Genomic DNA, 288,358 nt, shown 5'->3' on the forward strand with positions numbered 1-288,358 from the left:
ACCCCATATGACCCATAACAACATCATATGACCCCTTAGGACACCATATGACCCCTTTTAACATCAAAGTACATGACATGACCCCTTATAACACCATATGACCCCTTAGGACAATATGATATCCTAAGTGGTCATATGGTGTTCTAACTAGAGTTTCGTGACTCGCGGTGAGTCACGCGAGTCAGTGGGTCGGGTGACCTCTGCCGGGTCACAGTGACCCTGACCTAGGCTCGGATGGGTCAGTGGGTGTGACTCACTTGACTCGCTGTGAGTCAGTGAGTCACTCCCTGACTCGCCGAGTCTGATCTGACCCCAAAAATAACAAGGTCGGGTCTGAGTTTGATCTGATCTAATGAGTTCCTTTCAAGTTTTCCAGATTTGGGGTGAGTGTCTTGCAGTTGCAATATTGAAGAATTATTGTTGGAGTGCCATTTGTTAGAGGCCACCCCTTGGTCAAACCAATTTTTTTTGCCTTCCCCAACTAACCCGCTGCTGGTAATTTGTAAAATGGTTTTCTAATGTGATTGGCCTTAAGATTTTATTGTTTTCAGATTGATGGATTTTATCATATAACAAATTCTCTAAATTGAATTGCAAAGTAACCCAATTTTCACAAATATCAATTTACCAAAACTAAAGGCAAGGAGAATGGAATGCATTATTTGAATAAAATACAAACCTGACCTTCAATATTCTGTGGCAGAAAATTTGCCAGTAGTTAACAAATAATAATAGGATGCTCTTATCCTCCACTATTGTTGGTACTAAAGGAATATAGCAGAGATAAATTTCTGAATACGAGTTACCACTTAAATCAAATTTGTAATGACTCCTACGACTCACAGAGCACACAATGGCAGTAGTACAAGCATATCACTTTTGACATGCATTCAACTATCCTTATTCAATAATGGGTGTATGAAATTAGCTTCTATTTGATGATGTTATAGTGTCTTTAACCTTAATTCAATAATGGGTCTATGAAACAAGTTTTAAATCATTAAAAATCTTTAAATTTAAGGGTTTTCTTATTTTGTCGAGTTGTTGCCGAGTCATTGCCGAGTCATTGCCAAGTCATTGCCAAGTCACGAGCCGAGTCAGCCTTGCCAAGTCTAGGAACTTTGGTTCTAACACATGTGTGGGCCCTTAGGACTTGAGAGGGAAAGAGGGATGGTGAGAGGGAAAGAGGGATGGTGTGAGGGAGAGAGGGAAAAAGGGAAAGAGAGAGAGAGACTTGAGAGAGAAAGAGAAAGGGATGGGGAGGGAGAGAGGGAAAGAATGGGATATGGATAATTAAGAGAGAGAGAGAGAGAGAGAGAGAGAGAGAGAGAGAGAGAGAGAGAGAGAGAGAGAGAGAGAGGAGAGAGAGAGAGAGCTGAGAGAGAGAGGGAAAGGAGAGGGAGAAGGGAAGGGAGAGAGGGAAAGAGAGAAATAGAATCATAGCGAGAGACTTGAGAGGAAAAGAGGTAAAGAGAGAGGGACAGAGGGAGAGAGGGGAAGAGAGTGACTTGACAAAAAATGAGAGTTAGAGGCAAAGAGAGAGAGATGTGAGAGAGAAAGAGAAAGGGAGGGGAGGGAGAGAATGGAATAAATGGGATAGAGACACCTGAGAGAGAGAGAGAGAGAGAGAGAGAGAGAGAGACCTGGGAGAGGGGGAGACAGAGAGACCTGGGAGAGGGGGAGATAGAGAGGGAATGGGGGAGATATAGAGAGACCTCAGAGGTGGATTGAGGGATTGAGAGAGAGAGACCTAAGCGGTGGATGGATGGATGGTGAGAGAGAGATACCTAAGAGGAAAAGGGAGGGATGGTGAGAGAGAGATACCTAAGAGGCAAAAGGAGGGATGGTGAGAGAGAGAGAGAGAAAGAGAGAGTGAGAGATAGAGAGAGCTTGAGTGAGAGGGTGGAAGGGATGGAAGGAGAGTAAGAGATGAGAGAGAGAGATGAAGAGAGGGAGACAGGGAGAAAGAGAGATGATGAGAAAGGGAGAGAGGAGAGTGAGATAGAAAGATAGGGGATGAGAGGGAGAGAGACAAGAGAGAAAGAATGGGAGAGAAAGAGAGATGTAAAGAGAGATGGAGAGAGAGAGGGAAAGAGAGTTAGAAGGAAAGAGAGAGAGACTTGAATAAATTGAGAAGGTTAGGGGAATGGAGAGAGGGAGGGAGAGGGAGAGAATGGGAGAGAGGTGCACTTGAGAGAGGAGGAGAGTTAGATAGAGAGATAGAGGTTGTGAGGGAGGGAGATTTAAAAGAGAAAGAATGGGAGAGAAAGAGAGAGGGAAAGAGAGGGAAAGAGATAGGGAGAGAGGGAGAGAGGGAATGAAACAAATGGAGGGAAAAATATTTAGAGGGAAAGAGAGAGATACTTGAGACAAGAGAGATAGAGAGATAAAGGCTGAGGGAGAGAGACTTGAGAGAGAGGGAGAGAGATGAGAGAAAGAGAAAGGGAACAAGAGGAAGAGAGAGAAAAAGAGATAGAGGGAAAGAAAGATATAGAGGGGGAGAGAGTGAGAGATAGAGATATTTGAGAGAGGGAGAGAAAGAGAGACCCCAAGTGAAAGAGTGAAAGAGAGGGATAGACCAAAGAGAGAGAGTGGGTGAGGGAGATGGGAAAGAGAGGGAGAGATAATTGAGAGAGGAAAGGAAGTAGAGAGGGAGAGACCTAAGAGAGAGTGAGGCAAGGGTTAAGGAAGAGAGTGTAGGAATACAAGGAAGAGACTGAAGAGATAATGTGATGGAATTTATATAGAAATGTGACATAGAAATGGGAGAGACCAAAGAGAGAATACTGAAATGAGCATGTTGATTGCAAAAATTTGACTTAGTCTGAAATTTATATGAATACTCTAAAAACAAGAATCTGCATCATAAATCCTAGAGATCTTAAACCACTCTCAAACATCCTGCCAATATATACATAAAATATAACTTAAAGTATCTTTTTCCTTTTTAATACTTGACTTTTATATTTTATGTATATATTCGGAGAGACAACACTTCAAGTGCTTTCTAAAATGAAAAAAATGCTATGAAATACATTTGGCGTGTGCCTTATTTGACGCACACCAAATGGTTTTTTTATTTTTTTTCATTTGGCGTACACCATACGTGTTTCCTTAGAAAACACCAAGCCAAAGGTTTGGATTTTCCTCAGGAATTGTTGGGTGAATAATTTGTCACCAACGTACTGAAGATAAAATATATGTTTCACACACATCTATGATGAAATAAAGTCTCTCCTCTCAACAAGGGGAGGTTCCTTGATAGAATTCGATACTTCAACAACTAAAATTAGATCTTAGAGGTAAGCTTAGGGTGTATAATCCCTTTTTTTCTGAATTAACATTAGTCCCTTCACTTGATACAATTTATACAATTTTCTTATAAAAACCAACTAAACTTGCATACAACAATTTACTTCAATTTTAACATAAGCATAAAGCCTTACATAAACAAATATAATTTTCCTAAATTAACAACTAAAGATATCTTGTAGCACAAAGTCTTCAAGATAAATTATTACAAACTTGAAAAGTAACTAGCAGTAGCCAAAAGTCTCGCACATAATCACTGTACTACAATAAAGCTCTAAATATGCAATATAACCCAAAGTTTACATCCACACTTAGAAAGTCCTTCACTTACACAACACATACAAATACCATCAAGTAAAATAGAAGCATATATAAGAAAATGACATAAGAACATCTAATCATAAGCCACAATCCATGCCCAACACAATGTTTGGAGCATAAAATTGCTTTCTTTATTCACTTGATTATTTTCAACACAAGAGAACACAAAGTTTCACCTGAGACAAAAATTTTGTAGTTTTGTTTGGCTTGCAAAAGATCCCATATTACAAATGAGGCTCCTCTTTTTATAGGGAAGGAATTAAGAAAAATATGGGCATAGTTGACTTATTCAACTACAGAGTCCAAAATATCTAGAACTTGTGCATAAGATGAAAATGCATCTATATAAAAATTGGCAATAAAAGAAAATGTAACTACATGAATCTAAACTAACTAGTGTCAAGAGGAAACTTTATTCTCTATTTTCCTCATCATTTATCTATTGAAATGTAGCTAGTTTAGCCTGCATTTCAGACTTGTCTAGAGCTGATGTTGAGTTGGCAATTGCATTAACACGGGAAATAGAGTCTCCAACATTCACATATCCTTTCTTCTTCTTTAGCACATACACAAGATCATCTAAGTTGGATTGAATTTTGATCAACTTATCAAATGAGGCTAAAGAAAACTCATCATCCACCAGTTGACTCATCATTGAAGTGAATTCCTGTAAAATGGTATCAAAGGGGTAGAATCTTTTGTTCATCATCAGATTTCCAGCTTCAAAGAATTAGAACAATGTCTGAAAGACAAAATGACCCTTAGACAACAAAGGTAGTAAAATCAGCAGATCAGGTTTTAAAACCTGATTTGCACAAGAGTAGGTCATACTGGCATATCAGGTTTTAAAACCTGATCTGCTAATGTGACAAAACATAAGTTGTAGGTTGGGTTACAAAACCCGACCTGCATATGGGAAAAACTAAAGTTACAAGTTGGGTTTTAAAACCCACCATGTCACTAGAAAGACCCATAGATCAGGTTTTAAACCCCGACCTACACTATTTTGTAGACAAAATTGCACTTCGGGTTTTAAAACCCAACATGCAGACAAAAATGCACTTCAGGTTTTAAAACCCTATGTGCAGGCAAAAATCCACTTTAGGTTTTAAAACCCTACATGCAAGAAAAAATGCACTTCGGGTTTTAAAACCCTACATGTAGGCAAAAATGCACTTCGGGTTTTAAAACCCTACGTGCAAACAAACTCAAAAAATAACTACATTTTGGGTTTTAAAACCCAAAGTGTAGTTAAGGGATAAAACATGTGACAAGACATGAAAATAGAAAATGACACAAAGTAAAGATGCAAACCATCATGACTTACGAGGTAAATCAATTGACCTTAGAGGACGTGGGCCATCCAATGAGCATGTTTTGTGGTGGTTGCCTTGTGATTCAAGTTAGCTAAAATCAGTGACAACAAATGGCTTTGACTAGGGAACTTTCATTCATTGTAGGAATGATTGAAGGGAGTAGAATCCAAAACTTTGAGTGCCTTTATCATCCATTGGGCTACAGAGTCAAGAAACAAAGACACAAATGACAAGGATGATGATATGACTGAAAACAAGACTCAAACTTGTGCAACTGCACTTATTGAAAAAGGAAACTAACATAACCTAAACTAATTGACCAAGAAAACCTTCCTAAATAAAACCATTCATGGGCTCACCAAAATAGCTTCCTTTCTTCAGTAGCTTGCAATACCTTTCATGATCATAAGAAGCCACAACCAATTGAGGCACGAACAATTGTACCATAGCTTGATGCACTTCTCCTTGAAAAAGATGAACAAATTCTCTTGCCTCCTCAAATAAATCACACTTATTGCTACTCCAAATTGGATCAATGAATTTGGACTGCCCTTGCTCAATCATAGATACCTCCTTTATCCCTTCCTCCATTATATATTCCTTCTTAGGAGCAAGTGTAACCTTTGACATCTTGTTAGCTTCCAACCAAGATAGATGTCTTATGGGACATCCCCTTGAAAGGGCAAAATCAAAACTCCTTTTGTTTATTACACCTTTATTAGATGCTTCTTTAGCCAAAGGCTCATGCTGAAAAGAATGAGCTTCTTCATGTGATCCAATTGAAAACATGACGGCATATCTTTCTTTGTCATGTTGTTCACAAACTTCAGATTTGGGAGAATTATCATCAAGACTTGAACAAAATTCCTCTATTATGTTTCTAAAAAGGTCTTCATAAAGTTCCTTGTTATCTTCCACATGCACAATATTTTCAAGTTCATGACCTTGAAATATAGATGCAGTCTTCTCATCTTATTCAACTTGAATGGTTCCTGAATGCATGCCCATTTTTTCACATCTCATGATGTGATTGTCCTCCTTTACCAGCCTTGGAAAAGTGACTTTCATCCTATTTTTGGGTATTGTCCATGGTATCTTGTTCAACAACTCCTTGATAGCACATTGACCAAGATATGAGATTTGTCAGCTATGTTTGTTTCCTCCTCTTGGAAGAGATTAGCAAGATTACTTTGTTTAGGTTCAAAGTTTCCTAGTGTTGCATTTGTTGGTGGTGCCTCAAGCACAAGCTTTTTTAGTGATGAAGGAAGCTTGCCTTGATTTTCAGCTAAATAACTAGGAGCAATTTTTGGATACGACCTCCTTGGAATGTCCTCATAAGGAGAAGAGAATGAACCTTGAGCTATTTTCTTTTTGAGGGCAAGTAACTCATTGGCCAACCTCTACACCATGGGAACTATTCTCTTGGTAGACCATGATCCCAAAGAAAAATTTTCTTTGGATCCATTTAGCTCTATCTTTATCTTACCAACAAGGATAAGATCATCTTCAATATCAATTGCTAGGGCTTGTGCATCTGCAAGGTCTCTCAGAACTGCCCTTCTCAATAATAAACTCACCTCACGCAACTAAGCGTTGATGAAGAAGCACTTTAAATTTTCAGTAGTAGGTTGAGCCACCGCTGGAATTTTGTTATACAACTTGTTGAACTTAGCCACAAACTCCCTCATGGGTACTTGTGGATCCTTTTTCATTTGAGTCAACTGAGCTAACAAAGCATGTGAATTTTTTGTAGGCTTGAACCTCTCTTATAACTTTGTTCTAAGAATAGCCTGGTTTGTGATGGTTTGTGGTACAAGGTTGTAGAACCAATCAATAGTAACACCTTGGAGAGTTTCAATGAAAAGTCTCACTAAAACATCCTCATGTTCCACAACAAGAACACCACATGCAATATAGAAAGCAACAATGTGCTCGTCAGGATGTTGTCTTCTATCTCCAAAGAATTTGGGAAATTTCTTTCTTGACCAATCAGGAAGAGAATTTAATGGCGGAGGCAAATTCAACAGACCAAAAGCATTCCCCCAAGGACCTTGAGCAACCATTATACATATCCTTTGTGAAAGATTGAAAAATTACAAGAAAATAAATTACAATGAATAGGATATCGGTACACTTCAGCCATAATCTTGAGGCCTTTGGATCCATATCGTATCCCTAGCAAAGTCGCCAAAAAATTGTTGGGTGAGTATTTTGTCACCAGTGTATTGAAGACAAAATATATGTTTCACACACAGTTATGATGAGACAAAGTCTGTCCTCTCAGCAAGGGGAGGTTCCCTAATAGAACTTGATACTTCAACAACTAAAATAAGATCCATGGGGTAATCTTAGGGTGTATAATCCTCTTTTTTCAGAATTAACATTAATCCCTTCACTTGATACAATTTATTTAATTTTCTTATAACAATGAACTAAACTTGCATACAACAATTTACTTCAATCTATATTAACATAAGCACAAAGTCTTACATAAACAAAGATACTTTTCCTAACTTAACAACTAAAGATATCTTGCAGCCAAAAGTCTTCAAGATAAATTATTACAAACTTGAAAAGTAACTAGTAGTAGCCCACAGTCTCCCACGTAATCACTGTACTATAATAAAGCTCTAAATATGCAATTTAACCCAAAGTTTACATCCACACTTAGAAAGTCCTTCACTTACACAATGCATACAAATAGCATCAAGTAAACTAGAAGCATATATAAGCAAATGACATAAGAACATCTACTCATAAGCCACATTCCTTGCCCAACACAAATTTTGGAGCATAAAATTGCTTTCTTTATTCACTTGATTATTTTCAACACAAGAGAACACAAAGTTTCACTTGAGACAAAAATTTGGTAGAGTTTTGTTTGGCTTGCCAAAGATCCCATATTACAGATGAGGCTCCTCCTTTTATAGGGAAGGAGTTGAGAAAAATGTCGACACAGTTGACTTGTGAATAAGATGAAAATGCATCTACATAAAAATTTATTGTAAAAGAAAATGCAACTACATGAATCTAAACTAACTAGTGTCAAGAGGACACTTTATTCTCCATTTTCCTCGTCATTTGTCTTCTGAAATGTAGCTAGTGTAGCCTGCATTTTAGCCTTGTCTGGAGCTAATGTTGAGTTGGCAATTGCATGAACATGCAAAATAGAGTCTCCAACATTCACATATCCTTTCTTGGCCTTCTTTAGCATAGACGCAAGATCATCCAAGTTGGCTTGAATTTTGATCAACTTATCAAATGAGGCTAAAGAGAACTTATCATTGAAGTAAATTCCTATAAAATGGTATCAAAGAGGTAGAATATTTTGTTCATCATGAGATTGTCAGCTTCAAAGACTTAGAAAAATGTCTAAAAGACAAAATGACCCTTAGATAACAAAGATAGTAAAATCAACAGATCAGATTTTAAAACCCGATCTGCACAAGGATAGGTCATACTGGCATATCGGGTTTTAAAACCCAATTTGCTAATGTGGGAAAACATAAGTTGCGGGTCGGGTTTTAAAACCTGGCCTGCATATGGGCAACACTAAAGTTATAAGTTGAGTTTTAAAACACGTCCTGTCACTAGAAAGACTTGTAGACAAAACTACACTTTGTGTTTTAAAACTCTATGTGCAAGCAAAAATGTACTTTGGGTTTTAAAACCCTACATGCAGGTAAAAATGCACTTCGGGTTTTAAAACCCTATGTGTAGGCAAACTCAAAAAAATAACTACATTTCAGGTTTTAAAACCCAAAGTGCAGTTAAGGGATAAAACAAAGGACAAGAGATGAAAACAAAAAATGATGCAAAGCAAAGATGCAAACCATCACGATTTATGAGGTAAGTCAACTGACCTTAGAAGACGTGGTCCATGAAATGAACAAGTTTCGTTGGGGTTACCCCATGATTCAAGTTAGCTGAAGTCAGTGACAACATGCATCCAACCCAAAGGCTTGGATGCTCTTCTTAGTGTTGAGACATGTTTTCTAGAAAATATTGAAAATTTTCTTTTTTATTTGTGCTCTTCATCAGGTTTGCATGTGTTTCAATGCAATAAAAAAACACCATACAATCATCAAGCTCTCTCTTATCTATCCAACCATATAATTCTTTTCAAATTTTGATATTAAGGTCTTCATCCATAATTTCTTTTGTTAGTGTGTCTATTTTTTGTCAAAAACCAACATGTTGTATTTTGGCCATAGATTTTTACCCCTTTATCAAATTTTGAAACAAATTACATTTTTATAAACTAGACTCCATTCTTCACAATCTAAAAAAAAAAATTGTTTTTTTATTAGTTTTCACAAATTTTTGGGGGGAGCACACTCAAATTTATATTTTTTAGGATGTGTCCACTTCAGAAATTCGTAAAATTTTAAATATTCATTAAAAAATCTGGCATAAACTTTAAACGTGTTAGCTACTTTCTCACTGGAGTAATTTGTAAAACTCTAAAAAAAGTTGACGTTTTACGGGCAACACATTTCATGCTATGTTTTTTTTTTTGAAAAAATAGGACCAATAAATGTGGTGCCCCTTTTTGAAACCCTTAATCTCCTCCATTTTCAAAAAAAATTAGTAGTTTAGAAAGTAGATTTAGAGCAATTCAACTTTTGTTCTTGTTGGATCATCAAATTTTGAGTGTACCTATCTTCAATTTCTCGTTGAAGTTTAGACTTTGCTGATTTCAAGAAAAAAAAACTGGTATCTTAAGACCCCTTTTTGGTCTCCCATCTTTGTGCACTTACTCTTGTAGCAGTATCATAATTTATCAAGCCACATTTAGAGGTTGCATCTTAACTACAGTTCTCATGCATAGCTTGTGTAGTATTATGTTTTTGGTGATTCTTCTTTAACCTACATTATGAACAATCACATACGTCCTATTCACTAACCATAGGATTGCTTAACCTTAAATTATTTCAAAGAAGAGTAAAATCAATTACAAACACTCTTTATGCATTTTCATTGTTTCTTCATTCTTTCAAATATAGGCAATTTTATTTTAAAATAAAATAGCATAGTATTCAATAAATTCATAATTTGGTTATAAAGTTACATGGTGCATAAATAGGTGGTATGTTTGAATTGTTACATAACCATTTGAATTCTCATTCTGTCACTCCTTGATGTTAAATTATATTGCATTTAGATGAATATTTTCTTGTTGAAGCATGAGGTAGTAATGCATTATGTCAAAAATATCAAAATGACATAAATATTCATGTGTGCCTTTCATGGTTAGTTGGACCCTTCACATATGATGGTTCTGGCTTCTCTTGTTGAGTAGCACAATTAAGCTTACCACTTTGTGGTAGGGTAGAAATCCTCCCAATGCTACTATCTTTGAGTTTATGAAGGAAGATATTCTAAAAAGAAGCTTCTTGATTGTAAACTTGGTCATATTGCAAGTATCAATTATTTATTTAGTTATGAACAAGAACTATTGTGATAAAGGTTAAATCCTTCATAAAATTGATATATGATTCAAATAAAAATCTTAATTATTGCTGCAATAAAACTTGTCATGGGTAGATGACTCATTTGAGTTTATATGTACAATGATATTCATTGTTATTTAATCAACCGTATGAAACATTGCTTATATTTCATGATGAAATTTTGATTAATTTGAAATTATATATTAAGACTTGATTATGAGAATTAACATTTTAGTATTTTAATTTTGATTCATTGTGATTACTATGTTGATGTTTTATATTATTTTTTTCATGAAAATGTTATTGTCTAATCCAGAGTTATGTTACTTATCATATAAGAGATCTACATTAAACATTAGGCATTGAGTTTGATTTCACTTGTTCTTCTGACTTCTCAAGAAAATATATAGCTTGAGAAATCCAACTATAGATTAGGCACAAAGTTCTAATCAAGCTAGTCCTAGAAATGATAATTAACAACAAGATAATTTGGATCAAATTTTGGCTTTATTGACTCATACTTAAGCTATGATAAATGTCATGGAACAAGAACTCAAAATAAACCATTCAATGCCAATCATGACACAAATTCAAAAACTTCAGTGAACTAGAAAAGTTATGTTAAACAGGCCCTTGGTGAAGAGGAAGAAAAGTTTGATAATAAACATGTGAAGGTAAAAATTGAACTAACAAAGGATTTAAATAAGGAGGAACCTCATAAATTTGATGGAAAAAAATTAGGGAATGATGTAGAATCTTAGATCATATAAATGGATGAATATTATGAGATCAAAAATCTCTCAAATGAAATCAAGCAATTTGGGTTGTGTAGCGTCCTAAAATTGCGACACTTACAATTTCGATTACATTTGGGTCTTCACGATGGCGATGCAACACTGAACCTGAATGGAGACCTCGAAATCTGTTTATGACATCAAAAACTGCATATTTATGCACCGTGGTCTGATCCTTCCTTGCACCCTGCTGTCCCAGGAGGTGGGACCATGGTGTCCCTGGCCCTATTTTGGGCCCGGTCTCTTATGGGACATCGGGTCTTTAAGTTTGCAAATTGGAAAATAAGGTTTCTAAGTTGGCCTAAGGTCGGAAAAATCAGTCTTTTAACCCTAATTGACAAGTATATAAACTACATTTCCTCTCCCATTTTGAGGAGAAAGGACATGTGTGTACAAGAGGCGGAAGCTATGGGCAAACATTAAAACATTCAAGCATTCAAGCATTCCTTCAAGCAATTGAGCATTCTAAGTCTCCATTCAAGGCTAAGTGCTGCATTCAAGACAAGGATTCGACCATTGAAGAGGAGATCACTTACAACATACAGCCTACAACATACAACCTACAACATACAACATTATTACACCTTCGCATGTAAGAATACAAACATTCTTACAACAAGGTATCAGTACTTGATTACATTACAAACATTTACATTTACAACATTCTCATTTCTTGGTTAATTCCAAAACTGGGGTTTGACCTAAAGGCAAACCCCTAATCCCTAACCCCCCAATCATCCTCTCTTTTCTGTGTGTAGGTTGCAGGTACATGGCTGTAATTGAAGATCTGGAATCCTTGTGCAGAGACGAACAGATCCCCCTTCGTTTCGTGGATTTTTCGGAGGACCGTGTGCACGTCGGGCGCCATCGTCCTGTCAACTTTCGCTCAAATTTGCAGGACAGCGTCGTCTCGACATTTTACTACTAATTCCAGGTCCGCAGCTTCATCCCATATTCCTATCTCTGTTTATAAGCAAATCTTTCTCACTTTACATACTCTCCTAGTTCAATCCTTCTATCTACATTCTTTACAAAAGAGGGTAGCCTTGCTGTCATAACCCTTGAAACTCATTTAGAATCCAATCTTGCATTGTGTGAGATTGGATCTTGTGGGTTTCAACCCCTCTTTTGAATGTAAAGTCTCTCCTAAGTGAAAACCGTCAATCCTAGTAACCTCCTTTCTCCTTGGAGTGGGGGGAACACCTAGGGTTCGATTTTCCGCTTTACATTTTGGTGAACCCGACGTGAACATCCTAATTCTGATTATTCATGGTTAAATCTAAAAAATTTTCTTCCTTAATTACATTTCCATGTTTGATCTTTTGCAAAATTTTAGAGGTTAATTGCATGAAAACCCTAAATTTTCTTTTTAGCAATTGAGCTTGTGAAATGTTTAATTATTAATGCTAATTTTAGATCTATCCTTCTATTGCAAATTATCAATTCATATTTGTGCCTTAATTCTGAAAATTAAGTGGTTAATTGTCAAAACCCTAATTTTTAAAACCCTCTTGATTCAACCTTTGATCGACAATTTCACTGATCAAAACACCTCCAAATCAGCTATAACTTTGGATTCCACAACAAAATTATAATATCTTTCATCCCTGAAAATTTGGAAAAAAGTTGCGAGGACTGTGTGCACCCCGAGCGCCATTGTCCCCGACATTTTTTTCTGAAATTTCGGGAGCTAGATCTTACTGTTTTTTTCTGCTAAAATCCAGAATCTTGGCTGATTTCATCAATTCTATCACATTCAAAATTAAAGTCAAAGTTGGTCTAGTGATTGCTTGGATTAAGGCTTCTAATCATTCAAAAAATTGTTGAAATTGAATTTTTGTATCAAAATTGGTTTCTTACTGTCCTAAATCTGAAAAGTGTGTTGGCATTCATTCAAAGTTTTAGTGCTTTATTCAAATTTTTGCAATTTGTGACTTTTGAAATTAAGTGTTTGATTGCAACAACTTTGATTTCCACTTTCAAAATTGAATTTTGCATGAAATTGAGTCAACTTTTAAATTTCAAAGCTTGCATTGCTTTCAGTATTCCCTCTAAAATCATAAAATTCAAAATTTCAGTTTCCCTCTCTTTTTCAAAATTCAAATTTTGCATTTTTCAACAATCTTGGTAGGGTTCAATTTTGAGATTGCAACTTTAATTTGGCCTATCTACAGATCGTAAAATCACTCAATTTTTTTAGATTAGCTGTAAAATCATCATAACTTTCATCCCTAAAAATTTTGAAAAAAGTTGCGAGGACCGTGTGCACTCCGTTCGCCACGGTCCTTGACATTTTTCCCAAAATTTCAGGAGATTGTCGTGATTGCATTTAACAGCTTAAATCTAGGAGATTGGCTGATTTTATTGAAATTTGCTACCTCTAAATTCAAAATCTTCTTTCCCTCTCTAGTGCATGAGTTTTACAACAATAAGCCCTACTTACACTATTCCCATTAGACGAAGCCTTAGAATTAAGTCTTTCCAAGGTTTAATTACCGAGGAGATGGAACCTAATTTGAATAGCCTTTTTAACAAGGACACGGGTAATTCCTCTAATCCTCTTAATGATGAAGAAGCTCTCCATGAGGTTTCTGTAGAACAACTTTCAAAATTGGATAACCAATTTGATGATTTTCAGCAATGGATGTCTCGAGAATACCCCGATAGTCAAGCTCTTTCATTAATTGAGGGTCTAAAACGTATGGTTCAAAGTGATAAGAATGGAATTGATATTTTGCGTGGTATTGCTCACATTGTGGATTCGAATGTGATTCCTATGAAGAGTTGTGCCGAAACTGTAGGTTATACACAACCTCCTACTCAAGTCAATCATTCTATTCCTTTAACAACTTCTATTGCTAGTATACCTACTTTTACATCAAACATAATGACTACTTCAATACAAGACATTCCACCTATGATCACCAGTCATGGGGGCAATCCTTCTTCTTCAATCAACCCTCTTCCTTCATTCAATCCAACTTCTTCATTCATTCCTTCAATGAGTGTTCCTATTACATCTCCACAAATGAACATGACACAAGGGGGCAATTCGTTTAATCATTCCATTCCTCCTTGTAGTGTTCCTTTTTTCCAATCATCTCCTATGACTAACCATCATAGTGTCCTGCCACCTTACTCTCAATCAATACCTTCTTTCAATAACATAATACCTCCATCACAATCTAACATGTCTAATATGAACTCTTCGACTGAAGCAACCATTAACAATCTTGCGCAAACTGTCTCTTCTTTATAGCAACAAACTGCCTCTGTGAATCAATCTAAGTTTAGTGTGCCCACATTTGATGTTGTGAGCCCACTTTCTCTTGACATTGTTTGAGCTATCCCCCCTAAACATGTTGAAATCCCATAGTTGGAGCTTTATAATGGTAAAGGTGATCCTCTAACACATGTTAAGACCTTTCAAACAGTATGTACCGATTTTGCTCATGACCAAAGGTTGCTTACAAAACTGTTTACTAGAACATTAAGAGATAAGGCTCTACAATGGTATTGCTCATTGCCTTCCTATCCTATTACTTCTTTCCAACAACTTGCAAATGATTTTATTCAACAATTTCAAAACAATATAAGTCCTAAAGTTACTTTGATTGATTTAATGCATTGTAAACAAGGTGTTAAAGAAAAAGTGACTGATTTCATTGGTAGATATAAGCATTTGTGTGCTCAAATTTCTTTTCCAGTACCTGACAATGATATTCAAAGAATCTTTATTTCTAATTTACAAAAAGATATTAGAGAAAAACTTTTGTTTTTTGAGTTTACTTCTTTCCAACAGTTGTGTGCAACTCTTCACAATTATCAACTGACTGTGAGTCAAATGGAACAAACAAATCCTATGGCTCTGAGTGATAAGGGTGATAGTAGTCAACAACCATTTGGGAAGTTTAAACTGACTTGAGGGTTCATTAATGAAAACATCATCAACAACAATGTGAATGCAGCATCAGGTGTGCCTCCTATTTCTAAGTTTTTCAAGAAAGAAAGAAAGTTTACTCCTTTGAATGAATCATTGCATAGTATTATGAATAAGTTATTGGAACAAAATGTGCTTACTCTCCCTCCTATAAAGCAAATAGATCCTGCAAAGATTAATTCACCCTATTTTGATAACAAATCTTTTTGTCAATTTCATCGTCAACCTGGGCATGATACTGAAAAATGTTTTGCTTTAAAGGGTAAAATTCAAGATTTGATTGATAATAATACTATCTCTGTTTCAGGAGTGAATGATAAAGGCAACACATATGTAGCTCCTCCTAACCAAAATCTTAAGATTTTTACTGATCCATTACGTTCTCATACCTCTAATGTGATTGAGACTAATGATTCCTCTTTCTCACCTGATGGTCTTGTGTCTATGACTCCGAATGTGATTAACTTTGTAGAGTAGTAGAAAATCCCTAAAGAACCTTCCATCACGTTTGATTCTAGTGAAACTATCAGGGCACCTGATGGTCCTTTATTTATAGTTGCAAAAGTCAAGAATACACCTTTCCATGGAGTGCTTATTGATCCTTCTTGCATGGTTAATGTTATTACTGAAGAATTTCTTTTTACTTTGCAATTGAATCAAGTGATCTATGACAAGATAGATGTGGTTGTGAAATTATTTGATGCATTTTCTTCTCCTACAATTGGTTCTATTACATTACCTATTGAGGTCCATAACAAATCCCTTGATGTGAGCTTTGCTATTATTCCTTCATCTGAATAATTTCATGTGAAGCTAGGCTATCCTTGGCTATCTTCCATGAAAGCTATTGCTTCTCCTATTCACAAGTGTTTGAAATTTCCCCATAATGGTGAAGTTGTTATTATCAATCATAGTCTCTTTAAACCAGCTGAAAGAACTTCTAGTGTTCCTATTGATTATTTTTGGCCTAAACAATTCCAATCTCTTCCACCGCGAAGTGATCATCTTTTCAAATCTTATCAAAAGTGGAAAAAAGATATGATCCTATCTCTAAGTGAACCTAGAACACCCAAACTTGATATTCCTATCGTTCTTGAGAAGGAAGTTTTTCCTTTGAAAGATAAAACTAATGTCTTTCCTCAAGAAGATTCCCAACCCATTCCTATGGATGTGACTATGTCTATGTCTAATAAACTTTCTAAAAGTAGACCTATACCTCCTCGTCATGATGGACTTGGTCTCCTTCCTAAACCAAATATTCCTCCTTTATATGGAGCAGTTCCTCCTCCTTCCTTTTATAAAGAGAAGAGACCTTCCTCTTCTCCTATTATCCAACCTAAGAGACCACAACCTAAACACCCAAGTGATAAGGATGAGAACATTCCTCCTCCTCAATCTCCTCAACTTCCTACTAATACTAGACGTAATCGTTTTGTGCGTGAACGTCGACGAAAGTGTCATCTTAGAGCTCATGCAGCTGCTTCTCAAACTTTGCAATCTCCAAAAACACCTTCAGCTAGTATTATTCCATTTTCTCCTCAGCTGAAAATTGAGCCAAAATCTCCTAAGCATAAGATGCATGATGGTTTTGATCCTGTGCAAGTTAAAGATCCTATTTTTATAAATCTTGATGATGATATAGATGAAAATGTTACTTCTCTTGCTTCTGATAGTGAATATGAATTTGTTGATATTGATAACCATTTATCTAACGAATTTTCTAGAGCACTTATCCTAGCTCCTAGACAAGAACAACGTGGCTTGGAACATGAACATAGCCCTTGTTTGGATCTTGTGATAGCTCCATCTGCTGTGTTGGATGTTCCTCCTCTAGCGTGTTTCCTGCCTTCCCGAAATATTGATCAGCAAGATCGAGGGGTGGATGACGTGCTAGACTAGTTCATTAGCATAGCAGACTCTCTCCTCCTCTCTTTTGTTACTTCTTCTATGTGTTATTCCTATTCTTCTATTTATTGTCCTTAGTGTTGTCTACTTGAGGATGATGCAAAGCATTGAGATCTCTGTTGGTCTCTCTCATGTTGACTCAAAAGACACATGTGTTCCCTTCTTCTAGGTGACTTTCCTTGATTGGGGAATGAAGAACATTTATGCATACATACATATGATATACATGAATTATCATACAGCATACTGACCCCAAGGAAAGCGAAGTCACCTTGTGGTTTGTGTTTTGTGTCTATTATCCTTGGGTTTATCTCACACTTGGGGGCTAAATCTTTGTGATAACATGCTCCTTTCCCTTCTCCTTTCTTATGTGTATCACTACCTTAAAGCAATCACCCCCGATGAGGCGTGTGTGATCACTTTAATGTAGGGGGGCATACACTCCATCCATATCTCTTCAAGATACTTGAAAACTTCTTGGCAAACTTATCTTTGCCTTGAAAATTTTTGCTATCTTTCTTGCATGACTCATAGTGAGGGAACCTTACTACTGACAGTCATGGTTCTCCCTCGTGATCTTCCCTTTTACTTTGTCAATCAAAGTCGTAAGACCCTTAGTCCACTGGGGGCTTGGTGTATCTTGCCTCCTTGATGTGGTGAAAGTCTTTCAATGTTGTTTCCTTGTACTTTACCAGAAGTATGGGTGTATGCTTATACTCCCGCTAAAGTGGGGGCTAAATGTAGCATCCTAAAATTGTGACACTTGCAATTTTGACTGCATTTGGGTCTTCACGATGGCGACGCAACACTGAACCTGAATGGAGACCTCGAAATCTGTTTATGACATCAAAAACTGCATATTTCTACACCGTGGCCTGATCCTTCCTTGCACCCTACTGTCCTGGGAGGTGGGAACATGGCGCCCAGCGCCCTGGTCCCCCAAGACCATGGCGCCCAGCACCCTGGTCCCTGGCCCTATTTTGGGCCCGGTCTCTTATGGGGCATCGGGTCTTTAAGTTTGCAAATTGGAAAACAAGGTTTCTAAGTCGGCCTAACGTCAGAAAAATTAGTCTTTTAACCCTAATTGACAAGTATATAAACTACATTTCCTCTCCCATTTTGAGGAGAAAGGACATGTGTGTACAAGAGGCAGAAGCTATAGGCAAACATTAAAACATTCAAGCATTCAAGCATTCCTTCAAGAAATTGAGCATTCTAAGTCTCCATTCAAGGCTAAGTGTTGCATTCAAGACAAGGATTCGACCATTGAAGAGGAGATCACTTACAACATACAACCTACAACATACAACATACAACATTATTACACCTTCGCATGTAAGAATACAAACATTCTTACAACAAGGTATCAGTACTTGATTACATTACAAACATTTACATTTACAGCATTCTCATTTCTTGGTTAATTCCAAAACTAGGGTTTGACCTAAAGGCAAACCCCTAATCCCTAACCCCCCAATCGTCCTCTCTTTTCTGTGTGTAGGTTGCAGGTACGCGGCTGTAATTGAAGATCTGGAATCCTTGTGCAGAGACGAACAAATCCCCCTTCATTTCGCGGATTTTTCGGAGGACCGTGTGCACGCCGGGCGCCATCGTCCCGTCAACTTTCGCTCAAATTTGCAGGACAGCGTCATCTCGACATTTTACTACTAATTCCAGGTCCGTAGCTTCATCCCATATTCCTATCTCTATTTATAAGTGAATCTTTCTCACTTTACATACTCTCCTAGTTCAATCCTTCTATCTACATTCTTTACAAAAGAGGGTAGCCTTGCTGTCATAGCCCTTGAAACTCATTTAGAATCCAATCTTGCATTGCGTGGGATTGGATCTTGTGGGTTTCAACCCCTCTTTTGAATGTAAAGTCTCTCCTAAGTGAAAACCATCAATCCTAGTAACCTCCTTTCTCCTTGGAGTGAGGGGAACACCTAGGGTTAGATTTTCCACTTTACATGTTGCTTTCTAGTTAAGAGGAGAGGCAAGAACTTGGTGTAAAAATGAGAGAATTCAGAAACAATTAATAATTGGAAATATTAATTATAACCTATTTTTGTGCTTGTTTAGGAAATGTTGGCATCTAAATATTTATTTTGACAAGAAAATGATTAAGTTATAAAACCTAAAACACAAGGAGAGATTACTATTACTCAATATTGATATAAAATTACACAACTTTCAAAATATGTGCCTCAATATTAGTAAGATGGGCATTTTAGGGTTGGGAAATTCATATTGGAATTGAGGCCCTAGATTGGTGTTTAAGTGGATCTCCATGTTCCAAAAGTAGTGGATGATATATTTGAAATGTAATTAATTATGAGCAAAAGCTTCATAATCTTACATACATGAGGAGGGAAAATAAGAAAAAGAGTAAGAAATCCTATAAAAAAATCTATTATAAATCCTTCCAAAAGGAGACTTGAAGGGGAAATCAAATTAGTGATAAAAGTTGTAAGAAAAATAAGTTTTCCAAAGGGGATAATCAAGATAAGAAATATATGAATTCCAAAGGTTCCTATGGAGGTGGAAAGCCTAATGAGAATAACAAAGGAAAACCATATAGGTAAAAAGGACCAATGCATGGATGTTATGTTTGTAGAGGTAGACAGTTATACCAATCAATGTCCACAAAGGGTATTTGGAAGAAATCAACGAAATGTACAACAACAAGTTTAGCATCACATGCATGCGATGATGAATAATATGTAGACCTAAATTTCCAGGAAACTCCTATACAGTTGAAAAATAAACTTTAGGGTTACCTATTTAATGTTCTAATAGGTACAAAAGTAACTAGCTACATTATAGATCCTAGAATAGTTGATATGTTTCCTAGAAGATATGGTTTTATGTTAGATTTTTAAACAATCTAATATGAAAATTGACTAGAGAAGAAGGTGGATCGTTGTCTAGCTTTCAATGGTTTACAAATTCTAAGCTTCTAGTGGATTCATTTTGTTGTCATTGATGGCAACAAGATCTGATGGAAGTCATAAACCGACACTAGGAGGCATATACCGACATATACCGTCTTTGGAGTATTCAGGGCTACATCGGGACCAGTACCAGCACCGACACTGGCATCAATACTTCATTGGAAGTTGACATCAAGGCAGATTTACTTAATAAATTATTTTATAAATATTTTCAAGGCTGACATTGAATATCTTTGTAAATGTATTGTAATACGACATAAGGCATATCATTTGTAATAGGTATATAGGTCGGTTTGCTAGGTTATTTTTTATATGATGTGATAGATGATATGTGTGGATATAGGAGAATATAGCAGAATTGTGTAATGCAAAATATATGTATGAAGATCATTTTGTATGCAAATTTTATATCATGCAATGATCTGTAGATAGCTTGGAAAGAATTCTTGGAGGAGAAGTGATTCCGGTAGCAGTTCAGGGTTTATGAACCGGTACAGAGCAGAGCCAAAACCAGAACTCTATTTGGCATAGTAGATGCTTTCTTGAGTTCATTTTCAGTAATTTACTTTAGCAGAAAGATTGTAGTCAGTGAGGCTCTTTAGTGATGAGCAGTATGCTCTAGGCAGTGTGCCTTCTTGCAAGTGCAGGCCCCTATTATATGTAATATCTTTTCATATGGCTAGTGAATTGATATTGTGGGTCACAAATCCCACTGTGGTTTTTCCTCATTGAGGTTTTCCACGTATAAATTTTGTGTCTTATGGTGTTCATTTATGTGGATGGTTTATTTTCTTCTTGTTATATGCATATTTGTTTACCGGCTTATATATGCGTGGTATAAAAGGATAAAAACTATTCATACCGGTAGAACACTGATTCACCCCCCCCCTCTCAGTGTTCTTGGATCCCAATACCTTCACCACTCAAGTTAACTTTATGTGGCCCCCTAGGATATTATGATGTAATATTAGGAATTAACCAATTAGCATAATAATAGGTCATAGTTAACTATACCATGGAAATAGTAACATCTTGAGATAACTATAAAAATCCAACTAAGATTTGTGGCATTCAAAAAGTCATAATCCTTAGACAAATATCTATTATGCAAATGAAAATGGCATAGAGGAAAGGACACACTTTATATGCAATTCATATTGATGACATTGGAATTATAAAGCACCACTGATTGAAGATTATCCTATCCTTCAAGAAATTATAGTTGCATTTCCTAAAGAATTTCCAAGACTACCACCAAGAAGAGAATTTAATTTCTCTATCGGCATCTTACCTAGTATGAAACCACAATTGAACACCCCATATAAAATAACCACCATTGAGTTATATGAATTGAGAGTTTACCTATAGGAGTTGTTAGATAAAAGGTCCAATTAGTCTAGGTGTTTCATCATGGGGAGCACCAATAACTTCTATAAAGAATAAATATGACACAATTTGCATGTGCATTGACTATATGATGCTTAATAAGGTGACCATAAAGAATAGGTGTGATCCACTACTTAGGATCAATGACTTGTTTGATATAATGAAGGGTACAAAATTATTTTCTAAGATCGAACTAAGATCAAGCTATCATCAATCAAGGATACAAAAAGAGGATAGTATACCTATATTCTAAAAAAAAAAATGTAAAATAATGTTGAGAAATATCACATAATTGCCTTGCATGTTTATTAGTTGTCAAGAAGGACATGGAGATGAATGATTTTGCACTCTTTCACTCTCATTAAAGATGTAATAGTTTCATATACTTAGAGACAAGTGGTAATGATTCCATTTTATTCAAATTAATAAAATAATGCTTATAGAGAAACTGAAACATGCATGCATTTACCTATCATGTACACATCAAATTTATTCAAAATCCTTCTTTTGTTTATGGATATTTGTATTTCATTGTAGATGCCTCTCAACATAACAATATTGCAAGTGATGCTTATTATTGAAATAATCAGTTTCCAAGCTAATATGAGGCATAGAAAAATAACCACAATATGTTACTTGTAATAGCATGTATAAATATGCCTATGTCACCATAGGTATGCATCTATGTGAGTGCATATGTATACATATGTACCCATATCTGCATATGTGTATTATGTTATAGTCATGCATAAACAGGGACAACTTTAAGAAATCACCCCCCGGGCAACTCTATAAAATCCTGGCGTATCAGACATTATTTTTGGGGGGAAATTTTCATATTGATGGCGAATTGTTTTTTCAAAATAGGGCAAAAAATTATTTTGTATTGGCGATTTTTTCTAGGGTATGAAAAATTTCCATAAATTTATGACGAATTATACCTTGTTCTATGGGTAAAATATATATTGTAGGAGGCAAATAATTTTTGTTAAAAGGAACGAATATATAATTGTATGGGCAAAAAATTTTACTCCGAAGGAAAAATTATTTAAATGTATTGGAGATTTTTATCCACCGCTTGAAAATTATTTAATTTGTTTTGGCAAATATTTTGTTATTTATGGAAAAAATATATAATTTATTGGCAATTTCATGAATTCATTTCCATTAATAGACAAGGCACATCACATCACATCACATCAGTACATCACATTGAGTCTGGACTCTGCATGATGTATCAATAAGCATGGCCTCTTTGACACGTGAAGGGTGACACATACCTAAAATCCATCAATGATTTTAAACCGTTTGATAATCGTAGATCAATGGCTAAAGTTTTATTTCGGCCCAATAATCTGAAGAGAACATAGCTCACCAGAAAGTGCTTGGAATGGAATTGGATTCAATAGACACGTATCAAATTTCATGAATCACGATTGATAATTTTGGTCATTTAATAGATATCTATTCACTTATTGCAATCCACTCTGTCCCCATGACTTCCAATGTGGTACTTGCCAACTTGGTTTTGGTTTATAGCTGTTTCCAATTTCGTACACTCGTGCATTTATGGGAAAGATTTGCGAAGATACGAAAGATTTAAAAAAATTTAAAGCAATTAATACAGTTAGAGAAGTAATTATTACAATCAAGAGCTTCAATTATTTATTTACGATCTCTGCTTCTTTCATCTTCAATTAGCCTTTTCCATTTGGTAGATAAATCATTGGAGTTCACAGTATTTAAATTTTTCCTCTGGTTTAGGTTTATAGGCTCAGGTTGTTAATCTGATTTCTCAAGATGGACACTCCCATCTGCTTGAGAAGCGTTTATGCAAAGGACTAGAGGGCCTTTCTGGGCTCTGTGAGAGATCCAACCCTCCAATCAGTCTATAAGGAGGTTGGGTCGTTCACCAATGAGGCTGTGTGGATGGTGTTGGGCAAAGAGTTTCTACAAAATGAAAATAGATATTGTGTTAACATAGACATTACATCCTGGTTCTTGGCATCTCTTCTGGACCTCGGAGGACACAAGGTGGATATGTTGATGTTGTTGAGGAAGGTTTTTAAGGAAGACTTCCTTGGAGATGACATTACTATTTTCATCCTTGCAGAAGTAGGGGTGGGGATCCCTTGGGTGAGTGAATTATCCAAGCTTCTCCTCCTTGACCAAACAGTGGCAGTGGCCAGGCAACCGTTTCTCCTGAACCTGAATGCGGAGCACTTGACATGTCACAGGAAATGGGCACGAATTGGCAGGGACTTCCTCCAGAAATGGTTGCTCCTAGATGACTTTCCAAACTACATTTGTCTTGAAGAATTCTCCCAACTTATGCTGTCTGAAGAATTCTACATGGAAGGAGGGCCAGATTCTTAGGGCAAAGTTATAAATCATCCACTACCTGTGCCCTAGTGTCGACCCCCTAGTAGTTTTTTTTTTTTTTTTCCTATTTCCTCGAAACCTCACAGGCTCAGTAGCTCACTCATTTTGGCTTTTAAGTTTTTGAGGGACTCAAGTCTCAAGCGTAAAAATTGCAAATTTCCAAAGCATAAATATTAATGATAATTTTTCAAATTCCAGTTTGTTTCAGTTTGCCTCTTAGAGTCTTATGGATATAAAAATGCTTTCTATAATTCTATTTCATTTTTATTAATGAAAGTTTTCAAATGCTTTTTGTCTATGAGCTACATTATTTCAATATTTTGTTAAACAATGGAAATACATTTAATACTGTGATCTTTTTTATGTAATGCTTCTTCCTCTATATTTAATACATATATAAAAAAAATTCAGTCCATTCCATTAATTATTTGTACATTGATTATGGTTGATTATAATTTTATAAATATATATAAAACAAAAGTTTATCTCGCGAAAAACAAGTGAATTAAAACTAAAAGACCAACTTGCTTGTTTTTGAAGTTTTGAACTACTGCATGCATGGGTTGGTACTGGATACATGCTATGATTTATAGTTAAGATTTTGTCATAATGAAGAAATTTGAGACATTTATGAAGGGTAGATGGGATAGCTTTCATGGAAGAGAACCAAGGGCAAGGATGTCCCAACTTCACACAAAATTGATCTGATGTAGGTTTTAGGAATGATAGCAAAAATGACATCTAAGCACTTAGTACCAACCTTAACGGGAAGAGTAATAGAATCTATAGTAGGACAAGAGAAACCATCTAAGATGTTAACCACTAAATCAAATTTATCATATCAATATGTTACATCATGCAGTTGTAAAGTATAAAGATATTCTTAACTTATTACATTCACCATACATGTTGGATCAATCATCAATGAGAACCCCTCGTGAGAGATTGAGTATGTATTTGATCTTTGCACTTTGCAGGTGATATATAGACTTCTAGTGGGCCATAAGGTGTTTCAAATTTCAATAGTCTCACTAGGAATCTAGGATCAAAGGTAATGCATATTGCATAGGTGCTTATGAGGTGCAGGTTTATCAATAAGATTCACCACATTATTTATCAATAAAATTATATTAAATTAAAATTTATATTAAACTAAATTTATGTTGAACTTTTATATATATTTTTAGTCTTTATTTATTTATTAAGTTAAATTAAATTAAATTAAAATTTATATTACACTAAATTAATGTTGAACTTTAATATATATTTTTTAAGTATTTTATAAAATAATATATTGTAAACATATTTTTAAAGAATTTTGTTAAACTTTAAATTAATATTTCAGATTTAATATTGAATGTTTTCTTTTTTATATTAAACTTTTACCATTCAAATTGTATATCAAAATTTATATTTTTATTTAGTTATTTTTTTAATTCTAGAAACTACGTTTCATGTTCTATACTATTTTTGAATTTCATATTTTTACAAATAATATTAACATTATATTTAATAGTTATCTCAAACTCTTTCACATCTTTAAATGTCTCTAATTATGGGACCCATGACATTTGACAATAGGTACCATCATCTGTTGGATGAGCAAAGATCAATGACTTAGGGTGGATTTCGCCTCGAATGTGGGAAGTGAACACATTTGTGAGAACTTCGATTTCGGCCTAAATGTGGGAAGTGAACACATTTGTGAGAACTTCGCCTGAAATTGCATGTTTTGAATTTTAAATTTAATTATATATAATTAAGTCTATAAAGCTCTTTTTCGGGCGAAAGTTTAAAATGATTAAACATACTTAAAAAATAGTCCAGACACCCGAAAAGTGACTCGAGTGTGGTGACATGCCCAAAAAATGGCAGAAGTCATGGGGCCCACGACATCTGACAACAGGTACCATTGTTCGTTGGATAAGCAAAGATAAACAACTTCGGGTGGATTTCGGCCTGAATGTGGGAAGTGAACACATTTGTGAGAACTTCATCAGGAATTGAACGTTTTAAATTTAATTAAATATAATTTAGTCTATAAAGCTCTTTTTTGGGTGGAAGTTTAAAATGATTAAACAGACTTAAAAAATAGTCTTGAAAAGTGACTCGAGTGTGCTGACATCTGACAACAGGTACCATTGTCCATTGGATGAGAAAAGATCAATGACTTAGGGTGGATTTTGATGAATACTAAGAGGGGGGGGTGAATTAGTATACCAAAAAATACTGTAATCAATCTTTTAAACAATTTAGCAGATAACTGGTGCAACAGATTCACTAATAAACCGGTTAAGATAAGTGCAAACCAAATAGAAAACAAAGCATTCACCCATAAAAGCACAATCACCATAACACAAGATATTTGACGTGGAAACCCAAATGGGAAAAACCATGGTGAGCAGAAAGTCACAAGTAACTATCAGCAGAATAGTAACTAGACCAGTTAAGGTCAGACTGGTTAAGGTCATACAATATTCTTCACCAGAATAGATCCTGTTAGGAATCTAGATCTCTGTTAGGAGATAAGTCCTGTTAAAGACTACCTTGTTAAAGGATTTCAGATCCATAGTTGTGAACCACCTTGTTAGAGGATTTACAAAGGCTTTGATGGGCCTACCCGATTAAGGGTTTCGGACTTGTCAAAGATATTAGTAATCAACAAGTGAATGATCTAGATAATAGCACAATATGCTTAATTAGATCCTTGACAACTCATTGTTAATGCATTTCACCATTACTTCAGTCTTCTATATCTGCACACTCTATATCTTCATAAAGACCTAACCTTCTCTTCATTGATCGCACATAATAATCTTTTCTTCTCTATCTCATATACAAAACCTAGACATGATGTCCTTATAAAGGAATCTAATTTCATGTCAGTCCAATAAGATTAAACTACAAGTTCCTAGGCATAGTGCATCTAGACACATTTGGTAACATGACACAAAAACACCACCAAAGTGTTGGTGGATGGTAACTCATCACACATTACAATAATACCAGCTGGTAACTCATCATAGATATATATTGGTTAATACAATATACTGATTACCAGTTGACAAAAATGAAGACTGGAATATCGTAGTGTTCTGATTAAAAAACAAATGACTAAAGCTTGAGTCCTTTGTTCTACTTGAGATCCTCGTACCACTTGTGGTCTTCAGTCAATCTGTGACTAGTAAACCATCTTCTACAAAATACTGATAGTCTAAAGAGTATATATTCAATGACATACAATACCAGTTGGAACAACTACCAGTTGAGCATAACTCATACATCAAGTAAGTGTGTTTCCATCAATGACAATCAAAACATCATCACAATGCCAACAATCTCCCCCTTTGGCATTGATGGCAACACTTAGGAAAATTTTGACATCTAAGTGCTTTACAAAAAAAATGCCAAATCAAAATTACTCCCCCTAAGCATATACACTACCCCTTTTGCAAAAATTACAAGTAAATGCATAAACATTCACCAAAATTGTAATGCACACTACTCCCCCTTTGCCAACAATGACAAAGTAATGCAAACTATTTTTTTAATAAAATAACACAGAGTAGATGTTCATGACAATAAGGAATGAAATTTCTCAAAAACAGATTTAAAGTTCTGCACAAAAATCTTCATGTCCAATGTTCATGACTCAAGTAGCGAGGTAGTAATCTCACTTTTAGTCTTCATCTAGAATGCCAGTTCTTCCATTGCATCGATGGTACTCAGCTCTTGAGTTACCATGATGGCTTCCAAGTTGAGAAAACATCCTTGAAGAACCTGCAGTTTAGGTAATAGGAGCAGTTGAAGCTCCTGCAGATCTTGAGTCTGGATGTTGATTTCTAGGTCCATCTTGGTAGTCTAATGCTGAAATGATGAATAGTTTGTCCATAGATAGTGAATAAATCATAGGGAATCTTGAAGTTGCTGATGTATTCCTGTAACTCTGATTGGAGTTGAGCTTTCTATTTGAGCACATCTTCACAAAACAGATGGGGTTGGCAGATTTTACTTAGAAGTAATTTACCCTCACCCATAGCAACACTGATTTTATCCTTCTGGTTCAGTAGTTGTGTCCTAAGTTTATTCATTTGCTTGACTAAGGCAATATTAAGTTCCTTTTCATGGTTCTTACTTGCAGTTGCTTGAGCAACATCCTCCAAGCATTATACCTAGTCCTCCACTACGGTACAAAGAAATTTGAGCTTGGATAGAGAGGAGTCAGTACTATGTAGGTTAGTACCGAGAATTAGACTGGTAAGGGTGTCAACAACAAATTGTATGACATTCTATTCTTTCTTCTTCTGTAATTCTTCTAGTCTCTCCTAGGCAAGTTTAATGCTTCGTAGCAGCTCAGACTCATCTCCTGATTGAGCCAGACATGCAAGAGTTAGATCAATGGGATTGGTGGAATCAACCTACTTGGTTTGATCACCAGTTGCCTTAGGAGTTTGCCCTCCTTCTTTGGCCTTGATCTCCGCTTGTTTTCTCTCCTCTGCTTCTTTCACCTCTTCCACTCTTTTCTTTTCTTCTTCTTTCTTTTTCTCTGCCTCTTTCTTTTTCTCCTCTTCTTGTTTCTTCTCCACTTCTTTCTTCTTCTCATCCTCTTCCTGCTTTTTCTTATCTTCCTCCTTCTTCCTTTCTTCTTCCTTCCTCTGTTCTTCTTCTTTTCTCTTATCTTCTTCTTGTTTCCTCTTATCTTCTTCTTTACTATTCTCTTCTTCTTGCCTTGCTTTTTCTTCTTGTTCTTTCTCTGCTTTCTCTTTGGCTTGTTTCTCTTTCTCAGCCTTTTCTTTGTCTGGAGTGACATCTTCATTATCTAATGCGTCAACATCAATAGGGTCATTTTGTTTCGTCACTCTTTCCCCTTGACTATCCAATACCTCATCCGGTTTGTCTGAGGATAGGTCAAGTGCATGATCAGCCTGCCTAGTGGCTTCAGATACTCGGTGCATTTTGACAACAACTTTAACCTGTATATGTGTATCTTTTTCTACTTCAAAGGTTTTATCTTCTAGTAACCTGAGTCACCTTCTTCTCATAAAGAAAATGCCTTTGTACTTGTCAACAATTTCAAATAACTCAGAATTTGAGGTATCGGGAAAGTACTGTGCAAAATTTTTCTCCTTGATCTCTTGTTCTCTCTCAATGGCAATGTACCATTTGTTATCCAAAGAATCATACAAAGAATTTGGAGTAATAGTTTTAATCTCAGAAGGTGACCAATCATTAACACATAAATATTTAATGACCTCCTGTTCTACATCCTCTTTCTCACCATCATTAAATTCATCAAAATATTCCTTTAAGTCATCACGCACTTTCCTCCTAATATTCTTTATTGTCCTCTGACAATGTGTCATTGGTTTATAAGAAGAAATATCTATATTTACCAATGCAGAAGTTGCTGGTACATTACCAGTAGACTTCGGCTTTTTGCTTGATTGCCTTGTCTTCTTTATTTGAATCTCCTATTCAGTGTCTTCTAACTCCGGTGAGTGAGTCCTAGATTTCCGCTTCCTCTCAAACACTTTTGCCGAAATAATCTCAAGTTTCTTTTTGGCTGGTGACCGTTTGGTCACTCTTGGACTGGCATATGTAATCGATGCTGATACCGATGGCACTGCTTTGCTCTTTTGCTGCTTCCGTTCCTTAATCGGTGTGACGCTCTCCAAGTAGGTACTGGTTCTTTTCTTCTTTGCATCCAATGGTGAGGCAAGTAGGGTAGAGGCATACCCAACCAATGTGTCATTCACCACTTCATACCCCATAGGGTCAACTACTTCCTTTCTAGGTTCCACAGCTTCCATTATGCAGTGATTGGTCCTTATTGTGAAGCAGACATCTTAATACTCCTTCACTAAATCATGAGATATCCTCATTCTCTGGTTCATCTTTAGTCTGAATTCATCAAAATACTTATTTAGAACCTCAGGATATGCAGTTCCCACTGCTTGTAGACTCTCCTTGATTTGTTTGGAAATTGGTAGGTCAGTAGACCATTGAACATCACCTACTCCAAGGAAATAACCTTGAAAATAGAAGAATAGGCCGACCAGAAGTTGGCCAAACTTGAACCTCAGAGTTTTGTCCTGTTTGATGGATTTCAGATTCTCCAACAATTGTTTCTGTAGAAAGGTACATAGGTCATATTTATTATCTTCCTTAATCATCCCGTAAGAAGCATTTACCGTAGCAGTAGGGACATAATTCATTCTGCTTCCATAAAAAATCCTGTAACCAATCACCATGCAAACATATTTTACCAGATCATCTTTAATGGTGTTGATGATCATTCCTTGTTGGTCACTCACACAACCGGTGAGCTCTTTCATTTTATTTTTGGTGACCTTCTGTAGAACTGGTACTTCTCCAACATTGCAGAATCTGGTGACAACATGAATCACTTATGGTGTGATGTCATGGGTCTGCTCAAGGTACATCTTGTCACCATGCACTCTGTTGAGGATCATGCGAATATGTTCTTCTGAGAATTCTTCCAGAAAGTATACCACATTGTGCAATTTCATCTTCTCAAGAATGCTATACTCTGGTTTAATCTTCTTGTCATCTCCACAAAACAAACATAGCTGGGAGTGAATTACTAGGGATCCTAGGTCTTCCAACTTACAATCTATATACCCTGAAATATCTCCCTCGACAATAATTCCGACGGGAATTTGAGATAGGGCATTGTATTTCATTTTCTTCTAAAGAAACTCAGATGTATCTACGGGTTCACTAGAACTAGAGTGCAATGCAAAAGCCATAACCCAATGATAAGAATGAATTTTCAAAAATACCTTCACAATCTAAAATTTAGGTTTTGCCGATATCACGCACAGTACACCACTTCGGTCGCTAGTTCACCGCTTAGTGTTCTTCACTGATTGTTTGAAAATGATTGCAAGATTTCGCACAAGAATTCTTCAACTGCTAAACAAATAGCTCTGGTTACTCTACTCTTGAAAAATCTTCTTTCAAAAATAGATAAGTGAGAATGATGACGAGAATCCCTTTTAAACAAACTCTTACCTACCATAATAAATGGATCACCACTAGGGCACAAACCCTAATTTTGCCTTTTATTGCTTCAAATCTTCTGCCAATTGACAGGTAACATATACTAATAATGGTCTTTATCAGTATAAATCGAGGGTTCGAAATATTTCACTGATATGTTCCCCCTAAGATTTTCTAAAGCTTAGTTTGCCGGTTCAGAGACTTCCACACTAGGTGCAGAAACAGGTTCATCATGTGACTCTTCTTCTGATTTCTTTTTCCAAGTTTTATTCATTTTTGTTTGAACAGTTTCAACATCAATATCCCCTTCTGGAGTGATCAGTATATCACCTGATAGGTTCTTTCTCAGTCTACAAGTTCTGGTAGTGTGTCCCGGTTTGTTGCAATGATAGCATACCATTCTAGGTGTTCTCCATGGTCCATTATTCATACTTCCATTCTTTCTTCTGCATGTTGCAGCAGTGTGACTGTTACTATGACAGATCAAATAAGTTGCTCTCCAACTAGTAGCTGCTTGATAACCACTTGACCGATGGTCATAGGTATTGTATTGGTTGGGATTCTGGTTCACGGAAGGTTCCGGGATGAATCCTTGAGTCCTTGGAGGATATCTCCTAGTGTTCTGCAAAACTGACCTGCATTCAAATGCTCTATGCCCAAAATTGTTGCATGCATAACAGTTTCCATTGAATCTATTGGACCTAGGCACATTGTTTTGAAAATAAGGAAAATTGTTGTAGGCCTTGCTTCTACACACATTGGCAGTATGTCCCTCTTTGAGACAATTAAAGCAAACAAGTTTAAATTTTTGCTTACCTTTTCCTTTGGACATCGGTTGCTTCTTTGATGCTTTAGCTTTTGTTCTAGAGGTCTCACCTTCCTCATATCTAGAGAAACCAAGTCCAGTGGTATTCTTTACTGGCTTTGTTAATTCTAGCTTTTGCTCTAGCTTAGCAGTACTCTGATTAAATTTGGTAAGTATCTCCTTTGACTCAGTAAGTTCCTTGGAAATAGCAGTATTGGATTCCATCAAGGTTGCATTCTCAGAAATGGCCATGTTTAGTTCACCTTGCATTTCTTCTTTTTCCACTTTACTCTCATGGAGATGAGTGGTAAGGGTAATGATTTCTTGCTTCAGTTTGGAAATATCATGGTCTTTGTCTTTTACCAAATCTTCAACTTTCCTTCTGTTCTCAAGCTCCTGACATATTCTGATAGTCATTCCTTCCAATGCCCTTCTCAGGTTGTCTTTTGATTCATTCAATTTTTCAACTTCTTCAACTAGGGCATCCATGTCTACATCAGAAGAGCTATTTTCAGTAAGTTCCATCAGTTTCTCAGCATGCTCTCTTCTCTTGGCCAAAGAGGCTTTATACTTGACTTTGAGTTTATCATAGGTTCTCTCAGTCTGAGTGAGATGACAAGTAAGTTCCCTCACATTGTATTCCCCCATATCTCCTTCCAAGTGGTTACACTTATTGAAAGGTTTTCTCTGATACCAATTGATGAATACTAAGAGGGGGGGTGAATTAGTATACCAAAAAATACCGTAATCAATCTTTTAAATAGTTTAGCAGATAACTGGTGCATCTAATTCACTAATAAATCAGTTAAGATAAGTGCAAACCAAATAGAAAACAAATCATTCACCCTCAAAAGCACAATCACCATAACACAAGATATTTGACGTGGAAGCCCAAATGGGAAAAACCATGGTGAGCAGAAACTCACAAGTAACTATTTGTAGATTAGTAACCAGACCAGTTAAGGTCATACAATATTCTTCACCAAAACAGATCCTGTTAGGAATCTAGATCTCTGTTAGGAGATAAGTCCTATTAAAGACTACCTTGTTAAAGGATTTCAGATCCACAGTTGTGAACCACCTTGTTAGAGGATTTACAAAGGCTTTGCTGGGCCTACCCAGTTAAGGGTTTCAGACTTGTCGAAGATATTAGTAATCAACAAGTGAATGATCTAGATAATAGCATAGTATGCTTAATTAGATCCTTGACAGCTCATTGCTAATGCATTTCAACATTACTTCAGTCTTCTATATCTGCACACTCTATATCTTCACAAAGACCTAACCTTCTCTTCATTGATCGCACATAATAATCTTTTCTTCTTTATCTCATATACAAAACCTAGACATGATGTCCTTATAAAGGAATCTGATTTCATGTCGGTACAATAAGATTAAACTACAAGTTCCTAGGTACAGTGCATCTAGACACAATTGGTAACATAACACAAAAAGACTACCAAAGTGTCGGTGGATGATAACTCATCACACATTACAATAATACCGGTTGGTAACTCATCACACACACACACACACACACACACACACACACACATATATCAGTTAATACAATATATCAATTACCGGTTGACAAAACTAAAGACTAGAATATTGTAGTGTTTTGATTAAAAAATAAATGACTATCGCTCGGGTCCTTTGTTTTGCTTGAGATCCTCGTACCGCTTGAGGTCTTCAGTCTATCTGTGACCGGTAAACCAATTTCTGCAAAATACTGATAGTCTAAAGAGTATATTCAATGACATACAATACCAGTTAGAACAACTACCAGTTGAGCATAACTCATACATCAAGTAAGTGTGTGTCCATCAATGACAATCAAAACATCATCAAAATACCAACAATTTCGGCCTGAATGTGGGAAGTGAACACATTTTTGAGAACTTCACCTGGAATTGAACATTTTACATTTAATGTCCTCAGAATTTAGATTGAAAGTAAAGTAATGAATGTTTTGTCCTTCGGCGATGAATAGATATTAATAATAATTAATAAAATTACAACATGATTCTAGTTATTTTTCCCTAAGTATTACTTTTGTACCTTTCATATTTTTCAAAATAAGTGACTCATAAATCATAATTGTATTTCATTTCATGGAAAAACCATTAAATCGAGGGAGATTCTGAAATAACTACTAGATTGAGGAATGCAAGTTGCAACAGAGACTGTCTATGCCAATCTAGTGAAATATAAATTTTGGGTAAAATCTAGAACACATCCTGCCTTTTTTAGTTTTTTTAATCTCGTGGTCCAATTTGAGGGTTAGGATTTTTAGGTTTGTATCTAGCATTATTTTGAATTATTAACAATAACAACGATGTGGAAAACAAGAAGCAGTAGTTCAACAGGAAGCCATGTGAAAAAAAAAATGTACCTAACTGAAATGGTTAAAACACCAGGTTTCACTAATGAATACCATGATATTTATGACCCAGCTATCCATGGTGAAAAGCGTATCATAGATATTAGATATGCATTGTCTAATAAGGTGGTAGATCCATCCAGGGGAAAATTTACTGTTTTCAACTCAATGTTAAAACTAAGAACAAATAAAATCACATCATGGGATGCTGGATTGGGAAGCATGGTGTTACCTGAAGTATTCCCTTACCTTGATTTTGTCATACTTTGCGCCAAAAATTATGATGAAGATAAAAAAAAAATTGTCAATAAAAATACAAAAGAGCAAATTCTATCCATAAACGTGGGAGAATTTGCTCGTTTGTTGAACCTAGGGTTTGAAGCACAAAATGCAAACGTCCAAATTGACCTAGGAAAGTTGGCAGGGAATTATGAGAGTCTCGATTCAAGTCACAGAGATTCATTTATCAAAGCTCTAATAAAGCATGGTACTCATTTGGATCAGAATCATAAGCCTCCTTATGATTCTAACATTTTTGTTCCATGGGTTGGGGATACTATTTCCTTGCTGTCGTTTTGCCTGGGATTGGAAAATGATAGGGAAGTGGGTGCAAGTCTTCTTGAAATGATCTTTAGGATCCATTGTGTAGGTCAGCCAATAACATATAATTTTATTGAGCACATTGTTTAATCCATGCAAAAACAATTACTAATGATAAAAAAGGTTCCTGTAAGACATTTAGATTCTCACCCTACTTGTGTTATCTCCTTCTATCCAAGTATCGTGCAATATTCGAGACCAACAATCTTCAAATTGTGAACTATAAGATTGATGAGAAGACTCAGAATAGAACAGAGTATCCAATATATGAATGGACACCAAAGATAAGGATGCATGATAACAGAAAAAACTACAACCATTTTGTAGACTTCTTTTTGGCACCGATGTATAATGAAATTACAAGCACTCCAATGCCTAGTTTGCATGTGTCTTGTAGAGATTGCATTCAACTCGGAAGTCAAATACAATTGGCTGATTGGTTCTTCATGGAGGAATTCACTGTGTTAAGGTTTTACGGATCAACAGTAAAACCATACAGACTTCCAATTCATGTGACAGAGAGGGTATTTGCATTGGAATATGTATGACAGTTGGAGAGCACAGATAGGAACTTCCATGGTCAGAAAAAGAAGAGCCTATTTCCTTCTTTGCCTTTCTCATGTGGAGGGTTCACATTTGAGAGCAAAGCATTCAATGTGGCACATGATTTTTTGACAGTTTTTAGCTTTGGTGATGAGGGTCTCTAGCAGTATGATCCAATCGGTGTAGTTCAAGCAAGGCTTAAGAAAAATGGGAACTCTTCAGTGTTATGTCAACATGAAAGTAAACCATTGCTAGAAAAGCTTAGAAACATGGACCCCTAGGATGAGGTAAAAAAAGAGATGGAGAAAATTGTTGCGAACAATAAAATTTCAACAGTAGAAATGTCATCACAAATTATGGCATTGCACACATAGAGGACAACAAAGGATGGCCAGGGCATCCAAAATAGGAGGTCCTACAATTTCTACCAAAAATCTGCTAATCCATCTATCAAATCTATTCCCAAATCAATTTTGCAAGAATATAAAGAGAGTTATTGGACTCAAACCAAAATAAATGATTTTTGGACTATGAGGAAGAATCTCGGTGAACTAAAGACCAGTGCAGAATTTGAGACCATCGACGAGGATGAAGAGTTTAGCAAATTGTGTAATATGGAGCATCCCACAACAACATATGACGAGAGTGAAGATGATGATGAGTATGAGGTTGAGCCCACTCCAACAAATAGTACAGTCCCTAAAATATTAGGTGGATTCAATGAGTCCATGAGAGAAAAATATAGCAAAGGAGAAAACATTGTGGAAAAAATGGGTTTTGAAGGTGGTGGTCTAGGTCCCAGAGGAGAAGACATTTGGTATCCACTTGAGGTACAACTTCCATCAGATTAAAAATCAAAAGCTCCTGTTAAACCAGTCATTGGACTTGATTCTTTAGATTCATCATGGAAAGGTACTACTCGTTACCCTCAGGGTCCACCTACATTTGTTTCAGGTTCAAATCCACAACCACCACCACATCATGGTATTCCCATTGGTGGTGAATCAAGTGCCACTGCCACTGGTGTGGAATATGGGGATAGTATTCCTATTATTGTTCAGTCAAGTGCCACTGTGATTGGTGGGGTTGGCATGGGTACTACTACTGATACTTGTTGGGGGTCCCATAGATACTGAGAGGCGGGGGGTGAATCGGTATCTAACCAGTAATAAGTATTTCTTAAGTTAAAACATGCAAAACATAATATAATAGTGTACCAGTATGCAAGAAATAAAGCAATAAACATAATCAAGAACATCCACATGAAAATTCCACCATAACACAAGATGTTTAACGAGGAAACTCAATGTGGAAAAAACCTCGGTGGGATTTGTGACCCACAATATTCACTCACTGGCCAATAAGAGAATATTACTTACAATAGGGGCCTACACATGCAAGAAGGCCAACTGCCTAGAGCTCACTGCTCAATGGGAAGTCACACTGACTTACAATAAGGATTATACTAATCCAATAACTTGTACTGCTTTACAATAGCATCTTGAATTCCAGATTCAGTACCGGTTCCTGCTCTGTTCTTTACATATACCCTTGACCTATATTTCACACATTAGGTCTTCCTAATAATTTTCTTTATGCTCCTTCCACACTTCTCCAAATGTCTACAATGATCTCCTTTATATTTAAGAGTCATTTTACAATTTGCCAAGTCAGCTTACAATAATAAACAAAATATTACATAACAAAAATCCTGTCAGCCTCTGAGCCGGTATACATCTTTTCTTCTGTGCCAGTGCCGGTGTAGAGTGATCTGTTGATGCTAGTGCATTGTCTTGCTGGTTTAATTCTTTGTTGGTATAATGTATTGCCGGTGCCATAGGATTGCAAGGTTGCCTGTGTAATGCTTTGCCGGTATGATTTCTTGCCGGTGCCATAGGATTGCAAGGTTGCCATCAATGACAAAACCTTCAATCACATACAATGTCTCATTGGATTATGCATATGCCAACAATACTAGTTGTCTTGGTGTTGGACAAGGGCAACAACAAAATATCTCTCTCAAGAGGCCACTAGTGTTAGATACTCAATCTCATACTATTGAGAATCCTATATCAAGTGCCACTGACACTACAAATAAATTATTTGCAGCTTCAGATCACACACCTCAAAAGATTATGAAAACTACACATGAAAGTGTCAGTGGGAGAGGATCAAGAAAGGTTGTTGGTAATCCTAGTAATGCATTAGTTAAAACCACATGCATAAGTGGAACTGGAGCCTCTACTATTCCTATGTCACCTTTCAAACATTCAATTGCTTCAGCAAGCCCAAATGTTCAATTTCGTGATTACTATGAAAAATTTGAACACACAACAAATGCAAATAAAGAAAAAAAGAGAGCATTTCATAGGGTTGCCCTAACTGAAGTTTTAGATGAACAACCTACAAGGAATAGGGTATTTCCAACATATGACCCACACAAAGATATGATGGAGTTCATGGTTGTTATGCCCCCAACTAAAGATATAAATCCACCACATAGTTAGATAGATCGCTCTAAATTTCAAGTTAGCACCCTCCAAATGGATTTTTCCAAAGTACATAATGTGGACAAAATTAGTGTGTCAAAAAGGACTAATGAAGTGGTCTACACTTCACTACTAAAGGTGGAGAGAGAAAAAAATAAACAGGAGAAACAAATAGAAAAGTTACAGGCAGACCTGGCAAACGAAAAAATCAAAGAGGAAAGTAGCAGATAACAAGTGCAATGATTTACAAAAAAGGATAAAAAATTTGGGCTTTGTAGTAGAAATTGCAGAGCAGGAGAAGATGGATGCAGAATTGAAGGACCTAAGAGAAAAACTGGCTAAAAGCAGTAAAAAAATTGATGAGGAAAGAGCTAGTTTTCAAAAATTATAAAAAAGTTATGAGTCTGTTGCAGCCAAAATAAGAAAAACACAAGACCTATTGCATCATGAGAAGGACAAAGAAAAACCTTTTGCAAGAGGAAGTAGAGGAAGAAAGAAAAAAATGTGCACAAATGAAAGAAGACCTGCACAATGCAAATGATAAAATTAAAACTTTGGAGGATAGATTGAAAGATAATATGAAAAATACAATGAAGTATATACAAGAAAACATTTGGCGGCAAATAATGCAGAGGAGTGACAAGTTGTGTGAATGGTTTGAATTGAATGAAAGTCTGAGAGTAATTTATATGAAAATCAAAGGGCACTTTGAGAGGAGCATACATGTTTATTCAAAAGAGGATATGGAAAAACATATTTTGCAAGTAGTCTATAGTACCGGTGACAACTACTTGGTATCCAAGGGAATTAAGATCCGCATTGATGCCACAGTTAAGACATCATCTATCATTCAAAAATGCCAGAAACTAAGGGAAATATCAGGAGTTATGGATAAATGTGGCAAAAAGATATTGAAGCTGCAAGAAAAGAAAACTAATTTGATTAAACATGGTTTGCCTAAGACCATTGACCCATCAAATAAATTCATTGGAAAAGAAGCTTACAAAAAAAGCATGGAGATAAAAATGAAGTTTGATTTAGACTTGCTTCCTAAGGACACAACTCCCCAAAGCTTTCTGGAATTCATCCAACCATTTACAATGCTGAATTCGGTATTGGGTGAAATAGTGATGTTAAGTCACTCTTCTAAATGTGGAATGCTGATGAAGTTGCAGTTGACTTTCCATTGTTTACAGAATATTGACCTTCCATCAGACGAAGAGTGGGGCACCCTACAAAAACTGACACATAAATCTTAAGAATCATAGTATGTATTACACAATTTTCTTCTTTTACTCTTAATTTCAAGGTTTTATGTTTTTTTGTTTGGAATTTGGCATCGCTTGAAATAACTTTGTTTTATGAATAAGAAAAAACTAGCACTCGCTATTGCTAAATTGCTAATCTAGCTTATGAATCTATGATGCACAGTGCAAAACTTCAGTCTATAAATTTGTATTCTCAAATTCTCCCAAGCTTTAACATTTCTTCATTTTTCTATTTCTGATTACTAGGTTTTGGGCACTGCTATTATCTATATTTACTTTGTCATGGCGTGAATCAATATTTAATTTTGAACTCTGTTTTTTGAACATGAGACAACAGACATGTAGCAGTTGTTAAATTGCTAATCCGACCTGTGATGGCCATGTAAATCTGTGCCAAGTTTGTGATTTTGATGTCGAGTCTTCACATGTTGCAATTCGACCTGAAGCTATTGTTGCTCCCTTATTTCTATAAAAGTGAATTTAGGGTCATTTGCAAAGGGTTCTGAAACTTTGTATTGACTTTTGCATGGAGAATCACACAGATTGGTGTATTACTATTGAATAAATTATATCATATGGCTACATTTTGAAAGAATTGATGAAAATATAAGTTCTCGACATGTTACAATACCAGACATGGTTCTGAAATGTATTACTATTGAATGAATTATATCATATGGCTATATTTTACTACCAGACATGGTTCTGAAATGTATTACTATTGAATGAATTGTATCAAGGGAGGTTGGTTTTGCATGGAGAATCACACAGATTGGTGTATTACTATTGAATGAATTGTATCATATGGCTATATTTTGAAAGAATTAATGAAAATCTAAGTTCTCGACATGTGTATTACTACTAAATGAATTGTATCATATGGTTTTGAAATGTATCGCACAGATTTGAGACTCAAACATGTGTAAACAGACAATAAACATCTCTGTATCAATAAACACATTATGGTCTTTTATTATGCTATTTTAAATCTGGAAATAGAAAGTTGAAAAATATAATTACAAATCAATATTAAATTCTAATTACAAAAAGTAATTTGCTTTTGTAATATGAATGATGAGATATAGTAATAAGATTAATAAATACCAATCTCTTATAGTTGCCATTCATCCTCATCAAATTCAGAGCTTTCTTAATTCTTGTCTGTGGTTTCTTCACTCTGAGTCTGCATACCTTCGTTGAACTGCATCTCAATGCTACCAGTAGGTATAGTACATGAGTCAATAGTCCCATTGGCACTTTGGTTTGAAGTGTTGCCCAAACCTCTTCTTTCACATTTGGACCTCTAGATTTGTAGTGCCCTATCATAAGGAAAAGTGTGGACATCATACCTAGATGTATAGAGCCTCAAGCACTTTTCCAAATTTTTGTCTAGTTTGTTTCTTAGCTTTGATTTTAGGAACCCCAAAGCACTGAAAACTCTCTCATCTTCCACCGAACCCAATATCATGGTAAGACATAAATAAGCAAGCTTAAAATATTCTGGCATTGAATCAAGCAATGCTGCATTCTCAACTATATTTTTCCAAAGCCTTGTTACTGATCCCTCTTCGTGGGGGTTCTCCATTTTTCCATATTGTTCTCTCACAGTGTATGCAAAATGAGATGATTTCTCTTGAAGATGAGTTTCATCTAATATTCTATTTATAGTTACTCCATTCAATTTTCTGGATATGCAAAATTGTTTTATCAAAATCAGTAGCTTACTTCGAAAATCAGCTACAATGTTGAGGCTCCAATAATGAGAAACACAATAGACATGGCTTCGAGTAGGTTGTTAGGAGGGAATCTGCTTCTAATTTGTGAGGAAAGATCATACACAATTTTCTTCACAGAAGTAGTTACAGTCTCAACAATCTTGTCGAAATATTCCCTTGTAACTCTTGCTAGTTGCTTCTTGGGGTGCTTTCCTGGTTCCTCGGGGTCGACCATGGCATAGAAGTGCATTGGTATCTCAACTCCCCATACATTGGCACATACCTCCCCATCTGCACCGATTTGTAAAAAGTTATCAAGATTATTCAAATCTATGAGTGTCCGCCACTTAACAATTTTTTCATCAGATAGTGTTGGTTGATTTCTATAGAGATTGTTGAGGGTCATGCATGTCATCTTACACAGCGTACCATATTCTGCAATATACAGAGCTCTTTTTTGGGCAACCTTCATAATATTCCTCATTTCCTCTAGCATGGGCAAAAGAGCTGCTAATGTTAAGAGTGTCTTTAAATTACTTAACCTCTGAAGAAGGTCAAGAAATTTTGGTTGATCTAATTCATTGCGAGTTGTGTGAAATAGTCCAATCAAGGATGGATATTCTAAAAAAACTCGATGCGCTGGACCATCCAAAGAGCCATATGGTATTATTATCCTTGAGAAGCTTGTTCCCATCAGTTATTCCATCAGCAAAGTGTTAAAATTCCATAAATTTCTTGGGACTTTGATAGAAGTGTGAGTAGAGCTCTCTAATTAAAATTTCAATTTTTTTTACCGATGCAAACTTGCTCACAATTCCAAAAGCGAGATTTATTCTATGAGCCATGCAGTGAATTGCATTAATGTACAGTGCAAATGAAGTTTCAATATTTGTACAAAGACCATTCCTGTGACCTTGCATTACTGAAGCTCCATCTGCTCTAACACAAACCAATTTTTTGGCTACCGTCATGTTATCCATACCTCCATATTCAATTAAACTTCTCTTTACTAGTTGAAATAAATTTTTCCTTGTCTCACTCTCCTTCATTTTAGAAACAGATAGTAGATGAGGTTGGTGGGTATGATTCTCTACAGTATAAACATGCATACATACCCATGAAGTATTGTGTACTGTCGTAACTTCGTCTAAAGAAAATGCAATAAAGTTTGAATCTCTTATTTTTTCCTTTACATCTTCTTTTTCAACCTCAGCAAGACAACTTGCCCATTATCATCCACTGTTTACTAACCAGTGTCTATTAGGAGAGTTAGGAACTTTCACAAAGTGTAATAAGCCACTAATTGATGGGAAATCTGTCATAGCATGCCCTCTGCTCAAAATATAAAAAACAACGCTTAACTGAACAAATTTTCCTAGTTGTTCTATTTGCATTGCTTTTCCAAAACTAGCTTCAATAGAACCTTTAACTTCAGCAGGCTTCGTCTGTATTTTCTCATGAAAATAATACTCTTCAACATTCCTCACATGCTTACATTCCTCCTTTGTTTTCCATCTTATCACTGATTTTTCAACCCCGTCTATCATTTGTTTTTCATAAACTTTACCCATATGCTTTTCTATGGTGTCAAATTTTAGCTAAAACCTAGTTTCCTTGTTAAGTTTCCAAGTGCAAATCTTACACTTGCATTCTATTGAAGGCTCGCCTTCAATTGGATTCTCCACTGGTTCAATGAATGGATACTTTGATGCCCAATTAATTTGAAAATTCCTCACTGACATATGCCACTCCCAATCTTTTTTTGATTGTGGTTCATCCTTTTTTGATCTGGCTTTTCTTTTCCCCTTCCATGCATTATCATCAATGGCATTATCACCCAAGTCCATTATATCATTTCGGCTAACTTGGACATCTACCAGATAATCTTCTTCGAGATCATCCTGATCTAAGATATTAGGTTTGCCATCGTCTTCAACATGCGATGTAAGTTGCAAATTTTGTACTTGTACTTGTGATGATGTACCTTCCTAATTTTCACCACTCTTTTCCAGAACCAAAGTACGAAGACAACGTTCTTCTTTTTGTTGGCCTCTCATGGCCTTCCCCACATTCAGGTTTCATACCCTTCTTCCTGTTCACATCTCCAATGAAATAAAGGCTGCCAAAAAAATATCAATTTATTGAAGAAGCAATAATAGACTATAAAGTATAATATATGTTTCATTGGCCCTATGACCTATAATCTAGATGTCTGAGTTTTGAATGTCCCAGCTAACCACTTGGCACTGACGGGTCACCACTGACTAAAAATGAACTCAATAGGGCAAACAAATATAGATAAATTCAGAATAACATTATAACACTTCAAAAATATGATCGCTCACCTTTAGGTCACTAGCAATGGCCAATGCATTCAACAACAATGATTTTCCTTAGTTTGAAACTTCGCTATTGATCAGAATTCAAAGCCTAGAACCCACCAGATTGTGTAGAGATAGATCTGATCTTTGCATGTATTTATACCAATCCTTATATGGCGAATTCCATGGGAATTTTATATGGTATACAAATATTTGGTGAATCCCACGTAACTATACCATGACTTATGTAATTTTTGAGGCGATTATGGGTCGTCCAAATAATTGGCAAATACAATATAGTTGGTGAAAGTTGGGTTGAATGGAGACACGCGTAGACAAAATATCAGGCGAATTGGGTCCTCCTAGCTAACAAATCTTCACATGCCTATAGGCGAATTATGGTCGTCTATTAAGGCAACCTCGGAGAGTGTAGGTGAAAAAATTAAATTTACCGTGTGTCCAACGTATATTGTATTGGCGAAGTCCTCACATAGAAACATTTAATTACATAAAACATATGGAGATCGAGCCATGAATTTGATGGAAATTGATAATGTTATGGCAACGTGGCCATCCCCAGTTGGTACAAAATATTCACCATTCCCAGGTTGTTGATGTGAAAAATTCACCATTGGCGAATATTCGCCACTAAAGTAATCTTTGTGCATAAATGTGATTTATGAGTTTCTATGTATAATTTTGAAAAGAAAGAACATAATACACTTGCTATCACATTATTCATTTTGAGCATATATCATTTTATCAAAATCAAATATGACAAAAAAAATTTCATAACATTCCAACATGTACTTATTATCAAGAAAATTGTTGTGCCTCCACAACTCACACCCCATTCCTTGAATTCGAGGAATGGGGATCCCCTTCTTTTTCTTCATCTTTGTGTGTTGCCCTTTGTTCCTTCCTTTCTTGTCCCCCTTGCTCTTTCTTTTGTTTCCTTCCTTCTTGTTTCTTTTTCTCCTTTTTTCTCTTATTTTCCTTTTTTCTTTTTGGGGATCGTTGGTTGATCTTTACCTTCCCCCTCTCCCTTTTTGGGGATTGGGGAAGGTCCGATCCCCGACCCCCCTTGTTTTTGTGTCTAAATCCTATTATTTTTCGAAGATTGGGGATGTCTCTATACCCAAACCTCGATTCGCTTTTCAGGGATTTCCCATCCTTGAGCCTGACACCTCTCATGCCTACATTAAATGTTCTCCCGCGTGTATAAATAAGCATTGTTTGCTTCATTTTTCTCACTTGTGCTTTCATATCTGAGTTATTCTTTGCGAGTTTTGTGCTATCCTGCACTTAATCTTGACTTTGTGTGAGGGTATATTGTGTGTCGACCTTCATTTTGCACCTTTGGGCTCTATTTATTGAGGTAGCTCTATTGATTTGTTTTCCTCCTTTTTTGTTCTTTTCGTTATCTTGTTTCTATTTTGTTTGCCCTTGCTTTGTCTTTCTGTTTTGCTCCTGTATTTTGCAGTTTCTATATGTTTCATTTATGTTTGTGTTCTCTATTTTGTTTCATTTTGCCCTTTGTTCTAGGGTTTTCTTTTTGATTTTGTTCTTTCCCTATGTTGTGTCTCTCTTTTGAACCCTAGTTCAGGATCAGTGAAAGTTGATCCCCCAACTAGGGTTCCCCTTTTTCTTTTTTTCCTTTTTTTTTCTCATTTTGGCGATCGAGGATCCTCAGTCCCTAATTCCCAATATCGTGGTCATGGGGATTGAGTTTCCCTGACCCTCACTTTGACTACCCTTTAATGTTTAGAGATCAGGGATGTTGTCATCCTTGACCCCCGATGCTTTTGAGAATGGGATCGGGGATTGAAACATCCGCGACCCCCGCCTGTTTACAATGATGCTTTGGAGGATTAGGGATGTTAGTTTCCCAAACCACTGATAGTTTGTGGAACCCTATTTTGGGTAGTTGAAATAAGTTAAGGTGTATTTTTGCATCAATTGTTTTAGTTAATTTCTGCTTTTCTTAATTTCAATAATAATACTCCTAATACCACTTTTTGGGTGCAGAATCACTAATGTATGGATCAAGGGTTATCATGATGAAATACAAATTTGACTCTATCTTACACTTACAAAGCTATATTCTTTGGACAAAGATATCACTGACACAAATATCGACCATGTGAACTTAAATAAATTTCTATAGAGGATGACCAAGTCAAATGGGAGGACCACTTGGGCCACTTCGTGGGTGCACTTAGGACTTGTTCAAGTAGTAGAATTCCCAGTGGCTTTGTAATCTCCTAACTTGATAATGGAATGCAATTACAAGTATAAACTAGATGAAAGAAGGGTCTATGGCCCACTAGATAATCTGATCCTTGATATCTCTCTTGGTACCATTAAACATGTCTTCCATATCCACAAGTATGATTCATATGCACATGTCACAATTACTCGTGGAGAACAACACTACCAAGAAGAAAGAGATCCTATGGGTTATATGAATGATAATCTGATGGAAAAAACCAAGAAGTCTAGACAACTGGAACAAATAAAGATCTTTCACAAATCTTATTTCCACATGGATGCTAGGTACTATGGAGGGGGAAAACCGAGATCGGGTGACTAGGACCTAATCCCACTCTAGCCATCACATTGGGAATATGAAAGAGCCTAGGGATATAGCTCACTTTGGCTACTTCTTGTGAGAAAGAGAGAGCCAAGGATTATCTCTTAGGTTTTCTATCCCTCTTGTTGTAAATGAAGGTAAGATATGGAATATTGATCAACTATGCTAGGAGATAAACAATGAAAGGTACATAAACTTAAATTGAAGAAAGTTGCAGATCTAGAACTGAGAAGTTGAAAGCAGAGAAGGGGGAGGAATTTGGATGTGTACTTGATGCTAGAAAATGGACCAAAGTGACTAGGACTAGGATGCCACACCCCTGTCCCTGAGAATCTGGAAGAAAGCTGCAACTGAGAGAGTACAATCATGAGATCCTGAGACACCACCTTGCCAAAAATCTCTGAATTTGAGGGGGACTAGGGCACCACACCCTATCTTGGGTAGGACTAGGGTGCCTCACCCCTATCCCTGATGGATTTCAAGCAATGTGAGACTTCTGGGTAGTTCTTGTGCCTTCTGCTGATTTGAGAAGCCTTCTGAGTACCTATTACTACACCTGCAACTATGAAGAGAGGGGATTTGGGTGGCTATAGGGCTTTTGCCTTGGTCAAAAACCCATGTTGGTGATTTCCACCTCCACAAATAGCCAATTTGTATATTAAAATAGTGTGTACAGTAATCTTGTGTGTGTGCAAGACCTTAAAATGAATGCAAACAATCTAGAGCAACCCTAAAGAGTAAACCCTAAATGCTTGTAATTGACAAAGTAAATATTGTAAATCAATGGTGCAAAGTGATCTAAAGCATGAATGTAATATATGGAAATTGATGTAAAAAAGCTCATATAAAGATATGAAAATAAGATGAAACAATACCCAACCCTAAGGGAGAGGTGCAAGCCAATCTTTAGTTGGTGATCTCCTATTATTCTTCAATGTCTTCAAGGCTACTAATTGGTGATGAATGCTTGAAAAATACTTGATGAATGTTGTTGAATGTTGCTGAAGACTCCACATACGTTTCTCTTTCACTACATAGAAGGCTCCTTGTGCTCACTCCAACAACTTTTTCCTCAATTAGATTAGATAGATAGATGCCTTCAAATGAAGAAAGAGAGCTCTTATGTATGAAACCCTAGATCTTAATTTCATCTTTAGGCCGACCTAGGATTTGAATTTCCCACCAATCTTTTGGGGTTAAGCATTATAATATCATATAATTATACTCTCAAAATTTCGAGAAAAATGTCGGGGACCGCGTGCAAATTGTACATGGTCCGACCAACTTTTCACCAAAGTTTTTGGGTCGTTAGATATAATGATATTAGAGAAAATCCCAAAGTTATAGTTGATTTTGAGATGTTTTGATATATGAAATCGGGCCTTAAAGGTCGAAATAAAACATAATTAGGGTTTATGATTTAATGGTTTATTGGAGGAATAATATCAAAAGGGACACACTTAAGGTAAAGGGCCTAATTTTATGATGTATGAAGTGATGAAATATGACTTTAGATTTAATTTAATTAATTAATTAAATGCTTAAAGGGAAATTAAAATGCAAGATGCAAACACACTAAGGTGGGTGCTAAACTAAGTGTATAATTGTACCACCCTAGAAAAGGTGTATAATTTATGACACTACAGGTACTAAGTCACTCTCCTTAGTATGGTGGTAGGACTACAGGATGCAAAATAATTTCGACCCTGGATGTTGTTATTCATCAAAACTATCTGGCGAGGAAGGACTACATTGATTGGGGTAAAATGATAAGTGACAATCTGAATGAGCATTTGCAGTGGGTCAAGATAGACCCAAGGTTTTACAGGACCTCATATGTAGTTTACCTACTTCCAGCCCAGGTCACCTACCTCAGGCTAAGAAGAGAAGGTTGTCTCACGAATACTCTTGTATATTACCACTATACTCAACTACAATGGGAAAGGAGTAGGAAAGATAATTGCATGGTCAATATTTTCTTCATATTTGTAGTCATCAAATTAATCAAGGAAGACTTCATTTGGAGGTTATCCCCTAAAGATGACAAGCAGATCCGACAATTTGGTAGCTTTTTCACCCAATTCAAAACTTTCATATACATAAGGTTTGTTGGTTGTGCTATGCCCCTTTATAAGTTGCCCCGATATCCTTGTGATTGGTTGATTTTGTTGTAACTATGCAGGCAAGTGGCAGATGCCCATAACATAATAGAAAGAAATTAGAAGTCATGCTTTCAACTTCCGACCATTATAGGAGCACACTCGTGCTTAGAGATGAAGGTGGCTAAGAATATTGAAGTTGAATTGCTTGAGTTTTCTTTAGACTAGCTCAAATTTGATCGAGATAAATTTGAACCAATTGGCACATTCGGAAAAGTTAGCGGTTCACATTTTACTCATGTGCCACATCTTGAAGATCACTAGGCTAACTGCATAGATGACCATGATGTTTGAATTAGGAACTATTGCAGATTAAGCTTAGACTTGGCATCTAATGCAAAAAATTTATGGGTCTCAGAACTACTCAGGGCAAGAGATGATGGGAATGTAATGTATCCCCTATATGAAAAGAATAAATTTATGATATCTCCATTCATAACATTGATTCTCATCTGGTTGAACAAGAAGACATTGACTTAAGGGTTAAGGGTGTGTTGTTTTGGACTAAATAGTGGATGGGAAACCCCTATTATATGCATCCAGTTCCTTTAGTGGAAACCCTGTAATAAGAGAAGACACCTATGGCTTCTAAAGGAAAGAAAACTCTTAGTGCCTCCTCTCCAAGGAAACACTCTCCTCTCAAGAATCCAACAGGTCATGGTAGGCCATATGTGGAGCAAATCACTTGAAAGGTGCATAATCAAATGAACCAAAAAAGCACAGAACCAGTTGCACCTTCCTCTTTCTGATGCAGAGCCCTCCTTGTTACCTGTCAAACACCTCAATGTAATATATTAGCCCCCAAAACCAAGAATGGTAGCCTCTCAAGACAAGGCTCTACAACATTAGGTAGAACTTCACACAATCCTCAAGACCCATACCTACTCAAAAGGGGTATCTTGCAACAACACACTCCCTGATGCATTAAAGGGCTATAAATTATTTGTGTACTAGTTTTGGGTCATAAAAGACTACTCAAAGTTAGACAAAGCACTGGTTGTAGGATTTCATGCTCATTCCTTTGTAAACTCACTCAATTAGGCCTAGTGGCTTGTAGCCCTATTTAGCGGGTAATTGGGACTTAAGTCCAGATTATTCCAAACACATAGGAAAAAAAATTATGGATTCAAAAACCCATTTGGAAGTTACACAAATACCCAAAAGGAAGGATCAGGGTCTGCAAAATAAGGGTCTAAGCTGGTAGGATATTGATTGTCCTAAAGGGCTAATTAGGCCTCTTTTGTGAAGCAACTATACTTAGATGAGTGAATCGGTTAACTAAAAACCCTTGGGAATGTGAGGGACCATAAATCATGAGGTTTTATAGGGTTACACACCTAGAATCATCGCCATTTGCACACAGAGGTGATCTATCTGTTCAAGAACTAGGTAGCCACATAGATATGTCTACCTAAGATCGCCCCAAACACACTTCTTCCTTACTTTCCCTAAAAAATACTATTATAATCATAGAATAAAATTACCATAATTTCCTTCCTCCAAATCCCATGAGTCTTAGACTGGGGAAGTACAAGATATGGCCATGGAAGGATGAAAACCTAAGGTAAACCCTAGTTTTCTGGGTACCTACAACAAAACTTGAATATCTGGAGCACTATATACAATCAAGGTTTAAAAAAAAGTCCAAAACAAAGTTAACTCACCCCCTCAACTTATTAACAACATTTGGAATGGATACCAATCGGTACAGAATTGTACCATGGATGAAAACTCCAGAAATGCAAGAAAACTCTGAATTTTTATTGATTTATTGGCATCAAACTCTCCTCCGTACAACTACTCCTTGGGAATTGGATCCACAAGGTTAAAATAATTCTCTAAAAATAATCTCAACTGAAATCCAAGAGGTTAAAGCTGTTGGGAAAATTTGAAATATCAAAAATGCAAAAAGTGCATAAAAGTTGCTCATGACAACTTTTGACAAGTTTTGCAAAAGTTGTCAAAATGTCATCTTTTGCCTCCTAAGCCTTGGGTCTAGTTCACACCCTCCTAAAACATCTTAAAACACATTAAATTAAAAAATTTGATCCCCTATTGTCCAAAAGTTCTAGTTGGCTCATATAAATGCCAAAATAGGAGTTTGGCTCACAATATGGGGTTCCTTATTACAAACATACAATGCATGATTGAAGACCTATACAAAACATCCTAAAGACATGTTTAATGCCTTAGCCACCCTTCTAAGAGTCTGTCTTATCATCATGAAGGGTTTGATGGGGTTCTCCTGCAGGTCTGCACCATGAGCTATAATTTGTTGTTCAGTCATCCATACTGCTTTAGAATCAGGCTGCCCTTTCCAAGCCACTAGATACTCCATATAAGCTTTATTCCTGGTTTCTTTTGCAACCTTAGTGTCTAGGATTTTATGCAACTATGGTGGTTCATGTTAAGTCACAAACATTAAAGATAGGTGACAAACCAAGGTCAGATGGTAGTTTTATGCATCTGCCACCTTATTCTTGACTCCTTTCTTGTGCTTAAGGATGAAAGTGAAAGCTTGTAGGGTCTCTACCCATTTCATGTGCCAGTGATTCAACTTTTCTTGACTACTTATGAAGCTGAGGTCTTGATTGTCTGTAAAAACTATGAATTGTTTTGGTAGCAAGTAGTGTCTCCACTTTCTCAATGATTGGAATAGAGCATACATCTCTAGGTCTTCACACTGAAGAAAGTAATAGGTCTTCCTTCTTGACTGAGTACTACTCCAATAGCCATATGATTAGCATCACATTCTACTTGAAATATTTTGTTGAAATCAGGTGGGGAAAGGATCGATTGTTCTGCAACTTTCCTCTTCAATGTTTTAGAAGAGTTATCTGCTTCTTCTATCCAATTGAACCTACACTTTTGTCCTCCTTTTATGGTATCAAGCATAGGAGCAAAAATATGGCTAAATTCCCTTATAAACTTCCTATAGAAGGTAGCTAAGCCATGGAAACTTTTGACATCATTCATTGTCCTAGGTGTAGGCCAAGACAGTATGGCACTCACCTTTTCTTGATCTATTTTCAATTCACCATATGAGATTACAAATCCCAAGTAAATGATCTCTTCCTGCATAAAGAAACACTTTTCCAAGTTGATCATTAATTTCTCTTCATATAATCTTCTTAGGACTAGGTCTATATGTTTTAGATGTTCTCCTTTTTTTAGACTGAAAACTAGGATGTCATCTAGGTAGACTATTACAAATTTCCCTATCAAGCTACTAGGGGTATTGGATAAGCCAAAGGGGATGAATTGCCACTCATACAACCCCTCATTTGTTTTAAATGTAGTCTTCCACTCATCTCCTAGCCTAATCCTAATTTGATGATAGCCACTCTTCAAATCATTTTTTGTAAAATATCTAGCACCCCCCAAACAATCTAACAAATCCTCAATCCTAGGAATTGGAAACCTATAACTAATAGTAATCTTGTTGATAGCTATTGAATCGGTACAAATCCTCCAAATGCCTTCCTTTTAAGGTGCCAAGACTGCAGGGACTACACATGGGCTCAAACTTTTTCCAACCAATCCGGATTCCAACAATTCTTCAACCTGTTTTGCCATCTCAACATTCTGATCTAGTGTGAGCTTGTATATTGCTTTATTAGGCAACGTGGATCTAGGTATAAGGTCTATGCAATGGTTTATATCTCTCATGGGAGGTAGTGACCTTGGCATGCAATCAGAGATGACACCCTTGTATTTGTCTAGTAGCTACTGCATTGTAGGGTCAATCAATTTCAAACTGTCCTCTTTCTTATCCTCGGACTTCTCCACCTTGGTTACTGTTGGAATAGGGATAAGGGCATAATAGACCATGCCTTCATTTTCCATGTTCTTCATGAACTGCTTCCCTCCTAAGATCAACACCTTGGCCTCCTTTTGCTTGGTCTCCTCATCATCCTCCATTAAAGGTAGCAACTCAATCACTTTACCATCCTTGGTGATGGAATATGTGTTCCTAGCACCATCTTGTTGTGCCTTCAAGTCAAACTGCCATGGTCTCCAAAATAGGAGATGACAAGCATCCATCTTTGCAATGTCAAACATCAACTTATCTCTATAGGTTCCAATCTGGAATTCTACCCAAGCCTGCTCTTCCACAACAGCTTCCTGTCCTTGTGAGAGCCATGAGACCTTGTAGGGGAAAGGGTGAGGTAGTCTTCTCAGCTTTAGCTTTTCTACCATCTCTAGGGACACAAAGTTCTCAGTTGAACCAGAGTCTATTAAGACCTTACGTACCTTTCTACCAGCTTTGCAAGTGGTTTTGAATAGAGACTTCCTCTGTGGGGGTTCTCTATCAGACATCTTCATAGTGGTCACTGCTCTTCTGATCATCAAAGCTTCACCTCTTTCAAGGTATCCATAACTGTTAGGGGTATTGACACTTTGGTATATGTTTGTACTTGCCACACTTTGGCAATCAGCCTCTAAAATCAAATTACTTCTTCTTTCCCCTATGGAACTAGTAGGTTTCTCCAAGCATCTATTAGCCATGTGTCCTTCTTGATTGTAGTTATAACATCTAATTGAACCTCTACCTCAAGATTTACCTCTAAATTGTGGTCTTCTTCCTCTAAAGTTACCTCTCTGATTGTATCCTCCATTGTTATTGGAACTACTCTCTCCTTTAGTGCTTTCTTGACTAGTTTCACTTTGATTTCCAAAGCCACCTTTGCTTCTGAAAAAATTTCTTCCACCCCTCTGTTGTCTTCCTCTTCCTTTATTATTTTTTTCTTGTCTCCTTTTGATCTTCTCTTCCACCTTGATAGCAAGTTGATGGCATCTACCAATGGTATCTGGACTAAGAAGGTTCAATTCTTCTTAAATATTGTACCTTAGTCCATTTAGGTATCGGGCAACTTTCTCACTCTCTTCCACTTTTGTTTTAGACTTCATACATAGCCTTTGGAACTCCTCTGTATATGATTTCACATCCATCTCTTTTTGCTTGAGATTTTGTCTCCTCTTATGGAGTTGTATTTCATAGTCTTTGGGTACATAGGCATCTTTAATTAAGGCAACCATCCTCTTCCAAGAAACAATATTGGGCTTATTGTCCTTCTGTCTTTATTCTTGGACAATGTTCCACCAAGTTAGGGCTGCTCCCTTCAACTTGGACTTATCAATCTTCACCTTCTGGTGTCCTAGAATGTCTTCACACTCAAAGAAACTAGATACAGAGTCTATCCAATCCATCACAACACTTGGTTCCATCTTCCCAGCGAAAGTTGGCAAATCAGTCTTCTGCTCCATGCTTCTCCTCTCCATGCATTTGAGGGCATTAAGGAAGTGCCTTTGCTTAGGAGGAATTGCCTCTTCCTCTGGCATAGGGATCTCATCCTCATCCCCTTCATCACCACTAGACTTAAGAGTCGGATGAGGAGGTTTGATTGACCCAAACTCCTTAAAAGGAAAGTGTACTGCCATATGGAGTAGAGGACCACATGGAGTAGAGGGAAGAGATTTGTTTCTAGGCTTCCAGAGTAGAGGATTTATGGTTGCTAGGCTAAGATTAGGAAATGGGGGAAAGCTACAACTGCCTGGGGCTGCATGGAATAGTTGGTTAATCCCCTTCATTGGTGAATAGTCTATGTACTTTCCCATAATAGTGATTTCCTTGCAAGAAGTGGCCTGCTCTCTCACAATCTTTGCCAATTCCATGTTGGTGATTGGTCCTCGAGGGACTTCTTCCTCTTGTCCTTCTGACATCTCTCAATCCTCTGTCTATTTACCAAAGTTGTTACTAACTCTGATACCAATTGATGTAGAGCCCTCTTTGTTACCTACCAAACACCTCAATGTAAGACATTGACCCCCCAAACCAAGAATGGGATCCTCTCAAGACAAGGCTATACAACATTAGGTAGAACTTCACACAATCCTCAAGACCCATACCTACTCAAAAGGGGTATCTTGCAAAAACACACTCCTTGATGCATTCAAGGGCTGCAAATCATTTGTGTACTATTTTTGGATCATATAAGACTACTCAAAGTCAAACAAAGAACCGATTGTAGGATTTCATGCTCATGCCTTTGTAAAGTCACTCAATTAGGCCTAGTGGTTTGTAGCCCTATTTAGCGGGTAATTGGGACTTAAGCCCATGTTCTTCCAAACACATAGGCAAAAAAATTATGGATTTAGACACCCTTTTGGAAGTTACACAAATTTCCAAAAGGAAGGATCAAGGTCTACAAAATAAGGGTATGAGCCGGTAGGATGTTGGTTGTCCTGAGGGCTAATTAGGCCTCTTTTGTGAAGCAACTATGCTTAGATGAGTGAATCGATTAACTAAAACCCCTTGGGAATGTGAGGGACCATAAATAATAAGGGATTCTAGGGTTACACACCTAGAATCATCGCTATTTTCACACAAAGGTGATCTATCTATTCAAGGTCTAGGTAGCCACATAGAGATGTCTACCTAAGATCGCCCCAAACACACTTATCCTTGCTTTCCCTACAAAATAATCTTAGAACCATAGAATAAAATGACCATACTTTCCTTCCTCCAAATCCCATGAGTCTCAAATTGGGGAAGTACAAGATATGGCCATGGAAGGATGGAAACCTAACGTAAACCCTGGTTTTCAGGGTACCTACAACAAAACTTGAATATTTGGAGCACTATATACAATCAAGGTTTCAAAAAAAATCAAAAAAAAATTTAATTCACCCCTTAAAATTATTCACAACATTTGGAATGGATACCAATTTGTACAGAACTGTACCACAGATGAAAACTCCAGAAATGCAGGAAAACTCTAAATTTTTATTGATTTGTTGGCATCAAAATCTCCTCCGTATAAATACTCCTTGGGAATTGGATCCACAAGGTTCAAATAATTATATACAACTTATATCAACCTAAATCCAAGAGGTTAGAGCCTTCGGGAAAATTTGAAGTATCAAAAATGCAAAAAGTGCATAAAAGTTGTTCATGACAACTTTTGACAACTTTTGCAAAAGTTGTCAAAATGTCATATTTTGCCTCCTAAGCCTTGGGTCTAGTTCACACCCTCCTAAAACATCTTAAAACACATGAAATTAAAACATTTGATCCACTATTGTCCAAAATTCCTAATTGGCTCATAGAAATTCCAAAATAGGAGTTTGGCTCACAAGATGGGGTTCCTTATTACAAACATACAATGCATGATTGAAGACCTATACAAAACATCCTAAAGACATGTTTAATGCCTTAGCCACCCTTCTAAGAGTCTGTCTTATCATCATGAATGGTTTTATGGGGTGCTCCTACACCACTTTGAATCCTCTCCAATCTGGTAAGAGGAAAGAGAAACCTAGTACTCCTTTAGGACCTACCACTTCCTTGATTCATCAAAGAGCCAAGTCAACAACAATGAAAGCAAGAGAAAAGGGAGAGGTCAGGGCTCCCTCAGCTGAGGGTACAAAGGTATTTAAGAGATTGAGGAAGCATAAATAAGTCCCTCCCATTAACATCATAAGGGAATGGTCCAAAGAAGAGGAAGAAGAGGACCTAGTCCCACAACTCATCAGGAAGAAGCGATCAAGGGTAGAGCCTTCACAAAACCATTCCAAAGACCCTTCATCTCATACTCTTGATGTTTCATAGATTATAACTCTACAAGGAGAAATCCCATTATCTTCCTCTAAAGAGCCCTCTTCCCAAGACATGCATAATAATATGATTCAAATAGAAATAGACATAGAGGTGGAGCCTGAGAAGGAGAAGGATTCACAACATCCACCTCATGGAGAAGATGAGTGAGAAAAGATGGATACCAAAAAATCAGCCCTCAAGGTGCAACATCAAAATATAGAACCCTTTGGCCCAAGAACAACAATCACCCCATGATTCTCCTCCTGATACCAAATTTTTTGATAAGGCTACTAATGATGCTCTACTTTCAATGATGGGGAAAGATTTGAGATAAGTAGAAGGAGAAAATCAAGTTACCCTTCCTCCCAACTCTTAGCAACAAATGGACCAAACCCAAGTACATGGTGAACAAGGTACTATAAATGAACTAGCACAAGAGAATATATCAGAAGAACCAATGCAACAACATGTCCATATTGAAGAGATAGCTAAAGATGATGAGGAGACGCAATATGAGGAAGGCTAGGAACAATAACATCAAGAAATAAGGAATGATTTTTAGATTGCAAGTGTCACTACTAGCTCTACCCCCATGTGGCTCACACGCTCCATTTCTTGCAAACAAAGAACCCACAAGGAGATAACAGAGGCAAATTTTTCCATATTGGAGAAAAATTTCAAAATTCTTGAGAACAAGAAGCAAGATAGAAGACTAGAAATCGTATCGGTTAATTAATCTAGGCATCTAAAAGCCCAAATTGTCATCCCATAAATAGAAAAATTAGAAGCAGAAATGACTGAAATAGATTACCAAATTCAAGAATTAGATTTTGGTAAACAAAATAAATAAGGTGTAAGGCATCTTTGAGGCATGCAATAGATACAATTATCTAGAGAATGGATAAAGAAGAGCAAATAAAAGAAGAGTTGGAGGCACAAAATATTGAGCTAAAGAAGTATTTTAGCCAACACTTGGAGCCAATTGATTCAAATGCTCCTTCTTCAAATATCCAGGTCGCTCTCACACAATTTTTGTTCAAGGCTAGTGCAATCAGACATTCTTTCATTCCTACAACACTGAGTTGGAGAGCAAAGATTGATAAATTAAAAAGAAGATGTGATCCATCAAGTTCTAACTAACTCTAATCAATTACAAGACCAAATAATTGCATTAATTGATCTCTTGCAAGGGAGTGAAAAAAAGGAAATAAATATACCATATTTCATTCTTTTGTGGGAATATTATCTCTCGATACTAAATAAAATAAAGAAAATTGATTTAAATTTGTTGCATGAAAAAGCAGTTTTCGAACAAGATGCTAACAAGGATACATTAGTGGAATGGGTAAGGGCAATGAAAATTGTGATAAAGAAATATATTAAGGCCCAAGACAGAGTTATTGAGAAAATAAATTCAATTCATTATTTGGTGTCTCATATTGAGGAATTCAGTGAAGGTCTGCATGGAATTGTCCCAAATGAGAAGTTGGATAAAGAACCTATTGTGACTGTAATTCAGTCCTTCGAGGAAAACATGTATAAGAATCGTTCTCCATGGGTGATAGAAGAAATGATGTCTACAAAGAATTTTGGCATATTGGCATAACTGATGGAGATGATGATGTACCGGCAAAGGACATTCATGATATATTGATGGATTGTTGGTGATGATATATTGATGGACTGTTGGGTGATGATATAATTATGATATGATGTTTTATGATCAGTAATTTGTGTTGCCATTGATGGCAACCATGTTTATATATGTTTGGTATATCATCTAGGTTATCTAAGTTATCTAATCCTAACCGGTAATGGAATGTTTGCTAAGTTGATAGTGAACCGATAAGCAGGAACAATGAAGGAGATGGTTGCGGTAGTGATCCATATTGAGTTAGATGTTGCGATTTGGAATGTATGCTTATGACATTGTAATGAGTCTATGATTGGAACTACATCATGTTTGGATAATCGAAAGTCATGTTTGTAATTGATTGTTGTATATTCCGTGCAGGGTTTGAGAACTGGCAACAAGATCTTTAAATGGTGATGTTTTATGGTTCGGCAGTGAATCTTATCATGTTCATTACTTAGTGTTGACGTGTTAGACATTGTATGTGATGATAAGATTGCTTTTAAGCATGATCAAGGAGAAAATTTATTGGGAAATAATGAAGTACTTAGCAGAATGTGCTAAGGGTTTGACAACTTATCAGATCGATGTGCAGTGATGTGTTATGATCATTCAACGACTATAATTGTCTTGCAATTTGTTGTAATTATTTGTAATGATGATCTGTATTGATTTGTAATGATCTGATATGATCTAAGATGTAAATTCAATGTATTTTGAATTTGGTTAGGGTTATGTAACCGACCTAGTTGTAAAGTGTATTTAGGTCGAGTTTGAGAAGAGATTTTGTGTCGGTGATCAGAGAAGAAGAGTGTACCAAACCAGATTGAGATGTATGCATGTGTGAAGTAGATTGGAGCTGAAATGGATCTGTACTAGCAAGAAGAGAGTGCATTGATCAGATCATTTACCTGTTGTTTCCTAATAGTTGCATCAGTATTATAACCCTTAACCGAGTAGGTTCTAACAAGCTTGATCTTGTAAATCCCTTAACCGGGTAGATCATTAATTTGGGTTTAAATCCTTTAGCAAGGTTACTCCTAACAAGGTAGAGCTCCTAACAGAGCTAAGGTTAAAATCCCTTCACTGGGTGACTCCTAATAGGGTCTTCTCTTAAATGGGCATTATTGTAAAGCTCCTCACCGAGCTATGCCTTTAACATGGCGCATTCTGAAAGAGTGCAAATTTTGTGGGTACCAATTCCCACTGTGTTTTTTCCCATTTGGGTTTCCATGTGAAAAAAAATCGCTATGTTCATGTTGTGGATGGATTGTTGAGTTATTCATTTGATGTCTTTACTATGTTTTCTTAATGATGAACACTTAAGTAGCTACTGGTATTAGTTTGGTAAATCTGGTTTGGAGACTGTTTGATCAGCTACCGGTACTATTTTTTGAGAAGTATTTTCAGATTGGTAAAATATTACAGTTTACTGTTAATACTACCCCCCTCCCCCACTCTTACTAATAACTAGATCCTCATAATAACAATTGGTATCAGAGCATTAGGTCCTCTTTGTGCAAAAGCTTAACCGCTTGAGGTAAAGATCTGAGAAGATGATGAAGAAGGAGGGTCCCAAATTCACTACAGACAACTACAAAATATGGAGTGATAGAATGAAGATTTACATCAAAGGTATGGGTGCTCAATTCTAGAAGCATGTTATTACTTAGTATGTACCTCCTACCGGTCCTCTGACAACATATCAACTTAAGGAGTAGTAGGAAAGCATTCAAGCATTGGAAGCCATTGTAAGTACACAAAAGGCTTAAGAAAAGAGCCTTAGAGGAAATTTGGGAGAAGTTAGAATTAATCTATGGTGGTGATAAGCATGTGCAAAAGGCTAAAGAAAAGAGCCTTAGAGGAAATTTTGATAATATGAGAATGATGGAAGGAGAAAATGTCACTCAGTATGGACAAAGGATAAAAGAAGTTGTCGGTGGAATCAAAAGTGTTGGTGGTACTATAGATAAAGACACTATGATAAGTAAAATGCTTAGAACCCTATTGCCTATCTATTCCATTAGAGTGTCTACTATTCAAGAGTTGAGGTCAGTTAGTAATGATAAGCTTACTATTGATTCTTTGATTGGTAAGCTCACTACTTTTGAGTTGAATAGTTTTGATAATAGTGTACCTAAGACAGAATTTGCTTTCAAAGCATCTCTATCTAGTGTACTGGTGAGAAAAGGGAAAGATGTTTGTCATAGTCATGAATGCAGGTTAAGTCATCATGGTGGTAGAAAAGCTAATGTGGATGATGAAGATAATCTGATGGAATTTGAAGCTCTATTAGAAAAAAGACTTCCTAGAGATACTAGTAAGTACAAAGGTAAGCTTCCTCTTAAGTGTTTCTCTGCTAAAAAGATAGGACATATTGTTGTGCACTATCCTAATAGTGATCAAAAGGAAAATTTCAGGAAATATAAGGGAAAAGGAAAAAAACAGTGTTATGTTATAGTGGATGAAGGTGCTACTGATGCAGAATCTGAGGATGAAGACAATGAGGAGATTATTTTTGTTGTTGTTAAGGAAGATCTATTTGATAAGAAGGCTTCACATTGACAACAGTGATGAATGGATTATTGGTAGTGGTTGCTCACACCACATGACCGGTGATAAGAACAAGTTTATTTCTCTTGAAGAATTTGATGGTGGTGTAGTAAGATTTAGAAACAATTCACCTTGAAGGGTAAAAGGTAAAGGTTCTATCTCTTTGAATGGTAAAAGTAATGTTGATGATGTATATTGGATTGAAGGTTTGAAACATAACTTATTGAGTATTGGTCAGTTGAATGACAAAGGCTATCATCTTGATTTTAAGAATGGAGTGTGAAGGATAGTAGGATGCAGAGGAGAACTGATTGCTACCGGTAAAGAAACTAAAGGTAACTTATTCCATCTGAATGCTAGTGTAAACAGTTGTTTGGTTGCTAAGGTTGAAGATAGTTGGTTATGGCATAGAAGGTTTTGTCATGTGAACTTTGATAATGTGGTTAAGGTTAGCAAGTCAAATATGGTGAGAGGTATCCCACAACTTGTTAAACTAGACAATGTGATGTGTAAAGAATGTCAGTTGGGTAAGATGACTACATCTTCTTTTAAGAGTAAATCTTTTTCTTCTGAGCATATTCTAGATTTGGTGCACACTGACTTATGTGGTCCTATGAGGACTAGAAGTTTTTATGGTGACAAGTATTTCATGTTACTTACTGATGATTTTTCTAGAATGATGTGGGTTACTTTTTTGAAGGAAAAGTCAGAAGATTTCAGCAAGTTCAAGGCATTCAAGGCCTTAGTAGAAAAGGAAACTAGTAGGAATCTTAAGTGACTAAGATTTGATCGAGGTGGAGAGTTTACATCAGATGAGTTTGTGAGATATTATGATGAAAATGGAACAAAGAGGTAGTTATCTACTCCGAGGACACCACAACATAATGGAATTGCAGAAAGGAGAAACAAAACCATTGTTGAAGCAACAAGGACTATGTTGATACAAGGAGATGTACCTAAGATGTTTTGGAGAGAAGAAGTCAGCCCACTGTAGTATACACATTGAACCAGGTACTGGTGAAGAAAGGTAATGACAAGACACCGTATGAGTTATGGTATGGTATAACTGCTAATCTTAGTTATTTCAAGGTCTTTGGCAATAGTTTTTTTATAAAGAGATATGATTATACTGGTAAATTTGACCCTAAAAGTGATGAAGGAACATTCCTTGGCTACTCTACTAAGAGAAAAGCTTTCAAGTGTTTTAATAAAAAAACAAAGAAGATTGTGGAAAGCATCAATGTAAAATTTGATGAATACTCTGATGAATCTGATAATACCAACAAATCTGATCCAGCAAATGATGAACAAAAACTTGTGATTACTGAACCAAAAGTGCATAAAGATGTTGAGCAGAATAGTGCAGAGGAAGATGCTCAACTGGTAGAAGATGAAGAAGATGAAAAACAAGAAGAGGTTATTGCACTGGAATAGGTTATACCTAGGTATGTAAGTTTAAATCATTTTGAAGACCAAATAATAGGTGACAAGAATGTTGGAGTGCAAACTAGAAGAAAAATCAGAGAAAGGGCATGTCTGATTTCCACAATTGAGCTGAAGACAATAAGAGAAGCTCTTAAGGATGATGATTGGATAAATGCAATGAATGAAGAGCTTGATTAGATTGAGAAAAACAACACTTGGTCACTTATTCCTAGACCTGATGATAAAAATGTGATTGGTACAAAGTGAGTATTTAGAAACAAGCTGAATGAAGATGGTAAAGTTGTTAGAAACAAGGAAAGACTAGTTTGCAAACCTTTGCACTGGTTGCTAGGCTTGAAGGAGTTTGAATGCTACTTGCATTTGTAGCATTTAAAGATTTTAAATTTTATCAAATGGATGTAAAGTCAGCATTTCTGAATGGTATTCTTGAAGAAGAGGTGTATATTGAACAACTAGATGGGTTTGCATTGTTAGAAGATAAGGATATGGTATGCAAATTGCATAAAGATTTATATGGATTAAAGCAAGCACCAAGGGCATGGTTTGAGAGACTTCATGCACATCTGATAAAGATAGGATTTTGGAGAACTAGTGAGGACAACAATATCTATTTGAAGAATGAAGGAGACAAAATGTTGATAGCAAAAGTATTTGTTGATGACATGATATTTGGAGGAAATGATGATATGAGTATGAGTTTTGCAGATGAGATGAAGGAAGAGTTTGATATGTCTTTGATAGGTGAGATTAATTTTTTCATTGGTTTGCAGGGACAACAGATGAAAGGTGGTATTTTTATCAGTCAGTCCAAGTATGTGAAGGAAGTGTTAAAGACCTTTGGAATGGAAGACTATAAACTGGTTGGAACACCTATGGTCACAAGTTGTAGGTTGTCAAAAGAAGATGATTAACCCTAGTGGATGAGAAGGAATATCGATCTATAATTGGGAAACTTCATTATGTAGTTCATAGTAGACCAAATATTGCTCATGCAGTTGGTTTAGTAGCAAGATTTCAGAAGAGCCCTAAGGAGACACATATGACAGTCGCGAAGAGAATATTCAGATATCTTAGAGGGACAGTTAACTATGGCTTATGGTATCCATACAAAGAAATTTTTTCTTTGCAGGTATTCATTGATGTTGATTGGGCAGGAAATGTGGATGACTAGAAGAGCACAACCAGTGGTGCATTCTTTCTAGGTGGTAGACTGCTATCTTGGACCAATAAGAAACAAACTTGTATTTCTCAGTCTGCAATAGAAGAAGAGTATGTGGCTACATCCATGAATTGTGCACAAGAAATATGGATGAGACATATCTTGGAAGGATTCAAGCAGGATACGACAGAACCGGTGATCATATATTGTGATAACACAAGTGCTATAAACATTTCTAAGAACACAGTACTACATGCTAGGACTAAACATATTGAATTGACGTATCATTTTCTGAGAGAAAGGGTGCAGGAAAAGAAAGTGAGATTAGAGCATGTGTCAAGTAAGGAACAGTTGGTAGATATATTCAGTAATACATTACCTAAGGCTACCTTTGAATATCTCAGTGACAAGCTAGGGGTTATACCCCTACACAAGATCAACTAGGATTCTAGTGATGTATCAATCCAGTGGACTTCTTGAATATATTTCACTATGGATTGATGAGAAGTGGGATACTCCTCAGGGGGAGTAGCAAAGATGAAGAAACATAAATGAAGACAAAAGATGTCTTTGCACCTTTGGCATTGCTATCAAAGGGGAAGAAGAAAAATGATAGGGAGAAGTAATGCAAAGGAGGAGAAGATCAAGTGAAGCACATATTAATAAAACATGGCATGATGAGTTCCTGATACTTGTCATCAGTTGATTGTTCTAGTGTTACATTATTTTAGTGTTGCCATCCATGTCAAAGGGGGAGAATGTTGGCATATTGGCATAACTGATGAAGATGATGATGTACCAGTAAAGGATGTTCATGATATATTGATGGATTTTTGGTGATGATATATTGATGGACTGTTGGTGATGATATAATTATGATATGATGTTTTATGTTGAGTTATTTGTGTTGTCATTAATGGCAATCATGTTTGTTTATGTTTGGTATATAATCTAAGTTATCTAAGTTATCTAAGCCTAACCGGTAATGGAATGTTTGCTAAGTTGACAGTGAACCGGTAAGCAGGAACAATGAAGGAGATGGTTGCGGTAGTGATCCATGTTGAGTTAGATGTTGCGGTTTGGAATGTATGCTTATGACATTGTAATGAGTCTATGAATGGAACCGCATAATGTTTGGAGAATTGGAAGTCATGTTTGTAATTGACTATTTTATATTCAGTACGAGGTTTGATAATCAGTAACAAGATCTTTAACCAGTGATGTTTTATGGTTTGGTGGTGAATCTTATCATGTTCATTACTTAGTGGTGGCGTGTCAGAAACCCTGTGTGATGATAAGATTGCTTTTAAGGATGATCAAGGGGTGAATTTTTTTGGAAACAATGAAGTGCTTAGCAGAATGTGTTAAGGGTTTGACAATGTATTTGAACGATGTGCGGTGATGTGTTATGATCATTCAATAGCTCTAATTGTCTTTAAATTTGTTGTAATGATCTGTAATGATTTGTAATGATCTGATATGATCTATGATGTAAATTCAATGTATTTTGAATTTGGTTAGGGTTATGTAGCCGACCTAGTTGTAAAGTGTATTTAGGTCGAGTTTGAGAAGAGATTTTGTGTTGATGATCAGAGAAGAAGAGTGTCTTGAAGCAGATTGAGATGTTTGCATGTGTGAAGTAGATTGGAGCTGAAATGGATCTATACTACCAAGCAGAGAGTGCATTGATCAGATTATTTACCTATTTTTTGTTTGTTTGTTTTTTTTTATCAATAAAAGGTTGAAGCCAAAGTAGCTCATTTACCTGTTGTTTCCTAACAGTTGCAATAGTATTAAAATCCCTTAACCGGGTAGGTTCTAACAGGCCTAATGTTGTAAATCCCTTAACTTGGTGGCTCATTAATTTGGGTTTAAATCCATTAGCAAGGATACTCCTAATAGGGTAGAGCTCCTAATAGAGGTGAGGTTAAAATCCCTTCACCAGGTGACTCCTGATAGGGTCTACTCTTAACCGAGTATTATTATAAAGCTCCTAACTAGGCTAGGCCTTTAACATGGCACGTTCTGAAAAGTGTACAAATTTTGTGGGTACCAATTCCCACCATGGTTTTTCCCATTTGAGTTATTCATTTGATGTCTTTACCATGTTTTCTTAATGTTGAACACTTAAGTAGCTACCAGTATTAGTTTGGTAAATCCAGTTTGACTGTTTGATCAGCTACTGGTACTGGTTTTTGAAAAGTAATTTTAGATTGGTAAAATATTGTAGTTTAATGTTAATACTTATTCACCCCCCTCCTCTCAGTAATAATTGGATCCTCACAATAACAAGAAACACCTAGAAACAATTCAAGGAGAGTTTCCTCAATTGGTAGATGCAAACAAGAAGTCTAGATCTTTTGTGAAAAACTGATAATAAAATTGAAATATACAAAGACCCCTAATGTAGATGAGTTGCAGAAGTGTTGGGGATTTTAAATAGAATTTTCCCACTAATGATTAAATTTAGAGAACAACAAAATAGAAGTCAAAAGTCATTCAGAAGGGAGATAAAATTCAAACTTCAATTTTCCAGCAAAGAACTCTCAGTTTTGGTGGGGTCAAATTTTGATGATAAGGGGATTTTCCTTCTTTGTTTCTCACATCTAGAGAACCCAAGATAGCTTCCAGTTGATCACATGAAGTTGGTAGAAGAACAAGATCTTGAATATCCTGGGCAACTAAGAGGAGGGTGAATCTGTCGTCAATTAATTTAATATTTTTTTCCCACAGAAACATATTCACTAAATTAAAATCAGATAAATTAGCCATAAATAGATATAAATATGAGAGATTATACACATGAAACAGCAAATGTGATGTGGAAAACCCAAGAAGGGAAAAACCATGGAGAATGATATTTCTCAATATGAAAACACTTGTTAGGGTGACACCAATTAAGTTGATTTTTACAACTTGGTGGCTCACTGCAGGTAGGCTCATTGCCTAGCTAAAACAGCTAGAAAAAGGACGCCTCACTACCTAGAAGAAGAAAGAATCCACCATTAAGGCACAACTATCACACAAATATAATGTTGGAACTAACCTCAGGCTCACTAACACCAGTACCAAACAACATTAGCTCACAACCATACTGATCAACCACTTTGCATCAACAAGGATAGATCTTCCTTTTCCAATCAACTTCCTTCTATATGTTCTTCATTATAAGAATCCTTTATTTATATTGATCTCTAAAATAGATTTTTCCAAGTTGACCAAAGATATAATGAAACATAATTAAAAATAGGTCTTCACTAAACATTCCCATGGTGGAGAGGAATGAGAACTGGACCACACCACAACATATTATCGATCAAATCAACACGTTATCAAAATGCCACAATCATCGCAGAAAAATATAGAGCATTCGGGATCAACTGGACCCAGAATGGACATATTTGAACAACCACAACTCTGAAGCACACCATCATGTATTGAATCAAAATAACAAAGATAAATACATGAATAACATAAATCCAAAATCTTATCAATAGAATAGGAAATGTAGAGCTCCGCAAACTCTATTAGAAAACATCATCATCACTACATAAAATTTTGGAGCACAACTTCCAAACCACCAAAACACAAGAATAGCATCTCAAGGCAATATCCAATGACATACCAACACATCATGAACATATCTTCAACATATCAAAAATGCAAAGAAAAACCAAATACTAAAACACATAAACAATAAGTTGATATCAATGACAACCATATTACTGACACATCAAACATCTTCACATTTGCAACAATCTCCACCTTTGTCATTGATGGCAACATTCATCAAAGACAAACACAAACTCACCAATCAACTTCAAACTTTTCCAAACTTCTCCCCCTTTGACATCAAAGACAAAGGCAAGAAACAACTTAGCTCAAAATCCACATAGCTCCCCCTAAGAGGAAGCCCCAAACCATTAGCCTAGACTAAAATATGCATAAAGTTCCCTAGACTAATGTATTACCAAATGCATAGTTCAAACTAGGAAGGGGTATGACCCCCAACACCTTCCAGAGATATTCAAAAGTATCTTTTCACAAAGCTATCGTAAAGATATCTGTAACTTGCTTTTTTGTAGATTCATATTCAAGGTTTACTTCACTATGCAGCACTTTCTCCCTTAAGAAATGAAACCGAATAGAAATATGTTTTGTTCTAGAATGCAGTACCAAGTTCTTAGAGATGTATATTGCACTTGTATTATCACACGCGATTGAAATTGATTCATCAAACAACACATCAATATCCTTCAATGTTTGTTTCATCCAAATAACCTGAGTGCAACATGTTGCGGTTGCCATATACTCAACTTTTATGGTTGATAAAGATAGAAAATATTTCTTCTTTCTTAACCATGCAACTAACCGGGAGCCAACAAAAAACACTCCTTTACTAGTACTCTTTATGTCATCAACACTTCCTACCCAATCTACATCAATATAATATTTTAAAGTAAAGTCTGATCCTTTGGGATACCATAGTCCAAAACATTTTATTCCTTTCAGATATCTAAATATCCTCTTCACCACAACAACATGTGACTCTTTCGGTTCTTACTGAAATCTAGCCACAAGACAGACAACATAGATGATATACGATTTGGTACTAGTCGAGTATAACAATTCTCCAATCATTGATCTGTACTTGCTTGCATCAGCCTTGAGATATTTATCATCATTAGTCAACTTGCATCCAATAGTCATAGGAGTACATACCAGTTTGAAATTCTCCAATCCAAACTTCATCAATTCTCTAACATATTTTGACTGAGAAATGAAAATACCTTTATTGTTTTCATTTACTTGCAAACCAAGAAAGAAATTTAACTCACCAATCATCGACATTTCAAATTATTTTTGCATCTCACTAGTAAACTTCTTTCACATGTCATCATCTCCTCCAAAAATTATGTCATCAACATATACAACAACAATTAGGATCTTACTAGATTCAAATTTGAAGTAAAGATTGCTATCAACGGACCTTTTTTGAAAATATTGATTCAATAGATACTTGTCTAACCTTCCATACCAAGCTCTAGGAGCTTGCTTCAACCAATACAATGCCTTCTTCAATCGGAAAACAATATTTGAATCATATGACAACTTGAATCCTTTCAGTTGTTCAATGTAAACTTCTTCTTTTATCTCTCCATTTAGAAATGTTGACTTCACATCCATTTGATAGACTTTAAAATCATTATATGTTGCAAAAGCCAAAAACATCCTAATAGATTCCATTCGGGCAATAGGATCATATGTAGATCTTGAAAATCAATTCCTTCAACCTATGTGCACCCTTTGCATACCAATCTTTCTTTATTTCTCACTACATGACCATCTTCATCCAGCTTATTCCAGAACACCCATTTTGTTCCAATGACATTCTTATTTGTTGGTTTGGGGACTAGTTCCCAAGTCTAATTTTTCTCAATTTGATCGTGCTCTTCCTTCATGGCCTTCATCCAATTCTGATCTCTACAAGCTTCTTCAATTGTCTTAGGTTCAGTTTCAGAAATTAAACATAAAATAACTTGTTCTTCAGTAACTTTGCTTCTTGTTATAACACTTTTTTTCTTGTCTCCTATAATTTGATTCTCAAAATGATTTTTCTACGCATACCTTGGGGTTTTTGATGCAGGTGCGAGAGAAACCTGAGTTTCTTTTTGCTTGTCTTTATCTTTGTTCTTCTCTTCTTCTCTGCTTGCAAGCTCATCAAATTCATATCCTACTTTTGTACTAGATTCATTTGAAATGTTTTCATCAACCTTCACATTTGCACTTTCAATAATTTTATTCAACCTCTTTTTATAACATCTATAAGCCTTTCTCTTTGTAGAATAACCCATAAATATACCTTCATCAACTCTACTATAAAACTTTCCAAGATTCCCTTCATCTCTTTGGATATAGCATTTATTTTCAAAAACTTTGAAATACTTCACAAATGGAATCTTTCCATGCCATAACTCATATGATATCTTCCCATATTTCTTCTTGAATAGAACTCTATTGAGGGTATGTACTGCAGTGTGTATTCACTAACTCATTTGGGTGCATTTTCTGACGAACTATGGGATTTCTTTCATTTTGTCAGATCTTACAAGAAATTTTGTGTCAATTTTTATCTTTTTAAAATATTGCCCAACATTTGTTGGAATTCTGATGAACCCAGTTGTCATCGGAATCTTGCCCGACATTTGTCGGAATTCCGATGACAAACAGAAAAGTGAAAAAAAAAAAAAGCGCGCGAACAATGTTTTCCGTACTTGTGACATCATTTTGCTTGGTATGTGAAGGGTATAGACTGAATTTTCCATAGCCCGATTTTTTTGCTTGTGAAGAAAAATCATGTTAGATAATATCAACGAAGAACAAAATAAGGAGACAATTGCTAGATTGTGGTCTAGCTTGAAAGAAAAGGTGATGGGAAATGTTATTGTCTTTGCAAAAATTGTAAGGGCTTAAAGACTAGAAGACTTTTAATTTCACAACAATTGAGAAACATTGTAGGCATCATGGTCACATTGAAGGGGGACACGATTATTGTCCATTGGTAAGTTGTTCATTATATGTATTTATATTGATTGCATTTGTAAATGTTATATCGTTTTAACAATTTATATACATAGAAAATCACTTGTTAATGAGATCATGATCATGGTTTATTTATGTTGATCATTTTTATATAGGTGGGGCACCCTAGGGCACATGATATGGACTACCATGACCTGGAGAATGTGGTTTTCCATGTGGAGGAACATGGAGGTGTGAATATCGAAGCTAAAGATAATGATCCTATAGAAGAAGATGATCATGCGCCAGAAAACACAATTGAAGATGATGGTACAAATACATTGATCCATGACACATTTAGTACTGGTGCAGCTGATCATGATGATCAAGATGACTTTGATGTTTTTCATGATATACCTGTGCTTGAGAAGGCATAGGAGCCCCTTTTCGAAGGCTCCCAAACAACTCTTCTCTGTATTGTATTGTTGTTGGTGAACTTGAAGGCTATGAATGGTTTATCTAAGATAACAATCTCACGTATGTTCAGGTGTGTCATATATGTCATTTTTTTCATCTATTTTTGTTGTTATTTCATCACTAGTAAATAAAAGGTGAAATATGTACCATTAATATTCTTTATATTAACAAATTATTATTTTTTGTTCTAGATTGATAGGTGACTTTTTGTTACCACCGTCTAATATTCTACCTTACTCATCTCGAGAATTATCTGTCATTATAAAAGATATTGGAATGGAGTATCAAGCAATAGATGCATGTCCCAATGATCATATTATATATCATAAACAACATGAATTTGCAATAGAAAGCCCTGAATGTCATATTAGTCGATATCAAATAGATCAACTAACAAAAAAGGTGCCTTGCAAGGTTCTTCGTTATATTCCCATTATTCCACGTTTGCAATGATTATTTAGGTGCAAAAGTTTGGTGCAATTTATGGATTACCATGCACGCAATAGAAGTCAAGATGGAATTCTTTGAATGCCTGCAAATGGTTCTGCATTTACAGACATAGAGGAAAAATGGCCGCACTTTAAAGAAGAACCTCGTAATCTCAAGATTTCATTGGTAATGGATGGTGTCGATCCATTTGGAGAGCTGAGATCTATTTACTCAGTGTGGCTTGTTTTTGTTATCAAAAATAAAATTCCTCCATGAACGTCAATAAAGAGGGAGCACATAATGTTGGCAATGATTGTTCCAGGTATTTTTTTTCATTTTATAGTCATGTACATTAAATTATATATATTGCAATACAATGGATATAATAATTATGTAATGTTTTTGTTCATTCAACTAGGTAAGTACCAAGTTAAAGATTAGAATGTATATATTGAGCCCCTTATCGACGAGTTGTTGGAGTTATGGAATGGTGTCACTATGTATGGCGTCTCTAGACCAATAGGACAAAGACAATTTCAATTCCATACAATGCTTGTATGGACAATTCATGATGCCCCAGGGCTAACACATTTTAATGGTATTTTATAATGTTCAATTTGCACACTTTAATAATGTTTAATTTTTTAAAGTATAAATCATGGATTTTTTTTTAAAATCCATTCAATATATATAATTATAAAAATTAACATATTTAATCCAATTATACATGATCTTGTAGGTCTTCAAACAAAGGGAAAATTTGTATGTCCATTTTGTGGTTCGAAGATGAAATCTCATCCTTCGACAAGTTTAGGAAAGTAGGTATTTGATGCGTATAGGCACTTCCACCACAAAAATCATAAATATTGAACTACTGAAAAACATATTTTCAATGGGAAAGCAGAGACTACATCAAAACCACGAAGAATGACACCTTGCCTATGAAAGTTGGAATATAATAGAATTAATCATCAAGGTAATGTCATTCAATCTAATTGTTTATCTATCATATATGATATATTTTGAGCTTGTGTTTTTATATTGTGTTTTGTTTACTCATGTTGTAATTGACAATGATTGTTGTTGTTAACTTTTAAAACTTATATTCTTCATGAAGGTCGTCAAGGCATTAATTACCACTTTCCAAAGGGACTAGAAGTTATCCTAGATAAATTTAGTAGGCTGCCCTACTATGAGCAACTACAAATTGTGAATTTGTTTGATACTATGCATATTGGAAAGAATATAACAGAGATGTTATGGAAAATATTGGATCGAAGGTGTGACAAAGAAAAAATTGTCAAAATTTGTAGTGACATTCAGGAATCCAATCATGCAATGAAAAATGTCATTCAGTTAAACAGTGATGGAGACTGAATTAATATAAGTGCCCTTCCTTGGTTATTAATGGAGAAGCAAAGCAATTGTGTAAAAGAGGTCATACGAAAATTTAATTTTCCCATGGGATTTTTTGTGAACATAAACAATCTCATAAGAAAGAAAAGTGAATTTGGGCCAGGGATGAAAATGCATGATTGGCATACCTTCATTAAGGTAATTCATGTTCTTGTATATTTTCTATATATTTATATACTGCATGTACTTTTCATTGTATTATGTTTAGTACTAGTTTTGGAAAAACAATGAAAGGATCATTTTATAATTCTTGCAGTACATTCAACCTCTATCTCTCCAAGACCACTTCTACAATAATGTCAAGAAAGTTATAAATGATCTTGGAAAATGCATGAGGTAATTGGTGTTATTTATTCAATTTGTTGTACAGGTATTATATTTTCCATTTTTTTTTACTTGTTATGTGATATATTATATATTATTTTGTTAATTCTCCTTAATATATTTGTGTCTCAAATCACTTATAGATGGTTTTCATCTAAAGAAATCCATAAAGAAGATATAAAATATTGGGAGACAAAAATTCCTCGTCTAACATGTGAAATGCAAAATTGTTTACCTTTGAAAATTTTCAATGCAATCGAACACTACCTCATACACCAAGTTGATGAGATTGAATTGTGTGGACCTCTACACACAAGGTCAATGTGGATGGTTGAGAGGCACTTCAAATTTTTGGAGGATTTGGTTCGACAAAGAGCACATCCTAAGGGTTCTATGGTGGAGGGATATATGGTATACCAGACTATGGTGTACATTACTAAATATCTTCCTATCTTTTCTGCAAAGATCCATGTAGATTGCATTTGGGATCCCAACTCCATTAACAAATTTTAAGGGAAGTACCTGATGGGGAAAGGTAGATTGAGGAAAGTGAGAGGTAATTATTGGATTTTCATGGACATTAATCTGAATACATTTTACATTTGGTTTTTATATATATTGTAGTTAATTAATTCTTAATCTTCAATATACACCAGTTCTAAATTTCTAGTTATTTTTTCTACAGTTGCTAGAGAGTGGGATGCACTACATTTGTATGTCGCAAGCAATCTTGATTGGATAACGATATGGATTGAACGATGTCAACAATCTAGTCATGCATTAACATGGGGAGGTGTGGCTTTATTGGTCAAAGAAGCTCATCGTAATGGAGGTTCCAATGTTACACCAAGGGAAATTGATTTGGCATATGGTTTAAGAGATAAACAGGTATGTTAAAATATATTAATCACCCATATTATTTAATATTTTTTCAATTTTAATGATGTGTATATATATATATATATATATATATATATATATATATATGTATGTATGTATGTATGTATGTATATATGTTGTTTTTACATACATTCAACCAAGAATAAATATGTTTATCAACTGACAATGCAATAATTTTTACATGTTTGACATATTGCAGGTGAAACACCATAAGGCTATGTGGTGCAATGGTGATAAATTTCACATCAAAAAGTTGGATGACACGAAGGAAACTTGTGATTCTGGGATAACTGCAGTATTTCAAGTGACTAATGTTTCATCTAGAAGCGACATACATCCTCAAGTCTCATAAAATCGATACTATGGGATTTTGGATGATATACTTGAGTGTGATTTTGGGTCCTTAATTTAGTTCTTTCCATTGTCCAATGGTACAGGCTACGATTGAATGAAAATGATCTTGACAGAACTATTATTGAACATGATAATGGATTTACAATGGTCAATACAAGGTCATTTGAGTGAGCTAGAAATGAGCCCTATGTTCTTCCAAGCCAATGTGAGCAGGTATTTTACTCAAAGGTTCCACATAAACCAGGTTGGTCATTTGTTGTTAGACATGATCCTAGAGGTGTTGGAATCCAAGAACATTGAGCGGGGGGTGAATTGGTGTTCTACCAGAATGATCAATTTTAACCTTATTAAAACATGCATTCACCAACCGGTATACCAGTACAAATAGAATTGAAAGAAGTAAAGCAACCAATAAGACAATCAAACAAATGAATACCATAACACAAAGAACTATACGTGGAAAACCTCAAAGAGAAAACCACGAAGGGATTTGTGACCCACAATATCAATCAACTAGCCATATGAAGAGATATTACAAAATATAGGGGCCTGCACTTGCAAGAAGGCTTACATCCTAGAGCACATTGCTCAATCAAAAAAACTAGCCTCATTGACTACATACAAATCCAGAATACAACGATAGCATCTTCTCTGCCTGAATACAGTTCTGGTTAAGCTTTGTCTGTTCCGATGTGAAACCATAAACCCTTACCGAAATACCCTCTTACATTAATATCCTCACATACATGATCTCTCACATATATTTTGCATCTCCACTACATTCCATAACCTTACCACCTACATATTACAAAATGATCTAATCAACTGACCTATATACCTTTTACAATAAATCATGCCTTATGTTGGTTTATAAAGATAATTACAATATGAATATACATGTCGCCTCAATAACATAAACACATGAATATCAAAAACAATTGTTGATGTCGGATCTCCCAAATGATGTCGGCCTCCAATACCGATAACCTGAATATAAACCATGTCAGCCTGCAATGTCGGTAACCAAAGAAATCCATTGAACCTGTCGGTGTCGATGTCGATGAAGTGTGTCGGTACACAACTAATCCAAAATATGAAGCCAGAACATGTTTCCATGTTTCCTTCAATGACAATATATTGAAACCAACCAAATGAGTGTTAATTGCCAACAATCTCCCCCTTTGGCATTGATGGCAACACTCATGTGAAAAATGATCATGGTTTTCATCTGTCAGTTTCATCCTGAGCCTGGTCCCCCTAAGCTGGATATCCATCTATGATCATAATCAAAATACCTCCATACCTCCTAAATATTTTTCACCTATACTCCCCCTTTGACATCAATGCCAAAAATACCAAAAACCAGGACGAATAATGAAAGACTGTACAGTGAATGTCCCAAAATACCTTACCGGAGCTGAATATATTTGAAAACATCTGGATAGGCCTTTTCCAGAAGCTCTAGATAAGTATCCCAACTGGATTTTAAAGTGTTAGAAATAGATATGAGTCTATTAAGCATATGGGAAAATGACTCTTTCTGATTAAGCTCTGTCGGTGTGGGCTTACCAACCATATCTATACACTCCTTCTTATGTACACTTAATGAATCCAACCAGGGACTCACCAATCCTCTAAGACCTCTGGCTCTCCTTATGATTTTATCTTTTTCCCTCTCAAGAGCTAAAACTGGGGCTCCAAAATCAAAATTTGACCATCTATAGATGTAGTTAAAGAGTTTGATCCATCAAAAAAATTAACTATACCTACAATCTCCTCCTGAATATCCTTAATCCTTTTATCTGTCTCAGTTGTGAGTAAACCTATGTTACAACATACTCTATAAAAATTAGTACACTTCCTTAATGCATTATCAATCAACTTTAACTTATCATTAATCTCCTTCCTCTTAGACTCAATCATTTGATCAAATGTAGCTCTCTTTGCCCGTGTAAACCTCTCCAGTGCCTGTCGGTTTGATATTTGCTGCAAAGACTGAAAGTCCTTTGAAATGTGCTCTGTGATTGTTTTAAGGTTGTCGGATGGGCTCGCTTCATTGTCAAACTTGCACTCTGGGACAAATCTATGGAAAACAGTGATAGATTGTTCAATAACCCCTTTATCCATAAATCCCTCCTTCATCATTTTCTGTGCATCCATTATCATGAGTTCAGTGGAACTCAGCTTCGTTATGCTTTTCTTTTCAACCTGTGAGGTGTCAATTGACAACAATGATGGGCTCACTAATAGTTCCCTGTCGGATTCCCCTTTCTTTTCCTCTGATGGTTTAACTTTAATAGCTTCCTCACTTGCACTGGTGGCTTCACCACTTGGTACAGTCTCAGTAACTGTCGGTTCCTCCTTAGGAACTTTGTCCTCATCCTATACATTTGGATCCAGAGGACTATTGTCCTCAACATTAGTAACTTGTGCATTTGCAACCTTTATACTCTCTGATTCTACCAGTATCTCAGCCTTTCCCTGTACATTTGTTTCTACCTAGGGCTCAATATCCACTATCTTAATGTTTTTCAAAATTGAGGGTGAAGTACCCACAATACCTTTACCTTTCCCTTCAACCAGGTGTTTGTAGTATCTGTCTTAGGTTCCAGTGAAGTATAAAAACCATGGTTTTTTTCAAAGAACTTAACCCATGCCTTGTGTCTCTCCTTGACTATCTCATTGACCCTACCTAACATAAGACTGATTATTCTATCCTTCTTGTTAAATATTTTCCTATTTGCAAATTCAAGTGTCTTATCCATCTCCTTTGGAGTAATAGAAACACAAACAGATAACAATTCCTAAATCTTTAAATGCATGTCCTCTTCCATTGTTGATAATCTTTTAGCATCTAATATGTCATATAACTGTGTCGGTATTTGGTTTTCAATTTCTAACAAGGCTTTCTTATAAATATCCAAATACAACAAAATTGATTCCTCTACTTCTCTTTGTTCAACATCATCCAAATGCTCATAATACAATTGTACATTCTTCAACATACCATCTTTGGTTATTTCATTAACTAATGTTGCACAATTCTTGGGTGGAATAACAGTTGCATTACCAGATACAAGTGCAAGATCGGTTTCATCCTTCTTCTTCCTTCTTCCAGTACTTGATGGGGCTTAAGGTTTTTTTTGGTGCTCGTTTCTATGTCGATGCCCTGATAGTAACTTTCCTAACCGGTTTCTTTTTTGCTTCTACCTTAGTCTCTTCATTTTTCTTAGTTAATACCCTCTTGAATGCTAAGGGTGTGTCATCATCAGATACAGATTCTGTTGCATTTGGCTCAATGAATATTTTTTTCTCTTTCCTTTTTCTCCCTTTCTCCAGAACAACATCAATTAATGCTTTGATGTCCTGTGAAACCTTTTTAACAAATTTACTTGCCTTGCCCTCCTGCTTCTCCCTCTTCTTTCGGTTGAGCTCAGTTTCAACCTCTTGCTTCTTCTTCTTAGCAGTACCAATGGTTTTTACAGTTTCATCTATATGTTGGCATATGGACACTCCAATGAGACATTGTGTGTGATTGAAGGTTTTGTCATTGATGGCAACCTTGCAATCCTATGGCACCAGTAAAGCATTGCTCAGGCAACCTTGCAATCCTATGGCACTGCCAAAGCATTACTCAGGCAACCTTGCAATCCTATGGCATCGACAAAGCATTACTCAAGCAACCCTGCAATCCTATGGCACCGGCAAGACATTATATCAGCAAAGCATTACTCAAACAAGACAATGCATCAGCATCAGCAAGATCAATCTACACCAGCACCGGCAGAAGATGTACACCGACACAGAAAAGAACATGTATACCAGCACTGAGGCCGATAGGATTTTTGATATATAATATTTTATTTATTATTGTAAGCCGACTTGGAAAATTGTAAAATGACTCTTGTATATAAAAGAGATCATTGTAGGCATTTGTAGGATATGGATAGGAAGCATAAATAAATTATAAGGCAGACCTAATGTGCAAATTGTAGGTCAAGGGTATATGTAAAGAACAGAGCAAGAACCGGTACTGAATCTGGCATTGAAGATGCTATTGTAAAGCAGTACAGAATATTGGATTTGTGTAAATCCTCATTGTAAGTCAGTGTGACTTCTTATTGAGTAGTGAGCTCTAGGCAGTTGGCCTTCCCACATGTGCAGGCCCCTATTGTAAGTAATATTCTCTTATTGGCCAGTAAGTGAATATTGTGGGTCACAAATCCCACACCGGGTTTCCTCGTTAAACATCTTGTGTTATGGTGTTCTTTTCATGTGGATGTTTTTTATTCTATTATTTGCATTAATTCTTGCATACCAGTATACTGTTACTTTATATTCTGCATATTCAGTTTTAAGAAAATTTCATTACCAGTTAGATACTGATTCACCCCCCCCTCTTAGTATCTGTGGGAACCCTAAAAATTGGTATCAGAGCTTGGTCCTCTATTTTCAAAAGCCTAATAGCTTGAGGAAGATCTTGACACCGGTAAAGATGGAAAATCTGATGAAGCAACTGAAGGAGCTCTTACTGACTATGATGCAGATAAGTTGAAAAATATCAAATTAGAAGATGATTTAAAAGCAGCTCAGGACATTATTCAGGCACTTCAAGAAAATCTTACTATTACAAGAAACAAGAGAAGAGAACTTTGTGAAAAATTGCAAAATGAGAATGATGAAAAGGAATCACTAAATGATATGATAAGCAAATTGAAACAAGAGATCATGACAACAAAAAATGAAATGCAGGATATGACTGTGAGATTCTGCAAAGAGATTGAGGATAGAAAGAAGAATGAAGAAGAATTGAACAAAAGACTAAGTGATGTAGCAAATGAGAACACAAGACTTAGCTATGAAAATGACATGTTGAAGACAGATCTAATGCATACTCAGAATGACTCAAATGAACTAATGAGACAAAAAGAAATCTTGGAAAGGGAATTGGAAACTGCAAATCAACACAAAGAAAAATTCAAGAAAAGCTCAGAAGAACTTGGTACCTTATTAAAGAATCAAAAACCCAAAGGTGACACTTCTGGAGTTGGATTTGAAGTTGGAGAAAGTTTCGGTACTGCAAATACCCAAGATCATAGCAAACCGGTAAGACCTTCTAATACTTACAAATTCAATGGAAAATGCTTTAACTGTAATAAATATGGTCATAGGGCAAATGAATGTAGATCTAGGAATTATCAGAACATCAATCCTCCCACTGGTCAATGCACCAAATGCAACAAAATTGGTCATAACTCTGAAAATTGTAGGATAAATGTAAGATGTTATGTTTGTGGAAGATTTGGTTATTTATCAAATAAATGCATAACACAAACCAGCATAGGTTATGGGAAAGCTATTCAGAAAAATAATGTAACTTGTTATGCATGTAACAAGATTGGTCATATTGCTAAATTTTGTAGAAGTAAAGGTACACCAGTAGATAACAGAAGTACTAGCTTGAAAGGTAAAGAAAAGGTTGAAGAGGTTAAGCAAGAATTTTCAAAGCAATGGATTAGAAAAGGTGATCTAAATATTGGGGTTACTCCTCCACCGATAGAATCAACAAATGCTTCACCAGTAGGACAATATGATGCTCCACCGACAGGATAGAGCAATGCTCCACCAGCACGATGTTCTTCATCAAATTGAAGAAAATTATCTTGAGGGTTTGGCAATGAAATGACACATGTACTATTATTTCCTCGATTAGAGAAAAGAAGTTGAAAATCCTTCATTACCAGCAAATAAAGTTAAGCTAATACATTGCCGACAAGCAATTAATGTGGTAGGTAGCAGAAAAGACTTTATAAAATAAGGTTTTTGGCTCCATTTCATTTCACTGTGAATTCAAACTTTCAGAGAGCGCGAAGATTTCCGAGCTAAGGCATTCCAAGCAAAGAGGCAAAGCACTTCAGCAATCAATCCATCCAAAGGCAGAAAAAGGTATTTATCATCATGGCATCCTCCTCTGCACCTGAATTCATAGCAAACCCTATAATAGTCGAAGTTATAAAAAGACCTAGGCCTGTGTTTCAACTAGTTCCCAAGGTAGCTAAGAAAGATGACAACACAGGTGCTTTTTCAAAAATTCCAAAAGGTGTTGTTTATGTAGAAGACCCTAGAATGTATATTCATTGCAACATAGAGGAATTAGGTGATGAGGAGATCAAAAACATGTATAAGTCCATTATATGTGACAACTCTAGAAATGTGAAACCTAAACGTAAAATTGTTGAAACCCTAGGATTCACTGAAATCCTCTGCATTCTTGAATTTCCCAAGGAAGTGGTTAGGATAGTTCTGAGTAGGGTACATGGTTCATTCTTTTGGCTTGACTCAGTGCATAAAATTACAAAGATAGTTGTGAAAGTAGTAACAGGGTTACCTTCCACCGATACTAGACCCGACAAAACCAAGAAGGTCTCCAATGACCTAGTAATGAAATTAACTGGTGCAACATCCGATAAAAGATCATTGAGGGTTAATGATGTGACTGATACAAATGTGAGATTCATTAGCATGATTCTAGGTTACAAAGCAACCCATGCTAATAAGGTTAACTCTGTTTCCAATTTATGCATAAAAAGTGCTTATGACATGGTGAAGGACAATGTAAAAATTGATATCTGTGAATGGTTAAAAGATGAGTTAATTGACAATTTGGCAAAAATCAAGAAGGATAAGAAAGGAACCTTTAGATTTGGAAACTTACTTGTATGCTTAATGCTACATATAACCAAACAGGCTCCCAGTATAGGCTACAAGGATTTTGGATTCGACATACCGGTAGGAAAACAATTGTCTGACTTATTCAACAACATGGGTGAAAATAGAGAAAAGAATATCAATGAGTATTTTCAAGCAGTAAAGGTCAGAATGAATAAAAGAATCAGACTATCACAAGAAATTGTCAACAAATACAAGGATTATATATGTTTTGTAATAAAAAAGGATGAGATCTAGATGGAAGCAGTCATCCCAAGAACAATCTAGGTTACAGAGATGGGGTATGAAAGAGATGACCACATAGTGGAAACTTATGCCAAAGCACTTCTGGAAGCCCCCAATGAACCAAAGGAAGAATTATTTGGTAGTGCTGAGACCATTGAAAATCAAATTCAATCTAAAAAGAGAGTAAAGAAAGTTGAGGCATTTGTGAGGAAAGGAACCAGGCAAGCAAAAGCCATAAAAGAAGATGTATTAAAGAAAATCGACATAACAAAAGAAGAGTTGGTAGCCCAATAGCCTGAAACTCATCTATCACCGGTAGATACCTCCTTAGAAGGAGATATGCTAGCAACTTTCAAAAGAGTTCTTAGGAAAAGAGACCCCTCACCGGTATCCACTCCTTCACCTAGAAGAAAAAGACAGAAGCAACAAGCTATGAGGTCTCCGGTCAAGAAAGCCTCACCTAAGAAGAAGCTAACCCCCAAAAGGAAGAAGAAGACAAACACTGACTTTGCCCCTCTTGACATACTACTAAATGAGATCACAGAGGAAGGTAAATTGAAAAACATAGGGAAAATCTATGACACCCTATCAGATGATGAGAAAGGACAAGTCGAGGAAAGTGTTATATTACACATGGACATGTATAAAAAGTTTTTGATGCAAGTCCTAAATGAAATTCCTAATGAACTATATAAAAGACTTGAGGCCAGAAGGCAAGGAATAATTGAGTTGGATAAGAAAATAAAAATAGAGAAATTACTTGCAGTATACCTGGTCAACTCACCTAAGGAAATTGATGATTTGATAGCTCAGGCCAACCAGACAGTTTTTTCCACTGCACACCGGCAAATATCACTAATGGCAGGTAGAGTTACTAAAGTTTCAGAGGAAACAGAAGATGGTTGGGATACATTCTTGGTTGAAAAAGAAAAACAAGAAGAATATAGGAATCCCAAGCCCATTCTGGTATATCAAAAGGACAAAGGGAAAGGTAAAGTTGGTGGACCACCAAGTATCAAGATTAGAGACAACTTACCCCCACCTCCTTTAAATACTCCACTGGTAAAAAAAACAACTGCAAAAGATCAACCGGCAGTTGAGAGCATGGACACAGAGGATAATAATCCTAATCCTGAAGTCCTATATACTGTGAATATTGATACTCAGAAAATCAACATAGTGGTAGATAAGGATACCACAGATAAATTTGATAACAAAGAGCAACCGGCAACAGGAAACAAAGAGCAACCAGCAGTTGATTCAGAGAAAAAGATGGAATCTGGAACACAATCAGAGAAATCAACAAAGCTAAAGGCTCCAGAACAGATGCCACTGGTAAGAAATGATGCAGGAAAAACTGTGCTTAAAGAGATGGAGACACAAACAGACCTACCAAAGGTCAATACCAGCATGGTCACTTCCACTGGCACCCAGTTTATTGGGTCACCATCAAATGTAACAGAGGTATTGCTTGAATCTATCAAGAAAATAACTGATTATAGCTCACAAGCCTATAAAGTGATAGATGATTCAATTCCAGTTTTGAAATCAATAGCTCCCAATTGTAATATAACCAATAAAGATTCTTTAGGCCAATTGGATACACTTTGTAAATATATTTTTGGAAATTTTGAGAAAACAAAAGTAGAAACTGTAAAGGAAAGTGTAGAAAAAGAGAAACAGAAATTCTTTAAGGAAGGAATAAAGAAGTGTAACAGGGAATTTGACACACTTCTACCGGAACTGTGCAATTTATTGAAAGAATAAAAAACTCTGTACAAAGACACCTGTAAAATAAACTTTTTGACCATGGATGTGGACAAAAAGATGAGCAAGGTACAGGAAGAGATTAATAAACTTGCTAATAATTTTGTTAACTCACCCGATACATTATCAATTTTTGAGGAAAAGATAACAAATTTTGAGGAAGAATTGCTCAAATTAGAAAGAGAGAAAGAAAAAATAATAAACAAGGCAAAATTCTTGAGATCTAAATTAAGTCCAAGATTGGACTATTTACCATCTCTGCGGAAGGAAATCTCAGAGGCACTAACACAGGATAGCAAAACACTGGCAGAGCACTTGCAGCATCTCACCAGTATAGTATACAGAATTGAGATAGCAATAAAGGAGAGCAAGAAGTTTATGGATGGCATAAACTTAATTTTGGGAGATATTCTTCAGCTAATAACTACCCAACTACAAGGTTGAGGTTATGAATTGGTACAACTACAAAATCTACTAACCTTTGTCATTGATGCCAAAGGGGGAGTTGTAGTAGATGAGAAAAATCAAAACACAGGGATCACATGCTCAGGGGGAGCTCTCACATTTTTGGTAACATTTTTGGATATCTTTTTGAAATTTCTCATGAGTGTTGCCATCAATGCCAAAGGGGGAGATTGTTGGCATATGGACACTCCAATGAGACATTGTGTGTGATTGAAGGTTTTGTCATTGATGGCAACCTTGCAATCCTATGGCACCGACAAAGCATTACTCAGGCAACCTTGCAATCCTATGGCACCGGCAAAGCATTACTCTGGCAACCTTGCAATCCTATGGCATCGGCAAAGCATTACTTAGGCAACCCTGCAATCCTATGGCACTGGCAAGACATTATACCAGCAAAGCATTACTCAAACAAGACAATGCACTGGCATCAGCAACATCAATCTACACTGACACCAGTAGAAGATGTACACTAGCACAAAAAAGAACACGTATACCGGCACTGAGGCCGACAGGATTTTTGATATATAATATTTTATTTATTATTGTAAGCCGACTTGGCAAATTGTAAAATGACTCTTGTATATAAAAGAGATCATTTTAGGCATTTGTAGGTCAAGGGTATATGTAAAGAATAGAGCAAGAACCAGTACTGAATCTGGCATTGAAGATGCTATTGTAAAGCAGTACAGAATATTGGATTTGTGTAAATCCTCATTGTAAGTCAGTGTGACTTCTTATTGAGCAGTGAGCTCTAGGTAGTTGGCCTTCCTGCATGTGCAGGCCCCTATTGTAAGTAATATTCTCTTATTGGCCAGTAAGTGAATATTGTGGGTCACAAATCCCACTGAGGTTTTTCCCACACCGAGTTTCCTTGTTAAACATCTTGTTTTATGGTGCTCTTTTCATGTGGATGTTTTTGATTCTGTTATTTGCATTAATTCTTGCATACCGGTATACTGTTACTTTATATTCTGCATATTCAGTTTTAAGAAAATTTCATTACCGGTCAGATATTGATTCACCCCCCCCCCTCTCAGTATCTGTGGGAACCCTAACACTATAGGTGCATCAATTAGCATTTGTGCATAAGCATCTAGGATCTATGCATCAACTTCATAACCCATTTCCTCAATCCAAATCTTATGGGGCCTTACAAATTCCATCATAGTTTCATCTTTCTTGACCATGAAGCATATCTTGGTTGAGTACTTCTGAAATGCTTTAAAGTAACCCCACACTTTGTCATCTCTTTGACTACCCAATGTAGAAATTGATTGTTTTAGTTTCCTCCCTACCAGGATATCGAATGCCCATTGTATCTTTCCAAAACTGAGAGTCTCATTGATGAAGAACAACATTAAAAAAATAATTAGGTTTCCATACCAGAATGTTCCTTTCTTCTCTCCTTTGATCTTTCCTAGGTTAATCAACATTTCATCGAACATCCAACGACATAGATCTAACTTCTCATTCTCCCTCATCATTTTATGAGCTGCATAAAAGCAGGAGCTAGAAATAGAATTCAGTCGGTTTGATTGAGTTAACTTGTAACCAATGACCATGCTTTTGAATCTGATATCTCTGTCCATGATAGTACTGATCCTCATTGATCGCTTGTTTAATGTTGCATTAGTGATCTTGTTGACCTGATCATTAGAAACCTTCTCCTTGGAACATTGTCCAACATGTGGTAAATCGGTGATGGCCCTAATGGCCTCCTTTGAAATCTTATACAGTTTGTCTAACTAGATAAAATCTCCATGCACTCTATTCAAAACATATCTAACAATCTCATCTTTAAATTTTGGATTATCCAGAATGTTGGTAAACCCTTGGTACTCAGGCTTAATCTTTCCAAAATCTCCCATTAACTCATTCATGTGCATGCTCTTAATATCACTCATTCTTAAATCCTCAATATGACTGTGAATATAAGCTCTAACATCTTCAACATAGACGACTCCTTCTAGGACACGGGAAAATCCAGCAACCGAATCGTCCAGGGTAGCAATACACGGATATCGCTTGAAAATAGGCCTAGGACAGTCCTTGACCTCAACTACAGTATGATTTGCAATAAACATGGGTACAGATAACGATCCCAGTTCCATGATGAAAGATAAATACCTATGAATAGTTGTCAGTGAAATACCCTAAAGAAAAATTTTGATCACTGGTGAGATCGCTCAAGATGATATTGATTACTCTGAATCACCTTAGACTTCCTTTGAATCGCTCTAAATCAGTTTGAATGTAAAGTGATCAAAAATGAAGTGAATTCATCCTTTTAACCTCCAAGAAACCTCAATCTGTCAATGATATGAATGACCTCTAGTGGAAGATACTAGATCTCAATTAAACATCTCCATGCTGGATAAGTATCTTCAATGTCTGGAACATATTCTAGAACCTCTTCCTGGGGTGTATGCACTATCTTCATGAATTTTTGCCTACCCCTAAGGCATCTTCCTCAGTTATCGGATGAGCTTCCTGTCGATGCAGGAGCATCCTCCTCTATCAGTTGAGTAACCAGTGCATTTCCCTCTGCTGATTGTTCTTGTTACTTCCTGACCCATCTCTAGGTATGGTCTTGTTAGATTTCATTAACCTTCTCTCTCCCTTTCTCATTTGATCCATCGTTACCAACTGGTGGATTTCTGCTTCTATAGAACTTAGCAATATGTCCAGCCTCATTACATGCATAACATGTAACATTGTTCTTTTGAATTTATTTGCTAAAACCGGTATAATTGCTTGACCTGCATTGATTAGCCATATGTCCAAATTTTCCACATGCATAACATTTCAATCATTCTGTAATATTTTGTGTTGTGACCATACTTATTACATTTAGAACATTGACTGGGACCAAAATCAAGGTTCTGATTTGCTCTATTTCTACATTTCCTAGCCATGTGACCAAATTTATTACAAACAAAGCATTTACCATTAAATTTATAAGAATTTAACTGTCTTACCAGTACCTTATAGTTTTGATCTTCATTTGCAATATCAGAACTCTGACCTTGTTCAAATCCAAGTCCACCGGAATCTCCATTCTGCTTTTGTCTCTTCAATAACTCGTCTACCTGTGCTGAACTAATCTTGAATTTTTCCTTATACTCACTTGCAATAGTCATATCATCTCTCAGAATTATCATTTGTCTCTCAAGTTCTTGTTCATTACTTTGGGATTGTACTAAATCAGGTCTCAACATATCATTTTCATGAACCAACCTTCCACATTCTTCAAATTTGTTCTTCAAAGATACAACAAGATTTTCTTCCTTTTTCTTCTAGTCCTCAATCTCTTTAGACATCCTCATTAAGGGCATCTTTCTCTTCATTATCCTTATTCTACAAAATTTCCTTCCTTCTAGCCTGAACAAATGACAATCTCTCCTGCAGGACAAGAATGAATTCCTGTGCAGAATTCAATTCATCTTATAATTTCAAGTTCTTCAACCTTTCAGCATCATAATCTTCAAGTGCCACCTCAAGTTGCTCTCCAAACTCATATCCATGGATTTTGGATTCAATATCTTCCTCAAGTTGTTAAACTTCCTCTGAGGCACAAGGCTCAAATACCAATTGTTGGAATCCAAGAACACTAAGAAGGGGGGTGAATCAGTGTTCTACCGGAATGATCAATTTTAACCTTATTAAAACATGCATTCACTGACCAGTATACCAGTATATATAGAATTGATAGAAGTAAATAAACCAATAAGCTAATCACATAAATGAATACCATAACACAAATAATTATACCTGGAAAACCTCAAATAGTAAAAACCATGATGGGATTTGTGACCCACAATAATCCACTAGCCATATGAAGAGATATTACAAAATATAGGGGCCCGGACTTGTAGGAAGGCTTACAGACTAGAGCACACTGCTCAATAACAAAAAGAGGCCTCACTGACTATATACAAATCCAGACTACAATCTGGAGAAATGATTGAACTGCAATGATAACATCTTCTATGCCTTAATACAGTTCCAATTAAGTTTTGTCTGTTCCAATCTAAAACCCTTACCAGAATACCCTCTTACATAAATATCCTCACATACATGATCTCTCTCATATATTTCGCATCTCCACTACATTCCATAACCTTACCACCTACATATTACAAAATTATATAATCAATTGGCCTATATGCCCTTTACAATACATCATGACTTATGTTGGCTTACAAAGATAATTACGATATGAATATACATGTCAGCTCAATAACATAAGCACATGAATATAAAAAACAATTACTGATGTCGGATCTCCCAAATGATGTCACCCTCCAATACCGATCACCTAAATATAAACCATGTCGACCTACAATGCTGGTAACCAAAGAAATCCATCCAACCTATCAGTGTTGGTGTCGGTGTCGATGAAGTATCTATCGGTACACAACTAATCCAAAATATGAAGCTGGAACATGTTGCCATCAATGACAACATATTGAAACCAACCAAATGAGTGTCAATTGCCAACAAGGGGAAGGTCAGTAAAGTATAATGTCATGGAAGAAGAAGATACAAAAGAACTAGAAGATGATGTACATGATGATCAAGATCAATAGTTAGTTGATGATGTGCCCGATGAAGATGTCAAAGAAGAGGAACAAGATCACGATGATGTAGGAGTTAATGTTCATGAAGATGATGATGATGATATCAATGATGATGATGATGATGATGATGATGATGATGATGATGATGATGATGATGATGATGATGATGATGATGATGATGATGATATGACCAATAATCCTTACAATGTCGATTCTAGATCGGAAGATACAGGCAAAACTGCACCTGAAAACTGCACCTTGCTTTCCCTCTGCACTACCTAAACTACATCTTGTCCTACAAAAAAGGGCAGGATAGGAGAATGGCGCCCTTGTCCCCCATCCCATTTTTGGGTAGGACCCTTGCTTTGGAGGTTACACATTGAGTGGTAAAACTCCCCCAGTGTCAGCCTATGATGGAAAATCAATCAATTAGCCCTAATTGACAAGTATATAAGTCGCATTTACCCTTCCATTTTGATATAAAATAGATACATGACATCACACATTTAAGCATTCTTTTCCAGCGTTGAGCATTCTCAAGTCTCCTTTCAAGGCTAGGTATTGCATTCAAGTCAAGGATTCAACCATTGAAGAGGAGATTCATTCCAACATTCAATTCCGCACAAGCAATTCTATCAACATTTCTATTACAACCTCCTTTGAGGTAATTTACATTTCAGTCTTTCATTTGCATTTACTTGCAAGTACTTTCTTTCATCATTTGGTTAATTCCAAAACTAGGGTTTGACCTAAAGGCAAACCCCCAATCCCAACGCCTTTCCCTCTCTTTTTTGTGTATAGGTTGCAGGTGCACAACTATACTTTTAGATTCGGGCTCCATTTGTAGAGGTGGAAAAACCCTTTTCGTTTCATAGATTTTTCGAAGGATTGTGTACATTCCAGCCAAGGTTCAAGCAATTTTTTCCCAAATTCACAGGGTGACTTCATCTCGACAAATTATTGTTATATCCAGGTGCCCAGCTTCACCCTATGCTTCTATCTTGAGTTATAATCAGATCTTTGCCACTTTTACACTTGATCATAAGTACACAATCCAATCAATTCAAATCTCAATCTCAGAAGAGGGGATTCACTTATCATCACTCAGAATTCAATCTCTTTCTCTAGAGGTTGAATATAGTGTATCTTCCCCCCTCTTCTAATGTAATGTGGAAAATGTGTTTGAAGAGAAATCCGAAGTGAAACTTTTATCTCTCCTTGGAGGGAAGAAAATCTTTCCTCTTGATATCTCCATCATTCACCTTTTTCCAACATTACATTTTGGTGAACCCGACGTCTTACATGCTTTATTATGAAAATCATTGCATATTTTTCATTTCCACATTTAATTTTTTATGCAAACTTAGTGGTTACTTCAATCCAAACCCTAGTTTTTTAAATTGAAATTGAATTTGTGTTTTGCAAAAATTGCTTGTTATTGTCTTAGATCTAAAAAATTACTTTGTTTGTCAAATTCAATTTCTTCATTGCCTTGTCCAATTTGCAAATCAAATTCACAAACTTAAGAGGTTAATTGTCAAAACCCTAATTTTTAAAAATTATCTTGAACTTGTGCAAAATTTGAATTTCCATTTAATTTTTCAGATTTGTGACTGTTTTCAGGCTTATTTATGTCCTACAATTCAAATTTTCAATTTTCCTCCTTTTTCAAAATTCAAAATTTCAAAAATTAAGTGGTTAGGTCATAAAACCTTAATTTTCAACGTTCATTGGATTTTGTGAAAATTTCAATCAATTTCATTCAAATTTAAATTTCTAAAACATTCTCCAAGGTGTCCCTCCCCTTTAGGTGTGACCCTTTTCAAATTTGTAGTCCAATCTTCCTTTTTCTTCAAAACCCTAATAGGGTCCTATTCTCACATTTGAACCTTCATTTCGCCTATCTCAAAATTGTAAAATTCGCCAATTTTTTGGGGTAAGCTTTAAAATCATCATAATATTCATCCTTGAAAATTTTTAAAAAAGTTGGTCGGACCATGTGCATTCTTGCCACAATCCTTGGCCTTTTTCCTGAAATTTCGGGAGACTGTTATGACTATATTTAATAGCCTAAATCTAGAAGATTGGTTGATTTTATCGATTTTTTATCCCTCTAACTTTGAAAATACCTCCAAAATTCAACATTTTCAATTTCAAGAAAATTTTTAAAATTAAAAGGTTAATTATCATCTGCCCTGATTTTAAAAATTTTGATTTTTTTAATTTTAAAATTAAGTGGTATTCCCTTGGCCCTAATTTTTAAATTCCAATTTCCTTTCATTTTTGGAAGTTGTATCATCCTCTTCTTCCAACAAAGTTCAAATTGTTTAATCAGTATTTTCTTAAATTTTGTAAGCTTTGTTCCAAATTCAAATTTTCAAATTTCTCTCTAGTGCATGAGTTTCACCATTATTAGTCCTACCTACACTATACTTGTTAGACGAAGCATTAGAATTAAGGTTTCTCAAGGTTTAATTACCGAGGAGATGGAGCATAATTTGGGTGACTTCTTTAATTAGGATAATGCTAATGCTTCCCATCCTAATCATGTCCCTATCTATCCAATTGATGAATCCCATGATGAAGAAGAAGCTTTGACTAGAGTTTCCATAGACAAACTTTCAAAATTGCACAATCAATTTGATAACTTTCAACAATGGATGTCCCAAGAGTACCCTAATAGTGAAGCGCTTCCATTAATTGAAGGCCTTAAATGCATGAATCCAAGTGATAAGAATGGAATTGATATATTGTAGCATTGCTCAAATTGTTGATTCTAATGTCATGCCTATAACGAGTTGTGCTAAGAACTTAGGTTATTCACAACCTTAAAATCAAATCAATTCTTGTATTCCTTTGACCACTTCAATGGCTAGTGTTCCTACTTTCACTTGAAAACATCATGGATACATCAACTCAAAATTTCATTCCTACAACCATTGGTCATGGGGGTAATCCCTCTTCTTCATTTAATCCTCCATCTTTATTTGTCTTCCATAAGTATTCCTATTATCCCTCAACCAATCAATGTGACACAAGGGGGCAATTCATTCAACAATTTTATTCCTCCTTTGAGTGTCTCGTTTCCTCTGCAATCATCACCTATGCCTCCTTATCATAATGTCCCACCACCTTATTCTCAATCCATGCCTTCCTTCAATAACATCACACCGCCTTCTCAATCAACCATGTCTAACATATATTTGCTGGTATTTTGATGATGTTTAGTTGTGATTTTCATTGATGGACACGCACTTATTTGATGTATGAGTTATTTGAAACCGGTATTGTATGTCATTAAATGTATAGTCTTTGTTTGTGAAGACTATTGGTGTTTTGCTGAAGATGCTTACCGGTCAAAGCATGACCGAAGACCCCAAGCAGTATGAAGACCTCAAGCGAAATGAAGACCCCAAGCGATAATTAATCTTTTGACCAAAACACTATGTTCCAGTTTTTCCAGTCTTCACTTGTTAACCGGTAATCGATATACTTTGTTAACCGGTATAATTGTAATGTGTGATGAGTTATCATCCACCAACACTTTGGTAGTGCTTCTGTGTCATGTTACCAAATGTGTCTAGATGCATTGTACCTAGGAAATTGTAGTCTAATCTTATTGGACCAACATGAAATCAGGTTCCTATATGAGGACATCATGTCTAGGGTTTTAATGTTGTTGATGTGTGCAAGTGTTGTAAAGAAGATTAGGTCTATGCAAGAAAAGGTATCTCATGACAGAGATTGAGAGTGCAAAATATAGAAGATTGAAGTAATGCTAGAATGCATTAATAGGGGGTTGTCAAGGATCTAATCAAGCATTTTGTGCTACTATCTAGATCATTGACTTGTTGATTACTAATATCTTCGACAAGTTTAAAACCCTTAACCGGGTAGGCCCAGCCAAGCCTATTGTAAATCCTCTAACAAGGTGGTTCACAGTTGTGGATCTGAAATCCTCTAACAGGGTAGTCTTTAATAGGACTTATCTCCTAAAATAGATCTGGATTCCTAACAGGATCTATTCTGGTGAAGAACATTGTAAGGCCTTAACCAGTCTGGTTACTATTCTGCAGATAGTTGACTTGTGAGTATTACTCACCATGGTTTTTCCCATTTGGGTTTCCACATCAAAAATTATTGTGTTATGGTGATTTTGCTTCTGTGGGTGAATTCTTTATTTGCTACTTGGCTTATTTGTTTTTTAACTAGTTTATTGTTTAATCTGCTACACTGGTCTGCAATTAAACTGCTTAAAAGTTTGTTTAAGTTATTGGGTATACTAATTCACCCCCCCCTCTTAGTATTCATCAATTGGTATTGGAGCATACCTTTCTATAAGTCTAACCACTTGGAAGGAGATATGGGGGAATACAGCATGAGGGAACTCACTCACCATCTTACTGAGTCTGAGAGAGCCTATGATGATTATCAAAATCAAGTATAAAGCCTCGTTAGCCAAGAGAAGAGAACTTGCTAAGAAATTGATGGAATTTACTGAAAACAACTCTTCTGAAGAAGTAGACATGGATGCCCTAGTCAGAGAAGTGGAGAAACTAAATGAATCCAAAACTAACCTAAGGAGGGAGTTGGAAGGATTGACTATCAAGATGAGTCTGGAGATAGAAAAAAAAAGAAAAGATGAAGATTTAGTGAAGGACAAGGAGCGTGAGATCTCTAAGTTGAAACAAGAGATTGGAACCATCATCACTCATCTGCAAGAGAGTAATGAAGAGAAAGAAGAAATACAAGCATACCTAAATGTTGCTATCTCTCAAAATGAATCCTTGATGAAAACCAATGATGCTCTTTCCAAGGAACTTGTTGAATCAAAGGAGATACTTGCAAAGTTAAACCGGAGTGCTACTAAGGTGGAGCAAAACATGGAATCGGTGAAGCCATCAAAGGATACCACTGGACTTGGTTTCTCTGGATATGAGGAAGGTGAGACCTCTAGAACCAAGAGTGATGCACTAAAGGAGCAATCAACACCTAAAAACAATAGCAGGAGTAAAGGTAAGCAAAATTTTAAACTCATTTGCTTTAACTGTCTTAAGGAAGAACATACTGCCAATGTATGTAGAAGCAAGGCTTACAATAACTTTCCTTACATATAAAACAATGTGACTTGATCTGGTAGATTTAATGGTCACTATTGTGCATGCAACAAGTTTGGGCATAGATATTTTGAGTGTAGTTTGGTTATGAACAACTCTGGAAGTTATGCACCAAGATCTAAAGGAGTTATCCCGGAGCTTCCTATGAACTAGAACCCAAACCAGTATAGAACCTATGACCACCAGTCAAATGGTTATGGAGTGAAAACTAGCTGGAGAGCAACTTGTTTTATCTGTGGTGGTAGCGGTCACACTGTTCCAACATGCAGAAGGAAGAATGGAAATGTGAACACCGAACCATGGAGAACACCTAGAATGGTATGCTATCATTGCAACAAACTGGGAAACACTGCTAGAGCGTGCAGATTGAGAAAGAATCCATCAAGAGACATTCCGATCAACCCAGAAAGGAAGATTGATGTTGAAACTGTTCAGGTGGATATGGATAAAACTTGGAAAAAGAAATCTGAAGAAAAGCCACTGGATGTACCAGTGTCCGCACCGAGTGTGGAGATCCCTGAACCAACAAATTGAGCTTCAAAAAGCTTAGGGGGAACATATCGGTAAAAATGTTTCAAACCCCCAGAGTATATCTGTCAAGCACCTTTATTAGTATTTGTTACCTGTCAACTGACAGAAGAAATGAAGCGGTAAAAGGTAAAATAGGGTTTGAGCCCTAATGGTGATGCATTTATTATGATAGGTGGGAGCATGTTTAAAAGTAACTTTTGTTGTCATTTTTACTTACCTATTTTTAGAGAAGAATATTTCTAGCTTGAGCAGCACAACTAGAGCGATTCATCTTGCATTCGAAAGAATTCAAAAATGAATCTTGCACAAGATTTTGCAACCACCTCAAGCTATCAGTGTGGAAGAAAAAGTGGTAAACAAGCTTCTGAAGAAGTGTGTTGTGCTCGACATCGGCAAACCCTAGTTCGGAGTGTGAAGGTATTTCTCGTTAAAACATTCTTATCGTTTAGAATCTTCTAGATATGGCTTCTGCATCTACAAACCCTTCTAGTTCTAATGAACCTGAGGAATCACCCGAGTTTCTTAAAAAGAAGATGAACTATAATGCCCTATCTCAAATTCCTATTGGATTCATTATCGAATGTGATGATTCAGGATATATTGATTGCAAACTAGAAGACCTAGGGTGCCTAGTGATTCACTCCTAGTTGAGTCTATTATATGGAGATGATAAGAAGATTAAACCTGAATACAACATAATAGAGAAGAAGAAATTACATAATGCAGTATACTTTTTTGAATAATCTACAGAATAACACATCAGGATTATCCTTAGTAGAGTTCATGGTGATAAGATGTACCTTGAGGCAATTCATGTCGTGACCGGTTTCTGCAATTCATGTCATTCTGCAATGTTGGGGAAGTCCCTATTCTTTGCAAGATTACCAAAACCAAAGTGACAGAGCTCACCAGTTCTATGAGTGACCAACGGGCAATGACTATTAACACAATTAAAGATGACTTGGTGAAATATGCATGCATGGTAATCGGGTATAGAGTATTCTATGCTAGCAGAATGAATTATGTTCCTACAGCTGCAATGCATGCCGCTTATAGGATGATTAAGGAGAATGCAGAATGTGACTTATGTACCTACATGCAGAAACAACTCATGGAGAACATGAAGTCGATCAAATTGCACAAAACTCTAAGGTTTAAGTTTGGTCAACTACTTGTCGGTTTATTTTTCTACTTTCAAGGATATTTTCCTAGAGTAAGTGATGTTCAATGGTCAAGTGACATACCAGTTTCCAGACAAATAAAGGAGAGTTTGAAAGTAGTGGGAACTGCATATCTGGAGACTTTGAACAGGTATTTTGATGAGTTCAAACTAAAGATGAACCAGAGAATGAGAATATCTAGTGATCTAGTTAAGAAATATGAAGATGACATTTGTTTCACAATCAAAATAGATTATTGCATAACGGAAGTAGTTGAACCCAGAGAAGATGTAGTTTAGCCTATGGGCTATGAAGTAGTAAATGATATACTTACAGGGTATGCCTCTACCCTACTTGCTTCACCACTGGATCCCAAGAAGAAGAGGACCGGTACTTACTTAGAAAGGATCAAACCTATTGAGGTACCAAAGAAGAAAAAAGAGTAAAGTAGTGCCATCAGCATTAGCACTGGTTACATCTGCTACCAGTCCTAAAGTGACCAAGAGGTCACCAACTAAAAAGAAACTAGAGGCTATTCCACCAAAGGTATTCGAAAGGAAGAGGAAAACCAAGAATAACTCACCGGATTTAGAAGGCACTAAACCAAAGGTAGAAATGAAGAAGACAAGGCAATCAAGAAAGAAGACAAAGTCAACTGGTAATGTACCAGCAACCTCTGCATCGGTAAATATAGATATTTCCTCTTACAAGCCTATGACACATTGGACCATTAGAAGAAAAGTTCTTGATGATTTAAAAGAATATTTTGATGATTTCAATGATAGTGAAAAGGAGGATGTTGAACAAGAACTTATTAAATATATATGTATTAATGATCGATCACCTACCAAAATTAAATCAGTTACTTCTAAATCTTTGTATGATTCTTTGGACGAAAAATGGCACATTGCCATTGAAAAGGACCAAGACATCAGGGAGAAAATCTTTGCTCAATATTTTCCAGATGCCTCAAATTCAGAATTGTTTGAGATTATTGACAAGTAAAAAGGCATTTTCTTCATGCGAAGAAGAAGACTTCAACCACTTAGAGGCAAACCTTCTGAAGTGGAAAAAGACACCCATTTGCAGATTAAAGCTGCTATCAAAATGCAACAAGTATCTGAAGAAAATCGACAGGCTGAGCAAGAGCCTGACCTATCCACAACCAAACCGGATGAAGTTTTTGACAGTCTGGGTATAAGAATAGCAGAACAATATGACCCCATTGATGTTGATGCACTGGATATTGAGGATATCACTCCAGAGAAGGAAAAAGATGAAAAGGAGAGAATGGAGAAAGAAAAGGATGGGAAAGCCGAAAAAGAGAAATAGGAAAAAGAGAAAGTGGAAAAAGAGAAACAAGAGAAAGAGCAAGTAGAGAAAGCAAGACAAGAGGAGAAGAGGAAGGAAGAAGAGAAGAAGAGGAAGGAAGAAGAGAAGAAGAAGGAGGAAGCAGAGAAGAAAAAGGAAGAGGAGAAAAAGAGGGAAGAATAGTGGAAGAAAGAAGAAGAGAAGAGGAGAGTGGAAGAGGAGAAAGAGAAGGCCACCAAGGTAGACCATGAAAAAGAAGAAGAAGAGAAGAAAAGACAAGCGAAGATCAAGGCAAAGGAAGGAGGACAAACTCCTAAGGCAACTGGAGATCAAGCCAAGCAGGTTGATCCCATCAGTCCCACTAATTTGACTCTTGTCTGTCTGACTCAAACGATTGATGAGACTAAGCTAATGCAGAGCATTCAACTAGCGTAGGAGAGATTGGAAGAGCTAAGGAAAAAGAAAGAACATGATGTCATTCAATTTGATGTTGACACTCTTTCCAATCTAATCCCCAATACTAACCTCCCCAATATCAATTCCTTGTTGGCCAAGCTCAAACTTCTTTGCATAGTAGTGGATGATTAGGTACAATGTTTGGAAGATGTTTCCTAGGACACTGCAAAGAAAAACCATGAAAAGGCACTCAAAGTTGCCTTAGTAAAGCAAATGGATGAAGACAGGGAAAAACAAATTAAGCAAAAAGATGATATAAGTTCAGCTATGGGTGAAGGTAACCTACTCTTGAGTAAAATCTGTTAACCTCACCTATTTTGTGAAGATTCTCTGAAACAGAAGACTCAACTCCAATCAGAATTACAAAAGTATATCAGAACCTTCAAACTGCCCTATGATTTTTTCATAGTATATGGACAGAGTGTCCATACTCACCATCATCAGATTGAAAAGCTTGACATAGAGATCTGTAATCGGACTCGAGATCTACAGGAGCTCCAGTTGCTTCTACTACCAAAATTGTACGTTCTTTAGAAATGCTTCCTGAACTTGGAGGCTATTACTGTGACACAGGAGATGAGCACCATCGATGCAATGGAAGAATTATCCTTCCAGATGAAGACCAAGAGTGAAATTGTTGCCTCACTTCTTGAGTCATGGTCTTTAGACATGAAGAATTTTATGCAAAACTTTAAATCTCTTTTTGAGAAGTTTTACTCTTTATTGTCATGATCATATACTTTGTTTTCATATTATGCAAAAAGGGAATATTTTGCATTACTTTGTCATTGTTGGCAAAGGGGGAGTAGTGTATTAAAATTTTGGTGAGTATTAAAATTTCATGCACATACTTGTAATTTTTGTAAAGGGCATAGTGTATATACTTATGGGGAGTAATTTTGATTATGGCATCTATTTTTTTTTTGTAAGCACTTAGATGTCAAAATTTTCCTAGGTGTTTCCATCAATGCCAAAGGGGGATATTATTGGTATTTTGATAATGTTTAGTTGTGATTGGGATTGATGGACCCACACTTATTTGATGTATGAGTTATTCTCAACCGATAGTTCTTCCAACCGGTATTGTATGTCATTAAATGTATAGTCTTTGTTTGTTGAAGACTATCGGTGTTTTATAGAAGATGTTTACTAGTAAAAGCATTACCGAAGACCCCAAGCGGTATGAAGACCTCAAGCAGAATGAAAACCTTGAGCAGCAGTTAATCTTTTGACCGGAACACTATGTTCCAATTTTTCCAGTCTTCACTTGCTAACCAGTAATCGGTACACTTTTTTAACCAATATAATTATAATGTGTGATGAGTTATCATCCACCGACACTTTAGCGGTGCTTCTGTGTCATGTTTCTAAATGTGTCTAGATGCACTATACCTAGGAAAATGTAGTCTAATCTTATTGGACCAACATGAAATTAGGTTCCCATATGAGGATATCATGTCTAGGGTTTTAATGTTGTTGATGTGTGTGAGTGTTGTACAGAATATTAGGTCTGTGCGAGAAAAGGTATCTCATGATAGAGATTGAGAGTGCAAAATATAGAAGACTGAAGTAATGTTGGAATACATTAACAGGGAGTTGGCAAGGATCTAATCAAGCATTCTGTGCTACTGTCTAGATCATTCACTTGTTGATTACTAATATCTTCGACAAGTTTGAAACCCTTAACCGGGTAGGCCCAGGCCAAGCGTATTGTAAACCCTCTAACAAGGTGGTTCACAGATGTGGATCTAAAATCCTCTAATAGGGTAGTCTTTAACAAGATTTATCTCCTAATAGAGATCTAGATTCCTAATAGGATCTATTCTGGTGAAGAAAATTGTAAGGCCTTAATCGGTCTAACCTTAACCGGTCTGATTACTAGTCTGCAGATAGTTGACTTGTGAGTTTTACTCACCATGGTTTTTCCCATTTGGGTTTCCACATCAAAACTTCTTGTGTTATGGTGATTTCTCTTCTATGGGTGAATGCTTTATTTTCTACTTGGCTTATTTGTTTTTAACCGGTTTATTGTTTAACCTGCTACACTGGCTACAGTTAAACTGCTTAAAAATTTGTTTAAAAATTTGTTTAAGTTGGGTATACTAATTCGCCCCCCCCCCCCCCCCCCCTCTTAGTATTCATCACAATTCTTCTACTGAAGCAACCATTAACAATCTTTCTCAAACCATGTCTTCCTTAAAACAACAAATTGTTTTTATGAGTCAAAACAAGTTTAGTGTGCCCACCTTTGATGTTGTGAGCCTACTTTATGTTGATATTGTTAAATTCATGCCACCTAAGCATGTTGAGGTCCCCCAATTGAAACTCTATAATGGAAAAGGTGATCCTCTTACGCATATCAAAATATTTCAAACCTTTTGTTTGGTTTTTTCTTATGATCAAATATTGCCTGCAAAAATTGTTTACAAGAACACTAAGAGATAAGGCTTTACAATGGTATTGCTCTTTGCCTTCTTATTCAATGACTTATTTTCAACAACTATCAAATGCTTTCATCCAACAATTTCAACATAACATTGGTCCTAAAATCACTTTGAATGATTTAATGCATTGTAAACAAGGTGTTAAAGAAAAAGTGACTGATTTCATTGGTAGATATAAGCATTTGTGTGCTCAAATTTCTTTTCATGTACCTGATAATGATATTCAATGAATTTTAATTTCTAATTTGCAAAAATATATCAGGGAAAAGCTTCTTTTGTCTAAGTTTACTTCCTTTCCACAGTTGTGCACAACACTCCACAATTATCAATTGGTTGTGAGTTAAATGGAGAAATCAACTCCTATGGCTTCGAGTGATAAGGGGAAGAGTGTTCAACAACCGTTTGCGAAGTTCAAACAACAAAAAGCTTCATCAATTTCAATGATACAATCAACAACAACAATGTGAATGCTACAACAGGTGTGTCTTCTATTTCTAAATTTTTCAAAAGAGAAAGACTATTTACTCCTTTGAATGAATCTTTACATAGTATTATGTCTCAGTTGTTGCATATAAATGTTATCAAACTTCCTCCTATAAAACAAGTTGATCCTTCTAAACTTGCATCCCCTTATTTTGATAACAATTCCTTTTGTCAATTTCATCATCAACCTGGTCATGATACTGAGAAATGTTCCGCATTGAAAAATAAGATTCAAGATTTGATTGATAACAATACTATATCTGTGGCAGGTGTGAATGATAAAGGAAATAAGTCAGTAGAAACTCCTAATCAAAATATTAAAATTTATAGTGATCCTTTGACTTCTCATACCTCTAACATGATTGATACTGAGTATACTTCTTTCTCCTCTGAGGAATTCACTTCTATGGCTCTGAACTTGGTAAATAGGGTAGAAAAACAAGATACACCTAAGGATCCTTGTATTACATTTGACCCTAGTGAGACCACTAGAGCACTCGATGTCCCTTTATACATAGTTGTGAAGGTTAAGGATATCCCTTGCCGTGGTGCACTTGTTGATCCTTCTTGCATGGTTAATGTCATCACTGAGGAATATCTTTTCAATTTATGACTGCATAAACCAATATAAGATGCCTCTAATATAATGGTGAAGTTATTTGATGGATTCTCTTGTCCTACCATTGGCTCTACCACCCTTCCTGTTGAAGTTCATACTAGATCCATGGATGTTGACTTTGTTATCATACCCTCTTCCAAGCAATTTCATGTGAAGTTGGGTTATCCTTGGCTATCTTCCATGAAGGCTATTAGTTCTCCTATCCAGAAGTGTTTTAAATTTCCTCACAATGGAGAAATCATAACCATGAACCATAGCTTATTTTGTCCATCTGAAAGAATCCCTAGTGTTCCTGTTGCTCTCTTTTCGCCTAAGAAATTTCAATCTCTTCCATCAAGGAGAGATGTTCTTTTTCAATCTTATCAAAAATGGAAGAAAGATATGATCCTATCCTTAAGTCAACCTAGATCCCCAACAGTTGGCATTCCTATCATACTTGAAGATGAAGTCTTTCCCGTCATGGATAGAACTAATCTCCCTCATAAGAAATATATTCAACATAGTCCTATGGATGTGACTATACCTTCTCCTAAGAAGAACAACAATATTCCTCCTAAGGTTAGACCTATATCTCCTCCTCATGATGGACCTGGTCTCCTTCCTTCACCTAACATTCCTCCTTTATATGGTGCAGTTCCACCTCCTTCCTCTTATAGAGAGAAGAGGCATGCTTCTCCTCTTGTTCAACCTAAAAGACCTCAACCTAAAGTTTCAACTATCAAGGAGGGAAGCATTCCTACTTTTTCAAATGTTCCTCCTCCTTCTCAACCTTCCACTAAGACTCGACGAAATCATTGTGCGAGAGAACATCGATGAAGACATCGTGTTTGAGCTCATGAAGTTTTCCCTCAAAATACTTAATCTCTCAAGACTCCAAAAGTTGACATGATTCCCTTTTCTCCTAAGCAAGATATTCAACCTACATCTCCAAATCATAAACTGCATAAAACAAATGATGGTTTTACTCCTATTCATGTTCTTGCTCCTCTTTCTCTAAATTTTGATGAGGAAATGAGTTAAATTGTTATTCATGATGGCAATACAACTCCTAATGCTTCTGATAGTGAGTATGAATATGTTGATGTGGACAAGCATTTATCAACTGAATTTTCACAAACCCTAATCCTAGCTCCTAGAATCAAACAAAGTGACTTACCACATGAGCATAGTCCTTGTTTGGATCTTGTGATAGCTCCATCTGTTGTCCTTGATGTCACTCCTCTGGCATGTTGCTCACCTGCTCAAAATAGTGAAGAGCAAGATCGGGAGGTGGATGTCATGCTAGATTAGTAATATTAGCATTGTAGATATTCTCTCCATCTCTCTTCCTCTTTTATGACCATTCTTCTATGTGTATTCCTGTTCTTCTACTTTTCCCTCCATGTCTACTTGAGGACGATGCAGATCATTGAGATCTCTTTTGGTCTCCTTCATGTTGACTCGAAAGACATCCTCTCTTCCCTTTCTTCTAAGGTAGTGTCCTTTCTTTGGGGAATGTCAATTATTATATGCACATATATGATATACATGAGTTACCATACAACATACTGACCCTGAGGAAAGTGAAACTACCTCATGATTGGTGTTTTGTGTTCATTATCCTTGAATTTATTTCTCACTTGGGGGATAAATCCTTGTGATAACGTGCCCCCCCTCTTCTCTATCTTGGGTGTATCCTACCTTAAAGAAATTTCTCCCGATAAGGTGTGTGTGATTGCTTTAACGTGGGGGCATACACTCCTCTCATATTTTCCTTTTCGATGATTAGAATTATTTAGTAAACTTGGCTTTGCTTCATAGTTTTGGTATCTTTTTTGTGACTTATAGTAAGGGGAACCTTGCTACTTGTAGTCATGGTTTTCCCTTCTTGATCTTCCCTTTTACTTTGTCAATTGATGTCGTAAGGTCCTAAGTCCACTGGGGGCTTGGTGCATCTTGCCTCCTTGACATGGTAGAAGTCTTTCAATCTTGTTTCCTTGTACTTTACTAACAGTATTGGCATACGCTTATACTCTCGCTAAAGTGGGGGCTAAATGTAGTGTCATGAAATTGTGACCCTTGCAATTATTGACCACATTAGGGTCCTCATGCATGCGATTCGAATCCCTAAGCTAGATCAAAGACTTGCTTGGCACCCGAGAACTGCACCTTGCTTGCCCTTCACATTGCCTGAGCTGCATCCTGTCCTGCAAAAAAGGGCAAGACATGGGTGTGGCACCTCTGTCCCCCTAGGATAGGGGTGTGATGCTCCTATCCCCTGTCCCATTTTGGGGTAGGACCCTTTTCAAATTTGCTTTGGAGGTTGCACATTTAGCGGGAAAACTCCCCCAATGTTGGCATGTGACAGAAAATCAGTCAATTAGCCATAATTGACAAGTATAGAAGTCGCATTTCCCCTTCAGTTTTGATATAACATAGACATGAGATCACACATTCAAGCATTCAAGAGAATTCAACCATTCTTTTCTGGAAATGAGCATTCTTAAGTCTCTTTTCAAGGCTAGGTGTTGCATTCAAGTCAAGGATTCAACCATTGAAGAGGAGATTCATTCCAACATTCAATTTCGCACAAGAAATTCTATCAACATTTATATCACAACCTCCCTTGATTTTATTTGCATTTCAATCTTTCATTTACATTTACTTGCAAGTACTTTCTTTCATCATTTGGTTAATTCCAAAACTAGGGTTTGACCTAAAGGCAAACCCCCAATACCAACACCTTTCCCTCTCTTTTTGTGTGTAGGTTGCAGTTGCGCAGCTATACTTTTGGATTCGAGCTCCATTTGCAGAGGCAGAAAAATCCTTTTCATTTCCTAGATTTTTTGGAGGACCGTGTACATTCTCGCCACAGTTCGGGCAACTTTTTCCCAAATTCACAGGGTGACTTTGTCTCGATAAATTATTGCTAGATCTAGGTGCACTGCTTCACCCTATGCTTCTATCTTGAGTTATAATCAAATCTTTGTCAGTTTTACACTTGATCATAAGTACACAATCCTATCAATTCAAATCTCAGTCTCAGAAGAGGGGATTCACTTATCATCACTCAAAATTCAATCTCTTTCTCTAGAGGTTAAATCTAGTGTATCTTCCCCCCTCTTCCAATGTGATGTGGAAAATGTTGTTTGAAGAGAAATCCGAAGTGAAACTTTTATCTCTCCTCAGAGGGAAGAAAATCTTTCTTCTCGATATCCCCATCATTCACCTTTTTCCAACATTACAAATATCAATGATGATTATGATGATGATATCAATGATGATGTTGTTGATGATGATGATGATGATGATGATGATGATGATGATGATGATGATGATGATGATGATGATGATGATGATGATGATGATGATGATGATGATGATGATGAGGATGAAGATGACGATTATGATGACGATGATGATGATGATGATGATGATGATGATGATGATGATGTTGATAATGATGAGGATGATGATGACGATGAGGATGAAGATGATGATTATGATGACGATGATGATGAGGATGATGATGATGATGATGATGATGATGATGATGATGATGATGATGATGATGATGATGATGATGATGATGATGATGATGTTGATGGTGATGGTGATGATGATGATGATGATGATGATGATGATGATGATGATGATGATGATGATGATGACCAATAATCCTTACAATGTCAATTCTGGATCAGAAGATACAGACAAAGAGTTGCATGAAGAAGAAGATCAATGACATGATTTAAATGTGTAGCGTCGTAAATTGTACGCAGTTGCTAGGGTGGTACAATTTCACACCTAGTTTAGCACCCGCCTTGGCGCATTTTGCATCTTGCATTGCATTTCCCCTTTAGCACTTAATTAATTAAATTAATTAGGTCTAAGGTCCTATTTTATCATCTCCCATATCATAAAGTTGGGCCCTTTCATTAAAGTGTGCCCCTTTCATTTTATTCTTCCAATACATCATTTAATCAAAAACCCTGATTAGGTCCTATTTCGAACTTGGGGGCTTGGTTTCGGGGGTCAAAACATCTCAAAATCACCTGTAACTTTGGGATTCTCTCTAAAATCATCATATCCGACGGCCCTGAAAATTTGGTGAAAAGTTGTCGGGACCGTGGCACCCGGAGTGCACATGGTCCCGGACATTTTTCTCAAAATTTTGGGAGCACGATCCAATCATAAAATAAAGCTTAACCCCAAGAAATTGGTAGGATATTCAATCTCTAGGTCGGGCAAAATACAAATTTACGATCTAGGGTTTCCTACATAAGAGCTCTCTTTCTTCATTTGAAAGGATCCGAATTTTGTTTTCAGGGACCTTCTATGCAGCGAAAGAGAAGATCTTTGAAGACTTCAACAACAATCAACATCCATCCATCAAGCATTCATCAATTTCATCCATTTAGGGCTTGGAAGACATTGAAGAACAATAGGAGATTACCGACTGAAGATTGGCTTGTACTCCTCCCTTGGGGGTTGGGTATGATTTCATGTTGTTTTCATGTCTTTGCATAAGCTTCAATATATCCTTTATTCATGCTTTAGATCACTTTGCATCTTGATTTAGAGCATTTACATTATCATTTACAAGCAATTAGGGGTTTACTTTCTAGGTTGCTCTAGTTTGTTTTCTTGCATTTTAGGACCTTGCACACACACTAGGTCTGCACACACAATACATTGTACAATACAACTTGGCTATTCGTGGAGGTGGAAATCACCGAAGTGGGGGTTTGACTAAGGCAAAACCCTATATAGCCGCCCAAACACCTTTTCAGATATAAGTGCAGGTTTCGGGACTCGGACGACGCCGCAAGTTGCAGATCCGGGAGAAGCAGACTGAGACCGACCTTCCCACCAAATTTTAGAGCAAAAGACCAGGACAGGGGCATGGTGCGCCCTGGTCCTGCAAGGACAGGGGCACTGGGCACCCTGGTCCCTGGGACAGGGGCGCTGGGTGCCCTGGTCCTCCTGACAGACAGCATCTTCAACATTTTTGATAGCTTTTCCAGGTTGCAAAACAGCAATTTCCGGAGCAGTTTCAGGGGCAGAATCAGGACAGTGGCGCCCGCGCCCCCGTCCCGAACATTTTCACTCAGATTTTGACTCCGGGTACGCATTTGCATTCTTGTCTTGTCCTTGTGTTTACAACTTTCCATTGTTTAAGTTCAATTCTGCAATCTTGTTATTAGTTCATACTTGCACTTTGGGGTTAGGGATTGAACTTGCATCATTTCATCTTTCAATTACAACAAAGGAATAGAAATCCTAATAGGTAGCCCGTGGCTCTCTCTTCCACAAAAAGAAGTAGCCAATTGTGTGATACCTCTAGGCTCTTTCGTATTCCACAAATGTGTGCTTGAAAGTGAGATTAGGGCATGTTTGCTTAGTGTCACTTTTTCTCTTACACATTTTGGTGAACCCGACGTGAACTCCAATCTTCTCTAATTCTGATTTATGTTTTCAAATTTGAGTGTTTATGCTATTTACAATTTTTAATTTCTTGCAAGATTCAAAAAATTTAGAGGAAATTTTTGCTAAAACCCTAATTTTTCAATTCAAAGTTGAACTTGTGGATAGCTTATTTGGGATCAATAATTTTAAATCTGATTTAGGAACTCGTTTGAATCATAAATTTCATTTTATAAATCTACATTCTAAGTGCTTGCATTGGTTAAAATTAAACATTTCCTTCTATTTTGCATGTGTTATCATTTGAAAGAGGAAAATTGTTGTCATGATGCATTCATTTCATAGACGTGATAATGGGTTAGCTTCCCTTGTTTCAATTTTTCCTTCTTCTAAAGAACCTCCCCCCGTCTATAAAAACATTTTAGTGCCTAAAATAGTTGCTACCAATCCCTTTGAGACTCTCCCATGCTTTAAGGATGAAGACTTTAAGAGTGATCTTGACAATTCTCCTAAAATGTGCCCTTCCTATTTAGCTATCCTAGAGGAAGAGAATGATATCATAAACACCTTTCTTAATGTTACTTCACCTTCCCTCCATGATGCCTATCTAAGTGAAAAGGTATTGATGGACATTGGATTATTTTCTCCTAAAGTTGGTCCTTCCAATGGGGCATGTTAGTGCAACAAGAGGTTATGAACACTTCTTTCAAAGATCTCCTTCCTAAGCATGAATCTTTGGAGAAATATGTTCATGTTCCTCCTAAAAAACACTCCCTTCATGAGGATCCTTTTTTGCAAGAAGATGACATTATCCCTACATTTCCTAGTGATGGCATTTCCTTTTCCAACAAAATTCCCACTAGAGATGATGAATTAATGATAAATGCTTACCCTTCTCCTAAAGTTTGTCTTACCCATAAGCATCCCTTAGAGAAAGAAGATGAAATAATAAGCAATTTCCTTAATTCTCTCTCCCCTAAAGATCATATTGAACATATTTTGAGGAAAGAGGATGAGTTTAACACATCTATTGATGCTCTCCCTTCTAAGGATGAGGAATTAATAAACAATGTTATCTCCTCTCCCGAAATTAACAATACTTCAAACATTCCTTTCAACAACTTCACTATTTGGGATGAACCATTAGAAGAAGGTGTAGATTATTCTCTCTCCCTTGAAAATTTCTCACCTTCTTTGAATCTCAATTATTCTCCCTCTAAAAATAAAGCATCTCCCTCTCCTCAACTTGGTTCTACTCATAAGGATACCCTAGTTCAAAACAAGATGGTTAACATCTCTTTCAAAGATCTCCATCTCAAAAGTGAGACTTTAGAGAGTAATGTTGATCCTTCTCCTAGAGAGTTTATTCCCCATGTAGATCCTTTGATGATAAAGGATGATATGACCTTTCCTAGTATTACTCTTCCTACTAGAACATCAATGCCTATCCCTTGTCTCTCTCCTAAAATTGATTTGATCCGTGATAAGATTTTAGTGCAAGAGAAGACTATCAATAATTCTTTCAACACTTTTGTTCATTCCTCTAAACCATCCTCAATCAATTTGATACATGTGAATGAGACAGTTAACAAACCTCTCTTCACTATGCAAGGTGCTTGTCCTTCTCAAAATTCTCAACCTTTAAATAAGCCTATCTTAGTGGTTGAAGGTGGTTATGCTAATGATTCTTTTTGCACGCCTAAGAAACCTATTATTACTGTTCAAGGAGGTTATTCTACTAAGAGCCCTTATGAGTATGCTAAGCAATTAACTAGAGAGAGTTATCATGCGGTTGCCCATACCTATAACACAAGAAACAATACGCAACCTAATCCTCCTCTAGTTATCCCCACTTCGCTTCCTCCTTCCCAACCTATTCTTCCTCAAGCTCCTCCTATTTCACAAATGCTTAGTAAGGAATATGATCTCATAGAACAACTTAAAGCTACCCCTGCTAAGATATCCCTTTGGGATTTTATCCAAACTTCTTCCGTTCATCATGGAATGTTACAAGATGCCTTGAAAGATTTGAATGTTCCTCCACCTAATACATCTAGTAATATAGTGTCTTTGGTTAACTCTGTGATGAATCCTAAAGCTCAAATTGTGTTTACTCAAGATGAGTTACCTACAAGTGAAATTCAACATCAATATGATCCCTTGATGATTGTGGTTATCATAAATGACACTGCTATAAGATGAACACTGGTAGATAATGGCTCTGGCCTTAATGTGTGTAGCATTAATCTATTGCATAAGATGAATGTGGATACATCCCTTATTGAGCCTGACTCTCGTCCCATTCGAGGCTTTGATAATGTGGCTAAGTCTTCATTAGGTATTATCACCTTACCCATCACAGTGGGACCTGTTACTTTGCCTACTCCTATCCATGTTATGTCGGGAAATCTATCATACAACTTGTTATTAGGGAGACCTTGGATTCACAGTATGCAAGCTGTCCCCTCTACATTGCATAGACAAGTTAAATTCATTTATAACAATAAGACATATACCTTGATAGGTGATACTAAACTTCAGGCTTGTTTGCAAACATCTACTTCCAAAGGGAGTTCTTCTAAGCCTTCCTCTTCTAGTGATGACTCGTTAAACAAGATACCTATGGATGAATCATCGCCCTCTAATAATCAAAATTCTTTGGATGAGTCTGAAGCTCCTGAAGAAGATCCTTCTTGACTTGAATCTACACATGAAAAGGCTTTTGATCCTGAGAAGGTTCTCGCAGAAGATGATTGGGGATCTCTTGATTTCAATCCCACCTTTGTAGGTGAGTATAGGGTTCCTCCTAGAGAGCTTAAACTTAAAAAGAAGGAAGAAACTAGAGATCAATCTATCTTACATGAACCTATGAGCAATAATTTTGTGACTGCTTCTCAAACTTCTTCTCCTCACACCTCTAATTATGAAGAGTTTGATTCTTTGTCTTATGAAAAACCACCTTCTCTTCCTGAAATGGCTGATCGTTATGGTCGTTGTTTTCGCATTTTTGCTAAGCATGGGTATCATGGAAAAGGTTGTGGTGCTCATGAACAAGGGATAAAAGTTCCTCTAGAGACTAATTTTCACAATTATGCCTTTGGACTTGGCTATAATCCCTGCAAACGTACCAAAGCATCTAAAAGACCATCTCTCAATGTGAATGCTATATTTAGTAGTGATGATGATCTCACTTCAACTAAATCATCTTCTACTTCTGTCAACTCTCATTCCCCTCATAAGAAAATCTTGGCGATGAACAAATCTCTTTATGACTCCCCTCAAATTTCTAAATCCACTTATGAATCTTTATCTCCTATTCATCATAAAGTCCTTTCCCCCAGGGATAAGGCTCTAATAAATTACACTCATCCCTCTTCTAAGATTTCTTGTGACTTTTCTTCTTCAATTTTATACATGTTTTTTATCTCACTTATAGTTGAGCATTTAGCATGTCATATTCAAATACCTCATTTAGTCTATCATGTCTTTAAATAACATTAATGGCTATTATGTTGCTCATCATTATGTGACATTGGTAGCTCATTTACTGGGGGCTCATTGTCATTCATGATGGTACAATTTCAAGTGCAATCATATTTTTGAAGCAACATAATAGCCTAATTTTTCTATGTTATCTCTTGTTCCTATGGGGACAAGAGTGATTTCATACATCTCTTCTTTTTCTTATGTCTAAATCTCTCCCTAGAAGATTGTGTAAGTCCTTCTCATTGTCCTTATCCTTGGGAGGCAATGATCTTTCCTTATTTTTATCTAAGGATCCACTTTTTCCTATTTCGTCGATGGTGTGAACTTTATTACTTGATGTTATTCCTTGTATGCATTTGTTGTTGTTTGTTCAAGGATTCTCTCTTACAAGAGGTGTAAGTCCTTGACTATAATCTCTTTTTCACTTGGTAAAATACATCTATAATGAATTCACTCGCCCAATTGGGTTAAAAGGAGCCCCATCCTTCATTAAGAATCACTTTCACCTCGCAAAAGAAGGAAGTATTGCATTCTTATTCTCTTCTTTGTCTTATTCTAGAAGATGTTATATTTGTCTAAGACAATTCCTCTTGGGGATAGGTGTCTTTTGTACAAAGATCTCTTCTCCTCTAAGGATCTCCTTTACACATACTACAAGATATCCCTTTCCAACTATCTTATCCTTGCTTAAAGAGTGCAAAACTCTCTTGCTTGGATCTATGACATCGTTGCATTTTTGGGGTATCTTCTTTTGTGATGAAGGTAGGTATCCTTGTTCTACTTTTCTTATGACATAAACATTACACTTTTTGAGCAATGGGTCGTTCTCAGAACTAGAGCACAGACTCTTAGAGCGAGATGTCCCCATTTTTCTTTTATGCAAGCTGATTATTCTCGGAACCAGAGCACAGACTCTTAGAGTGAGATGTCATGCTTTTGTACTATACATATATAGGTTGTAGCATACTCGGGCATAGACTCCTATGAGGTTCTTCTAACCTCCCTTACACACACATGCATGAGGTTGAGTGGAACTAGCAGCATAAGGCTAGACTTTCTCTTTCTCCTCCCTTACATGGATCACCTAGACAGACTCTAGGGGCTAGTTTTCCATGTCCTTTTTCCCATGGATCACCTAGACAAGATCTAGGGGCGAGAAGTCCGTGTTTTCTCTCTCACTATTCTTCTCATGGATCACCAATGTGTGTGTATTCATGCTTTTTTTCCTTTCTTTTCTTCTCTTTGCATTTTGTTTCCATTTACATCCTTCATCTTGTGTTAGAGAACTCTCAAATCCTCACACTCTTTGTTGTGTTGGAATTGAGATTTAGTCCTCTTTCTTACCAAATGATTCTCCATTAGTTTTTGATCTCATATCAAATCTTCTTATGAGCATTTGTCATCAATATTCTTTAACAATTCGAAGTGGTAAACATGATACCCTGTTTCAACTCACTAAAATTAGCAAGCCGAAACAGGGGGGGGCATATAGCTACCCTCGAATTTTCATCACCTTCCTTAGTAAGCATTAGGTGATTTTGTGATCTAACGTGTGTTTTGTAGGGTGCGGTTCCTAACTGTGTACTGCAGATACCGCTGGGGGCTTCGTTCGACAGACTTATGGATATATCCTTTTTCAAATAATGTTTACTTTTCTGTACTTTAGCTTGCATATGCACGTAGTGTTCATATGACCGCTAAAGTGGGGGCTAAATGTAGCGTCGTAAATTGTACGCAGTTGCTAGGGTGGTACAATTTCACACCTAGTTTAGCACCCGCCTTGGCGCATTTTGCATCTTGCATTGCATTTCCCCTTTAGCACTTAATTAATTAAATTAATTAGGTCTAAGGTCCTATTTTATCATCTCCCATATCATAAAGTTGGGCCCTTTCATTAAAGTGTGCCCCTTTCATTTTATTCTTCCAATACATCATTTAATCAAAAACCCTGATTAGGTCCTATTTCGAACTTGGGGGCTTGGTTTCGGGGGTCAAAACATCTCGAAATCACCTGTAACTTTGGGATTCTCTCTAAAATCATCATATCCGATGGCCCTGAAAATTTGGTGAAAAGTTGTCGGGACCGTGGCGCCCGGAGTGCACATGGTCCCGGACATTTTTCTCGAAATTTTGGGAGCACGATCCAATCATAAAATAAAGCTTAACCCCAAGAAATTGGTGGGATATTCAATCTCTAGGTTGGCCAAAATATGAATTTACGATCTAGGGTTTCCTAAATAAGAGCTCTCTTTCTTCATTTGAAAGGATCTGAATTTTGTTTTCAGGGACCTTCTATGCAGCGAAAGAGCAGATCTTTGAAGACTTCAACAACAATCAACAACCATCCATCAAGAATTCATCAATTTCATCCATTTAGGGCTTGGAAGACATTGAAGAACAATAGGAGATTACCGACTGAAGATTGGCTTGTACTCCTCCCTTGGGGGTTGGGTATGATTTCATGTTGTTTTCATGTCTTTGCATAAGCTTCAATATATCCTTTATTCATGCTTTAGATCACTTTGCATCTTGATTTAGAGCATTTACATTATCATTTACAAGCAATTAGGGGTTTACTTTCTAGGTTGCTCTAGTTGTTTTCTTGCATTTTAGGACCTTGCACACACACTAGGTCTGCACACACAATACATTTTACAATACAACTTGGCTATTCGTGGCAGTGGAAATCACCGAAGCGGGGGTTTGACTAAGGCAAAACCCTATATAGCCGCCCAAACACCTTTTCAGATATAAGTGCAGGTTTCGGGACTCGGACGATGCCGCAAGTTGCAGATCCAGGAGAAGCAGACTGAGACCGACCTTCCCACCAAATTTCAGAGCAAAAGACCAGGACAGGGGCGTGGGGCACCCTGGTCCTGCCAGGACAGGGGCGCTGGGTGCCCTGGTCCCTGGGACAGGGGCACTGGGCGCCCTGGTCCTCCTGACAGACAGCATCTTCAGCATTTTTGACAGCTTTTCCAGGTTGCAAAACAGCAGTTTCCAGAGCAGTTTCAGGGGCAGAATCAGGACAGTGGCGCCCGCGCCCCCCGTCCCGAACATTTTCACTCAGATTTTGACTCCGGGTATGCATTTGCATTCTTGTCTTGTCCTTGTGTTTACAGCTTTCCATTGTTTAAGTTCAATTCTGCAATCTTGTTATTAGTTCATACTTGCACTTTGGGGTTAGGGATTGAACTTGCATCATTTCATCTTTCAATTACAACAAAGGAATAGAAATCCTAATAGGTAGCCCGTGGCTCTCTCTTCCACAAAAAGAAGTAGCCAATTGTGTGATACCTCTAGGCTCTTTCGTATTCCACAAATGTGTGCTTGAAAGTGAGATTAGGGCATGTTTACTTAGTGTCACTTTTTCTCTTACACAAAATGTATGATGTATATGATTAGTATATTATCTATTTGATATTGATTTCTTGATTTTTTGGTAAAATATAAATGTTGTGATTATGTGGGAGGACTTATTTGTAATTATGTGGGAGGACTTAATTATGTGGGAGGACTTGTACTTTGTGATTATCTTTACATGTCAGGTCATTTATACTTTTACATTACAAATATTTGCATCATGTTGTGTTCCTTGTTGAGATATTTATGGAAAATTTAATGGATGAATCATTTTAATGGTTTTTTATGCAATAACACAATGATTCCTATTATGGTGTATGATGCACCTGATACTATTTAGTTCATTTAGCTTGAAATGAAACCCATCCAAATATACACATTCCTCCTTGGAGAAAACAAATTGCATATGTCATTAACACAACAATTCATACAACATAGCACAAAAGATATCAGCCAGAAATGAATGTTCTTTTTATTGATTTTCAATATAAAATTGATACATTCATGAAAATATTACAGTGAGTCACCAAAACTACTGGAAGACTCTTTGTTGTTATATTAAGGTATCTCTAATGAATACAAATCAAGAGTCTGGAATCCTTCTTCTTGGTCCTGAATTCCCCTTTATAACACAAGGCAGAAAAACAAGCTTCAAGCCGAAGAAGACACATGTCAAAATATAATTGCATTACAAAAAGGACCTTGACCTGTGTGTGCAACCTGTATTGAATGATGGTGGCCGAAAAGGCATCATCCCAGAAGCTTGAGCTATGGGTGTGCAAAAGATGTTCTCACGCCAGAAATGAATGTTCTCTTTATTGATTTTCAATATAAAATTGATACATTCATGAAAATATTACTGAGTCACCAAAATTTCTAGAAGACTCTTTGTTGTTAAATTAAGGTTTATCTAATGTATACAAATCAAGTTTGGAATCCTTCTTCTTGGCCCTAAATTCCCTTTTATAACACAAGGGAGAAAAACAAGCCTTAGGTCGAAGAAGACACATGTCAAAATCTAATTGTATTACAAAAAAGACCTAAAGCCAAAGACCTTGACCTCTGTGTGCAACCTGCATTGAATGATGGCGCCTGAAAAGGCATCATCCTGGAAGCTCAAGTTGTGGGTCTAAAAGAGATGTTCTCACATCTGTACTTCATATATGCTTTTGTCAGGATCAAAAAATGTAATCTGGCATATGGTGGCAGGTGTCTTGGAGAATGCTCCTTATCGGCTAAGTGTTCTAATCATTTTCCCAAAGTGAACATCCTGCACAAAACTTTTAGGAGTAGCAAAAATAGAAAGACTGTGACCAGTCCTCCTCTTCAGGCTGCTCTTCTTCCAAGGAGTAGTACTTTTTATGTAGCGCCTCAATCTCATCAGCTAGCCAAGAAAAACTCTTCAGGCTATGCAATTTATTCATAGCTTCCTTTGTTTTGTGGGCAAGCACAACTACTACTCCTAGGGCAAAGCTATGATAAATTTTCTCTACTTCCATAATTTTATCAACAATATTTTGGATCACCTTCCAAGGATGTCATGATGACATTTATTGCTTCCTAGAAACCTTGTTTCCATTCTTCTAATCTCTTAATTTTCCCATCATCTTTCAAAATTATAGGGACATGCCACTTTTTGAGTCTCTGGAAAGAATCAATCATTCCCATCAATGCTTTCCTTTCCTCCTCTATGTTGGGTAGCTCTTTATTCAATAAATTATATTTTTTCTAAGTTACCCCTACAGTCTGAGGTGACTGAGCCACATTTTTCATTGCTAACATAACCTCCTTCAAGGTTTGACCCTTTGGAAGCCACATAGCTCTGATTGGTTGAAAGAATGCAATGAATTCATCAAGTTGATTCAAGAGCTTGGATATCAAAGAATATGAAGTGTGGAATTCATCCAATTTATCAATGATTTTATTTGAAATTCTCAAAATTGAACCTTTCTTAGTTTTAAAATAATTGCTTACAGCTTCATCTTTGACCCTTTGCATTTATTTGTTTATCTTCTCAAGATCCTTGGGTCAGCTGCCATATTCTTTATTTGCTCTTTTAATGCAATGTTCTCAACAAATAATTTATTGTACTTGGTATTCAAAACAACATGCATATCCTTTAGCTTTATATGATTTTTCTTTAAATCCTCTACTACTAGCTAAGAAAATTGGACTGCATGCTTGGATGATTCTATAGCCTCTGAAGTAGTAGTTTCCTATAAGGTCCTTACAACAACATCCCATGTTTTGTGTTGCACCCCTTACAAAACCATGGGCTTTCTAGTGCTAGGGGCCATTGACCATAAAGCAAAAGCTTTTGAACTTATATTTACACTGAAGCCATGAACTCCAAACTCTCTAGCAAAATTGGGGTCCTTCTGCCACATGATCTGATCTAACAAGAAAATTCTCTCAAAATTCCACCCTGAGACAAGGAGCACTCCGCTTTTCAATACCATTTCTCTATCCTCTTAAGGAGTGTAATCAAAATTGTTCTTGTCAAAAAAATTTATTTCTTCATCAGACATGTTCTTCAATTTCTCCCTTAGCCAAAATGATCTAAACTTAGGGGTATTAACAAAATTATCATCCACTATAAATTTCTTTGAAGCAATAATCCTCTCATCATCAACTTCTTCTATAGGGATTGTGCTTGGGATGAGAGCCCTATCTAGATCATTGAAAACTTCAGCATTTGCATCATCTTGGAATGTTTCCCATGAAGGAGAAGGTGGTGGTACCGAAGTATCAAAATCCTCCTGGATATCTGCAACATCGGATATTTTAGCCTTTCATCTTTCAATCTTCCTAACCTACTTTGTTGTTACCCCCTCATCCTTCTATACACCCCCTTTGGAGGACTCTGTAGGTGCTTCCTTAGTTTGAGCCTTTGGAGCCGGATCAATTGGTTTTCCTTTGTATTCCACTCCCTTTTCCTTGGCCTCTCTTCTCTGCAACTCCTCCTTTATTATATCATCTGCCTTTCTTAACATGAAAGACATTCTATCAAAATCATCCCTGAAGTGCTGGAAGGAACCTACAAAATTGGGATCTACTTGTTTCCTTTCCCTTTGAAATTTATTCATGAGGTCCCACTTCTTCCTCCTTTCCTCTAGCTCACGTGGAAGAGCATTCCTAATCAGATCTTCTCTTTCTACAAAAGAATGAAAATACCCCTTTTCCTTCAATTTATTTACTCTGGAGTCATTTATATAGCCTTCAGGGTCAAAATGTCTGGCTAGGGAAACCCTCAACATGTAATTCTTCACCAAAAAATATTGCACCTTCTCCATGGTCTCACAACCTACACTAAATTCATCAAAAACTGTTTTCCTGGGGAGAAATTTTCCATTTCTATCTGATTTGATTTGACCCCTCTCCATCCACATCATTTGCGAGATGAATTCAAGGAATGCTAACCTTGGAGAGACAATAATAGGCAATGCATGGGGTCCCTGCTCACATCCATAAATTCTTATTATTGTATAATTGCCACAAAAGAAGAAATCCCCAAAATTGTGGGTGAAAGCACCCTCAGGGTAGACATGTCCATCAGCCCTGCAACTCCTTATTCTTAATATTTTGGTTATCTCTTTAGGTAGCCTCAGCACTACTACCCCAAGTCTTGTCAAAATGTTCATCACAAAATGGTCAAAGAATACACAATAATCACCAAACTTAGATCGCATGTCCCAAACCTAGGTCCATCTTTGCACAGGCCAAGGGAGACCTATGTAGGGATAATTTGTCTTTATTCTCAACTCTGGGCCCCAATATGCTCTATTTTGATAAATAATTAAGTGGCACACCAAAGAATAGTGCAAGAATACCAATTTTTCATCCTTATTTTCAGCTCTCACCAATCCCTCCTGAATCTTCTCATGAATAGCACTTGCAAAATCATACAATTCATTTATTGAGGGGTGTTGAATGTTGATGGCCATCATCATAAAATCAATGGGCAATTTAGTGAGCCCACAATGAACTCCAAGGACCTACCTTAGTGCATAATAGGTTTTAACAAAATAGGGCTCTAAACAGTCAAGATTGAAGGGCTCCCTTTCAGATGGTAGAGCATAATTCTGTGAATCTTTGTAAAGTTTCCCTCATGAAATGAGGAACAAGATCCTTCATGTACCTGTCCTTTTCGTTCTCATAGTCCCTCTTCAAATTATCGATGTTTATAATTGTGAGGGGAAACTTATCTAAATCAAAACATTGAATGATAACCCTGGGAGAGATGTCTAGTAGGACATATCCTTCAATAGTCCTAACCGTCCAGCTCGGAACATCATATGCCTTTGGCAGCTCCCTTATGAGCATAGGCTCTACAAAACCATTGGGCAACACTAATTTGCCAAGTTTTAGTGTCTAGGGATTACACACTAGGATGGCCTTGTCTCTATTGCCATGGAATGAATGAAAAATGTCCCAGCCCCTTTCCTTGGTGAAGGAATCCCTACACCCTACCTCTTTGTTATTCAAGATAGTCCTTAGATGACCCTTCATTGTGGATCCGTCAAATAATTCTAGCGGGTCTTGGGATAGGCTCCTAGTCTGTCTAGTTTCCCTCTGTGCGATTTCTTCCAATCTTTGTTCAACCTCTTGTTGCAACTGTTCAGGGGTCATGGCAGGAGAAAGAGGAGTAGTAGGTTGCATTGGTGGCTACTCCACCTAAGCAAATGACTCCCCTTTGGATGGATTCCTAGAGCGCTTTGTAGTATTTGGGGTCTTTTCTTTTGTTTGAGCAACCTCTTTGGCTAGCTCCTGAGGGTTTTCTCCTTGTGGGATTGGCTTTTGAGGAATTGGGGCTTCCTCGGTAGATAGATTAACTGGAGCAGGAGCATCATGTGCAGGGGATGGGGTTTCAGCAGAGCCGGCTTTGGCTAAAGCCTTCTTGGTGCTCTTCCTCTTCTTTGGAGTGGGCTTCCTTATTTTAGGAGCGAGAGAGGGCTCATCTGAAGATTCACTATCAAAAAAGATAGTGATGGTCTTTCAGATGGTTTTTCTTTTTGTCTTTGTGGCCTTCTCTTTTAGAGGGGAGCTAGCTTCGGCCTCCTATGATACTTGCGGGGTAGTTCTAGGGATTGGTTGCATAGAAGGGGTACCTTCAATTTCTTGCATGGGGGGAACCATATCTTGAGGTGTAGCCTCAATGATGAGAATTAAGGAGCTTGCCTCAGTTATGCGAGCTTTCTTGGCAGCAGGGGATGCCATCTTAACAATTTGGACTAATTAAAAAATTGGAAAGCAAATGCAAGAGTAAAATATATCAATTTCTAGGGCACACATGCAAGCAACTCAAGATATTACTATAACAGTCTGGTAATACACACAAGTAGGAAAAAAGAACTTACTAGTTTTCTCTTCAATTGAAAAATGTTGAGAAGCACGCTAGAATGCTGAAATTTTCCTTTTTTCTCGCTCTATGCTACTCTGAAATCTCTTTGCATGCAAGGTAATAAAGAATGCCACTGAATTTTTAATTTATTGTGATGCCATTAATTCATTCATGTTGGACAGAGGTAATCGTTGGTGCCAATTTTGAATTTCATCTGCCAATCTAGTAGTTGACCATCAAGATTACTCATCGACCTTCCCTGAATAATGACATGGCATTATATTAAAGTTCCTCATATCAAATTAAAATTTCATACTACATGGAGCTTCCTCGGCCATCTTAACTTTCCCTGCGGGATAAGCTTTTGTTGTAATTTTCCTTTGTTTTACTTATCTCATGGTGTCACTAGCCATTTCTTCTATCTTCATGGGATAATCTTCTATTTTCTTTCTTTGGAGATCTTATCCCGCATTGATCTTAACCCTTCCTTTTGCCTTTCACCTACAAGCCCCTTTCTTTGTGTTTTTATCATCCGCAGGATAAACTTTTGAACTAGCCTTTTCTTATCCTGGAGCATATTTCTTATCCCTGTGGGGACGTGCGGGATAAGGCTTTCTCTTATTTCCCCTTCACAATTCTTATTCCACGATGCACCTTTGAGTTTCACTGTTGTTCTAGATCTTTTTGTCTTATGGGATAAACCCTTTTACCTTTTCCTTAAGTATTTTGTTATCTCGGAACTCTTTTCTTATCCCCATGGGGACGTGCGGGATTAAAAAAGCATTGCATCCTTCATTGTTCACTTATCTCACATTACGTTGTAATTCTATTCTAGTCACACGGAAATCTTGCGGGATAAGACTCCCTTTATATTTAAGTCAGCCCTTATCCCATGGCCATTTCACAGTGTTCCTGGTTCATTGCGGGATAAGGTTTTACCGCTTGTTTTCTTCGACCGATCCTTATCCCCTATTTCTCCTTTCTCGCTTTGTAGTTGTCATGGGATAAGGACTCCTTTGTAATTCTTTCTTTCTTCTTATCTTGGGGGGTTAAAATTTACATTGAAACCACTTGCGGGATAAGGAACAGGGGGTGCTTCCTTTTGAAATCTTATCCCACGCGACCGACTTACTTGGGGTCAGCACTTAAGTGATTAGAACACGTGGAAAAATTCATGGGTTAAGTGGTCGTGTGTAGGGACTTCCTAGGAAATAAAGGACTTAAGACCCGAGTGTTTTTAGCAATACTTAAGTCCCCTTTGTCACTTTAGAAATTCAAATTCTCTGAAGCTCCTTCGTCCATCTCAGCTATCTCCATGAGATAATCCTCTATTGTAGATTTCCCTTCTTTTATTTATCATGTGATGTCATTTACCCCTTCTTCTATCCTTGCGAGATAAGCTTTTTTTGCTTGCAAGCCCGTTTCCTTTATGTTCCTACCATCTATGGGATAAGCCTTTGAACTAGCTTTGTCTTATCTCGCAGTACTCCTTTTATCCGCATGGGAACATGCGGGATAAGCTTTCCCTTATTTCTAGCTTATAACTCTTATCCTGCATCCATTTTTGAACAAGAGGAACACATCGCGGGATAAGACTTCCTCTTCTTTCCTTTAACACTCTTATCCCGCAGTTCACCTTTGAGTCTTACTTGTTGATCTTTCATTCACCTTTGTTGTGGATCTCTGCTCCCCGTGGGATAAGCCCTTTTACCCTTTTCTTAGTTATTTTCTTATCCTGCAACTCTTTTCTTATCCCTGTGGGAACGCACGAGATAAGAAAAGCACAGCATCCTTCTTTGTTGACTTGTCCCACGTTGCCCTATAATCCTATTATGTTAACTTGGAGACCCTTTGGGATAAGATTTCCCCTTTGTGCCTAAGACAACCCTTATCCCACGGGCCTCTCACAATGCTCCTGGATCATTGCAGGATAGGCCTCTACTACTTGTTTCTTTTAGCCGCTCCTTATCTCGCGTTTCTTCTTTGCTCACCTTGTAGTTATCACGGGATAAGCATTCATTTATAATTCTTTCATTCTTCTTATCCCGCGATGCCAGATCATTGATGCAAATGTGTCATGGGATAAGATGCACTCTTTGGAAACTATCATTTCCTTATCTCGAGAGGTTGAAAATCACATTGAAACACCTAGCGGGATAAGGGACGAGGGGCAATTTCTTTGTAAATATTATCCCACTCGACCGAGTCACTTGGGGTCGGCACTTAGGTGATCAATTTTAATTTTTACATATAATTATAATATCCAATAGGTCAATTTGAATTTCCAATTACTCTGCAATGCAAAAGACTTCGAAAAACTTCATTCCTGCGAGGCAAAGCAAAAGACTTCAAGAAACTTCATTCCTGCCAAGCAAGAGAGGATCAGATTCATAGATAGTCATGAATGAAGAGTTCATTCCTGTGCAGGAGAGGAGATTCACAGGCAAAGGAAATTAGTTTACAGGTGAGCAATCACTTAGCTTCATCTTATGTGCATTTCAAACATAATTAGAATTATTTGTTTCCCTTTTCAATGATCTTCTAGGGATTTTTGAGGACTTACTTTTGGTATTGCAAGGGTTTGTATGGTTTATGAAGGCTTAGAAGGATGTTCTTTGAATGTTGGGATCATCTGTATGCATGCTTCCTTGGAATCAAAGATGTCAACCATTGGGCATAGAATCGCCTCATAGATGAAACCATCACACCAGTGCCTATCCCCATCCCAAAATAGCCCTGGCCAGATGCCACAACTCATTCCAAGTGAGCTTATCATAGTCAAAAAGTCTCTTGCATTACTGCTGAAATGTCTCCTCCGCACATAGGTAGCTCAACCCAAAGTAATGGACCATTTTCCCTGAGTTCTCCTCCTACATTCATTGCTTGATCTGCCTTCCTATTTAACCTTATCCTTATGATTTCCTGTCCTTATCGAACATTGGGCTCTATCTAAAAGAGAAATAAATCTTATATCTCGTGAAAACAAAATCCATCTTTGGATTTGAAGTTTCCTAATCTCTTGCCACTTTCTCCCAATGTCCCTTCATTCACGGTAATCAGAGCCTTATTTTCATCTATCATGATCACCTTTGTCACTCTGGATCCAAATTTGTGGTTTGCAATCTAGATCAGTACCCTCCCTTAGTCATACCTATCTACTGCCTTCTTTTTTCTGCCTCCATGAGGCTTCATAGTCATCCACTAGAATCTGTTCCAAATCCTCACTCAGGATTGCCTCAAAAACCTGGTCATCCTTTGTCCTTAAATTTATTCCCATGTTTGCCATGTAATATACAACCATGTTTGCCTCCCTAAAAACATGTCTGACCTCGTAGTTGGGAACTTTATTTAGAGCATTCATAATGTCCCTCAAAATCCTTTGTATTTTCTAATTTGGTGTGGCACCATTCTTAATAGCATTGATAAGTATCTATGCATCACCTTCTATCAGTATAGAGTTCAAACCCTTCTCTACACATTGTCTGAGTCCTCTAGCAATACAGTAGCTATAGATGATGCTAGGAAAAGGTATATATGGGCATATAAGATTGCTAAAAGCAAGGGTCAGGTGTTGAAACAAACAAAGCCAATATAGACTAGATTAGTTGCTATGGTGGTGATGGAATGCAATGATGGTGATGGAATGCCATGATGGTGATGGAATGCAATGATGGTGATGGAATGCCATGACAATCAAATTACTATGGATTGTCATGGCATTCCATCACCATGAGAAAACATTTCCTTGAGACATTTTTTTCAAACAGTTCATTGCATTGTCTATACAAGGTAGTGAACCATTTGATTGACCTTCATATAATATGTAAGCTAACATAAGATAAATGAATTACATATGCAGTAACCTAAACCCCTTTGACTAGGAACCTATATAGTCTACATAAAGGCAAGGTGACGATTCTTCTCATGGATCGGTAGGTATAAGTCAATACACCCTATAGAAACCATTTATTATTTGCTTGCTTTCTCTTTACACCCATCTTGGAGTGGTTTAATAATAAGTCGGCTTTTAGCAACTATATTTTGTCAAAACTTTGATTTTTTTTCTCACCTAAACCACCTTGACATCCACATGGTATAGCTCATTCCAGATAATCTCATATATGGGCTCAATAGTAGGGAGACTTCTCAAGAATGGTGAATTCTTCAGTGATCCTTGGAAATATGTCTTGATTTAAATACAAACTTGGAAATATGTCTTGATTTTAATGATTTGTGACAAACCATAAGTGAAACAGACAATAAGTCGATAACCTAATGACATTTGCTATCATTTACTAGTTCCTTACTCCATTGGGCTCTGAGTTTCTGAAATATCATTGAAACTTGACAAAAATTTATGTAATAGCTGATTAAATTTTAAACAATACTGCCTTACAGTAGCATTTTATTTGCAATTTCTTAGATGAACTACTTATCAAATCCTAGTACAAGCTTTACCCTTTGTAATCTCATTCAAGCATTTTAATTAACCCCTTGGATTAAAGCATGAAATGAAAAATTACATACATCATAACAATGCAACAAGCAAATGAAACCCTTGATTCCATTAACTCATAAGAAGATAAAATCATACACAGGAGAGTAAGGATTTTTAAATTATATTTGTATTAACTTCAAAACCTATCTTCTATCAAATAACTAAATACATTTCATTTATAGAAGAACCCATTCAAAATTTGAAACTGATGACTATCTTCTATTTTTCTCTGCAAAATGACATTACAATTGTCTGCTATTTACTCATGACTTGTCAAAACTAGAACCTAATCCTACAGATCGGACCAACACAAGAGACCCTATTCAGAGATTTTGGAACCCTTTCTAATGGCCTTGATTTCCCTTTTATAGAAAATAAGATAGAAAAAAACTTGAGGCCAAAAGACACATGTCATCTAGAATGAACAAGCCAAGAAAGCCATCTGCAATTCTGTTACAAAATATTCCTTAAAACTACCCATATGCTAGCACCCGTGATAAAATAGAATCACAATTTATAACTAGACATTGGTAGAAACAAAAGTGCTTGAGTCGAACCACTATCATCCTAATGTCTTCAATCAGACTGTGAGATGCTTTATTCTGTCCTACATAGCATTTCCCTTCCCAGAAGGGAAACTAGATCCTAGCAAGAAGTAAAATCACCCCCAAACTAGAGGAAGATCTCCAACCTTTATGCCCAGGATCAGAGAAAGTGGAAGGAGAAGCTTATAGGGAAACATAATATGTTGGGGAGGGGTTGCAGCTTCCATGTCATCACAAAGATGACTGGCTGCCGCTCCCCACTCAAACAAATCCTTCTTTCATTCGCCTGTGGGCTCCTTCCTCAAACCCCTTGCCAGCTAGTGGCATAGTAGAAGCAAAGGATGTATCATGAGTGGCTTTTTCTGATAAGAAATGGCTTTCACGACCCCTTTGACAATCCTTCAAACTTTCACAACCCCTCTGACAATAAGAAAACTCACATAAGAGAAAGAACATCCATCTGGTATCAACAAGCACACAACAAATCCATGTACGATATTGCTCAAACATCATCTTCTTTAGGGATGAAAAACCACTCTTCAGAAAGAAAAGAGGCTTCTTTTCTCTTCTACCAACTAAACTACCACCTTATTGTATTTATAATCAAAATCACTTCACTTGGCGTTGTCTGTTCATGCAAAACCAATCTTCCTAAATGCTCGCTTCTATCTATTCACCATGCCGCTATGAACTAGGGAAATCATGCATGTTAGACCCAATACACCGTCGAATTCCATCTTTTTCACGAGGAAAATCAATCCATTGCTTTTCTATCAAGATTCACCTTACATGGATGATTTTGTTTTTATCTTCTCATCCTAGGATTGCGCAACTTTTCTTCATAATTCTTTTAAAACACTGGATGACCCTCTTTTAGATCTTCTCAAAGTTTGAAGGGTTGTGAAAGCTCAAAGGATTGTCAGAGGGGGCATGAAGGCTTTTTTGACTTTATCCTTCCATGAGAATTCCTGACAACAAGCAACCTCTAATTTTACTAAGAAATCTATGATCTTTCATTTCCAACTCATAGGTTATCCAAATTATCTTATGCCTCTGAAATTGTTGTCCTTTCTTGTCAAATCAATTTTGATTCAATACAAACCTTCAGAAAACTGGCCTTCTGAAATGACTCGGCATCCAATTTTCCTACCTTGTCACTATTTTCTCCAAGTTGAAAAGCTTTCACTCTATCCATTCTAACTTTCCCGCATAGATAACATACCATGCCTTTACAACACCCTTATAAAAATTATTTGAAACTCCATCGTAGATCCTATCCATCTCGGTGAATCACACAGTCATTGTTGGTCAATCTGACACTAACCTTCCTTGTGGCAAACGGGTCCAATCCAAAGTATGACTTGGCATAGCCAACTCACCGCTTACTTCACCCCAATCAGCAACCCCACCATCAAATTTTCCTCTCACAATAACAATCGACCCTCTCCCAACTATCTCTCTCATTTGATGGAGTGCAGATACCACCAAATAGGTATTTTTCAGATGTGTCTTCCTCGAGCAAGGAAAATTTACGAAGAGAAGAGGAAAGCAAGACATGTAGTAGGTCTAAAAGAGGGAGATCAACTAGAGGTCAAAATATTAGAAGAAAATACCATAAACGCATAGAATTGTTTCTTGCTCAAGGGAGGTCATGTTCTTATGATGATGAGAACATAGGCAACATTGAGGTGCCCTTGAGGCACAAACATCTACAAAAAACAATGGGTACCCAAGGAACTTCCTCCACTAAACACTTATTTTTGTGTTAACAGGAGGATATATCGCATAGCACCATCGTCATTACATGGTTTGGGCCTATTTTCCATGGATGACATAAAGGTATATTACAAAAAAGTTGTTGAATTGATGGAGTATGTCGGACCCTATTACAATTACAAAAATTGGATGCAGTAGGTTCGATATACACAAAGTATGCATAGGTATGCACTATCAGAAAATTATATACAACTAAAAGATAATGATCAAAGTAGAAGAGTGGCTATGTACATTGGCAGAAGGCCAAAAGCAACAGGGAATATTGCAAGTTTTATAAATAGTTCACGACTTGTGTCAACTTATAGGCAACCCAATTGCATATTCGAGGCGTGCGAGGTAAACCATATATTTGTATGTGTGATAAAATCAATAAGTGTAGGGGAAGAGTTGCTAATTGATTATAGTTTGAATTGCATAGATACAAAAAAAGTTACTATCATGGGGGTGGTTCGTACCTATATATACCATTTAAACCAATCTCCAATTAATGACTCCAATATACCATTTTATTATTAAGTTTTTTTTTTAAGTCTATTGGCTTCATTTCTGTAATATCTTTTTATATTTAATTTTTGTCACAGCGCAACATTGATCCGACACATAGCATAAACTAGGATGTAGCTCCGGGCACTTCTACTGAGCAGGTAAACCTCATTGTAATCGTACAAATTAGATACAAGCAAAATTTTATATTATTATGTTCTTTTCTTTAGGGTTTTGGATTAATTTTGATAATGTTACTATTATTCTTCTCACAGATGAATGTTTGGGGAAAGGCACCTGTAGTAGCTGAGAACATCAATACAGAGGTGGACTCACTATTATGTGATAATGATATCGCATATTCCACAAACCCAGCTGAAATGATAAGAAAGACGCAAAAAAATAATAAAGAAATTCTTAAATTGTTATTCATAGTCCCCCAAACTTATGAGATACAAGAGAGGGTGAAACATTTGACAGAGACAAAACAAAACTTGCATGTAATCAATCATGAAATCTTTAATTATAACATAAGTTCATTCATGGTTTATATTTTATACTCTTTTATGTCATGAACTAAAATATGTACGTGTTGTTTTTATAGAAATTTTTGCATCCTCATGAAGTTGGTGGCCATGATCAAGGTACTCCAGGTAGTTCGGGTGCTAACCATGTTCTGTGCATACACCAGCTCATATTTTTACATGTTCATGTCCTTCTGTTAATGTGTTATTGCTCTTATATTTATTGTATTGTATATTTAATGTATTAATCTTTAGGTGTTGTCCATGTTCCTGTGCATTCACCACCTCATCCGACCTCATCATTGGCACCTATATTGTCGACTGCAATGTTGGTAACATGCAACATGCAGTCATCGAGTATTGCACCGACCTATGCAACAAGACATGCACCTAGGGATGTAGAGGCCACTAGTGGTGATATTTTAAAAGCATTTCCTAGATCTTCCCGTATTACTAGTACGGGAACATTGTCGATCACATTTGTGGTGACCGGTGATCTTGTTCCCATAAAGATAGAGAAGGTTCTAGGTACTTTAAAATAATTATTATATATAGTCCAATTGTATTTTACTTATTGATCACTCATTTTGGACTAATGATCCCATGATTTTTTTGCAAGCAATGATGTTTTTTATAAACATCTAAATGATATTACATTGGAGATCTTCAGGCCCACCATACATACACGGTGGAATGTCCAAAATCAATAATTAAAAGATGAACTCATAAACCATTTGGTTGTGTTGTTTGGAAATGACACATTCAACAAAACCAAGGTCCTTCAGAAAGATGGCACATATCTAAAGTATGTGAGGGACCAATATAGGACATGTTTAGAGAAGAACAGAAAGTACGAGCGTCCCCCCATGATTCCAGAGAGGGAGTGGAAGGACCTAGTTTCATATGGAAAGTAGAAAGCTGAAAAGAGAAAAGGACATACACCACCGGGTGAAGGAAAGTATGTGATACTATTAACAATGTAATTATGTACTAATAACTCTTTATATTTACATAATCTAACATATTTTAAACTTTTCATAGGCTATGTGACACATCGAAGGCAACTAAGGCAAGACTAGAAAAGCACGGGCAACACAAACTTGGCTCTAGTGGTTATATGAAAGTTATCACACGAATTGTAAGTATCAATAAATGAAATATCGCATCGAAATAATAAATTGCAAACAATTTTTTTTAATCAAACAATAGAAGCAAAATTCATGATATTAAGAAAAAATGCAGGGCTTTGAATTCAATAGAGCGCCCACATAAGATGACATGAAAATTGCCTTCTAGCAAGGCTATGGAGCAGTGGCTGAACGCCTAAGAGAATTGAGTAGGAAAACACAATATTTTGATGCATTTGTCACACATGTAAATAAGATAAATGAAAATTATTTAAAATTGAATACTTGAGCAATAATCTATTCGATGTTAAATTCCAACATAAAGTGACTATATTTGTTTTAAATAAGCAAGAAATGATAACAATGGACATGCAATTGGAATGCAGCGTGCTAAGGATGGAACACAACCTGCACATGATGAAGGTTGTGGTGTGCATCTTGGTACTAGAGGTATTCATGTGCTCTATAATTTTTTTTTATTTAATTATTAATACAATTAAACATCTTTAATTGAAATTGGTGTATTAATTAATGTAACCTTTTTTGTTTTTATTTTAGAGCATGTAGAGCGTGGTGAACAAGTGGAGCATGATCAAGGTAGACAACATCAGAAATGTGATGTGCTCCCATCAAGTAAAGAGGACCACTATTATTCCTTTAAACAAATTTAATTGCAATTGGTTTATTGATTAATGTAACCTTTCGTGTGTGTTTCAACTCCAGAGGATTTAGAGGGTGTTCAACATGTTGAGGATGAGGCTAGACAAAATGATCAGGAAGATGATGTGGCCCCATTAGGTAAAGAGAACCCATGTAATGTTATTTTATATAATGAAATACTTGTAGCAATAATAAAAAATCTTATGAATTTAACCCATTTCTTTGTTATTGTAGCAGAGCCCCCTTTGCCTAGGCGTCCTCATCGTGAGTACAGGACTAGGCATACATTAAGATCCTGAGCAGAGGGCACAACAATTGAAGAGGGGGAAAATGATGAAGAAAATGATGCTCCACTTAATGTTTACTTAGCTTCAAAAAAAATTCAAAAAAATAAATGATTGTAATTGTATTATTTGTTAATGAATGAATTTTTTGTGTTAATGAATGTAATTATGTGTTAATGAATGTTAATGAATGATATGTGATGCACTGCAAAAAGGGTGTTAGGAACACACAAGAAAGACAAATGTTAGTGTTAGTAGTATCAACCATAATCGAAATACAAAGGAAACTACAATCCTAGGCATGCATATCAAGGGAGGTATCAAACATATTATGGAAAGCATACAAAAACGGATAAAGGACATAAAACACTCCCAAATGCTTGCCAACATGCTCATAGCTTCTCCTCCCTTGTTCCTCTCCTCTCCAAGTTCCACATGAGTGTAGCCCTTAGCTTTTTGCACTGCTATGGAAGTCTTATGGAGATTCAAGATTTATGAAAAATGATTAAAATGTGCAAATACAAGCTAAATATGAGAAAGCCTAATTAATCTATATTGATTTTAACCAAAATAACAATTTCCTAAAATGCTCTCTCAATTTTAGTATAGATTAGATGCATACAAAATTTTTGGATCTGGATATGAAGGAAATGGGATCTATTTATAAGAAAAATAGAGAAATGGATGGTTGAGATTGAGTAATCTCAACAAGGGTCGGGATTGATGGGTTTATGATCCATGTGAGGGCTTTCAACCCAATCCCAGGATGATAAATATCAATATGAGATGGCTTGAGAGGAGAGGGAAGAAGGATTAAATGCTTGAGATGACATGAACGTTAGCTTGGGAGGTAAGGTTAGGCTTGACTTGAATTAATAAAGCCTTTATCAAATGAATAATGCCTTTATCCAATGGACAAACTCTTGTGCAAGAGTTAGTGGGGATAACCATGGTCAAAGCAATGAATGCTTAAAGAGACCCATGAGTTAAATGGAGGTTGAGTTAGAGGGAAAGTCTCTAACCATGTGGGTGAGTTGAGTTAACCATTAATGGTTATGTGAGAGCCATAAATGGTCATGTAAGAACCATTAATGGTTTGGAAGACTTTAGGGGTTAACTTATTGGAGACATAAAGCATTTAATGCTTTTCTTAGACTTTGGAGGCTTTGAGAAGTGACTTCAAGTTGCTAAGGAATGTGACAATAATTAGGGGATGGGTTTAGGCTAATTAGGAATGGTTTATAAGAATCTAGAATGGGTCTAGGATGCAAGTGGGTTTGGTGGGTGAGGGAAAATAGGATTTTAATTAAAATAAAATTACTTTATTTTAACAAAATAGGTGCAACTTGCATTTTTAGGAGAATGCAAGGGGTGGTGGGACGGGGGGGGTAGTTTAGGGATTTAAATAAATGTTTTATTATTTATTTAAAAGAGGAAAGGGGGTTAAATTAACTAAGTGTGCTTTATTCATTTAATTGATTTTGAGTGTGGTTTAATGAATTAATTTAAATAAATTGAATAATTTATTTAGTTAATAGAAGAAGAGGTTGAGGATGAATTAATTAAATATTAATTTAATTAACTGTTGACTGGGGATTAAATAAATACTAAATATTCATTTAATTAAGTGGACAGATTTATGTGTCTACAATATGTGTTAATGAATGTTGATGAATGTTATGTGTTAATGAATTTTAATGAATGTTATGTGATAATTAATGAATGTTATATTTTATTAATTGATGAAAGAACGAATGAATGTTATATGTTAATGGGGAATTTAGAGTGATGTTAGGGGGGGTGAAGGGCCCAATGAGCTTCCACCTTCACATGGTTGGCCCTGTTAAGTAGAGAATATTAAACTATTCTTGACACAAAGAGAAGCTCAATAAGGTAACACACTTTTCAATATTTCATTATGCTCCACTATTAATATTATTGAATAATATGTATTGAATCTTAATTGCAGGGTCCAACAGAGCCAACACAAACAACAACGCAAGAAGTTACTTAGTGGAGACCATCAAAGGTAAGGTCCTTGATTAAGATTTTGTTGTTTATATTCATATTGTTGATTACAGAAAATAGATTTTGTTGTTTATATTCATATTGTTGATTACATCGGCAAATATTCATTTAACTTTTTAAAAGGTCAGCCACCAAATATACCAAATAGTTGTCTAAGTTTGAGATCAAAGATTAGCAATTAGGAGTCACCAAATACACCAAATAGTTGTATAAACAAAGGCTAGAACCCACTATTAAATATAGTTTACACTTGTCCTTGAATTGAGAACTTCAACATTTTAATGGACTACATAGGGCACTGCCTTAGAAAATGAGCCTACTTCACATGAAATTGGTCTAAGGTAGAAATAACGATAAAAGGAACAACTAAGCTTTTAAATTCAACTTTAACTTGAGGGTGATGGTGTTGGCATATGCACACTCCAATGAGACATTGTAGGGGATTGAAGGTTTTGTCATTGATGGCAACCTTACAATCCTATGGCACCGGCAAGGCATTACACTACACCAGCACTAGCAAGATTAAACTCTACACCGGCACTCAGACCACCAGCACCGGCACAGAGAAAGGAAGCATGCCGGCACAAAGGCCAATAGGATTTTTGATATATTATATTTTGTTTATTATTGTAAAAACTTTGTAAGCCGACTTGGCAAGTTGTAAAATGACTCTTATATATAAGAGAGATCATTGTAGACAATTTGTAAGGAAGTAGAAGTAAGATAGAAGATCATATTTAGGCAAAATAAGGTAGACCTATTATGCGAATTATAGGTTAAGGGTTTATTTAAGAAGCAGAGCAAAAATCGATACTGGATCTGGCATTATAGATGCTATTCTGAAGCAGTACAAGATACTGGATTTATATAATCCATCATTGTAAGTCAGTGAGACTTCCCATTGAGTAGTGAGCTCTAGGCAGTTGGCCTTCCTGCATGTGCAGGCCCCTCTTGTAAGTAATATTCTCTTATTAGCCAGTAAGTGAATATTGTGGGTCACAAATCCCACTTAGGTTTTTTCCACACTGGGTTTCCTCATTAAATCATTGTGTTATGGTGTGTTTTTCATGTGGTTGTTTTTAACTCTGTTTATTGCATTATTTCTTGCATACTGGTACACTGTTATAATATGCTCTACATGTTTTAAGTTAAGAAATTCTATTCACTGGTTAGATACTGATTTACACCTGCCCCCCTCTCAGTATCTGTGGGAATCCCAACAGATGGAAGCAATGGTGGGACAAGTGAAACCATCATGTACCTTAATCAAGACTTCAGATTTATCATAATTTTCTTGGTTCTATGTTCAAGCTTTGAACTATCAATGTAGCTTGATCTTTGACATTTTGTGACAATGGCTGCATTTTGTTCACGTGACCAATACTCTTGATAGTCTATATAACTGTGAATTATCCTTTTGTTTAAATGATGTTACTATTTTGACTATGTATTATAGGTCTATCAAACTTTTGGACTATCAAAGATTTATTCATATTGCTACTATGATACTATCATGTTCTCGTTCATCTAAACCTTATACCCCTTTAACCCTAAATGATTATAACTGCCTTTGGCCCTTTTGGCATTGGATCAAATCCTTACTTGGGTAAAGTTTTTAACTGCTTCTACTCTGTGTCATTAACTTACTACATTTTTTTCTGATCCAATCCTTGTATATGAACATCTTTTCTTATGGACTGTGAGAGGTCACTTTGTGGTTTGAGATCTTTATAATCTTAGTGTGTTGCTATGATTGTAATATCTGCATCCTTTAACCCTTCATGACCTTGTATGTCATCTCTGACCTATAACTAGTCATTGTATTGTACTAGAATGCATAATGGCTACCTATCTTCATCAAGGCTTTGTATGTTACTTCTGTCATTTTCCTCACTCTCATATCCATGCTTTATCAAGGTCTTCATTACCCAAATAGTCCCTCTTGGTTGTGTTTGTATATTGTTAGAATATGTGGGATTGTTGATTTTGTAGATTGTTAGAATATATAGTTTACCATAGTTAGTCATTGAGGTAAGGAGTTATATAGGGGTAGTTCAATATTTGAGAAAGCTTATCAAATCATATTCCATATTTGCAATGCTCTATATTCCTTGATGGCAATTATTTTATTTTTTTTAAATATAGCTTGTTCATCGAAATCTCGACAGACATTGCCCAACATAGGCTCCGATGAGAGTGTTGTATCTGTGATAAAATATTTCTTTGCAGACCCAACACTCTTGTCAAAGCTTCCTTGCATTTGTTGTCAGAATTCTGACAAAAAAGGACACTATGTTTCGACAGGAATGTTGTACCTGTGACGAAAAATTTTGTTGTAGGTGCACCATTCCCATCGGAGCTTCCTTGCATTTTTTGTCAGAATTCCAACAAAAAAGAGCACTATGCTCCGATGGGAATGTTGTACCTGTGATGAAAAATTTTGTTGCAGGAGCACCATTCTCATCGGACCATAATGCCCTTTTTTGTCAGAATTCCTACGAAAAACCCAGTGCATGGTTCATCAAAAGATTGGCTACTTCGTCAGAATTCCAATGAATTAGACCGCAACATTAGGTATCAACTTTCGAAAAACAAGGCTTGAGAATTCCATCAAACCTCTATCCGTCGAATAACTCAACGAAAACCTTTTCATCATTTCATCAGATCTATGACAATAATATGTCAAAATTACAACGATAGTTCATCGAAAAACGACCCCAAATATTTTAGTGATTGCATCTCTCTTGTAAACTTTTGGTAGATTTGTTTTTTTATCATAGTTCTTGCCTCCTCTTGAATAGTCTTGTTCATTCTTTCCACAACACCATTCTGTTGAGGTGTCCTAGGAGCATATAAACATCTTCTAACTCCATATTTCTCATAGAAATTATCAAATTCATCAAAAATAAACTCACCTCCTCTATCATATCTCAAACATTTAATCCTTCTATCAACTTTATTCTTAACTCTAGCTTTGAATATCTTAATTTTTTCTAATTTCCCTAATTTTTCTCTTAGAAATGCAACTCGTCTTTCTAGAGTGATCATCAATTAAGAGCCTGAAATACCTTTCACCTTGTAAACTCCTTGTTCTGGTCAAACTGCATAGGTCTATGTGTACCAAATCCAAAAATTTGGTAGAAGATTGTTCATTTCCTCTAAATGTTCCTTTTGTTTGCTTTCCCACTTGACATTCTTTGCAAATGTTGTTATTCGGTTCAGTTAGTCTTGGTAAATCTCTCACAGCTCTTGTCATACTAATCTTCACCAAATTATGAAAGTTTATGTGACACATCCTCTGGTGACATAGCCAACTTTCATTGATTTGAGATAATAGGCAATGTCCAGTAGCAGCTTCCAATTGATACATGTTTCAACTTGTCCCTTTCCCTGCAACAATAATGGTTCTAGATCTCTTCTGGATCTCACAACCACCATCCTAAAAAACAACACTATAACCATTTTCATATATTTGCCCAACACTCAAGAGATTATGATGTAATCCTTTCCTATAGTAAACATTGTCAGTGTTATGATTTCCATTAAAATTATCAGAACCAATTCCAACAATCTGAGCAGTCTAATCATCCCCAAATCTAACAAAAACACCATCATACTTTGCAAGCTTTACAAATTTACTTTTGTCACCGGTCATATGATTTGAACATCCACTATCAATCAACCATTCATTTATATATCTTCTAACATGTAATGTTGAAGCAATGGTTTCTACAATCTTAGAATTATTAGTAGGTTTAGGTCCGTCTTTTTCTACCAAGAATAAACAGCCACCATCTTCATAATTAATTTGACTCATCATCTAAAATACCAGCATCATCTCTAACATAGTAGGTTTTCTTATTTAACTTTCTATTGTTTTCCTTAAACTTTTGTTTTGATCCTCTCTTCGGACATCTAGATGCATAATGATCAATTTTTTCACACTTAAAACATTTAAGAGGTAACATACCTTTATACTTGCACTCTCTTCATCTTTCTCATAAAGTTTGCTTCCATTTCATCCATGCTCTCATTGTCTGAATCTTCATCTACAGTCTTTGATGCTTTAAATGTTGTCTCGATTTTTGCCCTGTCTTTACCAAACTTCCTCATCTCAAGTGTTGTTATTTGGTGTCCTACAATTATTCTCTGGTGAACTTTGACGAATCATAAGTTTCCTCAATAGTTGAAATCTTATCACTGTAACATTCTGGTAAAGTCTTCATAATATTTTCTATTACATCCTTATCATACAAAGTGCCACCAATATCTCTAATCTCATTCACTGCACTGCCAACTTTGTGAAAATAGCTTGTTATATCTTCACCTTCTTCCATCCTCAAGTTCTCATATCTTCGTTTAGCAATCTTGTTCGCTCATTTTCTTCATAGGTTTCAATCTCATCCGATGTAGTAGGTTCATTTTCTAGCTGCGCATACTTGGTCTCCACAACTTTCCAATTCTTTTTAACTCGGAGAAATCAAATATCCTCTCATCTTCACTCTCTAGAAGCTATAGTCGGATCCTTTGAAAGTAGGAATAGTCAATTTATGTGTCATTGGATCTCCTTGAGTGGTTAGTCTCACTTTCTAGGAAACAAAGCTCCGATACCAATTATTGAATATCCCAAACAATTGAGGAGGGGGGGCTGAATCAATTGTTAATTAAAAATATTTTACTATTCCCTCAAAAATAGATCTAGTAAATTAAACTCAAATAACTTAACCATAAGTAGATATAAAAATGAGAGATCATACACATGAAACACCAGATATGATGTGGAAAACCCAAGAAGGGAAAAATCGTGGAGAGCGCTAGTTCTCAATATGAAAACACCTATTAGGGTGACATCAGTTAAGGTGATTTTTACAAAGCCCCTTCCCTAATCAGACTCTTTTTTGACCTCGTTGACCATGGTTGAATTTTCAGTGGCTTACGTGGATGGTTGAGTCATTATGATTGTGATGTTTTTTATACAGGTATTATGCTTTGGAGTGTGATTTGGTGAATATGATTATGCATTATTTCTTATTGAGGAGTAGATGTTGATTAGGCACTATTTCTTTGAATGAGTAGATGTGAATTATGCTTATGCATTTTATTTTATAAATGATGAAATGTTAATTTTATTTATGTGTTACTAACGATGGACTAACACATTTACTTCATGTGTGAGTTGCAACATGTATATGGCGACATGTATGTGTGGAAAGTGTATGGGGTGCGAGGAGATGATTTATCATCACTCACTTCGGTGACAAATAGGAAGTCATAACTCTCCTTCACCGGTGTGTTTACCGTGTTTGTATATATATATATGTATGTGTGGTTCGGTGATACAGGAATTGCAGGTACAAGGTACCGACTCCACCTGGCTCCATAGGTCTGAGCGTACCTAATTAACCCGATGGAAGTGGAGGAGATAGTTTTAAGGCCCTAAATGTCACCCCCTAGCCTTGCTCGATTGTGAGTGTTGTCAGTCATTTGTCAACCCTGTCAGATCGCCAAGTAACTTTCTGACGTGGGTCATGTCCTTATTTTGTTTAGTTGAGTTTTGTGTGTTATGCATTTTGTGACTTTATTAATTCTCTTCTAGTGTTAGTTAATGCGAAATTAATTATTAGTACCTTATGGTTATTAATAATTAATGTGTATTGCATTTATTAAATTAAATTAAGAATAAATTATTAAGAGCACTTGTGTGGTTAAAGAGTTAATCAATTATTCTCAATTGTTTAGTTAAATTGATTGTTCATTTATTAGTAGAATCTATATTATGTCTTGAGTATTTATTTAAGTCAATTTTTACTTTTAGTAATTAAAATATCTAATAGCTTTTATGTTTTTAAAAAAATACAATTTTTAAATATAAGTCATGTAAATGTTTTTAATAAAGATAGATTCTCAATTTTCATGAGAGTGAATTTGTGCCCTAAAAAGAGATTTTTGGGTGAAAATTCCTTTATAATTTGAATTTTTTTCCAAAAGAGGGATTCTTTTTTATTTGGACAAATTTTTCCTCTCTAATGGTTATGGGGGTTTTTTGGCATATAATGAACCGGCATGTTGATATGATGATAATGTATGTTGTCATTGATGTCAATAAGTGCAAGTGAACCGATATGTAGATTGGAAGAAGTTGGTGAACCGGTATGAAGAGATGCAGTGAACCAGTGTCGGGGTTTCATTGAGTGTGACTATTGATTGGTAGTCTCAGCTCTAGGGTTTTCAGTTTCGCAATCTCGCTTGTGCGATGCAACCAATGAAATTATGTGATGAGTTAGCTAAGACATGAAGATGAGATCATGATGCCATGTCATCTTTGTGCATGTGAATGATTTCCTTGAGGATCTTGCATGTGAAGATCGACTATATTAAATATCTACCTCGGGAATGAACATTCTTCTTAGTTGTATGAGAAGAAAGTGTAATGAGTTACTGATTTCTATGTACGGTGAAGAATGGATGATGCAGATTGTCTTGTGATATGTTTGAAATTGTATTGCTCTATGCAAAGTGTTTGGACGGTCAAGATTGGACCGCTTGTATTGTAAACCTAAAATGCTTAGGGTTTAGGGTTTATGTTATTGACCTAATTGTTGTCTATAAGGTCGATGATGTTTGTAAGTTGTTGGAAAAATTTGTGTGTGTATCCGAGTGATGAGATACTTGCCAGACCAGTAAGAGAAAACTACAGAGTGTGATTGCAGAGTAGAGGAACTGAAAAAGGATCTACCTTAGCATATAGTGTTGTTATCAAATCAAATCTTTACTTGTTGTCTTCTAACCATTTCAACAGAAGGAAAATCCCTTTGTCGGGTAGCTTTAATAGGCTTACTGTAAATCCTCTAACTAGGTGACTCAAGTTCATTGATTTCTTTAAATCCTCTAGCAAGGTAACCTTTAACAAGGTTTCAACCTTTAACAGGGTATATAGCCATCCCTTAAATGGGTGATCTTTAATAGGATCGGTTCCTAGTAGAATCTTATTGTAAAGTCTTTAACCAAACTAGGCTCCTAACAGAGCAAGCTTCAAAAGAGTTCAAAAACAATCTTGTGGGTATTCATCCCACCATGGTTTTTCCCATTTGGGTTTCCACATGAAAAATTTGTGTGTCATGAGTTGTGCATTTTTTATGTGATGATTAAGTATTCTTTGTTTATGTGATTATGCATGCAGAGCTAATGGTTATGGTATTGTTGATACACCACATGCATATATTTATGGGTGAAGTAGTTATCAAGTATTAAATGTATTTGAAGTGTTCAGACTTACCGGTCTATGTTGTTTGAAGTCTTACTGTGTTTAATCGGTATTGCCATGGTTGAGTTCAGTAATGAAGACAACTGGTTAGCATTGTTTTAACTTGATAAGTTGCAGAGAAGTTTTTGTATGCACTGATTGCCCCCCCCCCTTCTCAGTACCAGTTAGGGTATCTTTTGTTCATCATTATTCATCAATTGGTATCCGAGCAACTCCAGGTCCTCAGTGATATAAGCTTAACTGCTTGAGGTAAAAGATCATGCCTTAATGATGAAGAGGGAAGGTCTTAAGTTCAATAGAGATGACTTCAAAATATGGAAGGACGGAATGAAGATCTATATCAAGAGTTTGGGTTCTCAACACTGGAGCTATGTTGAGAATGTCTATGTAATTCCCACTGGCACTTTAATAGATGATCAGAAAAGAGAGAGATTCAAGAAAATGGGCAAGTCATGGAAGCCCTTATTAGCAGTTTGTCTAATATTGATTTCATTGATGTACAAGATAAGGACACTCCTAAAGATGTATGGGACACATTGGAAACTATTTATGGAAGTGATGAGCATGTAAAGAAAGCTAAGGAAGAGAGCCTTAAAGAAAAATTTGAAGACATGAGGATGGTTGAAGGTGAGACCATTTAGCAATATGGCATAAGAATCAAGACTGTTGTTGGAGATATCAAGAGCACTGGTGGAACAATTGATGATACCACCATTGTCAGTTAAGTCTTGAGATCATTGTTACTGGTCTATGCAATCAGAGTTGTTGCTATTTAGGAACTAAGGTCTATTGACAAAACCAAGGTATTCTTAGACTCTATCATTGCAAAGTTAACGGCATATGAGTTGAATAGCTATGATGGCAATGTTCAGAAGACTGAGTCAACTTTCAGAGCATCTTTTGCACCAACTAGAAAAGGAAAAGAAGAAAGTACCAGTTATGAATCCATGCAAAGGAAAGGTATGGATGATAAAGAGATTCTGATGGAGTTTGAAGCTCTTCTTGCCAAGAGACTTACAAAAGGTACTAAAAAATACAGAGGTAAGCTTCCTTTGAAATATTTTTCCTGCAATAAGATAGGACATGTAGCTATTAATTGTCCTAACAATGAGAATAAGGATAAACCGAAGAGGTTTAGAAAGTACAAAGGAGGAAATAGAAGAAATTTTCTTGTTACAGTGGATGAAGGTGTTACTGATGAAGAATCTGAGGATGAAGAAAATGAAGACATAGTATTTGTAGTTGTAAAGGAAGAAGTGTCTGACAAGAAAGCCCTTGTCTCTCGCATTGACAACTCTAATGAGTGGATAATTGATAGTGGTTGTTCTCACCACATGACTAGTGATCGGAGAAAGTTTTTGTCTCTAGAAGAATATGATGAAGGTGTCATCAGATTTGGCAACGATGCACCATGCTTGGTAAAAGGAAAAGGATCCATCTCACTGAATGGAAAGAGTAGTAAAGATGATGTCTATTGGGTGGAAGGTCTTAAGCATAACCTGTTGAGTGTTGCTCAGCTAAATGATAAAGGAATTGTTTTGGAGTTCAAAGGTGGAGTCTGCAGTATAATTGGTAAAAGTGGTGAGCTTATTGCCACCGGTAAGCAAACCAGAGGTAACCTATTTCAGTTGAATGCCAAGATAAGTCGGTGTCTGATGGCGAAGTTTTATGACAGATGGATATGGCATAGGAGACTTTGTCATATGAACTTTGATAATATTGTAAAGGCTAGTAAGATCAAGGCAATAAGAGGATTGCCTTTGTTGAACAAACCAAAGAATTCTTTGTGCAGAGAATGTCAACTTGGGAAGATGTCTTCCTCAACTTTCAAAGGTAAGTCTTTTTCAGCAGAAAACTTACTTGATCTTATGCATATTTATTTGTGTGTCCCTATGAAAACTAGAAGTATTCAAGGAGATAGGTATTTCATGATTCTTACTGATGACTGCTCAAGAATGATGTGGGTCACATTTTTGAAAGACAAGTCTGAGGCGTTTGGAAAGTTCAAAGCCTTCAGAGCACTGGTAGAGAAGGAAAGTGGTCAAAAGATAAAATGCCTAAGAACTGATCAAGGAGGTGAATTCACTTCTGATGAATTCAACAAGTACTATGAAGATAGTGGTATCAAGAGGCAATTGTCTACTCCAAGGAAACCACAACAGAATGGCATAGCAGAAAGGAATAACAGGACTGTAGTTGAAGCGGCTAGAACAATGTTGATCCAAGGAAAGGTTGCTCACACTTTTTGAAGAGAAGCAATGAGCACTGCAATCTATACTATGAACCGAGTACTCATCAAGAAAGGTAGAGTTAAAACTCCTTATGAGTATTGGACCGGGAAAACTCCCACTGTGAGTTATTTTAAAGTGTTTGGTATTAAGTGTTGCATCAAGAGAGGTGAGCATCTGAGCAAGTTTGATGCTAAAAGTGATGAAGGAATATTTCTGGGATATTCCACTAAGAGAAAATCTCTCAAGTGCTACAACAATAGAACATAGAAAATTGTTGAGAGTATCAATGTCAGGATTGATGAATCCCCTGAGGAACCTGAGGAAACCTCCAGTGAGGAAGTGGAAGACGAACTGGGTATAGCCTTTTGGGAACTGATTAAAAAAGAAACAAGTAAAGATCTCAGTGTTCCTGTATTGGTAGAAGCTGCAATAGGTGAAGATGAAGAGGTAAGTGAAGAAGAAGAGGAAAAACTAGCAGAACCAGCTAGAGTCATTCCTAGGTATGTGAAACTACATCATGATCCAAAGCAAATCTTAGGAGATAAAGATGCAGGGATACTCACAAGAAGGTGAAAGAAAAATCTTGCATGATTTCTGAATTTGAGCCCAAGACTTCCAGAGAAGCACTTATAGATGAAGACTGGATTAAAGTGATAGAAGAGGAGCTAGACCAAATAGAAAAGAATACAACATGGTCCTTGGTTCCTAGACAAGAATGAAAGAATGTCATAGGTACCAAATGGGTCTTTAAGAATAAGCTAAATGAAGAAGGCACAGTTGTAAGGAACAAGGCAAGACTTGTATGCAAAGGATATGCTCAGGAAGAGGGAGAAGACTATGGAGAAACCTTTGCTCTTGTGGCTAGAATGGAAGGTATCTAAATGCTACTTGCATTTGCAGCATTTAAGGGATTTAAGGTTTATTAGATGGATGTGAAGTTTGCATTTTTGAATGGAATCCTAGAAGAGGAAGTATATATTGAGCAACCAGATGGGTTTGCCTTCTCAGAAGATAGTAACATGGTGTGTAGATTACACAAAGCCCTATATGGATTGAAACAAGAACCTAGGGCATGGTATGAACGGTTACACTCTCATCTTGTGAAGATAGGATTTCAAAGAACAAGTGAGGATAGCAACATCTACCTAAAATATGAAGGTGATCAGATTCTGATCTGTGAAGTATTTGTAGATGACATAATATTTGGAGGAAATGATAAAATGAGTCATGCTTTTGTAGATGAAATGAAGAAAGAGTTTGAGATGTCTCTGATTGGAGAGATAAAGTTCTTCATTGGTTTACAAATTCAGCAAATGAAAGAGAGTATCTTTATTACCCAGTCCAAGTATGTCAAAGACGTATTGAAGACCTTTGGCATGGAGGAGAGCAAACTGGTTGGTACATTGATGGTGACCAGCTATAAACTAACTAAGGAAGATGATTCAACATTGGTGAATGAGAAGGAGTATCAGTCAATGATCGGTAAGCTGCACTATGTGGTGCACAGTAGACCAGATATTGCTCATGCACTGGGCATAGTAGCTCATTTTCAAAAAAGTCCAAGAGAATCCCACTTGGTAGCTATCAAGCGGATTCTTAGATATCTAAAAGGAATGGTTGACTATGGATTGTGGTATCCATATAATGGTGACTTTAATCTCAAAGTATATACCAGTGATACCGATTGGGCAGGTAATGTGGACGACCAGAAGAGCACAATTGGTGGAGTGTTCTTTCTTGGTGGAAGACCAGTCTCTTAGACAGGCAATAAGTAGAGTTGTACTTCTCAGTCTACAGCTGAAGCAGAATATGTGGCAGCATTTATGAACTGCACTCAAGCAATCTGGATGAAACATGTATTGGAAGGTTTCAAAATACCTGTATCCGAACTGGTGAATATATTTTGTGACAACACAAGTGCAATAAATATTTCCAAGAATTTGGTATTGCATGCTAGAACTAAGCACATTGAGCTTAAGTGTCACTTCTTGAGAGAAAATGTTTAGAGTAAGGAGGTTGTACTAGAACATGTTTCCAGTAAGGAGGAGCTAGTAGATATATTCACTAAGCCCTTACTGAAGACTACATTTACCTATTTGAGAGGTGAATTAGGGGTTCTGCCCCTTCATGAAGTCAACTAAAAGTTGTGTGCTCCACATCAGTCAGGTACTACAGTGTCAAATCTTTCAAGATTGATGTGTTGAAGAATGCTACTCCATAGGGGGAGGAGCATAATAGAGAATGAAATCTTGTGCCTCTACTTTGGAATTGTTGTCAAAGGGGGAGAAGATATTTGATATATGGGGGAGAAGATATCTGATGATGTAGAATACACTGGTCTATGATGTTTATAGTTGCAATGCTACACTGAGTATTGCCATCAATGCCAAAGGGGGAGATTGTTGGCATATGATGAATCGGCATGTTGATATGATGATAATGTATGTTGTCATTGATGTAAATAAGTGCAAGTGAACCAATATGTAGATTGGAAGAAGTTGGTGAACTAGTATGAAGAGATGCAGTGAACCGGTGTCAGGGTTTCACTGAGTGTGACTACCGGTTGGTAGTCTCATCTCTAGGGTTTTTGGTTTGGCAATCTCACTTGTGCAATGCAACCGATGACATTCTGTGATGAGTTAGCTAAGAGATGAAGATGAGATCATGATGTCATGTCAGCTTTGTGTATGTGAAGGATTTCCTTGAGGATCTTGCATGTGAAGATCAACTGCATTAAATATCTACCTTGGGAATGAACATTCTTCTTTGCGGTATGAGAAGAAAGCGTGATGAGTTACTGATTTCTATGTGCGGTGAAGAATGGATGATGCAGATTGTCTTGTGATTTGTTTGAAATTGTATTGCTCTATGCAAAGTGTTTGGACGGTCAAGATTGGACCGCTTGTATTGTAAACCTAAAATGCTTAGGGTTTATGGTTTATGCTACTGACCTAATTGTTGTCTATAAGGTTGATGATGTTTGTTATTGTAAGTTGTTGGCAAAAGTTGTGTGTGTATCCGAGTGATGAGATACTTTCCAGACCAGTAAGAGAAAACTATAGAGTGTCATTGTAGGGTAGAGGAACTCAAAAGGACCTACCTTAGCATATAGTGTTGTTATCAGATCAAAGCTTTACCTATTGTCTTCTAACCATTTCAACAGAAGCAAAATCCCTTTGTTGGGTAGCTTTAATAGGCTTACTATAAATCCTCTAACTAGGTGACTCAAGTTCATTAAGTTTTTTAAATCCTCTAACAAGGTAACCTTTAACAGGGTATATAGCCATCCCTTAAATGGGTGATCTTTAACAGGATTGGTTCCTAGCAGAACCTTATTGTAAAGTCTTTAACCAAACTAGGCTCCTAACAGAGTGAGCTTCAAAAGAGTTCAAAACCAAGCTTGTGGGTATTCATCCCCACCATGGTTTTTCCCATTTGGATTTACACGTGAAAAATATGTGTGTCATGAGTTGTACATTTTTTCATGTGATGATTAAGTATTCTTTGTTTATGTGATTATGCATGCAGAGCTAATGGTTATGGTATTGTTGACACACCACATGCATATGTGTATGGGTGAAGTAGTTATCAAGTATTAAATGTATTTGAAGTGTTCAGACTTACCGGTCTATGTTGTCTGAAGTCTTATTGTGTTTAACCTGTATTTGCATGGTTAAGTTCAATAATGAAGACAACCAGTTAGCATTGTTTCAACTTGATAAGTTGCAGAGAAGTTTTTGTATGCACTGATCCACCCCCCTCCCTCTCAATACTAGTTAGGGTATCTGATATTCATCATTATTCATTAGGGTTTAGCTGGAAGCTCTGGTATTTTGGGAGGATTGGGTGCTGTCCTCAAATTTTTCTTCCAGGAAAGCAATGAAAGGTTGGAATTTTAAAACCTTTGACTGTTTTTTTGTTGTCAGCTATTTTTCTGCTTTCCCTCTCTGTTTGGGAAGAAATATTTGATGGAGGAATTTGATTATCATTTCTTATGCAGTTCACTCATTTCTTTTTGTTTTGTGATTTGTGAATTTGGAAATGGGGGTTTCAGTTTTCTCAGTTTTGGGAGCAAAGGAAATGGGGGTTTTTTGTTCATATCCAGCTGTGTGTAGAAATTTCCTAATAGAAAATAAGCTTGTAAATCTTACCAGTCACCAAGAAGACAAATTAATTTTATGAAATTGTTGTTGTGATTTTATCTTGCTATTTTATTTTATCTAGACAAAGGATTTATCAGAATGAATTTGAAGATTGTGTTGTTCTAATACGACTCTATTGCCTAATTTTATTTTTATCTCTGTTTGAATTTACAGAGAAAATATTTTTAAAAAAATTAATTAAAAAATAAATAAATTAAAAAAAAATAAAATTAAAAGAATTATTTTTGTGGGGGGGCGTGGAGCCAAACCCCATGTTGTGGGGAGAGGCAAGCCACACTCATGGGCAACTCTCTTCCCATAGTTGTGGGGAGAGGCTACCACTATTGTGGGCACCCCTCCTCCCACAGCTGTGGGGGAGGCAACCCACACAGTGGGTGCCTCTCACCCCACATTGTGGGTGGGGAGTGAAACCCCCCAACATGGGTAATATTATACGCCCAATGATATTTGCAGTTTTATTTTTTTTATTATTTGTTGTTAAGATTATTTCTTGCACTCAATGTGTTATTCGGTATAAATTAATGTGATGTGTGTGTGTGTGTCTTTGTATGTATATATATGTATGTATATGCACATATATACATATACATATACATATATATATATACTATACATATACATAAACATATATGTATATATGTATATACACATATATACATATATATGTATATACATATATATGTATATACATATATATGTACACACACACACACACACACACACATATATATACATACATGTATACATATATACATGCATACATGCATGTGTGTGTGTGTGCATGTATGCATGCATGTATGTATGTATGTATGTGTATCTGTATGTGTACACACACACACACACACGCACATATATATATACATACATACACGCACACACGTGTGTGTGTGTATGTATGTATATATGTGTATATATATGTATGTATGTATTTGTATGTATATGTATGTATTGTTGGCATTTGGCATTTGGCATTATAACAGACAATGGGAGATTGTTGGCATTTCAATAAGGATATTGAGAAGGTTGTTGATGATTATAGATATAACTGACTAAGGATGTTTACTGTCTTAATATTATTATTTTGTCATTGATGTCAAAAAATTGATTTTCTAATTCAGTATGATGTTGTCATATCTTGAGAAGTATGATTTGATGAGTATAAAGATGTCAGTAAAAGACACAAAAAGAATATGATGAATAAGGGGAGAAATAAGTTATTCAATGGGCAACTATTACTGAGTTAGACAATGATGAGATCATGATGTTTAGATTGTTTTCATATCATACATATGCTATTGATTGAAAGGTTAATACTATACTATGTTACCGAGCAAACAACCTAGTCAGTAAACCCTAAGGAACCTAGTCGGTAAACCCTAAGGTTATCGCTATCAGTTAATGAAGGCAGAATGTCTATCGAGTGAAGTTTAGTATTTACCGAGTTGCAACTGAGTAATAATAGAATACATTAAATGATTACAAGCATTGTTTAATGAAGGAAGCTGATGAGCTAGCTATGATTAAATGATTGGTATGCCGTGAATGAAGTTTGTTAAAGAATCTATGGCAAAGGAAAATTGGCAGGAAGATCTACAGCTTAGATTGAACCGCAATACCCTAGCACAAGTTCCAAGAAATGTATGCAAGTTCTGAGGCAGGGTAAAACATTTTCAGATCGAAAGATAGATTGAACCTGGTCAAAGTTTGAAGATCTGATGGCTATGATTGATCATGGGAAATGTGATCAAGGAGATTAAGCGGTTGGCGAATTGTTTATAAATAGGGAACTATTGATGAACAATGTATGCGGGAAAGTGTATGCTGAAGGATGCTACATAGTGATTACTAAGCACAGAAGCTTGAAGACCTGTTTTGAATAAACAGAGTATAGAGCCTAGCAGATGGACAAGATTAGTTCTATGTCTATATTGTATTGAGCAAATAAGAATCTGCTTTAGCATTTTAGATGTGAAGTTGCAGATAGATTTTTATTACTGTTAGTTGTGAAAGTGACAGAAAATCTCTTAACCGAGTGGACTTAACAGTCTTGTTTGTAAAACCCTCTAGCAAGGTGACATTCTGATTGAGTGTTTGAAATCCTTTAACAAGGTCACTTCTAACAAGGTGAAGATCCTAACAGATTTGAGGGAAATCCCTTAACCGGGTCACATCTAGCAATGTATTTGTAATCTTTAACAGGATTTGCTTTTAACCGAGCATACTCTAGAAGAGTATATTTCTTAGTGGGTCCGAAATCCCACAGTGGTTTTTCCCTATTTGGGTTTCCACGTTAAATCTGGTGTTATGAGTGTTATGATGTTTATATGCTTTTGAGTTTGCATGTTTAGCAGTTTTAGTTATATTACTGAAGTATATGTTACCGAGGTTGAATCTGATGTTTTTATGAAAGATTAAGTTTGTATGATTCACCGCCCCCCCCCCCTCTCATCTTATTAGCTTGACATCTGTACTTATCTTTAAGTATCAGAACTATCAATTGGTATCAGAGCTTTGGACTCTCGAAGGAAAAGTTTAAAGGTACTTGAGGAAAAGATCCAAAGATGTATAAGAGGGATGCACCGAAGTTGAACAAGTCAAGTTTCTCTACATGGCAGAAAAGGATGAAGTTGCACCTATAAGGAGTTGGAGAATATTTTGTATATTATCTGGAGAATGGTTTCATCACACCAAGCACCTATCCATTGACAATGGAAGAGATAAAAGCAAAGCAAGAACATATCCAAGCAATGATTGAAATAACATCTGCATTGATCAATTCAGAGTAATGATCTAGAAGGCTACAATGATGCAAAGGCTATCTGGGATAAGCTTATATCCGTGTATGGTGGAGATGAACATGTTCAAAGAGCAAAAGTGGATGGTCTAATAGGACAACTTGAATCTATGAGGATGAATGAAGGTGAGAACATAACCCAGTACAGTACAAGACTAAAAGAGATTGTCAATCAAATCAAAGGAGCGGGTGGAACTATTGAAGAAAAGGATATAACAAGTAAGTTGTTAAGAACCCTTCTACTGGCTTATGCAATCTTAGTCTCTGCAATCAATGAATTGAGGTCTGTACCTATTATGCCAGTTTCTTTAGATGCTACTATTGGTAAGCTACATGCATTTGAGTTAAGTAACTTTGATAACAGTGGGTCATTGGTAAATAAAGTTGAATCTGCATTTAGTTGTTTTCATATTGGTGAATTTGATGATTACAATGATAGAATGAGTAAGTACACTAAATGGGATCATAGTGGAGCAAGTGAAAGATTTCGCAAGAACATGGAGGAAGTACACAAACTATATGAGGAAATCAGAAAGCAAGAAGAGTTTGAAGCACTATTAGCCAGAAGGCTACTGAGAGGCAAAGGTAAGTATAAAGGAAAACTACCTTTGAAATGTTTCAATTGTGATAAGATAGGACATATGGCTTCCAACTGTCCTGACAAAGATTCTACTGAAAAGAGAGATTATTGAGATGATAGACAGAAAGATAATCATTACAGAGGACACCGAGACTTCAGAAGAAGAGATAGAAAGTCATGCTTAATAGCCGATGAGGAATCCAATGATGATAAATCAGATGAAACTGATTCAAAGGAAGTAGTTTATGTGGCTATCAAAGATGGATCAGATGAAGAAAGGCATGAATAAAAAGCCCTTATATCTCACATAAATACTAATGATTCTTGGATCATAGATAGTGGATGCTCACATCACATGACAGGTGATAAACACAAGTTTGTTATGATAGAAGGCTATGATGGAGGCTATGTAAGATGTGGTAATGATGCACCATGTCCAGTAAGAGGTAAAGGATCCATAACACTTCTTGACAATGCAAGATGCAATGATGTTTATTGGGTTGAAGGTTTAAAATACAATTTGTTGAGTGTAGCACAGCTAAACAATACAGGATACCGAATAGAATTTCAGAAAGGAATTGTCAAAGTTCATGACAAGCATGGAAAGTTAGCTGCTACCAGGACACAAACAAAAGGTAACACATTTCACCTTGACTCAACACGGATTAAATGTTTGTATGCAAAGATGGATGATACCTGGTTATGGCATAAAAGGTTTTGTCATGTAAATTTTCATAATCTGATCAAAATAAGCAAGAAGCACCGAGTAAGAGGTCTACCGAGTTTGGAAAAACCTGAGAATGCTATGTGCCGAGGATGCTAGATGGGTAAAATGACAAGATCAAGCTTTACAAGTAAGTCTTACACTTCTAAGGGAATTTTAGATCTTGTGCATACTGATCCTTGTGGTCCTATGAAAGTTCAAAGTTATTATGGTGACAAATATTTCATATTATTTGTGGATGATTACTCAAGGATGATGTCAGTAATGTTTTTAAAAGAAAAATCAGAAGCTTTTTAAATGTTTAAATGGTACAAAGCAAGAGTTGAAAATGAAACAAGAAGACAACTGAAATGTCTTAGATCAGATAGAGGAGGAGAATTCACATCTAATGAGTTCAACTTATTCTACAATGATCATGGTATTAAAAGACAAGTCTCTGCACCGAGAACTCCACAACAAAATAGAATTGCTGAGAGAAGAAATAGATCTATTGTGGATTGTGCCAAAACCCTGATGATTGAAAAGAAAGTGCCACAAACATTTTGGAGAGAAGCAATAAGCACTGCAGTTTACACCCTGAACCGAGTACAACTAAAGAAAGGTACTTTGAAGACACCATATGAAATCCGGTATGACAAGAAACCTAATGTAAGTTATTTAAAAATATTTGGAAGTAGATGCTATGTACACAAGGATGATGGAAATGGCAAGTTTGATCAGAAAAGTGAAGAAGGAACATTTCTTGGTTATTCTTCTAGAAGTAAAGCATTTAAATGTTTGATCAAATCATCGAACAAAATAGTAGAAAGTGAAAATGTGAAAATTGATGAATTTGTAGAAAGAAATGATGAAGGAAATTCCAAGGAACTAGAAGATTATGATGAATTTGTCTATGTTCAACCGACAAGTCCTACCGAGAAAACTGTAGAAGAAAATGAAGAGAATATCTAGTTACTGGGTGGTGAAGAAGATCATACAGAGCCTACCGAGCCTGTATTAGCCAAGTATGTCAGAAGACATCATGCACCAAGTCAGATTATAGGAGATAAGGATGATCCAATGATGACAAGGAACAAACTGAGACAGAACACATGTCCGATATCTGAATTTGAACCGAGAATAGTGAAAGAGGCATTTAACAGTGAAGATTGGATATATGATATGACAGAAGAGATTGATCAAATCAAGAAGAATGACACATGGACACTGGTCCCAAGACCGAAGGACAAAAATGTAATCAGTACAAAATTGATTTTCAGAAACAAGCTGAATGAAAAAAGAGAGGTCATTCGAAATAAAGCAAGACTAGTTTGCAAAGGTTATACCCAAGAAGAAGGAATTGATTATGGTGAAACTTTTGCACCTATAGCAAGACTTGAAGGAGTAAGAACATTATTGGCATATGTTGCTTACAATAATTTCAAGGTATATCAAATGGATGTCAAATCTGCATTTCTGAATGGTATATTAGAAGAAGAAGTTTTTATTGAACAACCTGAAGGATTTGCTGAAGACAATAATAAAGATCAGGTATGTAAATTGAACAAAGCTTTATATGGTCTGAAACAAGCACCTAGAGCATGGTATGAAAGATTGCACTCTTATTTGATTAAGATTGGTTTTATAAGGACAAGTGAGAACAACAATATTTACATGAAGAATGATGAAAATGGAATACTGATCTCAGCCATATTCGTTGATGATATTATATTTTGTGGAAATGACTCTCTATGTAAGAACTTTGGAAATGAAATGAGAAAATAATTTGAGATGTCGTTAATTGGTGAGATAAAGTATTTTATAGGTTTACAGATACTACAAATGAAAGATGAAATTTTCATTACTCAATCCAAGTACATAAAGGAAATCTTAAAGAAATTTGGAATGGAGGATTCAAAACCAATAAGTACTCCTATGACTACCAATTGTAAACTATCAAAGAATGATGAATCTGCATCTATTGATGAGACACTTTACCGATCCATGATTGGAAAGTTGCAATATGTTGTTCACAGCAAGCCAGACATAGCACATGTAGTAGGTATAGTTGCAAGATTCTCTGTAGATCCTAAGGAAACACACATGACAGCAATCAAGAGAATTTTTAGATATTTGAAAGGCACTGAAGATTATGGCTTAGTATATCAGAAAAGGAATGATTTTGATTTCAAAGTTTATACTGATGCTGATTGGGTAGGCAACATTGATGACAGAAAAAGCACAAGTGGAGGAGCTTTCTTTTTACGAGAAAGACTAGTGAGTTGGCTTAGCAAGAAACAAGGATGTGTTTCACAGTCAACAACAGAAGCTGAATACGTTGCTACGGCATTGAATTGTACCAACATAACTTGGATCAAACAACTGTTGGAAGGTATAAATGAGAAAGTTATCGAGCCAGTAACTATATTCTGTGACAATACTAGTGCCATTAACATTTCAAAGAATCTTATTATGCACTCTAAGACACAACACATCTCTATCAAATATCATTATTTTAGAGAAGAAGCTCAAGAGAAGAAAGTGGTGTTGGAGTATGTTAGCACAAAGGAACAAATAGCAGATATTTTCACCAAGCCACTGCCAAGGGACACTTTTGAGTATCTCAGAAGTAAGTTAGGGATCCTACCCCTATCTTCTACTCACTGACCGAGTACGGTGAAAGCATCAATTCGATGACTCTACAGAATATCTTTTTAGGAGTTGATGTTGATTTACACACTTTAGGATGTTTTCTAAAGGTGTGCAAGAAACAATACAAGAAATAATATAGGAAGCAGGAATTGAAGACATAAATGCTCTGACCGAGACTAAAGTTGACACATAACAACAGAAAATCACTTCATACAGGAAGAAATTATGTTTTAGTTTTTTACTTTTTGGCATTGTTGTCAAAGGGGGAGAAGACTAAGGAAAAAGAAAGACTGGAGAAGAAGAGGAGAAGACTAATGTATGGGGGAGAATTCTGATGATAGAAGGAGAGCATTTTAGCATTTCAGAATCTCATAGCAATCTGAATCAACTAGATCAAATCAATTGGTTTTGCCATCAATGCCAAAGGGGGAGATTGTTGGCATTTGGCATTATAATAGACAATGGGAGATTGTTGGCATTTCAATAAGGATATTGAGAAGGTTGTTGATGATTATGGATATAACTAACTAAGGATGTTTACTATCTTAATATTATTATTTTGTCATTAATGTCAAGAAATTGATTTTCTAATTCAGTATGATGTTGCCATATCTTGAGAAGTATGATTTGATGAGTATAAAAATGTCGGTAAAAGACACAGAAAGAATATGATGAATAAGAGGAGAAATAAGTTATTCAATGGGCAACTATTACCGAGTTAGACAATGATGAGATCATGATGTTTATATTGTTTTGATATCATACATATGCTATTGATTGAAAGGTTAATACTATATTATGTTACCGAGCAAAGAACCTAGTCGGTAAACCCTAAGGTTATCACTATCGGTTAATGAAGGCAGAATGTCTACCGAGTAAAGTTTAGTATTTACCGAGTTGCAACCAAGTAATAACAGAATACATTAAATGATTACAAGCATTATTTAATGAAGGAAGCTGATGAGCTGGCTATGATTAAATGATTGGTATGCTGTGAATGAAGTTTGTTAAAGAATCTATGGCAAAGGAAAATTGGCAGGAAGATCTACAGCTTAGATTGAACCGCAATACCCTAGCACAAGTTCCAAGAAATGTATGCAAGTTTTGAGGTAGGGTAAAATGTTTTCAGATCGAAAGATACATTGAAGATCTGATGGCTATGATTGATCATGGGAAATGTGATCAAGGAGATTAAGCGATTGGCAAATTGTTTATAAATAGGGAACTATTGATGAACAATGTATACGGGCAAGTGTATGCACAGGGATGCTACATAGTGATTACCGAGCACATAAGCTTGAAGACCTATTTTAAATAAACAGAGTATAGAGCCCAACAGATGGACAAGATTAGTTCTATGTCTATATTGTATTAAGCAAATAAGAATTTGCTTTAGCATTTTAGATGTGAAGTTGCAGATAGATTTTTATTACTGTTATTTGTGAAAGTGATAGAAAATCTCTTAACCAAGTGGACTTAACAGTCTTATTTGTAAAACCCTCTAGCAAGGTGACATTCTGATTGAGTGTTTGAAATCCTTTAACAAGGTCACTTATAACAAGGTGAAGATCCTAACAGATATGAGGAAAATCCCTTAACCGAGTCACATCTAGCAATGTGTTTGTAATCTTTAACAGGATTTTCTTTTAACCGAGCATACTCTAGAAGAGTATATTTCTTAGTGGGTCCGAAATCCCATGGTGGTTTTTCCCTATTTGGGTTTCCACGTTAAATCTGGTGTTATGAGTGTTATGATGTTTATATGCTTTTGAGTTTGCATGTTTAGCAGTTTTAGTTATATTACTGAAGTATATGTTACCGAGGTTGAATCTGATGTTTTTATGAAAGATTAAGTTTGTATGATTCACCCCCCTCCCCCCGTCCCCCTCTCATCTTATTAGCTTGACATCTGTACTTATCTTTAAGTATCAGAACTATTATGTATATATGTGTGTGTGTGTATGTATATATATGTATATATGTGTATGTACATATCTGTATATACATATATACATATACATATATGTATACATACATACATACATACATACATACATACATACATACATACATACATACATATTATGGTTTTGATATTTATATATAAATGTGAGGTTTGGAATTTAGAAAGTATCAATTAAATGTTCAATTGATTGGATAATTTTGCAATAACGTTGGAAAATAAAAGTTCTTATTGGTAATCATGTATTAATTTGGTCAATATAGCTTCTGTTGGATAGATCTTTATTTGGATTAAATAATGGCCTCTTTAGACAGTAAATTGCTCCATAAAATATTGTTTCACATTTTTATCGCAAGTGAAAATTGTTTTAAGTCATTTTTTGGGGGATTGTAAATTGAATGGCTTAAATTCTATTTAAAGGAAATTTTCATGTGTGTGGGTATGAATTTTTAATCAAGACATTGTGCAAATCTCTTTAAGAATATGTTTTTTCTTGTGTTTTTCCCTATTGTAGACTTTCTTATCATGGAGTAATCAATTTATTGAAAGAGCTACAATTAGATAACAATAGCTTTAAATTATATTTTTGAATGGTCTTTATCATTCCTTAATAAGGATATGTTTAGTGTGCAAGTGAACCTTTTTGGGTATTTACTCTGATTGGAGGATTTTGGGGTTTGATTTGAAAGAGTCATTTTTGTCTTTATGTTGGTATGTTGTTGAATGTGAATTGATTGTGCTATTTAATTTGTTAAGTTTGATTTTAGTTGTACTTGCTTTATTCTAGTTGTGGTTGTGAGAGTTGAGAAACTCAACACCATAGGAGCCTAAATATCTTTTGCAAGCTAAACAATATGTTACAAGGAGAAGCGAGGAAGCAAAAATAACTGAAAATCAAAGAACACAGAAAATATGCTCAAAAGATGAGAGCTCAATATTCATCAAAAGTGTAATGAGATAATAATACAAAGAAAATAAAATTAACCTTTAATAAGTCAAGAAACCCTAAAAGGGAAAACCCTAGGCTTGCACATAATAATTAATAAAAGAAATAATTATTATGCACCTAATGTTAGCTTAAGTGTAAAAAGAGATAATAGGGAACTTAAAGAATTAAACAAATACTGTTTAATTAATCAAGTAAAGACCCAATTACTCTAACACCCCCCCTTAAGCTAGACTTAGGGAGAAGCTAAAACCTAGAACAGTTACTGAAAGAAGGAAAGATGGGTCCCGACAACAAGGCCTGATCAGGTACCCAAATACAATGAAATCTCTATGAAACGGAAACAAAGGAGAAAACCTAGCAAGAAAAAACTCCTCTCCAAAAAGAGATAAAAGAACATGCTGAAAGAAGAAGAAGAAGAAGTAGAAGAAGAAGAAGAAGGAAGGAAGGCCTCATAAAGACCGCCCAATGACAACTTCCTTCACCCCAAGCATAGAGCGCAACTGAAGATAGTGTAGTGATGCAAAAGGTTTCGTGAAGATGTCTACAACCTGCTCGACAGTGGGAATGTACTCCAAAATGAGAGAACCATCCTAAATCAACTGGCGGATGAAATGCATGTGAAGCTCAATATGCTTTGTCTGCTGATGCTCTACCAGGTCGTGGGAAATATGAATAGCACTCTGATTGTCATATCGAAGAATAGTGGGACTATCAGGAGGAAAACCAAACTCAGTCATCAACTGTCGTAGCCATAAGATCTCCTGACTGGCGAGCACAACAATGCGGTACTCAACCTCTGTAGATGATAATGCATGAGCAGTCTTCTTCTTGCAAGGCCATGTGATAGGACCAGAGCCAAGACAAAAAACAAAGCCAGAAGTAGACTTCTGATCAGTGACATCAGAAGCCTAATTTGAGTCAGTGTAGTCAACAATGTGAGGTTCCCCTGATGTGTAGTGAATGCCATGAGAAATAGAGCCCCGAATGTACCTCAAAATACGTTTGGCAACTTGCCAATGACTCTCATGAGGATCATGGGAGAATCGAGAGACAAGGCCAACTGCAAAAGAAATATTAGGACAGGTGTAAGTCAGGTACAACAAACTGCCAACCAACTTCCTGTAAAGTGTAGAATCTATTGAAGGAGTAGGACAAGCAGTAATCAAAACAACCCTTGACTGCAAAGGAGTGCGAGCAAGCTTGCAATCAAGCATACCAAAGTGCTGAAGCAAGTCAAGAGCATACTTTTGTTGGTAAATGGAAAGCCCATCAGAAGACTAAATCACCTGAAGACCAAGGAAATAGTGCAGAAGACCGAGATCCGTCATCTCAAACTGGTACATACTGATGAAAAGGAAGTAGTGCATAAGAAAAAAAACTTCAAACTGATATCTCATGTACCTGATGAAAATTCTGAGAAAAAAGATCACAAATATGAATAGAGCATGCTAAGAGATTTCCAACCACTATTCGTTTTCAAGAAATGGAGTTTGTTTGCCCATTCTATGGCCCCTGAAGTGTAGAAAAGAGGCCCGACTTTGACTAGAAAAAAGTATAGTCAAATAGTAGATTCGAAAAACAAAAATCCAACACTACGAAGTCCGGATCAGAACCAGCTTTTCGACTCCTATTCGTTTTCCAAAAAATGACTCTGGATGCTCAAGATATGGCCAAAAAATGAACCCCCCCCCCTGAAAAAAAAGGCAAGAGGGTGGAGGTTCGATGGAGGAGCCAGGAGGAGGTGGCGCACGAGCGGCGCTCAAGGGAGGAGCGGTGAAGTGGCAGGCGCATGAGGAGGAGGTTGAGCGGAGGTGGCCAGGCAGCGGAGGAGGGCTTGCAGTGGCGGTGGCGGGCTGGGTCGGGCGGCGGCGGAGGGCCTGCCGAAGCCGACGAGGCCGGTAGATAGCCAGCAGGAGGTGGAGTGTGGAGGTCGGCATGGCGGTGCCGACGGGGGCCGGTGAGGGGTCAGGGGTTGGAGGGGACCGTATGGCGGCCGAACTGTCGGGTCCAGTACCCTACGAAAAAACAAATCTCCAAAAAAAATTTTGAAACCCTCCCCTTTTTTTTTTATGCCTTATTTTTTATTTTTTTTTTGAAGATTTTTTTTTTTAAATAAAAAATTCGGCCTGCATGTCGTAAAAAGGCGAAAAAAAAAATTTGAAATTTTTTTCTCGATTTGTGTGTTAGGGCCGTATGACTTGGTTTTGGAGAAAAATTACCCCCAGATGCTCAAGAGTCAAAACTAGGCAAGTTTTATATGACTATAGGGGTTTTTGGGCCTTCTAAGCATGATAGTGAGGTCCGTTTAGGCCCAAAGTGCTCAAAAAAAGAGGCCTATCCCTAAGTACAAAAAAAAACTTCCTAAAACCCCAGATTTGCTTCCAATGCAAAAATTCTCAAAACAAGAACATATAGCTGGAGATCTGATGCTCTGATACCATGTGAGAGTTGAGAAACACAACACCACATGAGCCTAAAGATCTTCTGCAAGCTAAACAATATGTTACAAGGAGAAGCAAGGAAGCAAAAATAACTGAAAATCAAAAAACACAGAAAATATGCTCAAAAGATGAGAGCTCAATACTCACCAAACGTGTAATGAGATCGTAATACAAAGAAAAGAAAATTAACCTCTAATAGGTCAAAAAACCCTAAAAGGGAAAACCCTAGGCTTGCACATAATAATTAATAAAAGAATAAATTATTATGCACCTAATGTTAGCTTAAGTGTAAAAAGAGATAATAGAGAAATTAAAGAATTAAACAAATATTGTTTAATTAATCAAGTAAAGACCCAATTACTCTAACAGTGGTCTTGTCTTGTGAATAGACCAACTATTCATTTCACACCTCCAGTTGGTTTAACCTTGGTAGAAGATTTGTATAACCAAGTTATTTTTTCAGTTTTCCTTAAACTCCATGTGTTTGGTTGGATTTTGTTTTTGGTCATTGGAGTTTCTTGGAGGTTGTGTAGTGTCATAAGGAAGAGTGGCTTCTGAGTGGGGGTCGGGACCCAAAGTGGCTGCTAGGATAACCCCTTGGAAATTTGAGTAATAAATGATAACTTAATTAATAAACTAGGGTTTGGTTTTAAAACATTAATCAAGATTAATTATGCCCCGCTCATGGTTGAGTGCTAGTACAGACTCAGGATGCAGTGGGAAGGCCTGAAATGGCAAACCAACTACCTTGTCTTCACGAAAGGTTTGTTAGGTCTGCATGAGTCATGGATGGAGGTTGGGGGTTCGAGAGAGGCTACCAGGATAACACAAGATGTGGGCCAAGGCCTTTGGAGGCCTGTCAGGATAATCCATACCAGCTATGCGATGACACTCTTCCCTTATGTTCACTAGTGTGTAGTCTTGTTCTGGCTTTACTTGGAGCATTCTTGTGGGAGTCATATATGTATGCTTATGCCTTATGTGACTACCCAATGTACATGTTAGACCATGTGATGATTTATTGTGGTTTTCTTGAGGGCCTTATTACTATCTCCTAGCATGGAGGGGTGGTCCTTTATGGGCCACATGGTCAGGTGGTAGTGCCACTTTCCATCGGGTATTTTGTTCGTGCTTTCTTGCAAGGGATTAGCTTCGCAGGTTCTCTAGATGTATCCCTTTCTAGATTTACTCCACTCCTTGTACCAGTTGGATCCTCTTCTTCTTCTTGAATCATATTTGTATTTCTTGGACCTTATGTGGTCAGTTGTATCATTTGTTTATTGGTATGCGTTACTGGCAAGTTGTAATTTTATGTAACCATTATGTATTTTTATGAGACTTGGTGTTATAAGTGCAATTGTAATATTATGTTATCCTTGCAATGTTAAAGGAATGTATTATGATGAGATTTAGATGATATGATTTATATATTTAATTAAAATCATTGTTGTAATGTAATTGAATGTTTTATCATGAATGAAGCATAGAAATGTTAGTGTTATCTCATGCAAGGTACGAAACAATCATTGTTTAGTGTAATTAAGTTCCTAGTGGATAAATATATATCTTAAGTAGATTAATTGACCTTAAGTAAGGATTAGTTTAATTAAGTAATCCACGTTGGGAAACCCTTTAGAAGTTTGAGTTAAGTCTTCCGCTTGTGCAACTTCTATTGCAATGTTTATCTTTACGTTTATGCGTTCGGTATTGTTAAAAAAAATATATTTTACACTCTTTTCGAGTGTTTGTAGTTGAATCCTTTAGGGTTTCTTGGCGGGGCATTACAAGCTCATTTTCAGAATGCTCACTGTCGGTGGGCTCACTGTCTGGCTAAAACCGCTAGAAAAAGGAGGGCTCATTGTCCAGAAGAAGAAAGAATCCACCATTGAGGCACAATTGCCACACAATTATAATGTCGAAAGAAACCTTAGGCTTATTGCCACTGGTACCAAACAACATCAGCTCACAACCATACTAATCAACCACTTCGCATCAACAAGGATATATCTTCCTTTTCCAATCAACTTCCTTATATATGTTCTTTATTATAACAATCCTTTATTTATACTGATCTCTAAAACATAATTTTCCAAGTTGACCAAAGAGATAACATGAAACATAATTCAAAATAGGTCTTCACTAAACATTTCCGTGGTGGAGAGGAATGAGAAGTGGACCACACCACAACACATTATCAATCAAATCAACACATTATCAAAATGGCACAATCACTGAAGCAAAATATAGAGCATTCAGGATCAACCATACCTAGGATGGACGTATCTAAACAACCACAACTCCAAAGCACACCATCATGTGCCAAATTAGAATAACAAAGAAAATATATGAATAACATAAATATGAAATCATATCAACGGAACAAGAAATGTAGAGAAACACGGAGCTCTACAAAATCTACCAGAAAATATCATCATCACTCCATAAACTTTTGGAGCACAACTTCTGGACCACCAAAACACAAGAATAACATCTCAAGCAATATCTAACCACATACCAACACATCCTGAACATATCTGCAACATATCAAAAATGTAGAGCAAAACCAAACATTGAAACACAGAATTAGTAAGTTGACATCAATGACAATCAATATTGACACATCAAACATCTCCACATTTGCAACACAAGAGAACAATTTTTGTGCATTCTCACAGGTAGAATATAGTTGGTTAGTGGCAGTTCAAAATGGTGGATCTCATTGTTCTTTTGCATGGATTTGGCTACCCAAATCAGTTGTTTAACTTTTGGTTAGAGTTTAGGAGAGCCAATCTTTAGTTTATACTTGTTTTTCAGTCATTTTTATTTAGTTTTAGGTTGTAATTTCGCCCAGAAACCCTAGTTTTAGGTTTGATTATTTCCAATTTCAGACTCTATATAAACTCCTCTCTTGTTTGTAATAGGATGTTGGATATTCTACATAGACATTTATTGAGATATTAATGCAATTTTGGTGTTATATTTCTGCCAAAACTTTATGGAGTGTGAATGAAGTTTGTTCATGTTCTGATATTTTAGTTTGTGCTTAATGATCCAAAAGGCTTATGTAGATGGAATTCTTGATTATTAATTGATTTAGAAGAAACAGATAAATTAATTGTAGCAAACCACAAAGAAGCGTATTAGGAATTTCGTCTTGCATGTGTGCATTTAAATTGGTTGTGCAATGTGATGGGTTTTGAAAATGATTACAATATTAATTTTTCCTTGGATGATTGCATCGTATTCTCATAAACGATATTAATTTGATTTATGCATGTATGGTTTATAGTTGTAGTTTTGCCTTCCATGCTTTGAATTACTCATTGTCTAACATTCTCCATTATATTTTATTTTCCAAAATTAATCATTTCTTAACTATATATCTTTTGCAATTTCTTTACAATCTATAGTAGCATAGGACAATTAGCATAGATCATAGTTTTCATATTTGCATTTCATTCATATATTTTCAAAAAAAAAAAAAAAGAATTTGTGAGAAAGGTTATTATATTCCCAGTAGTCAAACTAGCAAGCCCCCTTGTTATAACACATTTGTTCCTATTCATCTATCACGTGTAGCTAAGACCTAGTCTTTCTAAACCTTGGAGCATACAATTGTGTGTTTTTCAAGAGAGGAGTTACATTTTGGATCTCTTACCATTGGTCATGCTAACACCACAATCAACACAAACAAACAAAGTAAATACAATGTACGTAACTTTATTTTTCTTTTCTAATTATTTATTCAAATGAATTAATGATCATATGTATGCTTGACTATTAAATAGAAGAATTTGTGTTATCATCCATATCCATGAATTCATGAACTACGTGGTGTGTGATTTGGTTTCCATCATGTTCGTTGTTTCCCCAAATGGCTAGGTCTCCTCTCCTCAACCATGTTCCCATCTTCAACTAATCTTGCATCCATTTAAACTCATTCACGTATTAATAGGCCAGCCCTCAAAAATCATAAATATCACATGTGCATAATCAAAATCTTTATCAATTAGTCATAATTTATCATCATTTTTATCATTAAATCTAATTTAATCACTTAAAATTAAACATATCATTATTCTATTTTATTTTAATCATTCAAAATAAATAAAAATTTATTTAAGAAAATATCTAAATCAAGTTTTATCTCATAATTCTCCAAAGAGAGCTTAGGTTCAAACCCCCACGGGTTCGTCTCTACTGTGTTAAAAATGGAGTACCCTTACCTTGGGGAGAATCTTGGAGAAATAGTGGGGCTTCTTGCTTGTAGTGCTTACATCCTTGGTTCAACCCATTATTTACCTCATTTTTTAAGGGATGACCCTTTGGTGAAATGGTGGAGCTTCTTGCCTGTAGGGCCTACAACCTAGGTTCAAACCCCCATGGGTTCATCTCTACCATGTTAAAAATGGAGTACCCTTACCTTGGGGAGAACCTTGGAGAAATAGTGGGGCTTCTTTCCTGTAGTGCTTACATCCTTAGTTCAAACCATTATTTACCTCAATTTTTATCTAAAATAGATCTCACCCATTATGCCTCAAATAAAAATCTAGAGTGGTGATTTTTTTGCGACTGCAAATTTTTGATGGGTGACAGGCAGCTTGGTGTGTGGGCAGATGTGGCATGGGAGGATCCACCACATGTGCCCCAATGGGTTTTCTCAAAGGGAAGATGGGAGGATATGGCTCCGCAGGGGAAACAAGCCAAGCAGAACGGGTTTTTTTGGCCGGTTTCGAGATATTTCCAAGGGTTTTTTAGAAATCATCACAGGCAGCAACATCACATTGGGAGGTTTTACTCGCAAGGTCCGGGTGGTGATGGTTTGGGAAAATATAGCCAACATTTGAAAACTAAGAATCAGTTGGTCATTCACAGAGGAGATAAGAGATCCTTTGCTCAGGTGGTGAGGTCTGGAAGCCTGGAATCAACTAGGGCATTTGTTACTTTGAAACCGGAGGGCGCTTTGGAGATTCTAACCTCGAAGGCCCCTAACCTTGGCAAGGACAAGTTGAAGGAGGGTAATCTGTCTCCCTTTGTTTTTAGTTTGATAAAAGGTAAGGAGGTCGTTGGAGCTCCGGCAAAAGAGGTATGGTTTCCTCTTCCGTGTTTTGATTTTAGAGGCTCTTTGTGGTGGAGAAGGCTTCCTGGTTACATTTTGTTGCACTTTTGGGTGAAATCTGGGGTCCTCAAACTAATTTGTCTAAGTTTCACTCTAAATTGAGGAAACGTTGGTCTGCATTGTTTTATTTTTAGTTATTATCTGCCAATACCTTTTTACTAGTCTTTGACTCCCCACATTTTAGAGATGGGGTGCTTTCAAATCGGTTTCATTGGTTGGGTAATAATTTAATTATGGTATCTTCTTGGAAGCCTTTTTTTGTCCCAGAATGGTCCAAATCTAAAAATATTCCGGTCTGGTTTGGGTTGCCTAAATTTCCCTTTGAATTCATGGATCCAGAAGTTTTGAAGTCGATAGGAGATAATTTTGGGTCATTTTTGAACTCTAAATCTGATTTTGTGGAAGGGAAGGTTTTGGTAAAAATTTGTGTTGGTTAACCCTTCCTCTGTGTGCCCGATGTCATGTACTATTAAGTCAAATGAGGGTATTTGGAGACAATCTATTGATAGGTTGGATAATATCCCTCTCCAAAATATGATTGTTGTGGATGCCCCTTTGCTTTTGGATTTTCATAGTGACTCAGAGATTGTTCCACATGATAAGGGAGACATCTATGTTCCTTTGAAGCCTGCTCTTGCTAAAACTCCTTCTCTCCATGTCTCTTTTGACTCTGATTCTCATCCTAGGGGGGGTCCTATTGGGAATATTGTCGGCCAGGTTATCCATAATGCTTCCTCTGACAAGGTGGAGGTTGTTTTAAATAATGTTGATCAGACAGGTCCATAGGGGGTTAATTTTTCTAATTCTATTAGTCTAAATCAGGGTGTTATTCCTTCGCATTCTAATCATTCTAGACCATCCTCCCCTCAAGTTCCCATTAATTTTAATTTTTTACAGGGGAGTGGGCTAAATGGTAAGTTAGGGGTTAAGGCTATTATTTCTTTGGAAGGGCCGGATGTTCAGGTAAACATTAAAGAGCACAATGGGGTTCACGGGGATAATTGTCATGCTAAGCCTATTTCATTAAGTCAAGATGATGCTCTTTTAATTCAGAAGGTAAAAGAATTAGCAAATACTAAGCCTAATCTGGGTAATGGCAAGTCTCAAGAGCTTCTAGTTATTTCTCCGGATGAACATATTGTTCAGCAAGTCAAGAATTTGCTTAATAGACATAAGATTCAGTTAGTTGAGGAGGTTTCAGATAGGGTTGTGTGTTCCATCAAGAATGATTTGAATTCAATTCATAAGAGTTTGCCTATTCCCCCTTCCTTTAACCCTTTTGAGGTTCTCAATAAGGATGTTTCTCAAGATGATTTAAATAGGGTGGATCCTCTGGGATTGGTGTTTGCTTCTCTCTTACCTTTAGGTAAAGTGTCATCCTCTCCTATAGGTCCCCCTATTTCTCAAGAAGAGATGAAATCCCCTATCCCAATTGTTTCACCGGGCAAGGGTAGACCTCCAAAAAGCCGTAAGACTCAATTAGAAATTGATGCAGGTATTCAGCAGGTGTTGTCTTCTTCTCCTAGGGTTATGAAGGGTTGTACCCTTTCTTGGGATTTGGGGCATCTCTCGAGTGCCAGTAAGAAGAAAAAGACAAGCTTAATTAGCCCTCCAGTTACTAGGTCAGTAGCTGTCAAGAGGAGTTTACACAAAAGTTTTGGGGGGAATACTTCTTCCCCCAAGGATGGAAAGAGGGGAGTGTCGACCTCCCCTTGAGGGCAATGAGGATTATTTCCTAGAATGTTAGGGGCCTAAATGCCCCTAACAAGAGACGCTTGATCAGGTCTCAATTGGACTTGGTTAAGTGGGATATAGGTATGCTTCAAGAGACTAAGCTCTCTTTGGAGAATTCTGAGTTAGTTTTTTCCTCTTGGAAGAGGTGGAAATTGTTGTCCTTTCCGACTTCTGGGGCTTCGCATGGCTTGGCTTTGTTATGGAATGATTTTATGGTAGATGTAGAACTGATTGCCTCTGCTCCTAATTGGATGCTTTCTTTAGTATCTAATAAAGCTTCTATGTTCAAATTTTGGATTTTCAATACTTATGCCTTGTTGGGTGTTTTGGCTAAATGGAGTCTATGGCAGGAACTTTTAAGGGTGTCATCCCCCCTAAGGGATCATTCTTTTATCATTTTGGGGGGGGATTTTAATGCAATTTTGGATTCAGGGGAAAAGTCAAGGGGGTATTTTTCGTAATAAGAAATCTATGGATGACTTTAATGCTTTTATCTTTGATATGACTCTTTTTGACTGTAAGCCTAATAATTGTCTCTTTACTTGGACAAATATGAGGAAGGATTTCTCTCAAATTGCGGAGAAATTGGATAGATTTTTACTTTCCAACAATTGGTTTGAATCAGATATTGAGTTTTTTCCCTCTATCCTTCTAATCTTAGGGTCGGATCACTTTCCAGTCTCTCTCTCCATTATAGAAGATAGCTCTTCTCATAAGTTGCCCTTTAAGTTTGAGCCAATGTGGTTTAGGGACCCTTCTTTCATGCCCCTGCTTCGAAAATTGTGGAGTGATGTGCCATTCTTAAGGGGTTCTAGAATGTTTCGGATTGTTAAGAAGGTTAGATTTTTAAAGGGTAAAATTAAGGAGTGGAATTTGGTGCACTTTAAAAATATCTTTGAGGAGAAGTAGAGGATTTTGGATATGATTGAAGTCTTGAATAGTCATGTAATTCAGCAGGGTATGGGTCCTAGGGTGTTTGATGAAATTAAGTCTCTTAGGGGTGAGTTAGAAGAAATTTTGGCAAGAAAGGAGGTTTATTGGAGACAAAAATCTAGGGAATTATGGTTATCTAATGGGGATAAAAATACAAAGTTCTTTCATTTTTCCACTAAATTTAAAAGGGCTAGGAGTAGGATTACTTGTATTTAGGACTGTCATAGGAATATTCTTTCTGCTTTGGATGATATTGCTAGTGAAGCAGTTAAGTTTTTTAAGACTTTACTTTCTTCCGAGAATAATGATGTTTCTAATAATATTACATCTCATATTCCCTCTGTAATCTCTCTAGATGACAACAAAATGTTAATGTCTCCTTTTTCATTAGAGGAGGTTAGGGGGGTTGTTTTTGCTATGAACCCGGATAAGGCACCTGGGCCTGATGGATTCACTTCATTATTCTTCCAGAAATGTTGGGAATTTGTGGGTCCGGATGTTCTATTGGCCCTTGAGGAAGCGAGACGAAATAGGTTGGTTCTTAAGGAAATAAATACTACCTTGATAGTCATCATACCTAAAAGGAGGACCCCAAAACTTTTGTATATTTTCCACCTATAGCTTTATGCAATACTCTATACAAGATCTTCACGAAAGTGATTTCTATGAGATTGGCTAAACTTTTACCAAAAATTATTTATTTAGAACAAGGAGGTTTTGTCCCTAAAAGGGAAACATCAGAGGGGGCAATAGTTTCTCATGAGGTTATTCATTCAATAATAGTTCAAAAATGTCCTGCTATGATTTTAAAGTTAGATATGATGAAGGCATATGATAGGGTCGAATGGAATGCATTAAAAGTTGTGTTGTCTAGGCTGGGTTTCTTGTTGGCATGGATAAAATGGATCATGTCATGCATTTCCTCGGCTAGATTCTCAATTCTTGTTAATGGGTCTCCTTGTGGGTTTTTTCATTCTTCTAGGGGGTTGAGGCAAGGGGATCCCCTATCCCCTTTTTTGTTTATATTATTAGCATAAACCTTGAGTTGGGCAATTAGAGCAATTACATTGAGTGGTGTATGGAGGGGTATTAAAATTCATAATTTTGATCAGAGGATTTCTCATTGTCTTTTTGTTGATGACACCCTATTGTTTGGCAATGCATCTTTGAGTGAGGCTAGAATTATTCATAACGTGATTAAGAATTATACTTCATTTTCTAGTCAGAAGGTCAACAAGGATAAATCAAAAAAAAATTCTTAAATACTCACCCTTTGATTAAGGGTAGGCTTCAGAATTTTTGGGGTTTCCAACTTGGGGACCTCTCTTGTAGCTACCTTGGGATACCCTTTTTTGTTAAAAAGGACAAGGTGGTTTTTTGGGATAAAATAATTTCGGGGATATCAAAGAAAATTTTGTCTTGGAGCCACAAATGGCTTACTATGGCAGGGAAAATTGTTCTGATTTAGTCTGTATTGAATGCGGTGCCAATTTATTTAATGTCAATTCTCAAAGCTCCAAAGGTTGCTCTTGTTAGTTTGAAGGATGCTCTGAGATCCTTTCTATGGAATAATAGTAAGGATGGGAAAAGTAGGATCCCCTTATTAGCCTGGGATAAAGTTTGTCTTCCAAAAGAGCTTGGCGGTTCAGGGATTAGAAGCTTGGAGAATCAAAACCTAGCCTTGGGGGCCATGCTAGTTTGGAAATTGTATGAAAATCCAGATTCCCTCTGGGCTAAGATTATGTTTGTGAAGTATTTCAACAATGGGGCAAGAGAGAGTTTTTTTCGTGCTTCAAGCTTGCCTCATGGGTTGGCTATTTGGAATTTTTTGGTTAAATGTAGAAGTGTCATGTTACCTCACCTTTCTTGGGTTGTGCATAATGGTAGGAAAGTTAGATTCTAGGATGACGCTTGGAATGGTCATTGTCCTTTGGTTTCCATTAGGGATTGGTCCCCATTAAAGTCAATCCTTTCTGACAACTAGGGAATCTTCTTGGCTAACTATTTTGATATTGAACAATATGGTCCTGTGAAATTGGCTAAATGGAAGTCAGTTGATTTTCTGAATGTTGATTTAAGTTTGAAAGAAGAATTTTGTAATGTCCTTAAGAACGGAGTTGTCATCTTTTTTGAGAATGAAGATGAGCTTATTTGGACTAAGAGTGTTTCCGGCAAATACTCTGTGAAAGATGGTTATAACTCCCTTATGCCTGCTAAGGATTTGTCTTCCTGGCTCTATAAATTGTTTTGGCACTCGGCTTGCCTTCCTAAGGTAGGTGCATTTGCTTGGCTTGTTGTACAAGATAGGGTTCTTACAGGAATGAGATTGGACAAAATGGGGTTGATTGTTGTTTTCCTTTGTGTTTTGTGTAATAAGAATTTGGAATCTTCCTCTCACCTCTTCCTTCATTGTGACTTTGCTTTTGGGTGCTGGCAATGGTTGTTTGAGAAGGTAGGCATGTACTTTGTTATTGGTTATGATCTTCTCTCTCACTTTAGAGCTTGGCCTATCTTGTTTTCTTCATCATTTTATGCTTGTCTATGGCTCATCTCTCCTTTGATTATCACTTGGAACATATGGTTAGAGAGAAATAATAGGATTTTTAGGAAGGAATCATCTTTGTTCTTTGATATTTTAATCAAGATTGAGGCTTCTATCTCGAAGGTGGCTTTGTCATTCATTCATAAAAATTTGGAGAATTTGACATCCTTCTCTCATTAGGATAGTAGGATTACAAGGACCTGGAAATCTCTTTCTGCCATTCCTTCTCATGAGTCTGTTGCAAAAGGTCTTATCACTATAAATAAGAGACTTGCTACTAGATGGGATCCTCCCCCTCTGGGTCATTTCAAGCTTCATTTTGATGGAGCCTCTAGGGGTAATCCAAGGTTGGTTGGGGCTGGTATGGCTATTTTTTACCATAAGGCACTTTTGATAGCAGCTCAGTGTCATGCTCTCGGTACATAGTCAAACAATTTTGCGGAGTGCCAAGCTTTGTCTCTAGGGATTGATTTGGCTATTTCCTTAGGGATTAAAAACCTAATAATTTAGGGGGATTCAATGGTCGTTATTCAGAGTGTTTTGTCCAGTAAGAGCAATTGTTGGCATTTGAAGTACATTCTAGATCATATTTTGGAAAAGATGTCATTCTTTGATACATTCTCAATAACACATTGTTATAGAGAACTTAATAAACTTGCAGACTTTTTGGCTAATTTTGCAATTGACTCTGGTGCTTAGTTGAAGAAGGTTGAGGTAAGTGACATTCCTCAAGATATCTTTTAGGGTGCTTGATCTAATCTATGGTTTTTTAGGGAGGCTAATAAAGTGGTAGAATTCTTGGCCATTAAAACATTACATGCGGTTATCCATTGTTGGGCTAATTTGTTTCTAATCTTTTATCACCTCATCTGGTTTAATTGACTCTAAATTATTTACTAAAGCACGATACTTGTGCCCTGTTTGGTGATTATATTCAGACATGCAGCATATTGCAGTATTGATGGCCTTTTTTGCCTTCATCACTTCATCACATATGCATTTTTGTGTGTAATTTCAGCCTGGGTACGAGTATTTGGGCTTTGTTGTAATTGATTGGGTCATGTGGTGTGTGGGAACATCTTATAATTATGCTTTGCACCATTTACACACTTTAAACATGTTCTATGCTTATCATTATTGCCATGTGGTTTTTTGGATTGTCTAAATTATAATGGTTGCTTGCGCTTTTTTGTGTGTGATGCTTTCTTTATGATCATACTTCAGTATGGGGGGTGTGCTTATAGTTTTGGGTGGTTCATTTATCCTCACTTCTTGTGATGATAATTTATTGAATTATTATGCTACGTGTGGGGGATTTCTTTTGTGTGGCTATCTTGTTCTTTTTTTATTTGTATGCATATGTTGATTTATGGCTACGAGTACTGTGCAAGAGTGGTCATCATTTTGTATGAAGGTGGCGGCCTCTAGTTGCTTTTTTACACGAATGTCGTGGGTTTACCTAAGATGATATTTATTATTGAGTCCTTTGGTGGCCGAGTTTGTTCTCTCATAATGGCATTTGATATCCTTATATTCTTGTGCTTTCTTTTGGTTTTGCGTTATCCTTTTATGGAGTCTTTGGTGTTGAGACATGGACCAGCTAGGACTCGAACCTAGGACCTTCCATAGGCTGCTGGAGTGCTCTACCACTGAGTTGTTGGCCCCTCTTGGACCAGTCCATCGTCGGTTCGGGTGTGGCTTATTTCCAACACCAACACCCCCCCTTAAGCCACACCTCTCGTGTGCTTGGGGCTCCTAGCCTGGACCTGGCTCTGATACCATGTTGAGACATGGACCAGCTAGGACTCGAACCTAGGACCTTCCATAGGCTGCTGGAGTGCTCTACCACTGAGCTACTGGCCCCTCTTGGACCAGTCCATCATCGGTCTAGGTGTGGCTTATTTCCAACACCAACATGTGGGTTATCGCATTTTGTTGCCCCATAAGCAATATGAATTCCAAGATTCTCATGTTTTTTATGGGGAAAAGCTTGGTCAGTTGTTTCAAGTGTATTCTCTGGATTTCTTTCTAGCTTTTCGCAACGTTTTGGGAAAGTGATGGCTGGGGGAGAATGCAGGTTGTTTTCTTGCTGAAATTGCATCTTATTTTCTCACTATTTGTATGGATGTGCTTCTGGATTCTGCTATGGTCAGGGCACTTTTTGATGCATACTTCCAATCCAATTTCTATACTGCTAATGATTTGGATAGTGCATTATCTTGTTATTATTTTGATTTTGGTAATTTTGAGTATGATGGTTTCCTATCTCGTCCTCAGTTATTATCTCCTGGCTGGTATGCAGACCTTCTTTCAATTATGAGAAATGGTTTGATCTCTAACCTATATGACAATACTTTGTTTGCTATGGTAGCTCTACTAGATCATATATCATCAGATTGTTTGGCAATAGCTGTAAATATTTTTTTAGGTATTCACTTCCTCCTAGATTCGATGCACATTGTTCTATCTTCACCAACATCAGTTTTGCCCATTCAGATGGTGCCTCCTGCAGTTCTTGTTGTGGATGATACCCCCCTTCTTCTCCTCCGTTGCAAAGCACCAGTTCATGGTATTTGAATTCTTAAGTGTAATCTTCTCAGGAAGACAAATTTGTGTACTCCTTACAAGGGGTTGGGCTTTTGTAATCTTGGGTGGGCTTCTATCTGTTTTTTTTATGTATATGCTGGACCGGAAGTGTACTTATTACACTGGACTAGGTTTTTGTTGGCCAACATGGTTATTTTGTAATCTCGGGTGGGCTTCTATCGGGTTTTTATGTATGAGCTAGACCAAAAGTTTTCTTTGTCTAGTTCTTTCCTACCGATGCTCTTTGAGCTAGGTTGTAAAAATTTATAAATATTAATAAAATTTAGTGGTTTACCACTTTTACCAAAAAAAATAAAAAATCATTCATTACTTAATCAAGTAAAATAATGGGACTTGTACAAAAATGGACAAGTAGTGGCATATGACTCTAGGAAATTGAAACAATATGAGTTGAATTATGCACCACACAACTTAGAGCTAGCAATCATTGTCCATGCTTTACTCAAGATGGATCACTTGGGTCTCAAATATATATTCACCCAGCTTAGAATTAATACTTAATAAAGATGATGGTTAGACTTTTTGAGCGAATATTATTTTGACATATATTATATCAAAGGGAAGGAAAATGGATTTACCAATGCACTTTAAAAAGGAAGGTATATTTCCACCCTCAAATCTATTTGCTCAACTTTTAGGCAACGTGTACTTGATCAACTATAAAATGAAGAACATTATATCATAGTTAAAATATCTCTTGAGGAAAATGTCATTAATCCTTGGTTTGAGGGATATAGGGTTGAGCTAGATGGTTTATTGAGATTTTATGGAAGGATTGTATGTTCTAGATCAAGGTGGACTAAGAACTAAAGGACTAGAGGAAATAGATAATACACCTTATTCAAGTCACCTAGGAGTGACCAAGCTTATGGTTGATTTAAAACCATTGTACTTTTGACTTGAACTAAAAAAGAAAAATAAATTTGTGGCTAGATTTTTGGAACACTAGTGAGTCAAGGTTGAGCATATGCACCCAATCAGTCTTTTGTACCCTTATTGCGTACCAAAACATAAACGATGTGTCATAAGCATGAATTTAATATATGGTTATTAATATCAAAGGTTAAACATGATAATATTCTAGTGGTGATAAATAAACTCACCAAAGTGGCACATTTTATACTTGGGAATCTAACTAATGGATCTTTTATCCTAGTGTTGGTGATATGAGTTGCAGATAATATATTAGTTTTGTTGGAGGTCCAAAGGGAGAGGAACCACTCCATTGTATAGTTGTAGTTCTGGTTAGAGTTCTAAGTCCCAAATCCCTAAGGTCTGCTAATATCTCAAGTGTCAGGGGTTTTGAACCTAAGAGGATCACATCAAACCTATCTTCAGTATGAGTAGCTAAGGGCCAATGATTAAGGTGGGTAATACCTTATTTGCTTCTATCTCTACAAGACCAAGGGGCACCCTAAGATGTTAGGTTAATGATAAACAAATCCAAGACACTCCCGATGCAAACTAAACCTGGATCACAACGTATCCCAATGTTGGTGTCATAATATACCTATGTGCTAGTTTGGACATATAAGGATATGAAAATAAATAGCTTTCCATATGAGCATCTGAGAATACATTTTATGATAACCTCTTATGATGTTATGCATATTCAAACATGGCATAAAAACACACTAAACTAATGAAAATGGTAGATGTTTAATTTGATTGATTTTAAGGGATGGCAAGGGACAACTATATATAAGAGAGAGATGTCAATACTGATATATCATTTGTAAATAAATATTGAGATTGTTGTACTTCTACCCTGAGTCTCATGGACAAAATCACTTCATCTCTTCACTTGGCGATAGTTGGATGCTTCTTCTCCTTCAGGTCATCTATTGACATGATTAGGAGATGGGCTAAATCAAGATGGAAACTAAAGGGCAGTGTCGACATTTTGGCAATGCCAGGAGGTCTCTTCCTTTTCAAGTTCACTATGGAGGAAGACCTGATCTTTGTCCTCTCAGGCTCCTGGGCCTATGGGAAACATTTTCTAACTTTGGCTAAATGGAAGCCTGGTTTCGACCCTTCAGTTGAACTCAACCGCATGGCCCTTGTTTGGGTAAGACTCTCTGGCCTCCCACTGGAATTCTGAGATGAACAGATCTTCCATTGGATTGGAAACTCATTCAACAACTATGTTACAACAAATTCGATCACTCTTGCTAAATCCAATTTGGTTTATGCCTGTTTTTGTGTCAATGTTGCAATTAACAAAGCTCTCCCTAATTTTGTTTCTCTTAACTCAAAGTGGGAAAAATGGTCTCAGGCCATTGTCTATGAAAATGCTACTCTTTTTTGTCAGAAGTGTGCTAAAAAAGGGCACATGTATGTTGAGTGTAAGACCCAGGTGTCTGTAGAACCTAAGCTGAAAGAAAAGGCTGTTGTAGATTAACCCATCAGCCCAAGTGCTCCCTCTTCCTCAACCCCCTTGGGTCTTCCTAATGTGTGTGAAATCCCCGATGATTACCCCCACACTGACAAGATCCTTGAGATTTTAAAAACCCTGGTTGATCTAGAGAAGAAAGCTAGCCCAACTATGCCCCTGGAAGAGGGTGAAATCCCCCCAGTGACAAGTCTTCGGCTATCCCTTGATCCCTCTCCCTCTCCCTCCCTCCCCCCCCTTTTCTTTGGGTGATGACTACCTCTCCCCCAAGTCTCTGGATATTTCTATCCTCACAACCCCTCAACCCTCCCACCCTGGTGGAGCTATGACCCCCTCGGGTGTGAAAAAGTTGTTAATCACAACCCCTCCTTGTTCCCCTACCCTAGCAAGGCGGAGACATTTGTTGAAGTTGATAAATCCCCCATACTGACTCCTCTTGTGAAGTTATCACCACTTGGATCTCCCCAATGGATAATGAGGAATGACTGACCCAGAAGAAGAAACCCAGGGCTAAGAAGGCAGATGTCGGGGGTACTAAAAGTAAAGTCAGAAGACCATCGGAGAGGGTGATGAGACATAAAGTTATGGCAAGGGATATTGCAAGGGGCAGACAACTGACCCTTGATGGAATCAACAGAAATAAGAAATGAAGTTCCTCTCCTGGAACATAAGGGATCTTAACAGTCCCCAGAAGCAATTTGCTATAAAACAATATATCTTGGAAATGAAACTTGATATTTGTCTTCTTCAGGAGGTAAAAATGTCCTACCAAACTTTTGCAATCATTGTTGGTAAACTTTGGTCGGGACAGCCTTTTTGTATGTGGATGCTTTGGGGGGCGTCTGGGGGAATTGCTACCCTCTGGGGCCCCTTCAAAGTCTAAGGAAAGATTTATGTTAGCACTCAGAACTTCCTAGCAGTTACTTTTCAATATGGTGAGCACTACTAGCACCTGTTCAATATATATGCCCCCAATTCCAAAGTGGGAAGGCGTTTGGTGTGGGAGGAAATCTTTGAACTCATCCTTGCGGACCAAAAGTCTCATTACATGCTGGCAAGAGACTTTAATACCTCCCTCTACCCCTCTGAGAAATGTGGAGGCCTAATGGGTTTTTCAGATAGCATGGGAGATCTCACAAACCTTATTATTATTACTAGCCTCTTTGATCTTGATCTTCAGGGTGTCCTCTGCACTTGGTCGAATAATAGGAAAGGCAATCATCTAATTCAAGTCAAACTAGATAGATTCCTTGTCTCTATCAACTAGGATATTGGTTACAACTCCTACCTTAAGACTCTCCCAAGGACCGCTTCTGATCATAGCCCCCTCCTGCTCCATTGGAAGGATGGACCCAGCATGGGTCCCCCCCCCTTTCCGCTATGAGATTATGTGGGCCTCCCACCCAAATTTCAGAGACCTGGTCAAGGGATGGTGGACTACCCCGATCCAAGGGACTGCAATGTTCAGAATTGCTAAGAAACTGAAACTCATCCGAAGGGAAGTTAAAGGTTGGAATAAGGAAACCTTTGGTGACATCTTCAAGAAGAAAAAGGAGTTGTGCTCCAGACTAGAAAGATTCCAGAGCAATATGGCTGCAGCTGACCCCCCTCACACTCCGCTGGTTGAGGAAGAAGAATGTCATAAGAATTGGAAGGAAATCCTTTCTAAGGAGGAAATCTATTGGAAACAAAGATCTAGAATTCAATGGCTGAAAGAGGGGGACAGAAACTCGGCCTTCTTCCACCGCTCAGCGAGCATCCATAAAAGGAGAAACTTTATCAAATGTCTAAAGGATGACTCAGACTAGGAGATCACTGAAGAATCCCTAATTGGCCAAACTACCACTGACTTCTTCATCCATATGTATACTGATTCTAGAAGAAACAATGTGTCTCTCTAGGACAGGCTTTTGAGTAAGCTCCCTAATGCCATTGGGTAGGAGGATAACTGTCAACTCCTTGTTCCTATCTCCTCGGAGGAGGTCTGCTTGGCGGTCTTTGCGATGGGTGCCTTCAAGACCCCGAGCCCAGATGGCTTTGCCCCGGCATTCTTCCAGGATTATTGGGACATCGTTAGTTATGATGTTACTAAAGCGGTGAAGGACTTCTTCAAGACTGGGAAATTACTAAATAACACCTACATAGTTCTTGTACCCAAGTCTTCGAACCCCAGTTGTATGATGGACTTTCGGCCCATAAGCCTCTGCAATTATATCTACAAAATAATATTTAAGGTCTTGGTGAATAGAATTAAGCCCCTTCTGGAAAAGTTTATCAATCCCTCCCAGAAAGGTTTTGTTCCTGGTCGTCAAATTTTAGATGCTACCATTGCCACCCATGAAATAATCCACTCCATGGACAGGAGCAGAATCCTAGGTATGGCTTTCAAGCTCAACATTTCAAAAGCTTATGATAAAGTCAACTGGTGCTTCTTATTTAAAACTCTCTCAAAACTGAGCTTCAACCAGAAGGTTGTTGACATGATTCGGGAATGTGTTTCTATGGTCCAGTTCTCGGTCTTGATCAACGGGACCCCTAGGGGCTTCTTTAAAGCTGAAAAAGGTATTCAATAAGGAAACCCTTTGTCCCCTTATCTTTTCATCATGATTGTTGAAGTCTTGAGTAGGAATGTGGTCGATATGATGATCAATAGTAGATTGTAGGGATTCAAAGTTGCTTCTACTATTCCCCCCTCAGTTATCCAACAATTTGTTGATGATACCTTTCTGTTCGATATATCCTCAATAATTGAGGCCAAACTATGGAAGAATTTACTGGAAGATTATGTATATGCCTTAGGACAATGTATCAACTATGATAAGAGTAATCTCTTCTTCTTCAACACCACTGACGACCTTCAGCTTAAAATCCTCTTTATACTGGGGTGTAAGTCTGTTGCGCTTCCGGGGACCTACCTAGATCTCCCCCTCGTTGTTAAAGAGGTAACCCCTACTTTCTGGAATACTATCCTTGAGCGAATACAAAAGAAACTTGCAGGTTGGAAAGGGAAATTCCTTAGTAGTGCGGGCAAGATCCAACTCCTTGTTGCTTCCCTCCAGGGCATCCCTGTGTACTTCCTTTCCTTGTTCAAATTATCTAGTGCTATGGGGGGAAAGCTTGAGAGGATCCATAGAACCTTTCTCTAGATGGGCATGGAGGAAAAGAAACGTCTCTCTCTAGTTAATTGGGACACTGTTTGCTTACTCAAATCAATGGGAGGACTTGGTATCAGAAAGATAAATGCTTTGAACAAGGCTTTAATTGTAAAAGTGGGATGGACCCTAGCTAAAGACGAGGTGGACTGGTGTAACATTATCAAGGCCAAGTATTTGGAAAGGGAGCAATTCTATTGTAATTTGAGTATTGGTGACCTACCTTGTGGGTCTAAACTATGGAACAATATCTTGAAAATTAGACCGGTTATCAAAGAAGGAATGAAATGGTAGATTGGAAATGGCAGGAAGATTAGGTTCTGGGAAGACTCTTGGGTGGATAAAAAACTCTGGTGGATTCTCGATTCTGCCAATTAACGTATCCCCTAAAGCAGTATTTAGGGGAGTACATTGTTGATTACATAGAGTCGAGAAGAGGAAGATGGAAGAGGGTGAACTCACAAAGCTAGTTCCCACTTTTTGGTACATCCTGATTTTTGCTGAAATCATACATTTTTTAGAAAATATAATGATTTAAGCTTTAAGAGGTCCCATTTAAAGTAATTAATTGAAAAGAGTTAAATCAAAGGCTCTTAGATCAAAATTTCTTGGATAGAACCTCTCTACTTCTAAATCATACTTGCAATGGAGTCTCCTTTGCATCTATCAAATGCTGATAAAAAACCAATTTTACATTAGTTTTTGGGGGGTCAAATTAATTCATTTAAAAGTTTTTTTTAAAAAGTATTTAGTCCTTATTATAAGCTTTCCAAATAGTATAACTTTTAATATATTTAATTTCATTAATATAATTTTATTTTATTTCTTATGAATGTAGCTTTTTCATCGAACATGAATTTCTTTGTTCAATGCATTGGGAAAAATAGTAAACTAATTCAAAAAAAATCTGAAAAATATCTATGCCCTAGGTATTGATGTTTTCTTTCTAACAAAAAAAAGAAAATTCAATTTTGATATATATAGAACAAGTTATGTGTTCAAACGTACACCTATATCTAAATTATAATTAGTCAAACTTCAAAACTTAATAAAATGAAAAATATTCAACATATCACTATCAAACCAACCGCATGCCCTGGGTATTGATGTGACAAACCAAAATTCAAAAGAATTAAGTATTTATCATTTATAGAAAAAAAATTATGCGTTTCGGGATACACATCACTCTTAAAAAATGTTGTTTGCTGTAAAAAATTACCTTTTGAGGGAGATGGAAAAATCAATAAAATTTTATTAAAACAAATTTGAAAAAAATATATTTAGAATCTACAAACAAGATGTTAAAAATCACTAGTTTATATCATCTTCAAATTCTTAACGGTTTAAAAGTTATAGGTGTCAGAAAGTGAAGGTTTTTTTCAAAATATTCATATAAGTGTCAAAGCTGGTCAAAAAGTGGGAACCAGTATTGTGAGTTCACCCAAGAACATAGCCTAGATCTTTTCTAATCAACCTAACCTGTTACCCACTGCTCTAGAGATGCATGATCTTATGCTGGAATGCAGAATTCTCTTAGCTCCCCAAGATGACAGATTCATTTGGAAGGGGACCCAGTCGGGGGCTTTTTCGATCAAGACTGCTTACAAACAGCTCCTGAGACCCATTGGCGATGTTGAGTGTTGGAAGAAGATATGGAATTCACAGTTGATCCCAAAAGTCAACTTCTTCTGGTGGTCCCTAATGCATGGAAAAATCCTGACTCAGGACAATCTAAAAAAGAGGGGTTTTCAACTTTCCAATAGATGCATTTTATGTAAAGTTGAAGAGGAAACTATTGACCATCTTTTCATCCACTGCCCCTTCGCGGGACACCTGTGGACCATTAACCTTGAAAAATATGGTATGCAATGAGTTTTTCAACATAGCATTAATCAGTATGGCACTGGATGGACACCTCCCTCCCACCACCCCCTGATTCTCCAATTATGGAGGCAGATCCCTCCCCATATCTGCTGGGGTGTCTGGAAAGAAATAACAGAATCTTCAGAGATGTTGAATCCCCCCCTGAATAAAGTCTTCTACAATTTCTTCAAGATGATTTTGGATAATATATCAATGACTAAGTGGAAACCCCCCCCCCAATCCTCCTAACCCGATGGACAAAAAAATTGCTGAACTATGGAAGCTCCCCCCGGAGTTTGAAGTTTTTAACAACAATACAAAGATCAACGTGAAAAAGACAAAATGGTTAGCCCCAAAACCCCATTGGTACAAATTGAACTTTGATGGGTCTACCCAAAATGCTTGCCAAGCAGGTGGTGGAGTCGTCCGTGACCACCAGGGGAATACTATTGCAGCCTATGTGGGCAACTTAAAGAACCATACTGTCACTCAAGCCGAGGGAATGGCTCTCCTCTGGGGTCTAAGATTTGCTACTACTATTGACATTAAACATCTGGAAATTGAAAGCGACTCGCAGATCATTGTGGAAGCGGTTAGGGGTAGAGTTGTTGTTGGATGGAAAGTGGATTCCATATTTAGGTATACTAGGATGCTTCTGACTAACCTTGATGATTTCACCATCTGCCACATCTTCAAAGAAGGGAATGTTGCTGCTAACTCTATGGTTGCGATGGGAAGGCTGCAAAATGGCTTACGATGCTAGAGGAACCCCTATTTGCTGCCAATGATCACCGAGGAGATCTTGGAGACTGAAAAAAACCATGTCTAATGATGAACCCATATAACTATCACCAGATGAAGAGAGCCAAAATTCAAATTTTGAATTTGGAGGGGAAACCCGCCCATCATGGGTTAGGCTTGCCACGTAGCTACGTTTGGCCTTGTCATCAGCTACAAAGGGGGTTTACTAATGGTGATAGTTATAGCTATAGTACTGATATCGGGAATGGTAATTTTCTAATTATCATCCAGACAGATATTATTGGCGGCAATAAAGGCGACCGCTGGGATAGGCCAAATCACATTGGTTGGATTGAGGGTTCGCACGAGTGTAATAGATTTCGTGAAAGTGAAATCTGTTTAGGCACAACTTGCAATAATCACACCGTTTATTGTATGATTTTATCCCAGAGTTGGCTAAGTTTTTTTCACGACTCTGCCTCTGCTCTGGCTCGGCTTTGTTTCTTTGATACCCTGTTTCTCTTTCGCTCTGCTAAGCTGGAGGAAACGACCATGGGGGGTGACAGGCTAAGACTGGAACCTGATAAAACGAACGATTTTAAAGAAAAGTCGACGGTGTGGTTAGTCTGTTCGGAGGGCGGGATTGATAAATTTATGGAAAATATGAAAGGAAATGACGAGAGATTATCTGAGCAATTTGTGACTTCCTGGGAGGATAGAAGGGTTACCATGGGGGGTATTTCCTTCAAAATCAACGAAGAGGTGATCGCTCAAGCGATGAACCTGTCCATGGAGGGGAGGAAATGGAAGAAATAAAGCCACATTTCAGATACCACCAGCCTGAACCAGTTTTTCCGTGAAGGGGAGAACCTTGTGAAGAGGGTGGACAGCTTCAACCGGGAGGAGCTTCCGCCACTGTGGGACGAGGTCTGCTATATCATTATGAAATACTTCACTCTGGAAGGACGGTATGGAATCTTTTACTATTATCACCTCCCTTTCCTTGACCACCTTAAAAATAAAGATCTTATCTCTATTCCTTTTTTTTTGTTGCACTCGTTGGACTCTAATGTTAAAGATATTGTCGAGGCCAAGGAAAAAGGAAAAGACTTTCCCATTCTGCACCAAGGACTCATCCTTCGCCTCTACAATTTCCACCTGGCCCTTTGCCCACCCGACACAATCTTTGTCCAGAATGTGGTTGAAAACCATCCCCTACCCATTGCCACTGATAAACCCAATACAAGCCCTCCTCGGCTACCTGAAATTGGCTCATACAGTAAGAACAACAAAAAGTGCCACCCTGGCAAGGTTAGAACCCCAAAGAAAGTTAGAATCCAAGAGATTGATTTCGATTTGGAGATTACAGATAAGGCCAACACCCATCGTCGTTCTGTGAGATTGGCCTCCAAACCCCCTGAGAAATCCTTAAGAGACCCCTCTCCATCCCATGAAATTGGGAATTTCATCTCCTCTAAGAATGTGGCCCCATTTCAGTCTACCTCGACCCCCCACTCTGTTAGCTCCACCCACGCTTCTGAGAGCCCAAAACATTCCATAAGTACAGAGGCCGACCCCAAATCTTAGACAAACTCTCCCTCCCCGACCCTCAAGTTCGATAGGATGATGGTGGTGGAGGAAGTGAAAAACATTAAGGAGGAAGAGGACAACCACCTGGCAGAGTTGTGTAAGAAAGTGGAGGGTTTGTTTGATAATTTGAAGGAAATCACCAACAAAATGGAAGCCATGGAAAACAAGTTGCAAGACGTCTCCAAGTTTGCTTTGAATGTTATGCATTGCTCAACAACCACTTTGTGTTTTCTACAGGAAAATACTATTAAAGGCAAAGGCAAGGAAGACGATGACTACAGGGCCCTTTTCAAATTCCTCACCAAAGAATGGGCTAGGAAGCTTCTCCCCAAGAGGAGCCATGGGAAAAAGAACTAATCTGCACCTATGTCTCAGACCTCTAGTTTTTTGTTCGGCTCTAGTAGCCTTTGACCTTATAGTTTTAATTTTTGTTTATATTTGAACTCATCTACCTATTGCCCTGCATGACAAATGTTTAAAATGTTTATTAGAACTTTTATATATCTGATGAACATGTGTAGAATGATTATGGTTTTTGATAGAGGCAAGTTGAGGGGCCTGTAATTTTGTTGTTGCTCTGCTAACAATTGACTTGCCACTGTTTCTTGTTCTGTGTACCTGGATTAGCCTGACTTGCCACTGTTTCTTGTTCTGTATCTGGATCAGCCCCCTTGTTTTGGCTACTTTTAATATCAAAAACAATCTTAAACATCAAAAAGCCATGGTCAATCAAAATACAAAATAGTCTATGAAACCAAGCCTCATTCTAAGTATCAATATCCAAAGACTTAACACCATGGTCATTATCACCCTTTTTAGCAAAAGTGGATCATCCAATGGCAGCCGACTAGTCATGAAATGGATCATCCAATGGCAGCCCGACTAGTCATGTTTGTTTGTTGGGTTAGTGTTTAGTTTGATTTTCTCTTACTGCCATTTTAAGGTTCCTTTGTGGTTTAAAAGCCCGTGTGCACCCCCCACAGACCAATAGAAACAAAGAAACCCCAAACGGCTGGGTATGTTTCCAAGCATTTCTTAATATTTTTTTGATCAAGTGGAAACGGCTAAAGGGGCAGCGACGCTAGGTTTTGGAGCAAGAAACACATCTCCGTGTAAAATAGGTTTTTTAACTGTTTTAATCTATTTTTGCATTGTCATCCTTACAATTATAATGGTTTTGTATACACAGTATATTTTAATGGCTGTACATCTTGAATTGACATCATCACCCCTATAATGATGTTATGGTATTGGTAGAGTTACTCTTGAATTTGAATAGAATTGACAAAATCAATTTTGAATTGAAAAATATACACTTAAATCTAAAAAATCTTATCAATATTATTTTAATTATGAAAAAATAATGCCAATACTGTTCAACAATCTTATCAATACTGCTTAGAGTGGAGAATCCATGCCAAACTGTAGGTCGGCAGTTGATAAAATAGTTTCAGTTCTTTTAAAACAGCTTCCTGTACTTTCAAGTTCCAACTATTTTCTAGAGACTGAAATTAAGCAGTTTCCAGGACATTCCATGCCATTTTAAAAAAAGTGCAGCTGAAAGGATAGAATACTGTAGATTGAACTAAAGAGCAACAATGATTCTGAAAAAGGCACTTCAAAATATTATATTTGTCAGTGATAGTTGATTACATAGGGATTCCTTGCTAGACTTTTTCTGTAAGTATAGACTGCTCCTAAACAGTTCCCTGTATCGGTTAGTGTTACAAAATTCGGACACCAGTTTTAGTAATAAAAACAGCAGTGAGACTTGGCACATAATATTCAGTCAGTCAGTCGCTACTTTCACTGGAATCAATACTGTAGCTTCTCAATTTCCAATATTTTTCAATCTCCTCTTTTGTACGCCATGGAAGCCTCCCTGCAATCAGAGTCCACCTGCAATGCACCAGACCTCCTAATTTAGAAACCTAAAAACAGTAAAATATAAAACAAGCAAAAAGCACTCACGTAAACAGAGCATACCAAGTCCTAATGCCCTAAAAACATAGAGAGCAAAGACGTCCTGCAATTTCACCTGTCACCCAGAAGCTTATGAAGTCTAATAATCAAATCCTCCTCATCTGCAGAAATGTGTGAGTAGTTCCACTCCATGCTCCCCCTGCCACTATCTGCATTGCATGCACCCACAAAAACATGAACTCAATCGACCACAAAATCTCCTGTTTCCAAAAACAGGTAACAAACCCATTTGTATAACTCAATCAAACACAAAAATTCATTTCCTCTTTTAAACAACTTGCGATACCCATTTGTGTAATTCAAACAAACATAAAATTTTATTTCCTGTTTCAAATAATTTGTATTAAAACCATTTATGTAACTCAATCAGACACAAAATTTCATTTTCCGGTTCTAACAACTTGTACTAAACCCTACTGTGTAACTCAAAAATTTCCTGATTCTAACAACGTGTAACTCAATCAATCACATGCTTTTCCTGTTTCTAACAATTTTGAGTAAACCCATTTGTATAACTCAATCATACACAAAATTTCATTTCTTACTTGAAACTACTTTTAATAAACCCATTTATGTGACTCAATCAAACATAAAATTTCATTTCCTGTTCAATAAACTCATTTGTATAACTCAATCATACACAAAATTTCATTCCTGTTTCAAACAATTTGTAATAAATTCATTTGTGTAACTCAATCAAACACCAAATATCCTGTTTCAGACTTGTAATAAACCAATTTGTGTAACTCAATAAAACACAAAATTTCCTGTTGTAATAAACCCTTCTGTGTTTGAAGACATACCCAAAGAATCAGCTTCCCCCTCTGAGAAAACCTGTTCGAGTTTTTCCATATCTCACCTTCTCTTACAACAGGTTCTGCACAACAAAGCAAAAAGTTGATGACCTAATAAGGAATGACAGAGAATATATAGAGAGAGTATTATAACCTAAGCCAGAGTGCATTGAATGCACGACCAGTAGGTGTGAAATACAGTTGGAAGGAAGCTAGAGCAAAATAGCAGGAAGAACTGTGCTTGACTTTATTTATTTGTTTTTCTCTTGTCCCTTTCCTTAAGAGCCTAGTAAATAGAACGTTGGCTTTTGTTGTTGAGGGCGTCATCTCTGACATAGCCTGCAACAAGTTATTTAATATGATCTAAAATGTCTAGTAAAGTATTTTTTTGTCTTATCGAGAAATTAACCTACCATTCCATGTTTCCAGTGTACCATGTTTTTCTCAAACCTTCCTTATCTGATTTTAATTTTGACTCTTCATTATCTGACTGTGCCGGCGCCGCTCATGGCCCTTTTTGGGTATTCATTCGCATTTTTTACTGAAACTTGTTCCAATCCATTCTAAGCAATTTCTCCACCGCCATTGCCTGCGCGAAACATGGGTACAATCTCATAACCCTAGAAAAATGTTAAACAATTGTCTTATTATTAACTAATGGTCTAATCGAGAACTCAAACCTCAATGTGCACAGAGGGCTAAAACCCATTAAAAATTGTGGACAGAAGACTAAAAGGACTAAAAACCATAAAAAATTGTGGACAGAAGACTAAAAGGACTAAAAACCATAAAGAATTGCCTAAACAGACTCAAAACATTTTCTAGGGACTCCATCTGCACCTTAATTAGAACGGCAGAATTATTTCAGAGAGAATTTTTAGCCACATACAGGGTAAAACATCAAACTGGCAGACTTGGCACTAATTTGACGACAGCAGTATATGTAGTTTTAATTCTAAATGGATCACCGTACGCTACTAATTGTATCTATCAATCAATCAGCCTTTAAAAGTTAGCGGTCATGGTGGATATCCCTATGTTTTTCTTTGGGACCCAGTTTTTCTTTTGGTCTTCTTGTAAAGGGAGAAAAAAGAGTGGGTAGAGTCGTTCACCTAAAACTATGTACGGACTAATAAATAAGTGCAATCAATGAGCATACTAAATTCATTTGCAATCAATTCAAGTTAATAAATAGTTTAGGTGAGAAAATACAATTATTTAAATTAGCAATCAATGAGCATAGTAAATTCATTTCCAATCAATTCTAAGTTAATAAATAGTTTAGGTAAGAAAATAAAATTATTTAAACTAGCAATCAATGAGCAATCTTTGTCAATAATACAGATATATGTCTGTTTTAGATAGATGTGTTTTAGATATTTATATTAATTTTATTTAGATTTTAGTTTAATATTTATTTTTAAAAGTTAGGGGAGAGATCCAATAGTTGAGCGCTTTCAATAGCTATGATAGCACTTGTTAATTTAATATCCAATATTTTTGACAATTCCCCAATAGTCATTATTGCTGATGATGACTACTCATAATTGAATGAAATGAATCTTTTAGACCTAAAAAACATCGAATCATGTGATGCCACATCAATGCACCAATAAAACATGTATCGGTCTCACTTTTTTTGGGGTTGTTTTGGAGACCTTAGCAAAAAGCATGTTGATGTGGCATCAATATTTGATTGTATGGCCCTGAAACCTTAGTTGTAAGCAAGGGACTTGCCAAGTAAGCTACTCCAAAAAATTGGGAGTGACTTGCCGTAAACTTTAGATTATGATTTTGTTTGAAATAATGGACCCTACTTTCATGGCAAATTTAGATTGTTATAAAATCCCTAGTAATCATTTTATTAGTTTTAATTGGATCTAGTTCACTAATGTCCCATTTTGGATTCAATTTCGCAACCTTCCTCTCAAACAAAATGGTAAAATCGTTGGCTAGGAAGGTTGGAGTTTTTGTTCATTTAGATTCAATTTTGGACTTCAACATGTTTGTGAGGGCCTAAACTTACAATCTTCTATGGGACTTTGGTTCAAGAATATTAATTTTGAAGGTCTAGCAATGAGATATTTTCACTATAATTAGATTAGTCACAAAAGTGCAATTTCTTCTACCCTTCAAGGGCCTTGGTACCATGAAAAGATATTAATGAAAAATGGGTTAAATAATACGGGTCACCTTTTAAGGAGTTTAAATGAAGAAATCATAATTACTTGCTATTAGATCGGCTTGAGGCTTCAAGTATGCAATAATGAAAGGAGTCTAAATATTTTCTTTTGCATCTTACACATTCCTCATTTGAACTTATACGTGTATTTACATTATATCATGTATCATCTATTTATATATCTAGTATCACATCTACATGATTATTTCAATAATATTATTTACTATATTATTTTAAAAATACATAATTATTTTTTAAATAGTTTTAGTTGTGCTATTTTATTTAAGTACTTCAAGAGGCATCCTATAGTGATGATAAGGCACAAGGAATAGCATCATGTCATAATCATATACATAAAACCTAAAACACAACTAACCTATATTTGAAGAAGCTAAAACTATAAAATATTTTTAACTGAATCAAATCAACTAACTCTTAAATAAATAAAAATAAATTAATTCTTATATAATTCTAAATAAATAAAATATTTTTTAAGCAAATAAAATAGCTTAAGATCGATATTGATGTTTTTAAGATATTTTTATTTATGATATCTATATTAATATTTAAAACTATAATATCTATACTAGCTAGTTGAAATTTAGGGCCTTAATAAATGAACAAGATGTTAATAGCTATAGAAAGATAAATAGGTTGTAGACCTATATAATGAGGTCTTTGAGAACCACCTATATTTTTTTCTTGAGAAGTGGGAAGTTTTTAGTGAAGTGAAGGAAGTGTCTTCTATCTAGCCTAGTATTGTTATTTGTGTTCTTCTAGTCTAATATTTTTTAGCTTGTTGTTGTTTTGAGTGTTGAACTTAACCCCTGATGGAATTTCTTTTCTTTAAATCGAACACACCCCAAAAACAAAATCACCATTTCCTAAGAAGAGAACGCATAGTCCAAAAACCACTGCATCAACCTTTCATCCTCAATCATAGATTACCAATCATAGAAGCATAAAAAATGCCAAAGTTAGACAAAATGACACCAACTTCCCCTAACTCAAAACCTAGGACACCTTCTTCATTTTCTCCTTAGCAAACTTACCCTCCTCCTCACCCATAACTGGTGATACCTCATCCAAATTGATGGAATTCTCATTATAGCATGAGGAGAATGATGGTATAATATCCATAAAGAGAGAGGTCTTCAAACCTTTGACCAACTCAATTCAACAACATCTTAAAAACAAGTTTGTCAAATCAGATGGAAGCATGTAGGTGCTCTAATAAACTACCAATAAAAACCTCAAATTGGTACTTAGCATCTTTTAGGACATAATGAAGCAAGTAGGAACTTGTTGCTTGAGCCAACATTGAAGTGCAACTAAGAGATTGAGAATAATAAAAAATATTGTGACCACCACTAGTATGCTCTAGGGTCCAAAAGCTAATCCACTATGGTCACATGTAGACCAACAAATAAGGCATCATCCATTTCTTTTTTTGTTTCCCACACATGAACCTATAAATGTAGATCCTATGAATTTCCTAAACAATGTAAGCCATAAAATCAACCATGTCTCATCTCTAGAAACATTAAATTTATTCACTTGTTTCTCCCCCTCCTTTGCACACTGTGCCTACAAATCTTCAAGAAGACAATCTTGCCACCCTCAATTGGGAAGAAGAATCCATTCACACAATCTTGAAGATGATGGCAAAACATCCAATGCTCAAAGTTAGTAAATTGATAACATCACCAACTTTGTTGAATAATTATTATCATCTTAAACACCAACAATCACTCTTGCCAATAGTCACATATGAACGTACTTCCCCTCCACAAACATCGCCACCACCTCTACCCATTATTGGATTTTTACTTACTATTTTTTATTATTCTATATTTTTCCTATTTCTTTTATTTTGATTTATTTATAAAAAAAATAATCTATTATATTTTAAGTCTCTTACTATTTTATTTATAAACAATAATTGTACTTTTTAAATATGTATAAAAATATGAATTTAAGACATGAAATTTTACTTGTTATTTTATTTAATAACTATTTACTTAAATGAATATATCTACTTTATTTTAAATTAAAATAAAAAATAAAAAATTATAGCATATTTAATCATATCATTATTTTTTTTCTATTAAAGATAATAAAGCCAAAAAAGGAGTATCACATCATAAGTTACAAGGATACCATGCTAGACCAAGTATCAAAGAAACCAACAAGAGTCTAAAAAGAAGTATATCAACCCATGACATATCTGTCCAATAGGAAAAAACAAACTGTACTCAATCAGACCATGATCATCCCCAAAAAGATACATACATCCAACCCCAAGCTGAGGCAAAAAATACCACAAGACACAAGTAAAGATAGAAGACACATCCTATCTAAAATCAATCTCCCCATCCAAAAGAGTAGTCTTTCCTAGGGGGGACCCATGCAATCCATCATAAGTCTCCTTCATGCCAAATTTCGACCAGTTCGTTCATAATTTGTTCTTTGTGCGGATGCATCACCCAACCCTACATCAATTCCTCTTCCCGGTGAATCAGATCCATCTGGGCCCGCCTCTCCTCCAGGAAGTGCATGAAACTAAGGAGAGCCTTCTCAAATGGGGCTTTATTGTTGTCTCCTCTATCCTAGGTGAATCCATGGGAGAGCTCTCTTCTATGTATAGAAATAGATCCATCCTTCATCCACTGCTCAAATTTATCTTCATCAATCCTGATAACAAGGGAAACCTGCATAGAAATCAGATGAAAAATGAGTCTCATCGGAGACTCAGTAAGATTCCTAATCCTGCCATTAAAAATATCATCATTACGAAACTTCCATATCAACCATAAGATTTCCAAAGAGAGACAAGACCAAAAAGAGTTACCAACTTTCTTGCAGCCTTTAATGTAACCTAGGATAACATCAGTGTGAGCAATATTCATTTCATCAAGTTTAATACCAAACATTTTCCACACTTCTCTAGCAAATAAACAATCAAAAAACAAATGCTGAGGGGCTCAGGGAGGTGACATGCATTACATAGAAGGAAATTACCACTAGTGTCTTTCAAGGGGAATTTGTTCAAAATTAGCTGCCAGACAAAGAATTTCTTTTTTGGCTCAAATGGTCCATTCCACCTGATACTCAGAGACTTTCTCCACTGTGCCCTGTTCTACTTTAGGCCCCAGATAGAGTTAACATGATCAATCACAAAGAGAAGAATCTATAAAGGTGTCATAGATAATTTTGGTCTTAAGGTTTGGGAGAGGAGTATTATCAACCCAGCAGTAAGAAGATGGACAAGTAGGGAGGAGAGTAAGGGGGCCAAGGGAGATAAAGGGCGAAAGAGCATCCTTAAGGACAACATAGGTCTTGTACTGAGAAGGGGGCACCTTATATCTAGCAACCATCTCTTCCCAAGACAACAATGAACCATCCTGAAATATATCTCCAAACACTCTAATACCATTGTTATACCATTTTAGTGTCGAGCATCCCTCTAAAGTAGCAAGAGGTTTCCCTTTATGAGAGGCATTCCACCAAATGGACCTATTTTCAGCAAGATTGTAGTCTTCCCCTAGGCAATCATTCTTTCTGACAAACTGCTTAATAGCCTCCTAGGCCTTCCACAGATATTTAAAGACCTCGGACCCCCAAGGAGACACCTCAAATTTTTCAGCTATTAAATTACCAAATGGGAGCCCCTTCCATCTCCTAGCCTTTCTGGGAACCGACCTTAATACATTTTGCCTAATCAACACTTTCCATGGCTCTTCTCCAACTATGGCCGTAAAGATCCACTTGGAGGGCAGGGAAACCCCTTGAGTCTGTAGATCCTTAAGTCCCATACCTCCACTCTCCCTCTTCATGACACACCAGTCCCATTTGACTGCATGTTGTTTCCTATTACCTTTCCCATCCAACCACAAAAAGTTCCTGATTTGCTTTTGGATGTGGTTAAACTGGTAATTAGAAAAGAGACAGGCTGAGGAAAAGTAAATATTGTAAGAGGAGAGTATTTTTTGGCAGACCTGAAACCTTCCAGCTAGAGAGAGGAAATTCCTATTCCATTTAGTCATCTTTTTATCAACCTTGTTTCTAATTCATTCCCACATCTCCTTTAGGTTTGGGGTAACTAAGAAAGGAATGCCCAAATACCTAACAATTTGGCTAGGGCCCCCCCATTTCATTGAAAATCTAGAGATCTAGATAGGGGGATTGTGATCCCACCCAGGCAAACATGATTTCTGAAGAGCAATTTTACTACTAGATGCTTTGCAAAAGATGTCCACACTCTCTAACAAGGCCTCCATATTATTTTCTTCCAAAGCTAACATAGCAGCAACGCCATCCGCAAACTACACATTAATTACTTCTTCTCTATTAGGTAGGCACATCCCTCTGACCCTAGGAGTACTATCATTGTTCTTAACAAGGTAATGTAAGGCATTTGCAACAATTAAAAACAAGGCTGGAGCCAGTGGGCAACCTTTTTTGATGGATCTCGACAGAGGAAAACATTCTGACTGCAATCCATTCACTTCAACCATTGCATTAGCATCACGGAGGAGAGTTTGAACCAGCCTACAAAAAAAGTCCAGGAGGCCCATACTGCTAAGCATTTGGAGAATAAATCCCCATTCAATCCTATCATATGATTTTTCAAAGTCAATTGATAACATTGTTGCATTCTGACCAGTATCCTTGGCCCAATTCATGGACTCCCAACATGTAATTAGATTTTCTAGTATGTACCTTCCCTAAACAAAACCGGTCTGGGTAGGACTGATGATTTTAGGGAGGACGTCTTCCAATCTATGAGCTGCAACCTTGGCTAGTATTTTATATGAGACATTCAAGAGAGTAATAGGCCTCCAATTTCTAACTAAGGTTTTGTCCCCCTCAGTTGGAATCAAATTAATAAGCCCCTGATTAATTTCCTTACCAAGCAAGCCTCTATCAATAGCCTCCTTATATAATGCAAGAAGATCTTCTGAAATCCACTCGAGGTTAACTTTGTGAAACTCCACTGGAAATTCATCCGGCCCAAGGGACTTGTCATTACTCAGGGAATTAATGGCCTACTCTATCTTATCCTTCTGTAGAGGCATACCAATTTGTGAGCAATCATCTGCATTTAGGACTTTTGGCACCACCCTCTTAATCACTTCCCTATCTCTGCTTTGGTCAACCCCCCTATCTTCTAAAGATAGCAAGGATCTGTAGAACTGTGTAAAGTGCTCTAGTATTTCCTTAGGGTCTGAAATATTCTTATTATCTTCCCATATACTATGAATCCTTTCCTTCACCTCTTTCACCTTAAGCATTTGAAAAAAGAACTTAGACCCTCTATCTCCGGCCTCAAGCCACTTTAGCCTAGCCCTTGTTTTCCACCCATTAACTTTAGTATTCTGAATCCTCCTCAACATTGCCTTAGTTCCAATCAAATCATGGGTAAGATGCTCATTTTCTAGGTTGTCCTAAAGTTTAGACTCAGCTACTGACAAAACCCCTTGCTAAAACATCTCAACCTTCCTGTTATCCTTTGCCTTCTTCTTGCCAACAACTTGACACAACTCTATCCAACTCTTAACATTACGACCCCATCTCTCACAACATGAGTGGAATGATTTTTTATTCTTATTAAACATCCAAATAAAACCCAAAGCACACCTGACATCTTCATCCTCAAGCAAGATAACATTCAATATAAAGGAAGCATCTCTGGGGGGTTAGGAGAACATCCATCAACAAAACCTCGTTGAAAATTAATAGGATGGTGATCAGATAATGTGTAGGGAACCACAAAATACTTCTCCCCCTTGGCATCCTTTTGAATTTCAAAGAACTCTTTGTTAAAATAGAACCTATCCAACCTACAATAGACCCTCCTATTGAGTTGTTGATAATTACACCATGTATACCAGATAATATTCAGTTCCTCCTTCCTTCCAGTAACTAGGTCAATAAGCTTGACCATCCTGTCCCAATGCACTCTCTCCAACCCTTTCCATTCAAATCTATTTCCACATCTCTTATCTTGAGCATTCTCTACCATATAAAAATCACCCCCTAAGAACCAAGGGATGTCATCTAACTGGGAGACCCAATTCCATAGCTCTACTCTTTCCCTATAATCATTAGGGGCATAAATTGAGCACACCCCAAATATCTTTTCCTCAACCATAAGAGTAACCCACACAACTCTAGCACAAGGGGATCGTCCCCACTTAATCACATTGTTAGTCCATTTATGACTAAGAAAAATAGCAGTACCCCCCTTACCCCTAGAATGATTAGTGAAGAAATACGTAGCATCTCTCCAAATACATTTCAGTCCTACTTCTAGAGAGAATCCAACCGATTTCAGCTCTTGCAACATGAGACCATCAATGTTCCTATCAATATTGAGGAATCTCTTTACCATGTACTTTCTGTCCGGGGACTCCAAGCCCCTTATATTCCAAGACACTGTATTAATCATCTTAAGATATTCATTCAGAGGTATCCATTAGAGGCTTAAACCCCTCAAAACATTTAGGCCATTCCTCTTTGTTAGAAATGTTACTAGCATCAAAGGCCACAACTAAATTAGGCCTACCTCTCTTTTTCCTACTTTCAAAAATTTGCTTAGGTCCTAAGGACTCCTTCCCGACAGAAGCATCCCTGATAGTTCTCAGAGATCTCTTATTCCTAGACCTCTTTGTTTTGAATTCAATGAAACCATCAGCCTTCTCACCAACCCCTAAAGTAAAGTGAGGAGCCTCAAGACCAAACAATTCAAGTCTATTCCCACTTGTAGGGGTACCAATGTTATCATCCACATGTCCATGAGTGAGGGGATGGGTGGAGGTGGGGTTAACCAGGGGGAGGTTACTGCCCCCGTTAGAAGCACAAATTGGATACCTAGGAGTATCCAACAAATGAGGACCTTTAGTATCATCATAAGACTTAGGAGCAGCTTTGATGAAGGTTAACTTAGGGTCAGAACTTCCTAATATCAAGTCCTTTTGAGGTCAAGAGTCATCATTAAACACAGAGTCATGCATAAGGGCCTCAACATTAACCTCTAAGTTAGTGGAGGAAGGAACACAAGCCACCTGGCCACCAATAGTGGCACTATTAGTGGCAGGGGCCTCCAACCTGCCATCCACACCCATGAACTCACTAGAGGGCAAGGGGAGGATCACATCTATATCAACCTTGAAAGAACCAATGGCCTACTCAAGTTGCTTCCTAGCCACGACCACCTCTTTCAACTTATCCAAAACTATCTATTGTGCATTTTGAGTCCTTAGGCCCTTGTTTAAAGTCGACCCATCAGACAGGTCAAAGAGAGAGGGCCAGGTAGGTTCAGAGGCCACCCTAGCTTCCTTTAGGGCTTGCATGTACTTAAGGATGCTCTCTGCAATGGAAGAGTCTGGAGGATGGGAAGGAGAGGTTGATTTATCTGGTTTGGGTTCAGAGATAGGGTCGGATTTAGAGGGAGCCAAGGGAGCTTAAGAAGACAGAGGGGGGTCATTGGAGGGGCCAGATTGGGGTTTACTCTTAGCCACAAGAGGGCAATTATTTTTAAAATGGCCATTGTTTCTATATATATGAAAAGCATTAATATCCCCTAGATATTCAATAGGACACGAATAGAGAGACTCTTCGAGCTTGATAACAATTTCAGAAGGTAAATAAGTACCAGGATTAAATGTAATAAGAATCCTCGCATCCAAATGAGGGAGAAGGGTCGGAGAGGAGTCCATTCTTAAAATTTTACCCAAAGGCTCCAACATTTTAGGCAGACAAGACCAGAGGAACGGAGGGACATTCTTAACATTAACCAATCTAGGGTTTGAAAAGGCCATAACTTCCTCATTGCAACATTCAGGGGCCCATTTAATGGTTTGAAAATTAAAATTACCTATCACCCAAAAATGTCTATCTAGGGCTTTTTTCTGACTATCTGCATCTTTGAAAAAAATTAGAAACAAACCCTTTTGTATCATCTTGCAATATGTATAATGGAGCCCTAGTTTTTTGACCCAGATATCTTGAAGCCATTTATTCATGAATTGCCTAGACGAAACCCTATTAACATCTAAGGCTGCAAGAAAGATAGCCGACTCTCTAAGCATACAAATTTCTTTAGAAATCATCGCAAACATAAAAGAATTAGGCAAAATGATGAGTTTAGTGGCAGGCGGAACCTTACCTTCTTGCGTGTCAGAATTGGTCGCATCATCTTGATTAGGCTCTATGAGAAAGCATGCATCTATCGGAAGGTCGAGTCGGGGTCCCTCAAGGGCTTGCTTGAATGTTCTGCCAGAATCCACCACTGAGCCAGAGAGAGTCGGATCAACCGAGGAGGAATGACACACATTTGGCGCCCCATCACACATAACACCATCCATCCCATCCACTTGGATGAGCATAAATTACGGGGGCTCCCCAATGGCGTTGGGAGCCCCCGTGCACAACCTGGTCAGCAACCAAGAAAGCCAAGTTTCGTACCCTAGTTGCAGAGCAATTTTTTCCTCCCGTCTTTTATCTTGTTTATATCATATCATTATTTCAAAAATACTATCTAAAAATATGCATATATTATTGTGTATAATTATTTTATTCTTTATATTGCAAATAATCAAGTAAACAAATAAAAAATATAAAATTATCAATTTATTTATGTATATATTTTTAATTATTAACTCTTGTCATAGGCATATAACTATTGGCAAGGGCTATTCTTTAACTAGTTATTAATAAAAATCAAATTAACAATCAAAATTGAAAAAAAATTCTACCAAAAAAGTATTAATCTTTATTAAAGTATAGATGCAAAAAATTTAATTAAGAAAATTAATTAGTTCTTAAACTTTCTATTTTGAATCTTTTTTAAACATCCTAGTTATGCTTTCTTCCCTTAAAATGTTGGCTCTTATGGTCAATCAAATTGATTTTTTTTAAAAATAATACTAAAATAATGAGTTTTATTAGTTTGGAAAATATTAATGATTTTTTTCTCCTTATTTTTAATATTTAAATACTTATATTTTTAAATATTTCATAGTAAATTGGTTTTTAATGATTTTTTAGATATCTAGGTAAAATAAGTTTTTTAGATTCATTAATATTTTTTAACAGTTTAATTTTTAAACTATTGTGTAGAAAATGATTTTTTGGATTATTTATATGTAGAAAATTATTTAACCCATCAAAAAACTTTTACTTTTTAAAAAAATTTCATAATAAATTATTTTTTAATTACTTTTTAGATATTGTTTTTTATTAGGTAAAATAAGCTTTTTAGATATCATTAATATTTTGAACAATTTAAATTTTAAAATGTTGTGTAGAAAATATTTTTTTGTATTATTAGTACTTGTAGTAGGCAATACTATTGCATTCACTTAAGCCTAATTAATCAAATTTTTGCACCAATCAAAAGTAATTATTATTTTTGTTTCTAGAAATTATTTATGTACAATATGATTGGATGAAAAAAATTGGTGTTATACGAGCAAATTTATAGGAATGATAAATTTTATAGGCCTTTTTAATTTTTTTATTGATAATCTTATAAATAAAGTGTCCACTTAAAAACTAATTATATTATTATATTTTTTTTTATAGGTAATAGGCCAAGGGCCGTAAATTTTTATTGATTTAAAGTATTTTACAACTCGGTTCAATGTGGGCACTGGTAGGAAAGAACTGAGGCAAGACAACCTCCAGTCTAGCCCAAGGAAGATTAACTTCCTAGAAAAAGTACAGAATCTTATGATGGTATATCTACCTTACATTGCTTGGCCGTATTGCCATTGAAATATACACGTGAAAAATATACAAATGTGGATTTTATGAAAGTTCTGGAAGCTTTATATTTTCTCTCAGATATAGGACCTGGGTTGAGGCTCGAAAGATACTATCATTCCCTCTTGGTATCCTTGCCCTGCAAAACAGACCAACCAAACCAAAGTCTGCAAACATCTTGAATTACCATGTCAACATATGTTAGTCTGAAATCAAGCAACACATTGAAATGGGCCGCCATATTATAGCAGGTGTCATGATGATAATCAGAAAATGCTCCAATCAAGTCACATAATTCCAAAGATTTATCCCAGGACTAGGAGAATTATATAATTTTAGCTATGATTCATAGACCAAGTTTCATTCGATCGCACAAAGATTTGTATTGATCCTCGCAGTAGAAAGTAAACATTCATCTAGCAGCACTACATATCGTCCATCGATGCTCATCAATTTTATGGCTGCACCCTTTTTCGATGGAATCATGAACTTCATTGGCTTAACTTTATCTTCCCTTGAAATGCCATGTTTCATCGATGTCTCCTTATTTTCGATGAAACTATCGTCATCGTTAAGGACCTTTGAGGCTTCATTGATCTCTACACTTCCATCGAAAGTCTCTACCTCACGTGTTTATGTCGATGTAATCCTCCATCGACTCATCGAAACCCTATTTTTTGGCGGAAATCCTTTAATTACCATGCTTTGCAATCGTTTTATCGGTCAGGTCATTGATGAAATTTTTTATGTCGACGAAAGAAAAAATATCCTACTTCGACTTTTCAATTTTCAATGGAGGGTGCTCGTCGGCCAATAACTTTTGCACCTCTACGACACCTTCCTTTTTCTTGAAAAGTCTTATCAATGAGAAAGCTATCTTTGGTCAACATCTTTTGTGCCTCTTCGATACGCTCTCTTCCTCGAAATAGCTTTGTCGATAAAATATCCATTGGTTCCTTCGATATCACTCTTTCGGCCAAACTCCTTCCCTCGACGAGCTGTTCACATGTCTCATCGATACTGTGGTTTCATCGAAACTCTTTATTTCATCAGTGGGACCACTCCTGATTTCCTCGATGTATTTTATGTCAATGGAACTAATTTTTTTGGTGAATCCTTTTGGAAGTTCATCACGGCCAAGATTTGCTTGGTAGGTCACTTTATCGATAGGATAATGGTGAGCTTCTTTGATAGAGTCATTTCGGCCAGACTGGGTGTTTCGGTGATAGATTAGTATGTATATCCGATGGCCTTGGTTTGAGTGATAATTTTTAGGATTCTGATGTCGATGTTATGATATCTAACTTTTAATGAGAAGAAGCTATAAAACCATAATATGGCATTTTATATAAAACATTGGATGAGGGCCTAAGATAGAGCTTCAGGGAAGATGAATGCCATCAGCTCCCAAGTTAGCTAACTCATCAACCCTTTTGCTGCCTTCCCTATAGATGTGGTTGATCATAAATCTATCGAAACCTTTGCATAAATCAATGGCCCATGTCAATAGTGATTTGAGTCTCCAATTGGGCATACTATCTTTTCTTAGAGCGTTGATAATAATTGTTGAGTCCCCTTCAATTTCTAATTTCTTCACTCCCATCTTTCTGCAAATATTAAGGCCTTCCAGTAGGGCAACTAATTTAGCCCAATTATTAGTCTTATTACCTATTGGGTAAGCCTTGAGGGCAATTTTCTTCCCTTCCCAATTATGGATAGAGCATCCTATCCCTGCCACCCCTAAGTTGCCTCTGGAGGCCCCATCAAAGTTTAGCTTGAGCCATCCCTCACCTGGAGGTTGCCACTTACATTCAACTCTTTTCCTTAGATTTACTTCTGGACCATCCCCAATATAGGGTGGGATAGATAGTCCTTTCCAATTCCCCTTCATCTTCTCATCCCAATAAGTTACTGTGGCATTCTTCTTCAGACCAAAGTTGATCATACTGTTGATTTTTTCGATCATAGCAGCCTCAATTTTATTGATTACCCGTTTCACTTCTAATTTTTCATCTTTGAAAAGACGTCTATTCCTTTCCTTCCACAATTCCCAAATTATGGTAGATGGAAGAGATATCCATAAGCCTTCAAATAGACAACCTCTTCTTAGGATGGGCCAGGCTTTGAGCATTCCTAAAATAGTTTGAGGAATGGCAGAGGACCAACCTAGTTTCTGGGTAAACTACACCTAGCATTTGTTTGCATAGATGCAATTAAGGAGGAGGTGATTTGTGTCCTCTTCATCCTTTTCACATAGAGGACATCTACTGGGTCCCTCATACCCCATCCTTCTAAATTTTTCAGCAGTCAAGAGCTTATTCTGGAGAGCAAGCCATGTGAAGACTCCAGCCTTGGGTAGGCAGTATCTATCCCAGCAGAGTTTTAGAGGCAGCTCTATCTTGGGTCTAAGTTGAGCTTTATTGATGTGATTATACCCATCCTTGGAGTTGTATTCTCCATTCTTGGAGCCATCCCACACAAGCCTATCCTTGCCTAAACTAAAGGAAATGTTTCTATCTTTTAGGATTGCCATGAGTTTATCTTTATCCCTTACAGGGATATCCTCATTTTCTCTGACAATCCATTTCCACCCCGCTCCATCCTTTGAGGGAGAAATGTAGTTCCCAATAAATTTCCCTCTATTTTATTCTAGGAGTGTTCTTGTAGGCCCAAAATCATGGATTTTCTCGATCACCTTATACCCTCCCCAAGAGTCTGACCAAAACAAGGCATCTTCCCCTGACCCTAGGTTCCATGTGAGTTTATCTGTGATAATATTTCTGCATTCTAGCATAAAGTTCCATATGCGAGAGCCTCTGGGAGGATTGTTTTCTCTAAATATTTGGATAGGATTGTCTTCTTTAAGGTATTTATGGTAAAAGATTCTCACCCATTTTAAATAGGGATGTTTGGACATTCTCCATACTAATTTTGCCCCTAGGGCTGTTAGCACATATTTTTACAAAATATCTTGTGCTATGTGTAGGCCTTTTCTTTTATCATATGAGCATTTATTGCTAGTTTGCATGTGCAAGAACCTTATTAGCATGAGTAAAGTTCTCTAAGGATCAGCTATTTCAAGAATGTCAGGGTATCACTTGTGCACACCAAGGGCTTGCACTAAGTATAGACTACACAAGGAATCCAGTATGGAAGCATTTATTAGCGGAGAAGTCATATGGTATAATCTAAGATTGTTTTCTAGTATGTATCAGACCCTGTGGGATAGTTGGGATCACTAATATTCAAGGTGGATGGCTCATTTGTTCAAAATTGCAAAATTTCAATTATCGGCATAAGTAGTCTCGATGAAACAGCATTGGCAAGCAAAAGAAGGATTATCGGCATGACATATACCAATGAATTAGAGGGCAGATTCATTAAGGTACTTAAGTAATATTCAGCATGGTGCACGCTCTTGGAAAATCATACCATCGGGATAGCTTGTTCCGATGAGGCAGAAGGTGGGTATATTCTATTGGCATGTATCGGCTTATCGGAAATATTGAAACAAATCTATCTCGATACCCAATAACTAAAGGGAACTGAAGGTGGGCCCATCGGAGAAAAAGACCATATGGGAATAGTGCAAAAATAGTTAGGCCGATCCTCGATGACATGGAGAATTGGAAGGCAGAACCATTGGTATTACCTATACCGATAAAACAGGCTCGGAAGTATAAAGCATAAAAGTGCATCGGAGACTCATCGGGACTTCGAGAGGAATAGAAAAAGGCTATTCCGACCCCCGATGAAGATAAAAGCGCCTGTGGGGATATCGATGTAAATTATACCAATAAAGTAAACATTAAGTGAGGACTCATTGGGACATCGGAAGAACAAATTTATGCTATGTCGAATCCCAATAGGACTGTTGGGGTGGATGGTGAGTTGCAAGGAGTTCATTAGGGTGAGTTATTCTGATAATGCAGGGAGCTTAGTCAGAATGCAGATTGGTATATTGAGATCATCGGAGCATCGGAGGGACATAAAATAGACTATGTCGATACCCGATGGGTTAAGTAAAAGAAAATCGAAGGCGAACGCATCGGGGAGAGTTATGTCGATGGATCGTGAAAACAAAAAGCAAAGCCGAAATTGAAGGAGTGCCCATCAGGATAAAGTGAACCATCGGGATAGGAAAAAAATTGCTATCTCGAGACCCGATAAGTTGGTCGGGATAGCTTGTGCTGATAAAAAGGTAAGAAGCAGTAAAGTCATAACAAATGGCATCAAACAATTGAATCTTCGGGAAAACTCTCACCGATTAGTCGTTGAAGATCTTGATGTGAAAAACTGACAAAATGGCTTCCATTAAATGCATCCATTGAGTAGGTCTGATGCCACACAAAGCAGATCCATCAAGATTGTAGTAATTAAGTACAAGATTGGACTCCTTAGGGATATATAGCTAGTGTTGCATAATAATATTTTGCACAAAGTTATTGCAGAAAGTTATCAGGTGTTCATTAAGAAATGTTTTGAGTTGCTGAGCATAGAGCAGAAGAATTTACAGAGATGGAAGGGTCAAGTTCAAAAGGGAAGTAGAAGGTTGTTGAAATATCTAGTAGCACGTCAAAAAAATCGAAGGGTGAAGTCAGTGAGGCTCGAAGGAAATTAAATCAAGACATGATAGATCAGATGGGCTCTCCAGGAGCTAGGTCACGCAGAGCTAAGGTAAATTTGCCTATTCGTGACCAGTTGGAAGACATATACAGAGAAATTGGAGATGTACTCACAACAGTGCGAGGGCACAAGCTGTTTCTTTTTCATTACCTCTACAGGGATGAGCCTATGCTAGTTTTAAACCCATGGAGTACCAATTTAGGTAAACTCATGGTACCTAATGTCTTTGTAAATATTGATTTATTGAAGCTCCTAGTAAGACATTACGATACAAATAAGCGATGCATTTTGTTGCTCGACGGGATTTCTTTAGTTCACTTTGCAGTAGCCACAATTTAGGAAGTTTTTGCAGTAGATCTAGAGGCGAATGTGCCCTTATCTTTTGTGGATTCGGAAGAGGAATATAGAAAAATGGATACTACATACCAAGGTTGGAACCTCGCTATCCACAAACTAGAGAATGAGGAGGAAATGTCGCAGAAGCTTAAAGCTGATATTGATGTAGAAATGGAGACAATGATCCCTCGGAGAGAAAGGCAGTTGCTAGTGGAAGCAGGTATTATTCTTTTCCTGGGATGGGATTTGAGTGCATCATTCATTTTTGACAGCTTATTACATGCAGACAATAAGGACTTCAAGTTGAATGTCCAAGGGGTTAATGATATATTCATTAGATTGAGGTATGATCTGGATGAACAAGCAATGTTGTTATGTGCATTGTACCCCCCGAATAAAAGGCCAAAAATCATAGATGTGGATAAAGCTTTTGGTCACATGATGACCCTGAAAGTTGGAGAGATAGATCCTATGGTCACAGCTGACATAGGCATTAATATCTCAAAATTCAATAAGGCTTAGATGAAACATGAGATAGCAGAGAAAAATAAATATAAGGCTTTATATGAGGAAACCCTTAAGAGGAGTGGGCATACGATACCTCAAATAATCGATTCAGGAGCTCACTAGAAGAAGAAATTTGAAAAAATAGCTTATGAGCACAATAAGTTGAAGAGGGAGATGAAGAGCATCAGGGCTAATACTGCTTGTGTATTGATAAGTAAAAGATATGATAACATGGAGAAGGCATTGGATGAATTCTGGGATCTATATTAGAGGAACATAGACAATATGGTTTCTAATACCAGAATTCGAGATAGACTCAACCTATTGTTATAGGATGCATCGACTAGGGAAAAGGTGAAGAAAAAGGTTCAAGGTTTTCTTGTCAAACATGATGAATTTACGAAGGAATTGAAATTTGAATTTGACGAGTGCCAGCAAATTGTTCAGCATGGGGTTCCCAGTTTGGTAGATGATGCAGGTGTAATTAAGGATAAGACCGTATGGCTTTCTGAGTTTAAGTCTTTGCTTAGTGTAGCCCAAGCCATTGCCAAGACAGTTATTCTTGATATGAATGACACAGCTGATTAGTTTGAGAACTTTTATGTAATTGAGAATGCAGCCAAGGATGCAGTATTCAACGCTACAACCTACAAAGACACGGGCTATTTGTGGCACATTCAGAAGTGCTGACAACAGCTGGATCAAAAATCTTAGTTCATTGTTTAGTTTTATGTTTATAGTGCAATTGATGTTTGAGTTAGGTTGTTTAGTTGTTGTTCAGTTAGTTGTTATGATAATCAAAGGGTGTGTCCTTTCATTCGTATCTCTTAGCATGTGTATTTGTAATGAGTCATTTTTGTATGTAAAAAAAAAAAAGATTTTCACACTGCTGGTAAGGGCTGTAGTATTATGTACTAGAGAAGTCTATGAGAAGAAGAAGTATTTGCTGATGCAAATTGATTGTAATGGAGTATCTTCAAGTGTAGCTTTTGTATGCAATACCTATTCCAAGATTAATATACAAGGTTTGTTGTTTCTATTCAAAATATTGTGTATACTTTCTGTGTTGATGAATTAATTTTGTCCTCTTGATAAATCTACTTTTGGGTTTGTTGTGATGGGCCATCACATGATGTTGCACTAAATACAGAATTGGTTTTTCATTATTTATGTAAGACATACTGAAACCTTCACAATGATAGTTAATGTTGTCTCTTGAGTTGATCGAATTGGTTGTCCACAAAGCAACATCTATATCATTGGATAGAAGGCACTGGTCTGTTATTTGTCTTCTGTGGGTTGGGATTGTTATGCATAAGGTCCTTATCAGAGAAACATTCTTCTGAATCCTATATGAACTGATCTGTACACGATTTCTGCTAGTCTTAAGAGCAATCATTTTTCATAATACATTCTCGTTCATTTCCTTTTATCAACATTCAAGAAGCATTCAAATAAAAGCACATAATAATGTACAATAGAAGGAAACTATTGTCATTCTTGCAGAAGGATATCTTAACAAAACTTTAAATTCACTATAAACAAACCTCTTTTGTGCTTGAGAGTGTAAGGTACACCCACCTGGGTTTATTGGAGCCTAAAGTGTAGAGGAATTTGGTCTTCGACCATCCCTGTTCATTGGCCAAGGCTGATTGGATCAATTGAGGATTAGGCAAGTCTTTGGTTTTCCAATCTGTGGTTTTGGGCACCAATAGATTGGCGACTCTGTTGGAGAGTTGTTCATACAAAGTTTTCAGAATCTTTGGTAGTTTGTTTTAGACTCTACTGGAGGAGAAATCCCAGAAGATCAGTTAAATTGGTAATACTTTTTCTTAGGAGGTGGTGACTCTACATTTAATACATGAATAATAATTGTTATGTTGAGAAAATAAGAGAAACCCCTAGGAATTTGTCAATAAGATTTATGCAGGGGAGGAGGCATCTGCACAAAGGACAAGAAGATTTTGTTCAGTTGAGTCCCAAGAAAAGGAATAAAGGAAAAAAATCAAACATGGCATTTGAAGGATATAAGAGATTTCCTAGTAGGGAGGAAGATTCTCCATCTGTCAGCAAATCTGAGAATAGAGAGGAAAATCCTTTTTATAAAATAAATGCAAAGGATAATAGATATAGCCATGATGAGATCATGACTGTTGAGGAACATGAAGCAAAACAATGGGATGAACTTATTCTTAGAATGGTTGATATGAATGTCGATGATGCCAAGATGGCGAGGGCACTTAAAAGGCAACCAGATTGGGTGTTACAAAAACTTGAAATAGAGAGAAATAATATTTCAATCCCCATCAAGTAGACAAGTAGTTCCAAAATATAGTCCCCCTCATATGAGAAGAATGGACCAGCCTTTTGTAACCTATGATAACTCGTTGGTAAATGAAAGTAGAAGATGGAGGGATGTGCATAGGGATAAAAGTGAAGAGAGGCAGGAGGATGGAAGAAGGAATGGAGATGGGGGAAATGACGAAAAATGGATTAACACAAATAGGGGTAACCATGTAGGAAATAATGGATATGGCAGAAATCAAAATAATGGGCATAATAGAGGTAACAATGACAATTATGGGAGTGGCAATGGTGGAGGTAGGAACAATAATAATGGTAATAATAATGGCAATAATAATGGTGGTGGAAACAATGGGAACAACATGAATCATGGCAACAATGGTGGACTCGATAGAGGAATTATGAACAATCAAAGAAACCATCATGTTGGTAGACAACCCTTAATCATTGAAAGATACAGACAGTTGGATTTCACTGGTATTGTTGGTTATCCAAATCAGATCACTAATGATTTAAGATTAGCAATCCCCAAATTCTCAGGAAATGGAGTTGATTCAGCAGAGCAACACGTAGTTAATGTAAAAAATATCATCGAGGAATTTGAGATTCCTCATGAAGATGTATTTATGAAATTGTTTGTTCAATCTTTGACAAAGGATGCAAGAGAATGGTATAGAAGCCTTCTTGATAGATGTATTTGCAGCTGGTAGGAATTTGTAACGCTATTCTCGGAAGAATTTGGAGATCACAATGATCCTTCATTTGCATCCCATGAATTAACAAGTATAAGGAAGAATCAAAATGAATCAGTTGTTGAATTTAATGAAAGATTTAATAAACTTTTAAATAGAATACCCAGAGATGTCAAACATGTTGACTCATTTTTTATTAACTTTTATTTGAGTTCTTTTGACAGCAAAACTCATTATGAGATTGTCTCATAGACCTGACACTTTGCAGCAAGCATTCAAGACATCTGCTACTATTGAAAATAATAGGAAGGTGGCTGGGAAGGTTGCTAAGAGAGATGATCCAAAGTTGTACAACTCCATGATTCCCAAGAAAGATGAACTTACTCAGATCATGGACATGCTTAAGGACCTAAAGGGTAAGCAAAATCATAATGAAAGGCCACCATACAAGAACAATAAGCAAATAAACTACAATAGGCCGAGGTTGCATGACATGCCATATAACACAAATTGGAAAGATGGAAAACCAGTAAAACCAAATACAAACAAAGAGACTCCTGACCCATTAAAGAAAGCCACAAAATTTGTAGATGAGTATCCATGGTGTGATGTATGTAATCTGCCTCATGTTGCAGAACAGTGCATGATTGCCCAGGGCTTGATATAAGAAGAAGATAAAAATGAGGCTTATGAACCAACTGTCAATGCCCTTTCATCTGATCCATATTGGGGAAGGAATGAGGATTTATCTGAAGAAGAAGAATATTATGATGTGTATCAAAGAAGAGAGAATTTGCAATATAGTATATAGAAGGTTTTTTCTGATGATGATGAAGATATCCTTGCTTTGAGAAAATTGTTTCAGGAGGAAGCAATGCCATCTTTGAGAAATTTAACTGAAGAGGAGAAGAAAGCTTTCACTATTGCAGTTGTGGAACAAGTGAATAGTAATTACTAGTTGAGGAATAAGAATGTAAATAATGAGTAGGGCAAGCCAACAGGTATTTTTGCCAATGTCACAAAATCGGGTGGAACCAATAATAACGTAGCCAAGGGCAAGGATGTGAGTACCAAGAGAGGGACAGAACCAAAAAAGACTAAACAAATTGAAATACCAAAATTGGTCAACCAATGTAGAAAAAATAGAGCAGTAAGCTTTCTTCAAACTATGGAACTTTTATGTCTCAAGCGTTGTCTTAGGTAAAAGTTTCTATGCCCTTGCTTGAAGTGATGAAATTTCCAGAATATAAGGATGAGACCTTAAAAATCATATCAATGTTGGTGATATAAAAAAAGATGCTTCTAGGTTGAAAGAGGATCCTCCAGTGATTTACTTAGGCACGTCTATCACAAAAAACCTCACACAAGTTGATCTTTTCTATTTGACATTGTTAATTAACAATAAAATGGTCAAGAATTGTATGATAGATTCAGGGGCAATAGTGAATATCATGCCTGAAGATGTCATGAGAGATCTCGGGATGAATTTTGACACACCTTATGGTAAGTGTTATGCCATGGACAAGAGGTCTATACCTATGGTGGGTATTATGAAAGGCGTAGAGTTCAGGTTTCCAGCTTGCCTGGATACCACGTATAAGATAGATATCATAGTGGTACAAGTTCCTGCAAACTACGGAATGTTGTTGTCTAGGCAATGGTCAAATTTGGTGGGTGGTCACGTTCAACTCGATCTATCCTATGCTACTATTCCAGTAGAAGGGACAGCGGTGAGGATAAACAAAGAGCCAAGATCTCCATATCTCGTAGAAGAGGTTGATCCTGATGAAGTAACTTACTTTTTCCATTCTGATATGGACAACTTTAAGGTAAGTATTTCTAAACCTTTAGAGATTAAAAAAGTTACACAAATAGTTAAACAAAATGAAAACTTAATTTGGAAATTATACTTTGATGGTGCCTGCAGTAAGGAAGGAAATGGAGCAAGAGTTGTACTTATTTCACCTAATGGAAAAAAATTTAAATACTCTTTCTTGTTCACTTTTGAATGTACTAATAATGTTGCTGAATATGAGGCCCTCTTATTAGGACTTAAATTAGCAAATAAACATGGTATTAAGTTACTAATGGTTTATGGTGATTCAGAATTAGCCATTTGACAAGTTAGAGGCAAATTTGCTGCAAAAAATGAAAAATTAAGAAACTACAGGAATGGTTTGGGATCACATTGAATTATTCGACACTTTCTCCATCAATTGGACTGAAAGATCTAATAATATTTGGGTAGACTTCATGGATAACTTGGCTATCGAGCACAATGACATCCCTTCAGATGGCATTACCCAAGTGGAAATCAAGACCAGACCGTCAGTGCCTGATAATGTAAAAAGTTGGCAAGTCTTTGATGATGATAGGGATTTACTAAAATTCTTAATTTGTGAAGATTAGTATGAGCACCAGTGGATTGATTGGAATGGACTTGTGGAGGACAAGGATGACAAAGCAATTGTACTTGGGCAGGAAGTATTGCAGCTAAAAACTAATAAAATCCCAAAAGGATTGATAGAGCTTGAAAGAATGTTTGATGATAAAGATGTAGTGAATTTTAGACCTAATTCAGGAGGATGTGAGGACGTTGAAAAGGTAAACTTGGGAAGTGAAATCAACCCAAGAGAAGTATATATTGGAAAGAAGCTCACACCAAAAAATCAAAACAGAATTGATTAATCCACTGAGGAAGTTTAGGCACATTTTTGCTTGGTCATATGATGACCTTAAAGCATACATGGAAGATTTGTTCTAGCATGAGATACCTTTGAAGCTTGATGCAAAACCTTTCAGACAAAACCAAAGGCCTATAAACCCTACCTTGGCTCCTAAGATGAAGGAGGAGTTAATGAAAATGAGAAATGCAGGGATTATTGAGCCTATAAGGCACTCAACATGGGTGTCGAATTTAGTACCAGTAAGAAAGAAAAATGGTGATATTAGGTTGTGTAGATTTCTGAAATCTAAATATTTCATCTTTGAAATAAAACTATGCTTTGCCTAACATGGAAGCTATGTTGCAGAAAGTCATAGGGAATGAATTGTTATCTATGATAGATGACTTCTCAGGCTATAATCAAGTCAAAGTTAGGGAGGCAGAAAAGTTCAAAACTTCTTTCACTACACCTTGGGCTACCTATGTTTATGCTAGGATGCCTTTTGGACTGACAAATGCAGGAGCTACATTCCAGAGGGCTATGGACGTGGCCTTTGAGGGTATGATTGATTGTATCTTGGCAGTGTATTAGGATGATATGACTGCTTATTCTAAAAAGGCAGAAAATCATTGTGATGATCTGGGAAAGATTTTTATTAGAGCACTAGAATATGGTATATCTTTGAATCCTAAAAAATGTCATTTTGGGGTTACTGAAGGAAAATTGTTAGGTCGTGTTGACTCAAAAGATGGAGTTAGAATTGATCCAGAAAGGATTGCTGCTATTGATAAAATTCAAATCCCAAAAACTGTTAAAGCAGTCCAATCTTTCTTCGATCAAATCAACTTTGTGAGAAGGTTTGTTTCAAATTTCTCTGAAATCATAAAGCCTATTGCTAAAATGTTGAAAAAGGGTGCTGAAATAAAATGGACTAATGAAGCTCTTGAAGCCTTTGTAAATATCAAAAGATCTATCAAGGAAGCCCCTATTTTAAAATCACCCGATTTCTCTAAACCTTTTCAAGTATTTACATTTGCCTCATTCCATACTATTGTTGATGTCATGTTACAAAAGAATGATGAGGGTCATGAACAACTAGTGCCATTTTTTAGCAAAACATTGCAAGCATCAGAATTGAATTTTGATTTGAATGAAAACAGGCTTATGCTCTTGTGAAAGTTGTGAAATCTTTTAGACCCTATTTAGTTGATGCCACTGTTATTGCCTATGTACCAAATGTTGTTGTTAAAGACATCTTCAGACAAACAGAAACTACTGGAAGAAGATGCAGATGGATAAACTAGATCCAAGAATTCAATATTGATCTACACATTACAAAGTTGGTAAGAGGTCAAGGTCTGGCGAAGTTGATGGTTGAATCCAATCTTGAAGCAACACAAGTAAATCAGATAGAGCTGTAGGATGTACAAATTAGCATTGAGAGGTGTCCCTAGTATGCTAATATTGTATATTACCTAAAATACATGAAATGTTCAGATAACTTAAGTGATAGTCATAAGAGAACTTTAAAGCTTCAAACATCTAGGTATGTATTACTTAATGGAGACCTATACTAGAAGAATAGAGATGGTGTTTTTTTATTATGTCTAGATGAGTGTCAAGCGTTTGTTGTTTTAAAAGATTTACATGAAGGTGTATGTGGGGGTCACTTCTCAGCTAAGACCACTGCTCATAAAATTCTTAATACTAGTTATTATTGGCCTCAAATTTTCAAGGATTTCCATACTTATATCAAGAAATGTGAGGCTTGTCAAAAGTTTTTAGGGAAGCTTAAATATAATGGAGCCATTCCTCTCAGACCCATGCATACAGAGGAACCATTCCAGATGTGGGGTATTGAATTCATAGGAGAGATAGCAAACAAATCTAGTGGCGAGCATAAATGGATTTTGGTGGCTACTGATTATTTTACTAAGTGGGTTGAAGCCATTCCCACGAGACAGGCTACCAGTAAAGTTGTGGTAAAGTTTCTTTTGGAAAACATTTTGACTAGATTTGGGGTACCTCGGAAGATTATGGTAGATAATGGGATGTGTTTGAGGTCAAATAAGTTTTTTGATTTCTATAAAAATTATGGCATCACTCTGTCATATTCATCACCTTATCATCCCCAGGGAAATAGATAGGCATAATCCAACAATAAAAACCTGTTGAAATTTATCAAAAGGATGTTGGGTAATAATAAAAGAGCTTGGGATTCAAAATTGACATTAGCAGTATGGGTTGATAGAGTGACAGTTAAGAAGTCCATAGGATTCGCTCCATATGAGCTTGTATATGGCAAAGAAGCATGATTACCCTTGAATAATCTACTCTTAGTTTATAAATTTGTTCCGGAGGAATTTTTAGAAGAAGTAAAATTTATGGGAGATAGATTGATGGCGTTGGCTGAGTTGGATGAATGTAGAAGAGAAGCTCAGGAAAGAAACCTGCAAAGACAACAAATGGTAAAGGCTTTACATGATAGGAAAGCATGTGACAGGTCATTTGAAGAAGGGGAATGGGTGTTAAAATGGAATGTCAAAGATCAGGATAAAGGGAAGCATGGAAAGTTTGATGCGCTTTGGCTAGGACCTTTTATCATTTCAGAAAAATGTGGAAAAAACTCTTATTACTTGAAGGATACTGATGGTCAGGTGTAGGAGTTCCCAATTCATGCTCAATATCTTAAGCATTTTTTCTCTTGATAAGAAGGAAGTATTTTTGTATCATAATAGTTTAAATTTCTTTTTGCTTTCTGTTTTCAATTTTTATTTTTGGTCTGCTTTCCAGAGATAACTAGGATCTTGCTATGTCCTTAAAGAGAACATACATCCCCAGAATGAGCCACTGTTAGCACATATTTTTACAAAATATCTTGTGCTATGTGCAGGCCTTTTCTTTTATCATATGAGCATTTATTGCTGGTTTGCATGTGTAGGAACCTTATTAGCATGAGTAAAGTTCTCTAAGGATTAGCTGTTTCAGGAATGTCAGGGTATCACTTGGGCACACCAAGAGCTTGCACTAAGTATAGACTGCACAAGGAATCTAGTATGGAAGCATTTATCAGCGAAGAAATCATATGGTATAATCTAAGATTGTTTTCTAGTATGTATCAAACCCTGTGGGATAGTTGGGGTCACTAATATTCAAGGTGGATGGCTCATTTGTTCAAAATTGTAAAATTTCAATAATTGACATAAGTAGTCCCAATGAAACAATATTGGCAAGCAAAAGAAGGATTATTGGTATGACATATACCAATGAATCAGAGGGCAGATTCATTAAGGAACTTAAGTAATATTCAGCACGGTGTGCGCTCTTGGAAAATCATACCATCGGGATAGCTTGTTCCGATGAGGCAGAAGGTGGGTATTTTCTATCGACATGTATCGACTTATCAGAAATAATGAAACAACTCTATCCCGATACTTGATAACTGAAGGGAACTGAAGGCAGGCCCATCGGAGAAAAAGACCATATGGGAATAGTGCAAAAATAGTTAGGCCGATCCCCAATGACATGGAGAATCAGAAGGTGGAACCATTGGTATTACCTATACCGATAAAACAGACTCAGAAGTATAAAGCATAAAAGTGCATTAGAGACTCATCGAGACTTCGGGAGGAATAGAAAAAGGCTATTCCAACCCTCGATGAAGATAAAAGTGCTCGCGAGGATTCGGTGTAAATTATGCTGATAAAGTAAACATTAAGTGAGGACTCATCGGGACATCGGAAGAAGAAATTCTATGCTATGCCAAATCCCGATAGGACTGTTAGGGTGGATGGTGAGTTGCAAGGAGTTCTTCAGGGTGAGTTATGCCGATAATGCAAGGAGCTTAGTCAGAATGCAGACTGATATATTGAGATCATTGGGGCATCAGAGGGACATAAAATGGACTATGTCGATACTTGATGGGTTAAGTAAAAGAAAACCGAAGGCGGACGCATTGGGGAGAGTTATACCGATGGATCGTGAAAACAAAAAGCAAAGCTGAAATTGAAGGAGTGCCCATTAGGATAAATTGAACCATCGGGATAGGAAAAAAATTGCTATCCCGAGACCTGATAAGTCGGTCGGGATAGCTTGTGCCAATCAAAAGGTAAGAAGCAGTAAAGTCATAACAAATGGCGCCAAACAATTGAATCATCGGGAAAAGTCTTGCCGATTACTCGTTGAAGGTCTTGATGTGAAAAACTGACAAAATGGCTTCCATTAAATGCATCCATTGAGTAGGTTTGATGCCACACAAAGCGGATCCATCAAGATTGTAATAATTAGGTACAAGATTGGAATCCTTAGGGATATATAGCTAGTGTTGCATAACAACATTCTGCACAAAGTTATTGCAGAAAGTTATCAGGTGTTCATTAAGAAATATTTTGAGTTGCTGAGCATAGAGCAGAAAAATTTGTAGAGATGGAAGGGTCAAGCTCAAAAGGGAAGCGAAAGGTCGTTTAAATATCCAGTAGCATGTCAAAAAAATCAAAGGGTGAAGTCAGTGAGGCTCAAAGAAAATTAAATCAAGACATGATAGATTAGATGGGCTCTCCAAGAGGTCACGTAGAGCTAAGGTAAATTTTCCTATTTGTGACCAGTTGGAAGACAGATACAGAGAAATTGGAGATGTACTCACAATAGTGTGAGGGCACGAGCTATTTCTGTTTCATTACCTCCACAAGGATGAGCCTATACCAATTTCAAACCCATGGAGTACCAATTTAGGTAAACTCATGGTACCTAATGTCTTTGTAAATATTGATATATTGAAGCTCCTAGTAAGACATTACGATACAAACAAGCGATCCATTTTGTTGTCCGACGAGACTGCTTTAGTTCACTTTGCAGTAGCCACAATTCAAGAAGTTTTTGCAGTAGATCTGGAGGCAAATGTGCCCTTATCTTTTGTGGATTTGGAAGAGGAATACAAAAAAATGGATAGTACATACCAGGGTTGGAACCTCGCTATCCACAAACTAGAGAATGAGGAGGAAATGTCGCAGAAGCTTAAAGCTGATATTGATGCAGAAATGGAGACAATGATCCCTCGGAGAGGAAGGCAGTTGCTAGTGGAAGCAGGTATTATTCTTTTCCTAGGATGGGATTTGAGTGCATCATTCATTTTTGATAGCTTATTACATGCAGACAATGAGAACTTCAAGTTAAATGTCCAAGGGGTTAATGATATATTCATTGGACCGAGGTATGATCCAGATGAACAAGCAATGTTGTTATGGGCATTTTACCCCCCGAATAAAAGGCCAAAAATCATAGATGTGGATAAAGCTTTTGGTCACATGATGACCCTGAAAGTTGGAGAGATAGATCCTATGGTCACTGCTGACATAGGCATTGATATCTCAAAATTCAATAAGGCTCAGATGAAACATGAGATAGTAGAGAAAAATAAATATAAGGCTTTATATGAGGAAACCCTTAAGAGGATTGGGCATCTAATCCCTCCAATTATTGATTCAGCAAGCCAGTGGAAGAAGAAATTTGAGAAACTAGCTTATGAGCACACTAAGTTGAAGAGGGAGATGAAGAGCAGCAGGGCTGATACTGCTTGTGTATTGATGAGTAAAAGATATGATAACATGGAGAAGGCATTGGACAAATTCTAGGATGTATATCAGAGGAGCATGGATAATATGGTTTCTAATACCAGAATTCGAAATAGAATCAACCTATTGTTACAAGATGCATCGACTAGGGAAAAGGTGAAGAAAAAGGTTTAGGATTTTCTTGTCACACATGATGAATTTACGAAGGAATTGAAATCCGAATTTGACAAGTGCCAACAAATTGTTCAGCATGGGGTTCCTAGTTTGGTAGATGATGCAGGTGTAATTAAGGATAAGACCTTATGGCTTTCTGAGTGTAAGTCTTTACTTAGTGCAGCTCAAGCCATTGCCAAGATGGATATTCTTGATATGAATGACACAATCGATTAGTTTGAGAACTTTAACGTAATCGAGAACGTAGCCAAGGATGCAGTATTTAACACTACAACCTACAAAGATGCGGGCTATTTGCGACACATTCAGAAGTGCTAACAGTGGCTAGATCAAAAATCTTAGTTCATTGTTTAGTTTTATGTTTATAGTGCGATTGATGTTTTAGTTAGGCTATTTGGTTGTTGTTCAGTTAGTTGTTTAGGATAATCAAAGGGTGTGTCCTTTCATTCGTATCTCTTAGCATGTGTATTTGTAATGAGTCATTTTTGTATGTAAAAAAAAAAAGACTTTCACACTGCTGGTAAGGGCTGTAATATTATGTACTAGAGAAGTCTATGGGAAGGAGAAGTATATGTTGATGCAAATTGATTGTAATGGAGTATCTTCAAGTGTAGCTTTTGTATGCAATACCTATTCCAAGATTAATATACAAGGTTCTTTGTTTCTATTCAAAATATTGTGTATACTTTATGTGTTGATGAATTAATTATGTCCTCTTGATAAATCTACTTTTGGGCTTGCTGTGATGTGCCATTACATGATGTTTCACTAAATACGAAATTGGTTTTTCATTATTTATGTAACACATACTGAAACCTTCACAGTGATAGTTAATGTTGTCTCTTGAGTTGATCAAATTGGTTGTCCACAAAGCAACATCTATATCCTTGGATAGAAGGCACTAGTTTGTTATTTGTCTTCTGTGGGTTGGGATTGTTATGCATAAGGTCCTTATCAGAGAAACATTCTTTTGTATCCTATATGAACTAATCTATACGCGATTTCTGCTAGTCTTAAGAGTAATCATTTTTCATAATACATTCTCATTCATTTCCTTTTATCAACATTCAAGAAGCATTCAAATAAAAGCACATAATAAGGTACAATTGCAAGAAACTATTGCTATTCTTGTAGAAGGATATCTTAATAAAACTTTAAATTCACTATAAACAAACCTCTTTATTGCTTGAGAGTGTAAGGTAAACCCACCTGGGTTTAGTGGAGCCTAAAGTGTAGAGGGATTTGGTCTTCGACCATCCCTGTTCGTTGGCCAAGGCTGATTGGATCAATTGAGGATTAGGCAAGTCTTTGGTTTTCCAATCTATGGTTTTGGGCACCAACAAGTGCCCTACTTTGGCCACTGATATTTTTAATGCCAACTCCTCCTTCTTCTTTTGGTCTACAAATATTATCCCAAGATAGGAGTGATATTTTCTTATCATTATTGGCACCTTGCCAAAAGAAAGTTCTAAGGTGTTTATTTAGCTCATTCTGTTTATTAACTGATAAATTGTGACAAGATAGTTGGTAAGTAGGCATTGCTGCCATAACTGATTTGACCAAGGTTGCCTTGCTTGCAAAGGACAACCCTTTCCCTTTCCAAGTGTTAATTCTCTTCTTGATTTTTTCCACCACGTGATCCCAAGACTTAGATGTCCTGCTCTCCTTATTCAAAGGGATGCCTAAAAATCTGCAAGGGAGGAGACCAGGCCTGATCTCCAAGACCCTGCATATCTCTTTCTCATATGCGGTTTGTATGTTGGACATGAACACTTCTGACTTCTCCAAATTGACCTCTTGACCCCAGGCTTCCGTGTAGGATTTGAGGATACCTTTGAAGGCCCTTGCTTCCCCAATGTCACCCCGTCCAAAAAGCATTGTATCATCTACGAATTGCTGGTGGGTAATGCGAGTTAGACCACTGGTAATGGGTATACCTATGATTCCACCCTCTTTCCTAGGCTTTGAGATAGACCTACCAAGAGCCTCTGCCATAATGATGAAGAGGGAAGGAGACATGGGGTCTCCCTACCTAAGTCCCCTAGAGCTACTAAAAAAACCTTTAGGTGTGCATTAAACAAGACATAAAATTTGGGGGTGGATATGCATTCAAAGATAAGGTTGATCCAAGTTTTGGCAAAGACAAATGCTTCCAAACATTTGCATAAAAATCTCCAATCCACCTTGTCATATGCTTTACTAATATCTAATTTGACAAGCATGCTTGGTGCTCCATTATGCTGGACCAAATGTGTAGCTTCTTGAGCTATGATTACCCCATCATAGATTGATCTATCGGGCACAAAGCTTGTTTGTTCTTTGCTAATGATGATAGGGAGAAGTTTCTGAAGTCTAGTTTCTAGAGTTTTGGTAAGTAGTTTAAAATGGGCATTACACAAGGCTATGGGCCTATATTTATTAAAGCTATCAGGTTTCTCTTTTTTTGGAATTAGAACTAAGAAGGTATTGTTGATCTCCTTCAGGATCTTACCTGAGTTTCTAACACCCTCTAAAGCCTCTGTGATCTCTCGACCCATAAAACCCCAACATTTTTGTAATAAACTAGTTGGGAAGCCATCTGGGCCCGAAGCCTTATCTGGGTTCATTTTCATGAGGGTAGATTTAACCTCCTCCTCTGTAAATTTCTTAAGCAGACATCTGTTGTGTTTTGTATCAGTGAGTTTTAGAATATTTTTAATTATATTATGTTGGCCTCTATGGTTGGAACTCACTGTATTGTTAAGGATTTCTTCAAAAAACCTTACTGCTTCCTTTGCCACCTCTGACGGGTCTTCCAGATTTACTCCTTGGTAGTTCTTAATGTTAGAGATTTGGTTTACCCATGTTTTCTGCTTGGTACTATTATGAAAGAACTTTGTGTTGCGATCTCCATCTTTCAACCATGTTTCTCTAGACTTTTGTCTCCAGAAGATTTCTTCTTTTGCCAGAATCTCTTCATACTCTATTAGTAATATTTTTTCCTTCAAGAAGAGAGGTTCATCCATCCCTCGATCCAAAACTTCCCTGTTAACATCCTTGAGGTCCATTTCTACTTAAATTTTCTTATCAAAGATGTTACCAAAATGCTCTCGATTCCACTCCAAGAGCCTCCTTTTGATTAACTTTAGTTTGTTTGTGACAATATACATCTTTGAGCCTGAGATACTGATTCCCTCCACCATTGTTCAATCAGGTTGATGATGTTATCATCCTTATACCACATGTTCTCAAATTTGAACGGGCATTTTCTTAGACCTTGTTCTGCTAGAATGTTAAGTTGGAGTAGATAATGGTCTGAACCGGATAAAGGAAGGATCTCTGCTTCCATAGTGTAATTAAAATTCATAAGCCCCCCATGAATAAAAAATCTGTCTAGCTTTTCAGCAATATTGCTAAATCCCTTCCTTCTGTTGTTCCATGTAAAGGTTTTCTCTGCTGTCTGGATTTCCAACAAAGAATTCCTATTGATCCAATCAATGAAGTCGAGTGCCGTTGTAGGTAACTTATTACTACCTCCTATTTTGTCTGATGCCTTAGTGATGGCATTGAAATCTCCTCCAATAATACACATCTCATTTAGATTGTTTCTTAAGAAAGTCTCAAGCTCCATCCAGACTTGAACTTTATCCCTATTTTGAATAGGGCCATATACATTGATCAGGTTAAATCTTAACTTATTATTATAGGAATTTACCTTTCCGCCTATCCAATTCTATTTTTGTTAGGATTCCCAAAGATACTGAGAGGGGAGGGGGGGGGGGGGGTGAATCAGTATCTGACCGGTAATAATATTTTTTTAACTTATAACATGAAAAGCATAATAAAACTATGTACCTGTAAACTAGAAATAATGCAGCAAATAAGAATAACAACCACAGCATGAAAAGCACACCATAACACAATACTTTAATGAGGAAACCCGGTGTGGGAAAAACCTTGGTGGGATTTGTGACTCATAATATTCACTTACTGGCCAATAAGAGAATATTACTACTACAATAGGGGCTTGCACATGTAGGAAGGCCAAGTGCCTAGAGCTCACTGCTCAATTACAAAAGAAGTCACATTGACTTACAAAAATGGATTATACTAATCCAATGTCTCGTACTGCTTCAGATTAGCATCTTCTATGCCAGATTCAGTACCGGTTTAAGCTCTGCTACATACATAAACCCTTATCCAATAATTCGCATAATAGGTCTGCTACCTTCTATCTTTCGCATCATACCTTAACATATCTAAAATGATCTACAAAGATCTCATACATATATGAGTCATATTACAATCTACCATGTTGGCTTACAAAAGATTTTACAATTAATTACAAAATACATTAATACAAAATTGTTGTCGGCAAGGGTGTCGGTAATCTTCCTTTTTGGTGTCTGTGTTCTGTATGCCGGTGTAGAGTCTGTCGGTGTCGGTGTCGGTGTCGGTGTCGGTGTCTGTCTGTCGGTATCACATGATTTTAAGGTTGCCATCAATGACAATACCTTCAATCACGTACAATATCTCATTGGAGTGTGCATTTGCCAACAATCTCCCCCTTTGGCATTAATGGTAACACTCATGAGAATAATTCAAGAATGTATCCAATAATTGAAGTCCAAAAATCTCGCCAAAAACTATACCAGAAATTGTACCGGATGCGTGCTCCCCCTGAGCAGATGATCTCTATTTATGGATTTTCTCATCTCTACTACTCCCCCTTTGATATCAATGACAAAGGTTGTCATTCGCTGTCAGTGAAGTCCTACCTGGATTCTTGTAACCGATGGGTTACAATTTGAAAAATATCTGTCAAAATCAGATTTAAATCATTACTGAATGATTTTTTGTCTTTTAGTGCCTCTTGAGTTCTTTGCACTGTACCGGTGAGTATGTGCATTTTCTCTTCCGGTGTCCTAAGTCCAGGAACCAGAGTCTCATAAATTTCTTTTCTCAAAGAAATGAGGTAGTCTAGTTTGGGACTAAGTCTACATTTCAAGTCCTTTGCTTTATCCTTTATTCTTTCTTTGTCCTTCTCTAACTACTTGATTTTCTCTTCTTACTTTGCAATCTTCTTCTCTATCTCCAAAAATGAATCCGATGTACCTATTAGATTGTTAGCAATATTGTTAATCTTATCTTGTGCTTTGTTGATTTCCTTGTCTAGATCTTCTGTTAAAATATTTGTTTTACAAGAATGTCTATACAATTTCTTGAAGTCAAGAATTATCTCTCCAAGTTCTGGTAAAAATGTTTCCATTTTCTCCTTATTCTTCTTCAGAATTTCCTCAAAGAATTTATCTTTTTCTTTAATCATTCTTTCCTTGAATGTCTCCTCATTTATTTGATCAATAGTCAATATGTTGCCGGTGTGAACTTAGACAATGTGTCTAGTTGACCTAAAGAATCTTTGTTATCTACAATACACTTTGGTGCTATAAGTTTAAGAATGGGAATTGTGTCATCAATAGCCTTATAGGCTTGTGCATTGCACTCTGTGATCTTCTTTATTGAATCCAATAAGACCTCTGTTACATTCATAGGTCTGAATTCTGCCATAGAAGTACCAGATGTTTGTCCAACTGTCTTCACAAAAGCCATACTACTGGTTGTAGTAATCACCTTGCTTGGTTCGACCTCTGGTAGGTCATTCTGTGTTCGCATTTCTACAAACAAAGGTTTAGGCTTTTTAGTTTTGGTCGGTGGCACTGTCTCTGTCTTTACTTGTGTCTCAACTTGTACCTGTTCTGGTTTTTCCATCTGTATCTCAGAAGGTTTCTTTGAGCTCTCAATAGTCGGTTTCTCAATCTGTGTCTCTGAATGCACTTCCGGTTTCTCTGTTTGTACCTCTGTACTGTCCATTTCCGGTTCTCTTGACTATTTATCAGTTGTATCTACCAGTTTCTCTAATGGTTTACCAATGGTATCCTCTGTCGGTTGCTCTGTCTGAGTAGGTTTTTCTGTGTTTATATTTTCAGTTTCATTTAGCTCAACCTCAGCATCTATAGCCGGTGACTCAGTAGTCACATTTGTCCTCTTGTCCTCAGTGGTTTCTCTATCAACCAAAAAATTTACTTCTTGAGTATCAATATTTACAATGTACAAAACTTCAGACTCAGGATTAGTATCCTCTAATGAAGTCTCTATACTGTCAGTAGCTGGTTGACTCTCAGTAGTATCTACTGGTGGAGTATCTAAAGGAGGTGGGGGTACATTATCAGTTATTTTAAGGCTTGGAGGACCACCTACCTTACCTAACCCCTTATCCCTGTCCTTTTGATATACTTTAATAGTCTTTGGCCTAAGTAATTCTTCCTGTTTTTTTTTTTTCACAAAGAATATATCCCATGCATCTGTTGTTTCCTCAGAGACTTCATTTACTCTACCTACCATTAGTGCTACATGCCGATGAGAAGTGGAGAATACTATCCGGTTTGCTTCACTGATTAGTTTATCTATTTCATCAGGTGAGTTGACTGGATGTACTGCAAGTAATTTTTAAATTTTATCTTTCTTGTCCATCTCAACGATGGCTAACCTTCTAGCTTCTAATCTTCTATAAAGATCATTTGGTATTTCATCAACAACTTCCATCAAAAATTTCTTATATATATCCAAGTGTAAGATTACATTGTTCTCTATGCTTTCCTTGTCATCTACAGATAGTGTGTTGTATATTTTGCTGATGTTTTTCAATTTTCCATCTTCAGTTATTTCGCTCAAGAGTTTATCCAGTGGAGCAATATCTTGTTTTACCTTTATTTTCTTCTTAGGAGTCAACTTCTTTTTCACTGGAGGCCTCACTGCCTGTTGTTTTTGCCTTGTTTTCTTGGGTGTAGGTGAGGGTACCGGTGAGGGTTTTCTTTTCCTTTCTACTCTTTTAAATACCGTTGGCATATCACTCTCAAAGGAGGTTCCAACTGGTGAAAGATGAGATTCTAGTTGAAGTCCTTCCAACTCACTTTCATTTATACCAGTTTGCTTCAAAACATCTTCCTTAATTGCTTTGGCCTGTCGGGTTCCCTTTCTTACTGTTTCTTTGACCTTCTTAGCCCTTTTCCTAGACTGAATTCCAGTCTCAATTATTTCAGCATTTCCAAAAACTTTCTCAGTGGGTTCCTTTGGTCCTTCAAGGAGGGCTTTTGCATAAGTTTCAATAATATTGTCATCTATCTCATAACCCATTTCAGTTACCCAGATAGTTCTAGGGACAACTGCCTCCATCCAGATTTTATCCTTTTTTATTACAAAATAAATTTCTTTCTGATACTTGTCCACAATAGCTTGTGACAGTCTTATTGTGGTTTTCATTTGATCCTTTAATGTTTGAAATTATTCATTTAAGTTTTTCTCCCGGTTTTCTCCCATGTTGTTTAGTAGATCCAATAGTTGCTTTCCTACCAGTATATCAAAGCCAAAATCTCTTGCACCAATACTGGGCACTTGTTTAATTATGTATAGCATTAAACAAACAAGAAAATTTCCAAATCTGAATGTTCCTTTCTTATCTCCTTTAATCTTCCCATATTGTCTATCAATTCATCTTTGAGCCATTTGCATACATCTATTCTTGCATTATCATTAACCATGTCATAAGCACTTTTAATACATAGGCTAGAAACCGAGTTCAACCTATTTGCATGTGTAGCTTTGTAGCCTCAGATCATATTGATAAATCTCACATTTATGTCCTTTACATCATTTACCCTTAGAGACCTTTTGTCGAATGTTGCACCGGTTAGGTTTATCACTGTGTCATTTGAGATCTTCTTTGTTCTGTCATGTCTGCTACTGATGGAAGGTAACCCTGTTACTGCCTTAACGACTTCCTTTGTGATTTTATGAATTGTATCCAACCAGAAGAATTCACCTTGAACTCTGCTTAGCACAATCCTTATAATATCCTTGGAAAAATCTGGGACACTAAGGATTTCAGTAAAACCTAGGGTTTCCACTATCTTACGTTCTGATTTGATATTTCTAGATTCATCACAAATCACAGTGCTATAAATGTTTTTGATCTCATCATCACCTAATTCCTCTATATGACAATGTATATACATCCTAGGGTCTTCAACATATACTACTCCCTTAGGAATTTGAGAAAATGCACCTATGCTATCATCTTTCTTCGCTATTTCAGGAACCAGTTTGAAAATGGGTCTAGGACGCTTAATTACTTCAACAACAATAGGGTTTGCAATAAATTCAGAAGTGGATGAAGATGCCATAATTATAAATACCTCAATCTGCCTTTAGGAAGAATGCTTTGATGAACTACTTCACTTTTTTGCTAAGGATGCCTTTGCTTAGGAATTTTCGTGCTCTCGAAGGTTTGAATGCTCAGTGAATGAAAAAGGAGCCAAAACACTTGCTTTATAATATTATTTTCTCCAACTACCACATTTAATGCTCGCCGGTTAAGTCACAACTTAACTCATTTGCCGGTATAGAAGTAATTTCAACTTCTCACCATCAGCTGAGGGAATAATAGCATGTTTTTCATTTTTTTGCTAAACCCCCAAAGGATTTTCCTTTAGTTAGATGAAGAGTCTCCTGCTGGTGGAGTGATACTCTGTTATACCGGTGGAGGGGTATTCCCTTCAACATTCTGATCTGACTTTCTGATCCATTGTTTTGAGAATTCTTGCTTTACCTCTTCAACCTTTTCTTTACCTTTCAAACTAGGACCTTTGTTATTTGCTGGTGGGGACTTGCTTCTACAAAATTTTGCAATATGTCCAATTTTGTTACAAGCATAACAAGTCACATTGTTTTTCTAAATAACTTTCCCATATCCTATGCCAGTATGTGTTCTGCATTGATTAGATAAGTGTCCAAATCTTCCACAAACATAACATCTTACATTCATTCTGCAATTTTTTGAGTTATGAACAACTTTGTTGCATTTAGAACATTGATCGGTGGGTGTATTAGTGTTCTGATAATTTCTAGATCTACACTGATCTGCTCTATGACCATACTTGTTACAGTTAAAGCATTTCCCATTGAATTTGTAAGCATTAGGTTGTCTTACTGGTTTGCTATGATCATGATTGTTTGCAGTACCGGAGCTTTCATTAGTTTCAAAGCCAAGGCCATTTGTATCACCATTAGGTTTCTGGTTCTTCAGCATGTCAACAAGTTCTTCTGAACTTTTCTTGAATTTCTCCTTGTGTTGATTTGCAGTAGTCGGTTCATTCTCCAAGATTCCTTTCTGTCTTATGAGTTCAGTTCTGTCATTTTGTATGTGCATCAAATCTGTCTTCAACATATCATTTTCATGACTGAGTCTTGTGTTTTCATTTCTAGCATCATTTAGTCTTCTAACCAAGTCTTCTTCATTCTTCTTTCTGTCTTCAATTTCATTACAAAATCTCATAGTCATATCTTGCATCTCATTCTTTGTTGTATTGATTTCTTGTCTTAGCTTGTTTACCAAATCATTAAGAGTTTCCTTTTCATCTTCCTCTTTCTGCATCTTCTCACAAAGTTCTCCTTTTATTCCTTGCTATAGTGTAATTTTCTTGAAGTGCTTGAATGATATCCCAAGAAGCCTTCAGATCATCCTCAAGTTTGATATTCTTCACCTTTTCTGCATCATAGTCTGAAAGAGCTGTTTCTAATTGCTTTATCAAGTTTTCCATCTCTATCGGTGACAAGATCTTCCTCAAGTTGTTAGGCTTCTGAAAATAGAGGACCATGCTCTGATACCTATTGTTAGGATTTCCAAAGATATTGAGAGGGGGGGGGGTGAATCAGTATTTGACTGGTAATAATATTTTCTTAACTTATAACAAGAAAAGCATATTAAAACTGTGTACCGGTAAACCAAAAATAATGTAGCAAATAAGAATAACAACCACAACATGAAAAGCACACCATAACACAATATTTTAATGAGGAAACCTAGTGTGGGAAAAACCTCGATGGGATTTTTGACCCACAATATTCACTTACTCGCCAATAAGAGAATATTACTGCTACAATAGGGGCCTGCACATGTAGGAAGGCCAAGTGCCTAGAGCTTACTACTCAATTACAAAAGAAGTCACACCGACTTACAAAAATAGATTATACTAATCCAATGTCTCGTACTGCTTCAGATTAGCATCTGCTATGCCAGATTCAGTACCGGTTTAAGCTCTGCTACATACATAAACCCTTATAATAATAGGTCTGCTACCTTCTATCTTTCGCATCATACCTTAACATATCTAAAATGATCTACAATGATCTCATACATATATGAGTCATATTACAATCCATCATGTCGGCTTACAAAAGATTTTACAATTAATTACCAAATACATTAATACAAAATTGTTGTCGACCAGGGTGCCAGTAATCTTCCTTTTCGGTGCCGGTGTTCTGTATGCCAGTGTAGAGTCTATCATTGCCGGTGCCGGTGTCTGTCTGTCGGTATCACATGATTGTAAGGTTGCCATCAATGACAATACCTTCAATCACCTACAATATCTCATTGGAGTGTGCATTTGCCAACAGTTTTATCTTTGATGGTGTAAAAGAGGAATATCTAGGATCCCAGATGATTGCTAAGCCTCCTGAAGCCCCAAGTGCTGGGGAATACTTCAATTTTCTAAAACCTAATTTCTTCTTAAAGAGGTCTATCTCGGTTGGGTTCATTTTAGTTTCTTGGATTATAATTATGTCTGGTTTTGATTCAGATATACAATATTTTATGATACGCTGCTTGTTAGGGGCATTCATGCCCCTAACATTCCATGATAAGAGTTCCATGGCTCTGTTGGGAGGAACTTCCCCTCCCCTACATTAAATAGTGATGAAATTTTGGATTGGCCCACAACTTCCCCATCCTTGGCTCTTAATTCAGCAAGGGATCTCCTACCCCTCCTTTTGATGGACTTGGCACAGTCAGGAGAGTCTTTTCTCTCCCATGTATTATGAATGCCTAGAATGTTTGGGTTCTCATTTTCAAAATTATCTAGGTCAATGAACAATTCTTCTATTTCCATTTTAACTCTGGCACTATCCACTAATTTTTTTACATATAGCTCCCTCTACCTATCCAATTCTTCGGAATCACAAACCTCATCAACAAATTGTTCCATTAGGTCATTGACTACTTCTTCCCCAATAAAGGTGGAAATAATGTTGATTTCCCTTTCTACTTGTTCTCTCTCTTCCACTTCTGCCACCACTGAATCAATATTCTGGGGTGGTCTATTTTCCTCTGCCCCCCCCCCCCCCCCCCACTTTCCTCCATATCCTTATCTTGTGTTGTCGGTAGTTCTTTCTTAGATCCTTTATTCTTAACAAGGGGACACATTTCCTTCACCAATGGTTGCTCTAAAAGGGATAATTTTACTTCTGTTGAATGCCCTAGGGGGCTCACTATTTCCTTCCCTAAGTCTATGCTTATTCCAAAGTTAATATTTAGGTTTTCCCCTTGAGTGCATATACACGACAATTCCTTCTGCACTGGTGGCTCACTAATCTCCCCATCTTCTAAATCTTGTTCCTTGTTCCAAGGTTCAATTGTTTTTGTCATAACTACTTCCAGAGATGGGAGGAAGGGGGAGTTTATCTTCCTATTCAAGGAATCCTTAGATAAGGACTCATAGCATCAATCAAATTTCATATATGTTGCAGAGGCTTGATACTTAGTTTCTATCTTTAAAGACTCATCGCCTTCCAGAGTGGAACCCCCAATTCCTTCCATGAATTTAATTTTGACACCCTCTTTATTATGTTTTATTCAAGGGTATGACATCACAGGCGAGGTTTTCCTGGGAATATCATCTATGATGGGGCCATTATAAAAGGAAGGTTCGATGTTTAAAATGTGGTTATCGATTTTTAAAACTATGTTTTTTAAAGTTTTGATATTGATATCCATATTCACCATGAGAACATTGTTTGAGAATTTAAATGGAGTTTTTTTGACACTTTCGAATTTCCCTAACTTATTGCCTATCATTCTTAAGATTTCTAAATTATGAAGTTCTAATGGTAAGTTATCAATTGATATTGCTATATTTACCATAAAAGGTTTTAAACAGGATGGATAAAAAAGGGGTTGCCATTCCCAGCATTCTAAGCAAAAACCATTATATGCCTGAATATCACCATTCAGAAGCCTATTTCTCAAATCTAGATTGCTACATTCTATTGAAAGGAAATTTTCAGGGAGGATGTCGACACTTACCATGCCTTGAAAGGATGTCTTTAACCATTCAATGATTTGTTCGGCTGGAGTACCTATACCTTCCCATCGAGCAAAGATGGTGAATTCTTTACAGTGCCTCTAATGCTTTGTTAGGATTTGATTCTCAATTTCTATCACTAGCCTTTCCTTTGTGGTTGATGGACGCATTGATTGGTCACCCTTAATTTGTTTATCCGCCGATGTTTTCTGATGGTGGTGCAGTGAATGTCTAGCTAGGGTTTCCTTGCCCCACAAATTCTTCTCTGTAATTTTTCGTCAGAGAGTGTTTCCCCGATTTATGGTTCTGTCTTTATGGGTAGGTTTTAAAAAACCCTTCTCCGTATAACGCAGTGGATGACGGTCATGGCATACTGGTTGACGATTTGCACCACTTGCTGGGCATTTGTGTTTCTTATGTCCAACCTTCTGCTAATTCTGGTCGTCAGTGTTTAGGGGAGGAGGGGGAGCCCTTCCCATATCTATCAGCGAATATTTGGTCTTCGCAAAAAAGGTCTGTTGATCTCGCGTTTTTGCTGCTTCTGAGATAAGACTATTGCCATCATCTTGGTGTCTGCTAGCAAGAACAAAAAATTGACTTGCATAGCCCAGATAGTTGCCATAAGGAGGCCTCGAAAGAAGGTTAGTTGTCGCATAGGAATTGCGAAATTATTCGCATGCAGAGCCTTTTTTTTTGTGCAGTTATAATTATATTATTATATTATAATTAATATTAATTTATTATTATATTATGATATTGTAATCAATATTATATTATTATTATGGATTTTCCACTTTTACCAAAATAAAAATAAAATATTATATTATTATTAAGATATTACTATATTTTTATATTTTTATATTTCTATTAAACTTCAAAAAATCTATTAAGACTAATTATTATTATTATATTATCATATCTCTATATTATTATTATAATATTATTTTGATGAAGTTAACTATTAGTATGCTGGAGATAAATATAATTGATTAATAGTTAAACTTAGAGTGAGTTGTAGTTGAGAGGAGAAAATAAATAATTTTTTTTTTTGGTTTTTCATGCATTTATTTTAATTTAGGTTATTTAAAAGTATTTAAATTATATTTATTTAAGTAATAGTAAAACTAATTGTAATTATGGTGGTGTCATACAATATGATGGGTGTCAATTTTAATCATAGGGGTTTTTTAATCTTGCATATCTATCAATCCATTATGTGAGTATTAATGTCTTTCAACGTAATTAAATTTAAATATTTTTTTATTTATAAAAATTTGTAGTAAAATGATTAACTATTGTAGAGGGATTTGATTCATACTATTTAAATTAAACAAAACAAAAATTTCAATAAATAATTAAACTATTTCATTATAAGCATTATACAATAAATATTTCTATTAAAAAAATAAACCAATTATGTATCTTTTATAATTATAATTTTGTAATATTTTTTGAAATCATTATATTTTTTATTAAAATGTTTTGAAAATCATAATTTTTAAAATCATTTTAATATTTATAATATAATTTTATAGCATCTAATCATAAATTAAAATATTTTTTATTTAGTCATAAAAAAACCTATTTTCACTTTATTATTTATATTATATAAGTTAATAATTATTAATGGTTATTTTATTCAGATCATGATAATTAATATTATATAAATATAATTTAAAATAATATATAATGTTAAACTAATTATTAATTTATAATTATAATTATGTAGATTTTGAGCCCAAAATTGTCCTCTCGAGCTCACAACAATTGTTGTGCTGTAGGGACATCTCCTATTTTCACTATATTTTTTATTTTATTTTTTTTCCTCGGTAAAGGGCATATAGCCATTTTGTACTAATATAAGCAGAAATTTACATCTTCCAACATGACCCTTCTTGGATCTCTTCAAATCATATATAGAGCCATATCACTACTAATTTATCTCAGAGTAGACTTATGAGCTACAACAATCCCTGATTAGCAAAATAGGGGTGGAACCCATATTAGATCTACTGTCTCATACAATTAACAAAACCAGAGATATTTTATTATCATATCCTGACCTTACATAACTTTCTAATACATTATCATATAAATATTATCAAAACCGTGATAGGGCTATAAGTCAATATAGGGCTTACTCCCTGCTTGGAACTGGGCCTTGCTCGTCTCCTTCATTGTCCCTGCTACTCTCACTCTTTGAGAAAGGATCATCTTCGCCATGCCTGCCCATCAAATGTTTGAACTCACGGACCCATTGCAGAGTGACATCAATATCATCCCCTATAGGAGGAACCAGAACTCCATCATCCGCAAATCCCATAACCTTTTTGATAAAGTCTAAGCATCTTCTCTTTGAAGGAATACTCAGTTCCCAACGCTCTTGATCCCATATGAAAAGTATTGGAAGCCTAGGCGCTGGGACTCCATTCCTGCTTGCTAACCCATAAAAGGAAGATGGAGGGATAGTAAGATTGTGATCAATCTCACAGAGAGCTCTGTCCAGAACCCCCAAAAAGCCTTCCTTAAAAATCCTCATACATAATTCTTCCGCTATCACTTTGGATTCCTCTAATTTCAAGATAGTAGCCAAGAAATGAGCTAGGATGTCGGTGTTGACTCTATACCTGTGGTTGGCTATGAAAAACTGAACTCCCCATATGTCGCAGATTACATCCAACAGGAGTGGGTGTGAAATATTTGTCACTTGTTGAAGCCTTTTACTTGTGATATGACCTAGGAATTGCATTTGTCGCTTCTCCACTACCAGCCTGCTATTAGAATCCATTGAAATTCTCCACTCAGCTCTGCTAAACACAGAGAAAATGAATGAAGAATGGTTAGAAAATCCTGGTTTAATAAAGGCGGAGAAGCTTCTCGAGCAAGCTTTACACCCCATAATGAATGCCTGGAGACACAAAACAAATCTCTTGCAATCTTTGTATGTAGCTCCGCTCGTGTGATCACCGCAAGACTTTAGGCTAAAGAGTTGGCAAGGGAGTACTTCCTTCGGCATATCTGGAAAAACATTCTCGAATCCCTGCTCAATTATGTCATATGATGATGCTATGATCGTAGGATTTCCTATTCATCAATAATTTCCTTGACAATTCGACTACATCACTTCACTTCTTATTACTTATTACTTTTAAAATAAAATCTACCCATTCTTATTATTGATGAGGTGTCCTTCCAACTTAAGTCACTATGGGTCAAGCACTCTCCAATTCAATTTTCAAAATTCAGATTAATTTCCCGCTCCAAATGATTTTAAAACCTTACCAAACCAAAACTAATAAATATATCTGACAAACTAAACATGACTTAAAGTAGATCCTCTACATCTATACGAATACCATTTGTGGCCCGATTTCCTTCCCTGTAAATATGGTTGAAAACCACTGCTTCAAAGGAGCTAACAATACTTAAAACTTTTTCTAATAATGCATTTAATCTCCAATTCGGCATTATGATCTCTTTTCTCAATGTATTGATTACTATGACAGAATCCCCTTGGATCTCTAAATAATTTATATCCAGATCTCTACATTTCCTAAGCCCTAATACCAAAGCTTGGAATTCTGCTTGATTGCTGGTACCCTGTTCTAAAGGCTCTATCATTTTAGCTATGATCCTTCCATCCCATTTTGAAATAAAACATCCAGCACCTGATATTCTTGGATTTCTTCTGGCCGCTCCATCAAATTTTAATTTATACCATCCCTCCTTGGGCGGTTCCCATTTACATTCCAATATGTCTTACTTACTAGCCAATCCCCCTTTGCCACAAAAGTGAGGGATTTTAAGGTCAAACCATCTCCCTCTAATTACACCATCCCAATGAGTAAATGAAGAGTGCTTATGAGATCTATGCTCATTCCTGATATTCACCACCTCTACAATAGCCCCTTCATTTTTGTTGATTAATGGAGCTACCTTCATCTTTGAATCTTTAAAAATTCTTCTATTTCATTCTTTCCAGATTTCCCAAGTCAAAATGGATGGACTTGTTGTCCACAAACCACTAAATAAACCTGAACTATTTATCCTTGACCAACTCTTGAATAGACTTAAGATATCTTGTGGAAAGGCAGATGCCCACCCTAGTTTCACACACGACCATTACCAACATTGCTGCGAGAAAGTGCAATGGAGGAACAAATGATTAATTGTTTCCTCAGCCTGTTCACATAGGACGCATCTTGAAGGTCCATTAAAACAAATTTTTTGAAACCATTATGCTGTCAGAACTCGCCATTTAAGCATAGCCCAAGAGAAAATCCCTGCTTTAGGAAGGAATCCTTTGTTCCAACATAAATGTAGGGGGAGCTCCGATTTTGTCCAATTTTGTTGAATAGTCAAATCCCTATAACCCTCCTTTGTCAACTAGACCCTTGATTTAGAGCCATCCCATTTCAATCTTTCTTTTACATCCCTGAAAGCCATGCATCTGCTATGACGAATCTCTTGAAACTTAATAATCTCCACCCTAGGAACATATAAATTATCTAAGGATATCCACTCCCATGATCCATCTTGTCTTCAGTATGAAAACTAACAAAGTCCTTCAAAAGATGACCCCAAGCTTCACCTGTACTACATTTGAGTCTCTCTGTGTTCATAAGTGAACTAACAGCAGGGTAACCCCCACAAGAATCATCCCAAAATAGGGCCTTTGAACCATCCGCTACATCCCAAGCTAATCTTTTCATAATCAGATCTCTGCAGGACAATATGAAATTCCACAGTTGCAACCTCTTAGGGGGGTTATTTGTTCTAAACAAAGACTCTTCTTCATTTCCTTCTAAATATTTAGTTTTCAAAATATTGACCCATTTAAGGTTTGGATGCTCATACATTTTCCATACCAATTTGGCTCTAATATCTTTGTTCTGCCATCCTTGTTTCCTTGGTCCTACTTCACCAAACTCTTTAGGCCTGCATATAGAATCCCAAGCTATTAAAGCCATTTTTTTTCAACTAAACCTTGCCAAAAAAAGTTCTTCATCTGCTTATTCATGTTATCAGTAGCCCCGATGGGAAGAGCTAGGCAGGACATAAGATATATGGGCAATGTTGACAACACTGATCTAAGCATCACAACCCTGTCCGCCCAAGTTAACCATCTACCTTTCCATGAGGTTAATTTATTTTCAAGATTCTCCTTTAGTTGTTCCCATATTTTTGAGGATCTAATCCCATTTTCAAGTGGGAGTCCTAAATATTTACAAGGTAACACTCCCTTATTGAACTCCAAGATTCTGAGAATTTCTCTTTTTGTCCATCGCTAAACATAGAAGAGAAAAAATTTAGATTTTTCCATGTTGATTTGTTGACCTGAGATCTTGGTATACTACTTTAGAATACTTTTAAAGTTTGTGGCCTCTTGAATATATCCTACACCCATAATCAATGTATCATCCACAAATTGTTGGTGAGTTACGTTTGAGATCTCATTAGTGATGCTAATGCCTTCAATGTTACCCATGGATTGAGCCTTCTATATTTTCCTACCCAATGCCTCAGCCATAATTATAAATAAAAAGGGTGAGATTGGATCCCCTTGTCTTAACCCTCTTGAAGCTTCAAAGAAACCCTCTGGTGTCCTATTTATTATCACTAAGTATCTTGGAGTATCAATACAAAAGTAGATCAGATTAATCCATTTCTTACAAAATCTGAAAGACTAGACACTTGCATAAAAATATCCAGTCCACTTTATCATATGCCTTCTTTATGTCAAGTTTAATTAACATGCTAGGGAGATTCTTTGTCTGTATGGAGTGTAATCTTCCTGGGCTATTATGATGCCATCTAAGATTTAATGTCCTGGAACAAAACTTGATTGCTCCTCTGATATAATTTGAGATAAAACTAGCTTTAATCTATTTTCCATGGCTTTAATCATTATCTTATAGAAAGTATTTTATGGCGAAATAGGTATATACTCCTCAAAGCTTCAAATATTCTCTTTCTTGGGAATCAAGACCAGAAAAGTGTTTTTTTTTCTTTTAAGGATCTACCACCATTTCTAGTAGCTTCTAGTGCTACTGTCATCTCTTTGCCAATTATATGCCAACATTTCTGATAGAAGCTAGCTAGGAAGCCATATGGACTAGGAGCTTTGTCTAGATGAAGTTGAAACAATGCTGAATGGATCTCCGTTTCGGAGAATTTTTCTGTCAAGGTAACATTTTGTCTATCTGTTATAATTTTTGGTAGGCATGCTAATATTTTTGATTGATCTCTAAGATTTGATCCTTCCCAGTTATTGAAAGTATCTCTGAAATAATTTACTCCTTCTTGCACTACCTCCTCTGTTGTATCCAATATCGACCCATCCTCTCTAACAACCCTCAGGATTTTATCAGTTCCTCTTCTGAGTTTAGTGCTAGCATGAAAGAATTTAGAATTGCTATCCCCTACCTCCAACCATGTTTCTTGAGATTTTTGCCTCCAAAACACCTCTTCTTTGGCCAAAACATCATGGTATTCTCCTAGTAGTATTATTTCTTGTTTAGAAAGTTGTGTATACATCCCCCTATTTATCACTTCTTCTAATATCGATTTCATCTCCTCTTCCAACTCTTTTTTTGTCTTGAATATATCTTGAAATTTCTCTTAGTTCCACTTTAATAACTTGTTCTTTATTGCTTTAATTTTAGAAACAAAGCAGAATAGTTTTGACCCATCCATAGTTTCCTCCTTCCACCACTTTTCAATGATATCAAAAAACTGTTCATCCTTAAACCACATATTTTTAAATTTAAATAGACTATGCCTAGGTTTCTGTTCCTCCCCAATATCCAGCATCACTGGATAATGGTCTAATCCTAAACTGGGATACTATATTCATAGCCATCTTTCCTTTAAATGAAAGCAAATCTCCTTTGAAGAAAAAATTGTCTAACTTCTCGACTATGTTACTAAAACCTTTGCGTCTATTGTTCCATGCGAATATTCCATTTCCACACTTAATATCTATTAGGTTTTTCCTTTGAACCCATTCATTAAAATTTATTTGAGCTTGTAGCTCTCTTTTGATACCCCCTTTCTTTTCTGACAAATACAAAATCACATTAAAATCACCCCCTATGATAGTATGTAGGAAGAGATTACTACTACAAAATATTTCAATCTCCCTCCATAGCTCTCTCTTTTTGTCAGCTGATGTTAGACCATATACATTGACCAGTCTGAAACTTAGATCATTGTTTATACTTCTTAGATGGCCTCCCATCCAATTTTTTTTCCAATTACTGATTCCACTACAACCCTATATTAGGATTTCATATTATTGCTATACCTCCTGCACCTCTTGCCGTTTGAACTGCCTAGACAACCCATATACCCAATGATTTTTTAAATCCTTCCATTTCCTCCATGCTCAATTTTGTTTCCTAAATAAGTACTACCTCAGGTTGATGCATTTTGATCCCGTGCTTGATTAAGCGCTGCTTGTTAGGGGCATTTAAACCCCTAACAATCCACGTGAGGAGCTTCATGTTTCCTTGGGAAGGTTCTTCTCCTTCCTTGTATTCAACATGGATGTTATTTTGGTATGATCTAACGTAGAACCATATATTAACCTAAGTTCTTCCAATGATTTTCTTCCTCTTTTTTCCCTTCGGCTTCGCCACAATCTAAGTTTATCTTTCTGAGGGAAACACATACATAATCCTGAACATTTCCCTTCTTCAGGATCCTCCTCCAAGTTATCCATATTTTCATCCTTAGCTCCTCATGTTCCATTTCCTCTAAACCTTGATTTTTGAGGATTTTTTGCATTATTTCAAAGTTGGCTTCTTTAAGAGCCCTCGAATCCATGTTTCCAGATGCCAAGAGGCCCATAAACTCACATACTTCTTCAAGCCTAGAGCGATCTGATCCTTGATCATTAGAGTTCATTAATGTTTCTAATACTCTCTCTACCTCTATAGAAATCAATGTTTTTGAAGCTCCTTGATTACTAAGAAGATTTAATTGATCAGAGATCTCTTTGTTTAGGGCCTCACTATCATTTTTTAATAGCTTCAATTCTTTTAGAGATTTTTCTGCACAACATATTGCATCTAATTCTTTAGAATATGAAGCCTCTAGGCTCACTTTATTTAATGTATTTGTCTCTGCCTTATCTTGATCCTTGCCCAAAATTTTTGTAGGAGTGTTTTCATTATGATTGTCTGCATTTGCTTCTATTTGGGGATCCTTCATGAGGTCTTGCACTGAGGCTAAATATTCTTATGGAAATACCCTAGTATTCTCAATCTATGATAGCTCTCTTTTCAAGCCCTCTATTTCTATATTTGGGCCCATATCCTCTACCATCGAATTATCACCCATAATTGGGGATGGGAGATCTTCTAGATTACTCCCAGCTACTTTGATGATGTGCAAAATATTACAATCTATAGCAAGCGTAGGTTTTTCTAATAACATGTCTTCTCTCATCAGACACTTCCTTGGGATTTTATTTTTCATTATCTCTATTATTTGTTTCCATCTACCGAATTCTGAGAGGATTTGTATTTCTTTATATATTCCAGAGTTCACATCTATCTCTACCAACAAATTAGCTATATCCCTTGTTAGCCCCATGAGAAAATTTTCTTCTATGCCTAAACAAGTTCCTAAGGTGTCTCCTATCCTGATCAGTGCTTCTAATGACCAAAACTCAGTGAGAAGCCCCACCAAGATGATCCACATTTGTTTTCTCACAATCTTGTGTTTGAGAGGATCAAACCCTAGAATCCAATTTTGCTTATAAAAACTAGAACCTTTGAAAAACATAGGGAAACAATGTAGTAAATACATTTTTAAGTTGGCATCATTGCATATGATTAGGAAAAAAATGTTCTGAAGAGGTCTGATACATAACTTACCAGGAAATGACTCTCTCCTCCATGCCATAATTTCTTCCTGTGATCCCTCCAAGCCATACCATTTAACAAATAGTGGCTTCTCCTTTAGATTTTCTGAAGATGCTGTTAGAAGATTAGGAGGGAGAACTATCATCTTGCTTTCAAATCTCTTAATGTTGTTTGAAGTCGATCCATTATTAACCACCCCAAGATCCTTCATGACCCATCGATTGCCTCCAAACCCGTGACATAAATAACCAAATTTGTTCCTATTTTTAAATCTTCGACTTTGCCCATGGTCATACCTACCCCTAGGGCCAACCCTTGAGGTATCTTGAGTTCTTAGTAGACCTGATCTTTTCCATCTGCCCGTCTAGGAGCTAGGGTTACCATTTTGAATGGGAATCATTGAAATCTATTTATTTTGACCCAGTGGAATGAAATTTGAACCCGTGGCCAAATCATTGTTTTTCCCTTTGATCTAAGTGTGCCCCTTCAGCCAATGATTCTACCACAGAAGATTGGGAGGATCCTGCCCAATCCATGGCACCCGTTGCAGAGGATTTTGAATCCTCATTTTTATATATCACTATATTTTTTATTTTCTATTATAATTATTAATATTATTTATTGAAGTGATAGTTATAGTTAATATTATTAAATATAATTAAAATAATATAATTTTAAAATAGCAATAATTCAAAATCATAATAATTTAGAATTACAACAAATATTTTTATTACAATGATAGAAGACAAGTACTCGCCACTATGTGGCACTTGTTTAATGTATTGAAAATGATCTAAGTGATCCTTGACAAATTATACATAGAAAAAATGTTATTGATTATTTATTTTGAGAGCTATCTTACCTATTAATTTTTATTTATTATTAATTAGTGTGATTAGTTTTAAGAACTATCTTATGTATTAATTTTTCATTTTTTATTAATTAGTGTGACTGGTATAGAGACAAAAAGGTTTTGGTATAAATGTATTTTTAAAATAGTTCAAGTTACATATCTTAACATATTTTAAATGTTATAAAATTAATTTGAGTTTTATTGGTATGAATAACTCAAAAGTATCTCAAATGATCATTCTTTCTTGAAATGTGTGGGGGTTGAATAGCCCCTCCAGACAAAAAGCTATTTGTGAGTTGATTGGTGCTCATTCTCCAAATGTTTTTTGTACCCAGGAGACTAAACTTTCAGTTGATCTTATGCTTCATCGTGCTTCAGTTGTGTGGCGTTATGGCCAATGTCAGTGTATTGGCTCCCTGGGTTGCTCAGGTGGATTCATTCTCTTTTGGGACCCCACCGAAATTGTTCCTCTTTGATGGCTCTCTAGTCAGTCTTCTCTCTCTTTGGTTGCCTCTAGTCTAGAATCTGGTGAGATTATTTAACTTACAAATGTTTATGTTCCCATTGATTTTTGGGGCAAAGCCCAATGTTGGTCACATCTTAGGTATGTTTGGCCATGTGCTCCTTACCTTCCTTGGGTCTTTGCTAGTGACTTTAATTCTATCCTTAGCTTGGCTGAGAAGAGGGGTGAGTTAGCTAGATTGGGCCCTTCTTCTATAATCTTTCAAGATAATATGGATTTTCTTGGCCTATTTGATGTCAAGCCATCTAATGGAGTATTCACTTCGACTAATCAGAGGTGTGGTGAGGATGCTATTTCAGAGAGATTGGATAGATTTTTGGTTTCAAACTATTGGATTGCCTAGGATAGGTTGCTTTCTAGTTCAAAGATCCTTGATTGGCAAGGTTATGATAATTGGCCAATCAATTTTTTTGTTAGGTTGGTTAGAGGTTCTAAGAATCCTCATTTTAAATTTCAGCTCATGTGGCTTTGAGATGAATCTCTTCATGCTCTCATGGTTCAATGGTGTTGTGATGGGGGGCCTGCTTATGGTATGACAATGTATACTTTTGTTAAGAAGTTGTATATTGTGAAATTCCAACTTAAAAAATGGAATAGGTTGTGTTTTGGTAATCTTTCTCGAAGGAAATGAAGTTCTCAATAGAGTTTACTCTAGTGGCGAATATTTGCCAATGGTGAATATTTCACGTCGATGACCTGGAAATGACGAATATATTGTATCAATCGGGGGTGGCCATGTCGTAAGGAATTTATAAATATTCATCAAATGCACGACCCAAGTGCCCATTGTTTTATGTAATTAATTATATCTATGTGAAGATTTCACCAATAGAATCCACATTTTCCACACGGTAAATTTAATTTTTTCACCTACACTCTTCGAGGTTGCCTTAATAGATGACCATAATTCGCCAATAGCCATATAAAGATTTATTTTCCAGGAAGACTCAATTAACCTAACATTTTGTGGACGTGTGTCTCCATTCACCCCAATTTTTTCCAACTCTATTATATTTGCCAATTAACTGGTTGGCCCATATTCGCCTTAGAAATTACATAAGACGTGTTATAGTTAAGCGAAATTCACCAAATATTTGTATAACATATAAAATTCCCACCGAATTCGCCAAATAAGGATTGGTATCAATACATTCAAAGATCATATCTATCTCTACACAATTTGGTCGGTTATGGGCTCTCAATTTAGATCAATAGTGAAGTTTCAGACCAAGAACAACCATTGTTGATGACTGCATTGGCGACTGCTAGTGACCTATTAGGTGAGTGATCATATTTTTGAAGTGTTATAATATTATTCTGAATTCATCTCTATCTATTTGCACTATTGAGTTCATTCTTATTCAGTGGGAACCCGTCAGTGCTAGTGGTCACCCAGGAGACCTCAGACATCTAGATTATAGGTTGTAGGGCCAATGAATCATATAGTCTAGTCTATTTATTATTATTACTTATTCAACAACTTGATATTTTTTTGAAGCCTTTATTTCGTTGGAGATGTCAAATAGGAAGAAGGGCAGGAATCCTGAATGTGGGGAAGGCCAAGAGAGGCCAACAAAATGCAAAACATTGTCTTCATACTTTGGCATTGGCAAAGATTGTGGTGAAAATCGGGAAGGTACATCATCACAAGTACAAGTACAAGATTCACAACCTTCACCGCATATTGAAGAAGGTGGAGAACCTAATATCTCAGATCATGATGAACTTGAAGAAGTTTTTTGGTAGATACCCAAGTTAGTCGGAATGATATAATCGACTTGGGTGATAATGCCACAGATGATAATGCACGAAAGGGGAAAAGAAAAGCCATATCAAAAAAGGATCAATCCAAATCAAAAAAGGATCAACCAACATTAAAAAAGCATCGGGAGTGGGATATGTCAGTGAGGAATTTTCAAATTAATTGGGCGTCAAAGTATCCATTCATTGAACCAGTGGAGAATCCAATTGAAGGCAAGCCTCCAATAGAATACAGGTGTAAGATTTGCACTTGGAAACATAAGAAGGAAAAGAGGCTGCATCTAAAAATTGACACCATAGAAAAACATATGGGTAAAGTTTATGAAAAAAAATGATAGACAGAGTTGAAAAATCAATGATAAGATGGACAACAAAGGAGGAATGTAAGCATGTGAGGAATGTCGAAGAATTTTATTTTCGTGAGAAAATACACATGAAGCCTGCTGAAGTTAAAGGTTCTATTGAAGCTATTCTTGGAAGAGCAATGCAAATAGAACACTTGGGAAAAGTTGTTCAGTTAAGTGTTGTTTTTATATTTTGAGCAGAGGGCGTGCTATGACATACTACCCATCAATGAGTGGTTTATTACACTTTTTGAAAGTTCCTAACTATCCTAATAGTCACTGGTCAGTAAACAGTGGATGGGAATGGGCAAGTTGTGTTGCTAAGGTTGAAAAAGAAGATGTAAAGGAAAACATAAGACAGTCAAACTTTATTGCATTGTCTTTAGACGAAGTTACGATACTAGATACTACTTTGTGGGTATGCATGCATGTTTATATTGTACAGAATCATGCCCGCCAACCTCATGTACTATCTGTTGCTAAAGTGAAGGATAGTGCGACAACAAAAAAATTTATTTCAACTAGTAAAGAGTTGTTTGGTTGAATATGGAGGTATGAATGACATGATGATTGCCAAAAGGTTGGTATGTGTTGGAGTGGATGGAGCTTCAGTAATGAAAGGTCATAGGAATGGTCTTTGCGCAAAGATGGAAACTTCTTGTGCACCATACATTACTACCATTCATTGCATGGCCCAGATAATGAATATAGCGTTTGGAATTGTGAGCAAGTATGCTACAGTAAAAAGAATTGAACATTTAGTCAAAGAGCTCTACTCACACTTTTGTTGAAGTCCTAAATGATTGGAATTTCAACACTTTGTTGAATAACCAATGGGAACAAGATTCTTAAGGATAATGATACCAGATGGATCTCTTTGGATGGTCCAACGCATCGATTTTTTTTAGAATATCCATCCTTGATTGGACTATTTCACACAAATCGCGATGAATCAGAGCAACCAAAATTTCCTGACTTGCTTTAGAGGTTAAGTAATATAGAGACACTCTTAAATTTAGCAACTCTTCTCCCTATGCTAGAGGAAATGAGGAATGTTACGAAAAAATTCCAGCAAAGAGCTATGTATATTGCAAAATATGCTAAGCTGTGTAAGATGACATGCTTCACCCTGGATAATCTCTATCGATTTCAACCAATATTATCTGATGAAAAATTTGCTAAGTGGCGGATACTCATAGATTTGAACAATCCTGATAACTTTTTACAAATCAGTGCAAATGGGGAGATATGTGTCAATGTATGCGGAGTTGAGATACCAATGCACTTCTTTGCCACGGTTGAGCCCGAGGAACTAGGAAAGCGCCCCAAGAAGCAACTAGCAAGAGTTACAAGGGAATAATTTAACGAGATTGTTGAGTCTGTAACTGCTTTTGTGAAGAAAATTTCTTATGATCTTTCCTCACAGATTAGAACCATATTCCCTCTTGAGAAACTACTTGAAACCATGTCTATTGTGTTTCCTCAATATTGGAACTTCAACAGTACAGCTGATTTTTGAGCTAAGCTACTGACTTTGATAAATCAATTTTGCAAATCCATAGAATTCAATGGAGTAACTATAAATGGAATTTTAAACGAAACTCTTCTTAGAGAGAAATCATCCCATTTTGCATACACTATGAGGGAACAATATGATAAAATGGAGAACCCCCATGAAGAGGAATCAGTAACAAGGCTTTGGACAGATCTAGGTAAGAACAAAGTGTTGTATGATTCAATATCATAATATTTTGAGCTTGTTGATTTATGTCTTACCATGATATTGAGTTTGGTGGATGATGAGAGAGTTTTCAGTGCTTTGGGGTTCCTAAAATCAAAGCTAAGAAACAAACTAGACAAGAATTTGGAAAATTGCTTGAGGGTCTATACATCTAGGTATGATGTCCACACTTTTCCTTACGATAGGGCACTGAAACTCTGGAGGTTGAAATGTGAAAGAAGAGGTTTGGGAAACACTTCAAACCAAAGTGCCAGTGGGACAATTGACTCATGTACTGGGCCTACTAGTAGCATTGAGATGTAGTTCAACGGAGATATGCAGACTCAGAGTGAAGAAAACACAGACACGAATCAAGGAAGCTCTAATTTTAATGAATGGCAACTGTAAGAGATTTAGGACTACCAATTCGTAGGTATTTATTAATCTTATTACTGTATCTCATCATTCATATTATAGAAACATAATATTGTGGTTGATAACTTGATGATATTTTATGTGTCTGTCAACTTTTTGCAATTAGAATTTAATATTGAATTGCAATTGCATTTTCCAACTTTCTATTTTCAGATAGAAAATAGTAGAATAAAAAAGTGTAATGTGTTTATTGATAGAGAGATGTTTATTTAGACATGTTGAGATTTTCATTAATTCTTTTAAAATATAGCCATAAGATACAATTCATTCAATACACAACTCTGTGTGATTCTCTATGCAAAAGTCAATACCAAATTTCAGAACCCTTTGCAAATGACCCTGAATTCCCTTTTATAGAAACAAGGGAGCAACAACAACTTCAGGTCAGTTTGCAACATGTGAAGAATCAACATCAAAATCAATTACCAAGGCACTGAATCTATTGTCCCATCAGTATCAGAAACTTAGTACAATTTTCCAAGGCTGGAGGTATCTATGACCATCATAGGCCGGATTAGCCATTTAGCAACTGCTACATGTCTCCTGAGTCCTGTTCAAAAAATAGAGTTGTTGTCCTCAATTTCAGTGAGGCTAAAATCATGAGGCAACCCTACGAAACTGGTCCATTTCGTACCTCACGTCCTCCAGGAAAGGTTGATCGATTTCATCAGTTAGTCACCTTTTGCTTTGGGTTGTTTGTTTTTGTCGTTTTTGAGTTGTTAGATTTTATAGTTTACCTACAAGTCGGACTTTAAAGTCTGACCTGCAGGTTGCTTTTTGGGTAAAATTGCACATCAGACTTTAAAGTCCGATGTGTAGTGATTTGCAATTTTTCCTGCAGATCAGACTTTAAAGTTCAACTTGGAGGGGAGTCTGACTGCACATCGGACTTTAAAGTCCGATGTGCAGTCTAGTCAAGTTAGAGATGCATGCTGGACTTTAAAGTCTAACTTGCAAGAAGTTCTTCATGCACATTAGACTTTAAAGTCCGACATGCATGGCGTGCATTATAATTAATGTAGTCATTAGTAATGTTTTAAGGGGTTATTTATTCAAGTTTTAGTCATTTTTATTTCATTTTTAGCTTGATAGTTGCCTTTTGCGTGCTTTCTGGTTCTCCTTTCGCGATTTGCTCTTGATTGTGTTGGTGAATTCCTTCTTCTTGTTGTTTGACATTTTTGAGGTAGGTTTTCATTTTATTTTCGAGCTTTCCTTGTTTCTATGCATGTTTATTTTGCATAAGGTAGGGTTTTTAGGCTGTGCATCGACATTTTGTTATGTTTTTGCAGAGATTAGGGCATGCCGTATTTTAAAATCTGATGCCCTAATCTCCTCATCCTTCCTCTCCCTTTCTGCCCTCGCATGTCCGGTTTCAAACCCTGACATGCGAGGTAATGTTATTGTTTCCCCTTCTTGCATGTCAGATTTTGAAATCCGATATGTAGGAGATGCTATTTCTCTACTATCATGTTGGGTTTTGAAATCTGACATGTTAGCATTATTGTTTTCCCTTCTAACATGTCGGATTTCAAAATCTGACATGTTAGCAGAATGTGCATATATTCAGTTGACATGTCGGGTTTTAAAACCTGACTTGTCAACCTTTGTGTTTTATCTAGCTGATAGGTCAGGTTTTAAAACCCGACATGTCATCTATTATTTTTCCCTTGCACATCAGACTTTAAAGTCCGATGTGTGAATTATCTTTGCATGTTGTTTGGTTGCATATCAGACTTTAAAGTCCAATTTGTAAATATTGTTCTTCCCACCTGCACATTAGAATTTAAAGTTCGATATGAAATGAAGGTTGTTTTTCCCCTGCACATCGGACTTTAAAGTCTGATGTGCGAATTTTGGTTTCTAATTGACATGTCGAACTTTTTTTTTCCGACCTGCTAGTTTTCCACAATATTTTTCCCAAGTCCAGTTTAGCTCCAAATTCTTGTTCCAGTTGATAAAATTTGCTTTTCTAATGGTGATGATTTTCAAAATGCTAATCCTTGGTGTTGGATACAGTACTTTGCAAATGTCAAAGCTTGCTCAAGGAAAATCAGAGCTTTCCTCAAGTCAGTTAGAACCCTCACCAAACAAGCCATCGGTAAAAAAGATGAAGTACAAGTATGATAAATACTTGAACATGTATCCAGAAAGCTCAATTGACTCCAATATCAAGGAGATAAGGGATACAAAAATTGGTCATGTGAATATATAAGAATTCATTGATCGAATTGAGAAAGCTCCTTCACACATGTCGAGTTTGATCAAATCGAAGTTGCACAAATATGCTTCCTTCCTAGTCGCAGCTCATGATCCAAACTTTGTACTTGTAGTGGTGGATCATTTTGATCCAAATACAAGACAAGTAAAGGATGTTGACCAGAATGTTGTTATGAATTTAGATAGTGTTTTCTTTAAAAATGTATTCAAGGGCTCACCAGTTGAGGAAGTAGTTGACATTACTCAAGAAAGTGCTCAAGAATATTTTGAGAAAAATGAAGCAAAGTGTAAGAAAATGATTAATACAATTTTCCTCTCTTCTTCTAGGAATTCCACTAATTCAAGATGGCCAAAATATTTTCATAGAAGTGATTTCAATAAGGAATATAATGATATGGTTACCATGATGGCATGAGTAAAGGGTTTAAAAGATTCTCATTATTTTCAAAACTGGATGTGTTATTATATGAACATAATTAGAAAGGAAGCTACCAAGATAGATTGGGGTGAGCAGATCAGTGATGCACTTTGTGCACAATTGAAAGAGGTCAAAATAACACTGAAGTTCTACATGACCTCATACCTTGTGTATGCAGCCGCCTCTATGAAGCAATATCTAGGTTTGTCTACAAAGGGCAATAGGAGGTTAGTGCCTATTTGGAACTATTATGATCAGCTCACCATCAATAATCAAGGAATTCATTTTAGATGGGTCAATGATGCCTTCTTTGTTGTATGGAAATGTATGTTTGATAAGGACTTACAAAAGAAGAGACTTTTAGAAGTAGTATACAGCAAGGTTTCTCATTTTGGTTGTGTCCTTCTCCAATTTCCCACATTCACTTACATCTACATAGGATGTTTCATAGGTGAACCTTTCATTTTGCCAAGATATCCATCTGATAAGGTTATACTCATGGAGCTATGTCGGTAATTGATCTATGTGCATGAAAAGTAGTCACAAGCTCATAAGACTGGCTTGAAGTTTCCAGAAGCTATTGGCTGATATTCAGTTATGACCAACCCAAAGGCCAAGAATATGGAAGAAGAGATGCAATGGAACACCATGAGAAGGTTCAAAGCTCGAAATAATTTTGACTTTTATGGAATGAAGAACAAACTCAAAAGAAGTTACACTCATGTATACAGGTTTGAAGATGTATGGGTTGATTGTTAGGATGAAGAGGGTGTGAGGAAGATGGATTTTAGTCGAATTACATTGGAGCAAATTGAAAATCTAGATTTGGCTAAAATCCCAATGACCATGGAGGATACTGATGACATAGTGGACCCAGTCTATTTTGAATGGAAGATTGCTGATTCCCCATTACCACATGTTCAATGGTCAAAAAAGGAAAGTAAGTCCATTACTCAAAGAATTTCTCCTATTTTGGCCAATACTAATGCATGGTTATTGAAAAATAAGATCAGAATAAAACAACTTCCTGCCAGTTCTGGTGATGATGATAACAGTGATGGTCTAGTTGTTAAAAAAGGTATAATTGATTTGAGGACCAAAAGCAAAGAAGATTTGAAAGCACCACCATCGATCCCTTCGACACAATCCAAGGGAAAAGGACCTAAAATTAAATTCACTATCAAAGGGTCGAAGAAAGGTGAATCTTCTTCAGCAGTACAAGAGACGCAAACAAAGGAGCTAGAGCAACAAGCTATTGAAGAGACTGAAAAAGAAAAAGAACTAGAAGAAGGAGAAATTCCTCGTGAAGAGGAAATACAGGTTGAAGAACCAACTCATCAAGGTGAGAGCGATACTCCCACCACTTCATAGGTATCAACTCATAAACAGGTTATTATTCTTTCTATTTAATCTGATTCAGATCAAGAAAGAGAGGAATATAATAATGAAGGGTTGAATATGGAAATACCACAACAGGAGGGTGATCAACAGTATTTTAAATTGTCTAATCTCTCCAGTTTTGATGATATTCCCTCATCTACTATTGAATCTTCAATTTTGGATTTTATTGAATCTATGGAGCAAGCATCTGCAGAACAACAAATGGTGCCCTTACCTTCCACAACAATCATAGCTAAAGTTCCACTCCATGTGAGTACCGTTGTTACCACTAGTGTGTCATACACATTTCCATCCATAGTTGTTTCCAAAGAGGCATCAATAATGGCTACTATTGCTACATCAACTGAAATACCACTGGTCATCGCAACCTTGGTACCAATGATTTCATCTACAACTGCCGCGACTTTACGTTAGAATGTTCCTCAGATACCTGTTGATATTCAGAAGGAGGCCACAACTCCATCTAATAACACAAAATTACCACCATGGATGGATGTAGTAGCACCCAAAAGAAAGAAACAGGCAATTTCACCGGATGAATTTAATTTTGAACAGTTGGCTCCTCCCAAATCCAAAAGTACTAAAAAGCCAAAGACTGTTTCTCGGGTACTAGTGGATCCTACTACCAAAAGGAAATATGCTAAGGTTATGGTGCCATCTTCAGACAAGAATAAGGATAATATTCAACCTGGAGATTATACTATGCATACTGTAGAACTTGGAGTGGAGACACATGAGAGTGTCAAGTTAGACTCCCAAACTGCTTTCAATTCTCTAATGCAAAGATTTGATCAAGAAAGAGATGAAAAGAATGTATTAAAGTAGAAATGCAAGAAAATGACCAATGTGCTTCTCAAGGTCACACAATCTTCCTAGGAAATCAAGCCAATTATTTCCTCAATGGATACTGAGGCTCTCAAGATGGTGGAATAGGTGGGCATCAAGGGCCGAGTAGTGGATGAGTAGATTGCTCAATTGAAATCAGAAGATTCCTATCTTCTAGATTCAATGATTAAGTTGTTGACTGATTTTAAAAATTATTCAAAGTCAAATGCAAGGTGTCAAAACTTCCTTATCTCAAGAGGTCGAAGATATTGAAAAAAAGTGTAACTCTTTGGGGTAAAATGGAGGATTTTAGAATTGGTGTCCTCATGGAGAATAAGGTAATTCCAACAAGAGAGAAATATATCTAGATTCTACAATAAGGTCAATGATTATGGAGCTGGATCAGAAAAAGAAGGAAGGTGATGATGAGATTGATCTTATTTCAACAAGGATAGTTGATATTCCTTGTTATTTGTATGATAATAATCAAAACCTTGTGACTAGTGACACCATCATACAAGAATTTATTTCCTTAATAGATCACTGTACAAAACATGATTTCACATTGAATGCATTTGATAAATTCCTAGAAATACAAGTCAGTTTTGAAGTTCTTGCATCAATGTTGAAAGATGGAAAAAATAAATACATAAAGGTTGAAGATGCAGTTTCCTGTGTTCAAGTCATCACCAATTCCACCACAATGCTAAACAAAGACAAGATGGAAGTTGTTTTGGTCAAGTTCAAGGAATTCCAAAAGATCCAACGAGGAGGAGAAAGATGAATAAAGTGTCCCCTTTTTGACACTTTCTTTTCATGTAGTTGCATTGTTATATGTTGCACATTTTTTTGCAGCTGCTTATTTTCTTTCTGTTGTAGTTGTAGTCAAGTGGAACTGTGTAGTTGAATTAGTCAACCATGCCCACATTTATCTCCACTCTTTTCCTATATAAGGAGGACCCTCATTTGTATATATTTATCTTTGATATGCTTAGCAAAAATTTGCTGAAATATTGTGCCTACTACGACTTTGTGCTTTTTGTTGTAAAATTCAATTCAAGGAAATAAAGATAGAAATCAGGTTATTTCCAAACTTTTTGTTGAATAGAAGATTGTGATTGTGATTGGGATTATTCTTATGTTTGATTCTCATAATCATTCCTTACGTTCTTGAATCTTTTGGTGAAAATTGTGAAAGTTTATGAAAGAGATTTCTAATTGTGGAAATAGACTTTGTGTTGTTTACATATTTGGGAATTTTTATGATGTTAAGTGATTAGTAGTAGGCTTTGTATTGCTGCTATTACTTGTACTTTAAGGAATTGGGAATTTATACTTGAAGACTATGAGCTGCAAGTTAAATTTCTTATCATTTGTAATCTTTAGCTTAGTTAGTCTTGCATTCAAGAAAGACTTTGTGCTTCTCGATTGTAAGCTTTTGGTGTAATTTGTTGGAGTAGTTTGTTCATTTCTTTAAGTATAATACATGATAGGGAATTGTAACAAGTGAAGGAAAAATACATAAACTATGAAAAAAGAGAGTTATATGCTCGAAACTTACCCACAAATTTTAGTTTCTTGTTAATTAGAGAAGAAATTTCAAAGGGAACCTCCCCTTGTTGAGAGGAGAGATTAATTTCTCAACATACCTGTGAGTGAATTATATATTTTGTCATTGGTACACTAGTGACAAAATATTCACCCAACAAGAGTTCAAACTTAAAACTTAATTCAAACCATGACAAATTAAATATACAGAATAGCAATGCACAAAACCTAGAAATAAGAAATAGAGAAATGTAGAAAAGTTAAAACCTGAGAGAATTTGAGAATACAAATTTACAAGAATGAAGGTGTTCATCATGGGCTGGATTAGTAATAGTGAGTGCCCCATTTTTCCTATTCATATTATAGATTTATTTCAAGTGATGCCAAATTCCAAACAGAAAAAAAGCAGAAAACCTTGAAATTAAGAGTAAATGCAGAAAACTATGCAATACATACTATGATTCATGAGATCTTTGTGCTAGTTTTTGTAGGGTGCTCCACTCTTTGTCTAGTGGAAGTTCAATTTTTTTTTAAAGAATAGTAAGCCAACTACAACTTTGTCAGCAATCCATATTTGGAAGAGTGATTTGACGCCACTGTTTCACCCAATACCGCATTCAAATTTGTCAATGGTTTGATGAAATGCAGAAATCTGTGAGGAGTTGTGTCCTTAGGAAGCAAGTCTAAATTAGACTTCATTTTGTCCTCCATTTTTTTGAAAGCTTCTTTTCCAATAAATTTATTTGATGTGTCAACACTCTTCAACAAACCAAGATTTAACAAATTGTTTGTCTTTTGTTGTAGCTTCAATATCTTTTTCCCAGCTTTATCTAAAATTTCATGTGCTTCCCTTAGTTTCTGGCATTTTTGAATGATAGATGATTCCTTAACTGAGGCATCAATGGGGCTCTTAATTCCCTTGGATGCCAAATAGTTGTCATTGTTACTATAGACTTCTTGCAAAATATATTTTGCAATATTTTCTTTTGAGTAAACATTTATGTTCTTCTCAATGTGCTCTTTGAGCTTCCAAAAAAACTCTCAGACTTTCATTCAATTCCAACCATTCAAACAACTTGTCACTCCTCTGCATTATTTACCCCCAAAGGTTTTCTTTTATATACTTCACTGTATTTTTCATATTCTCCTTTAATCTGTCTTCCGAAGTTTTAATTTTACTATTTGCATTCTGCAACTCTTCTTTCATTTGTGCACATTTTTTTCTTTCTTCCTCTGCTCTCTCTTCCAAATGTTATACTTTTTCCATCTCTTGCTTCAATTGGTTCTGTAAATTTTTGTTTAAGGTAGCAACAGACTCTAGGCTTTTGTATAATTTGGCTGCAGAGGCTCTTTCATCATCAAATTTTTGAATGCTTTCATCCAAATTTTCCCTCAGTTCCTTCAGATCTGCCTCCATCTGTTCCTGCTCTATTATTGCTAAGGTAGAGGCTGAATTTTTTATCCTTTTTTGTAATTCATTGCACTTGTTTTATGTTGCTTTCCTCTTTGCTTTTTCATTTGCTAGGTCTACTTGTAACTTTTCTATTTGTTTCTCCACCTTATTTTTCTCTCTCTCCATCTTTAGTGGTGAAGTGTAGATCACTTCGTTGGTCTTTTTTGACACACTAATTTTGTCCACATTTTGAACTTTGGAAAAATCCACTTGGATGGTGCTAATGTGAAATTCAGAGGGATCTATCTGACTCTGTGGTGTATTTTTATCTTTATTTGGGGGCATAACCACCAGGAAATCCATCATATCTTTGTTTGGGTCATATGTGGGGAATACCTTGTTCGACGCAGGTTGTTCCTCTAATGCTACAATAAGGGCACTGCTCTTCAATGCCTTCTTTTTTTCTTTAATCATATTTGTTTTTTGTGCAAATTTATTAAAGAAATCATTGTAACGAAAATCTGGATTTGCTGAAGCAATTGAATGTTTGAAAGGTGAAATAGCACTTGTAGTGATATATGAGGCTTCACCTATGCCTGTGGTTCTAATTAATGCATTTTGAGAAGTGCCAAAAGACATTCCTAATCACGTCCCACTATCACTTGCAAGTGTAGTTTCTATACTCTTTTGAGGGGTTTGTTCTGAAGGCTTTTTTGTACTCGTCATTGTTGTCATAACCTTTTGCTACTTCACATTGCCTTGATCACTAGGATTATGTATAGTATCTACTACTATTGTCCTCTTGTGAGAGATATCTTGTTGCACTTGATCAGGACAACTAGTATTAGTACCCATGCCATCCCCACTAGTGGCAGTGGTACTTGATTGAACACTAATAGGAATACTATCCCAAGATTCCCCACCAGTGGCAGTGACACTTGATTCACCACCAATAGGAATACCATGTTGTGGTAGTGGTTGTGATTGAATTTGAGTGTCTTCACAAGTTGGATTTGAAGCTCTAACAAATTGAAGTGGAGATGCAGGGTAATGAGTAGTACCTTTCTGTAAAGAATCTGACGAATCAAGTCCAATGACTAGTTTCTCATGACGTTTTGATTTTGAAATTGATGGAAGTGGTACCTCAAGTGGAAACCAAGGGCCTTCTCCTCTGGGACCTAGACCACCACCTTCAAAACCCATTTTTTCCACAGTTTGCCCCTTTGCTATATTTTTCTTTCATGGAAGCATCGACTCCACTCAATTTTGCAGAGATTGTAGTAGTTGTTGGTGTGACCTCAACCTCATACTCAGTTTCATCATCACTTTTGTCATATCCTTTTGTGGGATGCTTCGTATTCCACAATTTGCTAAACTCAATATCCTCATCATTTTCATCAAAGTCTGCACTAGTCTTTGGTTCACCGAGATTCTTCCTCATAGTCCAAAAATCATTTATTTTGGTTTGAGTCCAATGTTTGTCTTTACATTCTTGCAATATTTTTTTGGGAATATCTTTGTTAGATGGATTAGTAGCTTTTTGGTAGAAATTGTAGGACCTCCTATTTTCATTTTGATTTTGGATTCCCTGCTTTGTTGTTTTCTGTGTGTGCAATGCCATAATTTGTGATGACAATTCTTTTGTTGAAATTTTATTGTCAGCGACAATTTTCTCCATCTCTTTTTTTACCTCATCCTAGGAGTCCATGTTTCTAAGCTTTTCTAGCAATGGTTTACTTTCATGTTGAAATAACCTTTCAGAGTTCCCATTTTTCTTAAGCCTTGTTTGAATGATGCTGAGTGGATCATACTACTAGTGACCCTCAACACCAAAGCTAAAAATTGTCAAAAAATCATGTGCCACATTGAATGCTTTTCTGTCAAATGTGAACCCTCCACATGAGAAAGGCAAGGAAGGAAATGGGCTCTTCTTTTGCTAAACATGAAAGAGTACATTTGTACTCTCCAACTGTTGTACATATTCCAATGCAAAAACCCTCTTTGTCATATGTATTGGAAGTTTGTGGGGTTCTACTGCTGATCCGTAAAACCTTAACACAGTGTATTCTTCCATGAAGAACTAGTCAGCCAATTGTATTTGATTTCCAAGTTGAATGCAATCTCTACAAGACACAGAAAATCTAGGCATTGGAGTGCTTGTAATTTCATTATACATTAGTGCCAAAAAGAAGTCTACAAAATGGTTGTAGTTCTTTTTGTTATCATTCATCCTTATCCTAGGTTGTCCATTCATATATTGGACACTCTATTTTGTTCTAAGTCTTCTCATCAATCTTATAGACTTCAATGTGAAGCTTGTTGGTCTCGAATATTTCATGATACTTTGATAGAAGAAGATAGCATAAGTAGGATGTGAACCTAAATGTCTTACAGGAACCTATTTTAATCATTAGTAATTGTGTTTGCATGGATTGAATGATGTGCTCAACAAAATTAAATCTTACCGGTTCTGTTACGTAATGGATATTAAAAATCATTTCAAGAAGGTTGGCACTCACTTCCCTATCATTTTCCAATCCTAGGCAAAATGTTAGCAAGGAAATAGTATCCTCAACCCATGGCACAAAAATATTATAATCATAAGAAGGCTTATGATTTCGATCCAATCGAGGACCACACATTGTTAGACCTTTGATAAATGAATCTTTATAATTTGCATCGATTCTCTCATATTGCTCTACCAGCTTTCCTAGGTCAATATGGACATTTGAGTTTTGTGCTTCAAACCCTAGGTTCAACAAATGAGCAAATTCTCCCTTGGTTATGGACAACTTTTCCTCTTGAGTATTTTTATTGACAATTGTTTTTCTATCTTCATCATAATTTTGGGCATAGACCATGACAATTTTTGGGCAAGGGAATACTTCAGGTAACACCATGCTAGGAAGTCCAACATACCATTATGCAATTTTATTTGTACTTGCATTTAACATTGTGTTAAAGACAGTATATTTTTCCTTGTTTGGATCTCTCACCTTATTAGACAATGCATATCTAATTTCTATGATTCGCTTTTTACCATGGATAACAGGGTCATAAATATCATGGTATCCATCAGTAAACCCTATTGTTTTAAATAGTTCGGTTAAGTCTATTTTTTTATTCACCTCGGTTTTAGTTGTACTATCTGGTTTCCCCATCACTAGTACTATTAATGGTTCAAAATAATGCTAACCCTCAAGTTGAACCCCTAATTCTAGTTATAAAATCTAAATGGTAAACCACGAGATTTAAAAATAAAAAATGTGGGATGTAGGTGTTCTAGATTTTACTCAGAATTTCTATTTGAGTAGACTGGCACAGACAGACTCTATTGCATTCCTCAATCTAGTAGTTGTTTTTGAATCTCCCTGAATTTATTGGTTTGTCCAAGAAGTGGAATACCAATATGAGTCCCTTAGTTTGAAAACCCTCAAAAGTTCAAAAGTAAAACCTAAAGGGCAAAATTTCTAGAATCATGTTGTAATTTTATAAATTATTATTAATAACCATTCACTGCCGCAAGACAAAAAATTCATTGCTTCTTTCTAAATCTCGATGACTGACAGTTTGACATGTCACATGAGTCACTTTTTTGGAATGTTTTTGAAGACTTTTTAATCCTTTACAACCTCTACCCAAAATAGAGCTTATTACACTTAATTAAGTATACAATTAAAAATTTAGAATTTAACTATACTTAATTAAATGTTTATCATTTATGGAAGTCTTTCGGTAGAAGTTTGCAAAAAATGTTTATCGTTCCCACATTCGGCCTCAAATACACCTTACGTCGTTGATATGTGCTCACCCAACGGACGATAGTATCCTTTGTCAGTTGCCATGGGTCACATTATACATAGATTTTTGCCACCCAAATGCCACGTCATCTGACGCTTCATCATCCCATGGGCTATAAACTTTCTTTCGTGTTGGTGTTCAATGGCACGAGTTTCCGGTGGAAGTTTGCAAAACAATTTAGAGATCCCACATTTGGCCCGAAATACACCTTAAGTTGTTGATTTGTGCTCATCCAACGGACAATGGTATCCGTTGTCAGTTGTCATTGGTCCCATTATCAATAGGATTTAAATATGAATTAAATATGTAATTTCAAAACTTGCATGATATTTCATTTTTTTTTTGTCGATAATTTTTGTATGGTATTACTTGGAAATAAAATATTACAAATATGCAAGTATAGGTGGTATAGTAAAACCACTAGAGTTCTGCCACCACAAAAAACACCCCCAAAACCACCATTCCCAACAAAAAAACAAAACCCTACTACATGTAGAAACCCCACAATTCTAATTCGGCCTACCAAAATTGTTAGCAAACATACCCTCGTACATACAAAGTTGGGGAGAAAATGGACATGGAACAAAAAGATACAAACAGACAACACCAAGCACCACCGGCCATAGCAAGATTAACCCACCTCTTGGCCCACCTCTTCTTGTGCTACTTCATGAAAGACCCTTAAAACCTCATCAAGCTGCATCAACCTTGCAAACATTTTGAAGGCCTTCCACCCATGACAAGCAAGAGCTCTGCATCTTTCCTTCAAATAATCATCAACCCATCGAATGAGTGGTAGCGGTGCCACTAGACCAACCACCCCTGCCTCAGGAACAATGCCCACCTTTGAGACCACATGAGCACACACACTATCCGGATTTAACATGTAGTTTGAATCAATTACAACTCTCGGGGCATTTTTCACCTTGTCCACCTCGTCCTCAAATTGGAAACCCCAAGCAACAATCAATGAATATGCCTCCATGTTCATCTTGTAGCGATGACCTACATGGACAATTTCCTCTCCCAACAATATTTTCACACTCTTGTATAGCCGCTCATCCTTAAATATGAACAAACCTTTCAGCCTCCTATCCATAAATCATTCAAGAAATGAGAATAATTTCTTATCAGTAAAGAAGCAGAAATTGGCTTCCATGTTGCTTAAGAAACCCAAGACAACAGTGGAAGTGCAGACAGTATGATACCAAGAAAATGGCAATCCAAGTACACTATGTGACCTATCCAATCCACCCAAGCTTTAAACACCTCACACTCAATTCTGACATCCAATGGCAGCAGTCATCGACATTTGCCATTAATCACAAACTCTACCATCATTCCTCTACATGTACTAGTTCAACTGCACAATTCGTCTACACAAGCCGACATTAAAGCCACCTAAATGTTAACCATTCAGTGGTGTGCGTATGATAAGGCAATATAACTGTATATAAATGGTCATTTGCTATGGGTCCCATTATACATAGGATTTTTGCCACCCAAATGCCATGCATCATCCCATGGGCCATATCCTTTCTTTCGCGTCGGTGTTCATTCACACGTGTTTCCGGTAGAAGTTTGCAAAAAAAATTGTTATTCCCACATTCGGCCCAAAATACACCTTATGTCGTTGGTCTATGCTCATCCAATGGACGATGATATCTGTGCCCAAATTATATATGAAGAGTAATAGTATTTAAAATGTTAATAAATAGTTTTTAAATTATATTGATTATATTTTATTTTTTAATATGTTGAAAATTATAATGGTAATAAATAGTTAAAAGTATTCCCAATAATTATAAATTTATAATAGTCATATTCAAAGTAGTGACTAGAAATTAATCCGTTTAAATAAAAACAGATTAAAAAGATTTAGAATAAAGCAATATACTTCAAAATAAATATAAAGTAAATTAATATATTTATTTATTTATCATTAATTAAATCAATTATAATTATAATTATAAATTACAAGCATCCTATGATATAAATATTTTAAACGCATTTATGTATAAGATATTAAATATATTTCCATCTTTAAAATCTTACATTTAATAAAATTTTAACTTTTATTTAATAAAATATTTTATTTTATTTAAGAAGTGTATTATTTAATTCTAGATATTTATTAATGTATAACATTTATATTAAATTTTAAAAACATGTTAAAATATGTAAATTAAATTTCTATTATCTTTAACTTTTTTTTAATTCTGCAATTCAAAGACTACAAAAAATTGTACCCAAACTTCAACATGTAAGCTCTCTACCTACATAGTAGAGGTTAACAGCCTGGCAAAATAGAAGCAAACAAAATAAACACAAATCTAGCATGATATTTATGACAGAATTGCAACAGGCGACTCTTTATAGTTAAAAAAATCAGTATCACTTACACCTAAATACTGACAAAACTTAAATTTAATCTTCATCCTTTGCCTCGTTCTCAACAATGTTGAAATAACGTAGCTCATAGACATTGCGATCCTTATTGGATGCTATCACTCACAATCAATCCCTGACATTATGCTTTTTCAAATACTTCTTTGTCAAGGACTTCAAATATCTTTTAGAAAAGGTTGTCTCAGAAGTGACACGGAGTTTGTTCTTTAACTTTAGATAAGAAATTAGAAAAGACCTGCTATGTTTGACACTATCTTCCCTCCTTTAATTACTATCCTTTATCTGGAATCTTCTAATTCCAACTTTTGTTCAAAATGGAATTTCCCTCTCTCTCTGCTCGAGATTTAATTTAATGAGATTTGACATTTGTTTAAAATATTATATTTTTAAATGGTGAAAATTAAATTTTATATCCACACAAAGTAATAACTATTTAAGCTATTTCAGAACATAATGATTATGCCAAGTATCCTGCCATGGCAGGAACTAATAATACAATGAAATAGAAAGCATTTTTTAATCCATAAAAGGGAAACTGAAATGAAATTGAATTTGCAAAATTTTCATTAATATGTTTCACAAATTTACAATTTTTTTGACTATCAGAGTCCATGTCCCTCCAAAACTTTAAAGCCAAAATGAGGGAGGTTACGAGGAAATAGCCAAAAAAACAAAACTACTAAGGGCTAGGGCACTAGTAGTGGACGATGGACCAATGGTATCCAAAAACCAAGACAAAAAAATGAAACCCTTCATGGGTAACCCTAAGGATCTTACCCTCAGTCTAGGTAGAATTATTCAGAGATGAGAAGCTCTGAGAATTATTCGAGCCATCTGTAGTCTTGAAATTCATCCAGAAGAAACCATTTCCAGAGTAAATCCCTACTAATCCGTGCCCATTTCCTATGTTGTGTCAACTCCTCAACATTCCAGTTCAAAAGAAAAGGTTGCCTAGCCACATTTTTGGTCAAGGAGGAAAACCTTGGGTAAATCACTTGCCTAAGGGATCCCCACCCCTACTTCTGCAAAGATGACAATAGTAACGCCATCCCCAAGGAATTCTTCTTTGAACACTCTCCTGAACAACATCAACATATCCACCTTTTCTCCTCTGAGCTCCAGAAGAGATGCCAAGATCTGGGACATAATGTTCATGTTAAGATGGTATCTATTATCAGTTTTCAAAAACTCTCGGCCTAGCACCATCCTCAAAGCCTCATTAGTGAACATCCCAACCTCCTTACAAACTGATTGGAGGGTTGGGTCTTTGACATAGCCCAAAAAGGCCCTCTGGTCCTCCTTAGATGTGCTTCTTAACTGGATAGGAGTTTCCAACTTCAGAAATTTGAATACCAAATTATATAGCCTAAAGACCTAAACCAGAGGCAGAATTTCAACTACCGCCAGCTCCGACAATTTTACCAAAGGCGAATTGAAGAAGAAAGAAGCGGAGATCGTCTATAAATAGTTCTTGATACTAGCAATTCCTTCACCAACCATATTAATTCCTTTGTCCTTTAAATTTTTATAAATCTTTCGTATCTCTCAATAAATCTTTCTCATAAATGCACGGGTGTGCGAAATTGGAAACAACTGTAAACCACTACCAATTACCAGATTGGAAGTTGTGTGTACTGAGTTGATCGCAGCTAGAGAATGTCAGTGACAAGACATTAATAAATGTCTATACTCGATTAGGATGAGATTTGATATGTGTCTATTGTCTCCAATTCCATTTCGAGGACTTTCTCGAGAACTATGTTCTCTTCAGAAATTTGGGCCAAAATAAAACTTCAGCCATTGATCTATAATCATCAAATGATTTTAAATCATTGATGGATTTTAGGTACGTGTGACGTGTCGATGAGGTCGCGCTTATCGATATATCGTGCAGAGTCCGGACTCGACGTGATATTGCATTAACTAGATAACGAAAATGACAATGAATTTATGAAATCGCCAATAAAATATTTATTTTTCCATAAATAACGAAATAGTAGCCAATAAAATTTAAAAAATTTCAAATGGTAGATAAAAATCGCCAATACACTTAAATAATTTTTCCTTCAGAGTATAACTTTTCGCCCATACACATATATTTTTTCCTTTAAATGAAAAAACATTCACCTCCTCCATTATATATTTTCCCCACACAATAATAAATTATTCGCTAGGATTTTATGGAATTTTCATACCCTAAAAAAAAATCGCCAATACATTTTAATTTTTTTTCCAAATTTGAATTTTTTTTGCCATCAATATGAAATTTCCCCCCAAAATAATGTCTGATTTGCCAGGATTTTACACTTTTGCCCAGGAGGTGGTTTCTTAAAGTTATCCCTGGTGCTCAAGAGTGCCTGGATGTTATTACTCACCAAATTTGGGACTTTGGCTTCACTAAAGGGTTGGGTAGAGCCGAGTCTTGGGCCTTGAAGGATTTGGAGGAGTGGGAGCTTAGGGAAGAGATCTTCTGGAAGCAAAAAGATTGGATAGATTGGCTTTAGGCAGGAGACCGTAATACAACTTTTTTCCATAAATTTGTTCAGGCTTGTCGACAAAAGAGTGTTATTTCTTCTTTGGTTAATCCTCAAGGCATTCAACTAACCTTTGTTAGTCCTAACCAGTGTTGAGAGGGGATGGGTGAATCAACACTTTACCGGTTTTAGCCAATTAAAACTTTTAACTTAAGTTCTCATTAACTTAACAGTCATCAATATAAATAACTACTATAGAAGAATAATCATGCATGAAAAGATACACAGTGGCACCAAGATTTATCTTGTGGAAACCCAAATGGGAGAAAACCACAGTGTGAGTAGGAACTCACAAAATCTGTACGCTTTTGGAGTACACTCGCTGAGGAGCCATCTCTATTAGGAGATTACAAGGACATTGTTAGGTGCCACCTGGTTAAGGGATTTTGTCTAAGGCCTGTTAATGCCTTTACCCTGTTAAAGGTAGCCTTGTCAAAGGTCTTAAGATCATCAATTAAGATGACACCCAGTTAAGGGATTTTTACAATGGGACCTGTTAGAGTCCACCCTATTTAGGTATTTTAGTTGCAATGGTTAGAGAGGAACATAAAGATGATCTACTAGAGTAGCTACCAATAGCTTGATCAGATCACACTGAAAAAATCAAACTCTATTAGCACCGGTTGTATCTTCTCTGTACAACATCGATTTCTTGCTTATACATTTAGCTCTGCACTCTGTCAGCTCTTTATCCTTCGACTCTACACTCTGCCGGTCCTCTGACCTTTGGCTCTGCACTATGCTGGTCCTCTGACCTTCAACTCTGCACTATGCTCTACTCCCCCTATGTTCACACTTTCTCACATAGCTTTTCTCATTAACAACAACCTCATCAAAATGAACTAAGTGAATTTAATACCCTTTGGATCTGTTGCCAACTTTTCCCTCCAAAACATTATATTCAAAATTCTATTACTACACCATAAATCACTCTTCAGAAACCTTTCCAGGAATCTCTGCCAAAATAGTCATTCATGCCGATAAGTCCGTCGATTGACTGGAGAAGACTGCCAATTTATCTAGATGTTAACTGAATGTTACCAATCTGTCAGTTATAGACTCTACTAGTGTACCGATGTGCTGGTCTACTCTATGCTTTCCAGTTGACCTCTTCTATGCCGGTCTACTTGCTTCTTGCTGGTTGACCTCTTTTGTGCCGGTCTACTCATTACTTGCTAGTTGTCCTCTTATGTGTTGGTCTACTCACTGCTTGGCTTGTCTACACACTGTTTAGCCGGTTAACCACTGTACATCGGTCAACTTATTTCTGATAGACTGTGAGGACTTGGGAAATGATGCTGCCAAAAATGACAACCATATTATTCAACGATCATACAAAATGCACCATAATGCCAACAAACTCCCCCTTTGGCATTGGTGACAAATACTACAAAACATTATAAAACTATCCTATTTCTGGCCTCTGTTTCTGACCCCTGTAACTCACTTTCTGACCCCTGTAACTTACACTGTACAAGACTCCAAAATTCCCCCTTTTTCCATCAATGTAAAAGACTATACAAAAGAGCTTATTTTGTTTAAAGTAAAGCAAAAAGATCCTTGAAATTTTCTTTAGCTACTTCCAAGGAGGGTTCCCATGAAGATTTTACCCATTTCATGGTGGTGAAGTGGCCATGCATCACTGCAATAAAAACCTCCATATCATCAACTATTTTGCAGTTAGGTTCATTTATGAGGCGGTCAATTTCTTTAGTGTTCATTTGCATGAAGTCAATAATTGGTGCCAGGTAGCACTGTAACTCTAACAAACTGAGACCTCGTTTGTCCTCTTCTTCTTTCAACCTTTTGATTTCTTGATTGAGTTGTTTGACCTTGCCAGTGAAAGTTGATGCTAAAATGGTGAGAGGGTCAAAAGAACTTATCAGATCTTGAATTTCTTTTTGAGTCTGATTTCTTTTGTCTTCTAGATCTCTAATGAAATCGATTAAGCTTGAAGATTTGACTAGTAATTGGCCAACTTCCTGAAGTATATTTCTGACTTCTTCTGTTAGGGTAGAGAGAGCAACTTTTCCAACTGATATTTGTTCCATTAAATTATCTCCCCTCTTTGATTCATATTGCCTTACTGCAACCTTCTCTAGATCGGTTGCCTCTGAACTGATTGTTGTAACAAGAGTATTTAACTGATCAATGATGGGGGCAGTATTATCGATAACAATGTCAGGGACTAGGTCAGAGAGAATTGTCTTGGCAAAATTGAGAATTCTTGCCTTCTTTTTCTTTGCTCTTAACTTAGTCTTTTTAGCTTGAATTTTTAGTTTTTCTGAAACCTTCATCAACTGCTTGGGAGTCATCTTCTTTATATCAATGACTGATTCTCCTTCTTCTTCCTCCTCTATTTCATCTTCCCTATCTATAGTCTCAACTTCTGAACTAGCTGTTGTGATGATTTTTCCTTTCTTCTTTGCACTTTCATATTCTAAGTCTAACTTCCTCTGTGCCGGAGGAGTATCCATCATTGCTTTCTTATCCTCTACTTTCTTCTCTTCCTCTTTGCCTTTATCTGACAAAATAGGATTATGTGTCAATGAGGTTCTATGAGGTTTATCCTCATAAGGAATGTCTTCAACTATCACTTCATCTTGACCAGGAATCTTAGTTTGATCAGCTTCCTTCACCGGTGTAGTGTGAACCGACTGCTCAACATCCTTTGCCAGATTGAGAATGTCTGACACAACATTTCCTATAATCTCATTTACTGAGAAGACATCAAAACCTTCAGTAGAATCTTTTTCCTTACCTTTTTCTTTGTCAAGGATAGCTGCACCTTGGTCCTATTTTGTTTCCTTTTCTGTTTCTTCTTCAGCTTCCTTTTGCTAATTAATGATTTTCTTCCACAAGGCAACACCTTCTTCATGCACTGCTTCAACTGCACCTACTGCCACTCTCCCAGTTCTATTTCTTATTTTGAAATGTTGAATGCATGCTTCATCCACTAGTGAAGCTTGATCAAGATCTAAGTCATGTTGCACTTCCATGAGTGCTTTTATTTTGTGTTCTTTCTCAATAGCCAGAGCTGTTTTCCATCTCCCTTCAATTTTATCTAGCAAATTTGATGGGATTAATCCATATCTCATTGGGTGTCCTACAAAACTTATGCAAGTTCCAAATTAGAGCTTCTTCAATTTTCCTCTTATCTTCTTCATTACTGAGGGAATATGTTCTCCCAACACCAGACAAGCCTCCAAATTCTTTGATCCCATGGACCAATCCATCCACTGTTGGAGCTTTGTTTCTTCCACTCATTCTAACCTCTTTAATTTCTACATCTGATTGGGTGTCAGTGATATCACCCTCTTTCTCATCCTTTTTGAGCTTTGTATCACTCTTCTTCTTTCTTTTATAAGTCACTCCTACCGGTCTATCTTTACTTGGGGAAGATTCAGGAGTACCTAAATCCTTTTCTTTTGTGTATGTTGCAAGCTTGGTTGCTGCAGTCCCCTTGGGTTTTTTCTTTGACACTTTCTTCTTTCCATCTGTTAATTATTCATCTTTAGTAGGTGTGACCTCTGTTTTCTCACTAGCACCGGTGGAGGTAGTGGCACCAGATGCTTCACCTCCATATTTCTTGTCAAGAGTATCAATCATTCTTCTTACTTTTCTTTTCATGATTGGCACCTGAAGTTCCTGTTTTATTTTGGAGCTGGCCTCCTCACATGTTCCAAATTTCTTTGCCTTTGATTCTATAGGTTTGGACAATAGCATATTGACATGAATTTTAACAATATCTACTGCAATATCATATCCCATAGGTGGAACCCAAAAGGTTCTGGGTTGAACTGCTTGAATGATACAACAATCTGTGTCTACAAGAAAACAAATGTTGTCTTTGTATTTCTGTACTATTCTAGTTGGAATTCTTTCCCTCTTGTGCATCCTAATTTATAATTCCTTAAAGTATCCCCACATTGTTTTGCCAAACTTATCTCCTAGATCCCTAGACATTTCACCTATCTGAACCATGATAGGTTTCTCTTCAGACCATACTACCTTACCCTTACCAGGGAAATTTTTTTGTCCTTCTTAATTATTTCCATGTTCACCATAAATTGGCTTTTAATAATCTCACAGATATCATAGGTTGCATCCTCCTTGATTATTTGATAGCCAACATGTATGGCACCACTCGACACACTATTCATCCGGCTTGATTGATAAACCCTGTTACCCAACACTGCAGAGGCAAATCTTACTTTAGCATCCTCAATATGGGTGATTGTCATTGCTCTACTATCACATCGGGATTTGGTTAACAAGATGTCCTCAAATGATGAAATCGTTCTTAAGGTTAATGCTTCACCGGTTGTACTAAATCTTGTCACTCTTCGAATCACCTCCTTTGTAATCTTGATCGGTGCTTGAGCTTCTAGCCACAATAATTGATCATGGACTCTTCTCAGTACATACCTAACCCAGTTGTCATGAAACTGATCAGGAAAATCAACAACATTAGCCAAACCCTTGGTCTTTAGAGGTAGAAATTATGCCTTTAGTTGATCATTAACATAGAACCCTTTAAACTCATTTTGAATGAGCTTGTCTCCAAATTCTTTGAGATTGTAGTGTTAGGTCCCAGGGACAACTGAGAGGGGGGGGGGGGGGTTGAATCAGCTATCAAATAAATTCAAACCAAACACTTAAATGCTTAATACTGGTAAACCAAACTTTTATGCCGGTAGACTATTTTATCAGTTAATTATAGTACCAGTAAAGATTAATGTATGAAACAGAAAGACAATAAAATCCACAACACATAACACCAATATTTGTACGTGGAAACCTTGTAAGGGGAAAAACCACGGTGGGAAACCTTACCCACAATCAGATGATACTACTGCAGATAGTATGTGTATACAAATGGGGTCTGCACATGCAGAAAGTCCAAGCGCCTAGAGTTCATTGCTCAAAAACAAATAGGAGTCACACTGACTACAATTGGATGGTTAAATCCAATAAGGATGTATTGCTCAAAATAGCATCTTACTATGTTGGATTTAGTACCGGTGTAGTTCTGATTGTCTTCACAAAAACCTTGTTTCACCTTCAAATGATGTCTGCATGTAAATCTCTACTTATTCTCACATATACCTTCACACAATTCCTTTTCGCATTCCACACTTGATCTTACAAATAAGATCTTACATTTATATCATATCCTAAGACCAATTTTAGTAGGTCGGCTCTAAAAGATATTACAATAAAATCAATTTACAAATAAAATAATATTTGATGCAATAACCGATTCAACATGTCGGCTTGATGTATTTACAACAATAATAAAATATCTCCATAGCGTGCCGTGCTGATCTGGAATAGATAAGCTTGTCGATGAATAATCTGGACCTATTTGCCGGTAACAGCAAATATGCAAATATGAATATGCCAATGAAAAAATCTCCAAGACAAAGTGTCCAAATGATGTCTTCGACATAACTAGGTGTTTTCCATGCCATTCCAAGTGCCATTGAACATTATATCCTGCCAGTGTACCAGATACCGGTGACTATGCATAAGTCATTTGTTTGCCGGTGAACATTGCCAATTCTTCAAAGTGCTAGAGTTGATAAGTGATAGTAGGTGTTGACATCAATGACAAAACCATACCAAAATACCAACAATCTCCCCCTTTGACATTGATGGCAACACAAGATGGAAAAACCATCAAAGTGCCAAAACAGAAATGCCAAATACCAAAAACCAACAATCTCCCAAAAAGAGATCATAACCAGAAATCAAAATACAGATACATAGAGTAATCAGTTTCTCTCAAAATAACAATCTCTCCCCGAATGAATAATCTCTCCCCAAAAGATAAAGTGTTATTCCATAGATATCTCTCCCCCTTTGACATCAAATGCCAAAGCCAATACAAAACCAGATGTAAATACAAAATACCAACCAATTCAGTATACCAACTACTCCCCCTGAGAAGTAGCTTCCTCATCAAAACTGGAGTAAAAGATTTCTCTATTAATTATGTTGGTTGATGAAAAACATCAACCGTCTAAGTCTCTACCGATGGGGGTATGACCTCAAGCTAATCTCTAAGATATTCAAAGGTCTCCTTAGGCAGAGGTTTAGTGAAAATATTTGCAATCTGCTCTTTAGTATTCACATAAACCAGTTTCACTTCTTTTGCTTCAACATTCTCTTTCAGAAAATTCAGTTTGATAGAAACATGTTTAGTTTTAGAATGTAATACCAGATTCTTAGATATATCAATTGTTGTAGCATTGTCATAATAGATAGTTATGGGTTCCTTGCATTTTACCTTTATGTCCTTCAACATTTGCTTAAGCCATAATACCTGTGTACAGTTAGTTGCTGCTGCAACATATTCTGATTCAATTGTTGATAAAGATGTACAACTTTGTTTCTTACTTAACCAAGAAATTAATCTGCTACCAAGGAAAAATGCTCCTCTGGTGGTGCTTTTTCTATCATCCACATCTCTTGCCCAATTTGCATCTGTGTATGCACATAATTCAGAGTTTTCATCTCTAGGATACCATAAGCCAAGATTTGCAGTGCCTTGTAAGTACCAGAAAATCTTTTTTACTGTTGATTCATGATTTTCTCTAGGATTACTCTAAAATCTTGAAACAATACATATTGCATTCATAATATCAAGTCTTGTTTGTGTCAAATACAGTAGGCCTCCTATCATAGATTTGTACCTAGTCGGATTAACAGGTGTAGATTCATCCCTTAGTGATAATTTGTCATTTGTAATCATAGGTGTGCTTACCAGTTTAGAGTTTTCCATCCCAAATTTCTTTAGTAACTCCTTTAGGTACTTGGATTGACTCAAGAATATACCTTTATCAGTCCGTGAAATCTACAATCCTAAAAAGAATTTTATCTCTCCAATCATAGACATTTCAAATTCTTGTTGCATTTTAGTAGAAAAGTCTTTACATAATCCATCTTCTCCTCCAAAGATTATATCATCAAAAAAAACTTCTATAACCAAGATGTCATCATTAGTCACTTTGTAGTATAAGTTGCTGTCAGCATTACCTTTAGAAAAACCAATCTTCAAAAGATACTTATCCAATCTTGCATACCAAGCTCTTGGAGCTTGTTTCAACCCATACAAAGCTTTCCTTAACCTGCAAACCATATCTTTGTTATCTGTCAAATAAAATCCATCAGGTTGTTCAATGTAAACTTCTTCTTCAAGATCTCCATTCAGAAATGCACATTTAATATCCATTTGATATACTTTGTAGTTCTTGTGTACTGCAAAAGCCAAGAATAAACTGACTACCTCCATTCTAGCTACCGGTGCAAAGGTTTCATTATAATCAATTCCTTCTTTATGAGAATATACCTTACACACTAGTCTTGCTTTATTCTTGATTACCTTACCATCTTCATTAAGTTTTTTTCTTAATACCCATTTGTTCCAATCACATTTTTTTCTTTAGGCCGGGGAACTACAGTCCATGTGTTATTTTTCTCAATTTGTTCTAGTTCCTCTTCCATAGCTTTAATCCAGTGTTTATCTTCACATGCTTCATTAATTGATGATGGTTCAGTTTGAGAAATAAGACATACCTCTTCATTTGCCCGCCTTCCTCTTGTCATAAATCCTTTATACTTGTTTCCAATTATCTGATCTTTAGAGTGATTTAGTCTTACATACCGAGGTGTCTTTGTTTGCTGTTGTTCCTCAGTTACAGTGGAATTTTTAGATGATACCAATGTAACTGGATCTTTATTCTGTACTGGTGAGTTTAATGTAGATTCATTTGTCATAATCTTTGTTGCCGGTTCAGAGTCTATATACCTTGAAGTTCCTTTGAATTGTTCATCAATCTTCACATTTGTACTCTCAACAATTTTTTGTAATCTTTTGTTAAAACATCTATATGCCTTGCTCTTAGATGGATAACCAAGAAATATTCCTTCATCACTTCTAGGATCAAACTTGCCAATATACTCATCTCTTCTAATATAGCATTTACTTCCAAATATTCTAAAATATTTAAGAGTAGGAGTAATACCAAATCATAGTTCATGAGGGGTCTTACCAGTTTCTCCTTTGATGTGAACTTTATTGAATGTATAGATCATTGTGCTTACTGCCTCTCTCCAATATACATGTGGTAAATTTGCTTCAGATAACATACTTCTAGTTGCATCCAAGATAGTTCGGTTTTTCCTTTCAACAACTCCATTCTGCTGTGGTGTCCGGGGTGCTGATAACTGTCTTCTGATTCCATTCACTTCACAGAATGCATTAAATTCCTTAGATGTAAATTCTCCTCCTTGATCTGATCTTAGACATTTGATTTTCTTACTGGTTTCATTCTCTACCATTGCTTTGAATAGTTTGAACTTCCCAAGTGCTTCTGATTTTTCTTTGAGAAAAGTAACCCAACACATTCTAGAATAGTCATCAATGATTAGCATGAAATATCTATCACCTTGTAAACTTTTAGTTCTAGCTGGACCACATAAATTAGTATGAATTAAGTCAAGGGCATTATTGGATTTTTCTGGAATACTTTTAAAAGTTGCTCTAACTTTTTTTCCAAATTGACATTCGTTACATACTGGATTATGAGGTTTAACAATCTTAGGTAAATCTCTAACTACTTCAGTAGTACTGATTTTTACCATGCAATCAAAATTTACATGACAGAGTCTCTTTTGCCATAGCCAACTTTCATCAATATGTGCAATCAAGCATGTCTTTTCATTGTTATTCAAATGAAAGATATTACCTCTAGTTTGATTACCAGTTGCAATTTCCAAACCAGTTTTGTTCATAATTTTGCATTTTCCATTCTTGAATTATAACTAAAATCCTTTCTCAACTAAGTGACCAACACTGAAAAGATTATGCTTTAAACCTTCCACATAGTAAACATTGACTGTATTATGCTAACCATCAAGAGATATTGTACCTTTACCTTTGATCAAGCAAGATTTGTCATCTCCAAATCTTAATAGACCTCCATTATATTCCTGAAAGTTCAAGAATTTACTTTTATCACAAGTCATATGATGTGAGCATCCTGAATTAATAATCCATTCATCCTTAACTTCAACTTTAGCTGCCAAATCCTGCTCTACCGGTTGAACAGTAGGTGCCAGTTGATCTTCTATTATAGCAACAAAAACCCATCCATTGTCTATCGGGTCTTCAACAGAATCATCAATGACTCCTTCATCAACAGGATAACAAGATTTATCTGTATTCTTCTTAAATTTGTATCTCTGATATTCAGGGTTAGGCTTGTATGTTCTCCTAGCTTCTTCTCTTAGTCTAGCATGTCTATCAGGGCATCTAGAAGCCATATGACCAATCTTATTACATTTAAAGCATTTAAAGGATGCTTTACCTTCATACTTACTTCCAACTGGACCTTTAGGCATTTTCCTTGCAAATAGTGATTCAAATTCTTCAAGTTCTTCATTTTCTCTCCTACTTTCTTCAAGTTCTCTTGCATAAAAGGCTTTCCAATCAGACTTGTCAAATGATGGTGCAGATGATGTTGATGCTTTAAAAGCTAAATCTATCTTTATAGTAACAACAAGACCAAATTCCTCAATTTCAAAAGCTGAAAGTTTTCCAAACAATGTATCCCTAGTTACTGATGTATTAGGCATTGTTCTTAACTCATTTATAGTAGTAACCTTCATTTTATATGCCAGTGGAAATCCTCTTAAAACTTTTGAAACAATTTCATCTTCACTTAAGGTTCCTCCACAACATTTAATACCCAAAAAAATTTCATTTACTCTTTCCATAAAAGTAGAAATCCTTTCATCTTCTTCCCTTTTCAGATTTTCATACCTGACCCAGAAGCTTTCAAGTTTTGCAATTTTGACTGTGGAATCTCCTTCATTCAATGTTTCCAAGTGATCCCAAATAGCTTTAGCAATTGATCTATCTGATAATCCCATGATTTGCTGATCTGATAATGCGCTCAAAAGTGTTTCTCTAGCTTTGCAACCATCAAGTTTAGGATTGTCCTTCCTGAAATAGTTAGTAGACAATGGATCTCCTCAAGCTGTTAAACTTCTACAAAAAGAGGACTATGCTCTGATACCAATTGTTAGGTCATGGGGACAACTGAGAGGGGGGGGGGGTGAATCAGTTGTCAAATAAATTCAAACCAAAACAATTTTAACCAACTTAAATTCTTAATACCGGTAAACCAAACTTTTATGCCGGTAGACAGTTTTATCAGTTAATTACAATACCAGTAAAGATTAATGTATGAAACAGAAAGACAATAACATCCACAACACATATCACCAATATTTGTACGTGGAAACCCTGTAAGGGGAAAAACCATGGTGGGAAACCTTACCCACAATCAGATGATACTACTGCAGATAGTATGTGTATACAAATGGGGTCTACACATGCAGAAAGGCTAGGCACCTAGAGCTTACTGCTCAAACACAAATAGGAGTCACACTGACTACAATTAGATGGTTAAATCCAATAAGGATGTACAGCTAAAAATAGCATCTTACTATGCTGGATTCAGTACCAGTGTAGTTCTGATTGTCTTCACAAAAACCTTGTTTCACCTTCAAAGGATGTCTGCGTGTAAAGCTCTGCTTAGTCTCACATATACCTTCACACAATTCCTTTTTGCATTCCACACTTGATCTTACAAATAAGATCCTACATTTATATCATAACCTAAGACCAATTTTAATAGGTCGGCTCTAAAGGATATTACAATAAAATCAATTTACAAATAAAATAATATTCGATGCAATAACCGATTCAACATGTCGGCTTGATGCATTTACAACAATAATAAAACATCTCCATAGCGTGTCGTGCTGATTTGGAATAGATAAGCTTGCCAGTGAATGATCTGGAGCTATTTGTCGGTAACAACAAATATGCAAATATGAATATGCCAATGAACAAATCTCCAAGACAAAGTGTCCAAACGATGTCTTCGACATAACCAAGTGTTTTCCATGCCATTCCAAGTGTTAGTGAACATTATATCTTGCCGGTGTACCAGATACCAATGACTGTGCATAAGTCATTTGCTTGCTGGTGAACATTGCAAATTCTTCAAAGTGATAGTAGGTGTTGACATCAATGACAAAACCATACCAAAATACCAACATGTAGGAGCAAATTTATTCAACCAACAATACACCAGAGAGCACAGATGATAAGGTACCGATCATGTTGATCTCACTGGTTTTCATCGGATGCAACTTGAACTCGGGTTGGGGTTCTTTGATAGCTTCAACCAACACAGGAGTCGATATCAGCACTACCATGATGACCTTCAAACAAAATTTTCTCAGACAAAGTTGAATACCTTCTCCTTAGAAATACCAAACACCACTATCGCTCTGCTTGAACTTCTTGCACAAATATTTCTTAGCAAGATTCAAATCACCTTTGATCGCATAGGAGCTTGAGAGATTTCACAAGAAAAAAAGTTAGATGAAAACTTGTTGACATTTCCTTATTTATCCATTGAGATTTATCGACGTTATGATACAATGGTTAGATTTGAAACTTACAACTTAAAGTACACCGATTTGCCTTTATCGGTTGTTTAATACTGATACCGATACACAAAAATCTAACTCACAAGACATTCTTCAACCAAGAACTTTTAGACTAGCTTTTATGCATCACAACTATGCAGGTAGGCATATCCTCATATTTGTTAAGGGGATTCAAAAGTAATCTTACCATATGTACTCCCCCTGGGCATCAATATGCCTAGTTAGAAGAAGAACTATCATCATGGATGGATGATGACTTGGTTTCAGAATGACCTTTTTTGTATTTTAGTGTGGTTTTGTCATTGATGTCAACACCTACTAAACTCTTATCAACTCTGGCACTTTGGAGAATAAGCAACATTCACTGGCAAGCAAGTGACTCATGCACAGTCACCGGTATCTGGTACACCGACAAGATATAATGATCACCGACACTTAGAATGATATGGAAAACACATGGTTATGTCAAAGACATCGTTTGGACATCTTGTCCTGGAGTTTTGTTCATTGGTATATTCATAGTTGTATATTTGTTGTTACCGGCAAATAGGTCTAGGGTTACACCGATAGGTTTTTCTTTTCCAGATCAACATGGCATGCTATGGAGATGATTAATTATTGTTGTAAATGTATTAAGCCAACATGTTAAATCGATTATTGCATCGAATATTATATTGTTTGTAAAATGTTTTTATTGTAATATCTTGTAGAGCCGACCTACTAAAATTGGTTCTAGGTTATGGTATAAATGTAAGATCTTATTTGTAAGATCAAATGTGGAATGCGAAAAAGGATTGTGTGAAGGTATATGCGAGAATAAGCAGAGCTATACACACAGACATCATTTGAAGATTGAATGAGGGTTTTTGTGAAGACAATTAGAACTACACTGGTACTGAATCCAGCATATGAAGATGCTATTTTATGCAGTACATTCTTATTGGATTTAACCATCCAACTGTAGTCAGTGTGACTCCCATTTTGTGATTGAGCAGTGACCTCTAAGCGGTTGGCCTTTTTGCATATGCAAACCCCATTTATGTACACTTACTATCTACAGTAGTATCAGCTGATTGTGGATAAGGTTTCCCACCGTGGTTTTTCCCCTTATAGGGTTTCCATGTAAAAATAGTGTTATGTGTTGTGGATAACTTTGTGTTTATGTTTCATGCACTAATCCTTACCGGTATAGAAATTAACTATTAAAATTGTCTACCGACATATTGAACTGGTTTACCGATATTAAGCATTAAGTTGGTTAAGTTATTTTTGGTTTAAATTTATTTGACAACTGATTCACCCCCCCCTCCAACCCTCAGTTGTCTCTGGGACCTAACAATTGGTATCAGAGCCTAGTCCTCTTTTACAAAAGTTTAATAGCTTGAGGAGATCCAATGTCTACTAATTATTTCGGGAAGGACAGTCCTAAACTTGATGGAACCAACTATGGCATATGGAAGATCAGAATGGAGACACATCTAAATTGCATTGGAAAAGACATCTGGGATGTTACAAAGAATGGTTATACTTCTATTGTACAAGGTCAGCCTAGTCTAGCTAACTTGACTAAAGATGAAGAAAATGATTGCAAAGCAAGAGAAGCACTTTTGAGCGCATTATCAGATCAATAAATCATGGGACTATCAGATAGGTCTACTGCTAAAGCTATTTGGGATCATTTGGAAACACTGAATGAAGGAGACTCCATAGTCAAAATTGCAAAACTTGAAAGCTTCCGAATCAAGTATGAACATCTGAAAATGGAAGAAGAAAGGATTTCTGCTTTTATGGAAAGAGTAAATGAAATTGTTTTGGGTATTAAATGTTGTGGAGGAACCTTAAGTGAGGATGAAATTGTTTCAAAAGTTTTAAGAGCATTGCCACCGGCATATAAAATGAAAGTCACTGCTATAAATGAGTTAAGAACAATGCCTAATACATCAGTTACTAGGGATACATTGATTGGGAAACTTTCAGCTTTTGGAATTGAAGAATTTGGTCCTGCTGCTACTATAAACACAAATTTGGCTTTTGAAGCATAAACATCATCTACTCCATCATTGGACAAATCTGATTGGAAAGTCTTTTATGCAAGAGAACTTGAAGAAAGTAGGAAAGAAAATGAAGAACTTGAAGAACTTGAAGCACTATTTGCAAGGAAAATGCCTAAAGGTCCAGTTGGAAGTAAGTATGAAGGTAAAGTGCCCTTTAAATGTTTTAACTACAAAAAGATTGGTCATATGGCTTCAAGATGCCCTGATAGACATGCTAGACTAAGAGAAGAAGCTAGAAGAACATACAAGCCTAACCTTGAATATCAGAGATACAGATTTAAGAAGAATACAGACAAATCTTGTTACATTCCTGATGAAGATGTGACTAATTATTCTGATGAGGATCCAACAGACAATGGATGGGTTTTTGTTGCTATAACAGAAGATCAACCGGCACCTACTGCTCAACCGGTAGTATAGGCCCTAGCAGCTAAAGTTGAAGTAAAGGATGAATGGATCATTGATTCAGGATGCTCACATCATATGACAGGAGACAAAGGTAAGTTCTTGAACTTTCAAGAATACAATGGAGGCTTAGTGAGATTTGGAGATGACAAAGCTTGTTCAATCAAAGGTAAGGGTACAATACCTCTTGATGGTAAACATAACATTGACAATGTTTACTATGTTGAAGGATTAATGCATAATCTTTTGAGTGTTGGTCAATTAGTTGAGAAAGGATTTTAGTTACAATTTAAAAATAGAAAATGCAAAATCATGAATAGAACTGGTTTGGAAATTGCAACCGGTAATCAAACTAGAGGTAATATCTTTCATTTGAATAACAATGAAAATACATGCTTAATTGCACATATAGATGAAAGTTGGTTATGGCATAAGAGACTCTGTCATGTAAACTTTGATTGCATGGTGAAGATCAGTACTACTAAGGCAGTTAGAGATTTAACTAAAATTGTCAAACCTCAAAATACAGTATGTAAGGAATGTCAATTTGGCAAACAAGTTAGAGCTAGTTTCAAAAGTATTCTAGAAAAATCAAATAATGCTCTTGATTTGATTCATACTGATTTATGTGGTCCAGCTAGAACTAAAATCTTACAAGGTGATAGATATTTCATGCTAATCATTGATGACTATTCTAGAATGTGTTGGGTTACTTTTCTCAAAGAAAAATCAGAAGCACTTGGAAAGTTCAAACTATTCAAAGCAATGCTAGAAAATGAAACCGGTAAGAAAATCAAATGTTTAAGATCAAATCAAGAAGGTGAATTTAAATCTAAGGAATTTAATACATTCTGTGAAGTGAATGGAATCAGAAGACATCTATCAACACCTCAGACACCACAACAGAATGGAGTTGTTGAAAGGAAAAAAAAAACTATCTTGGATGTAGCAAGAAGTATGTTATCAAAAGCAAACCTACCACATGTATATTGGAGAGAAGCAGTCAATACAACGGCCTATACATTTAACAAAGTTCAAATCAAAGGTGAAACCAGTAAGACCCCTCATGAAATATGGTTTGGTAATACTCCTACTCTTAAGTATTTCAGAATTTTTGGAAGTAAATGTTATATCAGAAGAGATGAGTATATTGGAAAATTTGATCCTAGAAGTGATGAATGAATATTTCTTGGTTATTCATCTAAGAGCAAGGCATATAGATGTTTCAACAAAAGATTGCATAAAATTTTTGAAAGTACAAATGTAAAGATTGATGAACAATTCAGAGGAACTTCAAGGTATATAGACTCTAAACTGGCAACAAAATTTTTGACAAATGAACCTACTCTAAATCGACCGGTACAGAATGAAGAACCAGTTACCCTAGTATCATCTGCGAATTCCATAGTAATTGAGGAACAACAACAAACCAAGACACCCCGGTATGTAAGACTGAATCATTCTGAAGATCAGGCAATTGGAAATAAGTTTAAAGGAGTTATGACAAGAGGAAGATTGGCAAATGAAGAGATATGTCTTATTTCTCAAATTGAACCATCATCTGTTAATGAGGCATGTGAAGATAAATTTTGGATTAAAGCTATGGAAGAAGAATTAGAATAAATTGAGAAAAACAACACTTGGAAATTAGTTCCCCGGCCTAAAGATAAAAATGTAATTGGAACCAAATAGGTATTTAGAAACAAACTTAATGAAGATGGTAAGGTTGTCAGAAATAAAGCAAGACTAGTGTGTAAGGGATATTCTCAGAAAGAAGGAGTCGATTACAATGAAACCTTTGCACTGGTAGCTAGAATTGAGGCAGTCAGATTATTTTTGGCTTTTGTAGCACACAAGAACTACAAATTTTATCAAATGGATATTAAATGTGCATTTTTGAATGGAGATCTTGAAGAGGAAGTATACATTGAATAACCTGAAGGATTTTCTTTGATAGATGACAATGATATGGTTTGCAGGTTAAGAAAAGCTTTGTATGGACTAAAACAAGCTCCAAGAGCTTGGTATGCAAGATTGGATAAGTATCTTGTAAAGATTGGTTTTACTAAAGGAAATGCAGACAACAATTTATATTATAAAGTAGCTAATGATGACATCTTGATTATAGAAGTATTTGTTGATGATATAATCTTTGGAGGAGAAGATGGATTATGTAAGGAATTTTCTATTAAAATGTAGCAAGAATTTGAAATGTCTATGATTGGAGAAATAAAATTCTTTTTAGGATTGTAGATTTCACAGACTGATAAAGGTATATTCTTGAGTCAATCCAAATACTTAAAAGAGTTACTAAAGAAATTTGGGATGGAGAACTCTAAACCGATAAGCACACCTATGACAACAAATGACAAATTATCACAAAGGGATGAATCTACACCTATTAATCCAACTAAATACAAATCTATGATAGGAGGTTTACTGTATTTGACACAAACTAGACCTGATATTATGAATGCAATATGTATTGTTTCAAGATTTCAAAGTAATCCTAGAGAAAATCATGAATCAACAGTAAAAAGGATTTTCTGGTACTTACAAGGCACAATAAATCTTGGCTTATGGTATCCTAGAGATGAAAACTTTGAACTATGTGCATACACAAATGCAAATTGGGCAGGAGATGTGGATGATAGAAAAAGCACCACCGACGGAGCATTCTTTCTTGGAAACAGACTAGTTTCTTGGTTGAGTAAGAAACAAAGTTGTACATCTTTATCAACAGCAGAATCAGAATATGTTGCAGCAACAACTAACTGTACACAGGTACTATGGCTTAAGCAAATGTTGAAAGATATAAAGGTAAAATGAAAGGAACCTATTACTATCTATTGTGATAGCACTGCAACAATTGATATATCTAAGAATCCGGTATTACATTCTGAAACCAAACATGTTTCTATCAAATTGAATTTTCTAAGGGAAAATGTTGAAGCAAAGGAGATAAAACTGATTTATGTGAATACTAAAGAACAGATGGTAGATATTTTCACTAAACCTTTACGTAAGGAGACTTTTGAATATCTCAAAGATTAGCTTGGAATCATACCACCACCGGTAGAGACTTAGACAGTTGATGATTGTCATCAACCGACAAAATTTACAAAGAAATCTTTTATTCCGGTCTTTGATGGGAAGCTACTTCTCAAGGGGAGTAGTTGGTATACTGAATTGATTGGTATTTTGTATATGAACTTGGTTTTATTGTAACTTTGGCATTTGATGTCAAAGGGGGAGAGATTGGTATGGAAAAACTTTGAAAAACACAAGGAAAACACATGTTGCTCCCAGGGGGAGAGATTGATGTTTAGGAGAGGTTATTACTCTCTATATTTGTATTTTGATTTCTATTTATGATCTTTTTGGAGATTGTTGGTTTTTGGTATTTGGCATTTCTATTTTGGCACTTTGATGGTTTTTCCATCTTGTGTTGCCATCAATGCCAAAGGGGGAGATTGTTGGTATTTTGGTATGGTTTTGTCATTGATGTCAACACCTACTAAACTCTTATCAACTCTGGCACTTTGGAGAATCAACAACATTCACTGACAAGCAAGTGACTCATGCACACTCATCGATATCTAGTACATTGGCAAGATATAATGATTTCCGACACTTGGAATGATATGGAAAACTCATGGTTATGTCGAAGACATCATTTGGACATCTTGTCCTGGAAGTTTGTTCATTGGTATATTCATAGTTGCATATTTGTTGTTACCAACAAATAGGTCTAGGGTTACACGGGCAGGTTTTTCTTTTCCAGATCAACATGGCACACTATGGAGATGATTAATTATTGTTGTAAATGCATTAAGCTGACATGTTCAAATGGTTATTGCATCAGATATTATATTGTTTGTAAAATGTTTTTATTGTAATATCTTGTAGAGCCGACCCACTAAAATTGGTCTTAGGTTATGGTATAAATGTAAGATCTTATTTGTAAGATCAAATGTGGAATGCGAAAAAGGATTGTGTGAAGGTATATGCGAGAATAAGTAGAGCTATACACGCAGACATCATTTGAAGGTTGAAGGAGGGTTTTTGTGAAGACAATTAGAACTACACCGGTACTGAATCCAACATATGAAGATGCTATTTTATGTAGTACATTCTTATTGAATTTAACCATCCAACTGTAGTCAGTGTGACTCCCATTTTGTGAATGAGCAGTGAGCTCTAGACGGTTGGCCTTTCTGCATGTGCAGACCCCATTTATGTACACTTACTATACGCAGTAGTATCATCTGATCGTGGGTAAGGTTTCCCACCGTGCTTTTTCCCCTTACAGGGTTTCCACGTACAAATATTGGTGTTATGTGTTGTGGATAACTTTGTGTTTATGTTTCATGCACTAATCCTTACCACTATAGCAATTAACTATTAAAACTGTCTACCGACATATTGAACTGGTTTACTGGTATTAAGCATTAAATTGGTTAAGTTGTTTTTGGTTTAAATTTATTTGACAACTGATTCACCCCCCCCTCTCAGTTGTCTTCGGAACCTAACAACCTTCACCTTCTTTTCCTTCTTCCTTCTTGATCCATGTTTTATTTCATTTCATTTCTTACTTCTTCAATTATCTTCTTTCCTTTCAAGTCATTTTGCTCTTTCCTCTTGCTAAACGGGTTCTTGTCTTCAGATCGGTTGTAGGATTGGTTCCTGCACTCTCTGGCTAAGTGACTAATCTTATGGCAGTTGAAACATTCCATACCAGTTATCCTCCATGGCCCTAAATTATTTCTCTAGCCCATTCTCATTTTGCAATTTTCTATAACATGACCAAAATTACCACACATGGAACAGGTGGCGTTAGACCGATTACTCCTTTTGTTAGGACTGGTCGGTTTGAACGGCGATCTTGATACATTTGACTTGAACCTGCATTCTTCATATTTGTGTCCAAACTTATTACATGTGAAGCAATGTCCATTAAATATTTTTCTATTTGACATACTACTAGATTGAGATCTACACTCATAAGCAGTGTGGCCATACTTATGACAATTATGGCAGTAACCATCAAATGTGAAAATATTCTTTTGACTAACCGGTTTATTTCTATAGTCATTAATCTTATGACCCAATTTACCACAATGATGACAAGAGGATTTGGAAAACTTCATACCTTTCCCTTCTGAATGGTTCCTTTTGTCATTTTTCATCCTTTTGGATTTAGATGATTCTCCAGTTTCCATAGGACCTGAACCAGGGTAACCAAGACCAGTTGTTTCCTTTGTTTTTCTCCGAGCCTTCAATTGTTTACCTACCTTCTTAGAGCTTTCATTGAATTTCCTCAACTTCTCATTTCTCTCATTTTTCAGTTTTCAACTCACTCTTGAGTTGTTCAATCTCTTTCATCATCTTCTCATTTTTGTGTTCTCATGCAAATGCTTATGTATATATTCATCCTCCTGAGTGAGAATTTGGATTTCTTCATCTTTCTCAATCGTGATTGCATCATTTTCTCTCAAGGCATCTTCAGCAAACCTCCTGGCTCTTTCAACTTTTGACATATCTTCTTCTTCCTCCCTCTTTCTTTCATCAACACTTCTATTAGCTTCCAGTATCTCAGTCATTCTCAGGACCTGACCTTCATGTTCTCTTTTGAGACGTGTAACTTCTTCGATCAGCTTCTTGTTCTTTTCCATGAGTTCTAAGACTGCTTCTTTAGCTTCTTCAGATCCACTCTGTTCAAAGAGTTGATCTATGATGTCCCGACTCTCATTTAGTTGTTGAGCTATTTCCTTTCTTTTCGCAAGAGATTTCTTAGTCTCTCTTTCAGCTGAGCAATAATTTTGTTTTCTTCATCAATCTGCTTCTAATACCGGTATTCTTCCATGATCTTTATCCTTAAGTTGTCAAGCTTCAATACATAGGAATATAGCTCTGATACCAATTGTTAGTCCCAACTAGTGTTGAGAGGGGAGGGGTGAATCAACATTTTACCGGTTTTAGCCAATTAAAACTTTTAACTTAAGTTCTCATTAACTTAACATTCATCAATATAAATAACTACTGCAAAAGAATAAGCATGCATGAAAAGATATACAGTGACACCAAGATTTATCTCGTGGAAACCCAAATGGGAGAAAGCCATAGTGTGAGTAGGAACTGACAAAATCTGTACTCTTTTGGAGTGTGCTTGCTGAGGAGCCATCCCTGTTAGGAGATTACAAGGACACTGTTAGGTGCCACCCGGTTAAGGGATTTTGTCTAAGGCCTGTTAGTGCCTTTACCTTGTTAAAGGTAGCCTTGTCAAAGGTCTTAATATCATCAATTAAGATGACAACCGGTTGAGGGATTTTTACAATGGGACTTGTTAGAGTCCACCCTATTTAGGGATTTTAGTTGCAATGGTTAGAGAGAAACATAAAGATGATCTCCTGGAGTAGCTACCAATAGCTTGATCAGATCACACTGAAAAAATCAAACTCTATCTGCACCGGTTATATCTTCTCTGTACAACACGGGTTTCCTGCTTATACATTTAGCTCTGCACTACCGGTTCTCTATCCTTCGGCTCTGCACTATGTCGGTCCTCTGATCTTCGGCTCTACACTATGCTCTACTCCCCCTGTGTTCACACTTTCTCACATAGCTTTTCTCATTAACAACAAACTCATTGAAATGAATTGTGAATTTAATACCCTTTGGATCTGTCATCAACTTTTCCCTCCAAAACATTCTATTACCGCACCATAAATCACTCTTCAAAAATCATTCTAGGAATCTCTACCAAAATAGTCATTCATGTCAATAAGTTTGTCAGTTGACTAGAGAAGACTGTCAATTTATCTGGATGTTAACTAAATGTTAGCAGTCTGTCAGTTATAGACTCTACCAGTGTATCGATGTGTCGGTCTACTCTCTTCTTGTTGGTCGAACTCTTCTATGCCAATCTACTCATTGCTTGCTGGTTGACCTCTTATGTGCTGGTCTACTTGCTGCTTGCTGGTTGTCCTCTTGTGTGCTGGTCTACTCACAACCTGGCCTGTCTACACACTGTTTAGCTAGTTAACCACTCTATATTGGTCAACTTATTTCTGATAGACTGTGAGGACTTGGGATATGATGTGCCAACAATGGCAACCATATCATTCACTAGTCATACAAAATGCACCAGAATGCCAACAACCTCTCTCAAAGAGATGACACATGAGGCAATTCAATTTTATTCTACCCTTTTTTCTGATGATGTGCCCCTTTCCCCTATGGAGGAGAACTAATTTTTGGCATGCATCCCTTCTTTAGTCACTAATATGATGAATGAATCTCTCCTTCGTTCAATGAATTTGTCTGAACTAGAAGAGGTTTTTGGGATGGCCAGAGGCAAAGCTCTTGGCCCAGATTGTTTTCCAATTGAATTTTTTAAAGAATTTTGGGATATTATCAAGTCGGACTTGCTTGTGGTTGTTCAAGAATCTCATAATAGAAAGTAGATTCTTCATGCCTTGAATTCTAGTTTCCTGGTTCTTATCCCCAAAAAAAGAGGGTGTGACTCAGCTAGATTTCTTTAGACCCATTGCCTTGTGCAATGTTATGTATAAAATTATCAATAAATTGATTGTAAAAAGACTTAAATTTGGCTTCCTTCATTGATCTCTGATGAGCAAGGGGGTTTTGTGGCTAGCAGACAAATTCTGGATGGGGTTGTTACTGCTTTCGAAGCTATTCATTCCATGGTAGTGTCTAAGGAGAGATCTATGTTTATCAAATTAGACATGGCTAAAGCTTACGATAGGGTTAAGTGGAGTTTTATGCATAAGATATTCTTGGCCTTTGGCAGCAACTTGGAGTGGGTCAGTTGGGTTATGAGTTGTGTGACCTCCGCTTATTTCTCTACTCTTATCAATGATGAGCCTTCCTAGTTATTTGGAGCTTCTAGGGGTTTGCAACAAGAAGACCCGTTTTCTCCTTGTTTATTATTATGGTTGAGGGCCTGGGTCGATTCATTAAGTCCTGATTTTCTGAGAGCACGATCTACAGATGGAATTGGGGCATTGGATTACCTAGAATTTCTCACCTTCAATGTATGGATGATACTGCTCTTCTTGGGTTAGCTTGCCTTCATGAAACTATATCCTTTAGGCATACGCTGGATGTTTATTTAGCTGCATCAGGACAACAGATGAATGAACACAAGTCCTCTATCTATTTTTTTAATACCCCTGAAGCTATTTAGAGAAGAATTGCCAATATTTTGAGGTTCTAGATCAAATATCTCCCTTTCATATATTTGGGTATTCCTCTTGTTGTTAGTCGACAATTTAGGACTTTCTGGTGGGACCTATTAGATAAGTTGCATTGAAAGGTTAACCATTGGACTCATAGATGGATTTCTATGGCTGCTTGAGTTACTCTCCTTCAATCCGTGATTCAGGCTCTTCCTATTTACAAGGGTTTTGTTCAAGCTGCTCCAAGGTGTTTCCTTGAGGAATTTAATGCTTTGTCTTGCCAATTCCTTTGGAATGGCAACTTGCATTCTTCTAAGTGGATATTGGTTAAATGGGATTTTTTTTCCGACCTAAAACTAAGGGTGGCCTTGGCCTTCAATCCGTGATCTTGAATAGTCAAGCTCTTGCACCTAAGTTATACTAGCGATGGTGTACCAACCAACACGAGGTGTGGGCTTGCATTCTTACTCATAAATATGTGGGTTCCATTAATAGTTGGAATGTTCCTCGCTATTAGTTGGAGGGAAGGGGCTTGGGAATCTGACATATTTTGAAAATTGGAGCGTAACTTATTAAGGACAAGCTCTTTTGTATCTGTAATAAAGGTTCAAATGCCATTATCTGGTTGGACTCTTGGGATAGTAATCCTCATATTCTTTCTATGTATCCTCATTTACAAGCTCTTTATGATATATTTGTGGCTGTTGGTTGGACTATGATTGGTCATTACAAAATTATTCAGAATTTGGAGTGGTTGTTGGTTATAGATGGAAGAGTCCTGGTGAGTGGCCACTTGGGGGTTCAAAGGACTCTCAACAATAGTTGGCTCATATTCTTTCTACTCGAAAGTGTAACTCCTTGGAGGGACCATATATTTTGGCTTGGGGTAGTGATTCTTCTGGGACATATTCAGTTGCTACGGGCTACATGAAGCTTGTTCGTGAGGAAGAGGTGCCTTAGTGGAAACATGTGTGGAACAGATTTTCCTACCCAAAATGTAACTTTTTTATGTGGTTGGTGGCTCAAAACAAGTGTCTTACTTGGGATAATTTGTGTAATCAAGGTTTTTGTGGGCCTTCGAGGTGTGTTTTGTGTGATAATAGTGAGGAGACCGTCCCCCATATTTTCTTCCAGTGCTCCTTTGCTAGGTGGATTTGGCACTCCTGATAGGATTGTTGGAACTATACTTGTTGGCATGTTTCTTCTCTTATTGAGTTTTGGGGCCATTGGGGCCAGGCTCTTATGCACACTCCTTTTCTTCAAGTTACCTAGTCTTTAGGTCCCACTTTTATTATTTGGCATATTTGGTTAGAATGGAATCACCATATTTTCCAGCATGTCAGGTTTGATGTTCAACACGTGTGATCAAAAATTCTACATTCTCTTTGAGAGAGTGTTTTAGCTAAGCGTGACCTTATTGAGGGTGTGGCTCCTGGGGAGATTGATATATGTAATCTGTTTAATTTTTCTCTTCAAGGGGATGCTCCTAGTCCTAGTGTGTAGGTCGCTCAACAACATCTGAGGAATAGGTGTCACCATCCTTTACGAAAGATTTCTATAATGGGTCATTGGAACCCTCCTCCTCTTGGTGTTTGAAAATTAATACGAATGGGTCTTCTAGGGGAAATCCTAGGCATGTTGGTATTGATAGAGTGGGCGCGATACTAGGCAAGTTCAATTTATTTTTTCTATCTACAAAGGTTTCCATAAAAATAACTATATGGAAGCCCTTGCTATTTTGGCTGCATTGGAGCATTGTTGTTCTCTTCCTTGGCAGTAGATTGTTATTGAATTTCACTCCCAGGTTGTGGTGTCTTTGTTGAATCGACAACACTTTGATGGTGTTAGTTGGCAACTATAGTTGGTTATTCAACATATTCTTTTGTTTTGTGATTCTTTTGAGTCAAAACCTTTCCTTCATATACTAAGGGAATGGACTGGGGTGGCTGATTGTCTTGCCAAATGAGCCTCTAAATTTATGGAGTGTTGGTCTACTCATAATAGGGCTCAACTATCTCCAAAGTTGTCTCATATGTTGGATCAACTTATTGATTTGGATAACTCTTTGTAGTTCTCTCTGCTGGCCAGTTTGCCTTTTTTGTTGTTTTTCCCTTTTTGTTTTGAATAATTTTTTACCTCTCTTTATTATCAATTTAAAAGTACCTTTATTTAATTATTAAGTAAATCAATTATATCACAATAGTAAACAAATATGACCTAGGTCAAACAATAGTGAATGGTCAATAAATTTAAATAAATAGTTGTCAAAGTAAACTTGGTGTAAAAGTACAAAAGTAAATTGTCTCATGGAAATGAAAAGTAAACTTATATGCGCAAAAGTAAATCAAACACCTCAAAATCTAGACCATTAAGTGCAAGTAAACCTCTAAATTGGCAAAAATCAACTCCACTGCCTTCTTTCTTTTCTTTCTTTCCCAAAAGAAAGAAATAGACCTACCACTAACCTTAATAATCTTATATTTGGTACATGTAGTTTGTTCTACACCAATATTCAAAAAAAACTTTTCAAAACCTCTTTAGTACCACCATAACCATAACATAACAATTTTCTACCTTTTTATTGGTTCTTGCATTTTAAAAACCAAGACATGGAGACACTAGCAATGAATGGAAACTTTGTGACATTTATGTGTTACCATTTGATCATTTGAACGAAACCGGTAATGTGTGTTTGCTTGATGCAACCGGTATATGTCTGTTGAGTATAGATTTATGTATGATGACTATTTTGTATGTTGTCATTGATGGAAACTATGTTTCTTTGAGTCATCTAAGTCCTACAGTTCAACCGACAAGGCTTAACAGGTTAGCAGAGACAATTTTTATCAGAACTGGTAATTAGGATTTCAACTGGTAAAAGATTGACAGTGTTACATTTCGACAACCGGTACGTGAAAATCATGAAGAATGAAATGATGTGGTTTTGTAGTAGCATTGAAGACTATCAGATGAAGATATGTTCGTGACCGCACATGCCGATTCGATCAGGTGAACGATATTTGTTTGAATGAATAGATTGCTTGATGAAGACTTAACCAATAGTGATGAAAATCACTCAGATCGATAAAATGACACAAAATTGGATTTTTTATGTCGGTGGCCGACATAAATAAAGCGTACAATGCAAGATTGTCTAGATGCATTGAACCTAGGGAATTATAACAAGGTTCTAGCCGGCCTTATGATGATTTTAAATGTGTGATGAGGTATGAAAGGATATATGTGTATGAGCTTGATAGTGTGAAAGATCATTAGCGAATTTTGTACTTCTAATAGTGTGATGATCAAAGGAGTTGAGAGATGAAATCTATGTGATGTTGTAATGTTCTGAAGCGGATCTTATCAGACACTGAAGGTGTTATACTGAGATCATTTGTACTTGTTGTCTCCCTAATAGTTGCAACAATAAAATCCTCTTAAAAGGTCACTCCTAACAAAGTTCAGTCGGATCCTAACAGGTCTGATCATTAAATTATCTAACCAAGTGACACAATAACTTGTGTTTGCAAATCCCAGTAACTTGGGTAGCTCCTAGCAAGGTTGGTCCTCATAGGGTTTGCCCCTAACTGGGTGTTGTAGACCTTAACCGGTCAGATCTGTATACTGCAGATAGTGGAACTTGTGGGTACTAACTCCCACCATGGTTTTCCCCATTTGGGTTTTCCACATATAAACCCTCGTGTCATGTGGTTTATGCTTTATGTGGTGATTGCATACTTGGTGTTATCTCTTATATGCCTATTGAGTTTTAAGTTGGTGAAATTGATAATCAGATTTGTATTGTTTTTACTTGCACTGATTCACCCACCCCTCTTAGTGCCTTATAAGTTTATCATTTGGTATCAGAGCCTAACTTCCTTAAGGCTTAGCTACTTGGAAGGAATCTCTAATCCTAAGGAAAATATGGGGGAAGGAATGAGTTACAGAGAAATGGATAAGGAACTTGTTGAAACCAAGGAAGAGCTAGAAACCCTAAGAGGCAAGTACAAGACATCACTAGCTAAAAGGAAAGAATTGACTGAACAATTGTTGGAGATCTCTGATAGCAGTTCTTCAGATGAGACGAACATTGATGTACTGGTTGAAGAAGTGGAGAAGCTGAATGGTGAGAAGACTAACCTGAGAAGAGAGCTGGAAGCACTTACAATCGAGATGAGTGAGGAACTTGAAGCTAGAAGAAAGGTTGAAGATCATATCCGAGATAAAGAGCATGAAATATTTAAGATTAAGCAAGAGAATGCAACTTTGTATGAATATTGGCTTGAGGAGAAAGAAGAAAAAGAAGGCATACAATCAGATCTTGAAATGACAATGTCTCTTAGAGAGACCCTCATGAAAAGAAATGAAGATCTTACAAAGGAACTTGCTGAGGCCAATGAGAAGCTTGATAAATTCAAAAAGAGTTCCTCTATGCTGGATGAATAGATCCAATCTCACAAGATGAAAGGTGATACGTCTGGGTTATGATACAATACATTTGAGAAAGGCGAACCTTCTGGTACAAAGAGCAACATACATGAAGGTAAAACAACTCCTAAAGTTCAGAAACCTACCGGTAAGAAAGCTTACAAACCTGTTTGTTTTAATTGTCATAAACCATGACATACTACTAATGTTTGTAGAAGCAGATCTGATGCTAATACTGGTTATAGACCTAATACTAGATATGTGCCTAGAAATTTTGAAGGCTACTATTATACATGCAACATGTATGGGCGTAGATCTATTGAATGTTGGTATGGAGCTAATTATCCAACACCTCACGTGAATCCAAGATCTGTTGGTGATTAGAGAAGGAATTTCAATGACCGGAGGAACACAAATTGGCAAAGACCCTACGTTAACCAGTCTAGTCCTTATGAGATGGAGAAGAGAGTCAATGTGATTTGTTCAATCTGCAACAATTATGGACATGTGGCAATGAACTGGAGAAGAAGAATAGGTAGAGGCAATGCAGGACTTTGGAGAACATCTAGAATGACATGTTATCATTGTAACAAAATGAGACCCATTGCCAAGTTTTGAAGAACACAGAAGAACCAATCGGTGAATACCCCTGTAGACAGGAAAGGAAAGTAGAAAGTTGATATTGAAGAAACTAGAGCTGAGATGAATAGAACATGGAAGAAGAAGAGTGATGAAAAACCATCCGAGGAATCATATTCTTCACCTAATGTGGAGAATCCATCATCGACAAACTAAGTTGTTTCTAGAACTTGGGGTGAACTTATTGTCAAATATTGAGATGAACCTCTGTATGATGTATTGTAAGTTAAATCTGCATATTCTGATGCATTTTGATGTTTTGATGTATTTTTGGATAATAACCGGTAAATATCATTGATTTTTTGCAATCGGTAATATGCTTAAGAGTATTTTGAGGCATTTTAGGGTTTTGTTAGTTAAAGCATTCAATGCAGTAGTTTGGAAGCAAATAAAAAGAACTTTTTGAATTTCATTTGACACATTGCAATCTTGAGAACATTTGGTGAATGAGAAAAGCAGAGAAAATTTTGTGCTAGTAGCATTCAAACTATTTACCAACAATCTGAAGCGATCAAAGTGAAGTTTGAATCGGTGATCGAGTATTGAAAGTTTTTGATGCTTGGAAACCCTAGTACTGAAGCAGAAAAGATATTTATCTAAGAAATCCTACTCATTTCTTGGTGATTTGCATATTTGAAATGGATACACCTCACCTTGTTGATGTGACCGAGAGGGCAAGACCAGAATTTAAAAAACACCCATATAAGTCTGAAGAAACAGACCCTATCGGTGCCCTATCCGGTGTACCGAATGGAGTTTTACATGTAGAAGATGTAAGATCCTTTTATCATTGCAAACTTGAGGACATGATTGTGATTTCTATTTTTAATCACTACAAATCTTTATGTGATGAGAAAGGGATACTAAAAGAATAGTTTAGAAGCATTGCTGACAAAGGGTTTCATCATGTGATCAATTTCATTGATGACTTTGATGATGAGTTAGTGAGATTTATTTTAAGCCGAATTCATTATCAATTCATGTGGCTGGATAGACCTCATAAGATAACAAAGGAAGCAATCCATGCAATAACTGGTGAAGTGCCATTGTTGAGGTCAGTACCTAAAAATGATGTTGAGAAGCTAACATGATCTAGATGGAATAGAAGAGCCATGACTGTGAATAATATTAATGATTCTGCAGTTAAATTTGAATCAATGGTAATTGGTTATAGAATCTTCTATTCAAGCAGAATGAATAGTATACCGACAACAACAATACACACTGCATACCAAATGGTAAAGGAGAATGTGGACTATGATCTTGCATAAGCATTAAGGAGCCAACTAATGGAAAATCTGGAAGTTGTGAAGAAGGACAAGAAGTTAAGATTTAAATTTGGACAACTAATTTTGGGATTGTTTTTCTATTTTCAGAACTTTTTCCTTGGTATTGGAGATGTTCAGTGGATAATCGGTACACCAACCCTACTACAGATGAAGAACATTATCAAGATGCTAAAAGACAAGTTTGATGATATATCATGGGGTTATTTCAAGAAATTTCAAAAGAAAATGCATGCTAGGGAACACATACCGGCAGAAGTAGTCAATCGGTATGAGGATTTCATTTGTTTTCTGGTAGACACAGATACATGCATGATGGAGGATGTGATTCCCAGGACCACATGGGTAATTCCCATGGGATATGAAGTAGACAAAGATCTACTCATTGCTTATGTTGATCATTTGCTAGATCAATCGGTCGATACCACCACTGAAAGGTTTGGAACCTATAAGGAGATACTACTTCAAGTATACTCTGAATTGTAGTGATCGGTAATAGCAAAGAAAGTGAGGAAAGAGATGGAGGCCTTTGCTGAATAGGCCGGATTCACTAAGGAATAGATAGTAGCAACAAGAGCCAAACATGAGGCCGAACAAGGTGGAACTTATAGTGTACCAACTGGTAAGACAAGATCAACCAAAGCAGCAGAAAGGAGGAAGGTAGAATAAACAAAGATAAAGCCCATTGAATCCCAAAGAGGTAAACCCTCTAAAATATAATTTTGGAGGAAAGGTAAAATTGTTGAACCTCCTGTTGTGCCTGCCCAAACCAGTAAAAGGAAGAAGGAAAAGGCTCATAAACCAGTGACATATGTAGAGGAGACATAATCAAAAGAAGATAAGAGAGCACTAAGGACAATTGCTAAGAAGCAGAAGGCTACTGGTAAAGGTAAAGCATCTAAGAAACTTTTGACACTTGAAGAATCTTTCATTAGGATGGTAAAAATAATAAAGAATTATGGAGTATATAAGGGATTAAACATATTGTTTACTCATTTGTCTGAAAGCCAACAAAGAGAAATTTAAGATGCAAGTATATTTAGTATGAATAAGTTTAGTAGAGCCCTCATTGAATTACAAGGGCAAATTCCAGATTCTTTATATAATTTGACTGATGCAAGGTGGCAAGCGACAATTAGCCTAGATAAAGAATTTATTGATTATACACTTAAACACTTGCAACCAGAAGCAAATGAAGAGGAAATTGAACAGATAAAGGTTAATACAAAAGCATTTTTTAGATCAAAGAAAAGATTAACAAGAATGCTTATTAGAGAGATCGAATCAATTCAAAAGGAGACTAAGATTTTGGTGAAAAAGGCTTTAGGTCTCATCTCTGATGAAGAAGAGGAAAAAGATGAACAAGTTGAGGAGGATAGTTCTCAAAAACCAAAGTCAGAAGAACTTCCTGAAGGTGTAAAGATCACAAATTTTGAACCAGATAACAAGTATATGCAACATGATCCTATTGATACTGAACTGGTAGATATACCAGATGATGATACCGATGATGTTGATAATGTTGCTAACACTGCTGACAATATAGATGTTTTTGAAGTTGATGTATAGGTGTTTGAACCTCAGTAGGAACAAGAAGAAAACAAAGATGAAAAGAAAGCAGAAGACACGTGCTCAACTAAGTAACCAGTGAATGCATAGTCGACAGAGACTCAGACTGCACCAGTCAATGTAAGTGTAGATGCAAATGTAAATGTTGCTACTGAGGATAATTAGAAGGATAAAGTTGATAAGGAAGAGGAAGCATCGGTGAAATAACAGATTATTGAAAATCCACCATCGGTCAAGGACACCACTAATGAAGAGAAGACAAAAAATAAAAAGGAGGAAGAGAAGAAAATAGAGAAGATGGAAGAGGAGAGGAGAATAGAAGAAATAAAGACAACTCCTAAGGTTCTCTTGAATCCAAAATGAAGAAAACAATAGTTGATGATGATGATGATGACTCTGTAAGCATTAAAGGTCCTATTGATATGGACAATTTGAGTACTTCAGAGTTAATGGAGATTGATATTGCAATGCAATCCCGTGCACAAAAGAAAAGATTGAAGGAACAACAAAGAGAAGCAGAGACTATAAGGACCGCTGTTGATATTTTGTCAAGTCTCCTATCGGAGACTGATACAGAACATTTGGCTACCCCTATTGCCAAACTTGGACAATTAGTTGTTGATGTCGGTGAACAACTTAAAACCTTTGAAGAAGATGCACACATTTTTGTTGAAAAGGATTACAAGAAGAAAAGGGGAGAATAGTTAATGGTTGAAATAGATAAAGGCAAAGTAGCCCTAACGGTGAATAAAGACTTGTTGAAGATCGGTTTGGAAACCAGCTGTAATATTTTGGCTCCTATCTCCCAATTTTCACTATTTTGTGCTGACTAGAGAAAGAAGAGAGTTGATATTGAGGAGTTACAATAGTTAAGTGAAACATTCACACCGGTATAGGACTCAATAATCACTTTTGGTAGAAAGGTTGTTGATTTACAACACCAGTTAGAACTATATGAACATGAGCAAGTAAAACGGGTCAGATCACCGAAAGAACTCCAGACTCAACTACTTCCGAAAGTAGATATTCTTCAGAGAGCATTCACATAGTCAGAGACAATTTTGGCTACTTTAGAGATGAGTACAATTGATGCTATGAAGGTGTTCACAACACAGATAATGACACATGTTGAGATTACCGAGACACTGTTAGAAATTTGGGACAATGATCTAAAACAGTTGAAGTTTCATTTCAGTGATGTTTTCTTAAGATTTGCATTGTAAAAACCTTAAAACTTTTATCTCTATATATGCATGTTGTTTTGATGACAAATTTTGATGTAATGAATGTATTTTACTTCTTTATTTTCCATTGTTGTCAAAGGGGGAGAAGAATTAGTTTAAGTCTAAGAGTCAAAATTTTGTATGTACTGTTAAGGGGGAGTAATGATTTTATTTTTGTAACAACATGCAATTGCTAAGGGGGAGTGTATGTCATGAAGTCAATTTTTGTTTTGCACACTTGGTTGTCAAAATTTTCCTAAGTGTTGCCATCAATGCCAAAGGGAGAGAATGTTGGCATTTGATCATTTGAACTAAACCGATAATGTGTGTTTGCTTGATGCAACCGATATATGTCTGTTGAGTATAGATTTATGTATGATGACTATTTTGTATGTTGTCATTGATTGCAACTATGTTTCTTTGAGTCATCTAAGTCCTACAGTTCAACTGGCAAGCCTTAACTAGTTAGTAGAGACAATTTTTATCAGAACTAGTAATTAGGACTTCAACCGGTAAAAGACTGACAGTGTTACGTTTCGACAACCGGTACGTGAAAATCATGAAGAATGAAATGATGCGGTTTTGCAGTAGCATTGAAGACTATCAGATGAAGATATGTTTATGACTGCATGTGCTGATTCGATCAGGTGAACGAGATTTGTTTGACTGAACATATTAGTTGATGAAGACTTAATCGGTAGTGATGAAAATCACTCAGATCGGTAAAACGACACAAAATTGGATTTGTCATGTCGGTGGTCAACATAACTAAAGCATATAATGCAAGATTGTCTACATGCATTGAATCTAGGGAATTGTAACAAGGTTCTAGCCGACCTTATGATGATTTTAAATGTGTGATGAGGTATGAAAGGATATATGCATATGAGCTTGATAGTGTGAAAGATCATTAGCGAGTTTTGTACTTCTGATAGTGTGATGATTAGAGGAGTTGAGAGATGAAGTCTATGTGATGTTGTAATTTTCTAAAGCGGATCTTATTAGACATTGAAGGTGTTATACTGAGATCATTTGTACTTGTTGTCTCCCTAACAATTGCAGCAAGAAAATCCTCTTACAAGGTCACTCCTAATTTGGTGCAATCAGATCCTAACAGGTCTGATCATTAAATCCTCTAACCAGGTGACACAATAATTTGTGTTTGCAAATCTCAGTAACTTGGGTAGCTCCTAGCAGCGCTGGTCCTTACAGGCCTTTTGTAAAGCTCTTAACCAGGCTTAGACACTCCTAACGGGGTGTGCCCTTAACCGGGTGTTGAAGACCTTAACTGGTCAGATCTCTATACTGCAGATAGTGGATCTTGTGGGTACTAACTCCCACCATGGTTTTTCCCATTTGGGTTTTCCACGTAGAAACCCTTGTGTCATGTGGTTTATGCTTTATGTGGTGATTGCATACTTGGTGTTATCCCTTATATGCCTATTGAGTTTTAAGTTGGTGAAATTGATAATCAGATTTGTATTGTTTTTACTTGCACTAATTCACCCCCTCCCCCCCTCTCAATGCCTTATAAGTTTATCATTATATTGTAAACTTTGCCCACATCTTTACCAATATAGCTTATACATATCTCTGTAATTATTTAGTATTTTATACTATTATAACAAAATAATCGCTAAAATTTGACAATAACTTCGTTGCACTGATGTTGTTAATATTGAACTTTATTGATCATACATATTATTTGTTTTACGTTTTTATCATTTTAATGTATCTATTATTTAATATTTTTTTGTTAAAACGTGCTCATCCTATTACACTCTACCGTAAATTACATTTCAGCATCCAAAAAAAATTATTAAACAATTATTGTATTATTATTTATTTGGCTAATCGATAACCCATAACTCATAAATTAATGTGGACGGAGAGTTAAAACCCATTAAGAATTTCCTAAATAATCTCAAAGCATATTGAATTGGACGGTGTACATGCGCTCCACACTCCTTGTGACTGATCTACACCTTACACGTTAGTAATTTGAAAGGCAAACCAATTACAGATATAATTTGGAGTAGCATACGTAGCACTCAATTAATGAGTATTTAATTCTAAGTGGATTATTGTACATATATCAATACAATCAGTTAATAAAAGTTAAATAGGGATGGTGGATTTGTCTATGTTTTTCTTGGGACTAGTTTTTCTTTTGGTCTTTTTAAAGAGAGAAAAAGAAGTGCCGAGAGTGCCTCAAATAAATCTTGTATGGATTAATAAATAATTTTAATAAATGAGAAAAAAATTCATTTGTAATGATAAAGTGTAGAAAATAAATATAAGAAACAAAATAAAATTAGCATATCTATCTTTAGAGGAATATAGATCAAGTATGCCGAAAGATATCATATTTATTTATTTTCTTTAAAAAAATTATTATATTATTATATTGTAATTGATATTAAATATTATTATATTATGACATCTTAATTAATATTAAATTATTATTAAGATATTATTATATTTTATATTTCTATTAAACTATTATCAAAGCAAATAAATCTATTAAGATAATAATAATTATTATATTATAATATTAAATTTGATATAATACAAAGTTAACTAATTGCACAATGGAGATAAACATAATTGATTTCAATTAAACTGGCAGTTGAGAGTAGAAAATAAATTAAACATTTTTTCATTTTTATGCATATAAGTGTCGCAAACACGTCAAATTAAATGGTTCTATTTTTTTACTGACTAACATTTTTGCATCTATTATGTGAGTGAATATGCTCATATAATTACAAATTTAATGATTGCAGACATAATTGATTGATATTTAACTTTAGAGTGATTGATATTTAACTTTAGAGTGAGCAGTAGTTGAGAGGAGAAAATAAATAAAATATTTTTATATACTTTTCATATATTTGAGTGTCACAAACACATCAAATTAAATGCTTCTAGTTTTTATTAACACACATTTGCATCCATTATGTGAGTGTTTACGTCTTTGGTGTAAAGAATTGTTTAGAGAAAATAAAACTAGCATACCTATATTTTATAAAATCTAAATAAAGTACGCTGAGAGATATCAAGTTTGAAAATATGCAATATTTATATATCCAATGATAAAGTATGAGGTGCAAATAAATTAAGTGATAGATGATGTTTTTAATTTAATTTGGTTAAATTTGAATTATTGATAATCAAAATGACATAAAGGCAATATCATACTTTTTAGAGCTATGATAACAAAATTTGTAAAATATTATGCAAATTAAAAATTTGGAATCATTTATCAAAACGATATTTTAAAAAGGGGGGAAAAATCACTTGGTTAATCATTCACATAGTAGGAATAATTGTTAAACATCTATACTATATTATAAGCATTAAATTTAGTCATAGATACAATGTGTAAATAGTTTTTCAAAATTTGTAGCAAATTTTTTCTTTGTTAATCATTTATGCATTGGTAATATCTCTTCATTTTCAATATCATGAAGAAGAGACCAAACTTTGATTGTTATGTTGGACTTCACGACATATAATGTAGGCATCCCATAGTGTACATATAACAACTTGAATGATGACATGACCTAATGCACTGCGAATTTGATTAAATAATTAAACTTACAAGTAGCAAGCAACCATTCTTCAAGTGGTCCTGTGTGATAACTAATTTTTGATTGTCGCTTAACAAATCTCATGAACTTCATACTTAGCTATTCAAATAGGTTGTGTTTTTTTATTGTCACTGTTGGCCTAATAGTGACTTTTCAGATACATCTAGCAAGGTAAAGGTCTCGAAGCTCATGGTATTGAGAAATTGACCAGTCACATAAATCTATAATCTCAATTTGTAGATTATAAGATTTTCCATCTAAGTTCATTTTCACCTTGGAACCATAAAGGAAGTTAAAGTATAAAGTATAATTATCAAATTTTCTTTGACTATTCTTTGGTCCATTTTTGTCAATTCTATTGACCATTTTTTCTCTCAACCAGTAGTAGACACTTAATTCCTCTATACGAAGAATGACATTGAATGGAAGATAGTAGTGGTACTTTGTAAACCAATTGGACACCCATGCATGTGCGTTACGCGACATCTTGCTCACCTGCATAGAAATTACTTTTAGCTTTTAGATCAATATTAAATAGTAGAAGATGAATATTTTAAAATTAAAGGCAATATATGTTAAGGTGAGTTAATTAGATATATTTATAAAAAAATTCTTCATTTGAAGTAAATGTATGTTGTTAAATAAGAAATAGAAAAGAGTGACATATATGTAGCATTTCTCTTTATCATAACAAAAAAAATGATGCAAGATTACATGATGTATATTTAGAAATTCTATATATTTGAAAATCATTTTTAGCTTTTAAATAAATATTGAATAGTAGAAGATAAATATTTTAAATTTAAAGACAATATATGTTAAGGTGAATTAATTAGATAAATTTATAAAAATCTTCTTCATTTGAAATAAATGCATGTAATTAAATAGGACATAGAATAGAACAACATATATAGCATTTATCTTTATCATAACAAAAAAAATGATGCAAGGTTATATGAATTTTATTTATAAAATGATGTAAGTTGTGAAATGGAAATAATCAAATAAAATTGATTATGGTCAATGTTAAACCATTTTACTTAAAGTTTCTTTCACAAACATTGTGAAAGCATATGATTGTATATTAAATGTTAGAAATTATTATTGTGATAAAAATAAGACATTTACTAATGATAATTTAATTCATACTAGTTTTAATTTTTCAGATTTTTGAATTGTCATTTTTTTAATACATAATGCAATGGATGATTTTTTTTATATATAATATTTTGAGAAAGTGCTATTTGATATAATATTTATATTAAAAAACTTAAAAGTCATGGAGGAAATTTGGAGAAAAATATAAATTACATCAATTATGTTCTAAAAATTTCAATCTGTTTTCTTCAAATTTACATTTGGCAAGTTGTCTACCCTTTTCCATTTTTTCATAACGGTCATATGTGAATGCTGACATTATTCTCAAACTTTCTAGAGACTTTACACGAGATACTACAACAAATGTCAATCCTGTTCTTTTTCTTGGTCCTATATCAATTGTGGCTTTTAAAAGAGTCAATACTTGAGATTTATGTATTGTCAATGCCCATGCCAATCTTAATGGTAATTGATATGTTCTACCCCTTTGCATTGTTGTTATTAGAATTGTATTTGGATGGCTATCTTCAAATGGTATTCCTGAATAAGTGTCAAACTCAACCATCACATATGTTGGCGGTTCAGGTGGGGAACTTCCCGGTTTCTAGACAATATTTTGAATATATCTAAGAGTTCCATTTATAAGACTTGCTTTTGTCAAAATATTTGAAATCAACATGACCCTTAAATTCTTACTAATCAATATCTTTAGATCAAGTTCATCACTTGAGCAATCTTCTGCTAGATGTGCACTTCTTACTTTTGTTGCAACACTACATGCAACAAGATGCTTCAATGAATATAACATTTTCTTATTATGATTATGAACATTTTCATTTGCGGAGAACAAATGGATAGTATTGTTAAACTTAGCATTACTTGCAACATCTATGCTAAAAGGGGTTCTTATCATAAGAAACCTCCAGTCATCAATATTTGGGTTTGTATCTCTTAGATTTGTCAAAAGTTGATGAAATATTTGTTGTTGAATGTTTTCTCCATCTCATCTAAATTTTTTTATCTAATGTAATCACAGTTTTAAATCCTTCCCATAGTAACTTTGCCCATCTGTTGATGTCATATGTCGGTCTATCATTGACTGGAGGTGTAACGCCTCTCTAACTTGGTATGAATAATGAGGCATGATAGCTCAAATTTAGCATGGAAGAAAACAAGTATAATTGATATCTTAATCAATAGA

The 288,358-nt window shown here is 36.3% G+C and overlaps 1 protein-coding gene across 4 annotated transcripts; it reads right to left on the bottom strand.

The window, feature by feature from the left end:
* Positions 1-177,898: 177,898 nt before the first annotated feature.
* LOC131054467 (MYB-like transcription factor ETC3) lies at positions 177,899-180,011 on the bottom strand. Of its 4 annotated transcripts, none has more exons than XM_057989000.2 (5): positions 179,917-180,011; positions 179,490-179,665; positions 179,086-179,159; positions 178,338-178,431; positions 177,899-178,198 (listed from the first exon to the last, which is right to left on the bottom strand). In XM_057989000.2, the coding sequence occupies exons 3-5, from the start codon at positions 179,132-179,134 to the stop codon at positions 178,093-178,095; spliced, it is 249 nt and encodes an 82-aa protein (XP_057844983.1). In that variant the 5' UTR covers positions 179,135-179,159; positions 179,490-179,665; positions 179,917-180,011; the 3' UTR covers positions 177,899-178,092. The 4 variants fall into 4 exon arrangements, with proteins under 4 accessions (XP_057844983.1, XP_057844984.1, XP_059072901.1 ...); XM_057989001.2 differs by lacking the exon at positions 179,917-180,011 and adding an exon at positions 179,757-179,869; XM_059216918.1 differs by lacking the exon at positions 179,917-180,011 and having other exon boundaries at positions 179,490-179,688.
* Between the last annotated feature and the right edge of the window lie 108,347 nt (positions 180,012-288,358).

This window comes from Cryptomeria japonica, chromosome 2, assembly GCF_030272615.1.
Source record: "Cryptomeria japonica chromosome 2, Sugi_1.0, whole genome shotgun sequence".
Taxonomy (NCBI): Eukaryota; Viridiplantae; Streptophyta; class Pinopsida; order Cupressales; family Cupressaceae; genus Cryptomeria; species Cryptomeria japonica.

Bases quoted from the DNA above. Each gene is read 5' to 3' on its own strand.
- LOC131054467 (XM_057989000.2), bottom strand. From the start codon at position 179,134: ATGGAAAAACTCGAACAGGTTTTCTCAGAGGGGGAAGCTGATTCTTTG. The intron at 178,432-179,085 runs GTATGTCTTCAA...CATGCAATGCAG, and splicing joins GGGGGAAGCTGATTCTTTGG to ATAGTGGCAGGGGGAGCATG. The intron at 178,199-178,337 runs GTGAAATTGCAG...GGTGCATTGCAG, and splicing joins CATAAGCTTCTGGGTGACAG to GTGGACTCTGATTGCAGGGA.